At 38.9% G+C, this 232,075-nt stretch overlaps 1 protein-coding gene across 9 annotated transcripts; it reads right to left on the reverse strand.

Annotated features, from left to right (window-relative positions):
- Positions 1-18,902: 18,902 nt before the first annotated feature.
- On the reverse strand, positions 18,903-224,308 carry LTBP1 (latent transforming growth factor beta binding protein 1). Of its 9 annotated transcripts, none has more exons than XM_052806075.1 (33): positions 223,480-224,306; positions 222,654-222,724; positions 207,943-208,231; positions 173,113-173,288; positions 155,270-155,437; positions 131,635-131,859; positions 127,935-128,212; positions 115,424-115,526; positions 109,222-109,293; positions 94,845-94,967; positions 93,114-93,281; positions 89,767-90,000; positions 87,749-87,771; positions 86,631-86,733; positions 85,907-86,005; positions 83,710-83,835; positions 82,429-82,554; positions 81,592-81,714; positions 78,069-78,188; positions 72,858-72,980; positions 70,660-70,782; positions 64,873-64,995; positions 61,087-61,212; positions 53,667-53,792; positions 51,255-51,398; positions 43,839-44,021; positions 42,431-42,517; positions 39,252-39,380; positions 37,789-37,929; positions 35,308-35,478; positions 24,815-24,937; positions 21,083-21,232; positions 18,903-19,829 (listed from the first exon to the last, which is right to left on the reverse strand). In XM_052806075.1, exons 1-33 carry the CDS (start codon positions 223,917-223,919, stop codon positions 19,660-19,662), a joined length of 4,986 nt encoding a protein of 1,661 aa, XP_052662035.1. In that variant the 5' UTR covers positions 223,920-224,306; the 3' UTR covers positions 18,903-19,659. The 9 variants fall into 9 exon arrangements, with proteins under 9 accessions (XP_052662035.1, XP_052662039.1, XP_052662040.1 ...); XM_052806079.1 differs by having other exon boundaries at positions 89,767-89,835; positions 223,480-224,305; XM_052806080.1 differs by having other exon boundaries at positions 127,935-127,981; positions 223,480-224,297.
- Between the last annotated feature and the right edge of the window lie 7,767 nt (positions 224,309-232,075).

Raw genomic sequence — 232,075 nt, forward strand, 5'->3', positions numbered from 1 at the left:
ACAGTGGCTCCTTGTTCTGTACAATTTGCACATGGTCTGTGGGAAATGAGAGTATTGAAGGCAAAAAATATAGCTGCTCTTTGACATGAAGATTGACTTAGCAGCTTTTTCATTCATCCTTGCTTATGCAACAGTACTTCCCTAGTACATTAGAAGAGTAGAAAAGCAACCAAAGTAAAGTTAATGGCTTTTTCTGATAGCACATAGACTTTTGGGAGAAACAGTCCATCTTCCATACACACATTGACCTTCATGCTTGTGCAGTAAGCTGGTACAAAGCCTGTGCAACATTTAATTCTTGTTTGAGCTAAGGGATTTGTGTCAATTTGAATGATTCTCACTGTAGTGAGTTGCTACTCGTGCATGTAGAACATCATGATCTTCCCCTTAAACTTACCTTGAACATACTATATCCATATGTTCTGTTGTAAGTAGGCAAGCTTTTGGGTTTTGGACAAGAGGAATGGTAAAATTAGCATGCTGTGTTTGAAGTCAGACTAGATGATCTAATGACTCTGCCTGGCTTTAAATTTTATCAGCCTCTTGAAATAATTTTTCTTGAAGTCAATGGGACTACTCATATGCTTAAATTTAAGCACCTGTATAAACATTTGCATGAGTCAGGATGTTATTGAGCACATAGTTATAAACTGGGTTTTTTAGACATTATCAAAGAAATTATTTTTTAGCACTGACATTTCTGTTGTAAGTGTTGAGCAGCTGCTTCTCTTTGTAGAACTATTTTGATGCTGTCCAATATTGAACTTTGATTTCTTAATGTCTTAGAGCTGGGTTTCTTTTTATGTTCCCTTTTCCCCAGTTCTGCTTTTTGAGTGAGACTACTGTAGACTGTACATGTGTTCTCAAAAAATCTTGCTTTGACTGCCCCAAACAGACACACTGGTACTTCTAAGTCTCTGCTCTTTTTTTCCTGTAATGTTAGTGGGTTTGACTGTTACTTGGAGCACAAAGCTCCTTTGTAAGAGCATCTGGTATAGTGGAATAGGGGCTTAGGGAGAAATTAAGATACTTACACTGGAGCAATTGCATGAGGAATAATAAATCCTACTAAACCTGAGCTAGCTTTTCATGAAAGCATGGCACGGTTTGTCTGTCACCCAAAGTGCATTATTTTTTAAGTAAGTAAGTCATGTGATTTTTCTTTAAGTCAGTCTACTTTCCTGGAACCAGAAACCCACGCTGCCCACACAGTACTGACAGTTGACTGAAGTATTTATTTGACAACCCCAGACTTCTTTATATCTCCTGGCAAAATAATGGCAGGGTAGAAAGCATGTGAACCTCCACTTCCTTCTGGTATATCAAATTCTCCTCTTTAATTTTTAGATTGGAGTCTTAATAATTGCAACACTGTTAGTACTTGTGCACACTCAAAAGTGTTTATATACAAAGAACCTCCTGCAGAGCAGTTAGACCCTAGCAGGTAGTAAGATTTTATAAGGTGCAGGGGTGTAAATTTCATTCTAAGGCCTTCTGGAACAATTGTATCTTCAGGACAAAACTCTCAGTTTGCAAACTTTGAACTCATGAACTTGTGAACTCTTGCAGTTTTGAAACAAATCTTTATGTGTGTGGCTTTTCCCCCCTAAACTGCTACTTCTGCGATTATGTGACTATGTAAGGCAGTTTCTGTTTTTTAAACTAGGGTTACTAAGTCTCACAGTTACAGAGACAAGCTTGAAAACACTGGACTTAAGTTCTCAAAGGTAGAAAACCTAACAGTAATTTCTAAGCTGGATTTTTTCTAATACAATCTGTCTTATTTGGAAGCAGCATAGTATGTTTTGAGCAGCACTAGCCATGCTGCTGACACATTTTCCCCGATTCTGAGTTGCTTTGAGCCTGTCCTAGATGCTAAAATGGGAGAAAGGATTGAAGAAAGAGTAGGGTAGCTTTAAGCTACTGCCATGTAGCATGCTATACATACATACAGCATACTATAAGAAAGAGAAACTAGTTGAATAGCCAGTGGAGTAGGTTTTCCTTATCTTCAGAGCAATAAACTCTGTTCTCAGTGGCGTGAGCAACTCTCTTGGCTTCAGTGGGTTTGCATGTGTGCCTCTCATCAGAATTTGTTCTGTTAATTCTTCATTAAGATATGAATTCATTAAGAGTATTAATTAGGCAATTTCTAAGTACCATCTATAATATCTTTTCCACAGATAAATGCAAAAGTGCATCAGTACATTATTTTATTACCTCTTCCTGTATAATTACATTGTAACTGGCTGATTTGCAAATGAACTTTTCCTTATAGCTAAGCAATGGTCTCTGTTTTGCTACATTCATGCAGTGATGATATACTTTAAAATAATGTTGTGGTGAGTGTTGCAGACCTGAATAAATCTGAATGATCCAGTGTTTGCTGTTCAGTTCTATTGCAATAGGTGTGCAACTGACATCTCATGGAAATGATTGCATTTGTTTAACAGCAGAAATTGCAATGCTGCTTTGCTTGGTTGAGTACTTATGTGCAGATTTGCCTTCCCTCTATCCTATGAGTTTTACAAAAGCGTACCTAGTATAATGGTGGTTACACAGTTTAATCTTATATTTTTAAATTAAACCCCTCTTTTTTTGTTTCTGCTCAGTCTTTGTGCAGGGGAATCAGTTACTGAAATTAAAAGCAAGAAATGTTACCTAAATGAGAACATGCTATGCTAGTTACTCAGATTGCAGTCTAAAGAGCTTTCTCTTGCAAACATGTGTACAGGCTTCTATTTTTACTCCTATTACGGATGTTTTGTTCTTCACAAGACCAGGCTTATAACCTCTTGGAAATGAGAACTACTGTAAATAATTGAGTACTTTGAAATCAGACAAAGAAAAGCCTGATCCTTTCTATGAGCACTGACTAACATCTGCTTCATTGGAATTGCTGCTTGGCACCTCCCTGAATCACATTTTCAGCTGACTGCTGCTGTTTACAATTGTCCTATCGCAGCTTTTCACCTACGTGGATGACATCCTGCCTTGCTATCTTCACAATAACAGACTCTAAACATAATAGCATCCTACGGGGATACAGTAGAATAACAACACATCACACTTCCTTTTTACTCACCAGCAATTTTTTACAATAAACCACTAATCCTAAGCAACATCTGAATAACAAATGAATAATCTGAATGGCATATGCATAGAGGTAATATGTTAACACAAGTGAGACTAATGCAAAGGTTATTCTCATAGATCGTTCAAAGAAGATGAGAATCGCATGATTAAATCCTGAATCTAGTATTCCACAGCTTCTATCCTCCTGCCTTCAAATCACAACAGCATTTCCTTTGTTAGAAGAGCAAAGGGCATGTTGGAAATCAAAGAAATCAAACACAATCTTAAAATAACTTTTCATTTTTCCCTCTTAAAAGTCTGTCTTGTTATGCTAATTCAATGAATTAATGTGGTCTGTACACTGCTATGTCTTAAAATGGAGCTTTTTACACATGCAGTCATGATGGTATAACTCTGTGTATAGTATCTGAAAAGAAGCAGATAAAAAATTTCTACTCACATTCTACTGTCAGTTTAAATTAGACTTCAGAGTGGCAACTACATGGTATTGCAATGCAAAACCACAATGAATAACATATATCAATATCTACATATAGCATATTTTTATGTACATACACGCACACACACACAAATTACCTGCCATAATAAATTCTAAAACTATAGAAACTTCCAGGTGCTTTAATTTTGGCAAAGTTCCTACCTTCAAATGTACCTCATGACTATAAGACTAAATTCTCACAAAGCTTTATTTATAAATTATATACATTTTGATATGTTTATGTATTCTAAATTAAAACATCTTGTATAAATATATATTTCATATACTTCTCCCTCCTTCTCTCTGTAAATCTATGTATTTAACCTAATGCAGAGTTGACTTCATTATTTTTCTTTGGGGCATATAGTCACCATCAACATTTCTCTAGTACTTAATCGCAGATTATAAAATGAACATGACACAGGTGAGGAAAACAGCAAAGTTATCTTATGGACATATGGCAAAGGCTTCCTTCGCTTAAGGAAAGTTCTGAAGAATCCGTAACTGAATTCAGATTTCTTTATCTAAAAATCAGACATCCTGCCAAACCTTTATCTAAAAAATCCAATACAGTTCCTTCTCCAAAGCTCATTCTGTTTTCATTTACCAGTCTGGCCACATCTGAAAAGACATGGAGAATGCAGCAAGCAGAAATGCCAGAAAGAGACACTTACCTTAATTTGATAGGTATCTAACTTTCAGCACTCTCCTTTTTTTTAAGACTCCTTCTCATGGTGTTGAGATGCTGACATTATTTGCTGCCCAGCAGTGTCCTGTACATGACTCTCACCCTCAGCAGCCCTGGCAGGGCCCTGGAGAGAGCAGCAGGATTGTGCTCAGTTCACTCACAGCAGCTTCACTGAGGCTGGAGCTCTTTTGAGCTCAATTAGTTCTAGATTGTTTGGCTAAATGGCAGCCACACTTCCTTCTATTCTTTCCCAACTTAGTTTTCCTGCATCCAGTGGTGCTTTTTCCTTTCTTTGGACTATAAATAGGCCTGCCACAACACAGTCTATAGCAGTAAGGAAGGCAGGAAATGCATTTAAACAAAGGAAAGATCTTAGGGTTTTTTGCCCTCCCCCACCAATATAAGTAAAAGAATTTGGTAAAGACTGCTCTGCAGACCCAGTTCTCTTGCATGAGGAAAATAGTAATTCAAAAACATGCTAGGATGTCATCTTTTGTACTCTACAAAAAAATGAGGAGACACAGTAGCACTAGGCCTTTTGACCTTAGTCTCTTGAGTAATTACCACTTCCCTTAAGTATTTAATTTTGATTAAATCTTTGAAATTGTTTGAGACTGGAGAGTTGGAACAAAGGTTTTCTTTGGCTTAGAAAAGAGGACAAAGATGACTAACATGTTTTAGGATGGCAAAATATATGTTATAGGAGATGCAGATCTTGTCTGCTTAAGAATGACGTTTAAAGTCTGTGAATCATCATTTCATCTGAGTACTTTCTTCCTCAGTGAAACTTACCCTGCAGCCTCAAGCCAGAGCTAAGAGATGGAAGCATTTAAGCAAACTAAGTGCATTTACATGCAGGGAAACAGAATTGGCGTGCATGCATTTAGTGAGGGTGGCTGTGCAGCTATAGCTCTTGAATAGCAACTATGTTAAAATCCTCAAATATGCTTTATGAATTAATTGGAGATAAAGAATTATTTTGATGGGCTTTGGGTCAGTTTTTTTGATCAAAAGCTTTCCAATTTTAATTATTTTCAGCTTAGTAGTTTTAAAAATACGTACCAAGCTTCCAAGGTCCTGTCAAGCTTAAAAAAAAAAAAAATTAACCATTTTCACATTATACTCAATTAAGATGATAATATAGTACCGTACTTACCTGGCTCTTTATGTCTTCTCCCTAGTCCCACTTTTTCTGCTGTTTGAGGTACACGCCTTTCCTTCAGTTTATACAAATTAGGTAAATTGCTGTAAAAAAAGCTTTCTGCTGGTCTTTACATTGGTAGTTTCATGTTAGAATAGCTGTGTTCTTATTGAAGGTAGTTAAGACTGTAATGCATGGTTTGGGATTGGTGATTATTTTAGTGGGAAGGCAGAGACTTAGAAGATAGATGTTGCTATGTGGACAAGTAATTTTTCTTGTGTTTAAGATTTGTATGTGAAATACACTCATACAAGTCCTGCTGAAAGTGGTGAGAGTTAAGGACCTGTGGCATTTGAGGAATTTGGAAAACGTTAAACCTTTTGTTTCAGTCATATTATGTAGGCAATTATCATGACTGTTAGCTAGTATGGTGTTTTATGTATGAATTTGCAAATCTGTGTTACCTTTAAGTAGACTAGATGATGCCAGAGCAGTTTATATAAAAATCAAGAGCATCTTCAGGAAAGCGCCTGCCTTGTTGAGAACTTTGCAAAGATCCTGTTTCTCATGACAAGAATGTGATTGTTTATGAAAAAAGAAGAGACATACAAATGGTGGGTGAATAAACATTTTTGTTGATTTCTTGAAAACTAACAATAACTCAAGCCCAAGATTTTCCTTGAAAGTACTTTTTTATAAAACTAAACCAAAAAGTGGAATACTCCAAGGAAAGTTCCTCTCAAAATCAGTAATTTAACTTATAGAAGGACCTAAAAGTTACAATGTTTTTGATATTTTTTCTTGTGTTAATATTGGTAATTAGCAGACAGGTTTAAAGCCTTAGGAAGATGTTGATCTTTGCAGATCACGTACTACAAATCTGACAAAGAGGAATATAATTCTTTGTAGTGAACAGTGGATCAAATACTGACTTCAGCTGAAGTACAGAAGCAGTTTTAGCTGAGAAGATTCTGTCGTGGAGATGACTGAAGGCATGCTGCGGTCTTTCTGGCTCTTTCAGACCTTAGACCAAGGCTGAAGGACTGGCAATGTGTGAAAGTTGATTGAATTCATTGTTATGGAACAGCTGTGGAATAGGCCTAACTAACCCTGTTTCTGCAAAGTCGATCTCCACAATATAACAGCAGTGAAGTGCAAAGCTGCTTAGCAGTATTTCACTTGTGCATACCTTTATTCAAATGTGGTTTAGTTTAAACCTTAAATCTGCTCAGTGAGTTGCTAGTGGTTACAGGCTTGAATTTGCATCACGCAATCTCTGTGCACTGTGGTGCAGTTAGCACCAAGCGCCGCCACAGCTCTGGAGAGGCTTAGTCTTGAATAGCTGCTTGCCTTGTGTCAGCACGGTGCCAGTAGAGCCCAATTGCAGGAGCCTGCTTGCACTGATTTTGCTGGTAGCCTTTCTTTCAAACACATGCATCTTTTCTCAGTGTCATTCAAAACATCCTCAAACATTAAAAATAGAATGCAAGGTTAAAGCAGGATTTCTCTCCTCTTTCATTCCGACTTTGCACACTGGAAGAAATTCTCACCAAGTGTGCAAAGTTTTTCACTCCCACTTTAATCTTACAATCTTGAGGAGACTCTGTCTTGAGAGGGGTCTTCAGAGTTTCCACTTCAGACTTTCCTTTGGTGATCGATTAGGTAGCTGGTGGAGCCACAAAAGAGCTAGGAGCACGGTGAGAAAGAGTTGCTGAGGGCTGATGCTTGTAAGGCACAGTTAAATTTTTCTGTGTCAAAGTCCCATTTTTACTCTTCCTTATGCATTAGCCTCTGGGACAAACAATGGCTGCATGGGCAGATGCAGAGTAACACTGTGGTGCCAAGAACTCGTGGGGATGTTTTTGGTCCCCTGGAATTCAAAACATCTTGTCTTCACAGTTCATTTACAGTCTGTGCCCTGAAAATACATGCATGTGTGCATGTGTTAAGGATGTAAGCAAACTCTTTCTTTTCAGTGAGTTCCTATGCGCAGAGTCAGTTTGTTCATGTAAAGAGAATTGTGAGTTCTTTACCAGAGAAAACTTAGACTGAGCTATCCCATGGCAGCATGACAAAAATGCTGCTTTTTGCTGGATGCCTCAAAGGGTCTTTGCACAAATAATTTTGATTTCTGCCAATGAGCCACAAAACATGAATCTAGATGCTTTGATATGGTCCCCCCTAGTGCTGATTACTGAGTTAGTTCTAGCTCTCCATCTGGCTTTTTGCAATTAGAATGGTAAAAATGGCATCCAAATTCCCATGAAATCTGAATATGGAAGCTTTTCAGAACAGCTTCCAAAATAAAAAGCTGAAATACCTGAGCCCCCTTCTCTGCTTTTATGCTGCCCCTCCTTTGTGCTGCTGAGCAGCATTGTGTTACACCACTCTTTCCACTGACATCAGTGGGGATGGGTTTGACATAAAGTCAGCATGAGCAGGACAGCACACTCTAGTTTGTCCTGCCTGTAGTTCATTAAATAGCTTGAATTCTTTGTAGTGTCATTCCTGTACCTCTTCTCTCCACAGTAGTCTCCTTCTCGCCTTCACATTTCATTGCCTCATGGAATATGTTGCAAGAAATTACATAACTTTCCCTGGTAAAGCTATACCGAGGAAGAAACAATAAACCAGTTTTTATCTGGTATAGGTCTTGTTTAGTCTACCTGACTTAACACCATGGAAATCACTTGTCTCAGTAGTATTGAGTAAATTATAAGGACAGAGACTTTCCTTTTGATTTCGATCCTGTTAAACACAGATGGTCTTTCTGGACTGCAGTGCAGGCTGTGGGCCAGATCCCTAGCTTCTACAAATTGGTGTTGCTTCATCAGCTTCAGTGGAGCGACACTGATTTGAGCTGTCTGGGGAATCTGGCCAATTGGTTTTAATGGATCTGTGCCAGTTTATCACAGCTGAGGATGTGTGAGTTTAAGGGCCTTTCTAATTGTAGCTTATGTTCGCTGCATAGATAATGTATTGTTTTCCTCCCCTCTGCCACTCAAGCAAATCATCAAAACGTAGAAATATCCCAACAGATCTGCTGCTTACAGCTATGGGGCAAGCTGAAGAACAGTTCATTGTGATCTTAAAAAAAGTCAGGCAAAACCGCAGGTCAGACTCAGGCTGTGAGTCAACATACACGTAGAAGATAATGTGCTGGTTGTCTGCCCTGTGTGTTTGTGGCCTCATGAGGTTAGCGCAGTTGTGGTCTGTAATCCCTCATGCCATATACTATCTGTGTGTGTTTTAGGTTGGTTGTGTGGTAGTGAAGGGAGAACATGAATAGAAGTCTAACTTGTTTTTCACCGTCTTGCTTACCAAAACACAGTGTATATTTTTTTCTCTGTACCTTAAACAAAGAACATGCATTAACTGTGATGGCAGCATAATAGTGAAGATTGAAGTTAAAGCTTCATTTACAAAATGTTAAAGTTCTTAAAGCCCAAACCTTCTCGTACATCCCCATCTCTTCCCTGTGACTGATTTCTGTACAATGAACTAGGAGTGTGAAGCTTTTAGGGAGGTGGTGACAGCAGGAAACATTATATCCATGGTATTGATGAGGAAGTAGAGTAACTTGCCAAAGGTCTCACAGGAAGTAATACTTTTATCTGGAAAACTTATTCTGTTGGTTATTTCAGCTTTTCATCTCCCCCCCCCCTTGTATTTTACTTGTCTCCTATTCCCTTTTCATTCCCATCTTTGTATTCAAGGTTCTTTGCGTTCTACTTCTGTCCTGCTTAGGGTGTGTGTAATTTAGCCTAGCAGAGTTGATCTTTGCTTCCAGCCAGCTCACAACTTGATCTTATGTTGCCACTTGTAAAATTTTCATGCAAGCACCCTTGTGTTTTCTCCCCCACTTGTGAGAAGCTGCTATAAACAACTGCAACATTACCTCACTGTTCTTCTGCAAAACTCTCCTTTCTCCCACTGTCCTCCAAAAATGTCAACACTGTTGCTGCTGGGTGGCAGGTGGTGTTTTGTTCCAGGAAGGTAAAAGGGGCTACTTAAAATTTCAACAGGTTCTTGAACTGTCAGAAATTATCTCCAGAGAGTTCTTCTGGTGCTGCCCATCTTTGTGGGTGGCTTCTCTGCTCTCCTGGCTGCTCAGGATGCTATGTCAGAAGTCCCCATTCCTGACTGCATCCCGTGTTCATTCATACAAGGTGGGCAGCTGCTCTCACTATTACTAGCATTATCTCATTATTTCCTTGTATACTTTTTCCACCTGTATCCATCTTATTTTCTCATTTTCTACCTCTGTTGAGAGAAAGCCTTTTTTACAGCAGTTGGTACAACAAGGTGCCCATTTTTGACTCCCATGCACTATGACTCAAAGGTATTAGTAATGGATAGAAGACCTCAGGCATTATAGTCCTGCACTTCAGCTTTTAGATGTTTGATCTCAAAAGCCCACTTTTCTACTCTTGTATTTATTTTAATGTGTGTCTTTTAGAATTGAAGTTTCCAAGAAAAAAAGTGAGAAAACATATAGCAGTGACAAATTGTTTCCTCCTTTGTGTATAAATGTGCTAACAAAAGAGCAATAATTTGTCTTACAGATAATGCATCTCTAGCAAAAAGGTTTCCCTACAGGAATTTGTTAACTTTTTCGTGGTTGCTAGAAGCTGGGTGCACACCATTTTACTTATCCTTCGTAGCCAGGTGTAGATTAGCAAAGAAAATATTTAAAAATGGCTAAAGTCCATCTGCTTTTTGTTAGGCTGACGGAGTTCTCATTTACACTGGTTTCCCCTTGCTTTAATTCATTGACCAAGATGAGTTGCTTTCTCCATATGTGAGTGTGAATTTATTCTCCTGTAGTTTCCTTTGCCACTATTCCAAGGGGCTTCCATTTGCTGACCAAACATTTCTGGATTTCAAGATGTTGCTTTCCTGTATCTGCCAGAACAGATGAGGCAGGTGAAGTTGTACTAAATGCTGTTGTGTCAGTTTAGGGAAGACGCTGTAGCCCAAGCCCCTTTGCTGCAACTTGAGGTAGGGCAGTCTGTACTAAACATTTTTTTGGGGTATAGCTACACAGTTCTCTGTTGGAGTCTGGGTCATACTGACAAACATGTGCTCCTCTGCTGGAGACATGAATTGAATACCATAAATCATACCGGAATACAGACCTCTTTTCTGGCACATGCGCTGGGAGGGGAGGTGACTGATTTGCCCTGTCGCAAGGTGACGTCTCTTCAGTGCCAAATCTCTGTTGCCTGCACCTGTCTTGAGAACAGCTGACTGCTGCAATCTCCTCTTCTAAAAGGAAGAGTTGCTCCTTCACAGTTCCTGTCAGGTGCTGTGATAGCATGTCACCTCCTGGCTGACAGTAATCGGGCCTTTGAGAGGCCACAGGGGACAGGAATAGCAACATGCACAGTGAGACCCCCTAACCATGAGGTTTCTCCAGTGACTACAAAGGGACTGGATCACTGGATCACACAGTGGATATCTGTTTTGTTGTGTTGGGAAGATGAGTGTCTGTGGGTTTTTTTGTTTGTTTTTCTTTTTTTCCCCTGCATTCCTAGGAATTGTTCCAGTGCAGTTAATGCTTTCCCTATCTCCTTGACCTGCATGTATGAGCTAGCTCTACATAAGCTAGACCAGCTGCTCACAGCCTGGGGTAGGAATTTTGTTGTGCCGGGAGATTAAACAGTTTATTTCTCATGCATCAGGAAGAGTTCTCAGAGTGTTAGTCAGCTGGGCTTTTTAGGTGGCAGCTTTTACCTTATGCTAATGGATGTTTTAAAAATAGCAGTTGTTAGACTCTGATTGCTCTGTGGGAACCTTTAAACTTCTAGCATTCTTTTACTCTGATTTTGGATTCAGGCTTTTCAGTTGCTGCCGTGTTCTCCTTTTCGGAGGCTTCACATTTCACGTTTCTCCCATTGCAGAAACACAGATTCTGTCTTCCTGGAGCTGTTTAATACCACTATTTCCCTCTAAGAGTTGTGGATTTTCTTATCATTCCTTAAACGAGAACAATGTGGCACTTCAGATGCTGTGCTGACCTCTAGTGACAAAGGCAGGAGAAAAAGTATCTTTGCTGTTAAAACCTGTGAACGGCAGGCTTCCCCGGAGCTCCCCTCTTTTCTGCCTTTTTCAGCCCAAACAAATCATAAGGGCTTAATCTCTCCTACTGTAACTCCAGGTCTTTATGACATTTGCTTATATTTCTGTCCAGTTGTTGAACAGCTGGTGCTGGATTCAGATCTTCTGCTGGTTGTGCAGTGGGAGAGTTCTATTAACTTTTATTAATATTTATAAATTACAAAATTAATAAATTTTGCAAGCTGCTGATACTTCATCCCATTTATGATCCTACAATAAAATGCTTTTTATAAAGATAACTTAAACCCCCAAACCCAGAGTTTAAAAAGTTTGGCTTGACTCTTATTATTTGGGCTCTAATTGCAAGTACATTTTAGTTCATGTTTCATGTTGCCAACAGGAGAGTTGGAGGGGTTCGGTGAGATACTACTTGTTTTAAAACATAGAAAAAATTTATAATTAGCAAATTTCTCCAGTGGTGCTAGATCTCTTTCAAAAGGTTTTAAACACTTTATTCCTCACAGTTTTGAATTGTTTTATTTTTTGAAACTTTGAAGTGTTAGAAAATTGCGGTAGTTATATATTAGGAGCACAGTTACTGCCAATGTAAGTCAGTGGAGTTACACCAAAATTAGGTGGGAAAATGTTAATATAGTGATAGATACTATCAGTTGCACTTGTATAGAAGAATGAAGAGATGACAGTGGAAATTGCAGAGAACTAGAACAGACATTAGAAGTATAAGGGAATCATAGTGAGAGTGAGCTGCTGCAGGGACTTTTTGTTTGGTCTGCCCCGGAGGCTGGTAGACCATGTGCAAGGAGCTCTTGCTCAAGGTCCTTGCCCTTGAGCCCTGTATGCTGCTGAGTCTTTTGGAGCTGTTTTGAATTAGGTGTTTAGACAGGGAAAATACCTTTAGTGATGGATTTTCCTAGACTATCTTCCTTGTGGTACACATTTGCAAATATTTTGTTAGGTCTAGTATGTGGTACATGTAATGTTTTTAGCAAACACTCAAACATAAACCAAGTTTTACTGGATGAAGTAAGGGCCAGCTTGGCTAAAAATAGTTATTGCTGCCTTCTGGTGGAATAACCCAATACCAGAACCACTACCAGATGTGAAATTAATATGTATGTCTGGATGCACCATGTATTGTTTCATTCTATAGTGAAACCCTTAAAGGCTCCCTATTAATCTGCTTTGGTTTATATTCAATGTACTGAAGTGAACTAACATTGCAATGAGCAATATAGTTGATGTAGTTCCTTTTTTTCCTCTTCAGCTTAAAGGAATTTTAAAATAGTAATTTTCTATTTTTCTTTAGTTTTTGGAAAAAATGACATCTAAGCATGAGCAAATGCGAATGAAAATTCCATGTCCATTCAGCTCACTGTTGTGCAAATCAAAGGATTTCCCTTTCCTGTTTTATTTTTTGAAACTTCCTTATTCCATGTTTGCTACTTAGCTCAGTTTGGTGATGCTGCAGGCCAAAGAAGAATACATTCATTGCTAAAAGCATACTTGAAATTTCTTGCTTATGGTAAAAGAAGGAAAATGAACATGTCACATCTCAGTAGGTAGTTTTGGGAAGAATACAAAGTTGACTTGGTGGTGGTGCCTTCTATTTCTGAGGGGAGAGATCGCTGTGACAGATGTGATCAATTTACCTTGGTGGAAGATTTTTCTAAGTACTGGATAGTAGCTATCAGTTTCACCATATGCCAAAACTGTATTTAGAGACTGAAAACTACTTTGTGCAGTCCAATGCCAATGAATAGGAAGGAATGGGTGTACAGGATGATGAGGCTTTGGGTCATGAGCAAATGACAGGTTGTGCTGGAGGCGAAAAGCAGAAGCAGGACTGCAGGGAGGACTGGCCCTGCAAAGGGTTATTGAATGGGACAGAAGGTGGGGAATGCCCTTGTGGCCAGAGCTGAGCTGGATGGCTGCCTGAAGCAGGAAGGGGAGGTGTGGATCCTGAGAATGGTGCCCACTCATAAAGTGACAGGGACCATTTAGATGACAGGAAAGTTTAATTCAGTTTTAGGTGGAAACAGACTATATCCTGCTGGGGATTTTGGAACAGGTCCTACCCACCCTTCCAGGCAGTTACCTCCTGGATGAGAAGTGGCAGAAATTAAACTTTTAATGTGAAAGAAATAAAAAAAATCTGCTTAGCTGTACTAAAAACTTTTCTGCCAGAGACATTCCTCATTAAACACACATGGTAGGATTTTTCATAAGAGCTTGGCACAGCCTTTGCTCTGCTCCCACTGGAATCCATGGAGGTGCCACAGGTTTTGGTGAGAGGAGAGCTAAATCAATATGGAGTGCTTTGGAAAAATCCAGCCCAGAATGGATCCTGGCAGTGTGAGTAGATAGGGATTGGAGGTGATGCTGAAATTGTCACGTAGAAATTTTCCATGCTGGCTAGCAATATCCTCTCCATTCACTTTGGTTCAGAGCTAATGGAAAGCAGTGTGGGCAAAGCATGACTTGCGGGGAAGGGAAAGTCAGTGTAGAAAGAAATAAGAATATCCTAATTTCCTTCCTCCTCTGTGTCTTTTGTCAGGACAAAAACTTTACTGCAGAACTTCCCTTCTACCTGAGGTTGCCACTTAACTCTTCCAGAACATATTTGTCTGCTTGATAACAAGCAACAGTGCATGTTGTGCATACTACTTCTTCTGGATGGGATTCTCCTGAGATGGACTGAGCAGATTGGTGTTCTCTTTTCTCCGGAGTGAAAGGCACGCTTCTGGCAAATGCTCAGGTGTGGGAGAAGAAGGGGAAGGTGTCATGTCCCCTCTGTCAGGTTCCCTGTCTCACGTAAGGATATGGAGCAGAGGCTGCTGTGTCAGGTCACAGCCTCCTCTCATGGAAAAATGTAGCTTGGAAGGGACCTCTGGAGGTCCCTAGTGCGATCTCCTGAGATTGCTCACCTGCTGAGGCGCAGAGGTGTCTTCCCAGCCCTACAGCTTGAGAGGGAGAAGAACAGAGCAATCACAGGCCCCAGACACAGCTGGGACAGAACATGTAGCTTCAAGACTTCCATTAGGAGTCTCTGAGTCAAAATACGTATCTGGTGATTCAGTGGTCTTGAAGGAAATCTGACATGGCTAACATCCTGCATTTCTTTGGTTTACGTCATTCTTTCCCCACTGGATAGTAAAATCAATTAATGCAGGTTGTCACAGGATAATCCTGTTTCAACACATGTTCTCTTTTTGGTACATGGGAACTCACATGGTAAAGGTTGGTGGGAGTGAGGTGGTGTTGGTGTTCAAGATCTTTCACAGCTTGGTGTGCAAACACAGCCTGTGCCAGCTGTGGAGGGGGTGCCCCAGGAGGGTCCAAATTTTCTAGTTCTGCTGTGTGAGGTTACTCCTGCAGGTGAATGTGGTGACTGTAGCCCAGTCCTTGGCATTCTCCCCAAAAATGCTGTTAACTCTCTCACAAGCTGACATTGTCACTCATTGGGAAGTCTTCAGCAAATGGCTGATTTTCCTCATTTGCTCACTCTTGGTGAGTCTGCTTCTCTTTTGGACATATCACTTAGCTTTCCTCGGTAAATTTCAAATCTTCTGATAGAAAAAGCTATATAAATACCAAGTAATGATCTCAAAAGTGGGCAGTAGCCTCTCTGACACACAGCGATTCACCTTTTCGTTGCTTGAATGGCTCCTCAATAGCTCCCTTGGCCTGCTTGGTGTTAGCAGAGGCCCCAGCAAGTACAAACTACTCTTCAAAGTGGGTGGCATTATTAAAAGAACAATACAGCAGTCTGTTCGAGAGGCAGCAGTGGAGTTTTTAAGTTTGCTGTGCACTTTGAAGGAATGCACTGTGGTTTAATTGCTGGCCAGATCAGGCCCGTGACATGCTCTAATGGGGCCTGTCACCTTTCCTTTTGAGAAGTTAGGAAAGAGTGCCAAAGCCAGGAGCCCCTCTGCTGCCAAACTCAGATTCAAACCCCCACGAGTATAAGGACCATTGTGAGCTAATACATCATGACAACCACTTTGGTGCCTTTAGCATTTTAGGACTTCTCTTAGTCAGGAATTTATCTGAGTGTCAGTTGCCGCTGACTAGCTGAATATTTGTCATGACTGCCAGTTTTGTCTCGGATTGAAATGATCTATCCATCTGTGACTGTTTTTTTCCCAAGGAATGTTAGTGCTCACTTTGAAGAGTTTTAACATTGGCTAATTTTTCACTGAATAGCATCCCAACATGAAAGTATCTATTCATATCAAATGTCTTTCTAGCTGAAATGTGTGTAACTCTAGTTCTGTAGTAACTTCATTCTCATTAACACAGCAGCATTATAAGGGAACTAGCAGACTTCAGTTCTACCATGTCAGCAATTTTATTTTTTGTAGCAAGGGAATGGCTGGCTGAAAAAGGACTAATTATTTTTTTTTTTTAAGGGGTCCATATGGATGTAGAAAATATTGGTGTCATTTGGTATAAATTGTAATCAGTTCCAGACTCCGCTGCACTCAGAAACTTGAATCATGGAATTGTATGTGGTGGTTTCTGTATTTTGAGGGCTCACCTAAACCGCAGCTCTTGTAACAAGTAAATGGCTACATCCATCGTGTCCAATCCCTCATCTTAATGATGTTAAGAAAATGTTTGTTTAACTGTGAATCAAAATTGTATTCCTAAGCCCTGCAGTTTTCAGGTGAAATGACAGAACCAGCCTTGCTACACTGGGGCAAAGTAGGTGGGCTCCAGAGGCTGAGGTCAGATGGGCTGAATTTCACTTACTTAATTCCTTCAATTGTGGTTCCTTTGTTAAGAATTTCTGAAGGCCTGGAGCCAGGCAACGTGGAATACTAAGCACTGGGATGTAAGTGGAGTTTAGGCTGTTTGGTCTGCTTTTGGCTCCCTGTGTGTTTTAAGGCATATTAGATGTAAGAAGAGGCAAAAGGGAAAGGCAGAAGCATGCACAAAGTATGTTGTTTGCTTATATAGTGTCTGTAATAGAAGAGTGCGGCTGTGATGAGGACATGGCTATTGAGCCAGAAGAATGCTTTCAAGCTTCTTTCAGGGCTTGGGTCAACTGCTGCCCTCTTGAATCAGGCAGGGGACATGGAAGGTGGCTGGACACACCAAAACCTCTTTTGTGAATTGCTGGCAACAGAAATTGATAGGCCAAGAGGCCACTTAGGCTTAGGTTTGCTGATTGGTTTGTTTTCTGTGGAACCAGAGCCAGTGTATGCCATCTCTCTGAACATACTGGTAGCTTTTAACCCCATGATCAATTTCAACCATGTGTGTAAGGCAAATGAGACAAAAAGACCAGTACAATCTGGGGTCTGTGAAGTTTGATGAACAGCTAGAGACAAGTGACCCAACTAACCCTCCCTGCTGAGAGCATAGACAACATCTGGTTTGGCAGCAGTTGTGTCAATGCACCTGCATCCATCACTCTGTCCTGCCACCCATAGCTGCAGATGGGTGCTGCCTGTGCTTGTTGAGAGTGGTGGAGATGCAAGGAGCTGGAGTTAGTCTGCTGAGGAGAGTTACGAGGAAGTGTTATAGGAATCCAGGCTTCATTTTAGTTTTGTTGCTCATGGAACAGCTTGGCTTTGGGTTGGTTTTTTTGTCTGAAATAACACAAAGTAAGGGGGTTGGAGTGTATATTGTCTGAGAATGGCAAAGTCCCAGGCTATTCTAAACTTGTGGTTTTAAAAAGATGTAATAAATCAGCAAGGAGCCAATCTTGCGGCTCAGAATTACATGTTCAGTACAGTGTTTGCCCCCAGGCGAAGACTTCTAGGGGTACTGAAGTTTGAGTGTTATTTCCTCAGCTGTCATACTGGTGTACTCCCAGGAAAAGCAGAGACTCGTATTGCCATTTTAACTCCCTAGCTAGGGAAGGACTGAAGGAATACTGGGATGTTGAAAATATGAGGCTGTGATGCTGATTGCAATGGCAGCTTTGGGGTGTAGACTGTCTTTCAGAGGTGAACAGTTTCTGAAGCAGGAGGAGGCTGTCTGGAGGTGGGAGTGGGGGGAACACCGTCTTGTCTATGAATTTTCATGATAGCTGAAAGCATACCAGAGCTCATCTTGAATCCAGTGAAAGGTTGTAACTGTGACTTTGTTTTTTATTAAGATTGTAGGATTAACCTTAAGCAGGACAACTAAGAGCTATTTAGTTACAGAATTCCCTAGTAAGACCAGACCTTCCTTCCTTCTTCCTTAACCACAGCAGGTAAGCAAGAATTAATTTTTTTTTTTTTGTAATTATAGATGAGCTCTACTGTTTGTGGTCTACCTCTTTTGACTGAGAAGAGTGACTGGCCCTCCACTGTTCTCCTTAATTCTAGAAAAGTCAAGGGAGTTGGGCATTTTACAAAGAGTCTCTTCCTTAAAGATCCCTCCCTCCACAGTTTTATTCAGAAATTTTTCTTGCATTTTAACATATACTCAGATCTTAAAAGTACAATATCTTCCCTAGTGCTAGTGTCAAATTCCAGCATATAGAGGAGCAGCCCTGGGAAGGTCAGATGCTTCTGCACGTTAATAGCCACATGGGCTTTAATGAGATCTACCGAGTGCACAGTACTGAAAGGAATACACAACTTACGATATTTTTGGTTCAGTGGCTGACCTAAATATTGGAAAAGAAATTTGATTCAGAACCAAAACAAGTATTTCTTTTTTTGGTGAAACGAGAAATAAAAATCTAATTTTTGGACAATTGGACCCAATTTGGCTCACTTTTTGAAGTCTTACGTTAACCTTTTCCTTTTAATGTAGGGCTAGTCTAAAAGACACAGCAAAAATCTTTCATTTGGAAAATATCAAAAGGACCTGTTTTGGGATTTCCAAAGCAACCTTTTTCACTCTGGAGAAGGTCAAAGTGAAACATCTGTCATTCTCTAATCTCTTTCTCTCCTTCCACTGAAAAACAGAGCTGATGGGAAGGTACAGTTCATCAAGAAAAGGAAATTCTCCCCCTTCTCTTCAGTATTTTCTGAAAACCAAGCCATCATACTGAAGAGCCTTATTTGCAGATTTAGTGGGAAACATGCCTAAACCAGGAAAGAAGAAAAATTCCATGGGAATCACCTTCCAAGTCAAACAGTCTCATAGGTCTGTGTTTGAAATCTTCCCTCTGGAAGCCTAACTTCAGGCATTAACTAATTCAGATTCTGGTCTTATTAAAACAGCATGGGAAGGAAAAACCAGCTAGACAACTCCCTGTAACTATTGTAATGTAAATTAATTCTAGTACTGTAAACACCTGAGGCATTGATTCTTGTAACAGAAACACCAAAAAAAGAACAAAAATGCCTACAATTAGTAAATAGCTTTTTTCTAAAAAAAAAGGTGATTTTATTGAGTTTTAATATACAGCTTTAATATGTTAGGGTAATCATACAAGATCTCTCTTGTCTTCAATTTACACATTACAATACAGACATGAGCTAAAAATCTTTTGTTTTAATGTACAAAAGGAATCCAATGTTGTCCACTAGCAGCTTTGAACTTGGCAAGAAAGGTTCTAAAGACTTTAAGTGCCGTAACAACCATACAGAATACAAAATGAATATAAGGACTTTTCGCCAAGGTATATAAACATTTGAAAACAAATGGTGCCTGCTCCACAGGGCAGACAACTAGCAAATTAAAAAAAAGTCACTAATCAATGTTCCAGAGAAGGAGGAGCATTACCCTGTGTAACAGTTCTGATAAAATGGCCTAAGAATATCTGTATCATAGAATTTGTACTGATCAGAAAAAAGGTCTGAAAAGAAACAGTAGGCAAGGAACTGAACAATCAAAAAATGACATAGTAATATAAAATATTTCCATCACTATTTAAATGCCAAATTAATCAAGCAATAGTAAAAAAAAAAACCAAACAAAACCAAAAAACCAAAGCTCTTCTGTTTAAAATAACAGCACTGTTTTTGATTATTTTTAAAGATTTTTTTTTCTTATGAACTCACTATATACTTGATTGTTTCTTTCATATAGAGTAATGTGTCCATTTGGTCTGTCACTTCAGTGAAGCTGATATACAATCAGCCCATCATGTCTCACCTTTGACACATTTCAATGCTTTTCTCCCCTTACGTTTGCTACTCTGGTACCTTCTCTTCTCAAGTTAAATACTTTTCTTCTTTTTCTTTATACAGTGCAGAGTATATGGGCTTAGGATATGGAGATTTTCCTCTACTCCAGTTCACTGTCTAGTTCTGAGTTCAGTGGTGTGCAGTAGTTTGGCTTGTCTGAAGGTACGTACCCTGGGAGACACAAGCACTTGTACGAACCTTCTGTGTTAATGCATTTGGCATTCTTGCAGAGAGACATCCTGTTGTTCAGCTCGTTGCACTCATTCACATCTGCAAAAAGGGGACATCAAAAGACATGTACTTAAGTCTGGTGTGTAGGTAAAACTAATTTATTTCCAGCATTGTCAGGAGTAGAACATGCTGTATGAATACACTGAGAACTTTATTTTCAGTTCAAATCGGGTGGAATCAGGCTGGGTCAAAAGCTGTAAGAGATGAGTTCTGAAATGGCTGAAGTTATCACAGGAAATCAATAGTGTATTAAACGGTCTTAAACTGTTAGATTACCAAGTCCAAGTTCAGCCTAAGCTGCAAAACAAAGATATAATAACAACTTACAGGTTTTTATCTGATGACTGAAAAGTGGCTTGTAAGAAAGAAGCTCCAAGTTCTCACTATAATATCTGTATTGTAAAAACCCAAATACTTTAGGAGCTGTTGGTGTTGTCAACTAAATAGTTGCGAACAGCAAACTACGTGCCCTCAATATTGTGCAGCATTGGCCTGAAATACACAGGAGCTCTATCTTTTCTTGCTAAGGAAGCCAGCTTGTCATGAAGTCCTAAAGATTACAAGGCACACAGGCAGCTTATCATGATACAGCTGGGAGACCTCAGCTGCGGGTTACAAAGTGTAATGCTAAGCAAGGTTAGTACAGACCTTAAACTGAAATACACATGCACAGTCTCTACTAGGCTTCTACACTGAGGGGTGTTGTTTTGCTTCATCTTCTCACTGACACTTGCCGTTCCCATGTTTTGTGGTTTTAACTGAAGACATAGTCATTATATGTCCTGGTTAGTAGTTGTGCAGATTTACTTGTTTGAGTGAGAGGAATAGTTGAGTTTGTTGACTGTTCAAATCAGGGGCCAAACCCCACCAAGTGGTTATCTGCATATTTAGGTGATTCAACTGCTCTAAAAATCTGATCCTAAAATTACTCTTCTACTCTGGATCCAGTTCCATCCTCTTAGCTCAGTAAAGCCTTTGAAAAACATTTGTTCTGCATATTAGTGTTAAATTACTGATAGAAGTTTAAGCTTCATTACACAAATGTGTGTCTGCTCATTTCTAGGCTCTTAACTGAACACAGCTGTAATGACCAAGATGAACTGAGGAACACCGACATAGTTATTTCTGTAACAATATTTACTGGCCTTTACAGTAAAATAAAATGAAGCTGGCATCTTTAATACAATTCAGGTGATCATCTCTAACCCCTTTGTTCCAGCCCCTCCTTAGGTCAAGTAACTGAGTAAACTGACAGACTAACAGAAGAAGATGAAGTAATATGCTATCCTCACCAACACAAGTCATTTTGGCCATGTCCAGGTGATAACCATCAAAGCAGTCACAGGTGTAGCCTTCCTGGACTCTTACACATCGGCCATTTTCACATCCATTCAGAATACCACATTCCTCTGCTTGTAACTCCTCAAAGCTGTTCAGAAAACCTGGGTGGAGAAAGAATTGCAAACAAGTAAGTTACAGAGCTGTTGAATCAGTATACCCAAATGTATAGTGAGAGTCTGAAATTCTCTCAGAAGTGTACTGGAATGTGACTTGACTTTGCAGAAAATAGGTCAGCTTTAGCAGATCTGCACCATCTGGAGTTTCAAATGCACTAGAAAAGTGCTGTGATATGGCTCAAGATGAAAACTGAATAACTTTGTGAACTCTTAAGTTTTTAATTTGTGTTAAAAATCTGTGATTTTTTTTTGTAAAGGAAACTGCATAATTTGACAGTATATTTTTTAAAGGATAAATCAGTGTTTTCCAAATAGCACCTTTTATTTGAATTGCATGTACCAGCCTTTATGGAAACAAAGGTAAGAAATGGTAGTGCAGTTTGGGGTAAAAGTTTCTTAAAACAGTATTCTAGAAAAATAAGGTGTGTGTAGGGAGGAAGAGATGCATTCTAATTTATCTAGAAGAAAACATATTAAAAAAAAAATCAATTTCAACTGCCTTAAGGAAAGTAAGAAGAAATCGGAGGCTGCTTTCCTGTTGTGGTTTTGGTTAACAACCCTTTGGCTGGTACTTCAGCGACTGGTGCCAGTACAAATACCTATAATTTACCAGTTGCTCCATGTCATAATTCTAGATGGTGAGTAGTCAAAGCTAAAGAGTTCTCTTTGTATTCAGTGGTTTGTACAGTGCCTTTTGTGCTCCCTGACTTAGGGCCTTTTTGACAGTTATGCTTTTATGTATAAGGAAGGATTTATACTTAAAAAAATTATTTGACATTTTTACATGTTCAGAGATTCTCTCTAGGACTGAATTGCTCCTGTTAGTCCTGCACAAGTTTTTTCACTAGCTTTCTATTCATGGAGCAGTGATGTAACAGGACTGCAGATGGCAGCCCATCACATCAAAAGCACTTCTGAGGAAAAAGTTGAGAACATTTGAGAGTTGTAGGTTTACCAGCATAATGAATATATAGCATAGAAATGGAGGGGAAATTGGAGCTGGAGTGGAATAGAGTAGGATACATCTCCCCATCTGCCCCATAACATATAATTAATATAGCGACTCCACAAACAAACCATTGGTTTATCTAAAACCTGTTTACTGATTTATATTGTTGCAACAGTTGTGATATGTAGATTTGCAAAGCTACTTAGGAATATGAATTTCTCCCTTTCCTTGTGCTTGTTCTCATGTCTTTTTATATTTACTCCATCCTGTCTTGGGTCTTGAGGCCCTCTTTCCTCTTAACCTGCTTTGCCTTTCCTACTCTGTCCTTTCTGTATCATCCTCCATTTAACTTCTGTACTGTCATTTCCACTGCCCCTCTTTTTGACTACGTATATTGTTTCTCTCCTGGATTTTCTCTAGCATGGTGGGATTCTTAGTAAGGATCATGCTGGTCAGTCATACACTGAATAAATTCTGGAGACACTGAACACATAATGTGACATAAGTACTTGCTGACATATGCCACATCTCAAGAAGATATATAATACATAGGATGTATACAAGTGTACATTAACTGGGAAACATTATAGTCTTTTCCACAAACCTAGTAAATCACATCTCAGTGCAGTTGTACTGAGGATATTGAGCAAACTGTCATGATACATGGTAACAATGTAGTAAGAAACTTAACCAAGTTTCCTTATGTTCTCAAGTCCTCTAATAAAGCTTGCAGAGGGCTCATGAGGGTCCTTTAAAATGAAGATCTTTGCTAATTTAGAAAACAAACAGTGCCGGCAAGGGGAAAGGTGCCCCCCCAAACACATAGATATTTTTTAAATAAAGGCATCATTTATTTCACATACAGTATATATGTACATATATATGCGTGTACATAGACATATGTACACACATATATACATATTTTTTCTCCCCCTCTCTCTCTGATAAATACAGTATGTTGTAATTTTAACTAGCTGAAGCCAAAATATTTATCACTCACAGCAAGTTCTACTTCACAAAATGTTCTTCTTCAAAACAGCTGGATGAGACCTGGGTTGTAATTCTAATAGGCATATTTAGTTCTGTAAGAAGTTGATTGCACACAGGTGACAAATACTACATTGAAGTACATGGCCCTGCTATGGGATGGGAGGTATTGTTGTATTCCTCATACAGACTGCAGCAGGATTGTGACCTTGAAGTCTTTGATGCCCTAAACATGTGGCAACTGTATCTGTTAGGGAATATGCCTCTCATCAGGACAGTCATACAGCTGTGTGCTTTGGGTTTCTTATGCATTTGCTTGCCATTGTATTTGATCCAGTGATAGGATGGCAGCAAGAGACATGGGCTCTTAAGCCTCTGTCCCTAAGACTGGACTCAGCTGTAGATTCAAAACTGTCCACTATTTCATCGTATTTATTCACCACTGCTTATAACTTGCGAAATGCTTCTTTCCCACTCAGTGTTTTATCAATCACATTGGTTACCCAGTCATTTTTCTGGGCTTTTCATTGTGTTTGGTAGTTAGCATCTGTGTGACATTTCAATTAGACATCAAGTACTGTTTAATTAAAATCACCTGGATATAAGGAAATAAGACATTTCACAATTCTGTGTAGAGCTAGAAAGTCATTTAAATGCTAAATAGTAATGAACTCATTAATCTGATTTATGTAGTTCTGTATAAATGCATAAAGTGCAATATGTGCAAGAAATGCATACCACCCTTCTAATAGCGTGCTGTAATCCTCCTGCCCTGTTTTGACCTATTACTGTTACTTTAAAGATAACTCCTTGTATAGGAGAAGCACTTTGGGAAGGAAGGTAGTGGCAACTCGTAGGCCATGTGTAAAAAGCACAGGAAATTACCAGTTCCTTCTGATACATCCACTTTTGTTCTCTGAAACTGACGAAATATGCTAGACCTGTACAGGGTGGCTGATTTTGAGGAAGATACTGAGATCTGTAAGCATTTGTCTCCCACAAGTCTTAACAGTGAGCTGGGCCAGACCCATAAAGAACCCTGATAGTCCTGAAGTAAAACTGAGATGCTATATGCAATCCTCGCACCCTGCTTGGCAGGCCGTTCCATCTAGCCAGAAGGCTATATGCACGCATACTCTGATCATACTGTGCTGTACATTTTCTCTGTTGAGCGAGAACGACTTGCATGCTCTCCATTTCCCCCATAAAAATTCTGCTGGAAAATCATGGAAAGCTGGCATGAAGGGATTTTTTTTTTTCTTTTAAACTAAATGCACTCTGAGGAAATCTGTCCCATGCTCCAAAGGAAAATTAATTTGTGAGAAGGAAAACTGGCAATCCTTTTGACCTTTAGCTGTAAATCTGTTGGTAAATACAAATTTAGTACACTTGGCACAAACTGTTTCACTATATTAAAAATTAATATTGTACTCTGAGCCCAACTGGACTCTTATACAACACTGGCTCTTGAACCAGAACACCTGACTGAAAGCTAGTGTCATAGGAATAACTAAAACACAAATAGGCCACATTACTCAGAAGCAAACAGAAGAATGAAGCCAGCTACAGGGAAATAATCCAAGTTACAACCCTCATTTCAAGTATTTTACATAACAGAGAAACTTGCTTACGGTCTTCAACAAAATATGGATTAGTTTCTGGAGTGTAGTGCTCGTCAAAGTCAACCAAAGCATCTTGTCCATATGGCCGTCGAGATCCTGGAACAGGAATGTTGCACAGCTGGGCATAATCCTCTGAGGGGGGGAAAGAAAATAGGATATAAACCTAATCACACTTGTAACACAGGCTACAGTACATTAATCCCAGTGAGCTGTGGTTCATATTAGCTGGAAATAAACATCTTCCTAGAAACACCATAAATCTGCAATTTCCACAAAGCATTCTCTCTTCAAGAAGAATGTCATTAAAATGTTAATGAGCCAAATACAGACTATTAAGTCATAATAGGGATAACACCAGGGATAGATTTGAGTCAATAACTGTACAAAAAGTTATGGGTCAGGTTCTTCTGGCCTGCATGGGAAGCAAGAGCAGAGGGATGCTGTGTAACCCACTGCCAATGCACCCCTCTCCAGGGCTATCTATGGTTACACCCCTCATTCTGGTGGAACAAAGGCTATCCCAGACCATCACGGCTGGTAGCAGAAGCCACCCCAAAGGAAGCAAACTGGAACAAGTGGGGCCATGTTTCTGGCACTGTCAGCCAACCTGCAGAAATCACAGAATGAAAAATCCTTCTAAAATAGCCCGCACTCATCTGCAAACTGCATCTTCAAACCACAGGCTTAAGTATGAGTGCTGTTCAAAGCCTCTTTGGCTGTGAACCTCAAAGGGCAAGGGGAAATGCACAGGAGAAGTTATACTCTGATTTTCGGCCTCTCTCCAACAGGCTCCAACTACACAAGATGAAGCAGACCAAAGCAACTCTTCATTTTGGGTGTCAGAGCCCATGTCTAAAATGCTGATGCAGAGTTTGATTTTTTTATTTGATTTATTGTGTCACCTCTGTTTCCATTACCATTTGCTAAAATATATACAAGACAATTTATTTGAAAATAGAAATGTTGTTAAAATACAGCAATCCAGGTGCTCCTTTACTGTTGCTACAGACTATTTAGCATCTGTTTCTGTGAAGATTGCCTGGTGTTCTGAGAATCAGGCAGAGTAAGGACGGGAAAGAAAACCACCAAAAGAGAGAGAGGAAAAAAAGCCTTAAGAAAATACAAAATCCAAGAATTGCAGATGGTTACAGAGCCAGAAACCTCATGCTGTGTAGAACTGTCCCAGACAGCAAATAGTTGGATAAATCCAGACTGCCTCTAGACAGTCCAGAGCACAGCCCCACTTGCTGCCCAGCACTGTATTTTTGTTTTCACAGGTAGTATCTCCTCCACCTGGAATGGTTTTATTTTGTACTGAAAACAAAAAAGTGTTCAAAAGTCTGTTTGAATTCTGTGGTCAACAACTTGGCTCTTTGAGAGCTAAGACTGTACAGTACAGGCAAAGCTTGTCTGTGCACATCCAGAACTGTCATGGGTGCCAGTTCGAGTCTGCAGAATGAACTCCCCAGAGAACTTACAAGTCATTGTAAATCTCACCACCTTCTGCTTCAAGTGCAAGGTGATTTCCTCCGATGTGCAAGCTCCAGAATATATTTATATACAGTAATTATATTCAAACAACCCTCTCCTCTCCCAGATTAAAAGCATGCTGCCCAAGAGAGACATCCCGTGGCACATGAAACCAAGCACCAAGCCAGCATGAGAAAATAAACAGCATATAGCAAATGTTACTTACATCCCTTAATGCACAGCTTCCCAGTGAGATATTATGATAATGAGTATAGTTTTAAGAGCTATCATAGGACCAGAAACACCCTATTCTTCCTTCCCCCCATCTAACCCCAGATAACATCCACATATGGGGACAGCCAGGTTATCATCTCAGACTGACTCCTTCATTGTTTTGTGTTGAGCTACTCATTATGCCCAAGGGCTTTGATACATACACAGAGGAAAGCTGTGCAGCAGTGTAAAAGCACTTTCTCACAGATGCACACAAATTTCTTGGCAAAGGAGATCTATGCTCTACTGCAAAATACTAATTCATCTGGCCTGTGTGGAAGAAACCACCACACAAAAACAGTCAGTGAACAGCAACAGGACAAGGCAAGTATGTCTGAGGGATCACTACTCCTTCCACATGAATGTGATCTGATGGAAAGGATTGGACAGAACCTGGACATTGGCTTCTCAGATTACTCAGTGCCAATTTTGCACTTAGTGATACTGGTAGTAGAAACAATGTTTTTCTTCTGAAGGAAGCAGTTGGAACGTGAAAATCCATAGGGCTGAAGCTCTCGTACATGAAAGTTGGGTAGTTTGAATATTGTGCAAGACTATTTGACATTGCACGTTTGCCAACACGAAGTTGTTTATTATCTAAAGAAGAATAAAGAAATGTTGACAATAGAAACTTGTTTCCTGCCACACTGGTCCTTTGCCAGTCAAGTTCTGAATGTCTGCATTTTTAGGTCTCATTATAAGTAAATTAGTGGCTACAAAATGATGAAGAGCTGTTTTAGGGCATACTGTAAACTTGGTATTTGTTACAAGGAGTTGTAACTACATCAAGGTCTTCTACAAGACTATACTTACAACGGTAATAATCTCTTAACCTCTTGAAGTCTGTTATGCTTAACCATTTGTTAATACTCTCTAATATTTTAATAATTTATACATTATTTGTATATAGCGCTTCAATACAAAAGCTGACAGAGCATTTAAATAGTCCTAAGCCACTTTAGAATGTATACACCTATCCTCCTTATATATATATATATATCATTGCTTTGATACACACTGTGACAATTTAGAATTACCTATAATACTCTTTTAATACCGTATGTTCTATTTCATTGTCCGAGTAGTGTAGACTTTATCTCTTGTCTTTTGTAATGTGTTGATTCAGTTGCTAGGTGCTCAGGAGATAAACCCAAGGAGAGCAACAGCAACCCACCTAAGAAACCAACAGTAGAAATTCAGGACCAATAACAATGGCAAGTTTTCTATGCCACCTTGCTGAGCTTGTCTTTTTTTTCCAGGGAAGAAAAGGGTGGGCAGAGAGGAGAGTACAAAGACTGAAAGGTATTTGGGGGGCCACATTCTGGAAAGATCATGAGAACCGGCATTTTGAAATAAGGTAAACTGGAGACCTGGATGCCTGAGAAAAATGAACCGATCGGAGTCCTGCTCTGGAAGATAGAACAAGTTACAGCAGGACAGATGTGTATGTGCAATTTGTGTTTTTTTAAACTTTTCCCCTTGCTATGCTATGTTCCTACAGTTCAAATTAAAACCAGTATATTTCGGGTCACTGTGCTGTATGCTGGTCACAGTTTTCCGGGGAAGGGAACTGAATGAACAGAGTGCTGTAAGATTTGTGGGTAAAAGCATGACTGGCGCACAGAAGGTTGCAGCAAGTATACAAATGAGAGAACAGCATGATATTGCCCTAGGGAGATGACAGTAGGAGACTTAGATTGAGAAGGTGGTAAGGGGGCAGAGAGCAAGGGAAAATGTGTAACTACCCCTGAATGACAAAACATTTTAGTTGTCACAGAAATTAAAGCTCACTTTCAAAATAACCTTTCATGTAAAGTAAAAAATAAAGATAATAATCATTTTATGTAATTCACCATCAACGATAAAACCTTCTTCTATATGGATTTATTTTCTCTGCTTGCTTACCTCCTGGCTGTGATCAGCGACAATGCAACTGCAGTTCAAGAGGAAAAAAAGATTTGTGTTTTTAATATAGTCTACATTGCTCCATGTGTTTCTAAGTTTTTCTCATAACTTGCAAATGAAGCATTGAGACAGCTTGTTATATAACTTAGGGTAGCTATTGTAAAAGGAAGCTGATGTATGCTTCCAAAAATGTAAAGGACATTTTTTAAGTCAGATGTGTGCATATAAAACAAGTGCGTTAGGGGATTACAGCTAGATGCACATGCGTACTGGCACAGGTGTTAGCTGAAATTGGCGATGAAAGCTAGGCTGACAGAGACAATGCAACATAAATTGGATGGACTGACTGGCTTTTAGATGCTTGTTAGCACAAGTGCAGCCATGCAAATGTGCATCTAATTTGCATATACAGTTGCTGTACCTGCGCAAGCCTGTGTGGGCCTTATTTGTATCTAGAGGCCTAAAAATCCCAAATTCTCTAGTCAGAAAAATTATTCCATATTTCATGTATTTAAAGCAAAACATTATATAAAAGCGCTTTTCCTGACATAACCATGAAACAACTGCACCACAGCCAATCCTAGCTCCTGCCCATAAAACAGGCTTTATTTCTGTTCCAGCTCCTCAGAATTGTCACCATCTCACACACAAAAAAGGAGCCAAAGCTATCAACACCAAGGCAGTTCCTTCAAATTATTTAAGAATGCAACAGTTTCACCATGGAAGAAATCACTTGAGAGAAGGACAAAGCCAAGAAAGCATTTATTACATGTAATATATGTACCTTCCCAACCAGAGGTTCTAGACATCAGTCTGAGTTGGTTAAGTTTATGCACTCTCAGGATACTGCATCATCTGTGAACCAAAGCTGAAGATATTTCTGCTCTGCATTTAGATTGTGCTATTTGACAATTGAGATAATTTCATTGACATCTTCCATGAACGAATGCTGAGGTTTGTGGTGGACAGCATTCACATATATTCTACAACTCTTGGTGCTAAAGAAAAAGGGAAGGGTACCAGTCTTAAAGGATTTTTTTCAGGAGTTAAGAAGGATATTCACATGGGGATGCTCTAAATTAAGTCACTGAGGAGAAGCTCAGTTGTAGTAAGAGTCAGGTTGTTTCTGCCACAACTTCACAAACGGCTTTCTGACTCCTTGCTGACCTCCATGTACACTTCGAATGTGAGGTTCCATGAGGAAAACCCTTCCAAGGCTATTCTGCATGTCTCTTCTAAACTTCAGAAAAAGCACTGAAAATCTTCATCAACAGAAATGAAAGCAGCCAAAAATCTGCTCAACTGAGCGTAAGACTTTGAATATTCAAGGCCCATCACTCTAATATTTTCAGCCCAAAAGATAATCCATTTGTCCAGAGTCCTTACCAGAAAGGAAGGAGGCACAATGCCATCCTAAATGGAAAGATGAACAATGGTCTTCATAAATTAATCCAGTGCCTCCCTACTGATCTTTACCATCTCAAAAGAGGACAGATGGAAACTCATCCTTTACACGCATAGGTTTTCCCTGTACTTCCAGATCTTCATGAGTGACGTTAGCCAGAATTTGAAGGGAACACCATGTTCTCATAATATGGAAGCTTAGCCCAGAACTAACTCATAATGTTTACAAAGGATACACAGAGTTCCTTACTACAAAAATGCAATCCAAACAATCTGTTTTGCCAGAAGGGGTAGAATTCAACAACCACATGTAGGCATCTCCAAGGGGCTGCCCCGAATTAGTCATCCAGTGTGCCTTTTTAGTCCATGGAAAGACATAATCACTTCTAGGACACCATCTCATCCTAAAGTAGATGTCTAGAACAGGGCAGAGGAATCTAATGCTCAGGGTGCCTATTTCTCTTTCCTCACAGAACAGGAAACTGGTAGGACCAGCACAGATGTGGGTTTCTGTATAAAAAAACCATGTGAAATTGGCCAAGAAAAATCCCACATTATACAAGACCCCAGATGATTCACGTTACCCACTACCCTCAGTGTTCTCCTAGTCTGGGCTTTGCAAATGCTGAGGTGGAGATAAAGAGAAACTTCAAGTACAACATAAGTCTTCAGCAGTTCTTTATGTGACTCGTAGTCCCACAGAGCATCTGTAACATCTACTGACTGGAGTTCTACCATTGTCCTTTCTGCAGATCTTCTAACCATAGAGTGGTTCCATAAAAACCCACAAACTACTAGAACTTAAAACTTACAGTAAAAGAGGAAAAGGTATGTATAAGGTTACACACATAAGCAGGCCAATAAACTGAGTGCTGGTGTCCTTTACAGTTGCCTAAGAATGTGTTCATGGCATTATCTTAGTAGTCAGACCACCAACATGTTCTTAGTTATAGATGTAGTGATATACCCCCCTCCCCCCAATAAATAGTTAAGATATCTGTTAAAACTGCAGAGTCCCAGTCCTACCTTATGCCCTTTTTCTATATTAAAACTTCTCCAGGCAGCCAGCTACAGAAGGAGAAAGCACCTGCCTTAACAGACCAGCATATCTTTAGTTCAGGGGCACATACTTCCACCTTCCTAGCATCCTAAGGTGTTACTGAAGCAAAGGTGGTACTGCACTGCAGTAACAGACTCCAAGAAGATCATGTTACAAATACAAAAATAGGCAGTCTCCCTAAAATAAACACTGACCCCTGCACACCACCTTACTCAACATTTTCTAGCTGTTACTTCTATCTCCTCCCTTCAAATTTCCTGTACCCTGTAACAAGACACCTTGTCTAAAATGCACTGCAGTCCCATAGGAGTCTTACAGGAGCTTCTGGAGGCACAGCAGGTTTGTAATTCAGGTGCTACATGTTCAGGTTAACATGAGGTGTGTATGGCCTTATTTTAGATTTCAGTTTTTTTCAGTCTTGGCCAGTTGCTCCATTTTCTGGCATGGATGCTTTGACCCATCTGCTAAACCCATTGGTGCCTGACCTGCTGACAGTTACTAGAGCATGGACTCTGGATGGAGACAGTTGGGTCTTAGGGCAGTAACAGTAAACTGACCAAGGAAGCAGAACTTCTGAAGGCAGGGCATCCAACAGAGTTTTTTGGGGGTGGGTGCAATGAAGAAAGGATGTTTTGCTTTTGTTATCTAAAACAGAAGTATCAAATTTTCTAATTTTCCTCAATTGGTCAATTATTACAGATTGCAAATGACAAACCTCAAATAACACAAAGGTTTCTTAAGGATAATTACTAAAAGGTCTTTGGGCAAGTACAGCCTAACCCCACAATGAGCCTAGACAGAATACATTTCAGTAGTTAACATTTTAGTATTGGATGCAATCTGTGAAAGCCTTTATCTGTAATATGATGGTATCGTAAGATCATAATGTTAGAACCAATGTAATTGAAAACAATCTGCCTTTGCTTCCTTTGTTTAATGACAAGAAGGCCTGCCCCACAAAATTGTTTGTACAAGTAAGATGTACTCAATCACATCACTACAGTTCAGGTTTGCGCTATTTTGATGAGGACTTTGAACTAGTATTTTGAGTTTGTTCCCTGATGTCATCAAAATACTTATCAGTCTTACTGTTGTTAAGATGTTGCTGTTCAGGTGCAATACTTCAGCAGGTGTTACTTATTTTTGTCTCAGGCTCTGAATGTTTAGTGTCATTTTCAATGGGGTTTGTTTGATCAAGCACCCATTAGTAGTTTTTAGAAATCTTAGCAACTATGTCCATTCTGTTTTCATGCTGATGAAAGGCTGGATTTCTTTTTCATTTCTATGGATCAATTCGTATAGAAGTTCTCTATCTTTCTGCTGGTTTTATGCTGGATGCTACTTAAACAGGACATTTAAATCTTGTTATGAAAAATGGAAGTGCTTTCAAGACAAGCCGGGACACAAAAGTTAGAGGTTATTTTTATTAAAAAAGCATGAATTTGTTTTAGAAGGGACTTGCAAATGTATCACTTACAGTGGTAGGCCTGTATTTCCTTCTTTCTAAGTGCAGCATCTAGATCCTCAAATACAAGGGGAGTATAAACAAGGTAAAAGGAAACCACAGATCAGTGAATGATTCATTCTATGATCCAACCCATTTCATGGTGAAAGTCTTCCGGTGATAACGCTTTTCACATCCCCAGGTCTTCTTTAACATGTGTTACAAATCTTCAGAATGCCCCTAACTTGGGAAATAAGCAAACACCTTCAGTAGTAAAACTGGCCAACACAATACACAAGTATTTAAAAATGGAGAAATTCCAGGTTCCCCAGCCAGGACTTGAACCTGTGTCCTCCTGGCCCAGAGGTGTGAAAGCACTCTCTCGAGCCAATATCACTTTAAGTGCTACAGACTGAAGACATGTCAAATGAATCATTTATTCAGTTCAGTCAGCTTTAAATTTTTCTTAGTAAATGTTCCTGAAAACAGAGAAAGGCTTCCAGGTTTCTGTGTGGGTGTGTGCACGTGTGCGAGGACACATGAGCATATACCACCTCCACTAAGAACTGCAAGCTTGCATGCTTGTCTGACATAATAAAGATTCAATATGCTTTTATTTTTTGTAACTATCTATGTTCCAATCTATAAGGATGATCTGAAGTATTTGGGATCAAAGTATGCCTCATAGTTTCAGTTGAAGTAGATACTTTCCAATGCATATTAAACTTCACAGAAAAATTATCTTATGTCTGGAGGGAGAAAGATTTTTATGATCCAGCATAATGCTCTTCAGCTTTGACTGAGGGTCATCCAAGTGATGTTTAGCATGTTATCCATCAGGAACCTTCATGTCATTTTTTTTTAATGAATTTCTCAAGTTTCTTCATAGAGCTGGTTGGGATCTGCACCCCACTGTTGTCACAGGATTGCTGCTCCAGAATCCTGTGGTCCTAATGATCAAAATCCATCTAATTTCAAGCCTAAATATGTTCAGACTGAACTTGTTCCAATTTTTTCTTCACATCAGCACTGTTGTCTAAAAGTTTGTGGGAATCCTCCATGATTGTGCTGTAGTGACGAGTCTTACCATTTGCAGCCGTTGTTCTGCATCTAGGTTTGGCTTTTTTCATCTTCCCTTGTAAGACAGGTTCTCATTGCCTGACTATCTTGGTAGTCCCTCTCTGTTCCTTTTCAGATTTATCCTGCTTTAAACGTAACTAGCTAGAAATCTCCAGAAGCAAGTCTCATACCTACCTGAACTCTCTCTACCAGCAACAGCTTTCCTTCCTTCTCTCAGGATTGCATGCTTGCATGACACAGATGGGTCACTGTCTGCATGTGATGAACTTTGTACAAAGAAAAACTCCTTTATTCTGCTCTATCTTTCCACCTGAGGAGCTCCAGGTCGTAGCAACAATTCTTGCTATTAGCTATTGCCCTGTATTTTTTTTTACTATTACATTTCATTCCATTGCAATTGTTATTCTAGCAGGTGTGGTAATTCAATACCTGGGAATGTCCTCCTCTAAGATTTTTTCTGACAAAGACATTTCAGGCATTTCCATATCTTATAAATCAAGCTGCTGTCATGCCCTGTTTTTCTTCTTCAGTCTCCCTCTGGGGTAAGCATCAGCCAGCTGTTACTCCAGCCAACATCATCAAAATCAAGCGCTTTTTTCAATTGCTGCACTTCCAAAGCAAACTCAAACAAATAAAGATATATAAGAACAGGTTCAGGGACCTTGCAAGTAAATTATAAAAACATAAAACCCAAGCAGACACAAACAACCACATTAATGCTTCACTGAGCTTCTCTATGTAGTTTTAACTCCAGGGTTCTTGCTACAAGTAAAACATGTACTGCTTTAGCCACAACTTTATGGTTAGAGTAACACAGGCCCGAGTAAAAATCCAGGTATGATCAGAATAAAATGCTTTACTAATGTAGCATGGTATTCCTACGTGGAAAACCATATTACTGAAAGACACATTTGTAGTAAGAAAGCTACATCCAAAATAGGCCTTCAAATAGTTTATATGGGGGAAGAAGTTAGTATGGTACCAGACTGTGTATACCAGGGCTGACATATCTCAGGCACAGCATAACATATACCTATGCTGCTTCCACTGGTCTCTTCTCCAGTCCCCAGTCCCCAGAAATAAGTCTGTGTGTCAGTGACAACATTTCTCTCTATATCCATTTAGCTTTTGTAGTCACCACAAGAAGCAGCTTCTACCTGAAATATTTTGCAACAAAATTTTAAAAATACTACTGTCAGTCAGCTTTCTTTAACATTGTTATATTCCCTGGAAATTCTTCAGTCCTTATTGGTACTCTAATTCCCTTATTTATCTTAAATTGCTCATCTGTACATTTCATAATATCTGAGCATATAGCCATATAATAACAACTCATTCTTTGGTAGGTTTAGTGATTCTAAACCACAACTTACCAAATCCTTATCAAGCAAATGCATCTAATTGCACCCAGCCTGGCAGAATATCACACTGAAAAATGCATCTGAATGTATAATACCAGCAACAAAGATCCAAAACAATTATGTCATCTGTTGAGTATCGTGTGTGTGTGTGTGCACATGAACTGCATCTCTATTTTCAGAGATGATTTTTAATTTCTCAGTCATGTTAAGGAATTCTACTACCCTTAAAATGCCCTCCTGTTTCCACCAAGGTTCTAAATTGCTAGTCACTGATAGTTCCACCTGAAGGAAACGGGTCTTGTAAGTGCCAAAAAATAAAAGCAGCTATATTTTCAAAATCTAGACTGTAATGATTTCCCCTTAATTAATGAGAAAAATTTCCATTAGTTCTGGAAGGGTTAGGTTTTTTTGTTCTTTCTTATGTTATTAGCCCAAGTATAAATGTAAGAGATTAAACTAAGTATTTCAGATTTCATTCCAAGAATGGACAGGTACATTTCCTTACCTGACTCTTTCATAGGACACAGTGCGCACTGCATGCCCCAGGCTTCACCGTATAGGCAACAGCACTCAGTATATGTAGTCTGTTTTCCAACCAGAGGTCGACTACAAACAAAATCATCACTTAGATGCTGCCAGCAAAGATCCTGGTAGACCTCAGTTTCTTCAGTTTGTTCTGATGGAGAAGACAGTATTAGGTCATCACAGCACTGTTACTTAAAAAAGATACTAGCATAATGCAGAATTTTCTAAACTTAGATTAGAAAAATAACCTAGCTTTACAGACTTTGCTGAATACAAATTTAAGCTTAGAAGTCATGACCATTTTAAAGTGCCTGAGGTGGCTCATCTCTTGAGTGTTCAGCTTTGCAAAAATCTTAAAAGGTTCTGATTTGACACTATTAGGCCAATTTAAAAGCACATTGGGTTGGGCACCCAAGAAATAAAACTTCCTGGATCAGTAGTCATTGCTGAACACTTAACACTGACTCAGCTCTGCTCTCATGGAAGTTAACAGAGCTTGACAAAAAACAGTGTTAGGACAGAGGTGAATATTTGGGGAACTCCATCCACAGAATGAATCTTTAAAAGTTGTTATTTTGCTTTTCTTATATTGCCGTCAATGGCATCTGAAAGAACTTTTACAGCTAGGGCAGAGCTGAACAAAAATTTTACATGGGCTCAACAGGAGACTGTACAAATACTTGGAAGAGAGTCCCATTAACTAAACAGCCAAACTACATCAGGCTCAGGAAATCCCCTGAGCTGAAAATAGCTGGAGGCTGGGAGAGTGCTGGGGAGTGTAAGGAGAAGTATTGTTTATCTGCTCTTCTGGTCCCTAATCATCCACTTACAGCTATTGTTAGAGACAGAATACTGCTGTGAACTACTGTCACATTCTTATGAACATTGACAAAACATGCAGTTTTGTCAAAGCTGGAATATTTCAGTTCTGACAAAGATCTCAATAGGAACAATTCCTAGTCCTAGCAATCTCTGATCACTGCTGATCAGAGGGAGAGGAACTGTAAACTTAATCTTCCACTTGGAATGTAAAAACCTCAGCACAATTGTTTTGTAAAGACATCTGCAAGGTTTTGATTTTGTTCCAACATAGAGTGAAAAATAAGTGTTGTCACAAACCAAGGTCCTGTTTTGTCTGTGCATATCTATTTACTGCATTTCTACATGATGCACTGGTGCATGGGTGAGTATAGAATTGAAACCTAGCTCAAGAGTAAAGTAATGAGTTCTGAAAGTGCAAAGGTGATTGGCATTTAGATACCTATACTACTAAGAACTTGCCAGAACACACAGTGAAGAGCAGCAGTGGGTCTTGGCAACCAGCTCCAAATTCTACTGGCAGCAAAGGAACCAGCCTGCCCCCTCCTCCTCTGTGTTAGGGAGGACACTGCTAGTAGTAATACAAGGCTTGAGTGCTTTGTGCTGGGTGAGAAGGTCATTGCTGTGTCAGCCTCAATGTCACATGATGGAAGACCCTTTGGGCCCTTGCATTCTCTTCACATCCTAGATGAACCCAAAGGACAATCCTGCTCTTGGTTTGTTTAACTGAAGATTGAACAATAGAAATGCTGTGGTCCTTTCACAGTTTCAGGCAAGAGGATGACCACATTACTGCTCAAAAGTATCAGTCTTATGATTTGGACTGACCACAGCAGGTGTTCAGTCTGTATTCCCATTTGCTTTCACAGAAGCATCTTAGGAAAATGCATTACAAGTTGCAGGGACTAGGGGTCTGGATTTATGGCTATACAGTGCCAATATTAATCAATCCCATTGTAACATTTCTTCCAAAGATACGTGTGGCATAGACAAAGCTGTGCAGACTGCATAATGCTCTCGATTTCTGAGACATTTCTAAGAATCTCATAATATCTAACACTTTTTCTGAAATCAGTCTACTGAAATTAAAAGAACATGCAAAACCCTTACTTTAACGGTGATGCTGCATCCCACAGCTTGAAAATGTGAGATTGATATACCCTCAATATTAATCAATTGAAAGCACAGATACAATTTCAGCTATTTCCTCCTATATCCTGTTATTCCTGTTTTCATTCCTTGCTTTGTTAGAAGCAGTCACTCACTCCAAACTGAATCTCCAGCGTTAGCCCACAGCCAAATCCCAGCCTTAGTGAGACACCAAGCAGGCTGTGCCTCATTACCTACAAGGCTGGACAAGGCAGATGCAGAGCTGGTGAACTGGGGGGCTGAAGACTCCCCAGCCCAAGCCTAATCTCATTAATACTTCCAGCAATCTCCTGTCTGCATTGGCAAAGTGGAACCCTACATCACGATGCCTTTTGGATCAACAGATGATGGTCCAAGCATTGCCTTCCCAAATCCTCCAAAAGAGCAGGGTCATCCAACCATGACCCAGTCTAAGTTTACTGGGGTCTGTAGCCATGTCAGCACCACCTCATAGAGGTGTACTCACTTCAGTAATACGTATAATGGATCATACCACTTGAATCTGCTGGTCTGATGCATCGCTTTTCTGTTGCGTCCAGAACCATTGGGTGTGTACAGAAACAGTTGTACGATCCTTCTGTGTTAATGCACTGGCCATCAATACAGCTGTTTGGGTCCTGACATTCATCTGTGTCTTTAAAATGGAAGGAAATGTATCAGGAAGAGCCAGCACAAAGTAGTTGAATTGTGTTAATCCATGTTTATATTTTCCTATATTAGGAGCAGATTTCCCCGCATGCCTTCTGTTAATTACCACAAATACCAACTGCTGGCAGCAAAATCCTGCCTGTGCCCATGCAGAAGGACAGACAGATCAGCAGGATGCTGACCGCTAATCCTCAAGTACTAGGGAGCATCTGGATGAGGAGGCTTGCTGGTGGGCAGTTGGAGTGCCAGGCATACCCTGCACCCAGCACAGCTGCAGGTGCTTCCCATGTTCCTATCTCTTTAGGACAGTACCAGCAGGCATTAGAGGTGGGCATACTCTGAGATTTTTCATGAGCTGGACAGGAGAAGGGATCGCTTTATCTAGCCACAGTAGTTCTATTCCTTACTTTGTCTTGGAGAGGAAAAGCAGAAATTTAGCTTAAAGGGAAGAGCAGGCCATTTTACTTCAAATAAATTACATTAAATCAGCAAAACCCCCACCCTTTGTAAAGAACAATCATAGAATCCCAAGGTGAAAGGCTCTCTTATTGCAGCTGCAGAAATTACTTCCTTTCATTATGCTATTCTGCACATTATACATGGTTTTCTGCTTACAAAGCAAAAGCCAGGGTCATGGTTATGAGTAATTTTCAGCTGAATACCAGAACCAAAGGAGTACAAGGTTGTGCAGACTAACATGGGATTATCAATGACCTGAACTGTAATTTCACATTGCATATTAACTCCTTGTGGAAAATATCTATCCTTGAAAAAAAAAAATCTGCGTTAATTTGATTTATTATAGTAAAATCAGCACACTTACCAAATGAAAGGTGAGCTTCAACATACAGGCTTTCACTGCTTACCCCACGTACAAAGAACAGAAGGCTAAATTGTACCTTGGCAGAGTGAAGCAGCAGTGTGCATCTAGGGAGGGAGCCACCTCCAATCACTTTGTGCTGCCTGCATAAAGACTGGTACCAGCTCTAGACTATGCACTCAAAGGAGCACAAGAGGCTGTTTTGGAGATGCAAACTCCTGGGAGCAATTTGCTGAAAAAGGAAGCAAATAAAGCAAACCCTGCTCTACATGCCATCGCCATGTCAGCCAGAATTGCTGCCCAGCCAAGCAGAAGGGAAGGGAACTGATCCAATGCCTCTTAAAAAGCTGCTACAGGAGTTCAGAGGCCCAGTGTTCCTCCCCTTGCTGGGAATACCGCAGTTCTGATGGGAATCCTGCCATATGAGTCTGCTTGTTTTGCCCATCTGCATACCATTATAATGACAAGACCACTTTAAATAAACTTACCAAAGCACTGGAGCTTAACAGGGTCATAGTATGTGCCTTGTTTGCAGTAGCACTCGTAACCTGGCTGTGTATTCAAACAGAAGCCATTTTTACAGATTTCTTGTCCAAAGAGTTGGCATTCATCAGCATCTGGGGAGAAAACATCAAAGGTTGTGGTACCATAATTATTATGAGGCCACGCAGGGGAGGAAGATGGAATAAAGTCTATACACTTCTCTGTTCAAGCAAACTTCACTTTAAACAGAGGGCCCCAGGAGCACAGATATCCACAGGAACAAAAACCTGGTGTGGAAGAGGCTACAGTGTGCTCGTAGCCAGAATGGGAGGGGGAATACTGGTGGACCATGACTTTCCCTTTCCCTTGTCAGAATAAGTCCTGTGGCACACAGAGACTGGAAGAATCTGCAGCTCCCCTTTCTTTCCTTTGGTATCACATTGCTCTCAGCTCCAAGCAAACCAGATGAAGAATATGGCCTGTATTTTCCAGTAGAATTTACTTTATCCAAGGGATTCCCACCATGGATCTAATTTAATCACACCATCTAATTACAAAACTAACTAAGCAGTTATGCTTATGGGTGGACTTTGTGATTGCTTTGCTCTCTCCATACAGTTTGGTGACTCTGCTGTGCATGGTAGGGAATCTTCATATCCGCACTGCTAGTGACTTTTTTTCAAAGCTATATACACAGTTTCTGTAGAGACTTCCTACTACGCAGGAACAATTGTGTCTGTTGCTAAATATAAGGCTGCAACTACTACAGACCTAGTGACAGCTGACAAAGAATCTACCACACTTTCAAATGAGGCTAAATGTTTTCAGGGAGGTTTCATGGAAAGTATATGCTAGCTCATATATAGCTTTTCACAGTTGTACATATTTTTTCCCAGTCTTGTATTTATGTATTTGTTACTGTTGGAATTCCCTTCACTTCTTTTTTCCAACCTACTTTTAATTTGCTTGACCTACCTAGAATAGTCTGTTAAAGCTAGGCTGGTATTAAAAATGGCAATAAAAAGCACAATGTAAAGTAGGTGATTCTCTCAATACCAATTGTCTTAATCCACTGTCTTCTATAGATTTACTCCCCATTTACTCTGGGGCAACACAGATTTTAGCCAAAAGCTGTCACTTCCAGCTGTACAGCAGTTTTAAAGGTGAATTATTCAAAAGCTTACTTTATCCAGAAGAACTGAAAGTGCTATAAAGCTATTTTTACAGCCACTCTTCCAGCCACTAAGTGGCTTCAAACATTAAATATTTTAAGTTTGACTGTTTAGCAGCAAGAACAATGCAAAGATTAGTAAGAAATGTCATGTACACCTCTGTCTTTTTCCTATGGAATGTGGATTTGTGTCTGGGGAAAAATAGGAAAGCCTGGGAGGAGAGTCAAGGAAGGCTAGCTGAGTATATTCACTTCTGACAGATAATTCCAACTGAGAAAATAGGAGTTGCTCCTACAAGCAGAAGCTTGTGGACAAAAGCAACAGGAACATATGAGTTAATGTAACAGTTACTAAAAGTACTTACTTATTGCTTGTCCTTTGTGCTATTCCTAAGGTTATTACAAAATACACTTACTGAAAACAGAAAAAGTCCTATTATGGCAAAGATTTGTGGAAGATATTTCCAGATTAACTATTTCCACACTTCAATATTTATGGCAGCTAGAGATGTTATCAACCCTGAGGTAGCACAACAGAAACAATGCAGATTTTCTCTGAGACATATTTGGACATACTGTACACACTGCATGTCCCAAATCTACATTGCAAAGATAAACAACACTTTTAAACAATCCCTGAACAAAAATACTCTCAGGACATATTAGGTCCTTTAAGATGAGCTCTGTGACAGTACTGACTTGTCTTGATGTAAATTGTCAGCTGTCCAACACTGGTCCCTGCTACCATCAGTCTGAGATCTGGATTCATCCCATGGCACTTTGTTCTTTACTCCAAGTTGGTGGACAAAGCAACACCTCCAGAGAGTGGAGGTCTTATGCCCACATTAGTTTGAACAAATCTGGGTATTAGCGCCTTGTAACCTTTAGTATCTTTTCCATGTCCCATGCACTTTACATGTGCAAAGAAACACCTGCTGAGGGTAACACAAAAAAATATTAGCAGAACAGAGAACTGAACTGAACCATGGTCTACTCACTAACTCGACAGGAAAACCGACCTAGTAGTATCCTACTTAGTGAGGAAGGATAGTTTGAGAAAGGTACACATAACAATCGTTGGGAAAAAAACCCAAAATCTTTCAAGTCCCACCAATTTTTGTCATCTCTCAGAATCAGGTCTGACAGATTAGTGATTTAGCTAGAAGCAACTCTGACAAATGCTTATCTATCAACCATGTGATACTATGCCTCTATTAAGGTCTTTAAAAAAAGTAAATTTTACTGCATTTTTATGTGATACACACAGTACTTTCTACCTTTAGCTCTTGATTTGTAAAACGGCAATTCCAATAGGAACAAATATATAAAATGCGTGCTTTTCTAAAGATCCTGTAGCTGCTATGTAACCCAAAGATAATATGTTGACTTCATTTTAGCTAACACAAATACAGTCTGTTTACGCCAAGGAAAATGAATCTCACAAATTATTAATATTGATGGCTACTTCTTAAACTTGAAAAGGAATTTTGCTGATGTCACTCTTCCTTTAGTGATGCCAACTCCCTCCTGCCCACACCCACCAACTCCTTCTATCACTCATAGTTCTGTACAGTCTTTTGTTCAATAGTTATTCCATGAAGTTCTGTAATGAAAATATCATTGCTGAATTCTCTTCAGTTTTTATATTCATTCTCACTTGTAGGGTCTAATGTTTAACAGAACTTTTCTTCTCTCTCCCAACACCCCATACTTTTATTTACAAATCTAAGGTGGCTTTGTATTTCATATGTAAATGAGTATTTGAGGTTTGTGGTCTCAGCACCTACTGTCATAGTATATAGCACTTAGTATAAATTAAAACAGAATATTACAGAGACTGTATAATTGACATTCTTAACAATCTGTCAAATGATGATTTTCAGTAATGTTTCATATCACAAGCTGGTTTTGTCACCTAATAAAATCTGAAGTTTACATTGCTGGCTCACATTTCTAGTCAGTCAACTACCAGAACTTCTGAAATAATTAAACTTAATACAAGTCAGTACTGACCTTTGTAATTCTGAGCAAGAAGCCCATAAGATGATTCTCCAGAGGGAATGAAACCTTTTCCTTCAGGACACAAATCAGTAAATTCAGCTAGGAGAGAGAGAAAACAAAAAATTTTGCCATTAAGAAAAAGTTACTCACATACGTATGTTACATATTTGTTTCAGGGTATTTTGAGAAATCTGAGGTGACGTTTTGCCTTATTCACATCTATCAGGCAATCATGCACATCTTTAGCTGAATGGGGGATGCTAACGCTACAGCCTGACTTTCCCCTGCTCTCAGTTTGCAGACCTAGCTTTGCAAAACCTCGCTAGGGTACCCACAGCATCACAGGGCTCTATGCAAACTAATTTCTCTTGCTCCTTGGCAGGAGAATGTAGTCCTTACTGGGTTTCATGGTGCAGTGCAGTTATAACAATACCAGTAGCCAAATTATCTTAATTAAAGCTAGCATGGGCCTCTCTGAGCTATACTGCAAGCTGCAATCTAGTCATACCCCAACTGAGATACAACCCCCTGTCCACATTCTTCAGACCTTATACAGGAAAAACACTAATTGACTGCAACAGGAGAACATGGTGTGGATTACAGAGAGAAATTATTTGAAGTGTCTTGGAGACTATGCAGAATCAAATAAACCCATCCAAGCAGAGAGGCTCTTTTTGTAGCACATTTCATTTCAGTTTCACTGATTCTAAAGTATAATTAACACAGGAATTAAAGATGATGATACATTTGCGTGAAAAGTAATCTTTAGTATTCAATCTCGAAAAGTTTACACATGTTCTCTCTTACGTGATTTTTTCCAGCTGGATTCTGAATTTCAGCCATCACTGTTTATGTTTCAAGTACTGTTTTCAATATTTGTGACAAATATCATATGGCTATGTTTTTCTAATTCGATATTTAGAGGTTAAACAATGGTCTGCAGACAACATGATTAACTGAATTGTTCAGTAAGTAGCAAAATGTAATAATAATGTCATAATATATATCAGTAATTTGTAGTGCTGTAGAAATATTACAAATAATAGCTGCAGACTCAAAAACACTGTAATGCTTATCTTTGTTTTCCAGCTTGTGGGAAAAATCTAATGTGTTACCATAGCATCTGGAAAAAGCTTCTGTGAGAATCCATCTTTGTTTAAAATCAGTTGGAGATAATGCTGTTCAGTAACAGGCTGTTTTTATCCTTAGGGTAACTGCAGTGAAGCCAATGGATTTACACCAGGTATGAATTATTCCTATTAATTTTTCCTCCATGGAAGTCTCCCATGATTAAGTCATGACTAAATACTACAGAATATGGGATTTAATGGGCAAGCCTTCTCTGAAGGCAAAGCATGCTACTGTTAACATAAACACAATGCTTCAAAAGTTTGCAAAGGGACAGAAGGCCTCCTCTTACCAGTTCCAAAGACAGGGCATGGGAAGATTTCACAGTTATCACCCCAGCCAGCACCCAAGGTACAGCAGCATTCTTGTTTGGTTACATTGGATGTAAGCACATTGTCACAGAAATTAGCATCATTCAGATTGTAGTAGCACTCCTTCTTTCCATCTTCATATTGATCGGCCTCTATTGGTAATTCTAAAGGTGAAAAGAAAACAAACCACATAAGATTACATGTGAAATGAATCAGTTTTACAGGAGAATCAGAAGAGCCACAGTACCTCAGTTTCACCACAGTGAAGAGCAGCATTGTCAAGCAGGGAAGAAAATGGTTACATACAAATCTTGGTTTAACTTTTTTGTTCTTAGGAAGAATGATGGAAGTTGATAACCTTCCTTTGACTTTTTCAGATCTGTTCTACAGCTTGGCCACAAAGGGATTCTTCACATTTGCACTTCTTTCGTTTTTAAGCAATGCATGAGCTATCTGCTCTCATGCTCTGCTATCTACCTACCATGCCCAACTACTGACATAGTGCTTTTCATGTATGAATCTGGAAGCTCTTCATAGAGGTGAGTGAACATTACAACCTCATTTTACAGAAAAAGGAGCTAAGGCACAAACTGAAAAGGCCCGATTTTCAAAAGAATGAACATTTCCAGCCCCTTTTAATTTCACTGGAAAAGAAGCATCTTCCACACTTGAATACAAGGCCCTTTATGATTTTTGCAAAAGTAACTGACTGACTCCACATTAAGCAGAGGAATACAATGCAGATGTCAAGTTAACTGACTCTGTCCTTTACTTTAAAATAGGCTTTACTTTAAAATAGGCATCCAACCAAGAAGTCAGATTTTCTGCCTTTAGCAGTTGAGTGGGTCCTCTCACAACATTTGTAAGGACTGGAGGCAAAATAGTCTCTCCCATAGACCCAATAACCCCCCCTATTAATAGTCAAAGACCTTTCTAAAGCAAGGCACTCCTAAACTACACCAAGAAGCAAATTTGAAAAGAAATACCTAGTTAAAGCTTCTATGTTTGCAGAACTCTGTCTATCTAACCTTGCACTTCCACAAAAATTCTCATCAGGAGCTCAGAAGTGGGAACTATCACATAAAATTTTTATTCACACAATCAATATGAAAAGCTTTTCATAGGCCATCCATAAAGTAACCAAATTCTAAAATTACAAATGCTAACATTATTAATCAAACCCAAAACTGTTCAGGAACTTAAGATAGATAAATCTCAAGGTGACTAGTTCATTTCCTTTTTATCTTGGGAAATTCTTTATGCTTAGCACTTAACAAATGTTTAATTCACAAAAAACTACTAAAAATTATTGCTTGTTGGCTGATTTTCCATTGTTTGAGTTTTCATTCATTTCTACTTAGGCTCTCGTATAATGTGCCAAGCATGAAACATTTCTCAAGTAACGCATGTGTCCGGGCGGGAATCAAAACCTCATTTTATACCTGAGTGACAGTGCATTTCAAAATGCTAGAAGATTAGTAAGACCTGAAGAGTTGTGGCATATAAACTACCTTTGTTTGCCGTGCAGTGCTTTTCAAAAAGAGCTTAAGGCTGGCCCACTTACAAGTATTGGTAGACCTAGGAGAGCCAAGTTCACTTGACCACCTCATCTGTCCGCCTCTGTTTGTCTCTTGGAGGTCAAGCTCAGCCTCTTTATGCCAGTTATAGGATGGATTTTCTTCTAACCCCATCGACTTAAAAAATAATGGCTGTGAGGTGCGAGCTTGAAGATAGTGATTGTCCAACAAATGCTGAAGGAATGAAATGAACTCCAGCTCTTGTTACCTTGAGCCTGTTATCCCAGCCCACCCACATTCCCCCAAGCAGGTGGGGCAAGGCAACTTTACTGGGCATGCAAATACTAGATCTGTTTTGAGAAAAGCGGGTTTAAAAATGCCAGTATAGATTGCCTAATTATTGCACTTCAATAGTACGAACACATGTAATAGTTCTTTTGGCTTCTAATTCAAAACAGACAATTGGATTTATTTCTATTTTCCTCAGAAAAGTGACTGTTTCTGTTTTGAGAGGTTGAGGGGCTGGCAGACACCTCTGTTCAAATTCAGTACAATGTTGCCACCTACAAGGCAAACTTTCCTTTGCTGTTTTGCCAATATAACTAAGTTGTACATTAAAGGAAACACCCAGCTGAGTGCTTATTTCATCTTTGTTAGGTTAGCCTGTGGTCTCCCCTCATCAGATAATTACAATTTTCCATAATGTGCTGAATTTCATAAAGTGCGGTGGTTTTTTGGTATCAGCAGCTATCCAATAGGAACTGCATTAAGACTATCATGTGTCATAGAAACGCAGCTGAACTAAATCTGTTGTTCCAAGGTGAGAGAGCAGTACTTTACCCACCAAATTATACATTTTCCTTGGCCATTTGCCATCTAACTGAATCAAAGCCAAATCTTCAACAGGAGAAAAAGCATAGCAGTTTTCATGCTGTTTGCCAGAGAAAGAACACCAGAAGCTGCCCCACAAAGAAGAGGAGACAGTCTCATCATGTCATTGTTTATTCCCATTTTACATATGATTGATGTGTTGGTTTCTCCTCCCATTATCTGTTCAGCAGCTTAAAAGTCTGTTGTTTACACAGCTGTGACTGAGGGTTAGTCAAGCAGGCGTCATGAATGTTTGGGGAGCAAATGAGACACAAATCTTTCATTATTTTTTTTTTAACCAAGACCAGTCTGAGTCTACAAGCTTATAATTTCTCTCTCATACATTATTAACCATTTAGTAAACAGGTTGTTTTTGAAAGCGGTTTCATTAGGTATGTTGACAAAATATGATAGGGAATGGATACTTATTTTTTCATATCATTGTTGTTTCAGGTTTTTTGATATTAGAAAATGTAAAATATCTCTCTACTAAGGCACGCTGGTAAAGGAACATAATTTTATCAGGTTGTTGATGACTGTTCTATTAACAGCCTGTAACAGAGATTCTGTATAGTTGCTGCTAGATTGAACTGAAGTATTTATTAGAAATAGATTTATATACCTTAGGATAACCTTGATCCAACAATATGCTTCAGAATGTGTTTGAAGCAAAAATGTGCATTAGTAACATAGGATTCAGTGGATAATCAGGATATTAGCATATGCTTAGACTTCAGCATACAGTTAAATATTTGCCTAAATAGCAGCCTGTTAACAACTGTGATCTGAAAAAAACAGAACATATAGAACTGATGGGATCTTAAATACTGCAACTATGTACCAACACCTCTTATCCACAGGTAGAATCAGTAAGGTGGTTGCTAAAGTGAAAAATCATCATTATAAGTTCATGATTTCTAAAACCTCAGCAAAGACACTGATGACTGAGCAAACAGCTTAAGTAACACACACTTTCAGACCCTGATTTTCCAAAAGACAGTAAAAATAGACTGGTGTGTGCCTATCGTCAGGGTGTACTTGTTTAGATTTCTCAGTTGGCTCCGCATGTGGCAAGCTACAACACCTAACGTGTGTGTGCAGTGTATACGCATATACATGCATATGTATAATTCAGGGATTAGTGCAAGTGATGCACATTTAAAAATTATATCTAAGACTATGTTCATAGGTGACTGAAATTCAGATCATTATTTACCTTAGAAAACCATTCACATAGTGCCATAAAAAAACCCAGCCCACAAATATGAAGAGTTTCCTTTAAAGTCTTAACATTTAGAAAGCCCTTAAGGTTTAGGAAATTTAGAATTTGTACTCGGGCACCAAATTTCTAGCCTTGAGGAAGCTTTTGGATCAGATTTATAAACTGTTACTTGACAGCCTCAAATTTTTTTGTGCTGGTGGTTAGTTAGATGCAGGGGGGATTGATTTTGTTTTAATACAAATCAGTCTAGGAGGGACTCATGTTTGAACACCAAAATTGTGATTTTTACTTACAAATCCTAGTAAATACTGTTAAATATCTTGCCATAAATAACTGGTCACATTTCACGTAACCAGAAGAAAGCAACATCTAAATTAGCTGTAGGTACCTACGTGGGCCCTGGTACCTTAGTGGAGTTCTCTCACTGGAATTCTTTTCCTTGGCTGAGCTGTAACCCAAACTAGTGATCTTACTGACCTTTGTATATGTAAGCCATATTCCTGCTGATATGCTTATGTTTACACACACTTGTTTGCAATTCTCATTTTAAATCATACCTATTATAATCCTCAAATATATACTACCCTTTATAGCTTCTGGATTCAATGCAATGAGATATATTAATATTATATTAATAATTTAGATACATATTAGAACATGCATTTTTTCTTATGTAGAAACAATTAAAACCATGCTAATACCGATTATTACACAAACCACATTCAGCTTGGTACTTGCTAGAAATTAATCATAAATGGCTTTATATATCTTGTTAAAAGAATAAATGAGAAGACTTGAACCGAAACCAGGCATTTTTTATCTCTTAGGCACAAAGATGTGTAACAGCAAAGTTTCATCTAATACAAAAGAGAGTTCTTTCCTCCTTTATCTTTTCTTCCTTCTGAAACATTTGCTACATTTTGTGAACGGCAGGGGAGAGAGGAGGCAAATAAGACAATCAAACCTTGCACAACTAAGTTTTTGGGGTTTGTTACTGGAATGTGACAATATGGGCTAGAATTCCTGATACATACACTGAGAGGATTGTTTCAGGACATAGCCAACAATAGATGAATTTCCACCAAGTGAAATCTAAATAGAAGGAAGCCTCGAGAGCCCTAATTTCAAGTAAAGTGTGAACACATAGCATTCCACAAAGCTAACAGCCTTTAACCACATGCAAAAAAGTTCCCAAATTAAAGTAACATTTGAACAATCTTCACCTATTTGCACTTGATATGAGGTGGACAAACATTTCTTTATGCACAAAAATACAAAATGAGAAATAAGCAAAAGCTGAGTATACCACATTGAACGACAGAGATCTGCAACAGAATAATGCAGATTAAATTCTTCCTTTCTGAACATAGGCATGATGCAAGCTAATGCTGACAGATGATGTCCACATGTACTGTAGGAGCTCTCAAAGCAGCGTGCCTGACTTGAGTATGTGGCTTGTCAAAGCCAGAGGGTGTGTGGCTATTCCATTGCTCTTTGCAGGCAGATAGCATGCTATTCCTATATGATCATACTGCAGCTGGTCTCGGGGGATGCTGAAGTACTCATCGTTGGGCAAACCAACATAGCTGTTATTTGCTCATCCTACAGTGAGCACATGGGGCTTATGCCACTTACAAATGGGGAGGAAAAGACTGGTTCTGTTCCCTCTTCAGTTCAGTTGACAGCTACACAAGGGTCACCCATTGGTTCCCAGAAGAAAATCGGAACAAGCAAAGTAAGCAGATGTAGAAGAATGAAGCGTGTATTGTCAGCTCCTGAAATGTCAAATCCAGAGGTACATGGGGCAGTGTCACCACTTGACTGGTCAGCCTTTGAGGTCTTGAGAAACAGAAGCCAACTGATAAGAGGAAAAAAAAACCAGCAAGACTGCAGGATATACAGGAAAGCAAGATTCCTTTTTAAGAAGAACTAACAACAGTACTTTCCTCTTACTTTAGAAGAAAAGTAAGAGAATAAATAGTAAGATCTCTGTTCCTAGTACTGCCACTTTTCCTTATTCTAGTTCAAGAGCATATGGTGTAAAGTACATCTCACTGGGTCCTAATTTGCATGTCTTCTGGTCTCCTATGTGAGATCTTCCTCCTTGATGACCTTATCAGAGAAGAGACAAAGGTGAAGCACGCATGTTTTGTTAGGGCCTGATGAAGGCTGGAGGGGAAGGAAGAATAGCTTCTTTCCAAACTGATCACAGTAAAGCTATATTCACCAGTGACAACAAAATGGAGTTAGTACTGACAGTAGAGTACTAATCTGTTGACAGTACAATCAGTCACACTGGGTTTTTCACCTCCTCCCTCCCCACAGTAATGTTTGGGTATGTCCTTGAATGCTCCCTGGACTTCTTTTTAAATGGGCTCAGGTCCTCTGCTAATTTCTTTAGCTTTGGTTTTGTTTGACAAGTAGCTGAATTCTCCCAAGTACTACCTCCTCACAGTACCAAAACGAAGATGGCATTCACATCTCCTGCAAATCTTGGTAATATAATTTAAACACTCTTCTTCCATAAATTCATGGAAGAATTTTAAATGCTGCTACTTCAGTTATCATCAGCGGGTATTTAAGCTAATCTGCTTTACGGTGGAAAGGCACTGCAGTATTTTTCCTTGCAAACAGGAACGGAGGCAGTACCACTGGGCATTGCTCTGCTTCCTCAGCCATCTTACTTTTTTTCATTCCTCCATCAGAAAACAAGCTCCCATAAGCCTGAATCTTTCTCACAAGATTTTGCAAAGGTTTCAGTTTGTCAATCAGCTGTTAATGATACTTCACAGGCAACTTCTTGAGTGCTGCTGAGTACTACATTCAGTGATCTAAAAAGTTGTTGCAATTAGATCACAGATATTTTGACCTTGTTTACAAGTCTGAAAGACCATGAGTGATAGGAGAAAATAGCCACAGCCTTGTAAGCTCTAGAGTCTGCATCCTGGCACTACAGCCAGTTATTCTAAAGCTTTCCAGAAGCTAGATCAGCCTGCAGTGGTAGAACAAAATAAGAAAAATACCAAGATTTGCATTCTGGAGGGGGAAAAAAGCTGTGCAACTAAATCCCTTCATTTCTTGTACTCTGTTGTTCCTTATTGTGGGCTTGTTCCTTTCTCCAAACTGATCAGTGTAGAAATGTGGAGACAACTTTAAGAGTTGTAAACTCATTTTTAATTAGCATATTTCCAGTAGTATTTGCAACACCCAAAACACCTACTAGGTTTCCTAGTGACTACTAGGAAAAACAGGACAAAAGATGGAGTAAAACAGGCAAGGGCACTCAAAAAGGCACTAAAAGAGACTTGACAACAATTCAGTGTTTTGGTTTTTTGCTTTCCCAACTACCTTTTCTAAGGATTTATGTTAGTACTAGGTTTGTTTTTAATCATATGCTCCCTTAAACATTGTCCAAGTGTACTAGTGGATGTTTGTAAAAATTTGAACAAAAAATAAAATCACTCAGGCCATAGACTTGATTCCATATCACATTTCATTGTTACAGTACAGTAAACAAGAGATTGTTTACTCTCAACTGCTGTAACTGTTCATTATTACTGCCAAGTCTGATGATGTATAAAATTTAGGTATTTCTGCTAATGATTCACTGATAACATATTACATCCTAGAAATGCCTCTTTTCATGCACACGCTTTCAAGGAGACAAAGTTTTAAATTTTTCTGCTGTAGTTAAAGCAACACCAGCATTTAAACCAACTTTACTTTTCCATTGGTTACATATGCAGTGGAAATCATGCCAAGCATGCACAAATCCACTAGCATTTTACCTGGTGAGGTACGGAAGCGACACTGTCCGGTCATCGGATCATACTCCTGGTTCTCATCAGAGCAGAGGCACAGGAAAGTACCATCGACATTCTCACAGAGGGCTTCGCCACATACTCCACTCAGCATTTCACATTCATTCACATCTGGGGAAAAAATCCAAAACATAAATCAATTCAGACCCATTACTGACAGTTTGTTCTTTTATCTGCTGTATCTGTGCCAATATTGTCTGCCAGATTACAGATACCATCTCTGGGGAAGGATTAAAAACTCACTGATAACCTAAGTAGATTCATAAACAAGTAGTCAGTCCTTTGAAATAAAGGCCCCTGAAAGCCACAGTACAGTTTATAGACTATTGGTGCTGATTAGGTGCTGCTTGTAGACCAGAACACTGGCCTTCTTTTATTTGGTTTTTTTTTTTGGGGGGGGGGGGTTCTTTTGCATTTTTAAATACTTGCTTTTCTTTGTACCCTTTTCTTGGGATTTAAGATTCAGACTCATTTCAGTTGTTTTCTTAACTTTCTTCATTATCAAACTTCCACTGAACTCAAGGAGCAAAATGAGTAGGTTTCCATGTGATTCAGACTGCACTATGAAAAGAGAATTCCCTTTTCTCCTCAAAGTCCCATTTTCCTCATGAACATCTACTGAACAGTGAATTCCCCAGCCCCACTGCCACCATGTGCCTCTTGTGTGCATGGCCTCACAGGCTGCTCTGGAACCCACAAGGGTTACACCCAGGTCACCCAGGGAGCCCCTGCCGAACACTGCAAATTTCCTCTCCCCCAAAAACCCCACGTATTTTTAACTTGGATTCCATAAACCTGCTAACTAGTCTACCCTGAAATGCTTTTTTGATTGATGGGAGAGTTGTCTGCTGTTTAAACAAGGGTTGCCAAATACTGTCAGGGTCACTTAACTTTACTCTCTTTTCAGTTGCTAAAGTTTACGTTTGAAAATCTACTTTGTCTACTAATGACAGAATCTGAAAATTGTAATTTGTGTATCACAATTCAGAAATTTCTGTAATTAAGCATGGTCTAAAGTATAAGTTGTGAGGCAATGTTCAGCCTTTCTACCTCTTACCCAGCAAGAATGAAAGTCTAGTCATATGACCAAATGTTGATTTTTGTGTATTTTTTATATAAATATGCATTTTAACTTATGGTTTGCTCAGCAATTTTAAAATGTACTTAGATTTTTCTTTATCTTTTTGCTGGATTCCTGTCATAAGGAACAAGTCGTCTTTGGGGAACGTTGCCTGGCCAGGAACTAAAGAGACTTACCTTTTCCTAAAATTGTTTTGGTAGATAACTGGCATCAAAATTTCTAAGAGTATTTTATATAGTGTATACAAGAAAAAAACCTAAGACATTATTTTATGGTGCAGAATCACTTCACTGGCAACTCAAAATTAAATTTAGTTTCACACCAGCTTTTGCTTTCCTTTTTTTTTTGTTCTTTCTTTGCTTCATTTGTTTTAATCCATGAAAAGTCACTGTATGCAAAAATATACATTGGTATGTTGCAACATAAGTGCCAAATGGCATAAAGAATTTTGTAATAAAACTGTTTAATATATTAGAAAACACATACAAACACTTCTGTAAAGCTTCTAACTCCTCCTCTCTGTTTGGTATTCCATTTAGGTCTCTGTTCCTAGTAAATGTGTTTCATCCTGAGTCTGGTTTGAAGATATTGCTTAATGAATACCTTTCCTTGATCTGGTATTAATTTTATATTAGAAACTTGTGCTGCCTCAGATGGTCCAACCATCACTATTAACAACAGATCTGGAAAGCTATTACTCACAAGAGAAACGTGCAGTATTTACACATCTACAAAATCTCACATCTTTTCATGGTGATAGGTGTCTTTCCTGGAGCTCAAAGCCAATGTTAAAATCTGTTCAAATACGATGTGCGTTGGGAGGTGTGCCATCTAATTCAGACTGGCTGTACCACATGCCAGATGTTATTTCCTGTAGGGGGTAGTACAGAGTTCTGGTTATTCAGCTAAGAGACTAAACAGATGTTGCATTTAAATAGGCTAAAGTATGAAATTCAATCTATTATGATTTATATTTGTGAATGGTCCTGACGTGCAGAAATAGTGGGTTTTCTGGGTTTTTCTTAAAGAGATAAAATGAGTGGCTTAGCTTATTTGCTGTTGGTTTCCATTCAATCCTAATAACAGGTTCTCATTAAATGGATACACAGTTAAGTTCCCATCTGGCACAAAGTTCAGTGAGTAAAGCACAGCTCAACCTTATTTTACTAGTAAGTGGTCCAACTTTAACAAAAAATGACGGAAAACAAAAATGTTTTTGTGAAAACGTGTTTTGCTTATATGCCGCTTTTTGCTCACTAGTACCTTGCAGGAATGACTACTTGCACCTAAGAACTCACCCGTACACCCTTGCCCATCCTGCACGTCCTGATACCCTTGGTAACAAAGGCAGCGGTAGGAGCCATCCATATTTTCACAGAATCCATGACTGCCACATATTGTGCCATTCGCACATTCATCAACATCTGCAAGGAAGAATTTTAACATCAGACAGGCCTTGCGACAGTCAAAGGCAGACATTCACGAAGAGTGCGGAAAAACAACAGACAGGCCATTTTTGCAAACGGATGCAGCGATGTCCCTCTGTACATTGGGAAGGAAAATACAAAGGACAAGACACAAACATTTCATGTAAGCACATGTACGATTTAAGAAATTGTTTCAGTGTTAACTTTGCAGGAAATACCTTATGTCAGACAACGGTTTTGGTCAACTGTTTCCTATCTGTTTCACCAAACCTGCCAATCATGGCATGATGCTACGTACCACAGAGTAAGACATAGTTTAAATATGACTATCTCTCTGACTGACTGACAGATTCTGCCAGTTTAGCGCTATACAGTCAAAAACATGTGTGAAACTGAACCCGCTGTGCCTACAAGAAGAGTTCAAGGGTATGGTTGCATCCATTGTGCAGAAGTGCTGCACGGATCTCATTCTGGCTCTCAGCACAGAAGATAATTTCATGGTGCACGTGTAAGTGGTAAATATCTGTGAAGTGAGCCTTCTGGCTTTAATCCTGTAAATTTACACATACGAATAATCTTACTCAAGTAGGCAAAGTAATTACAATGCCTGCATGCTTTCTGTACTGGCCCTGTCATTTGTAGTTCCCGTTTGTGGTTTACTGGCCTTACAAGTAAGAGTCACTTGCATGAGCAAGTCTGTTCTTTGACTCAGCTGCCCATCCAACTATAATGAAGCAGAGCTGCTTGTGGCAGAACATAGTTTATTTTTGTAAGTGTATTACAAGGGCTAGGAATGTATTATTTTTATCTTCACTCAAAGAAAGACCTAAACCCAAGGCCCTGACCACCTGTGGTCATTAAAGATGTCATGGTGTGTTTTTCAGGAGGAAGAACGTTAACTGAAACTGAGAACTTGCTAGGATACTAGGATTAGTACCTTCTGCCTTCTAAATTCCTCTGCAGTTTGAAGCAGAGAAATTATTGCTATATTTCTTTCCTAGAAACCATTATGACTGTTAAGTAAGGTTGCTGTCTGCTTGGAATTACCTTCTGCACTGTGCCTCAGGGGTAATTACATTCTAAATGGTGAATAAAGTGATTCACTTTTGATTTATCTGGGTACTATCTACTATCATTAATTCTGCACATTAGAGTAGACCTTCATGTGATGGAGCCTACCATCATTCTACCTCCAGTGAAGGCCTTAGGCACTCACTGAACTAAAGAGCTGGTGGGACTGAATCCTATGTTGCCACAGAGGGCTGCTTTGAACAGGTGAGCAGCACTGCTGCTTGGTGTTTTTCTGAAAGGAGAGAGTAGGGCTCAAACGTAGTCCTGTCTACTCCTACAGCTCTTCACAGCTGTGTCAAACAAAGGCCTAGAAAAGTCAGCAAAGATGCACTTCATTCTTCTCCTGACAGTGCTCACCAAGCAAGGACATTATTACTTTTAGATTTTCTTACACTCAGCTGAAAAGGAATTTTTGGTCTTTGAACCTCATGGTCACAGCTCCCCAAGCTATCCAAATTTGAGCAGCATGTCATTACCACCCACACAGGTTACCTGTTGTGCTGCCCTCTTGCTACCCTAAGTGCTCAAATTCATCCACACATGCTTCTGTCTGCCTCAGGGAGAGGCTTTTTGGGGGTCCCAAAAAACATCTTTTCCTATGTGCTGTGGTTGGGGTTTGAACAGGTTTAGAATCACATTTTAGAATCAGAATTTTAAGGCCAGAAGAGACTATCCACAACCTCTTAAATGGGTTAAAAAACTGTCTCTGGCAATTTCTATACCAATGGAGTAAATTGTGGTCCCAATGACCACAATTGTACCCCCCCCCCCCCCCCCAAAAAAAGGGAGGTCTGGTCCCTCCCTCTTGCTGCTGTGCACTATACCTGGATAACATACCTTATTTTAACATTTAGTCTCATGTGATCATCAGAGTTTCACATATCTGGACAAAAAATCTGAATACTCTATCTCTGATTCAGAAAACCATGTTAAGAAAAGTTAAGAAAAGGAATGCAAAATGAGTGAACAATGGTGGATTGACACCCAGGAATTTAAGACAACAGACAATAATGCAGTGTTCGTATTTTCAGTGGCCAACTATGGTTTAATAAAAAAGTTCCTGAGCCACAGGACAGTTACTCTGTTAAAAGCCTAGACAGAAGAAACTACAACTGGGGATTTTAAAATTACCTAAATTACAGTATTTCTCTTACTTAATAGCTAAATGTTAAAGGAAACAGATAGGGGAATGGATCATGCAGCTGGTTCTCCAAAGGTAAACTAAGGTCATTGACTAAAAAGCTGCAGAAACAAAACTTGTGATTGTAGCAAGTGTCCTGATTTAGTATATAATATAGCCACAGAAGACAGTTTTGTTTTTAAAAAGTATGCAGTCTGAACATGACTGGATCTTTCAGTGTATGGGAAATTGCAGAGAAGGTCCAAGCACCAAATATTTTTCCTTGTCTAGACAGCTCACTCAAAGGACTCCTGTTTTACAGCCGGAAAGGGCATTTGTTTCTTTAATCACCCTGTAAAGCTTGAGGCTTGTAATCAGCAATTCTCTTGCTATATGGAGACAAAGCAAGGGGAAAAACTAAAAATATGAAACTAATATGTCCTATGCCTATGCAATGACTAAAGCAGTTCTCTGTAATTACAACCTGTTTTAGAATCCATGACTCAGTGCTGCCTGCTTTAATCAAAACTCTTTTGATCTAGCATCACCACGATCTAAAGAAAGGCAAAACGTGTGCACTCAAGCGCATTCCTATACCGCTCGACAGCGTGTTCCTGTTTTCTGCCAACCTGAACAAGATGAAGGCATACTTAATCTCAGGCATGATATTTAAATCTCACTGAAATCTACTTACATGGCAAAGTCTCTGGAAGAGGAACTGTTTCCTAGGACAGTTCTGTACAGTGCTTAGGGGAACAGAGCTCTGATTCTGAGACTTCCAGGGCTGCCCATAACACCCATACATAAAAATCACTGTCATGAGAAAATTAGAAAAATGAATATTTGAATAAAGACTTTGGCTATTTAGAGGCAATAATGCTGGATGGTCATTCCACCATTGCGATGATGTGGGTAAGAAAGAGATTCTTGTTTCTCCCTTTTTGTTCTTACTTCTCTAGCCAGCCTCCAGATAAGAAGTAGTTGATGCCCTAAAACATCTCTATCAGCAAATTTGAGAAGGCTGGTGAAGTCTGTGATTACTCATTGTGAAACAAGAAGGTAGCTCACAGAGGCACACTCTGGAGATGCATACTTGAATCTGTTTGGCAGAAGCCTGAGCTGTCTGTCTTCAGTATTTAACCAGAGATTTGGTGAAGCTATCAAGTTGTCTACTGCATAAAATTCACTCCACGTAACAGATAATACTCTGCCCCAAAAGGAGTCCTAGATTTGCCATACCCTTTTCCTAAAGCTGCCTTGTCTTCCCTGTAGATGGCCGGAATTATGGTTGTGATGTGCAGTTACAGCAAACATCTACTCTCTTAAAATGTCTTTGGTGGCAGAGGTAACAGTTATGCACTGTTCACAGCTCTGGTCTTTGTTTCCCTGATCTTCAGACTTCTTAGGTATGCAGTCATCTTAAACAAAGGACAATGTAGCATCTTTGTGTTCAGATTTGTAAGTTATTCTTTGATCACAGAATGATCTGTGGATGCTCCATGCAAGGCTCAGATGGGTGACCTATTCAGTGGACAAGGAAAGGAGAACAGGATACAAGACAGTAAGTGAAGGGAAAGGAAGAAGCAGAGCTCTGGTTGGTGGGATGTGTAAGTTTTTTTGGAGTGCCTATTGAGGCAAGCAGTGAAGGTCAGGGCTTGGAGCAGAGAGAGAGAAAAGTGAGGGAGCCACTGAGAGACATACAGGATTGGACATGGAGACAGAAGAGGCGCTTGGGGCAGGGTACTGACTTAAGCATCAGAAAACCTCTAACTTGGGTTTTTGCCAACACAGTTGACTAGCAGCCAACTGGGCAGAACGCTACCTTTACAGGAACCCCAGAGAGCTCGACAGGGAGCTAGGGAGCGCTCCAAGAGCCTCCTGTTCAGCGAGTGTGGTGCAGCCAAATTGCTGAGTTTGGGGCCAGGCGGCAGTGGAATGTCACCACTACAACAAAAGTTTGTCTACACCTTGGAAGAAGACACAGTCTCTGCAGCTGTTCAGTTTACTTTGGCCAATGGCCATAAAAACTCCATACCAGGACTGAACCACGTGGGGTTCTTAAATGTTTTATGTTGTTGTTGTTTCTGACTTTTCAAAAAAACGAGTCAAACTCATACAAAACCAGTCTGGAGATATGGAAAATCTACTCCAGGTACAGAGAGGCGTCTGAATCCAGCAAAATTTCCTCAGGTTCTTTCTCTGATGGTATAAACAGTTACTCTCACTCACTTAACTAGAAGTAAATTCACAGAGGCACGTAGTGTAAAGAACAGTAGCTCCTGCGGCTGGAAGCCACATCCTTTTGCAGTACCTGGAATGTCAGATGTTCCGTTTGTTTCTGATCCTTTTGGTTTGTCTTGCCTTTTCACATGAAGCTGACACCACTATAAATATTCAAAACCGACGCCATCAGTGCTCCCTTCAAATGAGTTTTTTCAACTCTAGAATTGGTTTTATTAAAATGACAGAATGGAGAAACTAATAGTGGCAGAAGAGGAGTGCTGTGGCTTCAGAAGACTAGAAGTACCCTTGCTTTGCCAAGTTATTAAAATACTTTTCCAAGTGCTGAATATAAGGTCTGATCTGTATTCCATACACACCACCAATTACTTGTGAAGCACATTCAACTGGTTTTGTACTTGTTGTTTTATTCTTCATTAAAAAGTTCCAAAACTACTCACAATCCTGGAAATAAGATCTTGTGATTTCATCTTTTTCTATTTAGTAGAAGTTTGGCTTTTTTGTTCTAATGGAGATTAACTTTGTAGTACTTCATTGTATGCAATGGTAACCCTTCCTTGGGAACTGTGTTACTTTATTAACTGTCAGAGATCCAGACAGAGGGGCTCCTTGTTTCTGGTACATCCCCTAAAATTAGATGCCACAGACTTTTTTTTTTTTAAGTTGTGTTTCTATTCAGTTCTGCCTTTTTTAATTTCAGAGAGTTTGATTTCACAAGGTTAATAAGTGTTCTTCTAACTTTGGTTTGGAATAAAGTGTTTGGTTTCTACTAAGAGCAGGCTGCATTCTTCCCTGACCACTTTTTTTTTTTTTTCAGCTATGCTCAACAGTGAGGCAAAACACCTGCTACTACTTTTCTTTTAGAGAAATTGAAGATATTTAACTATATCCTTCCTAAATACTGGGTGAAATGTATACATGCTGCCAAAAGAGTCCATGAACATGCTTTGGAATTATCCCCATTCCTTGAAATCACAAAATACTGCCCTGCCCATCAATCACTGGAGTTACTCAGATTCACTCTCCCTAGCCTACTTGACCAGGCCTTTGTCTTGGCAGTAAGAGAATGTTTCTTTCAACTTATGCCATGATTACAAAATAAAGTAAATGTTTAGAGAGGAAAAAGCACCAAAAATACTGCAGGATGTTTTTTAGTTATCAATAATAATTAAAACACCAATAGGGTGTTTGATGTCATGCTATATCTAAATACACAGCATGTATTCCCTTACATCAACATAACAGTATTCTTGCCAGCAGTGTATTTCATTTCATTAGATGTTATATTACTAACTATATGGCAGGTTATATGCCAGCTCATATAATAATGCTATAATGCTGTTTTTCCTCTGGTAAAAGTAGGGGGAGTAAATGCAACAGTTAGACAGAAGTTTCAATACACCTCCTCCACTGAAGGAAGAAACTTTTTACTATCTCTAAGTGAACTATGAGAAGAGCTGGCCCATGAAAACCAATCACATGCAGATTTACTGGCCTATAATTTGGGATAGGGAACAGCTTGCTTGCTTCTTGGATGCTTGAGATCCACTACCCATAGGTTTTAACACCAAGCTATCACCTGCTCAGTGCTTTCCTCTGTATGCATCCTGCCAAACTACTACCATATAATTTTTTCCCCTTCTGAACTTTTCCCACAAGGCTTCTTGTCTTGAACAGTCCTCTCATCCACAAGAACGGCCATTCTTCACCCAGTTAGGGAAATTTTTGTTTTATGTCAGCATCACTGACTGACTACACAATGCCACATATCTTTTTGGTATCATTGAGCACAAGTCTCCTATTTTAAATTCAGTGCAGGAGAGCAGCATCACTAGCAAGTGTGTGCATTCCATTAGCAACAGGATATATTCTCATGCTATAATCAAATAAAAATCCTAGTTACACCTAAATTCTAGGCTCCTGGTTGATGTTTCTCACCAGGGTTATTACTGGAGCAGCTTTTACAACCTTGTATGAAAAATACCTGTATAAGCATACCTGCATACATTTACAAAGAATAAGCTGGCTTTAGCACTGTAAACATCTAATTACTGCCATTTACTCTGTTTCTGCGATTTCAAAATGCCTGAGGTTCTATCATAGATAGCATTTTACTACAATTTCTCACTAGAGTTACTTCTGTTGTATGGATGCTTCATCTGCATCTTTTTAAAAAAAAAAAAAAAAGTCTTGACAAGCAAGGTTCTGTTGTCTCACACACAGCAATGAGAACATTCAGGCAGCTCAGGCTTGCTGCTAATGCACCTAAGAAGCTTTAAATTAAATAACCCTAAATATTTATGGCAGGAAGGTCTTACCCACTGAAGCTTATCAGAAGCCTGAGTTCCAAACTCACTTTACATGCATTTTATATATATTTATTCCTTCCACCCTTGCTATAAGATAGAAATAATTTCCCATCTGTGAATAGGTTTTCGTATTATTATAGTTGTCCACTGGTTTCATGTATCTTAACATAAGAATATCATTCCCTCCTTTGCCATCATTTGCCATAGTTAGGTTAACATTCCTTCTTTTTAACTAATTTCTTTTGCTCAAAAAAATATAATCCAATGTTAAGATAGCAAAATTATTAAATATCAAGAAAAGTAAAACACAGGTTGTAACAAATATTAACTCCATTACGTTGCCTATTCTGTACATTTCCTGTTGCACTTCTTATGATTCAAACAGCAACATAGCACTCCACGCATTTACGACAAAAAGAACAAAAGGCCCTTAGGTGGCAGATTGCAGAGTTAATAGTGGTTTTGGGGGTATTAGACCCAAACTGACTACTTTTCTCACCCAACTAATAACAGCAAATCAATGGGAATGCATTATTGTAACTTGTCTCACCTTCACATGTTCGGCCATCTGCAGACACAGAAAAGCCCCGCTCACATATGCACTGGTAAGAACCATCCGTGTTGAGACACTCCCCATGAGGTGAACAGAGGTCAGATCTCTCACATTCATTGATATCTGAAAACACAGAGACATTAATAGCTTTGCAAATCCTCAAACCCTTAATGTTAAAAAGGTCTTAAAAGCAGCTTTTATTTCCACCAGCTATGTAAATAGCTACATAAACGGGGCTTATTTTCCAGAGTAACCAAATCTTCTGGGATCATTCTTAAACTATGCATAGGCATCAGTATGTTCTGCTGCATCATACTCTCACTATATCACTCTCTGCGATGAGCATGACCAGATGAGAGTGATTGGTGAGATATCAGTATAAGCTCCATACTAGCCAAAATGTCTTCTGTTAGGGGAATTCTCAGATGGCTCCATCTCACTGCTTTTTGATTGCTGCATGCTGGTCAACTTGTGCATCTGGCTCCATGTGTCACCAGCAGGTCTGGAGCTGCATCTCTCCCAGTAGGCTGATTTTATATAATTTAAAGCCAAATGCTCTTTTTTGCTGATGGGGAATGGGAGTGGTCCCAAAAGGTTGCTATATAAAAGTCTGTCATCATTGCTTTTTTTTTTTTAAAAACTTAGAAAGCATTTTTCAAACACTGCCTTTCAGAGTTGTGAATCTGAAAAACAAACATTTCTTTCTGACTGATGTCTCATCTTAACAACAAAACCTGCCATCAGAACTTAAGGACTGCATTCGTTCATTAAGGAGGTACCACTTCCACAGGAATTACCATTCACATTGTAATTGCACTTTTGTATTTTCCTTTACAAAAACCTATTAAGAAGTTTTCAGTACCATGCTGAGATGAAACACAAATTTACAAACAAAACTTACATATGCCTCATTCATCCATCATCACAGATACTAGAATTTCTTATTCTTAACTGTGTCTTTTGTTGCTTAGATTCTGGCCATTGTTACAGCCATACAAAATGCATCAAAGTAGACAGTAATTTTGATGGACTAGAAAATTATGATTTCAATACCATCATTTCAAGACCCATGACATCCATTATAGAATTTTCTTTAGATACAAACTGATTCTGTCCTGTGTGTAAACCTTCCAGGCCAGTATCCTGAAGTCATGGCACATATGTGGAAAGAACAGAGGCAGCTCAGGGAAGGGTAGTATCTGTATGAGGTGCACAGGGCAAAGTCAGTGCACTGTGCTTCATGCAACGCCTACATGTATAAAGTTTTCTTGAATTCATAGTCAATGCAGACCAATGACATACTTCCTGAAGCTCTCTGAAAGGTGGGTAAGGTGGGAGATCAGCAATGACAAGGACAATACGGTACCTTCTCAGGACCCACGCTATTCTCAAGACTAAGCTGTCAGTTTCTTAAAACTGCCAAAAAAATACTGGAAACCAAACCAGCTGATTATGCAAGGTAGAATGATGTATTAAAAGATAGGAAAACAACATTAACAATGTTAGGGAAATAGAGTATAATTCATCTGAAAAAGCAAACTGCATACTTTCCAATGTTTTGGACTCTTTTTCAACTTTGCTCCTTACCAAAACGAATGTTCCTAATTTCTAGTCTAGTCCAGATTCAACATGCAGACACTGCATTCTGTGATAAATTTGCCAGTTTAATTCAACAGCTCTCTACTTTCTATTATGGTTTCCTTTGAACATAATAAGCCTATGATCAAGTCACTTCTCATTTTTTTCTTCAACAAAATAAACAGTTTAAAAACATTCAATCCTTACTCCCCCAGGCCATCAGCATTTTTGGGTTCATCTCTGACTCTCCTCAGCTGATGAGCATCCATTTTGCATTGTGGGCATCAGAATGTCAGTGTACAACAATGTGCCAAGAGCAGCTGTATCAGTGCAAAATAGAGGTAAACAAACTTTGCTTACTCATGCTGGATATTCTGATTTTTCAATCTTCTGGGGAGTGCATTAGTCCTACTGGCCACAGGGTTGCACTGGAAGCTCATATTCAGCTGACTGTCTCTGACCCCTACATCCTTCTCAGTGACTGTGTCCCAGAAGGAAGTCCACTATCCTACAAGCATGACTGAGATGCCTTCTTCAATATAGAACTGGATATATTGAAACACATATTGTTTGCTCATACCCAGTATACCATATGATCAAGATCCCTCTGCACTAGTGGCCTGTTATCTGGATCTTTTACCATGGCCCTAATCTCTCCAGGTAAATTCTCTCAAAAATTTTATGTTTTTTCTTGCTATTACAGAACTCTGACAGAACTAACTTTCAGTCATTTAAAAATGTCTCAGTTTAGCTGCTGCTTAAAATATTTTGAAGGTACTGTTGAAATTTAAAGAAGTCATCATTTACGATACAAGTATGATTAGTTTTGTCCAGTACCAAATACAGGGCAAGAAAATATACTGACAATTTCCACCTTTGACAAATATAGATTCTACTATTGCATCCTGTAACAGCTTAACAACAAGTAGTCAACACAGTAAAAAAAGACTAACCATACTTAATTCTGCTAGCCAAAGATCTCCGTTTATGTTCTTTCGCTGTGTCTAGTTCTTTGCTATTCTAACTTGTCAGTATTCATTGTTAGCAACTCCTACTTTCTTCCATTTGTTTTGATATTGATCTGGCTATTTCTCAAGCAGTTTCACTCCCCTCAGAGCAAGTTGTTATTTTTCAGTGTTGCTGGTCTTCTTTCTCAAGTGTGGCTCTCTTACCTGAAATGATTTCCAATTTTCATTCACATTTTTCTGTTAAAAATACTGTCTGTCCCTTAGTTGGCTCCTAACTGCTTTCAGTTTTGTTATATTTATCCATTTAAAACATGAAGCCTATACACTACTACTTTACATAGTGGAGTGAAGAGAATAGAGTGGTATCAAAACCGGCATTGATTTATAGCTTGTGATCAATTCTCTTTTATCTGCTAAAGCAATGTCTAATACAGCACTTCTGTACATTGAATGCAACATTTTCTGAATTAGAAAGCAGTCACATAGAATACTCAGAACTTTTACAGGGCATTTACTGTTGGTTGCACAAGATCTTCAACATAGATCAGCTGGAATACAGTCTCTCAGCTCAAGTCTAAAACATGCATAAGAGAGCAGCCAAAGCAAAGTCCAGTCTCCTGGTCCTCCAGTCATTTAGAGCACAAACACATGATCACTTCCCAGCTCTAATACCATGGTTCTTGTCTCAAAAAAACAGATGGCAAATGGGATTCATGAGGCATGCCTGGGTGTTGTGCCAACATGGAATTGGGATCGTTCAGAACTAAAACCTGGGAAGTATTTTTCTGAGTTTGGCAATGCTGACTCAGCCTCAGATAACACATTCTCTTCCTCCCCACCCATTCTCCACAAAGCACTGCAAGTGTTTTAGAGGTGAGAGACGTTTATCTAATGTGATCTGACGCTAACTATACTGCTCTTCCTGTTATATCACTGATTCACAAACATAGAAGGTTCTGTCAAAATAAGCGTTTCCAGGATCTGCAAAAATGCAGCACTGTATCTCTGTTAGTTCTAATATAGATTCTCTTTCAAGTTATGAAGGCTGAGATTTCAGCCTCTTGAAATAATTTCTCAGCATATATTTACAGAGAGAAATATAAAATGAGAAGAGTAAAAAAGTACTACAAATGATAAATGAATTTCTCTTAGCAAGATCTGTGACTATCACGAGTTATGCTTACAAACTTGCACATTTATAATAATGATACAGGTATTTTTTATAGCCATTTCATACCTTGACATCCCCTATTTGCTATCTGCTGGAAACCATCTGGACAGGTGCATTTGTAAGACCCATCAGTATTCATGCAGTTTCCTCCAAGGCAAATATCACTGTCTTGAAGGCATTCATCAACATCTGAAATAAAAATGTAACTGAATTATTAGATGATGTAAAAACTGATGAAACTTTTAATAGCGATACTTTTATACTAACGTAGCAACTTGAAGCTACAATGCCCTTTAACAACTGTGTGCGTGTGTGGAAATCAAGTTTACTACACTTTAGGATGTCCTTTTAATTTCCCTTTCACGATATCATCAAACTTCTTGTATTTCTAGAGAGCTTTAAAATTTGAGTTTGTATGTCATTTACTCCTAGCAAATACGTCTAACGTGCCATCTGCATCTCTCATGAAAGCTATCATAACAGATCTTTATACCACTCTCTACCCTACTATAATGGTGACTGTGGTGTTACAGTAATGCAGTGTCATGGTTAACCCCAAGCCAGCAACTAAGCACCACGCAGCCACTCACTCACTTTTCCCTTACCCAGTGGGATGAGGGAGAGAATTGGGAAAAAAAGTAAAACTCGTGGGTTGAGATAAAGACAGTTTAATAGGACAGAAAGAAAGATGATGATGATGATGATAATAATAGTAATGATAGTAATAGTAATAATAATTATAGTAAAAGAATTGGAATATACACAAGTGATGCACAATGCAGTTGCTCACCACTCGCCAACTGATGCCCAGTTAGTTCCCAAGCAGTGATCCACCCCCCCTCGCCCCGCGAACTCCCCCCAGTTTATATACTGGGCATGATGTCCCATGGTATGGAATATCCCTTTGGACAGTTTGGGTCAGCTGCCCTGGCTGTGTCCCCTCACAGCTTCTAGTGCCCCTCCAGCCTTCTTGCTGGCTGGGGATGAGAAGCTGAAAAATCCTTGATTTAGTATAAACATTACTTAGCAACAACTGAAAACATCAGTGTGTTATCAACATTCTTCTCATACTAAATCCAAAACACAGCACTATACCAGCTACTAGAAAGAAAATTAACTCTATCCCAGCCAAAATCAGGACATGTAGCTAAAAAGAAATCCAAGCAGCTGTACATTTAGAAGACAGACACAAACATTGCCTACTAATACAAAGTTGTAGTTTGCAATATGCATTTTTGGACATGTTTAGACCACTACACAGAGATCCCTGAGTCGGAAGTGACCTGACTCAGTTGTCCCCCAGGGTACGGGCAAGCCCAAGCATAGCTGCTGTGTCACACCAGACAAGATGTGCCTGTGGAGACTACTCACAAAACAACCACGTGGACAGGAGGCTTGTAGGACAGGGACTACACTGTGCATCCTGCTGTGCTAATGGTTACTTTTTCATGCAGTTCATGCAATGCAATACAGCCATTTTGCAGGCTTAGTAGCTTGGTCATGAAGCTGCTTTTGCACAGTGCTGCACCCAAGCCATAGATCCAGCAGTAGAGTCAGGGCATGCAGGGTCTAGCTCACAGCTGTTCATACACCACATTCCCAGCCTCAAGCCTCAGGCCTGCAGAATCTGCCCTAGTGTCTTAACGTCTATAGGATAAACATGCTGACTCACACATAGGAGGGCAAGTTTCAGGATACAAACTATATACAAAGTAATCGCATTTTTCAAGAATAGGACACCGGCATTGTCTCCAACTACAGTATTTTCTTCCATTGTCTTTCAAAGGGCTTAAAGGCAGCCGAATGGAGGAAACGGAGCACAGCTACTGTGGGTGCAGGATTAACTCAGCAAGTGCCTACATTCCAGTGATATTCTACAGTTTTGTTTCACTACAGCTAAAGATCACAAGGTGTTTGATAACTGTGCCTCTAAGTTTTAAAAGCAAACAGAAAATGAGTCAAATAAAAGAAGCATCTCATAATCAACTTTCCCCTGCCTCCACGGTGCCCTACCTCATAATTCACTGAGTCTATTGATCTGATAATGCAGATAGTTTCCTTTGAAAAACAGTTATCAAAAACTTTTTCCGCTGCCTTTGATTATTCTGATTTCTTAAGCATGGATTTTAGCTGATTAGAATTGTAACTTTTTCCTGCGTTGCAGGGACGAATAACAATTGTAATTAAAAAAGAGGACATGACCTCATTTTCTACACTTACCTCTGGAAAGCCCACACTATATCAGAGTTCAACTATCCTTGGGATTTAATCTATTTGATAAAAATAAGAAATAGGGATAACTTTCTTACATAAATGAACGTTATTGCAGATAAAGCTGCACTTAATGCTGACAAAGTTCTGACCTTTTGATAACGACATGTTTTATAATAATTTTCAACTGAGAAATAAATTGTGGTTTATTTAAAACAGCAATTAATTTTGACTAGGAGCATGAGAAAAAATTAATGACTCCCTTGTGCTGAGTTAATGCCAAGTCTCACAACAAGAAGGCATCTTCTGCCAAATTCAGTCAAAATGCATTATTTTCCATATAGGAGGCAAACCTCCCTTTCTCTGATGCAACTCTTCACAGGTCCTATGGTGGCTGCACAAGAATCTCCAGAAAAATCAGAGACAGTAACTCATGCTTGAGATGTTCAGTGCTTTTACCATCCTTTACACGTGCATGTCTTGAGCATTTTGGCTAGCAAAATCTCTGAAGGCTCCTGGGAGAACACTGGAGCCTCCTATGCTTCAGACAGACTCTTTTCCAGTAACTCGAGTTCTTTGAGATGTATAGTCTATATGTAAGTCCAGTTGGTGCATATTCATACTTCCTGTCAGTTGAGACAAGGCCACAGGTGTGCTACTAGGAAGTAACCTCTTTTTCTATCTTCGGGTGGAAGGTTGAGGGCATGGCCCACCTGTGGATGGTCATGTACTTCCAGGCTTCTAATTTCCAAGCAGATAATAGCAAGTGTCTATAGGTGTTGGAGAATGGCTGAGGGAGCGCGGTCATGGCTCCATGGAGGAGTTTTGTTCTACCAATCTGGACATAAAACCAGACTAGGCCACGATGGAAAATTCCGAGTCATGCTGACAAGGAAGAAAAGAAGGTCATACTGACCTTGTATTGTGTAGATAAGGAGGTACTGTATGAGAAAAACAGGATGGAACGCGGGCCCAGGCACGAAGGCAGTAACTGCAAGTAGGAGGAGTATGATAATGTAACTTTTAGAGCTAAGCCAATGATTGTAAGACAAGTATGTATAAGAGGTAACTTTGTGTTATAAATATGTGAAGGTTTTGCAGTAAAGCTGAAGCTTGCTTTATCACTCACATTGAGTCGACTGCTTGACTTCCCTCGCTCGTCGCATATAGGTACTGCAGAAGCAAAAAGTTCTTCGGCCTTGGATAACAGAGTATACAGGCATTTGCAATAGGAATGGACATATGGATTATTGCTCTCAGAACTGAAGGTATGAAGGCCTCAGTCCAGCTTTCTCATTTTCTGAAGAGTTCAGTGCAAGGATGCATACAGAGCATGTATATGCCAACGTATAGAACAATTATTTGCAAATTACCTTTATTCTTAAACAAGTGAAATACTGTGCAAAGACTTCCAGACAAAAACTTTAGCCAGAGAGTTGCAAAGAGCACAGCTGAAAACGAGCACAGCATAATTCTGCCAAATTCTGCAATCTCCCTAGAAGTTTGCACAAGTGTATAATGATCAAACCAGCAAACTGCTTCTTGAGCTGCTACATTTTTAAAAAAACTTCCAAAGTAGAAGAAATCCTTATTAAATAAACAAGCACATTTCTTGCAAGTGATTTGCCAAACACATTGGCTTTACAGCCTGATACATTTTTGGGTATCCTCTGATGTGACAAATGTCTATCCCTGAGTTTGAGAAACTGAACAGAATTTGAACCACTGTTCTTTTCACACAACTGTGCTGGGCTATAGCCACAGTTTCTGTTGTCTCTTTTCTGCTTTCTCTGTGAAGTCTTAGAAAATATTCAGGTAAATAGGCTAATCTGAAAATCAGAGGCAATCATATGGAGAAATGTTGGATGTCTTCTCAAGGTGATTTTCTCTTTATGGAAGCTCTGCCTTGCAGTCCATGCACACATCTAGCTGAACTAACAGTCAGGAGGAAAGCCATTTTCATGAAGATGGGCTGGAAAGTCTAACACAAGGACAGCAAAGCACTGGCACAGGCTGCTTGAAGAGATGTTTGGAAATCTCATCTGCTGAAGCCTATTCAGAGCAGGTTAGATGAGTATCTGTCAGGAGTGACACCATGTGGGTCTGCCTTTGGGAGGCAGGATGGACCAGTGGTTCCTTCCACCACATTTTTCTTTGATTCTTGACACAGTATCTCTGCATCTGTTGCAACTCATGAAGATCTGGAAGTCAGGTGAGAGCAAAATACTTTGACACAAGTTTCTAGTGCCTTGCATCATCAGCCCACGTTTCTTGAAGCTGATGCAAGTGATGCTGGTATTCACCAGGAACTCTGAGAAGATTGTGTTAAGTTCTTCTATGACCAGATTCTCCAAACAGGTCAGTACCAAAGAGTATCCGTGTGCTGAGAAGATTTTATAAGATATCCTTATTCCTTGTTGGTGAGAACTTCAACAGATGCTGTCACTCATTAAATGTGGACAATGCAGTATCATCATTGGTGATAAAGTCTGGTCTGATATTACAGGTTTGTCTTGAGAAGACAGCATTTGGTTGCCTCAGGGGGAATTGCTCTTCTGCCTGGATCACTTGAAGAAGAAGACTCCTTACCTATTGCTGTGGGGGAGAAGGTTAGAACTGCCTCCTAGAGTGCTGTGTGGAGGATTACCTAGCAGCAGGACACTATTAGGTAGAACAGCAGTAAGAAGCTCTGTCTTCCATGGTATCAGAAGCTACAGAAAGCACACCAGAGACTGGAAACCTTTTATGGGCTAATACTACATGTATGGTGAGACCTTAACTGAGAGTATTTTCCCCCTAGGGTGAGATAAGGAAGCAACTGAGATATAACCTTTTCTGGAGCTCGCTAGTAAGTAATCTCACATGCTTAAGGTGACCATGAGTAGTGCAGCAGACATACCATATCAGGTGGTATAGCCAACAATGGAGAAGAGGGAGTAGCTTTGAAATAATTAATTAGAAAAAAATCTGTTTGCCAATTACTAGACAATTAAATTGTTCTACTTGAGAGATAATAGAATGTTTCTGTTTTCTATAACGCAGCATTTCTCCCTACATTTACTGTACATCTTTCACCTCTCATTTTTGTTTTTACAAGCTCAGTATGTAGACTGACTTCTGAGACAGCGAAAGCTGTGAGCTCCAGCAGATCCCCCTGGAGCTCATCTTATACTACATATTTTCCCCTGCCAGTGCACATGTGGGACTGTGGTGGCTGGCTACAGGTTCCCAAAACCAGCTGGAGAAGAAGTTTTAACTTAAACTTAGAGGGCCTCCATGTGAATAGTGTATGCTGGCAGAAGCTTTTGTAATACAGAATCTCTGTGTCAGAATTTGAGCAACAAGGTTTGGAAAGGCTTAATTGTTTTTGGTAATAATATTAACTGCCCTTCCAATCTTACTGTTGGAAACACATGTGCTGATTTCTTGTATGTGGAAAGATGACAGGAACTATTTCTAAGAATCCATTAAATATGTGGCTGTGTAGGTGGGGACTGTTGAATGACTGACAGTAAAGTATAGAGAAAGAAAGAGAAGCAACATATCTTTCTGCCCCATTCTCAAAAGAGTTCATGGCTATAGCTGAAATACTCAAGATCTTATTGAAAAAAATGAATCAGTAGCCTAAGTCCACAAGCTTACCTTCACACTGATCTCCAGTAGATGATAACGTGTAGCCTTGGCTACAAATACATCTGAAAGATCCTTCTGTGTTCCTGCAGCGTCCATTCATACAGATTGATCGGTGCTGGCATTCGTCTATATCTGTAGCAGAAGAGACAGTGCAAACCTAACACATCTGAAATTACCAGTTATTAATCAAATGGTGCAATAACCCATTCTGAACAAAACAGCAAAGCAGAGTGTCAATATACAGTACTGCTTCTCTTGGTCTTATTTATTAACAAATGCAGACAATAAATATAATGCATAAAAATACATGAAATTCCAGATTGGATGTTTCCCTTGAGATGACTGCATTCAGCATTCTCTCCTGTAGTATCAATATATCCCTCAATGCACAAACGGGTACACACAGACACACAAATACACAAGCATGCTGCCTGAGAGCTGCTTTTATTGCTTTTATATCTGGCAAAGGTAACAAGCCAGCCGCTCCAGTGAGTCAGCAAAACCCACAAAATACTTTCCAGCAGGATCACTACCTTTTAACAGGGTGTGGTTTTCAGATGCACACCGACAGGCTGTTCCTCTATTAAGTTGTATCTTAAGGCTCCTTTAAATACTTGCCTTGTAATAGTATTAATCCTCTAAGTATGGGGAAATGTCTCTTTGCTTCCACAACCACTGCTAATCCCTCAGCATTTCAGTTCTTATGAACTGGGGTCAGGCTGGGTTAACAGATGGACTTGAACATCAAACTTAAATTTTCCTATGAAAAACTCAAAACATTGGAGGGGAGTGGCACTTTGAATTCAGAACACAGCACATGTCTTGTTTGAGCTAGGAAGCCTGTTTTGCCTCCCTTATTTATAAAATACTTGTTAAGGAACAGTAATTAAATTGATATGGTAGGTTCTTAGTCACTTCTAGGGTTTAGGCACGGCTAAATGTCTTTCTAAAAATACACTCCAATTCAAACAGGAGAAAATTACTCAATGAGGTTTTTCAGGTCTGTGTTATGGCTACATAGTCTGACCTCTTGACTAATGGTCCCTTGCAACCACAGAAGTTTTGAATTTAAGGATCACCAAAATCTGTGGGGCTGCATGAAGCATCTGGGCACGTGTATGGGTCCTTACTTTAGAAGGGCGCACTTTAAGAAGAACAGTCTGCACATGCCAGCTCAGCTTGGCAAGGGCTCTTTTCCATGAAAGGCTTAGAGGAAGCAGTCAAACTTTGTCTACATACTTTCCCCAAGACCAGTCTGCTATGTGTCCTGGACAGCACATTTAACTCACTCAAGACACTTAACTTACACTGATGTTTTGTTTCAAACTTCCTGACAAATTTACATGAACGATCATTTAGTTTTATTGTCTTATTTTTAGCACTCAGAAGTCTGGAAGTGTTTGGTGCTATACACAGACACTTGGGGGAGGGTGGGGAGAAGGGAAAAGAAGAAAAAACAACATATGACAAGAAATGTTCAGGTTTTTGTGTGCTTCCACAGCTTGGAGACATTCTCCCAGATTTTCACCTCTGGGGAGAGATTTCAAGAAGTCCGCTCTCCCTAAGGAGAGGCATATTCATACCTCCTGTACACACTCTAGGTCCTCTCTCGGACTACGCCACTCTGACTTCAGACCTAATTTTGTTCCACTGGAGCAGTCCTGATGGGAGTTTTAGATGTGGAAGAAACGTAGAACCTGACACTTTGAAGGTACAGGTACTGTTCTTAGAAGTACAACACCAAACTCTCTTTCTACTAAATGTACTACTTGAAATGCAGTGACACCAATGCAGGCATCAGCTCAGTGTTAACTGACACTCCTGGGTTCCAAGAGTGTGCAGCCTGAGTTTTTTGATTCCACTCACTCACATGAAAGAAAAGAAAGACAGAAAGAAAAGCAATTAAGGCAGTGAAAGCCACTGTCCCCAAACCTCCAAAATGACAGAAATGCCAAGGATTTTACGGAAATTCCAATTTAGCAATATAAATATTACTACACATTCTTGATTTGCTTTGTAACAAATGTGAAACTTTACAGTGTGACCATGGAAGCCATAAAATGGAAATACATGTTCTTACATTTTTGGTCATCTAGCTTCAGTGTTGTACATTTGTTGTTTCTCCATTAAAAGGAATACTATTAGATGAAAAATATTATCTAAAAGGTAAATGCAACCTTATGAATTTTAATCATATTCTTTCCTACCTTCACAGTGATCCTCTGTTGCAGAGAGTTTGAAACCTTGGCCACAAATACATCTGAAAGACCCCTCCATATTTTCACAGCGTCCATTTGTACAAAGATTGCCATACTGACACTCATCTATATCTGTGAAAACAAAGAGAGCATAAGTGTACAATTAACTTGGATACAACCATCTTTCAGTTGAGCTTGGGAATTTATTCAAATTCTGCCATAAGCATGGTTATAATCAGTTTTCCTGTATATGTTTACCTTGACAATTCTGCAGCAATTCTAACTTAAAAAAAGATTTGGACTTGAGCTGCCTTGTGGTCAAATACTCAAATATACTCAGAGCCCACATCACTAAACCAATGCTTTTATCCCAGTACTGCAAGGACTCTAGGCTAACAAACCTTTTTCTTCCTTTTCTTTTCTTTTTTTAAATAGGGGTTACACTATGAACTAACTGTGTCCACATTATCCTTACCTGAATAAGATTATTTTGCTCATGATTTTCTCATAGTAGCTTAAACCAGTGCAGCTTTAGTATAGAGAAGAGGTCAGCAAGTGATGGCACGTTCATTCTTGCATTACACGGATTTACTCTTAAGATATGTACCTGTGATAAAAGCACTAGCACCTGCCAATACCTTGTAACCATTATCACTAACCTTCCTGCTATTGCAATGAACAGTCTACAAAAGCAGACACAGCTCATGCTGGCAAGGCTGTGTTAGAAGCTGTTCTCTCTGAAACCATTTTTAAAACATGTGCTCTGGTCAGAATCCCCCAACTGGCTGCCTCTGCTTGTTTACCTGGAGCTTACCTACAAGTACAAAGGAACAGGCAGGTCCTCTTGGAAGCTAGAACAGACTTCAACCACATTTTCTGCTATTGAGTTTTTCCTGTTTTTTAAAGCTAGGTCGATTAATGTACAGGATTTAGAGTTCTCCAGTGCATAACTAAAGACTTTACAAAACACATGTACATGTGAGACCTTGTTAGATGACATTTTTCAAGTTGACTTAAAGGAGGCAGGTTCAAAAGGACTTAGCTGACACCTGAGGAATTTCAAGGGGATTTCTGCACTTCACGCAGGTCCCTTTGTAAAGACTACTCTATATAGGCAACAAGGAACTCCACTGGATTATGCCTTTATAACAAAAATTTTAGAAGCAAAATCTCTCTTCCTGGTCACAAACCATCCTTTATTTACAGGAGGACTTGAAAGAAACTTTTTTTCTATAAGCTATCCCACAGACACCTACTTTCATCATTCTCTGAAAGAAGGGTATTAACTAGATGGGCCACTCTCTTTAGCCAACATGAAAACTGCTACGTTACTATTTAAGAATAATTTTCAATAATTCCTTCTGAATGCAATTTGTATGAATCAACAAAGAAAAAAGCAAACATATAAATAAATAACATCTTTTGTTATAAACCCAGCCAGAGTTAATTCAGTATTCTAAAAGAATCAGTATTGTCTTTTTCCTAGGAGTGGTTTTCACTTAAAAAAATAAAAGGTTAATTTTCAAATTTTATTTATTTATTTTGGGGATGTAGTTAACAGCAAGCAGGTGTCCCTGTTTGTATGGAAAAAGCTGCATTTTTTAGCTTCACTGATGCAGAAAAAGAATTACACCTTATTTGCTTTTATGTGCCAGAAATCATGTTACTTCCAATTATCCTGTCTTTTGCCACCACGAAGCAGATGAAATCTGTCAACATAAAAGAGTAAAACTACTGATTATTTGAGGCACTTGAGCTATTTAGGCAGCTATAGCATAGGGAGAGCTGGAAAAAGATTAGAGGTCTTTAAATCATCATCATATCTCTTATTAGCTGTTCTGAATATCTGCAGTAACTATTTTCCTCATATATTTATCATCCATGGCTCTTTACAAGCTCCTGTACAATCTGACTCTGACAAAGCCCATCTATCCCCAGACACAAACAAAATCACCATTATTGTCTATATTTCAGATGATCTACAATGCTTGTTTCCTCACTTGAGCCTCTAACTCTGTAAATAAGATGCCCTGTTGCAGCCTGGCCAAGAACATGAAGTGGCATCTTCCCAAGAGATGACAGTACAGACCCACAGGTGCTCTGCTATGGCAGTTCAGCAGGCGATACTATTTACACCCTTCTGCCAGACTAATTTCTCAGATCCCTACTGTTGCAAAATGTGCTCGCTCAACAAAACACAACCTTTGCTCTCAATGTATATGATAAATGCTCTAATTCAAGAATTTGTTAAAACACAGAGAACCTAATTCAGCAGTCAGGCACACAAATTTCCAACTGAGTAACAAACCTGCTTCTTACAGATTCATTTTCATTTACTTATGTCCAAGCTACCTGAAAATGAAGCCTGCAATATTATTTCTGATTTTTGGATGGGACTCAAAGATCAACAGACTTTCCCATAAAGCCAGCAGAAAACACAGGAACAGAACCTAAATCTGAGATGACGTCCAGAGCTGTAACTGATTCTATTGAAGCTCCCTACAGTAGCGCTAGAGACATATGGATCAGCTCTGCTGACCTCTGTATTAGTTCTGAAATCTTCTGATGGGGTTTCTAATGCGGTACAAGCTGAATATTGTTAATTAACCACAGAGCTGCAAAATCCTCCACAGAGATAACCACGAGGATGAAGCGGTCTAGAAAGTTTTGTCAACTTAATTTTTTTCATTTATTCATCAACGCACAGACGTGTGCTCTAGATTCACATACTACTTTATTGTCATTCTACATCATGATATATCACTTTATTTGAATGGGCAAATGTGGAGAGAGAAAGATGAAAAATAAATAAACCAGGGATCATGAGTAAACTTTAAAAAAAATTGTTTCAAATAGTCCCTGTACAGGACAAACGCATTGAGGGACCTGGGACAGTAGCAATTTCATGACAATGAGGGGGCAGGGTGTGCAGATGCCAATTTTAATTTCTTCCAATATGCATCTCACATTGGATATTCCCACCTAAACTGCAATTAAATGTATTCTACATTAAGTTTGAAGTAAGCTGATTGACTTGCCTTTATTAAACAGAAGTGACTACGTTCCTGGCTTTAAATCCTGGAAGACTACAATATCAATAGCATCAAAGAACTGTAGAATTGTTACAGTAGACTTTCTAGGGCATAAAGTGCAGGCAGAGGAATGAGGTGAGGTAAAAAAAAACCCAAACCTGGAAACAGCATTGGGAAAAACCAGCAGAGCTGCAACTGACCTAAACTAACAGCAGAAACAAATTTATGGAACAGTGGACTTAAATACCCTTCATAGATAACTTGGGAAATATTTTCCTTTCCAGTGTATTTAAATTGTACCATATTGCAAAGCTACAGATTTGAGACAAACTGTCTGCATTACATTTTCTAAAATGTGTATGGCTCATTTCCAACATGATGTAAGTCTAGGATAAACAGAAAATGAAGACTGATCACATCACTAATGATGTGAGTGAGATGTCTAGGCTTAGAACATTTCATAAAACAAAGAAAAAAGGGAAACTACATGCAGTAATACAAGGAAAAAAAGTATCAGCAACTTGGAACCAAGACTTATCCTTTACACGACTTAGTTCTGTTTGTAAATCTGAGCAGAGCAGTGACTGCTTTTCTCTCATTCTGCTCCTACTAACCTGGTTAGCAAGAATTAAACAAGGGAAAGTTATGCCATGGCATTTTCATCCAGGCTATTTTCATAAACAGGTATAGAAATCAAGCTTGGTATCAGGAAAGAATGCAAAATTAAGTTAACCTTACATTTTCAAAAAAAGGAATTAAGTAAGAGGAAACCTTTCTAACAGAGTGCATGTACCACATTCTTTGCAAGGGCAGCAGGAATTCAGGCAGGTGGGAAGGAGCAAGCCAAAGATGAACATGGAGTAAAGTGTGCTAAGTGAACCACATCAGTTTGTTGTAAACATTTCATAGCTGGCTGTAACTCCATTAAAATCCATGAAATTACCAGAGAAATACATTCTTCCACAATAAGTCAAATGACAAGACCAAATAATGCAGCTATGACATGCTGATAAATTGTAACAGGCAGATATGTTCAGACAGAAAAAATTCGCTACAGTATGCCTTCTTTAGAAAATAGAGTGGTTGAAAAAGGTGTAATCTGTACAGCAAAACTGGTGGTGAGGCTCTGACAGCCACACCATACATTTTTCAGGTGCTTCACTGCAACCTCACTCTACTCTTGCTCTACAGATTGAAAGCCCATTTATGGCTGGAGGACAGTAGATGCCCATCCTCCAGAGCTATTTCAACCAAAACAATGCTCCTAGACTGCTTCATATGAACTGAACCAAATCACAGCAGCTGGGAGCAATTAGGAAATATGGAAGTACACCGCCAATCTGACTGACAACAATAATGCATGCACCCCCTATGTAGGTTATTATACACCCATTTAGGTAACATGGTTACTCCAACCATCACAAATTATACGGCATGTGTTACACACAGAATGGACAGGAGGATTCACAACAGACAGCAGATCCTTCACAACTGAAGTAAAATTTAAGTTTCTGGTAGTGTCCCAGGAAGTGGCACTCAAAACTGCAAAAGATTATTTCTTTTTGCACAATGGATTAATTTGTTCTTTCTTATCTATATCTCAAATAGCCAAAACTGATTTGGAAAAAACCCAATAAATCTAACATTTAAAAACAAATCAACAAAACTATAATGTGAAAAATCTGTCCTAAAAACCTAACCTAAAGTGTGACAAGCTGCTTTAAGATGTGCTAATGTTTGCTGGAAGTACAGATAATTAAGAAGTTTTATTAATATGCTTTGTGAGCAAACTCCCATATCCTATTGAAAAGCCTGGCAGTCACACTGATGTGTTAGCACTCTCATGTTTTTTCCATTTGTTAATACCTCCAAACGATGGTCTACTAACATTTCACTGATAATACATCCCTTTCAGTTCCATATTTTCTATTTCAAGAATTTTGTTTTGTAATTATAATTGTATTGTTTGCAGTCTAGATTCAATGTTCATTTATCTACAGTAAAACACAATTTCCTCACATATACTGTGTCCGAGAACATAAAGTCATTTCAAAAATCTTGTATTTTCAATTGTTATTGAATGAAATGGGGACCCAGGGAACAGTGCTGTCATCAGGTTGATGGAACAGGAAATACAGCATCTCGGAACGAGAACTATAACCGAAGATACAAAGAGTACTGAACATACCATGGCACTGTCCATTCCAGCCTCTGAATCCCACTCTGCAAGGAATGCACTGGTAAGAGCCAGGAGCATTAATGCACTGTGCATCTGGACAAGTAGTTGGAGTCAGGCATTCATCAATGTCTTCAAAAGAGAAGATAAAAGGAAATAGTGGTCAAAGCCATATCAGAACACTGAACAATAAACTAATCTGGTTATTCTGACTGTGCTTGTGTTATACTGATACATTTAAAGAGTTGCATACTTTATCTGTTAAGAGACCCAGGAAGGTACAAGTTCTCACAGATTCGTACCAGTGAAGGCACATCTCTGAGAAATAAATTAGACCAGAGTACATGCAACTGAATTTGAATTTTCTGTTATACTGAGAATCTTTGGTAGGCCCTCCATAACATACAGCAGATCAGATTTCTGGCTTAGATAGGTAAGAATAACTTTGCTTACGTCACCCCTTTACCATATTGAAGTGTCATGAGGCTCTTTCCATAGTAAGACAACAATAAAACTGTAACTTTGGCCTGTCAAAGCAAAGAGGAATTTGGTATTCTCCAGCATCCTAGAGTTATGCAGAATGTAAGTATTAAGTGGACTATAAATTTAATTGTGTGAATGATAATCAAAGATGTTTACAGGGAGTAGGGAGTTAATCTTATCTGAAAGAATGCACAAGCAACACACACATCACTGAGGCTGGCAATGTTTAGGGTGATAGAGGGACTTGTTGCATCAGGAGAGGTCCTAGTTTACCCATGACAAAACAAGAGATAGGTTCTGAAAAACTCATGGATCTCATGTCCAGGTTCTGAGTGTCTACCAAGAACTTCTTATCCTGCGCCAAAGAAACCCACAATACACACAATATATGCAATCTGAAAGAGACTGCATACAAAAATGACATTCAAAGACAAGTTGCTGTCAAGTGACTAATGATCAGAAGATGCTGGAATTAAAACTCTGTGGGAAGCCTCATTCTAGTCTGCTCCCATACTTGAGTATCATTTTATAATATGGTCTTTAATTACAAAATAATTATAATCTTTCCTACCAAATACTTGCTTCATGCAGTGCACAGAACTAATGAAATCATCAAAGTCACCTCTAAATCCAGCTGCTTAAGCTCCTGTCCCTTCCCTGCCCCAAGCCTAGCGGTTGTATCTTCTGCAATTAAGGACTGCTACTCCAGCACAGAGAGGAGGGAGGCAATTTACTCCTAGTTTTGGCAACAAGATCACAGAAGGAAAGTAGCCTTCAACACTTGTAATTTAACTGGACAATGCTCCAACCTTCAGAGAACTGAACATCCCAGCTCCAAACAACTCACTGGATGTGGGCAAATCACAATTTTTCATAGAATCGTGATTGTCCAGCTCAGAATACTTTCTCATAAAAACAGCAACAGGCCTCCTCAGCTGCTACAATGTAGACCTGCAAATGTTTCTCAGTGAAACTGCTGTGAGATTCTTTTTATTTATTTAAACAAAAAAAATCCACTTCTGCTGAAACCTGTTCTCAGAACTGCCTGGACTGTATCTGTCCTCAAAACATACAACATCAATAATGTATTTGGTACAGAAATTTTCAGTCAAAATAAAGTCTAAATGCTGCAAAGCTTAAAGAAATCCCAATAAGATTTTATAGGAATACTTAATCATATGCAGCTATGCCTGTAACACTGTTCTACATAAACAATAGACTCTACAACAACAACATATATGCACTCTCTATGTTTCCCAGGCTAGGCCCATGACAGAGCTTGCGTGAGTATAGCTTGAAGGCAGAATGAAGATGGGGTGAAGAACTGTAAGCAAACTGTGTGTATTGTATGCAGCTTGGAGGTTTCTTGCCTTTGTTTTTGAAATGCGGAGGAGGTGGAAAGGAGTTATTTGTGGAATCTGTAATCTGTCAGTAGGGTGACTATAACGTGTAGGTGTAATGACATGGTAAAATGATTCCCCAAATATGTCATTTCCTTGGTTTGATGGATTTAGTGTAGGAGGGTTTTTCCCTTAAGCAACCTTAAATAACTTTCAACAAAGAATTTGGTTTCAGAAATTACATATTGTTAAGTTAAATGATAGAGGACTACCACCACACTACTTAAAATGCAAGCTAATAAGAAATTTGATGCACTATGATATTCTGATTTCTAGCCCATTTTAATCACAGATTCCCTACTGACAGATAAGATTTGAAAAAAGTAGTTGTAAGAGTGGAGTGTGTGAAACGTTTATTTAAATAATAAAAAAATTTGTCTAAATAGAAAGAGGAACCTTTTAGCAATGCTCAGAGCAGCAAATATATCCACAGCAGCTTTAAGTTGTTTATTTGCTAGGCAACCTAACATGTTAGCAATTTTATTCTGTCCTAAGTAACTCAGACTAAATCATGAACAAAACTATGTTTAAAATTAAATGGCTGCCTGTGGTTTTTAGTTCACAATTCAAGTTGAAAATCAAAAAAGAACAGCAAAAAGGCAAAAATATCACAGTGAAAAATAATGTGAAGTTTTGAAGGTCAGATGTCCTAGGATCTCCTGCAACATGAAGCACCCGCTAGATATATATTTCCAAATTAAAAAAAGTCACTGTAAAAAAATTTACCATTTGCTATCTGTTATAGTACAGGAAAAATGATAGGTTGTTTGTTGGGTTTTTTTTGAAACAGAAACTTGGTAAAGTATGCAGGGAAGGACTAACAATGAAGTTAAGAGATTCCATGGCAAGAGCTGTTAAAATAGCTGTCCCGAGATGGCTCCGTCCGCAGTGGAGGAACTCCTTTGCAGTGTCTTAAATCTAAATAATAGCAATTGAATTGCAGTTCCAGACATCAAATAACTGACAAGATTGGAGAGTACTCAAAAAGGTTTCTTGTTTAAGATTGCACCCTCTGAGAATTCTCCCTTTGCAGCTCAAGCCATAGTGCTAAGCCTCCCTTGAACAGCAGGCAACGTTAATCATGCCAAACGGCAGTAACATTTGGCATTGTTTTTGTGATATGAATAAACAGTAACTTCACTTCATCATCCAGGACATACTGTAGATAAAACAAGCAATGTCCTTTTGAACATTCTGCCATTTTCAGCTGGTGTACAGGAGGAAGTTAAATGATCTGAAGGCAAATTAAATGAAAAAAGTAGCTGTGAGAGAAATCCAGCAGTAAGATTAAGCTAGAGAAATTACCTATGGAAATAAGCACAGAGTGGGATGGGGAAAGGGAACTCTGAACACAAATAGTTATAAAACCACTGTGCCAAGACATTCCATCTGAAATCAAATAGCAAATGAGGATTGAAAGGAATTAAAAGAGATATACCAGGTAGAAAAATATTAAGTTAAACATGAAAAAACCTGTGTTTTTTTAATATTTCCATCTAATGGCCAGATTTCTTCAAAAATAAAGAAACAGATGTAAAGTTTTCTGTTGAGATCAGAAACACCAGTCAATGCAAACAAATGGCTCGTCCTATTGCAGTTGTTTGGCTTGGCAACTGTTACTGTATTACTACTGGTGAAGAGTCCAAACCTACCTTCACATTCACCTCTCCTGTTCATTTGGTATCCACTATCACAATATTCACATCTGTATGAGCCAACAGTATTTATGCAAAAGCCTTCCCCGCAAGTATGAGGTCTTGAACATTCATCAAAATCTGCAGATGAAAAAGAGAAGTTAAGAGAAACTTTGCTTACCATGTAATTACTGAATGCTTGCATCTCCTCTAAACTCTGGTTTAATTAAACATAAGTTTGGATTTTTGAAGCTGTTTGCAAGCCACAGCCCTACAGCTGTTCTTACTGAATAGTTCCATCTTTACCTCGCTGTTTGTAATTGCAAAGAATGAAATCTAGAAACAACCAGGCTGTAGGAAGAAGGCCAGTGAGCAGCCCTGTGGCTGCAAACACAATGCATGTCCCTGCATGCATATTGTGCCCAAGGCAGTGCTAACCTGAGGAAGATCACAGCCAATTCAGGCTGTTTGTATTGCTCTGCAAAGTCCATGGCTGTTTGCAGCTATATTTAAAAATATGGTTTGTTACAGCTGCGAGTGACTGAAAGAGTTCTGAATATTTGTATTTTCTACCACAGAAGGTGTGTTTACTAAATGGTAATTTTCCTAAACAAGCATGATGCTGGATAAATTCTTGTTTTTCAACAAATAACCATTTTGAAAAATAGTAGGAGCTACCCGAATGTTTTCCTCACCACAACACCTGGTGAGAGACAGTTAAAAACCCTTCCAGACATAAGTCTAGTACTAATGACATCGAGGAAAAAAGCTGAAAAGGGGACATTAGAGTGTTTTAGATAAGCTTCTTGATTCATTTTTATATTTTTATTTTCTATAAAGGAGACCAGTAATTACCAACGCAGTCAGTTCCATCTTCACTGGCCATGAATCCAGCTTGGCAAATACATAGGAAACTTCCTTCTGTATTTTCACAGCGTCCAAGGGAACAGAGATGGGGTGCCTGATTACACTCATTAATATCTATAAAAGAAATAAAAACATAAGACTATAGAATAACATATTTAGTTGTGATTCTTTTTGTGCATTCTATGCCATGCTTTTGAAAAGACTGATCTTGTAATTATTTTAACTATTTGAAAAAGTATATGTTTTCCTCTCCCTCAGAGCTGCAAAAAAGATGCATTAAATAGTTTTGGTTGGAAAAAAATGCTCTCATTGGCTTAGACCATAAGAATATTGCATTGGCCTGAAGAATGTGACATGATTACTATTCAAATCACTACACTGAGCACAAGCTGCAAGCATGGAACATTAACACAATTTGGATGAAATAGAAGGATTTTAAGTTGCCATTTGGTTGTGTATGTGTGTAAATTATTTTCTAATACTGTAGTTGCACCTGATAGTATACGTATCAGTGTGAAGTTACTGAACATTTGGTAGCATGAGAAGTTGATAGTGTACAATCTGGCAACATGATACAGTAAACTCTTTCTGATCCAAGTTACAGAGGAATCAGCATACTCTGAATGAAGGAAAGATACCAATCTAGCTGCTTCCAAATCTGAAATGGCTCACATAGAGCCAGTCTGGGCTCTCCCTCATGTTCATCAGAGCCCTCCGTTTCAGAACTTACTAGCTTAGAAGGGAATGGAGACCTCACTTTGTGGATCTCCTAATGTGCCTCTGGGATGTTTACGATATACTTTCTCTTTTCAGCAGAAGGTTGAAAGGAAAGACCTAACAAAATGACTGGATTTAGTCTAGCTGCAGAGCTAGTAGCTGGGTAAATCATTCTGAGAAACAGGCACTAATTCAGCCATTCTTTCTCCAAACAGAAGTGTATTTCTTCCTAGCAGTCTGATGATTTTAGATACCTGATATGAAGCTGAGAAGAGATGGTCTGTCTAATAACTTTTTGCTCTCATCTCACAATGGGAAAGGCTTTCATCCAATTTAATTAAATTCATATTCAGTTCTGAGTGGCTGAAAAGCTGTATCAGAGACTAGCTGGCAAATTTTGACATACAAAAACTAGTTTCTGTGTAGTTTGGAAGCATTCAGTAGAGGAAGTAACTCCTGACTGCTCTGTAGCATATTTCCCCTGACCAGACTCTACATTTCAAGCATTTCATAGCATGGTTATTTCAGATTTTTGAAAGTGTCCATTCATACCAGAGCACTTTGTCTGCTGATCATTAAGTTTGTACCCCTCGTAGCAGATGCAAGTGTATCCCACAGGCAAATTAACACAGTGTCCTGCTCCACAGATATCAGGATTAACTGTACATTCGTTGATTTCTAAGCAAACAAAAAAAAGTTTAGTGTTAAACTCTCCCACATAGTTCAGTAAGCACACAGTATTTGGTAATCCAAGTAGAAAGATTAGGCCTGAAAACAACTGTAAATCAAGTTTGTAAGTCCTGAGTTTCTGTAATGGATACCTTAACTGGAATAATCTAGAAACCATATAGGCTTTTCCTAGTGACATATTCTTATGTCCTATCCAAGATCTATAAATGGGTACCTAAAAAATAAAGTAAAATGAAGATAATATAAAGGAAAAATTTATATGATTTAACCTTTGCATCGAAGGCTAAGAAAAAAACTGTAATGGGTTTCTGATTGTTTTTACAGAATACTCATCTGTTAATGGCTTGGATGTATTTTGTAGGATAAGGAGATTCAGATATGGGCAGCATTGGATGCTAAACTCTTACAGTAGTTTCAGAAATTCTCCAAGTATATGTGTTACTGCAAAAAATACTAATGACTGTGTTTAGTTGCAATTTAAACTAAGGTTATACAGCAGCATGAAATCATAATTCCTGAAAAAGAAGTTATCTGTAAAGAAGAATCATTTATCCTGACTATTTAGAAATAGGTTACATTTAAATTTAAGTAAATCTTAAAGTACAGAATTAAGGCACTCAAAAACTTCTCATCTCTAACTACATTCAGTTTTTTAAATCCAGTTTAGGATTTTGTCCTACAAATCTTACTTCACTTAGACTTTACTACCTCTTAAATATCTGAACAACACTTGGAACTCTATCTGAACAACAGATTCATATATTTGTTTATAGCACACAGCAATTTTTAGTTCTACTCCTTTTCCTGAGGAAAGAAAAAACAGCAGAACATGGAAAACTACCATGTTTTTTCTAACTGATGTGAGTTCCCAGCAGGGTAACTTCCTCTCTCTGTAAGGAAGCAGGGAGCTGGCTGGCAGAAAGGGCACAGTCACAGCAGAGCTGACTTCCAAATTCTGGTTTGACAATCACCTTTAGTAGAACTTTCATATGGGTTAGAAAACTGTAATTATAGGTAATTGAAGGAAGCAGCTGAATGCTTACAGGACACAGTTCTTTCTCTAGTCTTACAGTAGATTCAGAAGAATTTAACTGCAGACAGAATCGTACTTCAAACAACTGGGTGATTTAGACCCTGTGCATATCGCATGCAACTCAAAAATCCGTTCCCGCATGAAGGAAAGCCATCTTCAAAGAGTTAAACTTTTATTAAAGCGAGTGCAATTTCTCCCTGTGAATGCAAATTACAAAACCTCTTGGTAGGCCTAGATATCTCTACCATATATAATACTGCATATTAAAGTATTTACCTGGATATTGCAATTGCTTCAAAGCCTGTGTTAATTCCGAGAGACTAGCCAATGTGACATTGTAATGCTCCCATGTATATGCACATAGTACATTCACCTTTTTGTTTTCAAATTTACAGCAAGTGAAATTTTCATGCCTTTTGGACACAGCCATCACTTAGACAAGTTTCAGCTATGACAAGAGCATTACTTGCATTTCTGTTATTTTCACTTCTTGACACATGGATGTAGAAAAGGCTATTTTAATACATCAAAAAAGGAAGAAGCACAAACATCAAAAGAACATTTTAAAACATATCTTACAGTAAATCCTCATCTGCTTTTTGTAGAACATGCCGATCTACATCCCACTAAGTCTACATTCCTCAAAGAACATGATCACTTATACTTCATGAACACATGTGGAGACTGTCTAAAGACCTGACTTGTATCCAAGAAGTCTTCAGTTCTGGACTTCAGTTGCAGATTGTGTAATCTGAGGTGGAATTATTAATTTTTCCTTCTATCATTTATTTGTGAGCACAAAAATGGCAGGTACATTCTGGGAGGGCCCAGTTCTGGCTCTGTTGACAGTACCCTCATTGCTGTGCTGTTCTGTACTTGCTATCTCTCCCCAAAATATTTCTTTCTGTTCTACAGCTACATTCTCTTCACTATTATAATTCAGAAGTAGGACGGAACAAGTTATAGTGTCAGGAACTCACAGTCATTTCTGAATTTATTTTTAGTTCTAAAAAGGAAGTACAATACCTGTAACTTGAGTAGGTGCAATTACTTGACTTGCACTCGAAGTAGAGACTTCAGGAGCAACTTCAACGGGCAGAGGAGGAGATGTTTTCTCAATCACTACTGTGTGACATGGAATGGAAATCAGTCACATCCAAAAAAAACCCCTTAAAGCATTCAAAAAAAACCCCCCAAAAACCAAAAAAAAACCCCAAAACCCTAAAGAATTCACACATGATACTGAATGAGCCAGACACTATGGAGCTTTTCATTAGTTTATTCTGCTTGCTTAGTTCTGGAGTAGAAAAAATAATATAATTGGGTTTTCCATCATTCTACGTCTTGTGAAAAAACCTGAGGTGCTAAAGACAGCAAGCACAATAGTAAAACTTTTGCAGTGAAAGTAATGCATAAATCTACAAGGAGGCACCAAAGTGAAGCCTCCTCTTGAAAGGGGTACAAGGCCTCAACTCTGCCAACATTAAAATTCTCATGTATGTAATCCAGGATATCACTTTTTCCTAAAGTATATCTTTGCCTCCTAACAAGTCCCTGAGCCAATGCCAACCTCTCAATTCCTCCCACGTCAGCTTCCATGATTATTTTTTTTTTCCATATTCTGCTCATGGCAAAATTGCTTGTGAAGCTGCAATCAATTTTTCATTAACCTCTGTTACAATTGCTAGCTTCCCATTCTTTGAAGAACTGTAAGCACTCTCATACTAAAAGACAAGTCAAAACAAGTTACCTGGAAACTGTGGATGCAGATTAATTGTTGAAATTCCAGGAGAAAGCTGAGGCTGCCCAGGCTCTAGATAAGGCTGCTTTTCTTGATCAAGGGATGCTAATTCCTAAAAGAATGATTGAAAATTTACATTCTGAAAACATTCTCTTAATTCAGCTATCATAACAACCCATAAACTCCTGTCTTGAGAAACTGCTAACATTCTCACAAGTGTCTTTTGATAGCAGATCGTTAATTACCACCAATTTAAGCCTGAAAGAACATGGAATACTATGTTTACACAACTGCATACAATTTAACATTGATTTTATTTGAAGCAGCCATTTCATGGAGCTTCTAATTGTATCTTTGGCTTTGTCCCTCCATAGTTCTCCCATCCTCTGGTCTTCAATCTCTTATGAATAGTATTTAATTGCAGTTCAGCATCACACGAAAGTATACAATCACATATATCTCAAGTCTTTGAACACTGTGAAAGTTTCTCTCTTAGCTATTGCACTGATCATCTTATTTTCATTAAAGTGTTAGAAGTTTGTAAGTCTTTAGGAAAATGAAATGAAGTACAGCTGCAGTTATTCCTAACGAATCCCATTATCTTCAGCATAGAGAACCTGGAACCTCCAGAACGGGGGACTTAACATAGATACGCGCCTGCTCTTCTCCACGGAATGCACAGCAACTCTAAAAAAAACTAGGAAACTAACTTAGGCATTAATACCAGTCTCTTAAGCAGGTGTCACAACTGCTTCTCAAAGCTTCATAGTGTTTGTCTCCAATTCATTTTCTCTAGCTGATAGTATATGTTGCTCTCCTTCATGCCATCTGCATTTTTCAGTATCCTCTTTAAAATACAGGCTCCAGAATGGGATGGAACAATATAGTACTAGACCCTCCACCAATGCTCTATAGAGAGGTTACAATAATCTCTTTCCTGTACCTCACTACCTGCCTGTTGTTATATATAATAATATCATGAGCTCTTTTTGCCTCAGGGTTTGCAGTGTAAGTCCACAGTGAGTTGTTTGATCCTCATAAATCCTAAATCCTTTTCAGAGTTACTGTATCACCTCTCATACACATGGTCTGCATTCTAATTCTAGATAGATCACATCATGTTTTACCTGATCAGGGGCTGCAGTTGCCACTAAAACCAGAAAGAAAAAAGAAAATTAATCAGTCTTCACATAACATTTTCTTACACATTCTATTTAAAACTACTAGCACATTTGAAAGTGGTTGTTGCCATCGCAGAAAAATTTAAGTCTCTAACCTCATTCCAAATGGTGCAAACTTGAAGTAATGTTCCTGAAGCAAGCGTAAAAACTAACCTGAAACCAGAATAAGATTCTACACACTGACCAATGCTTAGAACTATTTACTCAGTATTCAGCAGCCTTATAGGTTTCTCAATTAATTGTTTCCTTAGAAACAATCTAAGAAACACAGGTCATTAACTCACTGATTAAACATTTTTAAGTCCTTCTAAGGAATATCAATGTCTGTAATTATTTTAAAGGTAAATTAATATCATAATGATATATAACTAACCATTAACAAATTTGCAAGAATTTATTGTAAAAAAAAAAAAATCAAGTTCTGAAATTTGCCTTTTCTTTAAGCAAGTAAAAGTGCTTTGGGGTTTTTTTTACCTCCACAAAAGTGACTTCTTTCTGGGAAGGAAAGGTACAAATTTCATATAAGTTTTTATTTGCCATTGCAGTTTGCCTTTTTGGAATTTGTCTTTCACTGATGAAAATCTATATGCTACTGTAAAAAACTGTAAGAGTATTTTTTTTTCACAACTAACATTTTCCACAGGATAGATTAAAAAAAACCAAAACCAAAACCCCAAAACTCTTATTGCTCTAGTTTCTTCAGTATTAGCATGGAGGTTGATTATCCAAACTGTGAGAACTTCTAATAAAATCTCAAAAATTCAAAATGCAAACATATAAAAAAATGGAATATAAAATTCAAACATGCGTATGTATCATTACTGACTTAGAGTAAGCATTTTTTTAAATTTTTTTTTATTTAAAAAAAAAAAATTCTTCTTTTCTCCCGATTTTCTCTGTTTTAAGATTTACTAGAATGTGGCAATCTTTCTAATTACTGAAGTAATATTTTAGCAAATGATACACTACTTTTTTCCACTTTGTAACACAGAAAAGCCCAGAGGTTTATGTGAGATTGTATAATCCAGCACAGTCTGTAAGTATATTTGAATGGCTTATTTTTCTCTCCAGATTCAGTTTAGCTCCATTTTCTTTTTGAAAGCAAAACTAGAACAGTGATTTTAACTGGAAAGTAACCCATGTCGCACAGAATTTTGCAAAGTCAGCTGGCTGAAACTCTTTCTAATAATAGCCTGACACACAGATACATAACTGCTACTTGGAAATAACCTATTAAGCATTCAGTATCATGAGAGGGTTCTTCAGCAATGTATCTCTTCTTGTCTACAGTTAGTTCATGCCAAGTTTGCTGGCAATGTATTTATAATAGTGCTGCTTTCTGCATTTCTTTGCTTCTGCATTTGTTTTAGACTCAGGACAATTTTGGCTGCTACAAGTTCTTAGAGGAGCTTGCAGAAAACAAAGCCTAAGAAAAATATCTTAGAGGAGTCAACTAATCATTAAACAGCCCAGCAGAGAGAGGCTGATCCAACATGGTCACACCAAGGGAGTGTACAGCTGCAGGGGTGAGAGCAGACCACATGAAGGGTGCACCACATGGTGCTAATCTACAGGAGTGTATAGAAGGAAGATGATGAAAACCCCTTAGCTTCTGCAACCCCAAATACTAGTAAATCAAAGCCTGAGTTGAGTCCTTTGTTATATGTTAGAGATTATAAATATCTTTATAAAAGTCTTACAACAAATATTTACTATTTCTTATCATAAAAATTAATGAGATTGAAGCAGTCTCTCTCTCTTTGGTGTTCTCAGCATCTGATAGGAGGTTTACATAAAATTTCAGAAGTAAATCTTGTAACACAATACACTCCACAACATGGAATGCTCTGCTGTGGGAAGTGACACCTCTTTGCCCTGCACTGTATGCAGCTACTCTGCAAAGAAACATATCATGGAAGACACATGCACAGAAATACAGAAAGACTAAATTTTCCCACTCTCACCTTCTTGCACAGCCATCTCAGTCTCACTTTTCTGTGAGAAGGTCAGTGCCTCCACTGGCTCTTCCTTTGCTGGGAGAGGTGGAGGAGAAGTACCTTTAGCAACAGGTTGAGTAATCGGGGTCTTGCCAATGACAGGTGGCTGTACTCTAACTGCAGGGTGATGATATAGCTTGTTTCTGTGAGGGCCAGAAACCGTATAACCCATTCCACCAGGGCAGATTTCCTTAAAAGCAGCTAGATTTGGGATGGGAAAATATTCCTTTTAGGCATCTAAAAGTGCAATATGTTGACATAGTGGAAAATATAATGACTACCACTAATAAATTTAATCTCATACTGTATATACATTTTTACAAAAAACTACTTAAAGACAAGTTATGCATTGCATGCTAGTATGACTGAGCATTCTCCCAAAAGCATGTTCTGGCTGTTATTCCCAGGAGGTTTCAACTCCAGCTTACCGTCTTTCTTCAGTTAATTTTAATCTATCATTATATCAAGATAATTTTTTTAATTAATCCTCTTCAAGCAGTATATCCTTTCTGAGTATGAATTTAAGTATGCAAATTGTCATCATCATTTACATTGCATAAGGAATGAAGATCACTATTTCTATCACTCTCTTTTTGCAGAAACCAAAGGAAAAAAGCTCACCACCCCTGTACTAGAGGACCAGAAGAATATCAATCAGTAAAAACATTCATTCACAGGATCCCATTTGAATACACCAGAGGTCTCATACCAGCCCTGATCCAAATTGCACTGAATTGAATAAGTCTTTCCACTGACCTCAGTGGTCTGGATAAAAACAAGATCGGGGCCATAAAAAGCCAAATCACCACTGGAAGAGAGGGGAAATAATCTCATTTATAAAGCTGCTACAGAAAAAGGTAATGAAAGTCAGGTAGCAGCACCTGCTCTGGTCTCTGCAGCTGCTCTACGTGAGCATCAGGTTTTGCAGTCCTAGTGGAAGACTAGAATGAAAAAGAAATACAGGTCAGCCTTCCTCCCCATCAAAGATAATAGCTATGCTCCTGTCAGGGACAGGGAGAGCTTGTCTTGAGGGGCAATGCTTCACTGTCTTCATTGCTCTAGGTAAAACTATGTTGGCATGAAACATCAAAGATTTAGTCTCCCATGTGCCCGATGTGATTTCTTACAGCTTCTTAAGAGATGTGCGGAGTGGGTCATTGCTAAGTTCACAAATTCTGCTTTGAACACATCAGGGTTTTAAAATGAATTAGCATCTAAAATAAAACCACAAAATACTAGCTATAGGTAATCCACAGATGAATTCATTAAATTGTACATTAAATTGCAGTATGCATTAATTACATACTGTGTTCTGATGGTGTCTTAGTAATAGAAAAGATGAAGGGTCAAACCAATTGAGTGGATTCAGAATCATGAAATACTTTTTGTTGGGAAATGCTAATATCAAAACTTGCCACAAAAACACCCAACTGAGGGTGGGAATTCTGGTCAAAGGAGGAAGTCGGAGAAAATTTGACATCTGTCCCTTCAGATGCATACTTAGGATGCATCTTGTTTCAGGCCATATTCTCTCAAATGCAGAATAGAAATGTGAGCCTTATTCTACCACAGCTCTGATAAGTGCTCTCAACACTTGGGCATAGAAAGCTGGCCTCTCTCAGTGTCTCTTTTGGAGCTGGCCTACTTTGTACAAATATTTTAAAAGCTGTAAGAGAGTGACATCATGACTTTTTAATTCAATGACTTTTATATTAACATGGGATGCTGCAGTAAATACATTACCCCATTCTGGAGTATCCCACTTTCACACATTTTTCATAGAAAACTCTGAAAGATTATGAATTTAACCTGTTACAGAAAGGAACATGTTTTTAAATCATGAAAGTTGTCGTGAAACGGGAAAAGTGTTTTCCACACAGTTCATCAGAATTTTCTACTCACAGATTTTCTCTCTGAAGTCTTTTCATTAAGAAAAATCGCTAAAATAACCAATTTCACATAATATTCAACTATGTCTTTTTTACAACTACACAGCAGTCAACAAAAATATATATTCTCTGCTCCAGAATACACACAATTTGGTATAAAGCCTCATGCAATATTCTCATAGATGTAAAGCATCTGCATTTAAATTGCAAGTCATCTGATGAGAATATATTTCTTATCCATTAAAAAGCCATAGCAATATTATTTATCTCAAAGTGAACTGGACTTTTAAAACCCTAATCAGTGATGTAGCAACCCAGCAGTCATACAGGAAGCAATGGCTTTAAAAATCAACTGAAATGCTCAAAAATGTTGATCACTTCCATTTCTGTAAGCCCAACTTAAAAAAGTAAGGAATCTGCTGCTTTCATCACGTCTCTGATGCTAGCTGTGGATTTCCCAAAGCAGCTAGCTAGTTTTGAAAATCTGAATCTTTATAAAATACTCCAGAGAAATACATGATCTGTATCATAATAGTGATATCTGCAGCAGCAACTTCAGTAAGAACAGTAGATTACCATTACAAACACCTGTGCTAAAATACTGACCAGGCTGGACATCAAAAAATAATATTCAGTTGATTTTGACTGAAGACTCCAACTTTGGTCATTTAAGTTTTAAGCAAAATTGGGGAATAAAAGGTACTTGAAAGCAGCGATCAGTATCTATAATATGCGGTCTCTTAATCTATGAGCAGCCTAAACGAGGGTAGTGACCAACCAGTCCTTATATATTTAAAAACCAGCAGGACTCCAGGTGAACACTGATAATACAAGTGAGCTTTATGTATCAAGTAAGGAATTAAGTGAAAGGTGGCATGAAATGTTTATCTACCAGTTTATTGTTAAGAAGGCAACACCATATTTAGCACATTCCTAAAAATGGATGGTAAAGGAAGGTTAAAAAGCACAGATACTCCCATACATATCCCACTAACTGTAATGTAAACTACAACACATGTTGTTCTGTAACCTAATTCTCAAAACCTGCCATCCTTTCACTGGTGCCTTTCACAACTGAAGAGTATTAATTAGATTTTGGGTTAATTTGCCTGTATCTATAGTCAGAATATAACGTACAATAAATTATCTTCATGTGATGGAGAATCAAAGTTCAAGGAAGTATTCCGAGATGCAAATATTGTTAATCTGGAATTCTATCACAACATAATTCCTTTGTTTTAATCACAAATCCCTATGGAAAAAACTACTATATATGTGATTATTCTACTATCGTGTAGAGAACTATCATAATTTACTGATGGACACTTCTTGTTTAAAATAAATTCTTGGATTTTTTTTTTTAAAGCATGCATAACAAACATAGGGTGGGGGCAAGAGCTTGTATTTTTAATGGGCAGTTCTTACCTGTTCCTGGAAGCGGACACTTCTCACAGTGCGGGCCCCATGCTTTGCCAACACTGCAACAGCAAAGCTGCTTGCTGAGTTGAACAGAAAGAGGATGCATGCATTGCTTTCCTGCACTAACAAACCGGTAGCAGGGTCCTTTCTCTTCAGCAACTATAGGATTATCAGCTGCAAGGAAAGTGGAGGAGAGAATGGTACTGTTCACATGAAAAGCAAAACAGAGAACCACCAATACATTTCCGACACCAGTTAAATAGATTAGCATTACTATCTGCAGAAATTTTATTTCAAACACCTATCTCAAGCCATAATCACAACATAAAAGAAAATTCTTATTTCACATCAAACACTCCTGAATTCCAACTCAACCTAGACCAAGGATAAAAACTATTTTAAAGGAAAAAAAAAAAAAATCATTTCCAAACCAGCAGTTGCCATGCTTCCACGACAAAGAGTCAGAATCACCTCTCTCACTTGTACACAAGTCCAACTGCTGAAGACTAAGGTCAATCACTGGCAATATACAACCGTGTCAAGCTACATAGCCACTGGAACATTCAGCTATAAGAAGGCTATATAAACAAGACTGCAAAAGGATTAAGTATCATACATGAAACTTTTTTAATAAAAGAGACAATTATGTATTTACATTTTGTTATACTTAGTTTTAATGTGGAAGAGCCAAAGGCCATAAGCTATGAGTAGTGTGAGGTAACAGGAAGCTAAGATCCGTCCACCTTTCTAATTTATGCATCCACATTAACATACAGTTAACAGATCTGGGTAGTATGTTCACTTAACTCAAAAAATACAAAGACTACCTGATTTTCAACATGACATGTAAAAGCAAAAATGAAAACCATCTCCTTTTTTCTGGTGTTAAGCTGAAAAGTGGTAAGAAATTCTTCAAAATGCTGAAAAACTTCCTCAGTAATTGAGTGTCATTACCTAGTAGTACAAGATACTTATGCTGAAAAAATGAAAGAATTCACCCACGACTCTAGACTATATTTTGTAACTCTAAAGATAGCTCAGATAAAGAGCTTAGGAAATGGGGTATTTTTCACTTGTAAATATTCTTCCCCAAAAAACTTAAAGTGAGAAATTTAGTTGCTCTCTATGCTTTCTTTTCTTCTTGCAGAGGCAGTTGATCTCAAACCAAGTAAAAGCTGATTAACAGAGAAAAATATTTGCATTCATGCTGTTCACAACTTTTTCTTTCTCCTAATTACTTCTTAATTTTTAATCCTTTTTAATCAGAAGGAAAATGTGCCAAACATCACCCTGGGCTGAATGTTTAGTAATGGAAACTACCCAGGTCAAAGCTGCAGAGGTGGAAGAGGGGAAGGCAGGACACAAAGATGATTTTGGCTGGGGATCTAGCAGAGAGGGATAAAAAAAATAGTGGGAAGGAGAACTCCAGGCTGGTGAGAAAGACTGAGTGTATGAGAAGGCTGGATGTGGCCTTGAAGGTTTTGTGACAAGAAAACCAGGAAAAGATGGCAAGGATCCCAGACAGCCACTGGTAGAGACTAAGGCTCCCAGGACAGAGACAAAAAAGAGGCATGAGCACTAAGAATGACTAAATAAAGTGAATAAGCTTGAGAAAAGGAGGCAGGGACAGCAAAAAAGATGGGGACAGCTTAGAAGAGTTGGGGCCAGTCAAATAAATCCTCATCTGAAGTACACCGAAGTATCTGTTTTGGTAGTCTGATTGGCACTATTACTTACGTATGCATCTTGAGAGGGTAGGATCTGGCACAAATCCCATTTTGCAGGTACATCTGTAGCTGCCCATGGTATTCAAGCACTCACCATTAGGGCATACCCCCTGTAACTGACACTCATTGATATCTGTGAGAAAATTGAAAATAATCAGATTCTTCTTCAGAAATTATCTTTTTTTAAATATGTGCAGGAGAACTGTTACGAGTTAACACTCCAATCAACACTTTTCCCCATACTGACAACTTTTGATTTATAAGCTTTTAAAACACTGCTGAGAACATAACAGAAAAAAAATTACATTTATACATCATTCTTAAGTACTCTGAATTAAAAAACAAATACACTTTGACTGGCTTATCAAACTCTCTTTTCCTCCGTAGATGATTGCTTGCACGGTCAAACACGATTCACAAGAATATTCATGGAGACAAGTTTTAAGTGACTTAGTATATTTTATACAGGATAGAACACTGCTTGACACATTTAATACAGTTTTTATTAGTATTTGTATTCAGTAACGCCTGAAGCTTCATTGTGCTGGAAGAAGCACAATGCAAAAATACCATCTCTAGCCTAAAGACTGTACCCCATCTTAATAGCAAGAATATGCTTCAGGAAGCACAGAACACATGTGATGTGGGGCGAAAAGGATTGTATCCATGGGAACACAACTTTGTAATAATTAACAACTGCTTTGATAAAGTTTGCTGTCACTAGGCTACTTGCATCAGTGTCCCTTTCAGGGTGTCACTGAATTATTCTCCCATGCCCCAAGCATTGGGCCTCAGACCTTTATCACACTTGGGGTTGTATTTATAATTCACTTACTCTTAGAATAGGACCTGTCCAACAATCTGGATACCATCTGTAACTAAGTCAGCCAAACTAGGATTTTATTTCAGGAGGCAGTAACAATGTAGCTTGCACTGATAATCAAAACCTTAAAATAATAAAAAGAAATAATTAAATACCCCACCCTAACCTATAATTCTCTCCATCATAAGTTGTCATGTCTCTTTCAGAAAAATAGAGACAGCACATTGATATAGACCTACTTTAAAGTGTTCATGCACATTATTCCTACATAAGATTTTCCCTCCCTTTCCCTAAGCTAGGGAAAAATGCCTACCTTGCTGGGTAAACAAGCTTCAAGTGGAAGTCAGATATTCCAGCTAGCTCCTTGAAAATCAGGTATTAGCGATAATTTTATCTAAAATATATAATATTTATTACCTTTCCTCTTAGTTTTTATAAAACTTTCACCATTTTATTTGATCTCATTGTATGTTGCTCCTGATTCAACACAACCAATGAGGGTAAGAAGTTGAATATGTGAAATATAACAGATGTGCTGGAGTTTGCTTTTGGAAACCTACAGAAAGAATGTTTTATTTTCCTACCTTTTCTTAATTTTTCTCCACAAGTTTGGCTGCCTGTCCCAGTACACAGGAGCACAAGACTTAAGCTCAGAGTACAGCAGGCTCTAGCAGTTGCCATATCAGCTGTGATTTTTTCCAAATATTCAGTGTTGAGCTTATCCCTCAGCTCTTCCAATGCTATACCTAATCTAGTACCTTGACACCACCTGGATCAACTTCACCTCTATGGACTTAGCCACATGTGACAAAGGGTGATAATTTCTATCCTAGAACTTTGGATAAAATGTGATGGAAACCACATGAATTACAAAGGATCAGCTCTGCCTCAAAGGAATTTTCAAGTGAAATTCTCAGACTACATGACTTTCTGACCTCAGAGGAAGAGGACTATTTAAAAAGGAGGATGGTATAAGAAAAGAGCACAAAAACCTGCTGAAATGTTCTCCTACAGCAGTCTACCTTTTGACCCATCCAATCTTTGAGCAGGAAGATGTCCCATATAAGTGCAGGAATATCTTATTTAAGGATTGCACTAACACAGAATATTTAGTAAGCTAGACTTGTTCTGATGCACTTGGTGAAATTTTTTTAGACAGTTTCTTCAGTTGCTTAGTCTGACTACATTCTTTGTTTTGCCCTGAAGTCTCAAAATATGATTGAAGGCATCTACAGAGTGCCAACTGATCCCAAAAGGACGATCATCGTTGCTTCAATACCGTTATCTTTTGTGACTATTGTGAGGAATGAACTTGAATCTTAACAGCTAGCAAACTAAAGACATTACTGAAACATCCCTAAATAGAAACATATCGATGCTGTTGCAAAGTTGTCGGTAGGAAAGGACATACTGCTAACCCTCCACTTTCAAACATCGGGCACGACAAGGAACATAACGGAAGAGAAGACTATGAAATACCTAGAAGCTAATAGAAAGCAAATACTGAAACACTCAAGAACCCACTATTGAATTTTCTACTTGTTGGCAATTTGGGTTGTCGGATCAGTCCTCAAATACTAAACCATGGAACAATTCTACTTGCTTTGATGAAGCACTGACTCTGTCATTGGAAACAAGTTAGAGGAAGAGACAGTACGCTTTACTCCGAATACAGGAAAAATCTCAATATCCAGATTAATTTCAAAACAAAAATCCTCAATGCAATTACACAAATTACAGACACACATGTGCAGAAAGCACATATAGATTTTGGAGGAAGAGGAAAAGCAAAGGAGAAATTAAGAGATGGAAGAAAGAGAATAAAAAAAATAAAAATTAAGATACATATTTTTAACAAAGACTGTGCTCTTTTATTGTAAGCTAACTTTTGTTTTTTATCGTTTAATATTAGTTACTCATTGGTGTTGACATTGGCACATATAGTGAAAATAATTGCTCACTGTCTACATTGTAATAGCCGGACATCTTTAAACAACTTTCTCCCTTTACAAGTTCGAAGTATACATTTTTATTTATAGGAAAATTAACCTATACTGCTGGGGAAAAAAATGGAAAATATCTCCCAGAGGACATACATAACATACCACTTTCTCTTGTCGCTTTTTCTGGAATATATCCAGAATATATCCATGTAGAATTAGCAGAAACGCTTTGTCTAGTGAAGACAGCATTTAAATTTTAAATCAGCGAAAAAGACAACTTATTTTAAATATTAATTTGACTTTGATTTTATAGTTCTTATTTTCAAGGAAAGACCAAGTCTTGTTTGTTAACCATTAAAATACATTGTTATTTGCTTATATGTCACCTTTTTGAAAAATTTGGCACTTTTCCTTCCTATCTAGGAGAATAACTCTACCATTCTACATGTATTTAAGCAAGGTAAGTAATTATACAGCTTAACATAAGACCATTCATACTTTCAATGTTTAAAATGATTAATGATGCATTTTTCATCTAGTAGATGATGATTTTACTCATTGTTTGCATCAAGCTTCATTTTAAGGAAGGTTAAAAATCTATATATGGATAAATTTTATTATGCGAATACTGAAAGTATATAGGCATGTAAAAAACAAAAAGTAAAATCCTGCAGAGTTAGATCAGAAGAGGAAAAAAACATTTATGAAACCTGCTTTCTAACTTGAATTTAATCATTTTATTCACAACACTACTATTATCTGTACTACTCAATTGAACCATATCTTTTAAGTTTGTAAAACTCTATCTGTATGTTGTAGAAGGTACAAATGGTGTCTATTATAATTCTCAAGCAGTTTTTTAACTTTGAATAACAGCTACTGAACTGAAATGCATATATATATATACACACATATTGACAGTGAAATGAAAAAAAAAAATTCTGTTCTGCAGAAGGGGGTACAAAAATCTGGCTTTGCACTTAAATTCTAGTCACAGGTTACAGACTTCAACTAGCTGAGTGACCTTGAACACTTAGTAGCAAAACTGCTAGTTGGATTTTATAAGGAAAAATTTTTTAACAGCTTATATTTAAGTCTTTATACAGATAAACTGTAATTGTGAAATCTAAAGTCAATTGAAGTTGTCATGTCACTGCTGAGAAAAACTAGCATAGGAATGTATCTGTTATCGGCGATACTGGGAAAATCCTGTTTTAGAGTTTTGCCTACTAATAGTGAAGGTTCATGGCATTATTTACTGAAGTAGCTAATTTGCAGGTAGATGGGATCTGTGCCTGAAGGACTGCACCCCGTGGAAGGGACCCACGTTGGAGCAGTTTGTGAAGAACTGTAGCCCATGGGAAGGACTCACGTTGGAGAAGTTTGTGGAGGACTGCCTCCCATGGGAGGGACCCCACGCTGGAGTAGGGGAAGTGAGGAGTCCTCCCCGAGGAGGAAGGAGTGGCAGAGACAACATGTGGCGAACTGACCCCAACCCCCATTCCCGGTCCCCCTATGCTACCAGGGGGAGGAGGTTGAGAAAATCAGGAGTAAAGTTGAGCCTGGGATGAAAGGTAGGGGGGAGTGTTAAGATTTGGGTTTATTTCTTATTATCTTACTTGATTGAACTGGTAATAAATTAAATTAATTTTCCCCAAGTTGAGTCTGTTTTGCCCGTGATGGTAATTGGTGAGTGATCTCTCCCTGTCCTTATCTCGGCCCACAAGCCTTTCATTATATTTTCTCTCCCCTGTCCAGCTGAGGAAGGGAGTGATAACGCAGCTTTGGTAGGCACCTGGCATCCAGCCAGGGTCAACCCACCACACGTATATTCCTCTTGCTGAATTTGTCAGTTTTTAAAGTTAACTTTACTGTGCATGTTCTGATGCTTCAGCATAACTTAATTATAGTGTATTTTTAGTGCCTCTTTTCCAAGTCATGTCTTCTCAATGAGCTCATAGAATTACTGAGCTGATGCTCTATGCTGAATTACACAAGCCTATCTAGGGATTCAACAGAAACAAGCCACAAGTTGATAAAAAAAACCACCTTCAAATTTTCAAAAGAAATATACATACATACATGTAAGAACAGTGTTTATTTAACAACTTTGGGTAAAAAAAAACCCCAACAACCAACCCTTCCAGATTCACTACCTACTTCACTTTATTTCAGACTGTGGTAAAAGGCCACCTACTCAAAATATTTCCTACCACCTGCCAGCCTGCCCAGCTGTGCAAATTGCACTGGAATCAACTTGTTCAGGCAGTTGGAAAAGAAATCTGATTCAAGATTTACAGACTCTTTTTTTCTTTTTCGCCCTCTATTTCTTGTATATGAACACAAAAAATATTTCAGTTTTAAATTAGTATAGCAATAATAATTAATTTGCTCCATTGTAAAAACTAGAGAAAAAGCTACTTTGAAGTAATCTGAATAATCTTTTGTTGTGCAGAAGTACGAACTGATGATATGCTTGTAGAGTGATTTGATTAAACCTCTTCATATACACAGAGGAAATATTTTAAGGGACTATGTAGCAGTCCTATAAAACCATAAATATGTAAATAAAGCTTTCTAAAGACCAACTAAATATTAAATTTTCAAGGAAAACAGAGTAATGAAGTTCCACTGGTAAAAAGCCCCTGTGTTAGCAATACAGAAAAAAAAGGTTAAGCAAGGAGCTTTTCCACACAGCACCTTGCATGGCTCCACAGCAAACTCTCATAGTAGGTGCTGTTATTTATGATTTATAAAGAACTGGTAAATAAAGCCTTGATTTTGTAATAGATGGTGCTTTATAAATGTGAATGACTTGACCCTTCTCAATGGTAATAAACTGGTGTAACCCCACCGGTATGAAAGAAGCATCATCATTCTGCACTGGCTCACAGCCTGACCCTTTGCTGTTACTCTTTAGTATTATACATGCCAAATATATGCAACTGGTCCTTGACACATTGTGCTCCTAGATTTGGTATTCTGTCTCCATGAAATTTTGACAAGAAATGAAAGCTTTACCCTTACTTTGGATTTGTTGAGATGGCAGTGGAAACCAAATGCCATCCCAGAGGCCCTGTTGGTGACTCGGCTCTCACAAGTTCATCCAAATGCACAGAAGCTTTGCCATAACCAGGGTCTTGACAGTGGTGCTTCAGTACTATACAGATGAGACTGCTGTGTCTCAGCTCCTCCTATGCCCTCTTCTAAGCACACAGCTTGATATATGGTGAGGTCAGCTACCACACTCTCCTCCAGAGCCACCTCAGTGCTCCCAGCTTCGAACAACTCAGACACTGTAACCAAACCGCTGCTAAACTATCCCACAATCTTTCCCACTAAGGAGGACTTAAAACAAGCTCTCTTAAAAACAACAACAGTTCGTGTTTGATATCTTCCCACAGATTTTTATAGGTCTGCTGGGTGTCAGGTCAACCTGCTCTCAGAAAATGCAATGTGTTAATGACTCACTGCCACTGAATTTCCTGGGGAAAAAACAAGCTAAACCAACCATTTCCTAGGTGAATGCTTGTCTGCTCATGTGAAGAGTGTGACTACGAACAAAGTAATCTTCCTGACAAAAAAAACCCAACCCAACCCTCCAAAACCAAACAGAAGTGAAGGAGGAAGATGGGAACAACATTAAGATGGTATTCATTTAAATGAGAAAGCACATGCTAACATTAAACTTGTTATAAACCATGATAATTGTAATATAGTTTCACTAAGTCCAAAACCATCTTCAAAGAACTTTACATATATTAATTAGTAGATAGAAGATGGAAATGAATGGATAGCTCAGATATCAAAATAAAAATTTACTTTACTCATGGCTTTTTCTCCTTGTTTTCTGAGAACGTTCATGAAGAAATTTTACTTGGATTTTTGTCCAGGGTAAGGCAGTCTTCAAGGTTTTACATTAGAAGTACCCCAAAACACCACTGTGTTTTGAAAGCACGTTACCAGAATCTTGTTCCACAAATAGTTAAAAGAATCAGATGAAGAACTGACCTCAGTTTTGACTCATGACCACACACACACACCTGCAGTTGCATGGGCTGAATGTCACAATACTAAATTAAATTTCATTAAGTCTAAGTGCAGTCAACAGTTAATACAACAACCTATTTTCTTCTAATAACTGTGATTTAGGGAAGGACTGAATAGTCCAGAAGAAATAAAAAACCAGAAAACTTCTGAAAAACAACTTAACCCTTATTTGTTACTTTTCTCTAAACAGTTCTCCTTGCTTAAAGATCGATCCAAAACCCCAGTGGCTTTTCAACATCTCAATCTATATTATGATTTTTCACTTAAGTATTGATTTACTTGTTCAGCTCTCTTACATGCATTGCACACTGGGGAATTGTGATGACTTAAAAAGAAATACATGAATCGAAACTTTAAAAGGCAAAAAGTTAGATATGGGATCAAATTCTGTTCTAAGCTACTTAAATTTAAGTGACAAAGCATTTATACACCTAATGAAAGGTTTCCCTCTGGCTAATGTAGAGGTATTTGTGTACAGAAGGGTACAATGTAGCAGAATCTTTTTCTCTCTCCACTGTATGACAATGCATGGAAGAACTCTGTGCTGGAGGGGAGGACATGCTGCAGAAAGTATTACCTTCCAATGTTCTGCTTTCATTCTCCAATTCTATTATAGCTTTTAAAAATAGATTAAAACAGTCTTTGGGGCTGCATTAGCTGCTGTTCAACACTACTTTAATTTTCTGCTGGAAACCTACATGCAATGTTCTCCTACCTTTCCTTGAGCAATGTCATGCCTAATTCAATCACATTCAGGAAGTGAATCATTTCAGCTTTATTTCAGGATTAATAATGCCATAACGTAGCCTGAGTATCCTTTCTCCAAGGATAACAAACTATGCCAAGTGTAAACATCCAATCCTAGGAAAATTTCTGTGCCTACTTATAACAAGAACTGTACCTGTCACTTACTGATGAAAGAATATGCTTTGCTTGGTTACTGTGAAACATGCTGAGTGATTTACTGCATCATAAAGCTACTGTAACCTCCTTTAATTTACCCATTTACTGAAATACTTTACTAGATTCCTCAGCAAGCAAATATGAAAATGCTTCACAGCCTACTGGTCTTCTACACATTCACAGGCCAACACAACCTGAAGAGCTTTGATACCCACTATAGCCAAGCAAAGTGTTGCAGAAAGACTAGCTGATCAGCAGAGAGCTGTTCTGCTATAGACCAGCCTACAAAAGCCGATGGTTGGAATATCAGCTCTGTAGTGTTTCCCTTTGGCAGCCTCCAGCTGGAAGAGTATTTGGGAAGAGAAGTTCACTGTGTTTTGTCTGTGTTAACCATTATAACAGCTCTTCAGACCACCCAGGCCCAGCTGGCCTAATGCAGAATTGCAGGAAACACTTAACGTGGTGTAAAGCTGTCTTCTCTGCCTTCAGCCTTGTAGCTCATTTGGACACATGCAGCAAGTCCACTCTCTACCCTTTTCAGATAGTGAGTGAGGCCCATATTTGGTCACAGACATACTGGAATTTGAAACATTCCTATAAAATGAAATTCATTCTTTCATCTCCATGCTTAATGCACTGAATTTATGCTCATCAGAATCATCACTGCTTGGAGTATTTAACCACATTTAAACATTTAACTTAAAAATAAAATTCTAGAACTGGACATACATGTTTATTAATGTGTTCTGGTCAAAGCTGCAATCTGCTGACAGTATGTTATTTAAATCTATCCATTTTAAAAGAAAATATTTTTGCTCAAGAAAAACAGTCTGTGAGTTCAAAAAAGTCAGGGGTCACTACAAGAATTTTGAACAATGCAAATGTAAACAAAAATAGTCTTTAATTTGTTTTTTGAAAGAAATCATTGCTACCATTCATGGAAAGAGTGCAGCCAAATTTCTTTTCAGGAGCACTGATAACTTTGAAATGATAGTGTCAACTACCAAAATTGGATCAGGGCTTGGTTTTTTTACTATATTATGTTGAAGTAACTAAAAGACAATTAAATTATTCATAAACAAGACTGAAGAACACTAAGAAGTGATTTAGTATTAATTAAAATAATAATCCCGCTTTTGAAACAATGGATCTCATTTCTATACAATGCATTTTCTATTTTACGTTTGGTAGGCGATTTTTGATAACATGAATAAATCTGTCTCAAAAGACAATAAATTCAGATTTCCAAAGTCATATTACATGCATAAACAGAAGAAAACAACTTATAATTTCACAATTTTTAGACAACACATGACACAGATGACAAGGCATAAAAACAAAATATGCAACAGCTGCCAGCTAGGAAAGTCATGATATCCAGAAGGTTCTTACGAAAATTGGACCAAGAAAGGCAACTTGTAGGAGCAGAAAGCCTAGTCAGACCACCACAGCCCCAGTAGCTGCACTGAAAGATTCAGAATAAACTTGTGGCTAGAAAGTACTGCAGCCCATCTCATCTCCTCTGTCCCAAATGCCTGATGCTGGAGGACACAAGCAATCTCAACATCAGCAGCCCACAGCTGGTTCCAGGCCTAAGCACCATGGAAATGTAAATTTCTGAAGGAGGACTTCTGCACTGAACTCTGAAATCAGATTTTTATGCTTTTCAAAAACTGACTAACTTTGTTTAAATGACTAAGTAATAAAACCGAATGGAAAATATTTATCTCCTTTTGATGCAAAGCGAGCAACTTGTATTTCAATAAGAACCACACATACTTAAGACACTTTGCTGCATTTAAGCAAAGCAAGCCTTCTAGATCAATTATATTCTAATTAGAATTTCTCAAAGTACTGGGCAACTTCTTAATTAGAAATGACCTAGTGGTCAGTCATTAAATGTTATTTAGTAATATCTGCCTTACAAATGTTTTCATGGAGAAAGTGCTTTAATATGCACAATTTCTCATGTTTCAAATTAAGACTGGAATATATAATTTACCTCATCTGTGAAAATTTGACTCATTCTGGTAGGTATACGCTAGGCTTCACTGGGAGTGCCATCTGACTGAATGATCTCCAAACTGGCTCAATATGCAGGTATCATTTTTTATTTTCTTTATGAAAATCAATTACAACTGTACCTACTAACATCACTGAAAATACTGTTCCAACTGTTTCTGCTATAGCTGTATTGTTAACCCCTATTAATATCCTCAGTTCTAAGAAAAATATAATATCCAGATTTTACTGCCTCCATTAGAGTTGACTGTTTCAATAATAACCTGATTAGTGAGAACAACAAGGTTTGGTTGCTAATGAAACTATTGCAATATATATATTTTTTAAAATTATAGAAAAAACCAGTTGCTTATTCTAAGAAATGACCCACTGATTTCTGTGAGCTAACAGAGTAGCAGCAGGATAAATCAATCCAACTCATTTTGTGCTTCTGCGTGGAATTTACTGGAACACAAGTTTGCAGAGCCACACTTTTCAAACACATCATCAATGTCCAAACAGCAACCCAGCCCAGTTTCTGGACATATATTTATTTCTCAGTATGATCATCATAAAAGAACTTCTTTGAAAGAAGGTTGTTAACTTAGTAGCTAAGTAACATAAAATAGCATTTCTTATGAAGCGAAGCTCTTATATTACAAAAAAATAATTATATATACAACATGCAGAGAAAACAAATTTATTACTGTATTTTAGGGACAAATGTAGGAGGGCAGAATATACCTTCAAAATTTATTTTAAATCATGATGAAGCCAAGGGAAAAAGGCTTGAAGTCCCCAGAGCACATGATTACAGAATTTGATCCATCAACATACAAGTACTAGTTTCTGCAAACTCATATACATTTGTTTTTAAGCATATGGGGACTTTTCAAGAACTTCCATGCACAACTTTTTACTTCATTGAAAAACAACAAGTGTTCAGGTATTTTTCCAGTTCTTCAAGATAAGATTTTTGAAGTGTTTTATTGGGAATATGTTAGTTTCCTGAAAAATGAATCCAACCTTTTCACCAGCTGTTTTTTTCATTCTACTTCAGTTTTCCAAGAAAACCATTAGCAGAAGGAGGAAACAGTAAGTATAATTCTAAACAGGGAACCAGAAATTAGCATTGCATGTGGATTCTGACAAAGAAGTTGCAACCCTGATAAGCTGTATTTTGGCTTTAATGATAGCCTTAGGGCATCCATGTGTGTACATGTAATAAATCACCCCATTGAAAAGATAATTACTGAGGGGGAAAAAAGCTTTCTTGATAGCAATTACACTAAACTGTTCGAATTAGCATACCCACAGATGGTTCTTTGTTGTCCTACATACACATTAGAGAGAAGAATGTTTCATTACATTAGTTCACTCACTTGAAAAAAGAATCAGGATCTGGTTATTAATCACACTAATACTACAAAGGCTTTGTCAACTAAGGAGGCTTTTGACTGAAAAAACAATGCAAAACAAAAAGTTAATTAGGCTTTTAAGCCTGAGTTTTCAAAGGCAGTGAAAGTTGGATGATATCTAGGTGAAAACAGCAATCCGTTTTAGCAGCAGGCAGGGATTCAGAAATATATCCCCATTACTATTTGGTCTGGCAATGCTGGCCCTTTCTGAGCATGGACACAGCATGCACACCCTTTCAGCAAGGAATAATCTAATTAAAATGTATACTGGCATACAGACACGCTGTGCCACTCCCTTCCAATTTAACTGTAAGCATTGTTACATGAATATGAATACTCCTCTGCCAGCAGCTTAAACAGTTTTCACAGATAATGCTGTTGCTTTGCTCTGTGCTTGTGATGTGGCCAGCTGTTTCTTCATTAGCCCTCTCCTCTTCTCTTCTGGAAAAGCACATCTGCTTCAGATAAACACAAAACAGGACACTTTTGCCTGACCCATTGAGAAGCACATGCTAATGACCATTTCAGGACTGAAATGCACCCTGCCAGCAGCTTTCACATATGAAGCTAGCTTTCCTGATGACTGTTCAAACAGAGGTCAAAATCCTGACCCTCTGAAGGAAAATGGTAATCTTGTTACTTACTGCAATAGGACTAAATTTCATCCTGGCTTTGTTTCATGGGTATCCTTCTCCCAGTTCCTTCCTTATTTGTACCTCCTTTTTGGAATGTGTTGGTGAGCAAATTACAGAGAAGCCACCCAAGCCTCCATAAGACAGTAAGGGGAACCTGCAGGAGTTGCCACCTCTGTCCTCTCCAGAAAGTTAAGAGTTGTCCCCATCCTCAATGCATCAACAGCCTATTTCCTGGTGGGATAATCTTGACTCCCATTGTCTGATTAAACTCTGGGTTGTAAGTTTCCATGCACCAACTCCAAGTTATATTTAGAGTCTACAGCTTGCTCTCTTCTGGGATAATGATAGCAGTAATAAAACAAACTATTTAAAGGCTCATATTTCTTGCAGTATTAGTTATGTAGTACAAAAATTTGTCAGAGGAAAAACTATCAAAACCCAGTACAACAAACAATGACTAGCCTACCAGGTACGGATCTATTTCTGCACACTACCATGGCAGGACTTAGCTCCCTCTTATGCTCCTACCCAGAGTCATATGTTCTCCCTCTCTATCAACCTGTCACTGTTCAGAAAACAACTTCCTGGCCTACTTCTGGCAACCTTTACAAGCACCAGACCATTTTTTAACTGTCTGTAGCCCCTGATTAAGGACCTTAGTTTCCATGAAATAAGGTTTCCCAACACCTAGGTACAACCCCTTCAAACAAAGTGAATGCCCTAATCACCTTTAAATGCCTGCTGGGTTGCTGCTGTCTAGGAAACCATTGTGTATACACCAGGGTTTGCGCACAACTACTGGAGATATCAAAAGCTCCTGTCTCTCCTGGACCACATTCAGAGGGATGCACAATGGTACTAATGCATCATGGCATCTTCCAGACACTTTCTGTGCTCTAAGTTAGAAATCCTCTCTTTTGCAGACTCTGAAAAACCTCATAACTAATATGCAGAATGAGACAATCTCTTTCAAAATGACTGGAAACATCTTGCTGAAATACACACACCACCTGCATGTTTAATTTGAAACATGAAAAGGAGGCCCATCTACGCCTTACACTCACCTCCTTCACCTTTTCACTTTGCAGTCCTCATCAGTAAGTTGCCATCAACATCTCCCCATCCCTTTTATTTATTAAGAAGACTCTACAGTCTTTCACTTCAGATCAGGGAACAAGCTTTTGAGATGCAATTTGCAGCTCTCCTCCATTTAGTTTTTTACTATTTTGATCCAACCCAATTTTCTCTCACAATCCTCCAAATGCCCCTACCCTGCAAACTGGTAAACCACTAGGTAGAGAATTGAGCAGCAGACAGGCTAAAGTGGCTGTACTTTCCGACAGCAGCTCACACCTCCCTCAGCAGTGGAAGCAGCAGGTGTTTGTGTTTAGTGCTCTACAAACTGTATTTTTTTGGTTGGTAAAATAATTTCTTCATGTGCAGCAGCCAGCCATGTTCCTTCATCGATGTGCTAACTGAAAGTTTTCAGTTAAATAAAATTAACTTTATCTCCAAAGTGCCTAAATATTCTTTAACACCAATTACTCTTTCATTTTCTCCTTTTCTCCACCACTGCTACTATTTGTTGGGACCTCTTTCACCCTTGCAGTGTCAACAATGACTAACAAACTTAACCACAGGTCAGTGTCAGACTCACTTGAACTCATTCCTCCCTTCCTTCCCACATCTCTCTCCAGAGCACCACTGCATGATTGCTCACATCTTCTCAGAGCTCCTTTTTCTTGTTTACTTGAGCTGTGCCAAGCAAGTCAGACAAGCAATTAAGCTCTTTCCTACATCCTCATCTGGCACTTCTGTTCAATACTCCAAGATGCACAGCAAGAACGAGCATATGTCTATGTTGATCTGTTCAGCTTCGTCAGATAAAGACACCATAGGACAGCAGAATCTAAAAGCCCCAAGCCTTTCTGTGCAGCTGCATGACCATGCAGATCCCACAGCCCTGTAGGTTTTGATAATTTCTATGCTTACAGCCAAGAGATAGAGGGCATAATCTTGGAGTAACACAACTTACGCAGTGTCTAACTCCATACATCCTCACCTGCACTATGCACATTCTTGAAGTACATGGGTCACCGCTTTACATGGCAGCCAGGTATGCATCATTTTTCATTTCTACTTGCCAGTGACATTATCTGGCTGTTCTCAGTAGTGTTGTGTCTAACCTCTTAAGTCCAGAAGAATTGTTCTCTGAGTACTCAATACTTTCATGATTATAGAAATTATTCACTATTGCTAGTTTAATCTGACTTAACCAAGTAAGTCTGCAGGTTCACTGTTTAGCAAAAGAACAGACAGAACAATGTATTTCTACTGAAAAACAAAGTAAATGAATCCTTACGAAGTCATCTTTATTCATCATCAAAGAAAATGAGAGTATACATAAATGTTTTAGAAGTTTTTTTTGCCCCAGAGCAAAATAACACTCTAAGGAGTTGCCAATATTTCGAAAGAGTTCAAAGTAGCCTCAACATTTTTTCCCAAATACAATGCAGTGGACTGGATTCATTCATCAAAGTCATAAATATCAAAGAATCTGTCACAGAAAACTGGTACTCAAAATAAATACCATCAATTGTGGGCACTACCGTACCTTGACAAAATGTAGCATTGATCCTCTTGTAGCCTTGTGGGCATTCCATCATAGGACTGTATCCATGGTAAGCTGAAGAAAAAAATGATGTCAGTTAAATACTGCTGATTTATATGCTTATTTAGAGAACCTGACAGCCAAATTATTATGTAACCATTAAAAAAAAATCATTGTAAGTTTTTATGATGTATGGTTAAGCATAAAAGGTCAAGAAATTAAAATTAAAGGTTGTACATGTAACCTTAATTCCATCTCTTTCCAGAGGTATACCACTCAAGTCTTCAGCTATGCAGTCAAATTTGTATGTTTTCCAAAAAAGAAGTCTTTGAAATCGGGACATTATCTTTCATCCTAGTTGTTCTCAAATATTCAAATAATTACTTTCCCAAACCAGCTACAAATATCATGTTGGGAAAAGATAAAGTTGAAGATTCATAATGGAAACTCAGTGGTTTTAAAACTGAAAGCAGCTTTAGAAAGCAGAAGTATCTTCAATGTTAAGCAAAATTCTCGGGTACCATTTCTCCTGCCATACTGAATTAAAAAAAAAATTTGAAATACAGAAGAAATGGATGCAAACAAACTTTTAAAACAAGGCAGAAACAAGAAAAAGGCACATTTGTGATTTACCTAACAAAGTTGCTGAATTTTGAAAGACTGTGTCACTTATTGGCTGATCAGTTTAAACCGTCAAGGACACAACACCACTGCAAAATACAGACTGAATTCTATTTTGCCAAAATAGGAAGTGTTCAGTTAACTAGCTTTTATTTTTATTTATTGTTTCTTTCCTCCACTTAAGGTTGCCTTTGAGACTACAGCAAACTGTTTATTGATTCTTAAACTGTTATAACATCATAAATGAGAGCAGTAACTTCTTTGTATGGTTATGCAATAAGAGCTAACCTCTTGGCAAAGCCCAGTAATTTATTAAACATATAGGACTAAACTTTTGGCACTATGATCAAACAAGTGCCTTTAATAAGAGTCAAGAGAGTTTTTCATAATTTGAATGCTACAATAGAGATACCTTACATTTGGTCAGATCTTTTGTTTTCCTTTAAAAGTGTTCTAAATGTTCAGCAGGTCAAAAAAAAAAAAAAAAGATTATCAAACACATTACTTTCCATCTTTACTGTATATAAACTGTCAAGTAAGACAGAACAACTGAGTGAGATAATATTTTCAACTGGCTTCACTTCACATATAATGCCTGAATTGCACACTTATCCCTGCAGCTTATTTTAAAACTGGAAACTCATTGACTATAAGGGTGTGGGGGAAATTATTTTCATTAGTTCTAAAGCTTTTCCTATCTTTGGAAAAATTTAAGTGATGATCTCGAGTAGCAGTTTTTGGAGTGAGATAGTTTTATTTCAAATTGCTGTGAACTATTTAAAATAATTGCTTAATTAGAACACTAAGATTCTCCTTAGAGATTGCTTAAAGTGATAAAATGGTTAAACACAAAAATAGTACGGGTCAAGATAGAGCAACAATGTTCTTACAGTTTTGAATACATACTTTTCCATCTTTGCATTGACTACAACCATTTTAACACAAACTAAAATTTGAAAATTTTGTGTCTTAGCATGAAGTGGCAGCTACACATTTATTGTCAAGGCAGCTCCAATCTTTTCACAATGTTAGTATTAAAAACAGTTGAAATTTAAGGTGAGATTTTCAAAAGCACAATGGATTAGCCTATTCCTGTTCCCCAAAAATGTCAGTGAAACTCCTAACATTCATGTTGGCACAGTCAGATTCATAATTGCTCTGATTATGTCCTAACTTGTCTGTTTGCCATTACAGACCTGATTCAATTCACACTAAAACCAAGAGAATCTTTCTTCTTGTGGGCAGGAATGGTACCCTGCAGTACAACCTGGTGCAGGAAAACAGAGAAAGAGCAGAGCTCTTCCAGTTGTAGATGGAGACCAGCCCATAAGCTATGCCAGGCCTTTTCCAGTGCTGCAACGCATTTTCCCTTCCAGAGTGACTCAGCTGCTCTAGAACGTGCAGTGGTGGAATAAGGTCAGAGATTTTAACCTCTCCCTCCCTCCTCATCCTCCTACTCCCACATTGAACAGGAAACAGTGGCTTACTAGCAGCTGTTTTCTTCCTTTGACAAAGAGCAGCAACGTAAGCTGGTCTCAGTAAAGAAGCTTGTTCAGTGATGGCTAGTGATCCATGTGGGAGCTGGGTGGAGTCCTACGTTACTTACCCTTTACTCACTTAGACAACCTGTTTGTAATTATTAACTGTAAGCAAGAAGCCTGAACAATCATAACATTCCCCACATAACACAGAAATGCACTCTGTCTTAAAAGTCATCTTCTATAGAAGCCCTCAAAAATGGAGATCTGCTCCAAAATTTCTTTTCATTTCCAGTAATACTGAATAACCTGTAAACTTACATGGGACATGGGAGCTGTCTCAGGCCAAAGCACTTGACTTTGCAACCAGACAGAAGCCCTGACTGAGCACTGGCTATTACCCAAAATACGTAAGTACATCTTTACGAAGTGACAAAGCCCTATTTAAGTCCATGGGAACAAGACACACACAAACTTATGTACATCCTTAAGTAGTTGGCTGAAGAGAGAAGAAAAGCGCTTGCTAATGAGACGGAAGTATATACTTAAATATTTTGCTGAAGTGGGTTTTGCAGAAGATCACGTTAAGTGCGACCTGATTACATATTGTTACAAAACCAGGTCAATCTTAAACAAAGTTTGCGAAGCATAAAACCATAAAAGCAAAAGGAAGTCTGGTTGCTTCCAAAAAGTCTACGATAAAAATGGTAATACCAATTTAGTGAAGTAACAGAACAGGTCAAAATTACATGTGACTAATGTGGGACTAGCTTTGCCTGCTGAGACACTACCATGGACACCACTGAACTGATAACTTACTAATAATTTGACTCAAGTTTTTCCATCCAATATCATATATATAAAATATATATATAAAAAAACATATACATGCATGCTCTTTTTACCACTGAGATATTCTCGTTATTGTAAAAAAAAACCCAACAAAAACTTGATGAAATATAAATCCTTAAGCAGCCACTCCACACCTTCCTTAAATCTTATCATAAATTTACATTTATCTTTGGAAATTGTTTGCTCTACAAAAGCATGACACTTTGATACTGACATGAGGCTTATTTTGACACCTATGCCCAAAGGACACTTAGGCCCAGATGCGAAACAGATTTGAAAGTTCAAGTTGTGTGCCTAAGTTCAAACCGAACATCTATAAAACTCTAAGATGCTGTAAGATCACAAATTCCTGCAACACTCTAAATTTATCACCTTAAGTTCTTCGAAATCTGAAAATTCACCATTTGTACCCATGCAGAATTGCCATAAGTCATGGCATGATTGAACAGCATCATGCTTAACTCATTCCTAAATCAAATCTAGACTAAGAAAATACATATACCTCTACCAAAGCTTCCTGACGGATTCAGTGAATGTTCTTGAAGCATACACCTACCAAATCATACTCTTGATATAATGTAGTGGTAGACGCCACTGTATTTTAACCTGGAGAAAACGGACAGTGCCCTCATCTCCTCCTCCCTTCTTAAAACACTAATGTACAGTGGGAGCTCCCGAGAAAGATGAGAAATGTATCCCATTATGTCTAGGAGACACAAACCCTTACTTTCCGGGAATGCTTTAATCGCAAGGACAGGATTATTCCAAGTGGCAACATTCTCTGTCTCCTCTTGAAATCATACAGTTACATTCAAAAACACAATTCCAGATTGAGCCAGCAAGCAGGAGTGAGCATGACTCATACCATAAGTAATTAAGGACACTGGGAAAGAGACCGGGCTCCCAGGACTGTTCCAAGAATTGTTTCTACATTTTATGGGTTAGGGTATCTCCTCATAGGTATAAAATGTAGATTAGAAATTCTTCTGGCAGATAAAGGAACTGTGAATTGTCCCATCTTGAGCAAGTGTGCTAGCCATTAAGCTTTATTATAAAAGGACAGTGCTCATCTCATCAGCATTTAAAAGAAATTATTCTTACTCAGTGCTTTGAAAAAAGGGTGGTGGACTTCCCTGCAGGAGAGGTTTTAGGGTGAGTTCAGGCACTTCTCTGTACCCAGCTAGGAAACATCTGGGGACCAGGATTTTAGACATGGTTTGTCCCAGTGTCCCAATGTTGTCCTTTGTGGATTCCAGGCTGAGACGACCAGTGTTTTACCTGAGCTATGAAGAACTAGCAAACGGGCTTCCTTTCAAACCAGGAACCAAAAATTTGTATTAGTAGTTCCAACCAGGTTTTGTTTGAAGCACGTTTCAGACTTTTGTGATTTTTCTCATGTCACACCTACATCCGCTAAGCAACATTCCAGATGCCCACATGCTTCTGATGAACAAGACTTTCAGTTGTAGTTAAGTGTTGACGCAGAAGTCTCGGACACTGCACACAATCAATATGATCAAGCAGATGCCACTTTATTGCCAAAATAGCTCGGTTTATATGTTCGTTCCAGTTACCATTCACGCATAAGCAAATTAGAGATTGGTTAGTATGTGTTGTCCACGCGCCTAGTTACACCTAATGATTGGTTATATCAACACTGTACACGCGCATAAACATAAGGCATAATTGGTTGTATTAACTAAAACATGCGAAACTTGTCTCAGTCTCATTGGTCAAGATAAGCTGCCGAATTGAGGTTCTTTGTGCCAAGTTCCCTTTATCGTGGAATGCGCACCTGTGTTCTTCTAATTGGTATCTTTCTTTTTTTTGTCTTCTTGTTTATTCTGTTCAAGGCCTTCTAAAGGCGTCTGAAATGCTCTTACTACCGTTAGCTAAATATGTGTCCACAAGCAAAGCGTCCTTGAAGCCTGCTGCCTACAAAACATCCTTGGCTCACAAATTGATCAATTCCATCGAGTCTGGATTGTTCACTATGTGCCCATTACTTTCCAAGTATCCCACGGTTAAGTTGTTCTTTGGAGAAAGCTATAAAATCAGGCAACATTTCACAATTCATACACCAATACAGAATGCACATCTCTGTTAGAAACTGTATTTATGTGCTAAAGGATACCAAAGTCTTTTATTAACTATCGCCCTCAAAGACTCCAAGGAGGCTCTCTTTTGAAAGCACATCAGAAGATAAACATACTCCAAAACACAAAATTTAAATGCTTCATAAACTAGCAGATCAGACTGAGTCAGCATAAATTTATATCAGACTCTCCTGTGGAAGGAGGTGTCAGAGAATTAGGAGTAACAGCAGGTTTTTTGCTGGAATTGTATTTACATCCACATTAAGACTTGCGGACATAAATATGCTTCCAAAAATATCAAATACTGAACACGTTTCCAGTGTTGCTATTGGTACAAGTAACAGAGGCCTAGAAGACCTAGATAAGAATGACTGCAACTCCCTGCACTGTTTTTGGCCCACTAAATGCAGATCCATTCCATCTACAGAACAGAGATCACATGATCTTTTCTCATCTTTCATTTAGTGATGAAAATATGACATGAAGAGAAATATTACTATTCCTGTGCAACAAGAATGTAATTCACAAAAAGTTTAAAAGACTAGCTTCACCTATCATGCAAATAATTTGAAAATTCTTTCCATTATAATACGATGTCAAATCATAACAAAATGGTGAAGAAAGTCTTTGTCATTGCCTAATTGTGGAGGAAGATATTTCAAAAACAGAGCAAAAAAATGTAACTGACAATTTAGAGCCTAGAAAACTTTGGCTCCGAATTTGAAAGTTCATCTGCAGTCCCAAGAGGTCACTGCATTCTCTCCAAGCAGTAACTGGCGCCTCTATAATTTAACATTTCAGTGCAAACTTTTAAAAAAACAAATCCAGCTGGAAGAGGCAAGATGATTCAATGTCATTATCCTTCCTGCATTGAGAAAACACAACAATGCATCACTGACTTAAAGGAGGAGGAAGGGGAAAAAACCCAACAACATTAACTTTGCTGGCTGCACTGAGTGCCTGCATATTGTAACTCTGCTGGCATGCAGAATTCCAGTTTCTGCAACCTGTCCCTAATCAAACCATAACATATTCTTTCTATTATGTTCCTTTTTTTCTTTTTTTTCTTTTTTTTTTTTTTCAAAAAAGGAAAAATACTACTTCATGGAAAAAAAAGCCATAAAGTGATCCAGAGAATAACAACAAAATAGCACTTACACGGCTTCTTGGGACATTTCTGGCATTTGTTAAAACCCCAGGAAGTACCCACGGTTCCACAGCAGTCTTCTTGCTTGGAAAGGCCAGGAAGTGCTTTGCCACACTGGAATAGTCAGGTAAAGAATACTCTAGTTAGTGATACTATATGATGCTCACTTCTAGTACAATGTTCTTTTTCAGTCATCTTGGGTCAACTTCTTGCTGAGACACTGAAGATTCACTGGAGCTCTTAGCTGAACTTAAATAGTGTCTATGCATTGCAATGGCTCTCTACACAGGCATGAGTAAATTAGGTGACATTGTTATCTTTCCCTGTGTAAACCTGAAAAGTAGGAGAAAGAAACAGAAGAGAACAGTATGTCATAGGAATGAGTGAGTATATTTCCAAGGTAGTAACTGGCCATCGGCACCTATTCCCTACATTCTTCGTCATAAAAACATGCTCATCCACTTTTTCAAAAGCTGTATAAATTATCTCAAATACCTTTCTAATTACTCTGTTAGAGAAAGACAAAAAGTATGACTGATTTCTATAGTTATTTCCTATTAAAAAGCCTCAATTTCCTGCCAACTTATGTTTAATGTTTATGATGACCACTTACTGAAAATTGCCAAGTTATGACAGATTCTGCTGCCCAGATACTGAAGATGGTAACACAGATAAGATGATTGAGGCCAAAGTTAGTGAAGTCTGTGTTATTCCAAACAAGTGTCTCTTTCCCCATTGAAATATTTAAATTAATCTTGCAATAATTTCTGAGGTCAATATTCCTCCCCCCAACCCCCCAATCAAGAATATACTTACCATGCTTTTTATTAATAAGAATACTAATTTTCAGAAGCTTACAAGGTACTAGTTATGTTCTTGACTTTTGCAATTTTCTTCCATTTTGCATGGTAAAGAAAGCTTAAATGTATTTCTGAGATGCAGACAGTAAAAACATACATCTAAACCTGTCAATTAGGTATAAAATGGAAGTGCATAAAGCACAAGAGAAGTGCACAACAGCTGCACTTAGTAACACTTTCAAAGCAAATGCTGATATAAATAGGCACTGCAGCAAACAATCCAAATGTGCCGAAGTGTGAATCCTCAATACGGAGTGAATAGACCTTCCCTAATCTAACTTTCCCTCCTGAAAGCATATAAACCTCTGACCCAAATGCTCACTGCTGCTTAGCTTTCAGCTCAAGATAGCTGGCTCATCCTGTGGCCCAGGCTGTGGCCTTGTGGTTGCTGTCACGTTGGCTGGTAACCCAGTCACTCCGCAGTGGGGATGCATGCTGAATGCACAGGCACTGACGGCTTCCTCCAATCTTTCCAAAGTTTTTCCAGTGTGCTCTTAATCATACTGACACACATGAGTCAATGTTGTTTCTGAAGTACAGAGTTACTCTGTGTAGCTTCACAGTGTGACTGCTAACAGGATAGCAGGCTACCCCACAATGTCAGGGCTCTGACTCATCAGAGGGTCACCTCTTTGCACGGGGAGGGCTGGCAAGGCATCATCCCAGACATCTTCTCTACCCCTTTTTCACAGATACTTCTGTCGTGGTTTAACCCCAGCCAGCAACTAAATACCACGCAGCCGCTCACTCACTCCCCCCCCACCCAGTGGGATGGGGGAGAAAATCGGGAAAAGAAGCAAAACCCGTGGGTTGAGATAAGAACAGTTTAATAGAACAGAAAAGAAGAAACTAATAATGATAATGATAACACTAATAAAATGACAACAGCAATAATGAAAGGATTGGAATGTACAAATGATGTGCAGTGCAATTGCTCACCACCCGCCGACCGACACCCAGCTAGTCCCCCGAGCGGCGAATCCCTGCCCCCACTTCCCAGTTCCTATACTAGATGGGACGTCACATGGTATGGAATACCCTGTTGGCCAGTTTGGGTCAGGTGCCCTGGCTGTGTCCTGTGCCAACTTCTTGTGCCCCTCCAGCTTTCTCGCTGGCTGGGCATGAGAAGCTGAAAAATCCTTGACATTAGTCTAAACACTACTGAGCAACAACTGAAAACACCCGTGTTATCAACATTCTTCACATACTGAACTCAAAACATAGCACTATACCAGCTACTAGGAAGACAGTTAACTCTATCCCAGCTGAAACTAGGACAACTTCCCAGGTGCCTCCTGAAATATCTCAGCAACAAATTAAAAGCAGCACCAGTTCACCATTTAAACATCAAACTGTAATGTGCAACCTGCGGCAGCTCAGCACTTGCTGCATGCGAAGCTTAGACGTCTGTCAAGGGATGTGTGAGCAGCCGGGAGCATCCTCTGCCCCAGCAAAAGCCAGCCTCCCTTGTGAAATGGAGCTCTTAGCACCAGGGCAACTTAGTAAAGTTACAGTGCGCCTCTGCACATCATCCCTATATGGGGTAGCACCACTTGGGCTTTGAGCCTCATTTTAGGGTGACACATGAACAACATAAAGAAGAGTGGCCAAACAGTTTAAAAGAGACTGCTCAGTTATTGTGCAACTTTAGGAGTCTATTTTCACACTACCGTCTGCAGAGGGTCTTGTGACAAATTTTCCCATGTTCCAAGGGGTGAGAAACAGTCCTTGCCTGTATGGTATTTGGCTGTGTTAAAACAGTAAATTATCTAAGCAAGTCCCACCTTTCAGATGCAGGCCCAGGCTTACACTATGTGAACATGTGTCTTTCAGTCTGTCTTGCACTCCCCTGGCTGGGGCACTGGCAGGATTAGTACGAGATTGACCATTCCTGATTGGTCAGTCAGAGTCCACTGAGTTCTGTTTCCAGGAGCAACTCTTGGCCTGGTACTTCACAAAGGCCATCAAGATGCACAAACAGGGAATTCTGCACAACTCCCTCTGCTGCAGCAGCTCAGCTGTTTTCAAAACTGGAATTAGCTCTTTCAACTGCCTCTAGCTAGATGATATACAGATCTTGCTGCAGTTCCCAGAAGCTCAAAAATCTTTCAACTAGAGAGTACATATGTCTCCTCCAAGTGGTTGCCCTAAAACCTTAGAGAATTCATGTTACGTCTTCACACAATGCTGGTTTCTCAACCCGCATCCCAGGTGAACATGCTCTGGGAAGGACCATTTTACTTTATAATCACAGCTATTCAGTTTTACTTTATAATTACAGCTGCTCAATTCCTTTCCTAGAGCTGGGACTGCTTCTTCAAAGACGGAGAAGCCACTTACTAAAGTTGCCTACTGTGGCTGTTGTGGAGAGTCAGTTAAACCAATTTGCACTTGACTCTTCTCCCTGCCTTGTGCCTCAGTTTTACTACTCTCCTCTCTTCAAAAAGAATTGAGAGGAATCAAGGCTGGTGCTGCACCTCCCCTTATGATCTCAGAAATGGAGCATTTGGGCAGCGAGGCCACATTACCTAACACCCAGTGTTCCTCTGCAAGGTCACAAGCCTCAAGGACACATCCCAGAAGCTCGTGTGTGTCAAGGCAAGACTCCACTAATGTGAGAGCCAACGTGCCATCATGAACTGGCCCTTTTTTTTTTTTTCCCCCCCCAGAATAGGTGTCATTTAACAGTAGTAAATTAAAAGCTTATAAAACAAAGAAGAAAAAAAAAAGAGGAGGAAGATGGACTAAAGCCCACTTTTAGTTTAGGTGTGGTGCTACAGCATTTGCACTCTACTGAAAATCATGATCTCTGTGGTCATAACTTTTTCAAATTTCCATATAAAAACCATGAGCAAAAATAAGGATGCCAAAGTCTGAGTCATCTGGCAACTGTGGTTTGTAGTCCTGTCAGTAAAAACTGGCAATGATTAAAGCTGCTGCTCCCACTGCCGCTATGGTGAATTAAAGCTTGAAGAATCAATGATAATTTGGTTAATGTCCAGATCATTGTAGAAACTGGCCAGTGAGGAAAAGCAACTGCCACATGGGGCTCCTAGTGGTGTAAGATCTGTGTAATTTTGGAGCTATGTATCAGAAAATATGACTGCTCTGCAAAGTCCTAAGCCAAGCAGAAACAGAGTTCTTCTATGGCTAATAAACCTTGATTTCTCTGATCATCTAATAGTGCTTCAGATAGTTTCAACACTCATGGCACTGCACAAACTGTTTCCTAGCCAGCTACAGTTTCTTAAGATGCTCCTCCCTTTCACAAACCCTAAGCATCAATGAACCGAAGCTCTGTTTCTACAGGTCTCAAAAACTTTCAGGTAATTTCTATCCACTTCAAAAGTCTTACCCACTTCCTACTACTGAGAAGAACTCACTAGTTCTTCAGACAGTCTGTTCCAGTCTCTGAGTCACAAGTGACTGGAAAAGTCACTTGGGGGAATCCATAACTATTTTTAGTTTGTCTCACCATTCAACGCAACTCCAACACATAACTATGAGCCTAAAATAAGCAGGGAAGCTAAACACAAGCATACAGCTTGCACTGTGCATGAAGATGATGCCATTCCCAAAGCTTAGGTTTACACTTTTCTATTCATCATCCACACACATTTTAAACTGATCTAGCCTGTATTCCTGAGGGCTTCTGGAAAAGAGAACAGATTTTCATGAATGATACCTCTGTCACAAGCTTACGATTTGGAGATAATTCTTACTGGTTCAGAAGGCAAAGAAGTCATGAAGGATTGGTATAAAGAGCTCAACTGTGCTGAAAGAGGCTCAGCAGTAGCAGCAGTATGAGGCACACATGGTACTGCTATAAAACAAAGTTCTTCCTGGGTAAAGCACTCACAGACACTGAAAGTATTGTTTCAAATCCACATATTTTTCCCCATGCGTGCCTGGGCTTCTATGCCAATATTTTATATAACTGAAGGAAGTACTGAATATTCCCACTGGTAGACTGAAATTCTGGCTGACCCTGTGCTGGTGCACAAAGGCTACCCCAAGCCACATCACCTTTTTGTTCCTCTGTCCAGACACCAGCCTCTGCCCCATCTCCACAGTCTTGGAGCGCTAATAGTACTTGAGTTGTGCACTGCCACCAGGATTTCATGTGTTTTCCAATGCCAGGGAAAAGGAAGGATTATATCCTTGAAATCTCTCTGCTAGGGCAGTAGAAGGAATTTATTCAGCTGCCTGTAAAGTGCAGTAGAGAGCCCAGTCTGGCAATTAGTCTCAGGGCAACTGCAGAGGATTCCAGCCCAGGGACCACATTTCCTGGGACTCCCACTCCTGCATGACCCATCTACAAATCCCTGTCCCGAGCTGTTAGTTAAAACCACAATACAGGCATAAATAAAGGAGTGTCACATGATTAAATATGATTGAAATTGATAGGTGCTTTGCCTGAGTTAATAGCTAATGACTCTGGGATTCAGCTCAAAAGACTGCATTTCACATACCACAATAGCAGAAGTGAATGGATACACTGTTTAACTTTCTGTAAACTATTCAACAGGCACAGATCTTGGATTGTTGCTTCTTTTTTTTTCCTATAGGCACGACAAACAGAGTAAGAAACCTCAAACTTAATAAACCATATTACTGAAACAATTAACAAACACGCTTAATTAGCTTACTGACCAGCTGAATGACAGGTTGTTACAAATGAAGAGTATTATCCCATGTAGCACTGGCTCACTAACAGGCATTGTCTCATAAGTAGAGGAGAGAAACTTAAATACTTCCAGACTTTCTAAAAGAACTGGTAAAGAATTTGTTTTGGCTTAAGCAGAACATTCTTCATAGGCAAGAAAAATTATCCAGCTTTTGTCTATTTGAGTAATTAAAACAATGTTTGGTGTTTTTGGTATCCGATACATCTTTAATCTTCTGATATTTCAGGGTATTGATCTTGCAAAGAATCTATTGCGAATGAAGCATTAATCCTGGAAATGAATCCACACCGATTTCTGACAGTCTGTTTGTTTAAAAACTTCAGAAGCCAAACCATGAGCTTCAAGGAATTCCAGACAGTTATTTTATTTTATGAGATGGTATTTTTAAGACTATTCTAAAGAAAAAAAGGTTTTAAAAGTGCTCTAAGAGAAAAAGTACCAGTATGAAGCACAGAATTTTACTTGTATCATTTTTCCTGCCTAAAGAATATAAATAGGGAAGTACATTTCATACAGCTGTCAAAAATTGAAAATACCCAAAATTTACCTCCATAGGAAATGTTTTGTTAAATCTGAAGTTCAACAGGGATATTTATACAGTTCAATGAATAACTTCAACTGGCATATTACTACCGTCATTGCCTCCAGACTACATGCACTACAATCATATTCCATACAGTAGTATCAATACATTAGGTTATGCATTAAGAGCTATCAACACATTTTGCTGCTCTGATTTCTTACTCAAAAACTTTGATGCCTTTGTTTACTATTTCCCATCATGAAAAACTCATCAGTGATCTAAGCCTAGTTCCTAAAAACTTTATGTATATTCTCAACATTAAGTACCTGATCAGTGTATGCCCTTGTCTGAATCAAGTTAAGTAAAGGCTTAATGAGTTGCAGTCAGAATCTTTATCATGATATGATGTTGACAACTTCTGACCTTTTCCAGCTGCCACCTATCACTTGGCTTATTTTGTATTCTACCAAGTCTGACAGCAGAGAGAAGGGTGTTGATCAAACCAAAACATTTCCTGTAAAAGCCATTACTGAAACACAGTATTAAATAAACTATTTCCATAGAAATTTATCCCACTAAAGATGCTGATAACCTAACATCTGTTTATCAGACATACTTGTTATTTATCAGAACTAAGCAGCATTTGAAACACATTTGAATGCATATGTGTTTTGATCACACTGAAAAATGGACAGCCCTTAAAATTTTCAATAAAGTCTTTACTAGTATTCACCATTAATGTTATTTAGCTTAATTTATTAAAACCCAAAACTATCACAATATGCTTCTATTGTCTACTATAGGTGGTATATTTTGTTCTTCTTTAATATGGTTTTCCAAAGTATTATTATAATACACCAAATTTCACAGTACCAGAACAACTCTAGTTCAGGCGTCCTTCTCAACAGAGCTGTAACAAGTACAGACCTTTTCTGCAACACCTTTCAAAGTACTTTGCAAGGGAAGCACAAAGCATCATTCAGCAAACAACTGACAAATGAGGAGTGGAACATATCCCCTGAACACCGCAACCTGGAACTGACCCAAATTCAAAACACCCTAACAAAAAGGGGGGATCAGAAGACAGCATTTTTTAAATTCTTTCAGTGATCGTTTTAGAGAGCAGTCCAGCTCCTCTCAGCAATTACACCAGCACAACTGTGGGACAGTAAGGAGGGATGAACAAGCATGGGCAGACATGATTTCTTAGCCAGCCTCTCTTCTGGACTTTTTGGCATGTGTTGCCTTCAGCCAGGTAAGCAACTTCAATATCTGTCTCTCTTTAGACTAACAGCTCTTTTTTATTCTGTTTCTAGATTATAGATGCCGAGATCACCAGAAGTCTCCTTCAGTAAAACTGATACTCAAAAATATCTGCTGAAGAGAAGAGTATTACTTGTGAATCTAGTCAGAAAGAGCCTGCTTTAGAGAAATTTGGAAATACCAGCTTCTCCAATTTCTTGCTGCTTTGCAAAAAATGCCTCCTCCTTTACAGTTAAGCAAAAAAGAAACCAATCAATTCTGAGAAGACTTTTTAGCCAAAATACTGAAATGCAGTAACCATAGGAAAACACATGAATATACTCAGTAGACACTTCAAAGTGATCCTAAGGGAGGGAAAAAAAAGCGGTGCTTAATTATCTTTATATGAATTTGACAGATAGTAGGCATCTGCATTCTTTTCTCAATTTAAATGCAAAGTAATCATACACAAAATTAAAAGCACTCAAGATTACCAACATAATCTTTACTAGGTGCACTACTGACACTGTAGAAGTATTTTGGGAAATAACAAGATATTCTGTATCATAATAAAGGCATTTTTATTAGAATTAAAATGAAAAGCAGCTGAAGAGGAGGAATTAAAGAAGAGAAACATAATCTTCCTTATTTGTTTGATTTTTAAATAGGACTTGGAGAATCAGTGGTCCGAGATGACCGACTCCTTGGATTTCAGAAACACAGGACTACATGGCTATAACAAACCGTGCAGGACACTCTGTCCAGTCTCCAGCTTTTGAAGGCACTGTAACATACACTGCTCTCCAGAAATTTACTGTTTTCCATCTTAAGTGGGATTTTTGTCCTACTGCTTCCATTGTATCTGTTTCCCAACTTCAAGTCTCTGTTTTCTCAACATTATTTTCTACAAAATAAGGTGCAAGTTTAGGTAAAGGTTTGTTTCCTATATTTTTATCACAAGAATAAGTTTCTGGCCTGCATCTTAATTGTTAGTTTATGATATACCCTGCAAAAATTTTTTTGATACTAGGAGAGCATTTGATGAACCACAACTTTTGTATGCAACATATCATAGTAAGCTATCAAGTAACATTGTAAGCTATCCTGGAGCAATCATCATTAACATCTCCCTGAGGAGAAATAATTGCTAAGTGTTCCACTTAGAGAAGAGAGGCAGCCAGGAAAAGTGAATTGACAAGTAGAAGAGAGAACCATCCAGAACACTATTTGCTTCCTATATTACTTTTTAAAAATTGAAATATCAGTATTACTTTTATAGTTGCTCTTTCTACTTTATTTCCAAATGCTGAGGGCACTTTAGGAAACAGTCACAATTAAGCAACGCATACATACATGTGTACATGTATTTATGAAAACATACATCTTTCTTTATCTATCTTAATTAAACTAGGAAATGTCATTCCTCTAGCCCTTCTCTCTCTCCTCCTGTCCTTCTAAGCCTGTAGACTGACATCTTTTCACACATCTTTTACTACCCTTTTCTCATGGTTGCTGCCTTTGTTTATAGTCACAATACTACAGACAACTAAGCGAATAGGAAGTCTAGAAGAATTTCTATGTTGTTAATTAGGAGTGATAGGAGGCCTGAGAATATGACCAGATTCTTCAGCTCTCTGTATCATAAAGTCCTCCAAGCTGGAGTTCAGGGTGGCTCCAGCTGGTAACTTTAACAGTATGTGCTCTCTTGGAAATATACTGCAGAAAATAGGCCCTGGATGTCTAGGGATTTGAATATAGCAACTATCCTACTGCTTTTGCAGGACTACTGTTTTTGAATGAGATACATTAAAGGAATTTAACTAAGGTGGGGTGAGGAAGCATGTGTTGGGAGATGAAAAATATTCCACAGAAGGCTCTAACAAAAACAAAGCATTAAAATCAGAGGACCTGTAATTGAAGACCAGCTGAAATTCAAGGGAGAAGGAAAGAACAAGAGATGGAGAGAAACACAGAATGATAGACGTTACATGCACAAAAAACCACAGTAGACATTCTGATAGTTTTTATCCTGTGCTTTTAGCCTGGACCAAAAGTAAGTTCAGCAAAGGCTTTATTAACTTGGTTGATTTGCCTACAAGAGGCCACACACATATCATTCCATCAATCTGCTCTATAGACAGTAAAGTCACCTCTGATCCTAGGATATTTAATAAAACATTTCTGAAGCCAAATATACAACCCACCCTGCAAAAAAATGTACAAACACTGATGACTGTTGAAAAAAGTATGGATATCAAAATTATCCAGAATCAACTCCAGAAAGGACTTGTAACACATTGCTACTAATAGGGAAAGCTCAGTTTAGCATCTCATCTGAACAAATAGAGAACCCTCGTATTTAGCAAAGCAAATATCAAAGAAACAGAAAACCAAATTCTTTCAGAATAGATCTATTCAGGAGTTTAAAAAAAAAAAAAAGTGTCTTTCCCAGTTCAAGGTCTATTTAACATACAAATAAATAATATGCATTGCCTGACTGCAGGAAAAATATTAACATTTCGGGTTCAAATTTGAAAGGTGAATGAGTCATTTAAATCTATATTTATGGCAAGGTCTTAAATGAATGCTCTACAAAATGCTACACTACAACTCCAATTCTTAACTGAACCATTATACTAAATAACAAAAGGCCTCTGAAATCCTTACTATGCTCTTCTCCAAGACTGACACTGAAAGGATCAATGGAATTTGTAAAAAATGAGAACATGCATTATTCTAAACTAGGAAGGACTACACTTTCTTGAGAGCACTGCAAAGACCATTTTTCCAGGGGAATACTGAAAAAAAACCATTATAAAAATTGGAGACTAAGTATTTAGTAGGATTCCAAGTCAGGCATGAGGGCAACGCAAGCATATTTTCCCTTTTCTCCCCCTTTAAAAGAAGGACATTACTGTCTTCCAGTGAGTGATGAGTAAGCTTTAGTTTTAAAACCATTGTCATGTGAGGGGCATGCACAGGACACTGAAAGTTTTGGCTATGTCATTCAAAATACCTCACTCATGCATGTGGCAGAAAGAACAGACAGCAAATTGATCAAGCATAAGAGGTAAGAGATAAAAGATGCAGCACCCAGTGCCAAGTCTAAGACTGAGGAGGGAATTTTGTCTTCCCCTATATGAGTGCAAATAGAAATACAAATAAATAATAAGAAACCATTAATTATCACAATTATTTCCAGAATTTTATGATTGCATATTATAACACCATGTTTGTTAGATCTCTCATTCTTAGGAAATACAGAAAAATGGCTGTTTGACACAGGCTCTGCTTCATTTTGTCATGTAAAATCCATGAACTTTCATTTGAACATGTCCTTCAACACTTCTCAAAGAACAAACTCAAGGTTTTACTATTCCTGAAACAGACAAGCACGAAGAGCTCATCAGTATAAATTAACTCTGTGGATCCCAAATCAAGCATTCAACAGTTAGTGAGTACCAGCCTTTAATGTTCCATATGCAAACTTAACTCTGGTCTTCTAGAAACGTTTTTGGGGCATGATGAGATTTAAATTTACTTCTTCCATTGCATTTCCAGAATGAATTATTTTTAAACACCCTCATGTGATGGCCTAGCATGAGGAGGTTTTGGGATCTCTACTTCCACAGCAACTTCTGAAACTAGAGTTAATTACGTCACCACTAGGAATGCTACAATACTCTGCAGAAGCCAGTCACTGAAAGGAAGAGAGAAAAATATTTTGCAGAAAAAAGTCAGTTCTTTTTTGCTGGCAGAGGGTGATTGAGACTAAGGAACTGTGATTTCAGTTTGAGGTTCCAGAAGGTAACTACTATCACTATCTTGGGATCTGTCACTGACATTACCCTCACCCTGCTTCTGACTGCATCCTCCTTCTGCTCCTGTCTGTTCCCCATCACTGATCCTCTCCAAAGCTCCTTGCCCCTCTGTGAGTGAGGTCTCTTCCTTTTTTTTTTTTTTTTTGGGGGGGGGGGGGAGGGGGGGCAGTGAGGTGCTGCCTGGGAGCTCTGAGAAAATTTCCTTGCTCTCAGTTCTAATGCTTGGCATCACAGCATTCACTGACAGCTAAAGACTTGTAAAGGACATTTTGTTCCAGTCCTGCATTTCAGGGATGATGGGTGCTGTCCCTTTGAGGGGAAGGCAGACCATGCTCTGTGCAGGTGAACTCTTTGGAGAATTTTGCTGCCAACATCTAACAAATGTTTGTGGAAAATATTAGAAATAGATATATTTTTAGATGTTTGAAAATTGGCTAACTTTCAGTGCATGTTACTGGAAGGACCAAAACCAGTGACCTTTCATTCTCTAACATCAGCCCTCAAAATAAGTGAGTGATTTTTCTGAAACCTCCCACAAAATTTCAGCCTGAGGCATGCCTTCAGCTTAAAAAAAATTGATCTGAAAAGTTAAATTTCGGCAAGGTGATAAGCAATAAATAACAGGGTCTTACTAATGTTTTTACAATTTCTTCACACATGCTTTTTTTGGTCTCTCTATATATTTACATATATATACAAATATGCAAAAATGTTAACACTGCGTTGCTTATTAAAGTGCTGTCAAGAGCCGAAAGAAGATATGCAATTTTGAATACTCATATGTAAAAACTGATGTGAACATATCATTTTAAACTGATCTAAGGTCTTAATGCTCTAGCAAACACTCAGTTGGCTTTCATGATTTTTCTACCCTATTCAATGGTCACATTTCAACAAATTCAAAACATTAGCCTACAATACTGTAGAACATATGAAGTTGTTGAATAGGAATTTCAGTGAAAACTGCAACTCCTTGAAAAACACTGGCTGTTGAGATATACATGCAAAAAGACTCATTAAACTCAAAGACAGTACAAGCTGTGGAAGATGGTGTAACCTTAGCTGTTCAATCAGGAGAGAGAGAACTAGGATTTAAGTCATGGTTTTTTATTTGGAGAAATAGCTTATAAATGGAGAAGTTATGGCTAGAACAACTGAGATCAGAATGTCAGGGATCCAAGTCCACAGAAAAAAAAGACATTAGCTTGAAGAAGAAGGAGGTTCAGAAAAATGTTATTTTGTAAAAATTTTACATTCTTAAAGTAATTTTCTTTCGGAAAAGAATGTCAAATGTGTCCTTTCCAGGCGACTGGTGAAATTTTTTTTCATTGTTTTATAATATTGTTTTAAAGCTACCTGTCTCAAAAGCCTTAGCAAACATTTCTTACCTGTGTCCCAATAGTCTCCTGGAAGCAGCGCCCAAGCTGAGTTTTAACTGAAACAGGAAACATATGAGGAATGGGTTGTTGATTTGTGTAAGTAGTATGTCCTTTCTGGGTCTTCTGATACGGAAGACCTTGGTAAGAAACCTGTGGATGTACTGGCTGAGGTACTTTCGCTTTTTGTCCTGTTGATGTGCTGTCAATTCTTGAAACTTGATGGATCTGAACTGAGGCTTCAGGGGGATGTTTCACATGGATATTCACTATGTTAGGAGGGAACTTCACTAAAATAATTGAAGGAAAAACATAAGAAAAATTGGTAATAAAATATGTCAAAAAAGGCACCTCTAAGATTTCTTTTTTGTACATTAGAATTTTTACAGAGTGCCTTAAAGTGACTGAAATAAAAATGAAGCCCAGATTTGGGGGTTAGAGGGAAGGCTGAAAGAACGCATAAAGACTCATTAACAAAGCAAGAAAATGAAAACTCTTCACACCGGAAGGAATGACATTATAGGATTGTAAAGACTGCTACATAAACATGGATGTCCAAATTGGCTGGTGTGACATTAATATTTGTGGTCATACTGTGTAATAAGAATCCCAAAGTTCCAGAATTCAAACTCTAATGGGTTATATTTGGATATATAGTAAGCTTTATTTTCTTTTTCAGATCGATCATCTTTCTCTGGAACACAGAAAAAGCTTCAGATTTCATCCCTTCACCTTTATATACCTGCCAAGTCCCAAGTTTGCCCCTGCAAGAGTTGCCAGCATCTCAACCATCTAAAATCACCACTCCCTTCACTGAACTTTGAATTCAGGATTTGGCAGATAAAGAGGGAGGAAACGTTTTTCAGATACTTCCATTTTTAAATACAGTTGTAGTTTTAAGTCTGGGTATATAGACTGAGACCCTCCAGTCAACATAATGTGCACAGAAACACAAAATGCCCTTTAAACATGTAACTCAAATTACTGGGGGTGGGGGGTACAGGTGGGCAGGGAGGAGAGGTGTGTAAAAAGTTGTATAGTTTGTAAGCTGCATAGCAAAGTTATTTACTGTGTCTGACTGGGTCTCTCTTGTCAGCAAGTACTGCACAGACTACTCGAGGCCAACCAATCCATTAGATGCAACACCCCTTCCAAACTCCAAGAACCAACAAATACCATATGACATACTTTCTCTATAACGCATACTGGATTGTTGAGTCTTCTGAATTGTCTCCTTGCCTCCAGGAGAGCAGACTGTTCTTTGGAACTTGATTAAGCATTTTCAGTTCTTATTTACAAATTTCAACCTTACAGATCCACTTCCCAGGAAGCATATTTCATTTATTTTAGCTGCTTTAAAATTATATTATTTCGTAGAAATTGCTTTTGGTTTTTCACATTATTTTCATTTCTCTAGGCACATCTGCAGTATTAATTGGTCTCATATATGAATTCCTTAAAAGAAACAAATTTATTTTTATTCTGCCCTGCATTGTTTCATTTATGAAAACCTTCAACATATTGCAGACAGAAACATCAGGAATAAGGTAGTAGAAAGTCAGCAAAATACAGCTGCAGGGCCTTAATGGCTCTTCAGATCTTGCCTGTAGCAGAAAACAACCTTTAAGCAAAATTTATACTACATGAGTTCTGTTATAGGTAAACCCACAAGGAAAAGATTCAGTGTTAAAAGGAGAAGCAGCAAGGCCCTTCTTAGGCTCTTAGACTGGTTTTGCAGGGCAAGACAAGACAGCATAGTCTGGCTGTGAAAAGCACAAAACTCACTTACTATCATGCATTTTTATGTATGAAGAGGGATCCCTTCAACTAGCTTCTCCAGCTGATAAATCTAAAAAATATATTAGCCCTCAAAAGAAATCACTGAATAATGCTCTGCTTTAACCTAGCAATCCACCTAGAGATGTTCAGATGCTGAAAACATCAAATTTAGGCTGGTTCCTCCCACGTACTATTATTACCACAATCCTCTCCAGGTCTTGGATCATTGCCTAGATGTGCTGATTAATTTTTATTTCTGTCAGCCATTTCAGGATGAATTGTTTTATTCTTTCCTTGAAAGAAATGAAACATTCCTCTCTCCACAATCCAACATCCACATTTCGGCATGGAAAGAGAAGAAAAGGCATTACGACTGCTGATGGTTCTGATGATGACTCGAGGGTCAGGAAAAAAAATTTCAAGAGGTCAGACTCTTTAGCAATGAGAAACCTACTGTGTGTTTTAAGACAGCAACTCTAAATCTGAAAAACAACTGTCTTAAAAAAAATTTTTTTTATGGTCCACCATGTTGTCTAAAATAATTTGATCTAGAATTAAATAGTCCCAGAAATAAATTGCTGCTCTGCTAAATGTTTATGTAATTATATTCTCTTCTTCTCTCACTCCTCCCCCCTGCCTCTCCCCCCCCCTTTTTTTTTAGAGTCAGAAAAGCTCTGGGGAGCTTTAAGGACTAATACTCCAACATGTCAGTTGAAACAGTTTCCCAGTGGACTGTGTAGCAGTCCCTAGAGAAGAAATCCATTGAAAAGATGGAGCAGATACTTAAAAGAATTTATAAAATATTGTGTTTCCAGGAAGATACTGTCAACACTTCCTTCACAGCTATGTCCCTTTCTGAAAACAGAATTACTACATTAGATTATATTTATCCAAACATATAAATAGCTAGGCCTCTTTTAGCAAAATTATTCAGGAACTAGTTGCCAACAACTGAGCCTCCTCGCATCTTTCCCGCATATATTTTGTTTTTATTCAGAAGCAGCAGTCTTGGAGAGGTAATTGTACAATTACCCTCGACAAGAAAAATCAATCTGGCAATTCAAACAAACAAAATTCACATGTTATGAAACTGAATTGCAGGGGTGTCTCCATATGGACAGGATCTCACCAAGATAAAACGTCATAGGGCACATAGGAATCATTCAACACTTCTGTTCAAGGTCATCAGAACTTGCCACCTCACAAAAAAGCATTAGGGGAAACAGAAACCTGAAGCTGACTGAACCTTCTTTGACTGGGCAAAATTTGATTAACATCACAGCTTTTCTTGTTTCTGATCCTCGGCCTTCACAGCATTGGCAGTAGGAAATCCTTACCATTTCTTTCTATGATATTGTTATATGACCTGGAAAGAATGTTCTATTTAATTGAATCATATCATGGCCTATCTATATTAAAAAGTTCACTACAAAATTAACTTATAGGACTTTACCAAATGATATAACAAAGATAAACATGGATTGTACTTATAGTTTTACATTAGATTTAAGTTTTGTTATGTTGAAAAGCATTGTCTCTTCCCTCCACTAGTAACCACGGAATCACCTGCAACTTTCTATCTAGGTATACTGCAATTTATGGACTCTGTTCAGCTCCAATCATTCTCTTTTCAAACAGGTTTACACTCCTGGAAGAAGCCCCCTCCATTATCATTGGACTCTGCAATCTGCATTAAATTCCGCCATAAAGCAAAGTAAATTTACTTATAAAATTTTGAATAGCACAGTTATTTCTTATTATTTCAGTCACTGAGCAAAATACTTTCCAGTCACTCTGGTGAGCTCACGATTTAAGTTGTGGTGTCAAGATTAAAACTATGTAGACAGATCACTATCATTACTGGTTGGATACCCAAAATTAGTTAATAAAATCAACTCCAAAGGAAAAAATATCTATCAAGAAAAAAAGTTACCTTTTACGCCTTGCTGTCCAGACATCGTCAGTGGTAAAGTATGAGTAGAGTGGATTATTTGTGATCCTACAGCCTTGTTCACCTGTTGTGGGTGATGGTATAGTTTTGGAGTATTGGCAGTCTGCACAGGGATCTGACAAAGTTTACCAGTGTAATTAGGAGGGCACTGGCATTTATCTCTAGAACTACACTGGCCTCCATTCATGCATGGAAGGTGGCAAATAACTGAAACAAAAACAGAAAGAAAAATTTTGTTAATGACTTTAGCTTTCATATTATCTGACCACATATCACACAGAAGTTGAGGAGGAAAGGCATAGAGCTGGGGCCCTTCGTTCTTCTGGTATCCGAGGAATTACTATCTATCTGATATGCGCTTTTAATTGCCTTGTGGTAGAACCACTTCCTTTCCCCTCCTTGTGACCTCTGCCTGGTTCGCACCTTCCTTCCATGACAAACCCTCCTTTTGACCTCTGCCTGGTTTGCATCTTCTTTCCATGACAAACACAGCAAGCACATGCTTCCCTTAAAAATCCCAGCTATTTTATTTCATTATGCTATTAAGCATAAATTAATATGGTGCCTGGCTGCACCTCTTATTCATACCTCAGCACAGGTAGTCTTATTTAGTCAGCCTCCCATTTCTGAAAATCCTGGACCACCTACACTTCCCTGGAAGACTGGGGAAAAACTCACCAGAGACTAGACAGTACTGGGGATAAATCTTCCCTTTTCACTGTGAGCCTTGGTTGTTCTCCAGAAAACCATGTCTTACTGAGTATCTGTATTTTGCTTAACATTTATCTCTCATATAAAAGAAGCTAATTTGTATACCCACCCATGAAGATCACAAAAATATCGAAAGACTCTACTCAAATGATTTCAGAGACAAATTCCAAAGTATTACAATATTTTAACTCCACTATAAAGACAAGGGTAATTACTTCTGTGCCAGCTAGTACTTGCACATTTACGGCAATATAAATTATCAGATGAAACATGAAAAACGTCAACATTGAATGAAAACTATTTCTTAACTCAGAAATACAAACAGTAATAGGCATGGTTCAGCACTTTCTAAAAATATGATGTGAGACCTTACAATCAACCATAATCTAGCTGAGCTGTCAACATTTTCAAGAACTAAATGATGCAAAAACAACAGGAGGAATCCTGTAAGCTTTTGTTCAACAGAAACTAAGGTCATTTTTTCAGAAATCAAAGATTCTTGGAGAAACAGCATACAGTATCCATTTGTCAGCTTTAAGATAAGATTCCAACTGTAAAAATAAATAAATAAAAATCTAGATTTTACAGTAATTATGGTATTTTGCTGGATTGGTACTGCTTGGTCTGTATTGAATTACAATGAAAATGAGAAACTGTAGATAATGCAAGGTAATTAGGAACCTAGTGCTTATTATTCCAAGTGGTGTAATCTCTGGACGACTGCAGCCTATTACTATTATTAATACTGTAAATAGTCAGTATTGGAAAAGGAACCTGTGTGTTGTACGAAGACAAAGCAGGACATTCAGCAGCCCAAGGGGTTCCAACCCAGCTGCATAATTCACTTGGCCCAGGAAAAGTGCTCAAGAAACGGCACAATCAGCCCAGCTTGCCGCAGAGCGCCCCCGTAGTATATTGACAGGGTCTGGAACAGCGATGCCTGATGGCCAGATAGGTCCACACACAAATGTAAACAGCCAGAATTGTTTTCCACTCTGTTCTGCAAATGTATATTTAATATTTTTCTCCTCTTATCTCATATTTTCATTTCATATAAACTGACTGAAAGTACTTCAAGCTGTAGCACTGTGCTAAAAGGCCTAGTTGACTTCAGAAGGCTATCCATGCCAGCGCAGGCCTCACTTTTTTGGGTCCCAGTGCTGTTGGGACTTTATCCAAGCGTATAAAAGATGTCCTTACAGAACGGCTGTTACTTCAGGGTAAAATGAAGGATTTTTGAGCCCAGAGTAATTAAAGCATGACAGCTATCTCTCCCTCACTCTGGCACCATTTCTCCCTGAGCTACGACAAGCAAGCAGGTTTACTGTAATGGCGACAACATACAAAGCATTTTAGGTACTTGTAAAGATCTGCCTGAGCAGGGTTGAAAGCTAAGGTGGTTTTCCCGCAAAAGTAACATCACACAATGAAATAGTGTAAAGTAGCATTAGGACAACAGCAATTTGGTGTTTGAAAGAAGTACAGTGAAACAAAGGCAAACAGAAATCATCTCACTAATTCCTTGAGTGCAAGAAGCCTATCCCATAGATTTTCTTCCTGCCCAAGGCAACAAGGCAATGTGCAAAACCCAGCTGTTAAACAATATAAATATACCCAGTATTTCCACCAAAAAAATTTAATTTCTTCTGAGCTCCTATTCCGATAAAGCAGCCAGTGTCTGGAAGGCCATATCGCACAGGTATCTCTGCATTACAGGGTGCTCTTCAGGCTTTCTTTCCTCTCCTGCAGGAGCCCACTGGGTAATGAATAGGCACGTGAAAAGCTTTGCTTGCAAGCAAACAAAAGTTTGGACTAAAAATACTGGAAAGGAAGATACCAATAAAAAAAGAGTTCATTTGTGTCCCTTTTCATAACTGCTGTGGATATTCACACAAATAATTTGTGCAAATAAGTGCAAACAAATGCCACTGAAAGTCCAGTATGAGGTAAATAATGAAGAATGTTTAATGTCTCAGTATTTACATATAACAGAAAATAAAAATTCCAAGCTGCTCACATTATCATGTGGTGCAAATCACTCAGTCAACTGATTTATGTACAGATGTACTGATTTGTATGTCTTGAAGGTCTGGCCTAATGTATGAGGAATGAGCTTTCAATTAGAATACATTAAATCTATTTTAAGAATATAAAATTCTGTAATAAAAAATTTTAAAATTCTGAAATATACAATTGTAAGTTTTACTCAGGCATGTAAAAACAAATAGGATGTGATTGCCAGGCTAAACTGAAAACTTGATAATCTCAAATGGCAAATAAATGGTTGAAATAAAATATCTTAAAATTTTAAATAAGTATAATAAGCACACACACAGACTAATTGCAATGTTTCCTCAGGTAATTTATGGCCAGGAGAAATGGCTACATTTGATTATGAAACTGGTGCTGGAAATCACAGACACACAAGTTCACCAGAACTGGAATTACACACATTTGAGAAAAGTGAGCTGAAGTGGGGTAAGCCTCCAAAAAGGCAGAAGAAGGAAACACTACTTTTCCTTGACAAGCCTCTGGGAATCTCAGGTTAACAAAGACCAAAGAGCCCTGGGGAAAGGACCACTTAAGATAGGAACAGGATATAAAGCCCGGGTGTTTGAACAGCTCAACTTCTGATGAAAGTTTTTTTCTTTGTTTTGTTTTGTCATTGAGGTTAAAGAATTTAAACAGAATGGCTCAACACTGCCAGAGGCATAGGGGACATTCCCGACAAAAAACAGACCCATGTGCTGGGAGAGACCATTAGAAGATGCTGGGTTTGCATGTATGTTCACAACTGGCATTCAGACAAAGGGCGCACTGGAGCCTGATTCTCACTGGGCTGTTGCCATTTCCTCTGAAAAGGAGAAAAAAAAAAAAAAAAAAAAAAAAAGGAAACAAAAATATCCATTACGGTGTGAAACCCTCTAGCTGCTCGGAGCCTGATAAAAATGTGGAGATAAGTCTGCATAAGATGACAAGAAATTTCAGTTCACATGTGGGTATCTTAGGAACAAAACAAAGGAAGTATCAAAGGACCTAAGAAAGGCAACAAATTCTTCACTCAGATCTGCTGTAAGCCAAGTGTCTCAATTGTCTTTTAAGGATCAGCCAACGTATGATTGAACAAATTTAACAATTTCTTAATATATCTATATATGAACATCTATCCTTTTGAAATGTAGAGACAGGTTTAAGGAATTACAAACATTTTAAGTATTCTTCTCATCCTCGGGCAATTAATTGGTAATAACAAGCTTTGATTTCTCTGGCATCCAAAGGCCTTAATTCCCCCCAGCCTAGCACAGCTTGGGGGGTATCATTGTTCAAAATAAGCCAAGTAGAGAAGGTGTATCAAGGTGCCCCCACAGGGAGTCTCTGAAAGACTGAATGCATAGAAAAAGGAGAACATTTGCAACATGAATACAAATAAAGCTGCCACAGCTATGGGTTGGAAACACAAGAATAGGGCATGAAATCATCAACAAAGCAGCTAGGAAACCACTATTATACAGTTTGTCTGTGCAATTACATCATGCAATTTGTTTTCAAGATACTCAAACAACCTTGAACAGCTCCAGATAAACTAATTTAATCAAGTCCAAATGTTTTCATTTAATCAAAATAACGTGTAACAAAACAAATTCCAAGCACCTAAATCCCAATCCTCAAAAAATAGCCCACGCTTACCCAAACAAGCCCTTAGGAAGGATGGAAATTCCCTTCCTGTAACAAGTGTTGAAGAAAATGAAGATGGGTTTTGAAATGTTCCTCATCTGACTCTCCAAATTCCTTTTCTTTTACACCTCAGGGATCATGCTAGTTTATGTCTCACTTCCCCTCACCACTCTTTGCCTTTTCTACTTACACGCTATCAACTATTCAAGTGTAAGCACTATTGCAATTACATCAACAGGCTCTCCAAGGAAAATGTTAAACTGTTCATTAGATTACAGTATTTCCACTGGATGCATCACAAATCAGCAGATTAATTCTTGTCTCCGAGTACTACACAGTTATCCAGCATTACTACGTGCCCCACAGCTGTTTGGGCATCTTTCATCCGTGCTGTTACTAAGCACACAGAAAGCACAGGGACTAGCAAGCAGTTCTACCAAACACAATTTTTAACAGGAAAGAAGAGATGGCATTCACTGAGGGGAAGCACTGCCATATGCAACATTCTTGTAATGTAGTGCCTCTAAACACCGTATGTTTTAGGTAAAAGTTGAAACACAGAGGTGCTGTATATAGATCTGCACGATTGCTCCAAACTTATTTCCACTTTCTAATTGCTGAAACTCTAACAGTAACTCACAAAAGGCACAGAGGCATAAGCTACAGTAAGGATGCTATCCTCCAGTTTAGACTCTTCCCTATTCCCCTACCTTTTTTTTTTTTTTTTTTTCCCCACATGCCTTTTCTTGTTGTCCCTCAATTTTCTAACTACTTCATCCAAAACAGTTTTCTCTTCAGATTTCTGGTTGTAATTCAGAGGTGTTATGTAAAGAAGTGGCAAGTTAAGTAAACAAATAATTTTTATTTTTTTTTTTAAGTAAGATTATGTTAATCTTGATATTACAAAGTTGTGCTTTGGGAAGCAGAGAGAGAAAAGGAAAGAAGCTTTAAGTGGACTTGATTTAACAGTATAACACCTCTACATTCACCTCTGAATTTACCCTAATGTTTGTATTTTGACAACTTTTAAGAGAAACATTCTATTGCAACAACCAAACACAATTTTTAAAAGTAAATCTGATGCCGAGAGCTCCAGCAGCAGATGAAAAATGCTCTTTTCTGCTCACCACTGAAAACAGGAAAGTGATGCCCTGCTCATGTGAATAGCCTAGTTACCAACCACAAATTCCTTGTTACATACCACTGCTATTCACTGATCCAAACAGTGAGGACACCACCAGATTTGGTTCCAGACATAAGCAATCCTGTAGAAATGGCTACTCTCTGCTACTGCTGAGAGCAGTCAGGGTATGTGACAAATGGCAGTACTGCATGGGGGATGAGCCTCCCCATCACAGCACTTTTTAATGAAATCTCTAGTATTCAGCAAGAAGGCAAAAACGTTCTGAGGCTCTCCTCTGGTTTCCTTTGCTGAATGCAATCTTGTGCATAAACAATGGCTTAAGTATAAGGCAAGAACTCAGGCAGATTAATACCATGTAATATGCGTAATTAACATGCAATTATATTTTGAAAGATGTTTGTAAAAGTAAGAGTGTTGCTGGAAAATCAGTACAGGAAAGGTGGGTAGAACAAGACTGCACACTTTCTCAGTTGGGTACACCAAAAAGATACAAAGTAAAAAATACAATGAAAGAGCTGTCATACAGAAATCTCTCTAGTAAATAGTTTGATTTGGTTTATTACTAGTTTAAGTAGTTTTAAAATAGTTTACACAAATATAGATTCCCCCAAAATGGCATGAATTTAAACATGTAATATTTTTACAATAATTGTAAATTAGTAGGAATGACAGACAATAGAACAGTACAGGTAAGGGGCATACTTCAAAGAACATCTTTACTTCTAAGTACATTTCTTTATTATTGGAAGCTGGTTTTATCAGACTTGTTGAATACCATTTGTGAATAAGAACACCAAAATCTAGTTTGTTTATATACTGCCAGGGTTTTGTTTCTCCTCATTCTGTGCTTCTGTAGTTATAGCAATCATCAACATAATATATACAAAGCTGTTATGCACGTTCCTTTGCATATGAACTCCCAAGTGTCAATCTTGTGAAAAAACGCAGTATTCACTTCAGTGGGTGCATTAACATTCACATTTGTTCAGTGAGAAAGAAATAAAACAGCTAAAAATGTTCAGAAGTGGAAAAAACCTACTTTATGCCATTCAAGGTGGCATGTTCTATTATGCCAGACTTCTGATCAGGAAGTGATACGGAGGAACTATATCAAATATGGTCCCTTACAGTGTCACTTTCGCACTGCTTATCAGTAGATGCGTAAATATTATAACAAGGATCTTATCAAACACATTTTTACTCTGAATGCTGCAACACATTAATAGAAATCATCCTAAAAGGCTGAACATGATACTGAAGGCACTTCAGATGTTTCCTCTGGAAAGAAATAAGATCTGCAACACTGCAGGGAAAAATTTCAAACAGGAACCTACCTCAAACCTAATGGTACGATAAGAAAAAATATGCAACTACTGAAGTGGGTTCTCAGCTATTGTGAATTAACATGCTCACTGACTTCATTAGAATTTGTCTTACATTTTTAAACTTATTACCAAGGGATCTTTAACAAAGTAATGCACCCCCACTTGGGAACGGGATCCTAAGTACTGCTGTTTATCCAGACAAGGAAACCAAATTATTGCCAAAATAAACAAACTTTGTGGTGTTATTCCTGTCTGGATTGTACACATTTGGGGGGGGGAGGGAGGGGACGTGGGGGATTGTCATGTCTCAAAGAAAATCAAGAGTTAGCCACAAAGACACAAAGAACAGTCCTGAAACAAGTTTAACAGTTCCAAAATACAAAGGATCTTTTCTGCATATAAATGTTATTTTCTGTAGGTAAAATTATTTTCTTACATTTGTACTGTTAAAATTATTTAAAAGAAACCCCCACAACACTAGGGATAAATTCAGAATGATGACATCTCTCAGGAATTAAATATAATCACTTATTAACATCTCCCCCTTACACAAAACAATATTAATGCTAAGCTGCACTGCGGGGGTCATTTTGTTGGTTTGCAGTCGAGTGCACACGACAGTTCGAGACTGTTAACATTAAAGATGTAAGCAAACATCAGAGTCTGAGGATGAACTCAACTAATAAGGAATTCTTGAGCAAGAGAATGAATCACATTCACATAGCGACAACAGTCTTTACTCCACTCTAACCCAAATGCAACCACATTCAACTCTGTCAAGACAACTAAAGCAGCAGGTTACCTCTAAAAACCCCAGAGTAAGGAGATCTGTGTACATGCCACATACAGATGAAAGTGCCTTCCTTTTATATAAAACTTCTTTATCCAGAAACTACTAACAAGGTTACACGTGTCTTTGAATGAATTTTTTTTCTGCAAAGAGTATCCTAAACTTCTAAACATTATAAGAACACGCAGGTTTTAAAAATGGATTGCTTTAGGGAGAAGATACTGTCCTACAAATGCATCCCGCATTGTATCATATTATGACAGAACAGATGAAATACCCCTGTTTCAGCGTGTTCCAGGCAGAACAATTAAGGGGGAAAGAGTTTTAGCCTCCACCTCCTGCCAATGGTGTAACACAGCATTTGTTTGCCAGTTTCCAAGGACATGTTGTAAAAGTGGTATGCCTGGGCCCTTTCTGCGATAGACTAAATGTTGCTGAGGATGAGATTCTCATTCCCTCTATTTAAAAGGCTTGTTAACATAACCAGAAGGCTACTTAGAGGTATCTCTTAGACTGTGAAATTGATAAATATTTTTGAAATCTAGTTTTTGTTGATCCAACATGGACCTACGTTTTTCAAGAATAGGAAAGAACATTGTAGCCTTCTTACAAAGCATGAAGTTTCATCCTTTTGGCCCCTTCATTAAGATCACTATCTTGAATTTAACAGCTCTCGTGTACTAGATGGTACCTACATCTACTTTGAAACCATGTCTAACAAGTATTTCTAGTTACTAACATTCCAGAAAGTAATCAGGCATTTCTGTATAATGCATGTATGTTGGACAGATTGTTTCCACACACAAAGCAAATAGTTATTGAAGCGTTCTGCTTTTATTCTATCAGCAGTAATAATTTTATAAACGTGTCTGTCATATGTTATCTCCTATATCACTATTGGGCTTCTTCTCATGTAATATTTAATGTCTACCCTGGAATATTTTTCTGTGAATTATTTAGCTATCCTTACCAACTTTCTATATTTAATAACTTTTAATTTATACTTAGCACTATTTTCCCCCCTTCCACTTGTCATCAGTGATCCCCCCATGCCCCACTCATAATTACGAAATCAAATTGGTGTCTTCCTTCTTCTTTGCTGAATCATGACTGAACACTTCCAAAAGTAATTCCAATCTTCTCACACTTTTCAATATTTTTTTCTCCTAATCAATTCTACTTTCAATTTTCACTTGTCAAAGAATCTGTACTGAAGAAAAATCATATATGAAGATTTAGGGAAAAATGCAGGTAGCTTTCAGGATTGGATTCAAAGCACTGTTCTTTACTTGAATCTAGTCACATGACTGAACTCAGTAGAGTTGAGAATCACTGAACAGAAGAGCAAGTAGTAGTCACTAAAGCATCTGGACAGGCATGATTTTACACTTTAAAATATGCTGCCAAGAATCCTGGGGAACTGCTCTTGCTCTAGAAGGATTCTTCCTCTCAACAGAAAAAAAAAAAGAAATTGCCAAACAGCCTTCTCTTTCTGTCACTCTCCCTACTCCATGAAATGCCATACTGCACATTTAAAAAAAAACCACAACCCCCCCCTCCCAAACAAAAAAACCCAGACATTGCACTAAGGAAGCTCAATAGCTATCATCATGCCTATGGCTATTTGACAGTTTATCAGTTCAGTTATTTTGAAGTTGCTGCATGTTTACATTTGTGAAGAAAAGCCTTACAGATATACTATGTGTCTGTTGTAGCTGTGACCATTTTCAGGCTGCAGTCATATCATTTTACAAAATAAACTTTCTACACCTTTTCATAGACAAACACACATTTTCTTTGCACCATACATGTTGACAGTGTAGTTCCAAATCCAGGAACTACAGCAGTTGTTTTTTTAAAATTCTATTATAGATCTAGAATAATACATTCAAAATAAACAGAAAGGAAAGACTAAAAAAAAGCAGCCCACTGCTACAATGCAGTCTAGCTATTCTCTTAATGTTTTCCACTGTTGTTCTCACAATTTTGGAAGATGTAACTCTTTAAATGAAACTGTACTTCACTAGTTCTTCTCAAACTCCTTCATCTACCACTATCAGCACCAACCTTTAACAAATCATGTAGTCCCTTAAAGCCTAACTGGAGGAATGTCTGTGATGCTACTTAATGCAGCTACATGGCAATTACCAAGGAAGGCAAGTAGAAGAAAGCATCACAAAATCAGATTACCTACGTCTTCACGTATTATACATTTTCAGATCTCCCAACAGCAAACTATCCATTTAAAATTAATTCTCTAACTCAGCCGCTATGTCCAGGCTCAGCTTCTGGGATGATCGTTATCTCCATGAGTAATTGAGCTTTATGTGAGCTCTTGAAAGGCTGTCCAGTGATTACCATCACTTAATGGTAGTGTCAACTCACTGTAAATAAGGTGCAACAAGTGTAACAAATTAGGTATACACTAGAAAAGAAGAACTGTCTACTTATGAAAAAGGGGGAGAGATGCTGTCTTTACTGGGGATGGAAAGCTGTGAGATCCCATACAAGGAAAAACAGAGTCAAGTAGGTATTGCCTTAGTTCTCTGTATCTGTATTAGAGTTGAACAAATTTCTAAATCTCCATTGCCTGTAACGTAAGTTTCAACACGCACCTCATATACGTAGATGCTGACATTTAAGCTGTCTCAGTGTACATGCTTGTCCCACTATGTCTCAGTTTTTCGTTATAAAAGCATATCAATAGTGGGTATCAGCCATTCCTTAATGGCGGCTGCATTGTCAACTATGGGAGATCCTGATATTGAAAACTGGCGAGCAGGTTCAGATCATAAAGGACAAGGCTGCAATATATTTTAGAGAAATACCCATTTGTTGAGTAAATATCATGATCGGCAAGAAATCCAGAATGAACATGCACAAGATAATTTCACTGTACCACTCGTATGTTTTCCTCAGTTTAAATTCTGTACTTTAAAATACCTCAGAAAGAAAAGTTGGATGTTGGTGACTTGCAGATGCATACACCAAATCAATCAAGAGACAGCTGATATGCTCCCAGATGTTTCATGCATCCCTCAATGTGGGTCCAAAGGGCATGGGAGTCTCATAGGACATCCTTCCAAGCTCATGTGATAATCCAGATATCCTCAAACATGTCAAATGCAACTGTAGGCCTGTGTGTAAGTGACCGAAATGAGCACCATCTGACCAACAGCTGCCAAAAAAACTATTAAAGTGTTACAGTGTGGAAAGAATGGGATGGCTGAAAAACAATATTAGAATATTCAAATGCTATCAGAAAAATAGAAGGCATGCTCAGTCACAGAAAATGGCCTAAAGCTGTGGCTACTCAACATAAAAAGGGTATAGCAAAAATTATGGTAGTTAAGAAATGATTGACAGGAGGATTCTGGCTACTAACAGGCATGATGCTCACCATCACTCTTTGCTAAATCTGCTTCTAATATTCTCAATATCTGAGATGATTCAGACACTATTTTTAGAGGCAAGGGGATAGACAGAGTGTTAAGGGATGACTCACTCCTACCCTGATCATATTTGGTGAATCTATTGATTTTATTACCAGCTGATCCTGACATATTGACTATATCACAACAGTTAGGCCTGGAATCAGTATACTAAGGAAAAAAACCCACTAGTTGCTGTTTATCAGGAATGAATGCATTACAAATGGCCAGTGTCAGACCTTTGATAATGATGCTAACTCATACAGAAAAGCTACTCCAGGCATTTCTTCAGATTTCTACAGTGTGTTGATAATCAATTTTATTCTTTGTGCAAAACATATGCAACTGAAATAAAATCTCTAGGGAAGGCTGGGTTTGAAAGTGTAGCAAGTTAGCAACACTTTTTTAGAACCACCATTCTTAAAACAACTTCCCGCAGAATAAAAAATGTAAACAGATTGCAAAAGACTATGTTGCAGTATAAAGACTTTACAGGTATCATTTTAAGCAGTCCTGAATAGCTTATTAATTGCCATTGTCAAAGTGGGTACACTGAAATCAAGGTGCCCAGTGTCTGATGAAAACTCACCCTTCCTATGTTCCCAGTGCTTTTAAGACTCTTAGTCCTCTACATAGCATAGGTGTGCCTGAGCATGTGTAATACTAACGTGCATTAGTTAATGTTGTATTGTATCTGTTTTCAACAGATAGAACAAGAATTCCACACAAGGACAGATAAAAACAAACAATAAGCATCTCTATTGCTACAGGATCCTTCCAGGCTATACTCTTCCCTTCTGGTGTCAGTTGAGCAGCATTACCCACCTTTAAGGACTACAGGACTAATGAGTAACTTGACCATAATGACACTAAGCTGTTACTGCTCATGCACTGTTACACTGAACTGATCTGCTCTGACACCATTCTCCTATAAGGCTGTTTCCAAAAAACATACTGGACTCTTGCATGGAGTAAAAAAAGTAATAACACCCAGTAGTGTAAGGCAGAGAAAAGAGCTGCTCTTAGACATCATACTACTTGGTTACCATCAGACAAAATGGCAAAATGTCCTGAGAAACCTTTAAGCGGTTGGTCACACCTCTGTTACGCAAAGGCTCCGAAAACCACAGAAGCAGCAAAGCTGACACTGCCCAGGGACATCAGCATCCTTATCGTTTCTGGCAGTTGAGTAATAGATACTTAGGCTGAGATTCATCCCATTTAACCTTCTGTGCCTTCTTAAGCCATCTAAGTTAGGAGTGTTGTTACCTGAGGTTTCCCACCCAGTCAGTGAAGAGAGGCTCACCCCAGCAGGCCATTCAGGCCATCCATAGGCCAACCTGCCATAAAGGTGTCTCTCATCGCTGACTACTAGGCTCCCAACTCAGGCACCTCAGTAAGATTTGGTAAGTGGGATGAACCCCCAACTGTAGATCCAAAGGATCTGTGAACACTGATCCACTGCATCCCATACCACAAGATATCCTCCAATAACAAAATTATGTTTAGAATAGAAAAAGCCACAAAAACTGTAGTAATCACAAAAATTTCCACCGTTTCCAAACATCAGGAGACCACTCTCTGATTACTGTAACATTACCACAGTGCTTATTTTGTGTAAAAAGTTTACAAGGAGAATAAAGTAGGAATAGATTCTTTCAAGTGGATACCCATTAACATACAAATAATAGCTCATAATCCAGACCTTCCTGGACTAGTTAAAAAGCATGAAAAACATAAGCTATCTAAGATTTTTCTGGCACTGTCTACATCACAAGAAATTGGAACGTTTTCTAGGAGTTGACCTTGAGGAGGTGACGCAATACGAGAATATTGGGAAGGATATTATTCAGAGTTTGAGTAATAAATTAGGTCATAGGAGAACAGTGAAAAGTAAGGGACTCAAATCCTGGAGTTCTGAAGGAAGAAAGGAGCAGAGTCAGTGCTAATGAGTAGGGAGGATAAAGGTTACTCTGCAGAGAATGTACAGTTGGAAATCCATTAAAAAACACACAACTTCAACACTTCCCATTGTGGTTCTTTTAACAACACATAATAGTTGTATAAATTGTTGCACAAGCTGTGTAAACCTAAAGTACAGTCAGCGCTTTGACTGGTCACGTCCAGTTCCAAGCAATTAAATCGTGCACCCAACTCCCCTGAGTGACAAGCTTCACACTGCAGCATTGTACCTGACCCTGTGCACTGAAATGTGTGCAAGTACAAAAAAAAAATCCCTTTGCCCCCATTGTTACAATAGGCATTCTTCGACCTATGAACTTCTGATTAGATTGAAAAAAGGTGTTCTAGCACCTACATATATAGCATCTAATATAACAGGCTGAATTTAATATAATCAAACAATAAGTAAGGTAGACACGATAGACCCATACTAACTGCAGAAAGATAATATTACAGCTTATGTTATGAAGCTGGTCTCCTTTGGTTCCCTATACCAGCGGTCTGCAAAGCGGGGTGTGCTCACCCCAGGTAGTGTGCAAGACAATCTACTGGGATGCTGCAAAGAAATATGGTTTGTACCATTAATAAATAAAATAAATTTTCAATATAGAGTTTACTTCATCTTTATCTAATCCATTTTTAATTTCTATTTTGTATATATTTTATAAAATACATATATATGATATATACAGTAGTATATGTATATAATTTTAAATAAATAAATATTGGGGAAAGTTCACAGTTCCCTTTTAACAGTTCAGATTTTTTATGGATAGATAGAAAACTCAAAGAACTTAAATGTGTGCATAATGAATATACAGTTCATGTTCCAAATGAAAGATCCAGAAGTCTCTGTGCCTCTACACTACAAAACAGGCCTCTCACTTACAGTGATACTCAAATCTAAGAACTAATTATAGGTGGAATGGATAGGTGAAAGTTATACAGGCTACACTGTGCAGAGACAGGGGAATTATCTGGAGCAGAATAAACAAAACCAGAATAGACAGTAGAGAGGCTGAATGGGGAAAGATTGCAATCAGTAAAGCAGTGATAGCTGTTTGCTTCCTTCTGATTATGTTATGTTCAAAAGGACACGTTAAATACAAACCTGTCTGCTAAAAAATCTATCCATGATAAATGCCATATTTTAACCAGTAAAGAAATTTGTCAGACTCTTCTGTGCTTGCATAATTCAAAGGCAATTTACTTCTTTTTTAAGCCAAAGTTGGCATATACTTGATCTTCAGTGAGGTATGTGCAAAGAGATTTGGTTTAGCAATAACAAAATTATAGCCGTACAAGGTAATGTGTTTATTTGAATATGCAACAATGTAATCATTCAAATAAATGCACTCTTCGTTCTCTTTTCACAGTACTCTAAGTCAGATGTATGTAAACTAATCCCTATAAATTAAAACCATATACAGTAAAATAAAGCATTATGCTTTTTAACTTTGTGTTCTGTTTTGCTTTAACTTTGAAGGAAACATACTCCATGTGTTTTTGAATGGCTGCAGGTGTGGATTTTGTACCATTTCCATTTGTGGTTTTTCCTATGACTGCACATCCAAAAACTGTGTTCTCTATAATATACAATTTGGTGAGTGCTTTGAGAGCAGATGGACTTTTGCTTTGCAGTCATGGTCTGAAGTCCTTAAGGTGAGCAAGGGAGTGGAAATGAGTTGCTAACAGGCTTGTCTAAGTTCAACCTCATTAAAATCATCTGGTGAAGAATGTATTTTCTTTAAATTAGCATCTGGCCTCCATTAGAATCAGAGGGAAAGATGTCAAATTTGAGTAATTATTTTAAGATTATGAAGAAAGAGCTCAGAGATGCTATAAACTGTATGGTAGAAACCAGAACTATTTGTTGATGACAAGTACTGATAAATACATGGGGAAAAGAAAGCATTCCTTCTGAACAGATGTGGATATCAACAACAACAAAATCCTCGAGATATAATTTTTATTTGTAATTCGAGTATAGGTGGCCAATAATTGAAAATGCATTAAAACCCTGACTGCTCAGACTACAGAGTAGTACATTTACATTACAGGGTAGAATTTTAGTTCACTAGTGGCTCAGATTAGGAAAGCCTACACTACACTACCTGGATTGTAAGTAAATGAATTCATTCTCCTGTCTGCTCAAATTTACTTTATAGAACAAAGGGAGACTGGAAAAAAGGAATATGTGTTAAATTGATGCTCATAAGTGGTTCCTCCCAAATTGATTTGCATTGGCTCTTCAGGCTGGGAAATACCTTTTCCCTATTATCTTCTATAAGGCAGAGCATGTAAACAATTCATAAAATATTTCCACTGCTATTTGTCCTTTTTTCTATTTTAGCCACTCAGTCCAATGTCTGAGGAAAAATACTTGGCCTTCATTTTTCTACAGCTGTTACAATGCTGCCGCATGAATAAATACTTCAAGTATGGTCATCATTTATACAGATTATATTTCAAATTACCAGCTAGAGCAGTGAATAAACTCTAATGTCCTGATCCTGTTCTTCCCCCTCCCCACCCCGAGGGAGGGACACACACTCTGATAGACTGACCAAATTCCTTGACTACTGTTGCAGAAAGTTTAAAAAGTTAATCTTTTAACCAAGTTGTCCGAGAATTCTGAAATTTTCAAGTGTCTGTCAGTGTCTGTAAAAAGAAAAAATATTTCATTTGGCAGCAAAAAGAGCATAAAACAATAAAGCCTGACAAGGCAGAAATTATAATTACTGCAGGAACAGTAGAAACAAAACTTTTACCAAATAAGGCTATAAGGTAGCCACCACAGAGACAGTAAAAGGACTAAACTGATAATACTGGAGGAATAACAAGGCTCTTACATCACAACTACTTCAGAAAAGGATGATACTATGGCAAGTTCAAGTGCAAAACCCAGGGATATTTCAAAGTAACACTTCAGTCTTACCCACACAGAATACACTACTATGAATTATCATATGCTGTTCTTGAGCTAAGCAGTTATTCCAGAAACAATCTCCTCATCAATTAGGATGTTTGATGGTACATAATCAAGTTGAAAACTAAAGCATCTAAAAAAAAAAATAATTCTCAGTTATGTTACCAAAAGGAATTTTAAAATCTCTGCATGACATTTGTTATCAATTATTTTAAATCCTCCATTTGAGAAGCTACATGTACATCTGCTATTGAGTGCACCCTCAGCAAGTTTGCAGATGACACCAAGTTGGGAGGCAGAGTTGATCTGCTTGAGGGTAGGAAGGCTCTACAGAGAGATCTGGACAGGCTGGATCGATGGGCCAAGGCCAATTGTATGAAGGTCAACAAGGCCAGGTGCCAGGTCCTGCGCTTCAGTCACAACAATCCCAAGCAGCGCTACAGGCTTGGGGAAGAGTGGCTGCAAAGCTGCCCGGCAGAGAAAGACCTGGGGGTGCTGGTTGACAGCTGGCTGAATATGAGCCAGCAGTGTGCCCAGGTGGCCAAGGCGGCCAACGGCATCCTGGCCTGCATCAGAAATAGTGTGGCCAGAAGGAGCAGGGAGGTGGTTGTTCGCCTGTACTTGGCACTGGTGAGGCCGCACCTCAAGTACTGTGTTCAGTTTGGGCCCCTCACTACAGGAAAGACATTGAGGTGCTGGAGCGTGTCCAGAAAAGGGCAACCAGGTTGGTGAGGGGGCCTTGAGCACAAGTCTTATGAGGAGCAGCTGAGGGAACTGGGGTTGTTTAGTCTGGAGAAAAGGAGGCTGAGGGGAGACCTTATCGCTCTCTACAACTACCTGAAAGCGAGTAGTGAGGTGGGTGCTGGTCTCTTCTGTCAGGTGGCTGGAGATAGGACGAGAGGAAATGGCCTCAAGTTGAGGCAAGGGAGGTTTAGGTTGGATATTAGGAAAAATTTCTTTACTGAGAGAGTTGTCAGACATTGGAATAGGCTGCCCAGGGAAGTGGTTGAGTCACCATCCCTGGAGGTATTCAAAAAGCACGTAGACAAGGCAGTCCAGAACATGGTTTAGTGGGCATGGATGATGGTTGGACTTGATGATCTTGAAGGTCTTTTCCGACCTAAATGATTCTGTGATTCTATGCTAAGACTCAGCTGAAGCCATAGGAACAGTGTTTTGCTGGGGCACCAGTTACATAGATCAGACATGATGGGTCATCTACCGAGGCTGACACCATTCACCAAATAGTAACCACCACTTCATAATAGAGAAGAAAACATCTCTTCTAACATGTTGCCATTCTAGCAACTCTTACCAAATCCAGTACAACAAAACAAAGAATAAGATATAATGGTAGAAAACTGAACAGTGTACACCTCAAGCTGCCAAAAGAGTCTGCAAATTCTCACAGATCTACACAAATACTTCTACAAGCTGTTGGTCTTTTATATGCCTTTATATGCCATCAAATTTACCCTCCAATATTATTTACAATAAATGCCTTTTCATACCAAACAATATTGAAAAGTCTTCCTCAAATATCATAGTCTTACAGTAACTCTTAAATGTAGTAGGATATGTGCAGTATGTATCATATGGAGCAAAGAAACAACGACTTTATTACATAGCAAATGGCAGCAAGAAAAAGCCATTCATTGTTCTTGGATTTCCTGTCATACACAAACTACAGATAAAAATGTGCTGGCTTGCTTACAGTTCATTGCCATTTTTAACCAACACAATTCTTTGATAAGAGCAGAAGTGCTTGAATAAAAAGAAATGTTCACTTCTACGGCATCGATAGAAATTCATGATCATATGTCTGAATAAAATTCAGAAATTCTATCAACTTTTTGTAAAATAACTGCTTTACATTTTCACAGTTCTAAATAATTATGCTCTCTAGATTCTTTCCTAGATAGGAAATTCTCTTAGAATAACAATTACTTAGTGAGTCTTCTTACTACATTTCCTTTGAATAACCTATTGTTTTAAAATATATTGGTAAAATTTTCTTTCATTACTTTCAACAGAAGACCAAATAAAATTTGAGCAAAATGTTTATGATGCTTCTTGGAAGTTTCTGTCTATACATAATTGGAAGCTTCTGGAAAACCTCAATTATCCAAAAACATTTGTACAGAGTCAACACAGTAAAACAGGAAAAATTTTTGATACGAAATTCCAATAGGGAAAGTGCCAAAATTCAATAGGCAATATAAATCTGAGCGTTATTGCAACAGGCTACAAGATATGCAGATCACTGTGATCCATGCTGAAAGTTTTAATACTTATGATTAAATAAACATATCTGGTCCTTCAAAATACAAAGGACCAGATACATTTTCACTTCGGACACCATGACACCCCGTCACCAAATGATGTCTGGCAGATCCTTATTAACATGTTAATATAGGACCAGGGACAGATGTACCTTTTATAGACAAGAAGAGAAGAAAGGAGGATGGATAAATATCTTATTCTTTTCTAGTCTTACAAGGAAGATTGGCTCACACAGACTGCAGGCCACAACACACACATCTGACATCATTCTCAACCTCACAACAATTCCCTAGAAAAACTAGCGAAGCTGTAGGAGAAACTTTAACTTTCACTCAAATTCAATGAAACAAGAAATAAAGGGTTCCTAAAAATCTGCCCTTCTTCCACAGGAAAGCACACAACAAAACATTCCTTCATCCACAGTAACAACCTAAGTAAACTATGGTTGCACACAGCAAAGCCAGGAGGAAGGGCAACTGTGCGGGCTGTATGAAAAGGGATCAGAAGAAAAGGGCAAGGGAATGTTAAACGAAGAGATACTGATGAGCGTTAAAGAGTGACATAAAGGGGAGTAGCAGAGCAACAATTCTGTCACCACCTCTGCTACGATCATCTCCCATTGGCTTGGGAAAAAATTCTTAAACTCTCCTTGGTCTCCATCCACAGAATGGGGTATCAGTATTGGGACCGGCACTGTTTAACACCTTTGTCAGCAACATGGACAGTGGGACTGAGTGCACCCTCAGCAAGTTTGCCGATGACACCAAGCTGTGTGGTGCAATTGACATGCTGGAGGGAAGGGATGCCATGCAGAGGGACCTTGACAGGCTTGAGAGGTGGGCCCGTGCAAACCTCATGAAGTTCAACATGGCCAAGTGCAAGGTGCTGCACATGGGTCACAAATACAGGCTGGGCAGAGAATGGATTGAGAGCAGCCTTGAGGAGAAGGACTTGGGGGTATTAGTGGGTGAAAAACTGAATACAAGCCAGCAATGTGCACTTGCAGCCCAGAAAGCCAACCATATCCTGGGCTGCATCAAAAGAAGTGTGTGTGGCCAGTAGGTCAAAGGAGGTGTTTCTCCCCCTCTACACCACACCTATGAAGCCCCACCTGCAGTACTGCATTCAGCTCTGGGGCCCCCAACATGAGGAGGACATGGACCTGTTGGAGTGAGTCCAGAGGAGGGCCATGAAGATGATCAGGTGGCTGGAACTCCTCTCCTATGAGAGAGAGATGAGGTTGTTCAGCCTGGAGAAGAGAAGGCTCTGGGGAGACCTTATAACAGCCTTCTAGTACCTAAAGGGGGCCTACAAGAAAGTCAGAGAGGGACTTTTTACAAGGGTGTGTAGTGAGAGGACAAGGGGTTAATGGCTTTACACTGAAAGGGGGTAGATTTAGATTAGATGTAAGGAAGAAGTTCTTCACTGTGAGGGTGGTGAGACACTGGAACAGGTTGCCCAGAGAGGTTGTGGATGCCCCATCCCTGGAAGGCCAGGTTGGACAGGGCTTTGAGCAACCTGGTCTAGTGGAAGGTGTCTCTGCCCATGGCAGGGGGGTTGGAACTAGATGATCTTTAAGGTCCCTTCCAACCCAAACCATTCTGTGATTCTATTTCCCTGTTTGACACAGATACTACCAAGTGCTCAGACACAAAATTCCTACAGAAAGATATGCACTTCTTCTGAATAGCATGCAACTCTTTAACTTCTCATTCATAACAGTTTGAAAGAACTGCTTTCAATGAGACACAGAGCTGCAAGTGAACAGTGAATATAAACCTAAGTATTAAATGACTGCTTCCTTTACTAAGTTCTGCAATTCCTGTGCAATGAATGAGGTGGGGATCCTGTGCAAAAAAACAGAATGTAAATCTATAATTAAATACATATGCACAACAGGGAAAAAATTAAAGAGCATGAAGAACATTAATTTGGGCATGTCCTAATTCGTTACTGCTTCATTTTACAGTTACAAATTAGTCGCTGTCCTCCCATTCTTACAGAGAGAAAATTAATTTCAAAAATAGGTATTTTGGAATGTGGAATAATTTTGAGGAGAAACAGGACGCATCACTGAGTAACTTCAACAGTGAATGAGAGAGAAACCTCATATGTTATTCTATATACATCCTTTCCTATGCACATGTATCGACCCTGTTTTACAAGCCTCTGCAGATATATCAGGACTGAAATACCATACAAACTGCACATGCATCAATCCAATGGAATAATGAGAATCATCTATTCAGCAGAAGTTTCCACTCAGATTAAATGCTTTCATTTTCCAAGCCAATGAAATATTGGAGGTTGGTTAGTTTAAGTGTACAACATATCCCATTCACAAAATGAAACTGCAAAAAACCCCCAAGTTTCACTGAAGCAGACTGGCAATCAAGGAGATCCTTCCTTTCAAATACCAAGCTTTCATCACCTTCAACTGAAATACTAGAGCTCTTCCTGAGAGCAGCCAAAATCTCAGCTACCTGAAAAGCAACATTTCCCCCAATCTGTTTCTTGTTGTGGGTTTTTGTTTTTAATGGCTTATCCATATCTTATAAAATTTTCAGGAAACAGGATTTGTTCCTTGCCTGGACTCACTGGTACCAAGTTTCAGCTGAAATGACAAACAGCAAAATTTAAGAATCTGAAATAACCCATGGAAAAACTTGAGTAGCTTTAGTACAGGCACTGCAACTTACTCTCTGAAAATAAAAAAATGTTTGCAGAGTTCAGCACAAAGTTTAAAACAAACACAAAATTTTACTCTGGTTCATTATTAGAAATAATGGATTATTAAGAACAAAGCAAAGAGATGGCTAAATGCAATCTGTCATCAGAGAATCTAAGTTCAATCTTGTGTACTAGAATGCTGCTCCTGCTACAGAAATGCATTTAGATCTAACAACCTAAAGCAGTTTTCTAAATTCCCCACTCATAGTAGGTACCTATTATTATTAATAAGAGTTAGTTTTCAAATTAGGACACATGAATTTATCTTTCCTGGGTTTAGGAAGAAAAAATACTTTAAAAAAAACATACTGAAAAAGTGCTGTTCATTGCTTTAAGTATGTATTTTCTGACACAACATTCTGTTTCATGGTTGCACTTCTAAAGTGTCAAATGATCAGAATAAGAATTTCCATGCAATTTGGATAAACAGTAAATCAATAAGTTTAGAACAGAGATTTAAAAGCAAAAAGCACAAGTAAAACATAATACAGATGTTAAAAATATAACAAAAATAAATTATCTCAGAAGACCCAAATTACTTCTGCTTTATGTATCAGGAGACATCTCTATTAGGACAAGCCTAAGCTAATGAGAGGCACTAGTTAGAGAACAGATATAAAAATTATTTCAGTAGTATATATTTTAAACCCCGATTCAAAAGCTCCCCAAAACCTGCAATCAGTGAAAGAACTCAATCTACAGGTGTAGGATGTCTCCTCTCTGGCTATTAAGAAGTTAAGTTCACTCAGCAATTTTATTTTTAACTGGAGAGTCTTGAAGTCACAGTTTAGACCTCCTTCTTATTCCTCTTCTGTAAAAATGATGATATGCTTTTGGTCTTTTAAAGGTAATAGGGAAGACAGAAAGCTACAGGCAGGTTAAAAATCCCTATACATGTGTAGCAACGTGGTTTTATACATTTTTAAACACAACACTCCCTTATCTTTCCATCAAATACTATTATAGGCTGCTTTTGTTGAATATTTCTAGCAGCCTATTGTACACAGTGCATCACAAGCTGCATTGCCTGAGGCCAGGAAGGAAGGTGTGGAACACGTCTTCACAGGTCAATTTCCACTCTCCAAGTTTTCAAGTATTTGAGAGAAGGTCACGTTACAGCACAGATTTACATTGCAGACAAATTACATGACTGTCCATTAGCAGCATTTCATAATTTCTATTAAAAAAATGAGGTGAAATGAAAAGAGGGGAGAATAACCCTATCCTTTCACAGTAGTCAGAAAATTAAACAAAAATCTTACTTAACTGTGGTTCTTGCCAAAACATTGGTAAAAATCTGTATTGACAGTAAACACAAGTTTAAAGTATTTGATTTACCAATCCTTTACAAACGCCTTTTCTTTTTTAATGCCTCAGAACAACCATAAATAAACCCAAAATGTGCTGTATTGATCTTTTAAAACACTGTTTTTATTATCATTAGTTCAAAACATATATATTTTTACAATCATGCATGTTATCAAGGAATGTGTTACTAATTTCAAGAGCTTTCACCCACAGTCTGGTAGTCTAGTAGGAGGGAAATGCTCTTTGTATTGTCTGTCCGGATGAAAAGAAGAATAACTTGAAATAACTTTCTCCTCCCTCCAAGCCTGAAATATAGTGCACTTTAAAAAGGGCAGTATTGGCCAGCCTCAGCACTGCCTGACATTATGTTTATACTAGACAGAGACTAAAATTACAATGTTCATATCTGGCATTCTTTGAGTACAATTTGGCAAAATAATTAATTTTAAAAGTTTTTTCAGAAAATAATACTACGATATTTTCAGGATAACAACAAAATACTTTCCAAGAGCAGTTAAGGATATCATAATGTGAAACCACAAATTTAAAAGTTTTTAGGTATGTATCCTTACATCTGTGTTTCTCTTAGCTTACAAGACTAATACTTGCACACAAATTCCTACCATGATCATATAGTGTACAGTTAAAATATGCTAATCATTATCCTAGATAGCTTTCAGGATTTGTTTCAACGCAGTCAAGCAGTTGTAGGGTTTAGACTGGCATACTGCTGATACTCTTACTGAGCAAGCAGAAAGAATAAACATTAACAGAGAAGTGACTGGCTTCAATAACTTCAATTGGACTTAACATTATTTCAGTTTCTAAAAATGACAAATAGGAAATCTGATTTACTTTTAGAAGTAAGAAAAAGTTTTAAGCTGATGTATTTTTTAAAAGGACTGTAGTTTTAAGGAACTCCTGAAAAAATTTTTGTAGACAGATTCACTGTGTTAGCTAGATTTTATGAGCATTTGATACCTATTCAACAAGCAAAAAGAGGAAATGGAACTTTTTGTGGAATTTGACATTTTCTCTATTTACGAACACAAACTCTGAGGGACGAATTTTACTAAAAGCTTCAGCTTAGCATGTTGTAGCCCTGCAGCTGAAATTCAGATGAAAAATATGGGAGTTTATGACACAAAACGAACTTTTGAGAACATTTCCGAAGGACACCAGAAAGCTTGTCTAACATACAATGGTTCCTACTCAGTACAGTCCTCCAAAGAGTAACAGATGCACAACTGGTATTAATAACAAAACATCTCCTCCCTCTGTTAGTCAAGAGAGGACAGCTAAGGACAAATACAGTTTCAGGGTACTTACCTACTCGGAAGTTAGTGGCTGTCAGAGTGTCAGCAGCATGGCCGTTTTCGCTAATAAGGGTGGTGGTATTTCCCTTCTCACAGTTGTTCTGACAGTTGCCTTTGGTACAAGTCACTTTGCAGATGCTGGGTGTAAAGACCACCTTGATGCGACCAGTGTGATTTCCCACTGTCAGCGGAGGCAAAGAAAAAAAGAAAAATAAACAGATCACTTTGATATCCATTGATTTCCTTCAAAAAGTTTTTGGGAAAAAAAAAAAAAAGGCGGAGGGGAAGAAAAAGGCGACAGGTCTACAGGAGGAGGGCAGTCTGCAGTGCTCTCTCTCATAGATCTCCAGTGGTGTCTCTGAAACAGGAGTAGGAAGCTTAGCAAACAGAACTCCGGGATCCGCTCCAAAACCACATTTAAAGTCAAGTCACTGGAGTGGGATTAGTAATCACAATGCTGCACTTTATTCACAGGCAGACAAAGAGCAATACCAAGGGCATGACAGCTTAAATAGCCAACCCTGACAGGCAGATGTAATGTAAAGAGGCTGGCTGTGCACCTAGGGGTGAATAAACTCTTGTGTCCTCCTGCATACTTTTCCTGTTTCTGCACTTATTAAGTCACTATTTGTAGCTCGACCCCTGGAAATGTTTTAGGCATGCGGCATGTCTGAAAACATCTGTCTCAAATCTCCTGGCACCCCAGCCCAAAGTGGTCAAACCTTGTGACGCAGCTGCCTGGACCCATTTTTTCACAGTTTTTTGGCACTATTTTTCCACAAGGATTTACATATTATAGACTGAGCTTTGCTGTCAGCCTTTGTTTAAGTAATAAATAGCTCAGGGAAAAGGGTAAGTATCAATGCTTGAAAATACCGGTTCTAAGCTCAAAGATTTAAAAATGGCTAGATTCTCTTTTTTTATATACTTCCTTACAGTCATTTTAAAAATGAATGTAATGAAGACTAAGCAAACACTATGTCTAAATTAAGCTAATTTAAAGAACTTTTTATTACAGAATTTGATTTAAAAACAGATGTATTTGATCCCACATCTAACAGCTGAAGACAAAAAAGAGTTAAAACTACTCATTAGGAAAATTAGGGAAAAAGAACAGAATCCATTTGCAATTATCTAAAGAGAAAACAGTTTGTCCTCTGTACACTTACTAATAAATTCAGCAAGTTCTTGTAAATATATCACAGCATCTTTGTGGAAACTATTAATAAATACTTTCATATCATACCTAACAATCCCAAGAAACAACACACAGAAAGAGAAAAAAACCCCTCATGTCAGAGAAATAAAAATGTTGCTGGATAGTTGTCTAACCTAGTTTATGAAATACCCTCTGGACAAACATTTTTTTGAAAATCTCAAGAAAATGAAGAAAATCTTCCCACTTCAAAAGAATATAAAGCCTTCTTATTTCTGGCTCTTCATAAACAAATAATTTAAAACAATTGTGCCAACTGTTTTGTCTACAGTAAAGGCATTGTTCTATTTGAACAGCAGCTGTAGTACAGATGCTCCCACCTTATTCTCCCTAAACAATAGTTAGAAAAAGCACAGCCCAGACAGACACAGGAATAAAATATTTCAATTAAAGGCTAGTATTGTGATTTTAGTCAATTTAGAAGACAGCCTGGATTCTTGGATGCCAAGCATTTCTTACAAAAATTATTAATACGCCTTTCCCAATGAACAAACTTAAGTGGCTTGTGAACTGCTGAGCTAGAACTTCTAAGCTTTCCTTTTGTTAAGCACAGCTTCACAAGCAATACTGCCATCCTTGTATTTTATTTGCATAGTTTTATATATATCTTTTCCTAGAAAAGGCCAATCCATTTTATATTTTCAGATGTTTTAGTAACATTTTTCCTTTAGGATGTGATCTAATTAAAAAAACATGGTTAGTTGAGTCACAAAAGCCAGCCCTGTATTGGGGGACCCACACAAGTTTTCCAGCTTAGCTAAAAAAAAAAAAAAAAAAATTTGGCTTTGCCAGTATAGATGGAACTAAACCATGATTTAAATCTCCATTATATAGTATTCTGTATTATGTTGTTGAGTGCTGAACTGTAGCACAATTTGGGCACAATGTTTATAACAAAAAATCATATTTTTTAAATAATTCTTATTACATAGTTCAGATTTTACCTGAAAAATTCTGTAGCATAATTTTTTTGGTAGAAGAGACACCTTAGTATGAGACTGAATGGAAACTGTGAATTTGCCTCTCACCCCTTTTGGGTGAGAAAATGTTAGCATGTAAGTTTGGGAGTAACAACATACAAACAGCAGTTGAATAGTACCTTCAAAAACACAGGCTAGTATCTACAGAGGTAAAGAGTATCTATGAAAGAATATTTAATGCAGCTTTTTAGGGAAGTAAGAAGTCTGAAAAACAACATGATGTAAGCCCTAGCCCCTACAAATATTCAAATCATTATTCAGCAATGCTTTTGCTATAAAACAAAATCAATTCTCACATCTTCCTGTTTTACTAGTTGCAAAGAGCCAGAAATAAGACAGCTTCATATTCTTTTGACTTGGGAAGATCTTCTCCATCTTTCTCAGATTTATGAAAACTATAATGAAACCATTATTTTCTTCTCCTTCCCTAGCAGGCCACAGCTTTTAAATTCCTCGATTCTTCTGGAGACATTTAGGAAGGATACAAAGCTAATGATGCCCTCTGAGCTGAAAATTGACAAGTGTATTAGGAGGTGATTCAAGGCAGAGACATTATCTTCATCCTCTGTAGTTGTACCTAAGTAGACAGTACTATGCTCACACATCCTAAAGTTTAGGGACCTTTACAGTGAGCATAATACATGCAGATTTAAATTGAAAACAGACCATAAACCCTTCTCCTGAAAGGAAGCCTTTGGCAGAAACTCTGCAAGGTTGAACTCCTGGACATCCTCAAACCCTCTCCCTTTCTTCTCTTCTCTAGGTTTTTTTCTTCCTCTTCTCCAAAGAGGGCGTGATTTAATTCTAAATGAGAAACTATATCCTTCAATATCTCTTAGCTGGTTTGGCAGTATTAATGTTAATAGCCACAATTTCAAGCTAGAAAAAGCCCATTACTGCTATAGTCTTGACCTCTTTTGGGTTTGGGCTAGTTCATATTAAAGAAGCACAGTGCATTTTTAAGGTAGCATACAGATTATTTTCCTTTTTGAACTCCAGAAGCTTTACTGATGATGCCACTGTGACACAGACATGACAAGATCTGCAACTTAGATTATCTAAAATTCATTTCTGGAAAACAATGGTGGCGCTACAGCACTGCAACATAACTGGAATAATTTTTATACAGAGAGAGAGAGAGAGAGAGAAATGTATCAAAAACTCTTCAAAACTTATTTTAAATATGTGGAAATGAAACACCTCACTCTGCTCTTAAGTATAACACCAGACTGAAGAAATACAAATGCGAGACCAGATAAATAAATCATCTTAATGAAAGGCAACAAAAAAGCAGAAGACACAAACACCGAATAAATAGCAAAGCTACTGAAAAAAATGGCAGAATAGAGGTAAACCCAGATTGTTGTTTTAATAAGGATAGGACAATCAGGATTACTAATACTGGCTAAAGTTTCATCCCTGAGCTAGGCAGCAAATTCACAACGACAAGGCTCAGCCAACTGTGCCATCATCCTGCCTCATAGTCCAGGCTCACTTACACCTAAGAACTCTTAGATACATTTGTCAAAGGAGATCAGTGGAAGAACGAACCCATAATTTCCAAAATCTGTGAAACCCTCTTGAGCCAGATTCAAAAAAGAAAGATACCTGGGTAAAGGGATGGGATTTGAGTTGAAAATTGGCACCGCATGCATATGATTTTCTTTCCATTTCTGTAAGTCACTATGATATAATATTATGAACACGGCAAGCTCCTGCTGTGATAAATTTATGATTTAGCAACAACTGCAGGAGAAATGGAAAATATAAGCAAAAGGATTTCTTCATAGAATCCCTTCTGCCCCCACTGTCCATCATGATAAACTCATTTTTATTTTTTTTTCTGCATTAGCAGAAAAGGTGAATGAGTTAAGACAAGGCAGGTGGCAGGTTTTAGGTCCAGGTGGTCACAACAACTCACAGAGCCATGCCTGGGCAGAGTTGTATAAAGGGAAAGATTCCTCTGCAACCTCCTGGGTCTCTTTGTAATGCTACTCAGCCTTCATTTCTTTCTAGAAGAATTTCTATAAACACATTTTTTTTCTTGGTTTTATGGCTGCCCTCACAGCTCCAGCATTCTGCAAAGTTTTAACTAGACAGTATTCAATAGCTCTAGAGGATCTTGGAAGATTTGTGGCATGTCCCTGTTTTGCAGGAAGACAATGGGCTAGCAACACTAGTGAAAGCAGAACTGGTATTCAGTTAAAAAGATGACTACACTGTACTGTTTCATAGCTCAAGTGGGCCAAAGAGAAGAAAATATCTTAATGTGTTGAAAAAATTATTATGTTATTGTGTGTATGATGTTTTTGTGCTTCACAGTGATCTAATCAAAAGGCTTCACAATAAAAATCACAAGCAGTGGCTTATGCTGTGGACTCGGCTGGTAGAGCTTACACATACCTCTCCCATAATCCTTGCACAAAACTTCTGACTCTACTTTTAGAGGGGTTTGTGGGTTTCTTTGTTTCTTTGTTTGTTTTTAAATACCTTCACTTACGACAAATATCCTGAGGCAAATCTCAGGAAAAAGAACGAGGCAAACTGTAGGCTTTCCATCAGTACCTCCAAGAATGATATACACTACTCTGTTTTCACGACATCCTACTTCTGCACTGAACCCAGTATGCTTTCATATGTGCATCTACACAGAATCTCATCAAACCTGACGATTCTATCTTAAAATTACATTTTCTTCCCAAAGACAATAGATTATCTTAGGCAATTTCATGTTTTCAAAGGATAACCATGATGCATGAGGAGAATTTTGGAATGAAAATCTATCTTCTCAAATCAAAGCTGATAAGCTTTTAAACAGCAAATAGATTCAACATTCTAAATTCTCAGATGACAAACTCTCTCTCTTTTTTTCTTAATTAAATGCTGACAGAAAAAAAAGGAAAGAAGCAGAAGGAAATTACTTATTTCCTAAAATAGGTGTCTCCCAGTTATTTCACCAGTCCACCTGCTTTAGTCCTTACTACTAGATACGCTTGTTCAGCCAAAAGGAAAGCTGACATTGTACAAAGATCAATCACATAAGTAAAATAGTTAAGCTTTTAGAACTATTGTCGAATGACCTTTTTACACGTTTGACAATACATGAGGAAATTCTGTCTTATCACCACTTAGTCATCAATTTAAAACAAACAAAAAACCCCACAAAACCTAGTTCCCAAAGATCAGAACAAGTTGAAACTTGGCTATCATACATCTTAGGTATATCAGCATCTGGAAGATTTACTAATGCTAAGAGCTAAGAAAAAAAATTAAAAAGGAAAAAGAAAAAGAAAAATAAGAAAGAGAGATTAAAGACCCACTAGATTCACATACAGACCAGAGACAGATGTTCCCTAAATTTCAGATTACACATTGAGAGGAATACAGCCCTTGCTAGGCATAGAAAGGACTGAAAGAGATTCTGAGAAATCACCTGATCTCCTCTCTCTTCTTTTTCCCCAACACAGGATGAAACAGCAGCATTACACAAAACGTTTGTCCAGCCTATTCTCAAAATCCTTCTATTATATGCAGATTCCACAGCCTCCCTAAGGAGGGTATTACAGTGCTTCAGCCTTTCTTACTATAAAGGTATTCCTAATACCTAACCCACATTTCCCCTGTTGCAATTCAAGTGTATTATTGCCCTGCCTTATCTACAGCAAACTCTGACAAAACCTTATTCCTCTGTAGATCAATTTCTAACGTACTTGAAGACTGCTACCATGAATGTCCCTCAGTCTCATTTTCTCCAGACCAAAACCATCTAAACTTTTTCAGTCTAACAGGCCATACGTTGCAGACCTCCATTCTTTCTTGTTTTGCTTTTGATACCACTCACTTGGTCCTCAACTTTCTTCAAATATGCTGTCCAAAACCAGACAATACTGCAGCTGAGGCCTGATCAGTGTTGGGGAGAGCAGCAGAATTACTTAATACAGCTTACATTAAATGCTTCTGTTGGTATAACTTATTTTTCTCCCCCAACAGTGCACTACTGATACTCCATACTCAGAACCAGCTTGCAGGCTAGGCCAAAGGAGAACAGTTCTCCCAAATCCCTTTCTGTTGATGCAGATGTCATCCCAGTGAAGTGAATGTGGAACATTCTTTACACAACCTTAGCAGGACTGAGCTCAGACCTTACTCTGCTCTAAGCATGGGAGTAAAACCTTCTGCATTCAAACCTTGCCCATCTGAAAACCAGACGGAATATGAACCTCATTCTTTCTGTAACAGTCACAAGCACAAACAAGTCTGAAAACTACATGGATTCAAAAAGGCAAGGCACAGCTGCTGGGTAATTTCATTTTTGGCTTCAATATACAATGTCTATCTTCAGGTAGGGCAGTGCATCTTTGCTCTTTCCAGAAACTTTGTTACAGTACACTTGCACACCTCACACCCAGTTCTCTTTTCACAAGCACTGGGAGAAATTAGACATGGCAATGAAATTAAAAATAAGATGACCCAGCTTTATTTCATTCAAGATTCAATGCCTTCTCTGATGCTTAAAAGTACTCCCCACAGCTCTGCATGAGGTGAGGTATATGTGTACATACCCACCCAGTCAAACATTTTGAACAAGAAGGCAGTATGTCAAGCGGTACTTTATTTACCATGTCTAGACAACTACAGCTACACAGTATTGACATGTAATTAATTCCAGCATTCCTTCTACTTTTTGGTTTTTTCTGTAACTCCTTATTTTTGTTGCTTTTGTATGATCTTACAGGTATTTCATTAGTTAATACAGCTTAACCTTTGATATTTTGTCACTTTTCAAGTACTCAGTTCTATTGCCTTTATGCAAACCAATGAGGCTTCAAAGAGCAAAATATGATCCAGCTACCTATTATGACAGTACCCAAACAGCAATCTCCACAGCCTCTTTTTGTTGCCATTCTTATTGCCACCATTACTATTATACACACTTCTCTATATACCTATTTCTGATTAGCCATGTCACTACATCTTCACATCATTCCCTCCTTCTGTCCTGTTTAGATGCCCCTACCACAGTCTTCTCCCTCCAGTCAGAACTGAGCTCTCAGACTTCTTGCTTCTATCACACTCTTGTTTCTTTACCCTCTTTTTAAGCCCTGCTTGCTTATTCAGCATCCTTGAAAGACAGGCAAAGAAATAATTCAGAAGACTTGATGCTTCCAAGGTAAGGAAGAAGATACCTTCTTTTCAGTTATCTGGAAAAGCCTTTTTCCTTCCTGATTATCACACGGATACAATCTCTTCCTTGTTCCCTGTCACAGCAGAGAGAAGAGGGACTTCTGCTGTTTTCCTCATCACCAACCCCACCACGCCCCCAAAACCCCATTAAATACAGCAAATTTTTTGGTCTATTCTAGGAGAGGCAAGTAACCCACTTTCCAGTTCTCTTTATCTCAGTTTAAGATAGAGATGAAGGTAAACAGCATATTATTTGAGTAATTTACTACAGCAAAACTTGCTCTGTTCAAGTAGGTTTTCTTCATTAATTTTGGTAGATTCTGACAAACTCTCTGCTGTCTACAACAGAGGCTTGTTGTGTTTTCTTTTATATGGATGGCTGTCACTTAAATTATCAAAGGAGCACATGCAGGCACAAGTGCTGAGATCGTTTTGAAAGACATTCATAATTGCATTTACATGCCGCCCAGGAGCCCTTTGCTGATAAATTCTCTGACACAGCCTTTTTAGAGCAAGTCAGAGGAATTCACAGTAATTACAATCATTTTTGTCCTGTGCAAGTGCATAACATACAAATCACACATAGATTTGAAGCTGGGATCTCTGTCAGCAGGTTTTATGAATCACCTTTTGTCTTCCTTGTCTTTTTTACCAGCCCAAAGGTTCTCTACATGCAATCCTCAGACAACGAACATCCTATCTTGAACTACAGCCATTTTCCATGTTTAAAGCAATTTAAAAAAACCCTCTAATCAATAGTTGGTAATGAGAAATAGAACTATCATTTTCCTTTACATAGTTTCAGATGTTCCAGAAAAAGGTACCAACCCAAATAAATTAACAGAGACTGCAATGTGGTTTGAGATGTCCGACGGAATAGCCTCAATTCTATTCAATTAAATTTATTGGGGGATAATTCTTTTAATCTGGTTTTTGTTTATTTGTTTTAAAGGTATTACATGTATACTAGATCCACAAAAGGATACAATGCTAAAAAGCTTAAATTTTAGCCTTGAGTTATACCACTAATCAGTCCTAGGTCTCTTGTACAAGGGATGAGAGAAGACAATTGCACGGAGCAAGGTGCCTAACCAACACACTGAACAAGAATGTGCCCAACCCATTAAACAGGAAATGCTGAGGACATAAGACTGCTTAGTTCAAATCCTTTTGGGGTTCAGACACATTTCTTTGAGGAACTGGGTGACACTTCACTACAGCTATGTTCCAAACCCCACCATGACTGTAGTGTAGCACTCCTTAGGGAGCTTAATCCTGCAGGAGAGTTTAACAAGGTTTAGCTGACCACACTTCTAAGGAAAGGCAGGCAGACAAGTGCTTCAGCTGCAGGTCCACGGGGGAATTAAGCAAAATATTAGCACCCAGATGGCTTGTCTTCTTCAGAGTGAAGCAATTCTCCTGAAACAGGACTTCAAGCTCAAGAGTCTCATGCTTGAAATTTCACATCCGTGCTTCAGGTTTGGGGCTGGAGACAGCTCCAGCTGTAAGCAACCCAGAACAGGATTCAGGTCCGCAAGCCTTTTTTAACTCCCATTCAAGTTATCCAGATTCTTAGGTACCTAAAGCGTATCTGGACTCAAAAGGCTTTCACTTGAGGGATACAGGAACAAAAGCCAAAAAGCCACATTTAGACATGAACATACATCTAGGACAGAAAGCCATTCTACACAAATCTCATCTCATCTCACAATGCTTACAAAGCAGCAACGACTTCACAACCCACCACAAGCAATTTTCCGCTGATGGAAGTTACTGCAGGTACAACTGCAGGAATTGCATGTTCTGATAGTGAAGTCAGCATCTTTACACACAAACTTACAGCCATACAGAAGCTCAGGTGGGCACAGATGAACACACATTATTAGCATGGTCGACATTTTACTATTACCAGCTAAATACAACCACTACTGTCCACTTTATCAACAGGACTCTTTCAAGAAGGTCTGAATTAGGCCTTTATACACTGGGAATGAGACTCATTCCCTCCTGATCTCTCTCATCTGAAATTATGCATTTTGCCCAAGATAATTATCTAGGCTCCTTTCACAATCAAGACAACAGACTTTACCCTGCCCTATGATAGTATTACAAGACTTAAGTTGGAAGACTGTTACTTCTTTAGAAAATAAATTCTTGAGATAGACACAGTTTCCCCCTCTCAGCATACATGACTCCCTTAAATGAGAAACCAAGTCTAAGGTGCAACACTCCAAAAGTGTTTACCATTTCCAGGAAGAATAGGGAATAAAGATTAAATTAATATTGCCTTATTAAGTATATCCACTTAATATTCCATTTCCTCAAAGGAAGCAACTGAAAAGCACTAAGGAAGTCAACAAACTGTAAACAGTGACAAAGGACAGAACATCATGGAATTAAGTTATAAATTAACATAGCCTTCTCCTCATGCTGAGTCACCCTTAAAAATCTTCTCTTTCAGCACTGCATGAAGCCAAGATCTTTTTTTCCTCTTATTTTTCTGAAGGGGGAAAAAATGACGACAGAAATAAGGATGTCACTGATTCTGAAATCTCAGTTTCACTGGGCATGAAAGGACCTTCTTCTTGCATTACTTTTTTCATCAACACTTGTTCGTTCCTTCTGGCATGGGTGACAGCACTGACAGAGAAGAACGCTTTCACATCTCTGTGAGTAAAACCAGACTTAGCTACTTGCAACAATCCAAACCAATTCTTGGTATCCAAGACTTGTATCACAGCAACTCTGGAGTTAGCCTGGCTAAGGGACTTTTAATGTTTAATTGTGTGGGTTCAATTGGTCTCTATATCCAGCTAAATTACTATTTTTCAAACACGTCATAGAGGTTTTCCCCTACAGAATTTTCTGGAAAGCTTCTTCTCTTTTTCTTCTTAAGAAATCTTTGGTTTTGGAGCCAATTCTCTTTCATCACAGCAGTTGAGATGCATTTGTCTCAGTCTGTGTTTTCCCCTGGCTATAACATGTTTTGAACTGATTTTAATTCCATTTGCCAGATCACCAATCTGTTTTTCCAACATTCTTCCCCACACTGCTGTTTATCAGTCTTGGCCTCCATATTTTCAAGTGTAGAGAGATGATCATTCATTTTTGGGTGAACATAACATTTAAATTAGTTCCTATAAAAGCACCAGCAGCCTCTGCCTGTCACGCAGACATTCAATTATTGGTGAGCTCAGGGCCATAAAATCTTTTCAGAGTCCAAAGAGAAAAATACAGTACTTTTTTGGGGGTGCTGACTTACTGGCCTCCTCAATTGTGAGCCCTTTATAGATACACAAACAATCACGAAGACAGCTTAGAAAGGCTATTAAAATGCCTGCAGCTATAGTATATTGAGAAAAGCAGTTTGTATTTATACAGAGTTCTTCTGTCTCTAAGGATTTCAAAGAACTCCATAGTCTTTTATAATTGCTAAATAAACTATGTTCATTTGTTAAAGTTATTTTTTTCAGAATTTGTCACTCTACTTTTTAAAGCAAAGTACATGTGCTGCCTGATTTGATAGTTAACTGCATTAGCGTGAATCTAGTTAAGACACTTATTTTATATTTGGAGTTTAGCCTCTTGTTTCCAAGTCCCACTGGAATTCAACGCAAACTTCAAATAGCTGTTATGAATTGTCATGCCTTTCAATAGCAGTATGGGTAGTGCTCTTAAATGGGAGGGAGGAAAAGGATGCTTTACTAAAATTGTTTGGGTTTTGTTGTCAAAAAAGCCACAGTGTTGTTTGACCCTGATGCTGACTGCACTGAAATTTTTTCTTAAATGTTTTAGAATGTCCATGAAACACCCCCCCTGCCTTTTGAAGGGGAGCAAAGGCTTTGAACACACATGCAAATGTTCTGCATTTGAGAAAAAACAAAAAAAGTCCCTGACATTTATACACTTACCACATTCCCTTACTTGCATTTGATTATGTACAACCTCAGAAGCAAGACATGAATGTCAGTTCCCATGAGTGACCGCAGTGAATTTGACTCTACATTCCCTCCAAATAGATTGTGTTGTGATTTTTCAGTTATTTCTGCTTGTTAATCTTCTAACTGTTCATTCTCTTTTCACCAACCTCACTCTGCTGACTATATCATGTTTAATCAGAGTATAGCCTTAACATCCCTCCCTTACCTCCAAATTTCCCAAAACTTCTGTTTAGAAAAGTTGCCACTGTTCAACTCTAATATCTATCCATACATACACAGGCAGAAGTTATAAGGAACACAATGCAATGCTCTAGTTAAGGCAAGCCAGCGAGAGAATTATTTTGCCATTTATGCAGAGCAATTCCACAAACAAATACCAAGAAGGGTGGAAAGAATATCTGACCCACTGAAGACCTGAGGAAGCTTTTCCCCTAAGGTCAACAGATACTGAATTGTAGTAGAATGTCAAATCATACAGATGCATTTACATGGAACACGTGTCATATCTCTGTATGCATTTTTTTAAACTAAAACATTTATGTATTTTACAGCTGTTTACCCATACTTACTGATGGGGAAATACTATTATTATGATGTAAGTGTCACATAGTGAAGTCAGAATGGTGCAATTTCACAAAAATAGTTTAAATTGGAATTTCAAAGCAACACCTGTTTTTGCTTAAATCAACCTATGAAGTCATCAGTGAAACCAGCATGTGTAAATTATGTATGAGCTTAAAAAAGAGCTTCTCTAAGTTATCAGTGTGTTATGCTTCCAACTGCAGGAAAGCTATTGTTATGCCAAAATTGTAATAGTATTCTGCACATCACAATTCTAAGTGGTGGGACATTTTCTTCCACATGAATCTTATTTCATGTATATAAATGTATGTAAAATTATGTCATAAAATATAAGGCAATATATTGTATTGACAGTTAGAATGGTTACATAACTTTCATATGATTGTTTCAGCTTCATCTTTACACAAGGATTTAACTGCTGCCCACAGAACCATATGCAGATTCTAAAAGTCTAATACCCGTACATGCATACTTGTCCAACTTCAAGGCACAACACACACAACTAAACCATAGTAGGGTGCTGCAAGCCTGTATTCACTAACCATTATGTAACCTGTACTCCTTAAATTCTAGACATGTTTTCATACTCTACCTAAAATAGTGACAAGCCTCCTTAATGCATTTTATAAAGAATTTTGGTGAAGACCAAAAAGACCTTATCTACCTGAAAGGAAGAAAGTCTTCTATATGATTTAATTGTATAAACTTAACACGCAACTTCAATTCCAAAATTCACATACATGTTGTATTGTCTTCCTGAATAAAGAGATTAGGCTCATTTTCCTTCTTAAACTTATACTTAACTTTGGGATAACTTGTTATATAAACACATGCTTTATTTAGTGTACACAATGCCATTCCAGCCATGGGTAAGGTACTCTATACCTACTCTTGAGTTTTCGTTTTGCTTTTAGTGCAATTTCTGGTCGCCTCAGGGGCTACTTAATATATTTTCACAACATGCCTCTACGACAGGGAAGTGATGGCATCATCACTGTACACATGGGGAATTGTAGCCCGGTGAGGGGTGTGCAAAAGTGTCCTATACATGCAGACAACACCAGACAACCGATTTCAGAAGCAGAAAATTTCACTTTTTTCAGCTTGATGGGCAAAATGCACAATGCCATTAAAAAATAGCCCTCAACAGTCTCAGGCTGGAAAATGAGGCATATATTTAAATGCTTTTTCTGAAGAATCACTTAACACCAGAAGTGGATAGGGTGAAACTGCAAATTTCCTAGCCTCTTACTGCTGTAATAAGCAGTTCTCACAATAACTGTGTTGAAAGGAATTCCAGAAAGCACATGTTCAGTTTAGAATTTGCTTATTATCATGTACATTTTAGACCAATAGAAACAGCACAGAATTCCTTTAACTAGTTTTCTTCAGCATTACATTTATAAAGCCAGGGAGCTCGGCACTGATGTTTAGAGGATCCATGCACAGCTCACACTGACTAGTGGTTACTATTTAACAGTGCCATTAAAAGAGTAGTGGAAAATGTCTGAGGTAGACATACCTGAATTACTGAAAGTATCATCTTCCTTACTGTTTTATAGACTACTAGGTTGCAAATAGAATTTTACAGCTGAAATTTCTGTGCTGATGCCATTACTACTGTTAGACTCTTAGAGGATTTTTAACCCTGAGGTTTCAAATATTCAGGCAGATTATAGGCCAAGTGTGCCGGTATGTACTTTGAAGAAAGCAATGCACCCCTTGAGAATTACTCAGGAGCTCATGGTGAGCTTATATAAGATGGGCTATTTGGCTGGCCTCACCTATGTATTGAAGTATTTTTGATGTTTACATTACAAATGTTGAGAGCCACATGATCTCATCCTTTTCAGTTTTTCTTTGCGGATCGTATCAATTCCGCTGCAAGCTTATTTTCATTATTATATATTCAGTTTTCCTACTGGTGCTAATCCATATTTATACTTTCTCTGCAGCTGTCAGCCTATCCAATATGAGCTATTTTCATTTGCTTGAGAAGGTTCTGAACTTCCAAAGCCTTATCCTTAAGTTTTGGCTAATTCTGCACAAAGACATCTGAAGATTAATTTGCAGTAGCTTAAATATACCAGCGTACTGATTAAATAGAATCAGATAGATAGATGCTTTATAGTGTAATAACTTCAACAACAGACTATTTAGAAGCATGCGAACAGAATAGCATTTCAGCTCTGAAGCACTTTAAAATTATACAATGCCACATTTATGGATCCTGATTTTTCTCTCTTTCTGTATTAAATGTCGTATGAGCCCTTTGAAAAAAGCAATATATGGCCATATAAATAAAACTGTATTACAATACCAGGCATAAGGAGACAAAATTACAAAGGAAACTGTGACCATTCTGAAAATTTGAATGAGTCAGTGAACTCAGAAAATGTTTAAATTAAGTTCTTTAACATTATTTCCAGGGTGAGTTTTTGTTTTGTTTTGTTTTTAAAAAACAAGACTTTTTAAAAATCATTATGAACAATTGTAACAGCCTCCCCCCCATTAGGCACAATGAATGAGAATTACAAATTTAGCACTAAAGAACTTAAAAATTTTATGCCAGTTTTATAACTAAGTACACTAGCTAGTCTTAGGAGAAGGCTTATATCCCACAGCACAAAAGATCACAATGCTTGATAGTAGAAATGGCTAATGACAGGTAGCTGCATTTCACATCCCAGGGTGACTTTACATGCTATTACTGTAACCCCAATGGCTTACTGAATTTTCATGCGATATATAATTTCACAGTAAAATTCAGTTTAAAAGGCAAAAAAGAATAGACTATTTTGCTGTCTTTAATAAGACTACTATACTGCATGTTCTGAAAGCTATCAGAGAAGTGATGCTGCTCATAAATACACCAGAGTAAACGTTCCAGGAGGAACTGTAAATGAATTTTAATTCAAAAATGTTTAATGTGACTAATCTTAAACATTTTTTCCCTAGTATCTCCAAAATCTGATCTGGCAACACTATAATGGGACATTCAAACATGACTGACTGTCTATGAATCAGAAGATGCCCAGAAGCACCTGCTCAGGATTGACAGTTTTCTTCCCAAAGCACCATTAGCCCACATCTCATTTGCCTCTGCCAGGACAGACCTGCCTCTAAAGGTACCTCTGAGCTGACAATTGTTCCAGTTTCAAGTTTATCCATTTCATGCCACAGGATTGAAATAATCTGTAGAAGTCCAGAAAAATCAACACCAACTGCAGCTACCGCTGGAAAAATAAATTTATTCTATGGAGTACATCTTTCACAAATGCAAATCTCTGTCACAGTATTAATACTTTAAAATAAAATGCAGAGAAATGCTCAGAAAAAAATAACAGAATTACTTGCTTTGCACCCCATATTAATTGATAACTATGAACTCTTGGGCAATGCCACCAAGTATTATCTGGCTACTATTTCTTCTCTTGTCTGAAAAAAATTATTTAATGATAAGGGAAAAAAAAGTCTTGAAGTTTTCATTACTAACTTTCTGGCTTTTGCTTTTTAATAAAATTATTACATTTTTCCCCTCTTCCTTTTCAAATATGTCCACATTGGCATTGCTGATTCCTCTTATTTGAAATAAGAGGCTCTGCCATGAAACAAGATTATACATTTAATATCAGTGACAAAATACCATGAGATCATCAGCCACTCTCATAAATTTCCTCATATTAACTAGACAATGAATGGAAACCCTGCCATAAGTGTGATGTAATTCACAGCAGCTCATCCCTCAGTTCAAGACAGGGCTAGGAACTGCATATTGATGGTTATCACAGAACACCTGACATGAAACTTCACATCCTAATCTTACCTCACTGTAATTAATTCAAATATCCCTAACATTAAAATAGTGACAGTTGAAGTTTAACATTCAATTTTACGGAAACAAGTAGTGTCTATCCTTGGAGTCCATTCCAGCACCTCTAGAAACCAGAAGCCACCCTAAAATAGATATGGCTGGCTGTGTTCTAGGTTTCCTGTTCAGGCTAGGGATACACAATCTTAAATTCTAATAACACACAGCTTAAACTGCACTCTGTACTAGCAGATGCCTAAACTGCTTCACCAGAAGTTAAAAACACTGACTCCCACCTCACAAATGTGGAAGTGGAGGTAAAATAGGTAAAGTGACCTTTTTCAGGCTGCTCAAAAGCCCAATATCAGAAATTTCAACAACATACAAATAACCGCAGAGTTAATCCTGCATTTTACCTCTGAGGCAACACTTAAGTCACAGCTCATCTTATCAGGCCACAAGAACTGTTCTAACTATCTGTCCTTTGGGTGTTTTAGGAATCATAAGCTTTCCGATAGAGGTAGAATGTTTTACTAACGCACTGCTCACTGAGGGGCTTCTTCGGATTTGATAACAGATACTCTACATCTTCAGCTCCTGGCTTTCCTTCTCCAAGTCATGTCCCTCAGAGTACTGTAATTAACAGAGGAGCTCCAATAAGCTAGAAAGAGCTAGAAGCACTGGCTCCTTTGTCTTCGAGCTGCATGGAGTTACCTCCTAACACTATGATAGAAGAAAAAAAAAAAAAAAACCTCACACAACCCATTCGTTTGGTGGCAGCTTGGTACCTGCAAGCAACACTGCATGTATCTAAGGTAGACTGATGCAAACAGCCTGAAAGAAGGGTACAAAAAGTGAAGATATTTTGGCCAGAATTCAACCAGCAACAGTCACTCCAAGTACTGGGAGAACTATACAACCTGGGATTTGTATACTCTTTGGCTAGCAAGAGTCAGAAGAGAGGGATACAATCCAATCCTAGTGGCCACTAATATCTTGTTTGGAAGAAAATTACAGATGACTAGAAGAAAAGCAATGGTATATTATTTGCAAAAGGGACTCCTGGTTGATGTTGACAATGCGATTAAATATCTTCTTAGAAGCTTCTAAGAAAATGATGTAGTGCTTTGCAAGCAGCATACTTCACCACTCTGAAAACGTTAATTGAAAGACCTCTAGCTGCCCACTGTTCTTCCCATTAGGGCCAAGATCCTAATTAACCATCGATGAACTTACACTTGAGGAAAAGGAAGCAAGGGGTTGCATTTAAGTATAAATGGACAGACCATAAAGATGTGCAGTGCAGAAACGCAGATACTCACACAAAGAAACCATATTTACAGATTTAGAAGGAAAGCCTCTTCCCTAAATCCTCAGCAGAACATACTTCTCTGTGCTACAGCAGAGGAAGTCTGTCAGGAGAGTGCAAGTACCTTAGCTCTCCATGTTAATCAGTCCATTATTTAACTGCAGGAACTTTTCTCCAAATCAAGCCAGCAGACGCTCTGTAATACCTAACCCATAATTCATCAAGCTCTTCATCTTTTAAGCCAAAACTTGTTCTCAGGCTCCCCACACAATGGGGCATGAGCCAAGGCCACAAGCTGGGCACCTACACAATCCTTTTTTTATAAATATGAAGCAGAAACTCTCATGCAGCCTCCATACTGTGCAGAAGTTCATAAACACATAATAAATTAAATATAGAGAAAAATCGTCACCAGTGAGACCACAATCCTGGACTGTAGCTTTCCAAGAAGGATATTCATCATACTGAAGTAAAGGGAACTGTCATCTTATGCTGACTACACTCATGGTTATGCCTACTCCAGCAAGTATTCACAAAGCACCTTTTATCTGAAGGAAAAACTATCATCTAGAAATAGCATTATTAGATTCCAGCAGTGAATCAGGTTCAATTTTTTCTTCATCCAGGAAGTCTCTTTTGCCTCTCAACAGGATGCAGAATGTTGGAGCATTTGCTAATCTAAGAATTATCTCATGTTTAATTACTTTAACCTTTTTCTGTCTTGAAGTGTTACTGCAATTCAGATGAACAAAAGAAATTTTCAAGATCTTAAAAAAAAAAAGGGGGGGGGGGGCGGCAGGAGAAGGGACTACGCTTTTTGAAGTTGTACTCACATTGAAAACGTGATGCAAGTTGATCCTGGCCCAGTCTCAATGGTAATGAGCCCTCGGTGGACTGTTCTCCTGAAATCACTTTTTTTACTGGATAATATTTGGGTTTGATCACATATTCTTGTGTTTGACCGTGATGAAGATTCATCATCAGTGTCTGAGATGAAAGGGGTATCATCCTATTTAAGGGGAAAAAAAACCAGAAGAGACAGAATGATATAAGAATTAATAAATTAGACTTAGAAACTACTGGTAAAAAATTAAAGACAAATTCATCTGTACTCCAAGTTCTCAAAATACAGTTTGGGAAACTTACTAGCTTCCAGTTAAACACCTGATTTTCCATGCATTTAGCATTCTCATTGTCTTGTCAGCTCAACAAACACATAACAAATAAAGACTAGAGGGATTATATCACTTCCTTTTCGACATAGCAAGAGAAGTATAATGGACAGCTCAGAAAATAGGGAGGAATTGGAAAAAGCCCTCCTCAAAATCATGAGTTGGAGCTCAACTTTGTTAGCATACAGAGCTTTCCAGGTTGGTCAGAGAAACAGCGGCGCATTCAAACCTCTCTGCATTTCTTACAACTGTCTTCTCACACCAGGTACGTTAAGTAGAACCTAAGCCCAGCTGACTTTCCCCCTCTGTTCCCAGAAACCCTGTTCCCTTCGCCACCATACCCCTCTAGCCATAGAGCAGAACACCGCTCCTCTTCCCCTTTTTCAGCCTGTCTCCCATCTCAACAGATCTGTCTCTGTTTCCCAGCTCCACATTACTTTCCCCACCAACTTTCTCCTTACCTGCATTATTGAACATCTAAATGTCCCATAACCACATGGCTTCCTTTAACAGCAAAACTATTTCCCCTTCCTGTTAAACAGGATGATTCCTTCAGGCTCACTGATTCTCTCACTGCTAATCCCAGTTCCTTACTTGTATTGTTATATTCCTCCCCAAGACCTCAGCTTCTCACTGCACAAAACCTTGCCAACTTTAAACAAATTCCCTTCTTCCCCTCTCAAAAAACATGGTTATTTAGTCACCATCAGCAGTAGGAACCATTTCTTTACTAACAAACTGGCCTTCACTCTTCCACAGTGCTACTCAGCAATAAACAAGCAAGGGAGTAAATCGTGCAGCTCTTAGCCACATGCAGTGAATGAAACTGCGAGCCGCTTTGGGGCCCTGGGCTGCACTGGGCGGAGTTTCACTGCCTAGCAAGTAATAGCACACCAGGTAACAAACCTACTAATAGCAAGTCTTCAAGAAGTTGTAGCTAGTGTAGATCACACTGTAGAGATACACGTTCCTCACAGAGTAGTATCTATTACTAACCTAATAACAGTGGCTACTAGGACTACATTGTCCATTGCTCAAATGAAGGCATAAAGAGTGGGATGCTGTAAGCTTCCATCACTTCCTTCTCAACTAAAGGTCTGTAATAAGTTTGGTCTCCAAAAGGGGAAAAATGGGAAAGTGAGGGATGGTTGTTACAAATCCCATAAAAGAGCCACAGTTCTGCAGGGTAGATAACTGTCCTCTGAGCATAAGGCCTGGGCCCTGTATCACCAGAGCACAGCTGAGCAGCACTTCCCCACAGTGGTGAGACTGAAGAGTTTCAGCTGAGTGAGAAGTCAGATGATTATTGTATTGTTTTCCAACATGTGGAGCCTCAGCCAGCCCCTATCTCCAAAGCAATGCCTGATTCCTTAGTCATGTTATTTGAGGATGCTTAGTAACTGCTGTAGCCAATGGATTTGTGGTTAGAACAGACAATGGGGTTTTGTCCTACACAGATGCTCTTGTTAACTTGGATCAGTTTGAGAAAAAGTGCATTCATTAATAGAGACATTCTATGACTCTTACATACAACAGAAACGTAACTCCTCAGACTATCTCCAAGTCAAATTTTTCTCATACAGTGCTTACAGTGTCTCATTATATTCAGTAAAAGTCCTTTGCCCAGATTAAGAGAGAATTCTGTACTTTGTGTTGTGTTTAGGTTTCCTACCAGCAGATCAAAGAGAGGCTTCAGGGATGTTGGAGGTCAGGCTCAGAATTCAACACAGTCTGGTAAGAAGTATCACCAGGAAGACCTCAGCCTGTGATAAAGCTGAAGTCACTGCCTTCAGTACTGCTTACACATGAATTTCATTTCTTTGAAGAGTCACTGCAATCCTTCCTGCACAACATGTTCTTGCTGCCGATCTTGTTTGATGCCTTTGTTTAAGGACATCCATTTCTGTACCTGGACATAAGAGGGTCTATACTGAATTCTTCCCATGTAATGCATAATTGGGCTACAACAACAGACGTCAAAATACTACAGAAGTTGATACTGCAGCAACCTACTAGAAGTTACATATATTTAAGTTTAATGGTGTTCTTTGACTGGACACAGATGCTGCCATTTAGTGCTTGTTTTCTGTTAAGGCTACAACATGTTGTAAAGCATTACCTTCTACATTGTCACATATGCAGCCACACTGTAGCCCAATGCTGTCATACAATACAGTCCATCATAACACTTGAAATTAAAACAGAATTTAAAAAAAAAATCATTAAAAAACCCAACAACACAACACAGAGACAGGAATGCCATATGTTGGAGGCTGAAAGTTTTACCAGCAGAATTTATAAAAGTTGCCTCTTCCATCTCAAGTATTGTAATTTTCTTCCTTAATTTAGCTTGCATTAAGTATTAATGTTAATTAATTATTGTTAAGGCAGTATAAGAGTAAGCTTTGTTTTGCAAGGGAGTGGTTTACTCAGCAGTGCACAGGAAAGATGTAATCTTTACTCTAGAAACTCCAGTTCTTTAGAAGGAAACACGTTCACCTGATGTGCGAGTTGTTAATCTTGGTTTCAGTACAGAGTAAATCACCTAGTCTTGTATCAAGGTATATGCTTACAATAGTTGCATGAAACCAAAGTTAAGAGTTGTCTAGACCCTTTTTCTTGCACATTTACCCTCAGTTTTTATGATCTTGGTGTGTAACTACCAAAGATCTTGAGTATAGGTACGCACAAAAGTACTCCAAATGTTTAAAAGTTGCCCAGTACTGGACATCCACTACTAGCGTGGATGTGAGCTAACTGGCAGCACGTTTTTGCCAGCCATCCAACCAGCTTGACCGGTCTTGCTCACGAGAAGTGCAGTTCCAGTAGGAGCTGAAACAGTCAAACATCAAAGCATTTATGACGTCCTTCTGTTCTGACTATTCTTTTGATATTCAAATTCTTCTCAACATGACCTAGTTCCTAAAGATGTTAGTTCATAATCAAAAGGATATTGTATAGCTAACTGAGATGCTGCATCTTCCACTAGAATCAAGGATACTGCTCTAACCACATCATGGGAGCTATGCGAGATCAGTCACGTAGCTCTATCAACAGCTTAGGTATAGATGCTACTGAAGGACCCATTTTTTCTTTCTAGACCAGCAGATAGGGGGTCCTTCAGTGCTGCAAGACTTCTAAGTAAGAAGATATGATTTCCAGTGGACTCAGCAACACAGGAGGGGTATTTTTTTTTTTTTCCTTATATTGATCCCGGTGAAAGAAATCTTCAGAACTATCCTTTCTAATTGACCTCAGGAGACAGAAGAGAGCTTGAGCCTCAGAGAGAAGGCAAGTAATATGTCAGCACTGAAAACAATCAATACAAATGTAAGATGTCACAAGGAAACATTTCAGGCCTAGTTTGGTAACAAGCATCACCCCAGTCCCTACTGAGCCTTTGGAAATTATCTTAACAGCTCTACTACAATGTATTCCCAATCCTTTAAAAAGCAGTGGTTGTTGCTATGACTGTTGGTGCCAACTTGCCAAACAACCCTCTTACCAGCCCAGGAGTACTACTGCTTCTTCCCTTTCTTGTAGGGTGGCCTCTGCCATGTTCTGGAGCTCTGCCTGAGCCCCTTCATGCTAGTCCTGTCTTTGCATGGGGGCCCAGCTGCTGTATCCACAGTCACATCAGATTCGTTTAGCTGTCCCAAGGCAAATGGCTCAGGCTGTGTGAGAGACTGAAAGAGTTAATGTCTCAAACATTGTGGTGGGGCAAGTTCTCTTTAAAGACAAACCCTGCACAGCAAGGAACCAAGGTGAAAAGCCCATCAGCTCAAACATCGGCAACAGGAGGGGGAGGGCGTGCTGGAGGGTGCCCAGCTCCGGGTTCTGATAAGCTGTTCTGATACAAAGATCAAACAATGGCCATGTCTGCAGGGAAGGAGAAGTTACTCCACAAACGACCCCCAAGCCTCAAAGGCTCACAAACTGGTCATTCGCCTGACGAGTTCGGGTGCCCACCCGAAGAAGGAGCAAGGATGATAAAAGGACACAAACTGAAGCCCCAGGTGTGCAAGCCCACCGGGACTGGACCCCTTGGCTGACTGAACCAACGCTGGACCCAGGACTGGTGAAATCTTCCTCTCTTTCTCTCTCTGCCTTCTTCTCTCGTTCCTTTTCCTCTTCCACAATCCCTACTCCTCATCCCTTTAAGACATAAAACCGTTGACCAAGTCTGGGACTAAGAGTGGATCCAGCCACCCCTGGGCCCTTCTCTGAAGAGTCTAGAAAGCAAGGCGGTCTGCTCTGAACCTCATGACTCAACAGGAGGGATCTCCTTATTCCCTGAATTGATGTATATGGTTACCCTGGGTTACACGGTTTACAGAAGTAGTCTTATGCCAATTCCTGTTGTGAGAAACCCTGCCACCTACTACCACACCTCCCCAGTTCAGTTTGCTTCTGTCATGAATAAAATCTTTAACTGATGGTTTGGTGTCGTTTCACCTTAATTTAGACCGAGGGAATTTCGAATTAAACACGACTCCCTGGTCTGTCCAGTCTGGGTGGTGACAGGCTGTTTTATCTCTGTTCAGAGTACACTAGGGTACGCACTGAATGGTGCGTCTTCATCTATTCCTGGTGTTGGAATATCCAAATTAATAACTAAGTAGCAGGATAGACTGATTTTTTCACACTACCCAAGGCTCAAGGCAACTAGGAATAGCTAGTGCTGTCTTGCTACCACAGCCCACAAGAGGATACTCGAAGTAGGTCACAGACACTCTAAACCAGGTTTTTATAATTTAAAACAAAGAAATGAAAGGCATATTCTTCAGCTCATGGCCACTATACTTAATATTAAGAGATAAATAGTTTTTATCTATTAATAACAACCACCACCACAACTGAAAGTATTTGATGGCTTCTCAACTTTAGCATGTTGCTTACTGCACATTTGAACACCACACAACTCAGTGGAACCCCTGGGCACTGTTGCAATACAAAATATTCAGGTACTACTAAAGCTCCCTGTAACACTAGTTAAAAAGATGCAATCATTAGTTCCAATCTTTAAATTTTGCATGAAACAGCCAAGACTACACAATATTTTTGCATTACGCAGGCTTATGTCACTAATTTATCTAGTGGCTTGTAATTAGATGGTCAAGACTGTCATTAACTTAATAAACTTGACAAAAACTTTCCATTGCTTAAGTGTATACTAGGCAGACAAACAAATGTCTAATTGCATTTTCAACAAACAAACAATATGATAAATACTAATAAGGTTAGAACAGCACTACAGAGGGAGAGCAAACATTTGCAGCTAACTATAATGCAAAAGAAAGCTCTCTTGCTTGATGAAAGCAAACCAGGAATGTGATGTATCAGAGTAACACTGGCAAGCAGAAATGAGACCAGCAATGTTTGGCATGAAAAGTACTGTCTAGACTAAATAAGACAAGCCTGACTCAGGCTGCTTTCTTCATTTTATTTACTGTAAGTCTGATGCTCCCATGCTTAGCACCTAGCTAGCAATACTTAAAAAAAATCTAAATTTCTAACACAATTGTTTTATACAAACCTACAAATGAATTCCTTCTTTGCTACCTCCTCTCAAATTGACAACAGTCAAAAGGAGGAAAAACCAGCATTTTCTAAAACTATGAGATAATAAAGAAAATATGCAGGACAGTTCAAAAGGCATGAAAATAGCCTAAAATCCCCCCTACCCTGTAAATTATTAAAATTCAGTTGCTAGTTCAGCCTGACCTTTGCCAGCTGTTTTCTCCTTACATTGCTTCTCTGATTTTTTTTTTTTAAGATACATGAAAAAGTTTAACTTCCCAGCTGATGATGAACAGATGGGATTTCTTCAAAGCCCTTTACATTACCATACCCAACATTAATCAAGCATGGCCTGTTTCACAATGTCCTACGAGTCACAAGAGATGAAAGGAAGGAAGCGTTCAAGCTTTTCTTTCTTTCCACCATTGGGAAAATTGTGCACAAAATTGATTTTATGTACAAAATGTATTTTTAATGCATAATTTAAAATCCAGTCCCTGAAATATAGTGCAAACACCGCAAAACAAGCACTGAGACCGTCCTGCCCTAGAATAACTAGAGTTGCATTAGTATTTTCATTATAAACCTGCTTTGACTTTATATCTTTGTGAAACATTTTTCCCCAGGCAAAAATTTGCAAAGATCATGGTTTGGATATGACTAATTTGTTTTCAAACAATACTGTCAAGTTATTAATTTTTACCTTTTTTACCTCCTTAAAAAGTTAAGATGTTACTTACACCATAGACAAGATCTTATTTGATCATAAATCAAGTTGATTTGATTTGTAAAGGAAGTAATACTACAAATCTTAATAAAGATATTTAATCTACACCAAGATAATAAAGGGCAAACAGGGAATCAAAACTGTTTATAAAGTTTCCCACAGAAATGTAAAACATTAACTTTTATCCACAACTACCTGTTTTGCCTGACTTAAATGTAATTTCTGTGCTAAAACCCTTGTTGAAGACACTTTCAGGGATTATCTACTCTTAAGTGTTTGCTAATAAAGCTAGCCCTTTATTTGCATACCCAACTGAATTGCTCATTGGTTAGAATCCTTTTGTCAGCATAAACTGGCTTAATAGCTGAACTAAAGCTCTGTGAAACAACAGTGTTTTCAAACTAAGCACAGCTATGACTCCATTGATTCATTCCATCTTCCACATACAACACAATACACTGAAATGTGTAGATTATGAACATTCTTCCAGGTTTCTAAAGAGAAGAGGTACACTGACTTTTCCAGAATCACAAGCTATGATTCATTTCCTAGATGTCAAAAAGCAGAAAAAGGTCTTAAGGCAAAAGAAATGTATCTGTTAGTTAAATATTCAGATACAGAGCAAAAAATACAAATGCTTAGTCACACAATCTGATAGAAGATACAGTTCTTGCAAGTTATGCAACAACAGACAAACATTTCTCATATAACAGAGCATTTAAAGATTAAATTTGAAGAATAGTCCTTCTGAAAAGGAATTAAATTATTTAAATGGTAATTCTATGAGTAAGAAAAAAGAAAGCTTGCCTACTAGATCCTTTCATTAGAATGAGCATAGAAAGTTTGTTCCACGACACTCCTAGAGTGCCAAGATACAACTGATGCAAATCTAAAAAAAAACCCAACCAAGTTCCTAGAGTATTAAGTCTTAACTATCCTCAAAGTAAATCAACACTTAGGGAAACAGTATGCATGAAGGCTAGGAAAATCCGTTATGAGACAAAAATGAACAAAAAACAGACATAAGGCTGTAGTCTCACAGTAAGTAACAGCAACTCACAAACTTCCCTTTTCACCAAATTAACAACTAGAAGCTACAAATTACTCATTATCTTAGGCATACCTTCACTCACACTTAACCAGCGAAGCTCCTCACGAATCCAGATGAATTAATTCAACATCGGGATTATTTTATACAGGTTCTCAGCCATACATACACCTTCAACTTATTAGGCACCTCTTACCAGCAAAGTTTGAGGAGACAAAAAAAGAAAAAAACCACCCAAACAAAAAACCTAAGTGTGTTGCTGACTTGTTCTTGTTGAACTGCTTTTGTTGATTTTGGTTTGGGTTTTTTTCCAGGACACTATGTTTGATACTACATTCATGTAAGATACTTTGTCAGTGTCTTTTGGAAATCAGGGAGGGTATCAAACTCATTAATAATTCAGCTTTTAAAAGAGTAGTTGCCAATGTCACATATTTGCATTAAAGATTTGACCCTCAGGCATTCACTATGTTGCAACAGTAAGTCAAGATGAAATTCACTAGTTAATGACAAACTTACTTAACCAGAGCACTGAACAAATCCAAAACATAATCTTTAGTAAATTAACATACAATATCCTTTCCCTGTTTCACATTACATTTTTGACAGAAAAATCACTTTTGTTTTCATAGGGCTGGCTAGTGGCATGTTACTGAATATTAAACTGACACTGCGTAATAAAAAAATTAGTCTGATAAAGACACATTAACTAGTGATAATTTCTAATCTGTCCACCCATAAGACAGACTCTGGTATTAGAAAAGTATGTTGAAATGACAACTAAAAATAGAAACAAACTCCCACGATGGATGTTATATGATAAAGGCAAATGAGCACAGCTGCTGCGAAGCAAAACCATGCATCACTAATCTACTCAAATTCTTGAGCATGTTAAAACAGCAGACAAAGAGCCAAGTTGGTTGATATAATTTATTTGAAATTTGAAAAAGACTTTGAAGACTTATCTTACAAGAGGCTACTAAAACCCCCTAAATTATAAAACAGTGTTGCAAGCTTAAAATGGGCAAAGATACGGAACAGACCAGATATACCTTTTTTTTCTTGGACATATATTAATTATAGTATGTCCTTTTGAAGTCTACCAACACATTCATGGTTTGGTAATACCTCACTTCAGTTAAATAACTTAGAAGAATATGAAATTTTGTTACAGTAATTCAGAAAACCCTCCGCAAGCACATCTTTACACAAGATAAATTCATGCTGAGAATACACTTACAGCCATGTCTGAATTAAGCAGAACTCTGTCATTTAGGAATGTAGTAACTAAATGAAAGTAAATATGCCGGTAAAGAACCTAAAACCTTGGTCTACCCTTGAGAATCTGGCAGATTAAGTCATGATTAAGAAAAAAATAAATGCAATGAGCAAGTAAACACACCATCAAGTTCTTGTATAGATGCAGTTGGATTAGCAAAAGTGTTTTGTCACTACAGGTTGCTACGTCTAGGAAATGTTTTAAAAGTATGACCTTGCTGGTATAAGCAGAGCTTCTCAGAAGGGGTGAGAAATAGGGAATACATCATAGGTTTATAATCTGTTTATAAATTAGACTTACATACAATTAGGAAAAGGCACAAAAACCCCAAGACGATTAAGAGTGGCTAATCAGGAAGAGAGAAGGACTTGGAGTACCTGGACTGTAGATGAAGTCGAGCACTGATGAACATGACAGCATGCATCAGTAGCAACCAGAACTCATCACACACATTACTGATGTCTATGCTGACTGCAGCCAACCAACCAAGACACTCTAGCATCAGCCTGGTGAAAGTTTCCAGTGTACAAAATTGGATTAAAAGATAAAACTCAAAGCATTACTGAGTGTAAAAGAGCTGAGGGAAAGAAACAAAGAAGGTTTTTAAGGGCACTGATACCCACAAAGCTAGAAGAGAGTCCATGAAGTGCCCAGGCAAGGAAAATCCAGACTCTGTTCAGTTCCAGAGATAATTCTTTAGGGAATGTATGACAGAAAGATACAAAATAACCCTTAATTCAAAATGAAATGCAATAAATTCTAGACTAAAAAGGAAATACTTTTTCCACATACTGCATAATCAGTTTATGGAAAGAACTATCACAAGATACAACGGATCATAATTACTTCCAAGGATCCCAATGTAAATGGATGATAAGCACACCTCAAATTCGATTATGAGATCATAGAAAATAACTCAGAAATTCCTGTGCTTAAGGATATCACTTCCCTACATAATAAACAATATAAACAAACCTTAATTTTCTCCTCATAAGGAAGTGCTAACAAGTGTGCAAGTCAGAGCACTTTATCCCTCTAATACACACTGATTTCATACGTAAGCAACTACTAGCAGATGTAGTATGATACTGACTTTGCCCAAGTATTATACACAAAAAGTGCCATATGCTCATTATATGAGAATAAACTATGTCTTCATGTGTTTGAATGGGTAGATGGCTATTGCACAATAACCATCTTAACCATATTTACTGAAGACTTTCTAAATTTACTTGACAAGAAGCATAAAATGCTAAGTATTTTATGACAGGCAAGCCTAGAAAATTTCAAGATTAAACCCAGACTCCACCTTCAGAACATGTATTTCTCAGCAGAAGCTTCTTTTGATATACTAAATCAGCAGCAAGAAGCTCTGACAGACTGTACTGGCTAGAGGATACACTCCCTGAAACACCCCTGGGACTGCTCTTACTAAATTACGCCACAGAATTTAGCAATCCTGAAGATGGAGAGTCAGGAAAAAAAGCAAAACCAAAAAGTTTATCCAAGTTCTCCTCCACAGCAGCCACCTAAATTCAAGTGACGCAACAGCAGCATGCTCCCTGCCACATCTGGGAAGTCTGGAAGTGATGCAAGGCAAAAACAGAAGTGCATGTTGTGCTGTATCCCTGATGGTGAAAAGATAAGTAAGTGGTGAAAAGTTTTGGAGGTAGAAATAATATTTGTATTAGGCCAAGAACACTTTTAAGATCTAAACTTTCAAATGTACAACTACCTTCTCAGCTGAACTAGATAAATAACTCATATGATCTATTTTTTCATACCACAGAATTGAGTAATAAAGATTATCCTTTGTTTTAAGTCATCACAAAAATGGAATGTTTCCATTTGCGGGCAGAACCAGGGAAAGAGGGGGCAACAGCAAACAGTTACACTTACCAGGAGTCTAACTTTGGGGGTCAGGAGCTTCCAACGCCTCGTGACAAACATCCACAAATAGTTTGAACATAACATCACACAAAACACGTTTTCTAAGTAATTAAGGTAGGAATTTCATGCAGGATCAGAGGACAGCAATTTCCAAAAGTTATTAGTGAATTTTAGTTGTTTATTTAAATACAGCCATATAACTTTTTATTCATTAAAACTGCATACATATGATGCAGTATAACTATGTTTTCATCATAATGGATTTTCAGACAAATAACATCCAGGGAAATTGTGTGTTTGTGCCTACATGGTATAATGTCTTAAAAAGATAAATAGAAGGTAGCTCTAATTCTGTTTTTGTTGGTACAAGATCCCTGGTGTAAAAAGGTCATTTCAGCAGAGCTAGGTGAACATAGATTTCAACTGAATAGTGACTCACCATTCCACTGCTAATGAGCCCAACAAATGTAATTGTAATTAATTGTATAATTAATTGTAAATTGTAATTAATATTATAACAATGCACCATTGTTATTTCTAAAACAATTAGGTAGAAGGTAAGTTTATCTAGTCTACTGCAGTCAATGATGAAAGCTAAACTGTTTGTAATCTCAATTTTACTACTGGTCTTGCTATGCTGAGCAATACAGTTTACTCCAGAGACAGAGAAGTTAGCATTAAAAGGTTATAATAGGCACACGTTTTTTCTCCTCTCCACTTCTGTATCTGTAAAACAATGATCTACATCACAATCTAATAAGATGCTGCAAAGTATTTAAGAGTGAAAGGTCTGAAGATTGTACAGTGCTCAATACACATTCAAAAGAATACCAAAAGAGTTAAAATGGTTTTAATGCAATCTGTTTTCCCAGACACTAGCATAAAATCCTGATTCCACTGAAGTCAACAGCAGAACTCATTTATTTCATTGCTGGCCATGATTTCATCCCAGGACTTCGTTGCTTGTCAAACACAGGTTTGCACCTTTGGACTTGAAACCTGTAGATGCTATATTCAGCAGCCTTTACCCTGCCTTCGAATGCCAAAGAAGATATTCCTCTTGGTTCCTAACTCTAGTTCCTGAAACCCACATTTGTCACCCTGGAAGGCAGTGAAATGCAAATAAACTTAAAGAACACTGTATCCCTGACTTCAGCCCATGATCAACACAGGGATGAAGTATGTTAAAACTATCTAATTCCTTATTATAAAAATAAGTCCAACTACAGTGCAATTCAGCTTGCAAGAAAGCAGCTATGAAGAATTTCTGACATACGGCTGAACCAACAATGTCTGGAAGAACTTGGATCACCTATTCCAAACCACTTTGCCTACTTTAAAAAAAAATAAAAATACTGTGACCAAAAGCCTAGACTGCATTCCAGAGGTCTAGGAATAGCTTGTTTTCCTATTTGCAGTTGGTAAATTTGAAGTCTGTGAGGCATTCCTCTGGTTTTTAAGGATGTCTCCAATTTCTCCTCAAAAATTCACTTTGCTTCTTTCACTACATGTAAAATTTTGCTTTCCCTGTAACTACAAGCTTTGTTATAAGAAATATTTTTCAGAGTGAATTTTGAGAAAATGCAGTTGCTGTACACACCTTCTTTCTGATAATGTCCTAGTCCTTGGTTTTGGTACAGTGTATTACGCATATACTCGAAGCCGCTGAAGTTTGTGTTATACACAGGCCTAACAGTAAACCACATTTCACAGTACTTAATATTTTTTCCCCCTGTTGCATAAGGGATTTCTTTTAAATGTAAGCTGAATACTATTATTCCAACAAGTCTAAACTATAAAAAGGACAGGTTGTAAGGCGTTTTAAATTACATCCTTAGGGCTCAATTTAGAAGCTTCTCCTCACATTCTTTTGATTTGCGTGCTTCATTATTGAAATGTCTGCTAGAGTCTTTTTTCTTTCCTCATTAATGACTTCAAAGAAGTACATGCTTGAACTCTTAAATATATTAAACTAATTTAAATTATCTTAAAACACCCAGTGACTGCTCAGCAAACCAGAAAAAGCAGACTGTGCTTCTGAAAATAACATACCATTTAGTTAGTGAACTGCATGCACAATCAATTAAAAAATAAACATATCTAATTAAAGAATACCATCAATACATCTAATTTGAGTTTGTTAAAGTTGCTAAAGCACCACAATAACCTAGAAACATAAATTTTAAAACCTCCTAAAATACCTAATTTTTTTGAATTTTTTTTTTTTAAAACAGGTTTTCATGGCATACCATTTATGCTCTTTATTTCCAGGGCGGGGTGGAAGCAAACATTTATGCACCTCCCACAATGAAACAATTCAGATGTGCAGTTCAAATGTACGAACTCATCAGTTTATGGTATCATTTTAACTAGCATCTGATATATCTAGGTTTGTTAACTTAATGAAAAACAAAAATCTAAGTACAGCATTTCCCTCTACAGGGATGAGTTCTATTACAGTATTTTTTAAAATTAAAACAATTTTTTAAAAAATTATACACAGAACTGAATAGCCATCTGTAATGTAGCTGTATTTTGGGCTGTAAAGAGAAAAAAAAAAAGACAAAATTATTCTGTTACTGAAACAGGTAACTTAATTATAAACCAAATGAAAAAATTTGTATTTTCAAATCAGATGACTGACAGTGAAAACTTACTGCCAAAACCAACACAAAACTGATTGTTCACAATATGTGCATAGGCTAGTACATCTTGAACCACAAAACAGATCAACCAACCTTATGCACATACTAAAACATATACACCTTGAAAACAAAATTCATGGTAGGGATATAAGCAAAATAACTCAGTACCATCTCAGGACCACTGATAAAAGCCTGTATTTTGAAAACATCCTATTCTGTGATGCCAGCTGGTTTGTGAATTACACATCCTCAGCAGCCCAGCAGAACTTGTTCCACTGAAGTTTTGGAAACTGGCATTCCTGCCAAACTGACCTTTTTGAGCCTTGTGTTTAGCCCCACATCCAAACAGCCTGTAGAAACTCTGCAGTCCTGGGTTCTACATGAAGCAAATCCACCTCTACCTTAGTAAAGTAACAAGGATTTCAGAAAGCTGTGCATACTACTGTGAAACTGACAACATTACACATTTCCAGGTCACTTTGCTACCTTGAATCATGATGCTGAGCATATTCTTCCCGTTTCCAGCACTTAAAACATTCCTGTAATTGCCTGGTATTTCTCGACACTTTTTGAGTCCTTTGGCAGGACTCACAGCTCAGTGCTATTTTTAGAAATTCCAGCAACAAATACTGTAGGTACCTACCCTTACACACCATTTAATGATGAAAAGGCATAGCTGTTCAGAACCCCTGGGCTTAGCACACTACTTTTGAACAAAGAGTGGAAGATGGAGCAGTCACTGCTCATCTCCAGTTCTTTAAATGCGACTTTGGGCTTAGCTTGTTCAAATGCCTTTGTCCTTTCTTGTCAGATCCAGGTTTATAGGCACACCTGATCACATACAACATGAGCAATGAGCAAACACTGCAAGCTCCACTGTGCACACCCACAGACAACAGGTTTGAGTGATGAAGGCCCTGGTTCTGTCCTTTCAGCTGTCTAGAGGATACAGAAGTCCTGCAATTTCTCCTTGGTACTTGCTGGCCAGGCAGCCTGCCATCTTGAGATCAGTTCCTGTTCTTTTGTGGGAAATGGCCGAATCATCCATAGGTGCTTTCTAAATCTGCAGCCTGCCTTCCGGGTGAGATACATAAAGTTGGATTGGTATAACACTTCTTTTCTGTAACAATCAGCAGTAAGCCTGCCCACAGAGATGGTTTGCCCAAGTACCCCTGCTCAGGATAATGATGGATGACTGTACTGATGCTAATAGTTGGCAGATGATGAGCCTCTGTTGCCAATATTAACTTCACAACTGAACAAACTGGGGCGGGGCGGGGAGACACAAGGCTGGGAGGGGGAAAGGAAAAAAGAAAAAAAAAAAAAGAAAAGAAAAAAGCCCCCATCCCAGGAGCCACAGTATGCCTATGTTACTGGGCCTAGGATGGCCACGAGCAGAACTGACTGGCAGGCCTTTTATAATCCTTACAACCTGCTGCTTCTTAGCTTATAAGGAGCTTTTTCTCATAAACAGACTTCTACATACATGGAGATAGAAACTGCTATAGCAGAGAGGCTTGTTTTCACAGTTAAAACAGTCTAGTTACACCAAAATAATATCTCCTGTGCATACTTCTTAAAGAGCAGAGTTTTTCCAGTTCAGCTTAACTCTTGATGCAGCACAAATGCACTTAGCCAAGAAATATCCCAAGTATCTTCCTTGACAGAACTAAAGACAAAAACCCACAAGCACCTGAAAAAATACCCGATTTCAGAAGTACAGAACACACAGCAATTTCCTATTAAAATTAATCAGTTGGATGTTAAGAATATTTTTGCTGTAAAAGTACCTTTAAAATTTTCTGCATTCTCTGTTCCGTAGCTTACTGCATGAGCTGCTGTAGTTCTTAGCGCTGTTCTGTACTGTATGAGGCTCTGCAGTTTCACAGTTCCAAATAGTTTATTATTAATTGTGAAATAACGCATAATGATAAAAAAGAACAATATTTTAAAACATCATACTATAGGGTAAAATTTCGGCTGCACTTGCACTTCCAGCCATAACTATTTTTCAGCCTATTGATCACCTGAGTTAACTATAGCTCCTATGAATGCCAAAACTTTTTGTATGAAACTGACACACAGAGAACTGCATGCAAACTGCAATCATTTCATTTTACTAAATTCTAAATCAATTTAGAAAAAAATTACAATAAATATAGTGCACAACAATTACAATTGATTTAAACTATACGGGATAGGATTTTCTTGTTTTGGTTTGGTTTTTCCACCCAATAACATAGAAGGGATGGGAGGAAGAGAAGCAGGAAAGAACAGAAAAGCCAAGAGCTGACACTTGAATTTTATAATAGAGGCACATACTACTACTTCAATTCTCTGTAACAAGTTTGACAATTAAAATTACATATTTTCAGAAGACAAAAACTGTAATTTATAGTTTAACTGAATCTAAACCTAATTATTTACCTGAGTTACATTACAACAGTCAAATCCAGCTATGGCTCCTCATAAAATACATTTAAGGGTACAGCTGAAAAAGTAGTTCTGAAAGCTTGTGCCAAGCATGCTAAAAGTCTCTAAAAATAAGTCTCTTCTAGCAAGCACTATCATGTTAAGAAGCTAAAGATTTTAAGAACACATGCATACTGTTTTCTTTACAGTTAGGAAAGTTTTTAAACTATTTTCAATTACTGTAACTGCATTATACACTGTACCAGGAGGATGTTGAATCAGAATAGCTACTACTTCCGATATGAGTCACTGGTATTTTAGAACTTTGTCAATACTATCAAGAGACACAAACTTAGTAAAGCCACACCAAGTTCAATATGTCAAGCAATTTGACAACTATTATGCACAGAGCTTATAATCTACCCCTCTCAGCATCAAAAAGGTACTTTGACTTTGAACTGTGCTTGTAGGAAGAGAAACACTTAACAAGAATTTTCTACCTACAACAGTACAGTCACCACTGACTGAATAGAAAGAAATGTGTGGCAATCACTTTTATTGCCTCTTTGGTTTCATTCTTTTAGGCTGGAGGAATCTCCCCCCCTCCCTTTCCCTTTAAAGAGTAAATAACAGACTATTCAAGTATTTTTTTAAATGCCATAATCTAAGTAAAATGGTAATGTGTAACCTTTCCTGTTAGGGATGCATTGTCTACAGCACAATCTAACAAGCTGAAAGTTATGCCTACTAAACTCTGCACCTCTAAGCCCAGGTACACAACTCCTGTAGCATTCAGGACATGTTTTGTAACATACACTGAGAAGAATCTTTTGGCTTAAAAGACTAAAGCCGAAACTTGGCACACTTGGTCTTGTTTCAAGAAGGAAACTTTCTTTTCCCAGACTTGAAAAGGAGTGGATTTTAACGTTTCCAACTTGGAAGAGAAAAAAATATTCTATTTATGATCACATAACTTAAAAAAAAAAACAAAACCAACAAAACCCACAGAAAGCCAAGCAAACAGCAGCTTTATGTTTTAAAACTCTAACATATCTTAATGACGATGAATATTTTGCCCATTTAAAGAAAATTAAGTTAAGTGAAAATGTTGTAGAGTGCCCATGAAGCATGACATTTTCAGGAAGGGAGCACAGCCAATGAAAGCAAAGAATGCTCATTTTAAATTGAGAATCATATGCTAGTTTCCATAGCTACTTTTTAAACAATTGTAAGCTTTATCGTTTCTTAGAACAACCTTGTTTACTATGAATAACTTTAAAAAGGCTGTTCGCAGAAAAAGCTACTTCAAAGCATTTACAAAAAAGTACAATAATTAACAGTGGCTGCTGTTTTAAACTTTTTAATAAGACAAATAGGTAGCACTAAAATGCAAACAAACAGCAGATAATACATTTACCTTTTTCATAATATTATTGCTAATAATACAGTGTAAGCCTTAGATACCTCAACCAGGATTCCAATCTTGCCATGTGAAACACTTCAAAAATACACAGCAAGGCAGAAATTATAGTGCAAGAATCATACAGGCCAAATACACACAGCAAGAAGTAGGAATGAAAGAAGAGGAGCTCCAAGAGAGGAACAGGCTTCCCAAAGTGAAAATTTGTCACCAGACCTCCCCCAGGTCATTTTTATAACTAATTTGTTTCATTTTCAACAAGGACAATGCAATACAAGTAAATATCAACTAAGCAGACAGGAGCTATAACATCTCATCCTGGTGTGCATAAATTATGCATCATGTAGAAAAAGCAGCTGCAGATCATGTTACATGACAACACAAGATAACATGACAACATCCTGCTACCCTGTACAGAGCAACCTAGATAGATGGTGTGTAAGTTAAAGGCACTCTAGGTCTCCGTCCGTACTTACCAGGCCTTGCTAGATCTTACCCTTGGATAAAGTTAAAGCACTCTTTACAGAAGCTATATAGTGTTTACACAGTTATGCTCTTTCACTTCGAATTCCACCAGAGAATCCAGTAGGCTGAAGATTAACCTCTATGACATCTCCAAAAGGAGCTTTGCCATAAAGCATGCAAACATTTCAGGAAAAACTACATTTGTAACAGTGAGCCCAGTACCTTCCATGCACGTGGTTGAAGGACTCCACATGCAGGTGGAGTTAAGAGCACTAATAGCATAGCACTCAAGAAGAAACAGCAATGTCCACAAAAAACAGTTCTCCAAAGATGTGTTAAGTGCTAAAGGCAAAATGGCAGGAAGACTATGATAAAAGTGCCTGTGTCCTCTTCCTTTAAGACGTTGATCAGCCAAAGCAGCTAGAAGTAAAAGCTGCTCCACCCCCAAAAATGGCATCACAGATATAGAATTAGGAAATTATGAAGAATGTGTGTCTCCCTTCTCCAATGGGAACCTGAAAAAGGGGTGAAATGCCATCCCTCCAAACAGACTAGCTATTATAGAAAGGACTGACAGACTGACTACTCTGGAATCACCCCCTGAATTACCTCTTTACCAAGAACACTGCACACAGAATTAGCAGTTCCCCTCTACTCTTTCAATAATAGCAGAATTTGGCAATGAATGGGGGGAAAGGAGGGGAAAAATGGAAAAAAAAAAAAATTTATACACCTCTTTTTCCTTTTACAACCTCATTCTCTTCAGTCTTCATCACCTGCATTCCCACTAGAAATGTTCCGAGTGTACAGCTGTGGACGACATCTCTTTCTAATCTCAATTCCAGAAGCACATCAAAAGACAATCCATTTTAGGAATTCACTGCACTTCTAAATAGCCCATCAAAAAAAAAAAAAAAAAAGAATTATAGATACAGCCCTCCAGGGTGCAACAGAAGGAAAATACTTCAGGATGCAAAACATACTCTGCAGTGAAAAGCCGCTGGAATAGTGAAAGGGGGGATCAAGTGGGAGTTGGCTTCTTGTTAAGGATCTGCATGTGTGCAACAGCTGGAATTCCCAAACAGGCATTATATAACAACAACAAAAGCTGCTCAAAGCAGTAAGGAGGCACAGCTGGGACTGTGGTGACCAGTGGTTGTGCTCCACTTTAGAGCTTCAAGGTTCTAGTACAGGAAGCAAGAGAGACACCAGAGCTTTTGCTCCAGTAAATAAATACATAAATGTATTTCTGCTTCACCATAATTACTAATTTGACAGTGGTATCAATTCTACAACCATCTTTGTCCACCATGCAGAAACCAGAACAGAATCCATATCAAAGCAGTAATTAAGATCAGAGTATTCAGCAATTGCACAGGGTTTACATCTGATTGCTACGTTTTCCAGAAGCATATAGAGGCTATAAAATGTAATAAGGTCTAAGGAAAGAGCTCTCCCAGTGTAAAACCCATACAAAGGTAAGTCTAACTTCATGCTTCCCAAAATAGGCACATTCTAAAAGTACTTTAAAAAGTAAAGCTAAAGGGATTCTAGAGTCAGATATGGCCATCCAGAGGTGATCACTGAAGATGATTACCAAAGTGTTAACTTTGCTTGAAGGTGATGTGGGAGTGTGGTTCAGAAAGTAGCTGAGCAGCATTCCTGGGGGGATGTGGAATCACAGTGAGACTTTTTAAAAAAAATTGTAAATGTATTAAGATTGTAAATTTTCTAACTTTGAAGCTGATGTAAAGATAGGAGTACTGCCTACAGCCTGTAAGTTTAGATCTTGGTTGACTGTTTCCTGTACCACAACTTTAATTAGACTAATTCTTAAGAACTTAAGATTCTTTGTGTTATAAAAATATTTTGGAATCATTTATATTATATAGATGCATTTACTTTTTCTGTGTTATCATGACCTTAGCTATTGAAAGAACGAGAGGCAATAGTTTTAAAGTGAAAAAGGGATGTAGGAAGAAATTTTTATGATGAGGGTGGTGAGGCACTGGGACAGGTTGCCCAAAGAAGTTGTGGATGCCCCACCCCTGGAGGAGTTCAAGGCCACGCTGGATGGGGCTTTGAGCAACCTGGTCTAGTGGAAGGTGTCCCTGGCCATGGCAGGGGGGTTGGACTAGATGGTCTTTAAAGGTCCCTTCCAACCCAAACCACTCTGTGATACTGTGAAAGTGCCAAATGATAGCGCATTTGTCTCATGCTCTAAAACTTGACACCTTTTGCTAAGTTTGCGCTAACAAGGTGCCAGAGAGGTCGACAGTTTCAGTGCATAGCTCAGGAAATGGTATAAATGCAGGGGACTTCAAAGTGGTCAGAAACTGGAACAGAAAAAGCTCTATGGAAGACACAACTCCATTTAAAGCTTAATGGAACTAGGTTGATGGCACTTATAGATATCATAGGAGAATTTTTAGATTGGAGACTGGGAAAGAAAGTATACAGCTCTGAATGATGCAGTCACACTTTTAGTGAAATCAGCGCACTCAAGTCTAGAACAAAGCAAAAGTTGGTAACGCTTAAACAAGTAACAGTGAGAAACAGAACTATGCTTTTTAAACTGTATGCTTTTTAACAGAGGAGGCAACCAAGTCATAAGTACCTGTGCTTCTACATGAAACATTACAAATTCAAGAAATAGAATGGAGAAGAATGACCAGCTTTCTACAGATTTATTAGGAAGGAATCTTTCCTACCTTGGGAAAAGGAAAACTAATGAGAGGATTGGGAAAAAGTCCATGGAATATCCTGGATATGAAACAGACCACCTGGTAGAGGAGTGATGCTACTTCTCAAAGAGTAGCCTCTCAAATTAGATCAGCAAATTAACCATATCAGTCACTAACAGAACATCTCTGTGAACTGTAATTTAAATGCAAAGTAGAGGAAACACAGCATTAGGACTATATTACTAGCTGCCTAAGATGGTGACAGCTACCATATCACTGAAGCTACAAAGACAGGAAACAACAGTAATATGAAATTTCAATTCCCCCAAACAACAGCAAAACAAAATTTTTAGATGTGATTAACATCATCTTCATGGATCAGCTCATCAGGAACGCAGAAGAAAAGAATAAAATCTTGTGTTGGCCTAACCTGTGTACAGGATCCAATTCAAATGTTACCACTGAAGAGATGCTGCAAGAGTGAGCAAAACTTGCTTAGAGTTAACATCCTTGAAGGGGGAACAAAAGTCAAAGATCTGCTACAGCGGTTCATAGTTTCAAAACAGGAGAATGAACATAAAATGGAAGCTAGTTGAAAAAAGTTAATGAACTGAAAAACTCTCCAAAAGTCTTTAGACCCAATTAAGCAATGTATTAAAGAAACACACAGAGAAGAAAAGGCCAAAGAAGAAAATCTCAATTAATTCTTCCCATCTTTGTTCATCATGAAGGAGCTTAGAAAGGTTCCTATGCCTTTCTCAGTGAGGGATTTTCAGGATCTGTTTCAAATTGAAGGACAGAGAAAGTGACAGAAGAGACAGTCAACACCAAGAGGTCATTAGACCAGATAATTCTCATCCAAAACTTCTAAAACTTTAGCAAGATTTTACCTGCCTACTATGTAGTACTCTGGGCATGACAGAACCCAATGGAGAAGAATATAGTAACTTTTGTCAAAAAAAAAAAAAAAAAAAAAAAAAAATTAGATGGGGTTTAACTTGCCTTACCATTGGTATGGAACATGTTTTTAGTAAGTTTGATACAATCCATGCACAGTGCCTGGAGAGGTGAATCCAACACTGTGAGCTCTTGGAGACTGACCGGGATCTTGACCAAGCTGTTTTATCTTTCAGTGTAATGAAGGTTGTCTGTGTTGGCCTCCTAACATAGCTAAGTCATGGCTGAATGACAGGGGATGGGGTGGCAGACTCTCCTACACACATTTGGTTGATCCTTCCATCACACTAAAGATGCGATTAGTAAAGAAAGTTGTACAACTGTATAGCCAGGCAACAATTTCCCTGATCCTGCTCCAACACTGCCCACCCTTTTCTTGCACCAAATGCTTTACTCAGGCAAGCGGTGTTACATAGCCACATAAAACCATAAGACAACTGGCTGTTGCCACCACACAGATTAGCTTCCTCCTCCTGTCTGGAATAAGCTCTGGTTGGCTTGAGATACCAGTTGGCTCCCTATAATTTTAGTCTCTGTATCAAAAAGAGATTCTATTTCTGAGAAGCTTTTTTCTGTCAAAGATACTAATGAAAACACTCAACATCCTGTGGCGCCTGTTTGCGAGACCTTCACTTCACTAGATGATAGCTCAAGTGTGGATAAAACGAGCTGTTCATGCAAAGGTAGGCTGCATCATCTCAGGAACGTCAATAATCCAAAGTGTAGGACACAGCAGCTGAATCTCATGAATGTCTTGCATGGTGGTGCAATGGTGATACTTTATATTTTCAAAATTCTTTCCAAGATATCTCTGCTTTTCTGGTGGATGTAAGTCAATATACTGCTGAGAATTCACTGCATATGCACAGTACTTGACATGGCCAGATGCTATCCAGCTCCAGTCCATCGAAAGGAGTCTCTGCTGAACCCTCAACATAAGTAAACTGGATGCTTGCAGCCCCAAAGATTTCAACAAAAACAGGTGTGGTAAAAATCACAAATGTTCACATCCAAAAGGTCTTACAAACAAGTTGTAACAACAGACTGGACTTTGTCCACCAAAACATCAAAGGCTTCCATCAAGGCAGTTTGCCATAACAATCTGCCCAAGTCTCATACCACTATGAACTAAAAGAATCTATCAAATGACTAGCCTATTTTGTAATAAATTCGCATTATTCTACCTTTCATGCCACACTTAAGTAAGGCCATGGTCTTTAGACCCAGGTCTGTTACAACCCAATTAACAGCAAGAACACTCAATTCAACAGAGGTAGCTACAAATTATCTGTTAGCTTATGGACTAGCACTGAAGCGTGCACCAGCACTATTCAAAAGGTCGCCAGGACTAAGACTGATATCATTGTCGTCAAAAAATCATCTCCACATTCTCCGCCAACACAAATGATCCCAGTCCTGAGGGAGACCAGCCATTTCAACTAAACAGTGACTTCAGCTCCTGCAGCCCGATGACTACATTCCCCTAGGATGATGAATGGAGGTGTTCTTGAGGGCTGACTCAGTGCCTGGCAGCACAAAGAGATGAGTAACTACCTTTGAACCAGTTTTTGTTCTAGCACACATACATCGATAGCACTGCCAAAGACTACAGAAGTGAGAAGAGCTGCAGTATCAGAATCTTAAAACACTGCTCTTTACAACGGTTGATGCCAAAGATCCTTTATGTATGCCTAGTGCTGCTGCAGCAATTAAGTTAACCATGCCCTCAACTGACAGCTCAGAACCGCATCACTGGTCCCAAAAATGCTTCTGACTTTCATTAGGAATAGTGAGGACACAAAGCCTCAGCAGTAAAAATGCAAACTCCTATGCAGCCTCTATTTATACAAGGAGACCCCTGTGCAGAATGCCCTGCGATAGTGAGAAAAAAAAAGTTAATTACTGTTTTAGAATTTCTAGGATGACATAATTAAATAGCTATCTATATTAATATGTTTAAGTTGGGATCAAGAAGATCCAAGACATTGATCTTCCTCAGAACAATTATTATAAAGTGCGCACAGTACAGAGTGAGAGAGAATGAGTGCGGTGTAATTTTTTTAATCCAGAACAAATCTTTAAAAAACTTTAATAGCAAAGGAAGAAGAACTCTAACTCACTCACTATGAGGAAACTCAATGAAGAATTAACTCGGTTAACAGGTAAAAATATGTTCTGGAGAACAGCTGAGGATGTCTAAGCTGGACAACAGCTGAGAGGAACTGCACAGGAGAAGAGATGCTGTGCCCCCTGTATCCTTGGTACAGATATAGAGCTGGCTGCTAATTCATTGGATGTCAGGTGATTGGGTCTAGGCAAGAAGTCTGAGCAGAGAAGGGATATTAACAGTCACCCACAACAGAAAGTACCTAAGAACAGACACTCAAGCATTGCCCTCTTAACATGCCCTTAGTTTTAGCTAGGCAATGTGCTGCTGCTTCACCATCCCCATGCCTAACCCTACACATCAGCAGAGCAGGCTGGGTTTGTGAGGAGAACTACACCAGACTAGCTATTCATGGGGGGGATGTGGGGGCAGGGCAGGAACAGACAGACTGGGACACAGGTTGGGACACAACACATCAGGAGAAAGGCAAAATAAACATTCTGTTTTTCCTTTTCAGTTATTAGTTACAGAGCTAGACGTCCAAGGCCCATTTTGGGAAAATGTGTTAAAAGACGGTGTTGTGGCCTCTTCCCCCCAGCTGTACTGTGCTCCACGATAGAAGTTGAACAGGAGGATCCCAAATAATTTGGGATTGACTGTGACTGCAACTCATGTGGTTTTGTGCATTAGTAATCTGCTATTGAAGCCATCAGAGAATACAACTGAGCTCACGTGTATTGACTTGTGTCCTTCTGTCCTTTGAAGAAGAGGGGCTTCACTTCAGCATTCAATAGAAAGACAATTATACACAATGAACAAAGTAGATGGTTCAAAGAAGTGTGCTGCCAATAAATGACATATTCCAGTGAATTCAAACCACCCTTTTCAAAATTCTGGCTTTCTGCAATATGAAAATAAAACCTAAGTAGAGGAAAAAGCAAAGCTTGCCACCTACTGCCCAATGGCATAATAGTATGTACTACAATTGTCTATCTCCTTTTAACAGACTATCTTGCCTTTGAAATTCTGACGCAGAAGATATAGAATTGCATCTTCAGTTGCCTTTTTAATAAAACAGAAAACACAAAGCCAATGCACAGAATATCCAAAAGCAGTCTTTTCTTTTAAACCAATTTTAAACTGCTTATAAAATCCCTGACAAGCCTGAAACATCATTTATCATAGCATCCAAACTGACAAAGAATTCCTTTTAATATCCTCCAGTGGTGCTGTGGGCTTTAATAAAGTCTGTCCTCAGCTGTATGATAAGTTTTTTGTATAGAGAGTACTTTAAATCAAAAAAATTATTATAACAGATAAAGCCTATCAGAAAAGATTTTTTTTTTTCCTGTATACATGTCTGGAGGAGATATTTTTAAAGCTATAAACTGCATTAGTAACAAAACACAGCTGTAATGAAGGCTGTTTTATTGCAAATACTTCCTTTGCCCTGGAAATTCCATGTCTCAACAGCCAAAACGATGCTTCCTTTTGTTTTCAAGCACAGAGAAATTCTCTTCAATAATTACAATGCTTCAGTGAGCTATTAGTCTGGAGGTATTTATTTTCCTAACATATCACATATAAAGAGTCCTTTCTGAATAACAGTAGGTCCTTTGCTTACTGTAGGAAGTTGCTTAACTCAAAGTAGTCATGATTCTATTGCCTACATAACTTCTGAGCACACTAGCAGACTTATCTTCACATACAACACTACCTATGCTAGACCCTTCAAATTAGCCAACAGTCCACCTTCTGGTCCTCCAACACCTACCTCTAAGGCCCTATTAGATAATTAAGGGAAAATTTGCTATAGAGGGAAATCAACAAGGATTTACTGCTGAGTCCCTCTAATAGACTACTGGCTGGTTACAAGGTCTCAATCAATATTTGAACATTAACATCAGGAGAAGATCCCACTTTCTCCAACTGCCTAGTGTTCTTCACCATTTACACTCATATCTTAAATCCAGTCATTAAAAAAAAAAAAAAAATCTCTCTCACCAGATACTGACGAATAGTAACACCCGAACTTCAATGTAAGACGACATGAGTAATAAACCTCCTTCATTGTGGTTAGATTAGCAACTGATTACACATTGCGTAAAACAACGGGTTTGGATTCCTGGGAGGAATTTATCAAAGTACAAGGATACATGTCATATATAACCTTTATGGAGCTTAGGTAAAGTAGAAACTGTTTCTCAGTAGGAAAAAGTCTGCTTCTCAGTGAAGTATTCAGACTCTAGCACTGAAGAAGAAAATAAGTTTACTAGAGAAGAAGTATGTCTCTTGGGGTTCCTAAATCATGAGCAGAACAGGCTATTCATAGATGAGAAATCAATGAGGCATTTGTAATTAACCAGACAGGCCCAATCCTGAAAATAGGTCTGCCTTTGTCTAAGGCCAGCCCACATTACTCTCTGAATTAAGATTCTTGAACCATCTAGTTATCTGCTACACTAACAAAATGCTAAGATTGAGTAAATCCCCTAAAGAAGGGTTCTTTGTGTCTTTGTTATCTATTTAATAAGGTTATTATGAATGAATTCTCAATATAGACTGGAAGTGTTAAGACAACACCAAAAGTTATACTAATAACCAAGACATACGAATCAGCTAATAGTTGCAGCTAATTTTATTTTAAAGGGCCAAAGATCAAATATTAAGGAAGATTACTGATACAAGGACCAAAGGCAGACACATCTGCAAATGTAGTAAGCCTTTTCTCCAAGTTCAATATACCTAAAACGGAGGAAAACATCACCTGTTCAGTGATCATTACAACACTAAACAAAACCACCCAGATTTTTCTAAAGACAGAATACTGTTAAATCATATTTCTATACCTGAAATCAGTAATAAATCCTATTCTCACGTTGCTTTTCTTCCTTTGGAAGTTAAAGGTACAGATGTATTTTGACAATAGAAATTAGTTTTCCAAATCAACCTACTGAGGTCTATTCCCACAGCTCTAAAGAGGGGGAGGAATGAAAATGACATGAAAATGATTCCCATTAGCTTATTGACCATACATGCTCCAAGGGAAATGGCTACTCGCAATGTTGTTTTTATTTCAGCCACATCCCATGAAAACCACTGTTGTTGTTTTTATTTCCGCCACATCCCATGAAAACCACTGTTGCACAGGAACAAACTTTAAACTGAGTGGGTTACTTTTACCTGTTTCGGTAAAAAGTCTCAGTCAAGTATAAAATTGTTGCATAGTTGCTTTGGTATCACAAACATTTGCTAATAGAGCAACCTTTTAAAAAAGTAAATGTTCTGAATGCCTAGAAAGACCTTCTGCCACATGACAACGTTATGTCAAACCAAATTAGCAACACAAATTCTCCTCCCTAAAAGTGAAAACACACTGTCATACTATCCATGAAAAGCTGTGCTCCTTCAGTCCCCAGCAACCCATGGCAAAGACGACAAGTTCTTCCGATTGTTTCCCAACATCTCCTGAAATAATTCCTTGATGATAAATGGTAAAAGTTTCAATAGTAGTACAATTTAAAAAAAACTAGAAAAGCCACATTGGAAGAGAACGTACCAGTTCTTAATACAGTAAGAAATAACACTGAAAACTCCTCATTAAAGGCCTCGCTACACATCCCCATGCAAACACTGAATGGCCAGGCACACGGGTTTTTTAAGCTAGAAAAAAAACATTTTACAAACACTATGGTTTGGAAGAGTGGCTTACAGTCCTCTTTTCAACTAAGCTGAAGACACCATTATAGTTTTAGAAGTAATTTACTTTCCTGAAAAGCAGTGCCTCAAAAGCAAAGGCAATGATTTCTACACACATAGAGTATGCCTAAATCGTTATGTCTCTATTTTGCTGTTATTAACATACATTAGCATGAACATATTCCAGTACTACTCAAAGAAAATAACTTGATGACTAGTTAATTAAAAAGATGAGTTTACCTTGTGGAGCGTGTTCAACTTGCTGGGATTGTGGGAGGGGAGGCTACACTGACATTCTCAAAAAGAATGTGCCTTACAGGACAATATGGATAACTGACCCGCATAAGCGTTTTTCAAGTCAATTAAGAAGAAATCAATAACCTGAGGGATAATAGGGTATGCTACGGTTCCTTACAGCAGGTCTCTTGTTAAAAGCATTGTGCAAAGGCACCTCAGAATCCACCCCAAATAGTTCACAACAGAAAATTAACTTTCCTGATTCTCCCTGGAGCCACCTTGCATTACTGTCCTGGTTTCAGCTGGGATAGAGTTAACTGTCTTCCTAGTAGCTGGTACAGTGCTATGTTTTGAGTTCAGAGCGAAGAATGTTGATAACACTGATGTTTTCAGTTGTTGCTCAGTAGTGTTTAGACTAATGTCAAGGATTTTTCAGCTTCTCATGCCCAGCCAGTGAGAAAGCTGGAGGGGCACAAGAAGTTGGCACAGGACACAGCCAGGGCACCTGACCCAAACTGGCCAACGGTGTATTCCATACCATGTGACGTCCCATCCAGTATAGGAACGGGGAAGTGGGGGGCAGGGATTGGCCGCTCGGGGACTGGCTGGGTGTCGGTCGGCGGGTGGTGAGCAATTGCACTGCGCATCATTTGTACATTCCAATCCTTTCATTATTGCTGTTGTCATTTTATTAGTGTTATCATTATCATTATTAGTTTCTTCTTTTCTGTTCTATTAAACCGTTCTTATCTCAACCCACGGGTTTTGCTTCTTTTCCCGATTTTCTCCCCCATCCCACTGGGTGGGGGGGGAGTGAGTGAGCGGCTGCGTGGTGTTTAGTTGCTGGCTGGGGTTAAACCACGACAATTACCGAACCTGTAACAAGTACACCATGAGTTCATTACATGTTAGAAGCCTATACTGAAGGGATACAGTCGTCAGCTTAACGCTACAGACAGGCTGCCAGTTTTCCACCTCTCTGACACAAACCAGTGGGCTCAAGAAGTGCTGGAAAAAACTCACCTCTGACCACTGGAGTTAAATTTTGAACCCTGAGAAGCAGTAACACCCCAATGTTGCAAAGCACATGGTGCTTATACAAGCTCACAGGATTTAGACATTCTTTTCTTAGAATGAATCAAACAGCCATGGCACTGGGGTCTAGGAGGGCAGAACCCAATAGCCCATGACTTAACAGACAAAAGCTCTGAAGCCCAAGGTAATGGCCTATGGTGGTATCTTAACAGCAGAGTCATGGCTCACTCAAGGATTTGTTCAGACCCCTCTATACACTCAACATACTCAGGTACACGCTTAGGTGTATCAGCCATAAGCACACATACACACATGTGCCTAAGAACACAGATTAAACCCCAAGTTGCACCAAGAACAGGAAACATCAGATTTAAGAATATTAATATAGAATATTTTGCCTAGAATAAAAAAATATTAATTTTCTAAGATATCACAATTATTCAGTTGCTTCCAGCTTCAGCTCCCCTGTTGTAGCCCAAGAGAAGAGATGGTCTCTCCTCCTGAAGAAAGAAGGCAGTGTATCATACAAGTTCCTGGCTTTGAAGGGAAAGAGTATCACCAAGAGAGAATGAAAACAACTGAACTACAACTTTCAGAAGTTACGAAGTCATCACGGACTTTCTAGTTTTAACTTGGATTAAAGTTTTTTTGTTTTGTTTGCTTGGGTTTTGTTTGACTTCTGTGATGACTAGCTCAGTGCATGAAAGGAGCATGATAAATCTTTTTAACCTGGACTTTAGCAAGGTGTCTGACACAGTTGTCTCCTTATGTAAAAATTGGTAAAATATGGATAACTGGATTATAAAGTGGGTTCAAAAACTGCCTGGCTGAATAGGTGGTATTCAGTGATACAAATCCAACTTACAGGAGGTTAAGTGGGTAACTATATGTTTTCCTCAGAGATCGATACTGGGAGCAATATTGTTCAACAATTTTATTAATGACCCAGAGAAAAGGTAAAAATGCAGTCTCAGCAATTATACAGACAATTCTGATTTGGAGGAGTGGTTGTTATACTGAAGGCCTGAGGGATTTTGACAGGCTGGATAAATGGGCTTACAATGTTAAAAGGCAAACACAAAGTCCTGTATCTGAGATACAGCAACTCTGTGCAACTGTGCAGGTTTGGCGCTGAAATGGCTGGAAAGCAGCCCTGCAAAAAGTGATCTGGGGGTCCTGGCGGACAAGCTGAACATGAGTCAGCAGCGTGCTCCCACATGAAGAATGCCAATCGTATATTGGGCTGCATTAGCAACAGCATAGCCAAGCTGGTCAAGGGAATGATTATTGCCTCTATCTGGCACTTGTGAGACTGCATGCCGAGTCCCGTGTCTAGTTATGGGCTCCCCAAATCAAGAAAGATACTGGCACAGTGAAGCGAGTCTAGCAGAGGGCCAGCAAGACTGTCAGGGACTGGAGCATGTAGCATATGGGGAGAGATTGAGGTAGATGAGTTTGTTCAGCTCTAAGAAAAGGGAGCTCAAGAGGATGATATTGCAATCTACAACTGCCTCTTGAAAATATATAGAGAAGACTGAGCCAGAAGACTGAGCCAGACTTCTTAGAGACATACAGTGAAAAGACAAAGGGTAACAATCAATGTGCAACAATGGAAATTTCAGCTACATAAGGAGAATTTTTTTTTTCCTGAGGGTGGTCAAACACTGTAACAGGAGCCCAGAGATACTGTGAAATCTCCAACCTTGCAGCCTTGAAAATGTTCAAGGCTCATCTGCACAAAACCCCGAGCAACCTCTTACAGGTGATCCCACTTTAAGCAGTGGGTTGGACCAGATTGCCTCTACTTCCAACCTAAGTTTTCCTATGCTTTAACACCAACATTACCCCAAAGTCCTTGCTTTGCTTCAAAATGTTTTGGGTTTTGGGGGGTTTTGTTGTTTTTTGGTTTTGTTTTTTTTTTTCAAAAAGGAAAGGTCTTTTTTGGACAGAAGTTCAATATTCTTCAAGAGCTTCCATAAAGTATTTTTAAACAGACCTTACAGTTAAGTTCAAGTGCAGGGCTCTTCGAACTAAAAAGTATTGAAGTTTCACTTGCTCTGTACATCTTTAGTACCAAAATCTATCATAATGGTGATGAAAATGGATGTCCTCCAGAAATATTTACTCTCACACTAGCTATTAAACTTCAAAAAACATTTCTCTAGTCTTGTTTTAGACCGTCACCTGGTCAGTCATCACATAAACCAGTCTTAGAACCACATGTTCTAAAAAATAAATTACATACAGTCAAAGATACAAAAAAGAACTAGTATGCAAGACAGGAAATAGCTAAAAGAGCAGTCTCTTATATTTTGCAGTAAACCTCAGCTAAGAGTTCGTACAACACAAAGTCAATAATCTCTACAGATTATTTTACATATATATGTAAATATATGACTTACAATTGTAGATTATATAAAGAATATATTCCATTTTCAGTTACGACTGTCCTACACTGCTGATTTCAGTAGGATCACAACAGCATGCCCAGTTCTTCTCCAGTCATTTTTTTTTCAATACAAATTCACACTAATCTCACATTAATTAGTAAAAATTGGGGAAATATTGGAAAAAATACTACATCCTTGAACAGAAGGAAAAAACAGTTTTAAGACACAGGTTGATAAGTTCACTAAAATTAGCAGGTGATATGCCTGCCTGTAATAGCATGGGACTAGCCCCAGTGATCCAGGAATACAGTTTTGGAGGGGATCTCTTCGGAAACATTTCTAGGTGCATCAGACACACCAGTAACTCAAAATCTGTCACCTAAAGTCTGTGCATCCAACTCTCCTTTGATGGGCTTTGCTTTGCCCAATGAAAAAGCAAATTTTCAAGCTTCATCAACAACTGCCTCCAAAAGAGGCTGAAGGAGCAATGCTGTGTCACTTCAGTGTATTATTGAGCTCCAGCTGGTTGATGCTGTATTCCTTCTGGTGACCATTTCCAAAACTGTACTAGAACGTTCCCTTTAAAAAAAAGTGTGTATTTTCTACTCCCACAGCTGGTAAATGCAGAAAATCAAGCTGTTGGAGCTATACTGTTGCCAACAAGTGAGAGAATGAGATGTGAAAGGGACACCTGGAGTTACTGGAGAACTATCACAGGAATTCAGGACCACAAAGCACGTCTGTTATTGAGATCAGAATTCCCAATAGGTTCCAATCAGAAGCAGATTTTTGTTACTGAGACACCACTTGTTTTCATTTACAGCCATCAACATCTTCTGCTAACGCTCTTCCAAGATGAGACCTTGTACCTGATGGTATCCATCTTCAGCCCAGAGCTATGACAGACTTTGCTAGTGCTAAGTGCCTGTGTTCTAAATCCAGGATATTCCAGGAAATTAATCTCTCTCCAGGTTTCCTTCTGTTCAGCACCATATTCTTCAAAAAAAGATCTCTGGGAATAAATAAATTAATTCGCTGCTTCCCTAAATATCATTGCCACCATGATCCTAAGAAAACATGTGAGAACACATCTTGATGACTGAAGTTGGAAAAGTTGCATTCATATACAAAACAGAAAAAAATTGACAGAGGATGTCAAAACAGAAGCACGGCAGAGACAAGCCTCTCTAGGAGCTTATTTTGGTGTTTCAGGTTGGGTTCTGCCCTGACTCTCACCAGTCCTTGACAGCTCTGCATAGCAGCAGTAGGATCAGCATACCAACCACACTGACAATGGATGATTCCACTCCTGCCATAGTCTTCCCTGTGTTTCTAGGAGTGGGAACAGAAAAAAACCATTCCAAAAATATCTGGGCAGCCTCACACAACATACGAGATCACAAGACAGTCAAAGAGGAACTGAAGCAAGAACTAGCCCATTTGCTCTTCGCCAATGGTAGAGACCTGACCTCAGAAGGATCTGTAAATTGTCCTAATAGTCTACACGAGAACTACCGCTAGCATTCATTTCAACAGTTGTATCTAAACATCTACTTTCTTCTGCTGCACTTTATACGACTGCTTTGGTTTGTAAAACAGCCTATTTCCTCTCCATCTCCCACTCCTATGTCTGGCTCCTGCCAAGGTTGTAGGCTGGCTTTCTCATGACTCCAAAGACTCAGTTTTTCCATTTTCCCACTCTATTATTAAGCTGGCTGAAATAGATTTATCTTCATATGATCTCAAAGACTAATAGTCCTATCTGCCTGAAAAGGTCCCTTTACACCTAGGAGAAAATCCTTAGGTTGAAAAGGGTCACATGAACAACAAAGCCTACCTGGATTAACACTGCTTATGGAAGCGTGCAGAGGCACTTTGGACAGCAGATAACAGATCACAGGTTTTGTTAATCTGAAGTTGCTTCCTCTACGTCTGCGATGTTGTCTCATGCAAGCAGGAACAGAGATTTTGGTGAAGCACAACATGCTGTAGGTACCCTCTAGAAACACTTTGAGCATCACAGCCTGGCAACTATCATAGTAGCATAGAATAATATCAGTTTATCATCTTCTCTTTTCATACAAGAGGAAGCCTTTGTCTCTGGACTCTGCTTTTCCGGGAATAATGGAAAATAAGTCTTCTCTAGAGGCAGCCACAAGCCTTCTATGCACAGTTTCAGAATGCTTGGAAGACGACAGATTTGTTTTTTCAGGCAAGAACAAACTGCAATCTTTTCTTTCTTTTTTTTTTCTTTTCTTTTTTTGAAGTATATTTTACTACCCGATTTGGACAACTGGCCTTTATCACAACAGGAAGAACAACTCCTTGAGAATGCTTGTGTGTGGAGGGAAGAAGAAAAAGACACACAGTACACGCTACAGGAATCAGTACTGATAAGCCAGGATTTGTCTGGCCTCTTTGTACCGATTTGCTGTACCACACTTTGTGGGGCTAAGCAGACAAGCCAGGTGCTGAGGATTAGCAGTCCTGCTGGTCTGGATGGGAAGGAGCAGAAAAAGGCCCACTGATTTTACTGGTAATTTCCTCTTCATATTAGTCACTTCAATAACCCTTGCTTCACTGTTAGGAACGAAACTGGGCTCAGAATACTATAAAGTATTAAAATTGGGTAGAAATTTCTCTGTCCTTGAAGACTGTGGATGTATATGTTCCTAAAGCCCACCGTGCCCCACCTTCTACCTTTCCCAAAGAACATACAGGCTTAGGGTTTGGAACTCCAAGGGAACTCAGCTAAGTTCCTCTTCCTATTACACAAGACATGTATGAACCCAGTTTTACTCGTGGCTCCACTGTTAGATGAACTAGGACAACAGTAAAACAGTAAAAGGAATTGGAACGGTTTAGGAAGAAAGAAGCTGATAAAGAGCCTACCAGACAACATCAAACATCATTGGCAGTGCCCAGTGATGTCTATTCTCAGATGCAGCTTTGGAGAGGGGTGGCAGGACGTACTTTGTGGCCAGGAGCGTATAACTACTCTGGTGCAGCCTCCTATAATCACACACCACCCTTCTGGGTTTGTTTTTATAGTTTTGGGCACGGTAAAACACAGTTTATTTCCCAGTCCTGCTTATCTTGCTCTGGAGGCTAGAAGCAAGATGGGCTGCACCCTGATTACAGCTATCCAAAAGCAACACCTGTTACAGGACAGAAAGACTTTTTGTCACTGACTTCACCTGAAACTGGAAGGACAGTATTTGCTGCAGACAGCTAAAACTGTCCACATTCAACTTGATTGCCACCCTCCTGTGCACCTCCCTTCTCCTATATCAAATGCAGCCCTGAAACAAGTTAAGGTCAGACACATCAATAAAAACAACATTATAGTTATAGAAATTTCAGACTCACTTGAAGTATTTAAACTAATGAATGTAATATCAAATCTGGCTAAATCACCAGCTACTGAAGAGGTAGAGAAGAAATTCTCCAAAAAGAGGGGAATTTCCTTGCTATCTATGACAGGCAGATACAATCCTGAACCTCAAATGCAAGGAAGCAGAAGTATCACTTGTTGTAGAGCCATACACATTTATTTTAAAGAAGAAAATATAATGCAAATGGAAGAAAGAAACCAGAACACAACACAAGCAGCAAATCTTACTCTCCTCAGTTATGTAAGGTGTTGAAATTCCATGCCAGAATCTGTTTGAGGCTAAACTCAAAAAGTCACTAGTGTAAACTAATAATAACTCCTCTGAAATTAGTACAGCATTGTCAGTCTAAGGAAAATAAAGTTGACTGATATTACAGGATATTCAGTTCAGATGAGGAGGTCTGGCTCGTAAGCAATAGAAGTTTAAAAATCCACTGAAGTCTGACAGTTAAAATAAAAAGCTCTTAAAAAAAAAAAAATCTGTGAAAGTTTCCAAGTATGATTATTTGAAAACACTTGCAAGCAACAATGTTTTAGAAATCTAACATACTGGACTTCTTTGAAAGCAAAGAAAACACTTACTGTGGTTGCATTTGCTGAGGTAACCCAACCGGCGGCTTCTGCTTGATGGTGAATGCCATCTGAGTCATAGGGCCAACTTTCGGTGGGACCTGCACCTTCTGAGAGAAGGTCTGCTGGGCAGCCTGCTGGGGTATGGGCCACGGGGGAACAACAGGGCTCCGGCCTCCAGTGGAAGATGCATCTTGCATGACTGTATCCTCACAGGAATTACCTTTTGTTCCTGGTTTACACACACAAAGCTGAGGTCGCAGGCACATCCCTCCATTTTGGCACGGTGGTGCACAGTTAGCTAAGAAAAGACATTTTTAAAAGTACCTGTGAAACAAAGCATGAAGGAAAATGCAAACCCTCCCCACAATAAAAAAGGGGTTAATTGCTAATGTTAATTGGAGTAGGAGAGCGCAACATTGCTAAGCTCCACAAAAGATAGTATATAAGTTGGTATAGCTTTTACTGCTTTCCCACATAACACATGCACAACATTTGAACAACTTCAAAAAGTAAAATGCTGGTGAGCTAAAAAACAGGAAATGCACAAGTTAAATCAAGAAATACAGCGTTATTTCAAATCTTCCTGTTAGCGGCCTTTTATACTCTCCTTCCTTCCCTGCATCCTCCCTCCCCATACTTTAACAACCAAACTGCATCCAATGAAACAATATTATGCAGATTATAGAATGTTACTACTGATCCAGGCTTGGATTCATTCTATTATTATTTAAAATCACAGATCCTCCACAGGTGCCTAGAAGGAATCCTTACAGTCATGTTATAGATGACCAAAACGATGCAGAGAAGCATTAAGTGATTCAACCCTTCCCCCTCTAAAGCCCAAATGAAATTCCCTCTGATAACACCACCATAGTAACATATCAAAGGAGACACATAAACTGCTGCTACAAAGACACAGCTACACCTAGGGGTTGCGTTCTTTGAAGAAGCAAACAGGTGCTTGTGATTATCCTAAACTAGCTTCTATACATTCTTTGTGAAAAGGGATCAGATTCTTCAAAAGACAATTCACTTTGATACCTGCCTTCAGACAGGATTAATTACACTGTTTGTGTTGCTCTATCCACTGACTATAGAAGGAGTCTGAATAATCAGTCTAGACTCAACACCCAGCTTGTAGACCTAGTTAACACAGGATCAACTCCATTCTGAATAAGCAAGAAACTTTGAGAAGCAGCAAATCCCACCAAAAAACGAAAAAAAAAGCAAAAGCTGTTGCTGATCATATGTATACATAACACTGCAAAGGTATGCCTAATTTGAGGATTTATTTTGGGTGCTTAAACTTACAATGCTATTGTATTTAGAGAATGTTAAAATAACAAAAAAATGGCAAAACAAATTAATTCTCTTATCCAGAGGATACAATTTAACAGTAAAATATAATTCTAATTAAAATAGCTATCAAAATAATTTCTTCATTGGTCCCATTAGAGAACACTTACAATGAAGAATTTATAAGAAGAATCACTGCTGACCTACTTTGCTCCTTCAAACTAAGCATATTTTTAATATTGTTAAATATCTTTTAACATAGACAAAATGATATGCCAGATCATAAAGTCTACAGGTTTTACTAAAATAGGTAAGATCGTATCTTAAACCATAACACGTGATTCCGCACCATATTCAGGTATATCCAGTTGCACAATTACTTTGTTTTTAAAAAAAAGTCAGCCCACAGCCCTGTTCCAAATAAACTGGAGTACTTGGCACTTCAATCAACTTTTAATACATACATTTATATACAAAAATAAAGTAAAAACACAAGCATGCATATGAAATAACTTATTAGGATGGGACTGTGTTAATTAGGAGGACTAATCTGTCAACTGATAATACCATCTGATACAGATGTATCATGTATACCACCTGTACATGACACCAGAATTGCCCTACAACTTTAACTGGATCTTTGCATGGGGTTCTTCTCACATATACTTCCCCCTTCCATATGTTGTTCAGTAACATACCTCCTTTTCAATACTACTTAGCTGAGCTAGCTTAATTGCATATTATGCATCTCCCTGGCAACAAAAAAGTAATCATTTGCTTACTTATATTTCTGTTTATTTTTGAGACTATATTTTGTCTTTGCTGGAAGACTGAAGACCATTTTCACTGTAAACTTGAGAAGGGATTTACAACAAGCATATGTTGTAATATACAGGCCAACTCTTTCTTTTAAGACCTAGATTTTGCTACAAACAGTAAAAATTTGCTTATATGCACATGACAAATTAATTATATCTTTGGAAAATACATTCAGGAGCCTTAAATTCTAATTAAGTTTCATTGGCTTTGGAGAGACTGAGAGACCAGAACAGTAACCCATCATCCAGGTCATCTGTAGAAAATGTGCAAAGATCACAGTGAAACAGTTTGGGCACAGCTGGGAGTGCTTTAGGAAAGTACCACATAAAAATTTCAGGGGTGGTAGAGGGGTGGAATCAGGATTTTCAAGAGTCCCATTTTTACAACATTAAAACACATTCATACTGAACATATATTTCTGGAGATTTATGGACATGCATCTATATTAACCTCCAGGCTTCTCAAGAAGTTATTTAAAAAACAAAAATTGAAGTAAGCTAACAAGACCACCCCAAAAGTCAATATAACAAAGCAACCACTCTGCTAGGACATTGATCATTGTGTATCTCCTAACTCTCAGAAGTGAAATAACAATTTATACACACACAAAAGACGACCCTGAGAAAACTGCAACTCTTTCCTGTTGTTAAGAACCAAAGCTGTGCTTCAGAAGCCTAAGAAAACTTAAGTTTCCACTTATCAAAGTGAACCTAATAAGGTCACAATGAGTTTGGAACTATGCAGTTGAAAATAGAACCCTTTTTGAAATGACCTTTTTTACCCAGACTTGAAGATTCTTACTTCACTGACAGCAATGTAAACCCTGAAAGTTTCTCAGCTTTACATATACATAAAGCATACAAAGCTCTGCAGGACAAACTGCATTACTCTAGCTGGCCTTATAACAAAACAAGCATTGGCAGATCCAGCAACTGTGTTACAAAAGACCCAGTTTGTCTCAAATCATGTAAGCAGTGACAACAGGTTAAAAAACTGATCCATTAGATCTTCACAGCAATGCACACTTTGATTGAAGTTCTTCATTAATGTTGTATAATAGAAGATCACAACATAGGATAAAAGATCACATTTTTAGGAAAGAATTAAAATGAATGTTTTAACTGACATAATACAGCAGTTTAGTTTTAAAAATATTCAAGACAGCTGCATCATGCCAAATGTATGACCTAATTATTTCGTTTGAAGACAACAATAATGGCACATCTAACTGAAAACACCATTATTTTCCATAAAGCTAAGCTTCCAAAAACTGGATCATGGAAGTATTAAGTTTAACACTGAAAAACAGGCCAATATACTCCCACTAAAGGCAATAAAGACTTGGTCCTATTCAATTCACAGAGGTCATAACTGCAAATTCAAAATGGAGCTTGGCAAAGACGCAAGTAACAAGACTAGGCTTAGTGGGTCAGATCAAAGATCCGCTTAGTCCAGTCTCCTCTCTCCATTACTAAGGTGGATGCTTAAGGACAAGTATAAGGACAGGGTGAGAAGACATAAAAGCTTGTACCACTACAGCCTTCAAGAATTTGAGGCTCAGCAACTTCCTGAGCAAGAGTGCTGGTTTTGTGTTTAATAACCCTCTATAGATTTTTCTATCAGGAGTTCACTGATCTGCTTTTTGAACCTGTTAGTTTCAGCATCCAAAACTTGCTGTGCCAAGGAAGTTGGCCACATTGGAAGGCCAGGCATAGACAACATAGCCAACCTCACCCCACTTTCCAGAAGTGCGATAAAGGAACATGGGGTTCTTTTGGGTTGGTTTTTCTGTTTTAAGACCATGCAATCTGTATCTACTAAAAATAAAGCCACGGTGCCACATTTGCTTTGGAAGTCCTTAAGTCAAAAAAAGCTGAAAGCATTTTCTGTGGCTGTATCCCAACACGTTCATGCTTTTTCTGCATCTTTCCCTAATCAACTACTGCGCGCCACCATCGCAGACAGAATACTGGGTTAAAGGAACGCATATCAGGCCTGGTATGGTTGTATTTACGACATTCTTTCAGGAAAGCAAGTATAAAATAACAACATTACCATTAGGCTTAAACCACCCTTCCAACACATCTGTATGTTGGTTTGCAACTGAGGTATATATATGCACTTTTCAGTCCATGTGTTCATGTTATTTTGGTTAAAGAGTATATAAACATTTGCAGGAGCAAGACCTAAAATAAAAGGTTTATAACAGCTTTAAAATATGTAAATATTTTAAAACTTCTACATATACAGAATGTATTTCTGTTTTAATACATACTAAATTAAGCATAATTTATATTAAATCAGTAAGTATAAAATATTATCATACATTGAAGAAGTTTAGATAAAAATTTATTTTTCGAACCTTTCAAAAGAATCAAAATACAGGTACAACTAACTCCACTTGTTATGAAGAAACTTATATATTAAATTCCTGATACTTCTTGAATTAAGGTAATTAAGATCTGATTCCTATGCTTATCACTTTGATTTTTACCTCGATTCACAATTACCTTCTTCAAACAGTAACATCTTATTTACAAGTTTATTTCCTTGTGTCTCCATATCATGTAGAGAACTGAAATTCACAAAAACGTACTTTTCAGTGAGAAACTCACAATAAACAAATCTAAATGTCCCAAAAGTTTCCTGCACCCAAGTTTCTAACCTTTTAGCATCAGCTCCACCTTTAAGCATCTCCTTTATCAAGAAACTGCTGTTGGTTAGTACTTAAATATCCACAAAAATTTTTCATTGTCATTCCTGAATTTCTAATACTTTGATACGATTACACTACAACAAACAGTGTTGCAATTTTCGTGTTATTTCTAGTGAGCCCATCCACTAGATTTTTCCTTTCTGTTTCCACATAAAATTTAACGTACCTTTTTTTCCCCTCCTATTAACTGCACAGTCAAGCATCAGTTTAAGCAGAATGCACTGATTTTCAACATATTTCATCACTGTGCACATTGGCACAGTATATATCAACTTCTTTCATAGGAGTGCATAAATCCTGTCAGGCAAAATACACGCTAGTGGGAAAATAATAGAAAATATAGTAATTGGAAAGAAGATTATAAGTGTGGGGCTGTTTCAGATTCCAGCATAAAATGGTCGAGGAATGATGCATGCATAAAGTTTACAGACAAGGGAAAAACCAACACTATGACATGAATATATCTGTGCTTAGAGCAGAAATTTCAAGTTCCTTTACATGCAACATAGGAATACTGTTAAAGGCATAGTAAATACTGTCTTTCTTATTTCATCAAGTCAAGAGTTGTATTCCTCGAGCACACAAGGAAACCAAACCAAAGCTCATCTTGGTTGAGTGTGCATCCTAAACAAAAAGTTGTGATACAAAGGCACCTTTAACTCCTGCTGTGTTGAAAGATAGAGTGATGACCCCCCATCGATTCCAAAAGAAAAGCAGTGAAGCACTTTCTCTGGAGAGCAACAAGCTGTGGGTTCTGAAAGGAAAGAGGCATATTCCAGTTTCCCTCAGAAAAACCTGAATATGGTGCCAACATCCTGTTTTGCTGTAAAGCAAAGTTGATAATAATCCTTTGCTGTAAAGCAATGTTTATAATAGTTTCCTGTTCTCTGAATTGCCCTACTGATTAGCTCACCACTTCTACACTTTTATTCTGGATACCATTTTAAGTCTTTTAAGTCATTGCCAGGACTGAGGATGCAACACTGGAGACTAGAAACCCAAAAGCTAACTGAAGGAACACTTGGTGCTCACCACCTAATGCTTTTCTGGGGATCTAGTTCTCCATCTGAGTATGTCTCTCCAAACAGTTTTCAAAAGTTGAATTTTGCCAGAAATATATCCAACAATTCTACACATTCACTGAGGATGGGGGACAGAGGAATTTGTGACTCAGGGTGAGACAACCATATTGTAAGACCACTCTATAAAAAAAAAAAAAAAAAAACAAACAAAAAACCACCAACCTTGAAGTTACTTAAATAATCAGAAGAAATGGCATTAACTGCAGAAAACCTGTATGACCTCTACACTATTAATGGAGGAAGTATTACAACCACCTGTGTCTTCCTACACAGGAACTTTGTCTTTATCATAACTATATGGTCTTAGGGAATTCTTTCCCTAAACATACTTCAAACAAAAGCATGCGTCACTGTTGGAATTCTTCACTGGTCCACTTCAAAACATGCGATGCATTCCTACACTGGCGTGGCTGGCTACATAAACATTACCTCCAAGAAAGGAGGGAAACAAAAAAAACAGTGCTTTTGGCATACATATTTCTTTTAAAACAAACAAAAATCAGAGTTCCTCTCCTAACCTAATCACAACATAACACACTTTAAGATTATTTTCTATGTATCTTCATAGTATTATCTCTAAATGCTAAGATTTATCAGAATTTAATAGCAGCTATACTCAAATACTTCAAAAGCCTAACTTCAGCAAAAGGACACATTATTTAATCAGTCATAAGAATATAACATGCTGTTTGATACTTGGCATTTTCATTCATGTCGTGTTTACTGGAGTTTATATAGTATAAATACTTAAGTTAGACTGTACAGTCTGGGAGACATTTTGAAGTATTTTGTTATATGAGATCATAATCATACATTTTCTGACAGTACAAACATTTCACATACTATAGATCCTTCTATCATTTCAGTATCAAAAAAAGATCATTCACCACAGAATGGACTAAGCCAAGGAAACCAGCAGATTCACATGACACATGCTGTTCTTGCTTGCTGGAGTGGTTAACACTCCAGTCTGCAATCCTATCAATTCCCTTAACCTTTCTCATTACAGTGCTTATTCATTTTGTTACAAAATACTTTGTAAGAAACACACAGAAAACTGAACAAACTAAGAGAAACTCAATAAAGAGACAACTGAAATTTTTTAACTGGATGCAGGATTCAGACAACTGAAGTGTTACAGAAAAGAAATACCAGAGAAAAGACTATTAATCATAATAGAGTAATTAAAATGCTAAGAACAATAAAGTTTTTCTTAAATTCAACCAACTCGTATTGAGAGTTCACCATTTAGCTGAGCTTCTCTAAAAATGCAGGCCTAAACCGCCACCTAGAGATAATAAAAAACCTGAGTTGAATTATGAGAAAACAAATCTTGCCATAGGACACAAAAGAATCCCCCCTTTGTCAGGAAGCAGCTCTCCAAAACCCTAGGTTTATACAGGGATTACTATCTGCATTTCACAAAAAGAACATGGCTGAGCAGAACTATTTTTAGCTGTGTATTTAAACGAACATCTTGCCTTGCTAACATGTAAAATCCTTGTTCCCCTTCTGCGTGCAGCCAGAAATGCAGAGAGATGCTAAAGCTTTGCTCTCTTTCTGTAGTCAATGGAGAGGATCTGTTTTCTAGGAATAAATTAGGCTACGCAAGTCAAGTACTGGGGCTTTTAAAGGCAGAACAAAAAAAACTAAAGCAAAAACCTCAAACCCAACCCACTATCAGTCCATGTTAGTTACAGAACACAGACTCTCTTGACAACCTGAACCACCCATAATCTTCTAACACTCAGTACTGCAGTATTTGAACAAGGAGCCAGTTGAGGGAAGTGCGTGCCCCTCTCCATCCACCCTCTACTAACCCCGTAGCTCCCAGGTGATCCAAGCTTGCTTTAAGGCAGGATCAGTTGGCACAAGCAGCCCTTCATGTTGGAGGCTGCAAAGAAGGGTATCGTTCGAAGTGCTGCACCCAACTTGTCAAGGCCCCACGGAGTGCAGCACCCCACCCCTCACTACAGCCTTGCTTTCCCAAAGGCTGAGAGGCTCACTGATCCCATACATGCAGCCTCTTTGCCCTGCTCTCTCGTACTTTGCTGGAGAGGAAGGAGAGGGGAGCACCCCCCACTTCCATCTCTTCTCCATCCTCAGGAAGAGCAGCCATACAGAAGAGAGGTGTAAGACTAGTACTGTTAAGCATCACTTCACTGTCAATATGTCATTTTGTTCCTGCACACATGCAGAACCAGAACACTGCACAATTGCTCAACTCAACCACAGCTCCCCCCAGCACCTACACAGCTTTCTACTTCCAAGCTCTACACTTCCAAGTTACACGTTGAAAACAGTCAACAAATCTGAAAGGGAAAAAAAGAAAACCCCACAGTTTTCTGGGTTCCTTCTGATACTATATTAACAGAGGAGGTGCCCAGGACTTTTCATCCACCGTAGATTTGCCACAACTTTACTACATCCTGCTTCTTTTGTTAACACTGCTGCAATGAGCTGAGTGAGTTCACTATTGATCTGTCATCTGCTTCAGTGCAAGAGCACAACATCCTGAGAAGTTTCTTCTAAGGTTCTTTTTTGTTTTGTTTTGTTTTAAATCTATACACACATAGTATTTGTATGAAATAGAGATTATGTATCATTATAACCTTACTTGTTTCCAGTAAAGTTCCAAATGGCTCACAAAGAAAAGGCTGGGTACGTTTCACCTCATACTCATTGTGGACTTATGTTTCCTCACCGAAATGTGGCAATGGCACATGGCATGGTCATGTCTGTACAGCAGGGAGCAGGTAACAGCTCCCCGTCTTCTCACAGCTCTTACTGCCTCCTCTCGTGGGAGGGAGGCTGGCTGCCATCAATGGTCAGGAGACGGACACCATGCTCAAAGTCTGCGTTGCTGCTTTTGCTCGGGTCAGGATTCCCTCTTGAAGTGTATCTTATCAGTCGCACTCACCAAGGTTTTGTTTGTGTTGTGAGGCCATCTTAAGGCATATGCACTGTATTTCTTTTAGATGCAGAGAAAAAAAAAAAAAAAACACACAACAAAAAAAACCCCAAAACATGAACTCTCCAAGAATGCACCTAATGTATTTCAGACTCATATTGATATTCATTCCATGACACCAGACTACACCTAGTCCAAAATAAAACACTAAGCCCTGAAACACGCATACCATGGGACTCGGGTCATCAAAACCAAAGGCTTTAGTCTATAGATCTGCTCCCATTAGTCCACGCTGCTTGCTAATCTGGACAAAGCCAAAGATTACAGGAATCTGGATCCTCTCGTTCTCCCCCCTTCCCAAGCACAGTAAGCAAAAAATAAAGCAGAGTAGAACTACCACTGAGGGCTAACAAGAGCTTCCCCACTACAAAAGCCAACCTATTCCTTGTGTATGAAATTCAAAAGTCTTACTCACATATTACAGTAGCAAGCACAGCAGAGGCAAAACCAAGCTACTTAAGTAATGGCTTTCAGTTTTTCAATTTTGAAGTGTTTAAAAACAACATCAAAGAATAGATTAAAAAAAGACTAATGTATAGGTCAGTTACATGAGGTCAAAGTGGTTATGTCTCTAAAATTGCAACAATTAATTTTGATTTAGACATAATTTGAAGGAGATTGATACTGCTTTTACTGAAATGATGGTCTTAGAATGAGAAGAAACAACATTTGGGGAGAATACGTTATAGTTAGGCTTTGTATACACAATTTAAATAAACAACTTGGTAAAACTCAAAGCCATGAAACTGATTAAGCACAAGCCTCAGGAACCATTTATGATCAGAAAACATCCAGAAGCACAGCTGCAAACATTTTTAGTACTCAGTTCCAATGATGAGAAGTACAGCTCTCCTGGATACCACCATTTCTAAGAGCTGAAGACAGAAGAAGAGTAGATTCTGAGCAACCAATATTAAAATATTTAGTGGTACAGAGTTTTATATCTAAACTGGGGGATCCATGTATGCTTCCAAGTTTCCAGGTCTGGATCCTAACCATGTATCAGAACAAGACCTAAGCATGCAACCTTTCCCTCACCTTCCCCATGAAAATTCAGGAGCATAAGCTAGAAGCAACCTAGGGCATGCTCCATCCAGGTCTTGGACAACTGGGGGTCTAGAACTACTGGTCACATTGTGAAGTGCCCTTGTCCTGAAGGAGATGCAAAGCTGTAGCATTCTAACTCAGCAATAGCAAGAAGTATAGCTCTGGAGGTTTAGGGATCAGATGGCTCAAACTGAATAGCAGTACACAAGCAGAGGCCATGCAGATTTGGGAACTGAACAAAGGGGACCCTTCCTCTGGGCAAGTATTAGCACAACTTTCTAGTCGTCGTCTTCTGCAGCAGGAAGACTCTACTGTTGTATATCTTCTTATTCTGAAAAATAAATTAAACCTTGTTTATCTATAGCACATTTATTTAATGATGAGTCAGGAAGTCTTTCAAAAGAGAAGAGAATTAGCAAGATAATCTTTTAGTACAAAAAAAGACAACAGACTGTCTTATTTTTTGATGACCTTTCCAAGGTGCCTGAGCACCTGACAGACAGGAAAGAACTTCATGACAAAACTCAAAAGGATCCAGTCCAGTTCCAACGCGAAAATCCCTTCACCTTGTGCCCATACATGGAATACATACACCACCTTCAGCTAACAAAGACACAAGATCCTTTTTCTCTTAATTGACAACGATAATGTATGTGGGTTCTACATCTACACAGAAATTCCTCTCCCTATATGAAATTTACTCTAAACATAATCCAGCAAAATCCACTTCCTCACCTGTTTGCCCTATGAGCCTTTCTTACACCTCTGTAATAAGGAGCTCACGCTTCAGTATTCCATTAACAGCCAACTCTCTCCTTCCCACTAGCATTAGTTAATTCTCATCGTTATGTTAGTGGAAGTTTGAATTCCTCCAGGCAATGCTGGTTTTTTAAACCATCCAGTTTACATTGAGAATACGCACAAACAACCGATATCAATATTCCAGACAAAACTTATTATTATACATTTTAGAAGGGGTCTACTATTACAATAAGGTAATTATTTTAATTTTTTTTTTAAGATACCAGATCCTGCATACAATAGGCAATTTCTTTCTTGACTTCCCAACATGAAAAATAGCTCCTTGTAATCATTAAGAAAAAGAAAACAAGACCAGAACAAACAGAAGAGCATATTTTGTAGGAAGTATTATTAACTAATAGAAATTTAGTAGCAAGTAACAAAGTAGGACACAACAGGTTCTAATAGGATAAACATGTAGTTGAGAGGCAGGAACTCCTAATTTCCAGCTTAGGCCTTCCAGTCAGTTGTTACAACTTGTCCAAGGCTGCATTTAACCTATGGTTCAATTTCCATAAATGAAATAAATAACAAAAACCCCACACTCCAGGATCTACTTGCCTTACAGCCATATTATAGAGCTAATGAATGTTTGTATAATGCTCTGGTAATATAACAAGTACTAACAAAACATGATGTCTCCAGCCTTGGTGGTATCTTATTATTGCGCTTACACAGATTATAACCTATGATAACTATGACTGGAAGACAAACCTTTGTCATAAACCCTTTCACATGCTTATAACTTTCCAAGGTGTTTATTGCTGTGGTTGAATTTTTCCCACCTTTGTTTTTACCCAAAGGTGGATGTTCTGAACGCTTCCAAAAGGTTGGTTTCGATTGTTAGACTTCATTCTCCCAGTGTAAAGCAATTCTGAAGACTTTTAAAGCTGAGCTTTATGATTTCATCTTTTTGATTAGAATGATGCAGTTCTTCATAAGCAAAGTCACACCACGTTTGAAAAATAAGTTCTTAAGACGAAACTTCACAATGTAAAAACTTAAGTATTAGGCACAGAAGGGGAAAACCTATATGCCTAAAATCAGATACGGTAGGCATTCTCATACAGGTAATTAACAGGAAAACAGAAGCTCACTTTCTGAGGACACACAGTAAGGCTTCCAAGAGAACATGAATACTGTAAACACAACAGGCAGTTCAGCTTCAAACTAAAATTTAGAAAAAGGATGTGAAAAGTCGATTTGCGTCCTCCGTACAGATGCTGCCCTCTGACCTGCACAGAAACATTTCAAACACCCCCTGTTGCTGCTACCAAGGGAAATGCGATGCAGCTGCCACTGTACTCAGCCAGGGATAGAAGTCACCCAAGGGAACAGCAGCCTCAGCCATAGCCCCATGGAAGGGAAAGCTACGGCTAGCAAACACCATCATGCAAGACAAAGGGAGGGGGAAGATTAACATAGCCTGGGCTGCAAGACCATACCTCTTCCCTTCAACTCCTCTTTCTGTGGGTTACAGGCAGGCTTATTCACACAGGTGCAGCAGAGCAGAAACACATGGTGCTTGTTCCAGCCTGGGATTACACCTGAGCTAATAAGCTTCGCTGATCAGAGCTGGCTCTCAGCACTCTGGTTCTGGAAGCACGATGCAGACAAATGGAAGTTGGCTCTGGAAAGAGCCAGTATGGGTCTGGGGTTTATTAGCTCAGGCTTTGCACCACACAAAAGAATATAAACTGGTCCTACAGGCCAAATAGCTTATTAAAGTGATACTGAGCCTGAGCTAATAAACCCTGACAGATCTGCATGAAGTCAGCTCAGGTGTGCCTGCATCTGTGGCACAATTAATCCACAAGTGCAATAATCCACTCAAAAACAACTGAGAGTCCGCTATCTGAATTTAAAAATCACTTATTTTTACAGGAAACAAAGGGGTTAACTTTTGTTCAGTTAAAGGGTTTCTGTTCTTCTGAAAAGAACATTGGGAGGTTCAAGAAAAGGAGGTATCTGGCTTTTATGACTGTGAGACTAATCCTCCACAGCTAAATCAAGTCAATGCTATCTCACGGTTTGCCTAAGTTACAAAACAGACAACTTCAGTACACTTAGTGCTTCCCTTGGCTTGCCAAGAGAGGGGTAAAACTGAGAAGATGCAATCCAAGTGTATTATACCACTGCTAGGATGTATCAGAGTAGGCAGCAAAAATACTTAACACAAAGGACAGCCCCATATCAGAGACACAAAATGAGAAAGGTAAAAAAGAAAAATCCCCTTCACCTCTCTTTTAACTCTTTCTCTGCTATTCCATTCCTCCATAACTATATGAATGAATCAAGTAATTCATGGATTTAAATGAGATTCTACACAGCTATCCCATAAAAATCTAATTGCCTGACTTAGTCCTTGTTGAAGACCCTAAAAATAGAAAGGAATAAAAAAAAAAAAAGACAAAGAAGAAAGAACAGTTGAATGGTAATGGGAGAAGTCAAAAAGATGAAACTTGAAAGACAGAAAGCAATGAAAACTACTTAATTTACAAACAAAAGTTAAAAAGGATGGATTGAAATTATCAGGAAATAAAAGTTACTAGAAGGCAGAAAGAGCCACAAAAAGGAAATTTGTTTCGGTTTTGTTCAAAATAGTGAAAATAAAATTGGTTGACAATAGCATTGCAGTTGAAACACAGTTTTTTTACTTAATCTCCTGAAATTATTAAGAGGTTTTTTCCACTTTGATTAGTCCTTCAGCTAAAGTAGGTGTTTATTAAGCTCTGCAATTAGCCTTAAAATAACATCTCAAACACTGTAAACTGAAGGAAATCATTCTAGTACTTGTGTGTTAAGCAAAAAAGGTCACTAGCCTAACACAGCAGCATGTATTTTAAGCTGCAAATGTTTATTTAGAAGACTATCTTAAATGCATGTCTAAGTTGGTCAGGGAAATTGTGAAGTTTTGTGTTTAACAGCCTACTGTAATAAAGTCTTTGCTTCTTAGCAACAGCTCCATGCGGGTCAAAGGTACTTGACCCTACTGAGGATTACAAATGTGATTGCTCCCTATTGTGAAAAATCCCACACAGGGACAAAAGCCACCATAAAAAAAAAACCCAAACAGAGTTTGCATCTTGAAAGCACTGTTTACTCCAACTCTCTCAGGGACAGAGGCCTGTCCTGCTGAACTACAGTGTTCCAAGATCTGCCCAATCTTGCTGATACCTAAAGGGGTTTCCTGAAGAGGTATGTCATTCCAGCGTTCCATGACCTCATGGCAACATGACTCCAGTTTAGCCATTTGCAGTCATCCTGAATCCTGCCTAAATTAGCAGAGATTCCTTCTCTTTCACATTAGAAAGGACAACCCAAGTATAATAGCATTGACTTGGTTATTTTATGCGCATGTTTTGTGTTTCTAGATATCCCAGTAAAGGTACATCCCTCTACAGGAGCTTCTCCAAACCCACTTCTTTTGCCTTGTTCAACATTTCAGAAATTCCATGCCCTAAGTATGGGATCATCACGTAGGCTGCAGGTGAAGGGACAGTGAGGGTAGACAGCAATTCCTTGCTCACAACCTGTGCTCCTCTCGCAGGTTCTTTACCCTATTAAGCGCCGCTGTTCAAAAAAACTCCCAACACCCAAGCATTAACAAGGTTTTATTCCCCACAAAAAATAACCTCTGCAAAGCTCTCTCCAAAAATGCCACTATCTGTGCCGAGAATAAACACAAGAGGCACACGCTGTTTATCCTTTAGCAAAGCTGAAGGTTAGCAAGCAGGGATTTAGGGATGAAAAGTGAAGTGTTACAACTGCCTACCACCGCAACGCTGTGGGAGAAGGGCTCAAGCAAGCGCGCTGGTTAACCACATCAGCGCGGCACAGGTGGGATCTGTAGCTCAGCCGGCGCCTCGTCGCCCACAGCCGATGTCAGCATCCACCGCCTCGCCAGATGACAGCGCGGTCCCCACAGGTCCCCCCGGCACTGACCGCAGCGCCGTCCCCACAGCCCCCGACCCATACGGATACTCACGTTTGATGCACCTCTGGGAGCCCGTGGCCTTGCTCCAGCCGTGGCAGCACTGCCCCCCGCAGACATTGACCCTGCGGGAACAGCAAAGAGGGGCGGGGGTCCGGCGGGGCCCCCTCCCCCGGCGCCGCGGCGGCGGCCGGCCCCCCTCCCCAGCCCCAGCCGGGCCGCGGGGCGGGCGCTGGGCCGGGGAGCGAAAAGGCGGGAAGAATTAAACGTCCCGAAGAGCGTTTGAGGAAACTCCTCGCCCGGCGCCGGCTCTGACTGGAAAGCCGGGCTGGCGCCTCCCGGAGAGGGCCGGGGACGGACGGGCACCCCGAGCACTGCTTTCGGGGACGCAGACGACAAAGGCGGGGGCCGCGGCTCGCCCCTGGCAGGGCCGGGGCCACCCCTGCCGCCCCAGCGGGAGGACCGAGAGGGGGGCGGCTGCGGGGCTCCTCGCGCACTCGACGCCTCAGCCCGGACGCGAGGCGCGGGACCCGCCGCGGACTCCTGGGCGGAGGGGCTGGCCCCGCGCCCGGCCTCAGGTGCCGCGGGGAGGCGGCAAAGAAACGGGGCGGGGGGGGCGTTACGCGCCCACAGCGGGTTTGCAGCCAGCCGGGCACCGGCGGCGGGCAGGTAACGCCACGGTGCCCCCCAGGAGCTCGGCGCGGGCTCCCCCTGCCCCTATCCCCCCCCCCCACCCCGAGGGGAGGCGACAACGGCCGCGACGAAGATGCTCGGGGTGGTAAGGAAGCTGCAGGCGGGCGGGCAGGCGGCACCGCCGCCACCTCAGCCGTGCTGGGGACCGGGGGACGTGCGGGGCACGGCGGGCGGGAGGGCGCCTTACCCCGGCAGCGGCGGCAGCTGGTGCTTCTGGCGGAGGGGCAGGCCGGCGCTGCTGTTGCCGTGGGGGCCCGGCGGCTTGGGTCGCGCGCCGAAGCGGGCCGGCTTGGCGAAGGAGGAGGCGTGAGCGGCGGAGTTGGGGTGGACCTGCCCGGCGGGGCCCAAGCGGAGCTGGACGCCCGCGCCGCCCGGCTTGCTCATCCGCCGGGTCCGCTCCAGGGTGCCGCCGCTGTAGCGCGTGCTCAGCTGTACGTTAAACGTCCGCTGCTGCTCCCCCCCGAGGAGGGTCGGATGCTGATGCCGGCTGCCAGAGGAGCCCCCCCGGCCGGGCTGCAAGACGTACGTGATCCTCCTCAGCCTGCCCTTTTCGGAGGCAGCGAGCGCTGGTGACAAAAGTGCAAAGGCAGCGAGGAGGAGGAAGAAGACCCATCTGATCTGAGCCATTTCCACAGCGGGAGCCCCTGCAGCCGGCGAGCTTCGCGGACCCCCGGTGCAAGGGTTTCCTCTCCTCCAAAGGACGTGTGTGTGTGCGCGACCTGCGCCCGGGGTGCGGATTCTTCCTCCGCTCGCTGCCCCCCAACCTGCTCGGGGGGGGGGGGGGGAAAGGGGGGAAGGGAAAAAACCCTCAGGTTCCTCCCACCCGCCCCCCAAACTGTTAGAAAAGTTCAGCAAACACGTCGCCCCGCGGAGCAGGAAAACATCGTTGGAAGAAAGGAAGCGGCGGGTGCGAGCCGGAGCGGGAAGGGAGGAGGAGGAGCAGCGGCAGGGGAAGGGTGTTTGCTGGAGGGGGGGTGGTCGCAATGGAGAGCAGATGTTTCGGTTGCCGGAGCTGCCAGGGGTCTGCGTGCGTGTGTAAGAAACGGTCCTTAAGCCAGTCCGGGCGGGGGGCGGGGGGAACACCACCTCTTTTTAAGTTTCTCCGCAAGTGTGTGCGGGAAGGGAGGGGGGGGGTGCCCCGGTGCCGGCCCCGCGCAGCCGATCTGGGTCCGCCGTGACGTCAGGCGGCGCTCCCGGGGCGAGGGGGGCCGGGGCGTAGGGCTGGGGACGGGGAGCGGGGCGGCCGCGGGGTCCCGGCTGCGAGCGGGGCGATCGGAGCCTGCGGCTGACCCCGCGCCGCTCAGCGAGCCTCAGAAACACATATTTTAACTTAGGGGCTGCCTGTGGCACGGCCAGCATAGCTATCCCGTACGGTTGGGGTAGCACACCTGTATTTTTGCAACAGCTCAGCATTTCTATTCTATTTTGACGGAGGTAAGGCTTTAAACCCCCCAAAGCTTTATATACGTGCTTCACTTTGTAGGTAGGAACTCAATGAAAGCACTTATACACGTTAAAGGTAAGCACATTCCTCAGTATCTGCCTGATGAAAGCCATAGGTTTGAGATTGCTTGTAGCAGAAATCCTAGCAGGATTAGGAGGGACCATACTCTTTCTTGTTTTTCTTTATGTTTGTAAAGCAGTATGTATTCCTAAAGAACAAAATACAAACCACAATTGTACACTTGGAATTCATACCTAAGCAAAACTGCCTATATTTTTCTCCAGTGTGTCTTAACCGATAAAGAAAAAAACAAAGTTCACAAAATAACCGGAATGTTACATCTTTTAAAATACTCAGAAGCTGATGTGTCCGAGTTCCTTCCAAGAAACTTTGCACAGAATCAAACAGTTTGCAAATCCAATAGCTTGGAATCCAGGTCCTCCTCCCTGGGTTCTCCTCTGCTCTTTTCCAGAGCTTTAAGGACACTGACCCTGGCTCCAAACTGATGAGATTTTGTTCTTAAATGCTTTTGGCATAGCTACGCAGCCGGCACGGGGAGCAGGAGGGTTTTACATTGACAGGATTCCAGGCAAGAGCCAGTGTTAGGAGCACAACGGTCCCTTCCTTAGTTCTCATCTATTTAAAACTGCTCAAAAATAAATAGATATTTTAAATAGATGAGGGTTCAGAGCTTTCTATAGTCACAGTGTAAGGAAGGGAGCCACATTGACATTAAAGGCTTCTGCTCCTGTGCCTCCAGCACTCTGAATTGAAACCCAGTGTTTGAAAAGAAAATGCCACAAGCACTGGGGGCTTCTAAGTCCACAGTGGGTTAAACTAGAATGAAACTCTGTGGTGGTTCAGAAAAAAAAATGGGATAAAGCCTGAAAGGAGCCCCAGCTTGAAGATAACTAGGAAGTTAACTGTGAGACCACTGCCTCCTCTCTTAGCAAACATATACGTCTGTTGTTCTTTTAACTTGGAAGACATTCTCCGCAACTGAACTGTTCAGACTTCCAAAGGCTAATTATTGTCAATCCTGAGTATGTTAAATGTTTTTACAGTTTAGGGAACAAAAAATACCTTGAAACCAGAGAGGTGGGGTGAGGACTGAGTAAGCAGAGAGAAACTCATGTGGTACTCAGGATTGTTGCTCTGCACAAGGCCGCTGTCCTTCAGAAGTTTTCCAGAATGAGATCACAACTACGTGTGTGGCTGGTTTGTTGAACAGAGGGCAAAAACTGCATCATTCCACAGCAGAAGCCAGTTGCTTTTAAGAAATGTGGGGTTTAAGTCATGTCAAGCAGCGGGCAAATGCAGTGTATTACTGGCTACTGTACAGCAAATGGTAAGGGACCTCAAGGGAAATCTATCCAGAAAGGTCAATGCCTTGCATAAAATGATTGAGGTTTAAAAACATTCTTGAAAAAATATTAAATATTAGCTGAGATTAATTCATTGAAGTCAAGCACTCCTCACAAATTTACATGGCAGATCTGACTTTCAGTATTCTCTTTTTTCTTCTAACAAGGAAATCCACACTTTTCTTCTCTGTTTGTCTGGTTTTGGTTACTTTTTTTTTTTACTTCCCCACCCACTCCCCCAAGTCTGGAGGGTCCTGGGTGTTAGGGACCTGGTTTGGCTGCAGTAACACATTGGGTTGGCCACAGAAATTTTAACAGCTAAAAGAGAACTTCAGTGAACCGCCACTGTAGTCCTAAAGCTCAGCTCAAAATTTCTTCACACGTAGAAGTCCCTGCTTCCAAAGGACAAAAAGCACATCTATCCAGCACCAAACAGCTAGATACTGGCCTTTCAAAAACAAGCCAGGTGGCTACTAAAGTTCCTGAGGGTCCTCTTGCAAATGGTATCTCTGCTCATGAGAAACCTGCTCTGCCTGCCTCCCCACCTCCTGTGGAAAAGGCACTGACTGAGTTTGCAGTTATAAACAGGAGTTAGTATCTCACACCACCTACCAGGCACACCACTCTCTTAAAGAGGAGTTGGTAAAGCAATTCACGCTGTTTCTGTTCCTTTCCCCCGTGGTTTGCGACTAAAGGGTGAACATAGGGAAACATAAAAAAAGGTCCTTAGTCTGTACACCTCCTGCCAGAGGGGCAGCCCTCTGGGTGCTCTGCTGTAAGGGCGTAGCTGAGGCTGAGAAGGGCAGAACTGGCTGGAAGATTGGGAGCAGGATGGATGCAGGAGGCAGAACTGCTGCCAGACGAGATGGCAGGATTGCTTCAAGGGTTAAAGGCTTAACGGACAGGGGAGAAGCCAGTTTGAGAGTGTGAGTATCTGCAACGAGACCAAAATAGCATTATTCAAACCAAGATGAAAGCAAGAACTGAACTGCTGTATATGTTTTTGTTCAAGTCTCATTACTTTGGGGCCAGTCCCATGAGTTGAGTGAGGAAGGACAATTGTTTTCAAGCTGACGAAGTTGGCAGCACTCGGACCTCCACAGTTCTTTTTCAGCAAATGAAGGAGACAGGACTGTGGCCCCGTGCCTCGTGGAGGATGTGTCTGGTGCATAGGCTCGCAGGACAAAGCAGTCACCTTCGCAGGATGCTTCAGGGAAGATGAACATTATGTGGAGGGTGAAGTCATCTGAGCACGGGTGATCGCTCAGCCTTCCTTATGCAGCATAGTGCCACAGTATCTCCCTGTGACCCGATGTCCAGGTTAGCCTGGCAGTAAGTTGAATCATCGGCAATGTCCAATGTGTCAGGCTACAGGGCCAGCAAGTGGCCCTTGTTGTTGTGTAGATCCACCAGGCAGCAAGCCTTAGCCTGCAAGGAAAGCTGGGTTGGGAGCTCACAGTTAACATGTTAGAGTTTGACAAGGTTGAATGCTGTCTTCAGCCCCAATTTTGGCTATAGAAGAGCACTTTTACAGTAGTGTAGCTCCATTAGCTTCAATAATATTACTCCAAACTTCTGAGCTAAAGGAGGAAAAGCAGTCTCTATAATTTCTTGTAAGCTCAGAATCAGCTGGAGACTTGTATCTGCTGTTTTCCTTTTCCATACTATACAAGTATCTGCAAAGAACCCCTGTATTTTGTGGGCTAAATTATACCTTTAGCCACAGCTTTGTACAGGTAACATGACTCTAATTTAGAAGGTATTGCTTTTGAACAAAAGAGAACAGCTTAGTCTCATCGTCATCAGAGTAGGGAAAAGAAGTAATTGACCTTTATTATGTCACTAAAGTATATAGCACATGTGACTCTGAATACATACATGAAGTACATTTGCAGAGTAAGACCATGTCGATGTTGTTATAATTTCTACACGGTATTTTTTGAACAGAACTGTACCTTCCAACCATGACTGTTGTTTGTTCCTTCAGGCAGAAACTGTAATTACTCTACGGTTTGCAACTAATATCCCGAGGCCTCAACCGTTCCTGAGTGTTACCACAGTATAAATATCATTAATAATGTTTCACAAAAAGACAAATTCTGCTCACTCTATTCATGTAGGCACTTACATTCACTTCCAGGGAACTCAGATAGTCAGACTAGGTCTGGATGGATGTGTGAGGGTTGGAAGGAAGTGGCTTACCTTTGCTGAACCCATTCGCTACTGGTGGCCTTTCTTTGTGACTTGGAGATCTGTAATGATCAACCCTGGCACATCTCGGTGTTTCCAGACTCACACTACATTACCTTGGGTAAATAACCTTCTGCCTCCCCCTCCTTGGATTTGCTACCATGAATGAATCTTTGTAGCACCTTCCCCAGCACCTCCTCTGAAAGAAGTCATCATCTCCCAATGCATTGTTATTGCTACTGTGATCAGGGCTCTGTTGCATTAGGCACTATACACGTGTGCCAGCGGATAAATCATGCTCACTTTTGTGACTGGGAGTCACATGGTCCTGAAGCAGACTAGCTTTTCAGGGACAAAGGAACTTTTATGATGAGACTTAGGGCTTGGTCTGTATACGAGTTCATATCTTGGAGCAATACAGGTCCTCTGTGGCACTCGGTGTCCGAAGCAGATTAGCATGCAGATAGTCCAGAGTTACAAGTCTGGATGGGAAAAGAAGACAGACTGATAGCTGGGGTAATGGTCATCATTGCCCCTTGGACTACTACCAAAAGAGATTGCCATAAGGACTTTTTTTTTTTTTTTTTGCATTGTCACACCAAAAGTTGGATCCATTTGGCAAAAGTCTAATGCCAGTCTGTCACTACAGACCACTGCCATATCCAACAAAATACATGCTTAAGGCAAGTAGGAGTTGGCTTCTTTTCAAGTTCCTGACATAACTGTCATAGTAAAAGAAGTTGTGTGGATTTGCATAGTCTTGAATTCCATTTTCCTGAACTAGCAGAAATCTCTACTAGAATATTTGGCAGTTTCACAGTCATCCTCACATACATAAAATAACTGACTCAGAAATACAAGATTTTTTGCAAGATATGAAAATCTCCACACTGTGCTATTGCAATTATTCTTCCCCTCAAGGAAATAAATGTATCTTGTCTACAAAACAATTAAAAGACCCATTGAACTTTTTTATTACACTATTCCTTGCAATTGCTTGTTTCTTTGTACAATCCTGTGTACACTGAAAATAAATAAACTGTAGAGGAAATTAGGTGGAAAGGACCACAAAAATGAGAAAATACATTTAATTATTTCACTTTACCTTAGGAGAAGACATGTTTAAACTAACACATTCTTCACAAAAGCAAAGTAAATATTATAACTAATATTTGAAAACTCTCACAGCTTGGCTATGTCATATGCCAAGAATACTAACTCCTACAAAAATTAACTTCAGCAGTGGATCCTGATTTTTCACTGTTGCACTGTGTGCTGCTCAGACTTACGAAAGCTGAAGGAAAAAGCGTCTGTGTAAAATAAAGCCCCTCCTGACTTGAATTAGCATTGAAGAATGTCTTAAAGATTTCATAATTATCTATAATCCAGGCAGACCAGCCCATCGGCACAAGTGGAAGAGGAGCAGACAGAAGTGGTATGAGACAATGGAAAGAGGAGTGATGGCTCGTGGGAACACCAGCCATGATTACTCCTGCAGCAGCTGCTTAATAACCAAAAGGTAATGTTTTCACCCCCTTGTCTGTGCTTGGTCTCCCCCTCTGACAGCTTGGGATGATGCTGGTTGGGCAGCTTGGGTATCTACTGTCCACTTTAACCTTGCTCTCCATGTCACAAAGAGAGAAACCCAGCCCTGCTTAGACTGCTGTGCTAGAAACTAGTACCTGAGCTTGACTGTCAGGGTAAACAATTGTTTAAAGACCAGCTGGGCACACAGAGCAGCAACCCTGGCTCTCTGGATTAAAAAAAGGGCAGAATGCTGCTTCTAATCATGCATTTGGAGCAGCTCCCAGCCACACCAATGTTAGAGGTTAGGAGTATGTGTATAGGTTCTCTGTCTGCTGCTCTTTCAAGGTTTGTGGTGGAAGGTGATGAAATGAAAATTACAAGCATTTTTTTATTTTAAAGTAGGTAGGCAGAAAAGTGCTGGGCCTTCATTTCCATCACTTTCTCCAATAGCAAAAGGTGTCTGCAAAGGTGTTTAATGTCAGTCTGTAGTGTGTCTGTCTGTGTTTTGCATCAGGATGCTTGAATGCTGACCCTGGTCTGAGCAGGAGGACCTCTGAGGGTCCCCTCTACCCTCAGATATCGTGTAGGTCTGTGATAAGGTGTGGCATCGTGCCTAACAAGCAGCTTCAGGTGGAAATAGGCACAGCTCATGCCCATTTTGGGTGGGATAGAAACCAGTTTCAAGAAAGTAAGCCTGCAGGGTAATAATGTACAAGGCTTCCTGGTGTAGGCTGCAGGTGGGAAGGAGCTTGAGGACTGGAAGAGTTAGGACATGCCAGAAGGGATGAAGCAGACCCCAGAAAAAGGCTAAACACCTGGGCTCAAACACAACACCAGGCACAGCCTGAACTGATCTTGCCACCAGGCAGGTTGTAACTTAAGAGTACTGTAGAGAGACACGCCAGCCCAGGACAGAGCCTCACCTGTATTTAGAGAATAGAAATTCAGTCTGGCCTTATAGCAGAGGGGCTTAGCCAAGAAGGGCCTGGTAGGAACTGACAACACCAGGTAATTAAAACGTGGGTTTTTAACCAGCCAAATCAAAGTGATGTGAACGACTACTTCCAAAGCAGATGAACTGTAGCTGTCCCAAATAGCCTGCGAGATCCTGAGCAAAACAGGCATGTAAAGGTCAGAGGGAGCCAGTGATTTGATTTGTCCTTATCACACCAGTCTCATGTCTGATTCCTAATTAAGGCCTTTTTTTCCAAGGCAGGCTAAGTACACACAGCAGTAGTTCAGATGCTGTTGCATTCCTGTGCAAAGGGACAGCAGCAAGAAGCCCTGCTCCAGAGTGATCTTCCTGGGACACAAGAAGGAGAATGGGGGAAGGGCCTGCCTAGCAGCTTTCAGCAAGAAGGACTGTGATCCTAAATTGTGTGCAATGGACCACCACCCTCCACAAAGGGGTGGAGCAGGGGCATAAACAAGTAGATATGCTGCTTTTCTCAAAAGGTTTCAATCTCAGTGAGCTGCAATCAATGGAAAGACTTCCTACTGATTTTGCTGGTCTCTGGATTGAAGCCCATATGTGGGAGGGTAGAGTATTTTGTGCAATAGCATTAACCTGCCTCAGAGCCTGTCACATCACCAGATCCTTTTTCCATTCCTGTTGGTTAGAGTCAGTTTTACAGTGTTCGTCTGTTGGGCTCGGGACACTGAGCCCAAACAAAGGATGATTATGAAAATTATAAATTTGTATCCTCCCTTAACAGCTGCGTTTAAAATAAGTCTCTATAATTGTCAGATTGTTTTAAGCTTGCCATCATAATTTACTGTGCTTCCCTAAAGCAGTAGCAGATTAATCTAAACAGCGCACAACTTGTGGTCCGTCCACAGCATGCCCACAACATCGTCCAGCTCTCAGACATTCCCGTGACAGCCAGCCGGTGAGTCACGCAACCGCAGCTCCTCATTGCCAGCAAAGGGAGCCCACCTGAGGGGCTGCCTTTCACTCCTTCCTTCGTTCAGGCACTCACTCGGTTCTCCCAGTGGGGCTCCAGTCTCTGGCATAGGCGGTGTCTCTGCAGAGGCCTGCTGATGGTCTCTTCAGAAGCCTTTTGCGCACAAAAGCAGGCATTCTCACTACGCATCTGCAGGCTGATTTATTAGAATACACAGATTTGCAGGGCAATATCATCTTGCATGCAGCAGATAGGAACATCATGCACAGAGTCTTTTAGCTACACACATCTGTATTCCTATCTGGAAATAACCTGAAGATGTGCCTCAGAGCTAAATATTCTGTCTGTGAGTTA

Source organism: Harpia harpyja, chromosome 13 (assembly GCF_026419915.1).
Source record: "Harpia harpyja isolate bHarHar1 chromosome 13, bHarHar1 primary haplotype, whole genome shotgun sequence".
In the NCBI taxonomy this organism is placed as follows: domain Eukaryota; kingdom Metazoa; phylum Chordata; class Aves; order Accipitriformes; family Accipitridae; genus Harpia; species Harpia harpyja.

Bases quoted from the DNA above. Each gene is read 5' to 3' on its own strand.
- LTBP1 (XM_052806075.1), bottom strand. From the start codon at position 223,919: ATGGCTCAGATCAGATGGGTCTTCTTCCTCCTCCTCGCTGCCTTTGCA. The intron at 131,860-155,269 runs GTAAGTACCCTG...TTTTTGTTTCAG, and splicing joins AGCCACTAACTTCCGAGTAG to TTATTTGCCACCTTCCATGC. The intron at 70,783-72,857 runs GTAGGAAAGAAT...CTTCTGCTACAG, and splicing joins AACAGAGGATCACTGTGAAG to ATATAGACGAATGCCAGCAC.